At 42.6% G+C, this 206,195-nt stretch overlaps 1 protein-coding gene and 1 pseudogene across 14 annotated transcripts; both read right to left on the bottom strand.

Moving 5' to 3' along the window:
- Positions 1–16,546: 16,546 nt before the first annotated feature.
- Positions 16,547–18,772, bottom strand: LOC137345154 (probable G-protein coupled receptor 139; annotated as a pseudogene).
- A 19,511-nt stretch (positions 18,773–38,283) lies between these two features.
- Positions 38,284–205,989, bottom strand: LOC137385143 (NACHT, LRR and PYD domains-containing protein 3-like). Of its 14 annotated transcripts, XM_068060034.1 has the most exons (19): positions 205,864–205,884; positions 189,137–189,302; positions 188,077–188,166; positions 184,813–185,760; positions 180,779–180,950; positions 180,608–180,673; positions 174,595–176,316; positions 161,844–162,032; positions 145,810–145,975; positions 125,820–125,913; positions 120,151–120,385; positions 119,821–120,046; positions 85,720–85,859; positions 59,533–59,604; positions 49,393–51,112; positions 47,087–47,173; positions 46,632–46,823; positions 46,290–46,410; positions 38,284–38,795 (listed from the first exon to the last, which is right to left on the bottom strand). In XM_068060034.1, exons 13-18 carry the CDS (start codon positions 85,811–85,813, stop codon positions 46,323–46,325), a joined length of 2,253 nt encoding a protein of 750 aa, XP_067916135.1. In that variant the 5' UTR covers positions 85,814–85,859; positions 119,821–120,046; positions 120,151–120,385; positions 125,820–125,913; positions 145,810–145,975; positions 161,844–162,032; positions 174,595–176,316; positions 180,608–180,673; positions 180,779–180,950; positions 184,813–185,760; positions 188,077–188,166; positions 189,137–189,302; positions 205,864–205,884; the 3' UTR covers positions 38,284–38,795; positions 46,290–46,322. The 14 variants fall into 14 exon arrangements, with proteins under 14 accessions (XP_067916135.1, XP_067916136.1, XP_067916131.1 ...); XM_068060035.1 differs by lacking the exon at positions 120,151–120,385; XM_068060030.1 differs by lacking the exons at positions 119,821–120,046; positions 120,151–120,385.
- Positions 205,990–206,195: the final 206 nt, after the last annotated feature.

Below are 206,195 nucleotides of genomic sequence, written 5' to 3'. Positions count from 1 at the left end.
CCAGCATCTGCAGTATTTTGCTTTCAGTGAAATATTCAGCAGGTTTGGCAGTAACTGTGCAGATAGAAAGAAAAATAATGTTTCAGTTCAATGAAGGTTCATCATTTCTGTTTGATCCGTCTGCACCAATTGTTTCCACATTCTCATTGATGGAGGGGGAAATTCGCCATTTACAGGAACAGCAGATTAATTAACCGGACTGGCCCTGTACTGACAGCCGATATTAATATTATATCACTTTATATTTCTATCACTTGATATTTATATTGTACAGTGTTGGAGCCGGAACTGTTCATCAGCGTCACTCCGATCAGCCCTTCACTAGGAAACCCCAGAGTCACGGCACCGAAATGGGAAAAGGGACAATGGATCTGGGGGAGAGTCAATGGAAAAAGGGTCGATGAAGCCAAGGGGAGAGTCAATGGGAAAAGTGAGGATGGAGCCGGGGGAGAGTCAACGAGAAAAGGGACGATGGAGCCGGGGGAGAGTCAATAAGAAAAGGGACGATGGAACCGGGGGAGAGTCAATGGGAAAAGGGAGGACGGAGCAGGGGGAGAGTCAACAAGAAAAGGGACGATGGAGCCGGGGGAGAGTCAATGGGAAAAGGGAGGATGGAGCCGGGGCAGAGTCAGTGGGAAAAGGGACAAAGGAGCCGGGGCAGAGTCAGTGAGAAAAGGGACAATGGAGCTGGGGGAGAGTCAATGGGAAAAGGGAGGATGGAGCTGGGGGAGAGTCAACGGGAAAAGGGATGATAGAGCAGGGTGAGAGTCAATGGGAAAAGGGACGATGGAAACGGGGGAGAGTCAGTGGGAAAAGCGACGATGTAGCCGGGGGAGAATCAATGGGAAAAGGGAGGATGGAGCCAGGGGGAGAGTTAATGGGAAACGGGAGGATAGAGCAGGGGGAGAGTCAATGGGAAAAGGGGGGATGGAGTCGGGGGACAGTCAATGGGAAAAGGGAGGATGGAAACGGGGGAGAGTCAGTGGGAAAAGGGAGAATGGAGCCGGGGGGAGAGTCAATGGGAAAAGGGACGAGGGAGTCGGGGGAGAGTCAATGGGAAAAGGGAGGATGGAGCCGGGGGAGAATCCCTGTCAATGGGAACATGGAGAGTCAACACCAGGAGCTGCCGGACAAAAACAAACAAAATAAATTTAAAATAGACCCGAGGCAGAGATTCTGCCCTGATCGGGGCTGAATCTGGAGGCTGTAAAGAGCTGAACTGAAAGATGAGCCATTGTTCCTGGACCTTAGGCTGAGTTTCATTAAAACAGGGCTGGAGGCCAAGGCCAGAGCGAACAGAGTGGGAATGGAGACCAGAATTAAAATGACAGGGATCTGGGAGTCAGTGTCAGGTTAGTTATCTGTATGGAGGAAGGTGAGCACTCAAACATGTTTAGTCTCCTCAATGTAGAGGAGATGGCATCATAATCAGTAAATACAGTTACTAAACTGAAAAGAGTAAAAGTAAATTACTATTTCATCTGGAAGAGGTGTTTGGGGCCCTGGAAGATGATAAAGGAGGATGTAATAGGGCAGGGATCGCACCTCCTGTTTACATTTCATTCACCCATTCCTTCTCAAAGACCTTATAATATAACAGTAATAACAATATAATCTAATTTAATTTAGTTCCTGGACCTGACCATCTTGGAGCCATGTCTCAGTCAGGGCTACAATATAATATCCTCCAAGCTGACTCTGCACCGAATCCAATTTATCCTTTACACTCTGTGTGTTTGTATTAAGAACGCTTAATTTGGACTTTGGTCACAACCCCTAACCTGTGCTTCTGCTCTAATATTTTAATCACTTTTATTCCTTTCTGCCCATTAAATTTCTTTAAATTTTTTAGTTTTCCCTTTACCTATAGTGCATAAAACAAAGTTTAGAGTTATAGATAGAGAGATACAGCACTGAAACAGGCCCTTCGGCCCACCAAGTCTGTGCCGACCATCAACCACCCATTTATACTAATCCTATAATTAATCTCATATTCCCTACCACATCCCCACAAGTCTCATACCACCTACACTAGCGGCAATTTACAATGGCCAATTTACCTATCAACCTGCAAGTCTTTGGCTGTGGGAGGAAACTGGAGAACCCGTCGGAAACCCGCATGGTCACAGGGAGAATTTGCAAACTCCACACAGGCAGTACCCAGAATTGAACCCAGGTCGCTGGGGCAGTGAGGCTGCGGTGCTAACCAATGAGCCACTGTGCCATCCCAAAACAGTTTCTAACTGCTACTCTAATCTCTTTCCTTTCATTTGCTTTTGAACTATTATTTATAATTAATTATTGTATTACTATTTTTTCCACCTGATCCCTTCCCTCCATTTACTCGTTTAAAGTCCTTGTTACTGCCTTGGTTACTGGTGAGGTTTCAGCTGGAGTATTCTGTACAATTCTGGGCACCACATTTCAGGAAGTCCTTGCAGGGGGTACAGAGGAGATTTACCAGGATGATACCAGGGATGAGGGATTTCAGTTACATGGTGAGATTGGAGAAGCTGAATTGTTCGTTTTAGAGCAGGGAAGGATAAGAGCAGACTGAATATAGATATTAAAAATAGAGAGATTGTGTTTGAGCGAGTCTGGAGAATCTGTTTCCTCTGTCAAGTGTCAGCAACCAGAAATCATAGTTTTAAAATAAATGGCAAATGAAGAGAGGGAATGGAACAAAAAGGGCTGTTAAAATATGGAATGCATGACATGAAATATTGGTGGAAGAAAATTCCAAAGGAATTTTTAAATGGTTGGGTCAGCGGGTGTGGGTGCGGGGCTGGGTCGGGGGTTGCGGGTCTGGAGCTGGTCAGTGGTTGTGGGGCTGGGTCAGTGTGTGTGGGGCAGGGTCAGTGGGTGCGGGGCAGGGTCAGTGGGTGCGGGTGTGGGGCTGGGTCGGCGGGAACAACAGATGAACTGTACAGGGTCGATGTGAAGGGAAGCTCAGGTTACTGATGTTCACTGCAAAGAAAATATCCATTTCAGGGGAAGTTGGATAAACACACGAGTGAGAAAGAATTAGAAGGATACACTGATAGGGCTTGAGAAAAGGATGGGTGGAGTCTCGTGCAGCAGTTGGGTCGAATAACCTGTTTCTGATCTGTTAATTCCATTTAAAAATTCTATTTAAAAAGGGAAGTGACAATTTCACATATTCTGAAGCTTTGCTCTCATTCTGGAGACTGCAACAAGCAAACTGCTCTGGTGGAACTGAGAGATTCCAGTCTCCCATCCACAGCGTGTGGAATATTCAGTCAAAGTGACCTGAGTTTAACTGCTTCTATAACTTCAAGCACAAAGGTGAACTGGGTTTTTCAGCGGGGAGGATTTGATCAGAGACTTGCCCAGTTTGACCTGTGGGTCGAGGGTTAGACGTGTATATCTCCATCTCCAGCCTCTCTTTCCTCTCAATGTTTTGTCACCTCCCGAATCTTCCTCACAACTCTGTATTTAAATCTCTCCAATCAGGTTTCCGCTCCTGTCACAGCAGTGAACTGATAATCAAATCACAAATAACACCTTCTCTGACTGTGATAAACTATCCCTCCTCATTCTTCTTGACCTCTGCAGTCATTGACACAGTCGAGCACTACATCCTCTTTCACTGCCTCTCTTTCATTTGTTAAGGGCAAATTGTTTTTCACTGACCTGCTCGAGTTTTTTGATGAGCTAACAGAGAGGGTTGATGATGGTAATGTGGTTAATGTGGTGCTCATGGACTTCCAAATGGCATTTGATAAAGAGCCACAAAACAGGCTTGTCAGCAAAATTAAATCCAATGCAATAAAAGGGACAGCAGCAGCATGGATACAAAATTGGCTGAGTAACAGGAAATAGAGTTTTTGTAACTGAAGGAAGATATATTGTGGGGTCACCAGGGGTTGGTGTTGGGATCCCTGCTTTTCTCGAAATATATTAATGACTGAGTCTTCGAAGTATAGGGTACAATTTCAAAATTTGCAGATGACACAAAACTAGGAAATATGGTCAACTGTGAGGATAGTGATAAACTTCAACAGGACTTAGACAGACTGGTGGAATGGATGTGCAGAGGGTCCTGGGGGTATATGTGCACAAATCATTGAAGGTGGCAGGATGATAAAGCAGATGGGATCTGGGGCTTTATAAATGGGGGTATAGAGTACAGAACACAGAAGTTATGTTAAACCTGTCCAAAAGACTGGTATCTAAGTTTGCTGTGATAGAAAGGTCGGTGGAAAGGTAAGTTGAGGGGAGGATATGGAGATGGTACAAAAAGATACAGACAGTATAAGTGAGTGGGCAACAAGATGGGAAATGGAGTATAATGTAGGGAAGAGTGAAGTTGCCCACTTTGGTCGTAAAAATAGAAAAGCAGAATTTTTTTTAAAGATGTGACACTGCTAAGTGTTGTTGTTCAGAGAGACTTCGGGGTACTTGCACAAGGAACACACAAACTTAACATGCAGGTGCAGCAGGCTGTTAGGAAGGCAAATGGTATGTTGGCCTTTCTTGCAAGGAGATAGGAGTACAGGAGTAACTAAGTCTTACTAAAAGTGTACAGGGCTTTGGTGAGACTGCACCTGGAATACTGTGTGCAGTTTCGGTCGCCACATTTCAGAATGGATAGGCTTACACTGGAGGCAATGCAGCAAAGATTTACTAGATTGGTCCCTGGGTTGAGGGGGCTGTCCTATGATGACAGGCTGAGTAAATTGAGCCTATATTCTCTGGAGTTTAGAAGAATGAGAGGCGATCTACTTGAGACATGCAAGATTCTGAACGGTTTTGATAGGGTGGAAGCTGAAAAATTGTTCTTGCTGGTCGGGAATCTAGAACACGGGAACACAGTCTCAGGATAAAGGGCCAATCATTCAGGACTGAGATGCGGAAAAATTACTTCACTCAAAGGGTTGTGAATCTTTGGAATTCTCTACCCCAGAGAGTTTTGCATGCTTCGTCATTGAATACATTTAAGGGTGAGATAGATAGATTTTTGGTCTTGCAGGGATACATGAGATATGGGGAGCGGGCAGGAAAGTGGAATTGAAGCCCAAGATCAGCCATGATCGTGTTGAATGGTGGAGCAGGCTCGATGGGCCGTATAGTCTACTTCTGCTCCTAATTCTTGTGTTCTTGTGGAAGCGAAGCAATGATTGAAGTGCTGATTGTGGGAGGTAGCGGGAAAGAGAAGCGATGATTGAGGTATTGGTTGAGGGAGGGAGCGGAGAAGAGAAGGAACGATTGAATCTGCTTTACAAAACTCACACTGGAGGCTGCGTCCCTTTGTGTGATGATGTTTTGCGAGCCAGTGCACATTAGTACTGGCAAGCAGGCAACGTTCAGATGCATTTTGAGTGTGGGTCAGGATGAATGAGTTCCGTGCAGGTGTGCAGTTTGGACAACAGTGATGAGGTGGCGCTTGACTGCATTGTAGGGAGACACACCGTAAAGAAACATGCAGTGTCAGACACACAGATTTACATTCTCAGATGGGCAGAGATACAGAGACTGGCACTGATACGTAACAAGCATATAGCAATACTGTCAGATGCACAGGGCTACAATAGCATACAATGTCAGAAACAGGCAGATATTTCAGACATATTTTCACACTGTTAAATGTGCAAAGTCACAAAGTCAGACAATATTTGATACAAAGTCACACCTAACAGGCCTACAGAGACAGGGACACAGAAATAAAGTCAGAACACAGCGTACAGAGTCAGACACACAAGGCTATAAATATAGACACACAAGAATACAGGAATACACAAGGTTTAAATACAGGGACAGAGACATACAGAGCCATACACAGGAATACGGAACCATACATACATATATACAGAGTCATACAGACAGGTCTAGAGAGTCAGATACACAGATATAGTCAGGCACTGTTCAGAAAGTCAGGTGCACCGGCCTATAGATAGACACACAAGAATACAATCAGACACTTCGGGTATAAGGTCAAAAACACACAGGCAACGATTCATACACAGAGATAAAGATTAAGCTACATAGTTACAAGAGTTAGGCACACTGCAATGCAGCGTTAGAGTTGGGAGCAGAGTCGGACCCACAGGGATAACGAGTCAGACACACCGGAACAGAGAAACAGATACACCAGTACACTTAGTCATTTATACAGGAATACAGTGTCAGGCACACAGGGGCACACATCCAGACCCATAGGATGACAAATTCAGACACACAGCGGTAAGTATGTCAGGCACACCGAGATACAGTTTCATTGACTCTTGGATACACAATCAGACACATGACGATTCATAATCAGCTATAATCAGCCAGATGGAATCTTGGGCTTCGTAAACAGAGGCATTGAGTACAAAAGCAGGAAGGTTATGCTTAAGCTCTGGTTAGGTCCTAGCTGGAGTATTCCAGCCCCTGCAGGTCATCATACTTCAGGAAGGATGCGAGGGTCATTGAGAGGGTGCAGAGGAGATTTACCAGAATGATTCTAGGGTTGAAGGATTTTAGTTACAAGGTTATGTTGGAAAAATTGTTTCGTTCTCCTTGGAACAATGGAGATTGATGGGAGATTTAATAGAAGTGTATTAGATTGTGACAGATTTATAAAAGTCAGACAAGGAAACACTGTCCCCGGTAAATGGTACAAGGACTGGGGAACACAGAATAAAGATTTTGGGCAAAAGATGCAGGGGGAATATGAGGAAGCACTTTTTACGCAGCTACCTACTAGATTGGTGCAAGTGGAAACAATCACTTACTTCAAGTGGATGTTGAATGGCCACCTGAGAGAAATAGATAGAAGTGCAGGGTTGCGGGTGTCGAGCTGGGGAGTGGGACTGAGTGCATAGTTCCCTGGAGAGCCAGCATAGAGTCAATGGACTGAATGGCCTCCTTTTGTACCGTTAGTGCCTCTATGGCTCTATGATTGCGTGGTACGCTTCGTCAGACCCACAGGTTTACTGTATCAGACGCATCGGGATGCAGAGACTGGCGCTGATATGTAACAGACACACAGAAATGTCGTCAGATTCCCAGGGCTGCAGTGTCAGATCCACAGACATGTCATTTCAGAAACACAGAGACACTTGCAGGCACACTGCTTCAAACCATTATATGCATATAGGCACAGCGTCAGAAAAACTGATAGACAGACTCATACCCACATGTCTCTTCTTCTTCTTTGGCCTACTTGTCTCGGGAGACAATGGGTAAGCGCCTGGAGGTGGTCAGTGGTTTGCGGAGGAGCGCCTGGAGTGGCTATAAAGACCAATTCTAGAGTGACAGGCTCTTCTATAGGTGCTGCAGATAAAATTGGTTGTCAGGGCTTTTACACAGTTGGCTCTCCCCTTGTACTTCTGTCTTTTTTCCTGCCAACTGTTAAGTCTCTTCGACTCACCACACTTTAGCCCCGCCAGCTCTGGCGATCGCTGGCAACTGACTCCCATGACTTGTGATCAATGTCACAAAACTTCATGTCACATCTGCAGACGTCTTTAAAGCGGAAACATGGACGGCCGGTGGGTCTGATACCAGTGGCGAACTCGCTGTACAATGTGTCCTTGGGGATCCTGCCATCTGCCATGCGGCTCACATGGCCAAGCCATCTCAAGTGCCGCTGGCTCAGTAGGGTGTATATGCTGGGATGTTGGCCGCCTCGAGGACTTCTGTGTTAGAGATACAGTCCTGCCACCTGATGCCAAAGATTCTCCGGAGGCAACGAAAATGGAATGAATTGAGACGTCGCTCTTGGCTGACATATGTTGTCAAGGCCTCGCTGCCATAGAGCGAGCTACTGAGGACACAGGCTTGATTCACTCGGGCTTCTGTGTTCTGTGTCAGTGCGCCATTTCCCCACACTCTCTTGGCCAGTCTGGACATAGCAGTGGAAGTCTTTCCCACGCGCTTGCTGATTTCTACATGGAGAGACAGGCTACTGGTGATAGTTGAGCCTAGGTAGATGAACTCTTGAACCACTTCCAGAGTGTGGTCGCTGATATTGATGGATGGAGCATTTCTGACGTCCTGTCCCATGATGTTCATTTTCTTGAGGCTGATGGTTAGGCCAAATTCGTTGCAGGCAACTGCAAACCTGTCGATGAGACTCTGCAGACACTCTTCAGTGTGAGATGTTAAAGCAGCATCGCCAGCAAATAGGAGTTCCCTGATGAGGACTTTCCGTACTTTGATCTTCGCTCTTAGACGTGCATGGTTGAACAACCTGCCACCTGATCTTGTGTGGGGGAATATTTCTTCTTCAGAAGACTTGAACGCATGTGAGAGCAGCAGGGAGAGGAAGATCCAAACAGTGTGGGTGCGAGAACCCAGCCCTGTTTCACGCCACTCAGGATAGAAGAGGGGTCTGATGAGGCGCTATGCTGAATTGTGCCTTTCATATTGTCATGGAATGAGGTGATGATACTTAGTAACTTTGGTGGGCATCCGATCTTTTCTAGTAGTCTGAAGAGACCACGTCTGCTGACGAGGTCAAAGGCTTTGGTGAGATCAATGAAAGCAACGTAGAGGGGCATCTGTTGTTCTCGGCATTTCTCCTGTAGCTGACGAAGGGAGAACAGCATGTCAATGGTGGATCTCTTTGCTCGAAAGCCACACTGTGCCTCAGGATAGACACGCTCGGCCAACTTCTGGAGCCTGTTTAAAGTGACTCGAGCGAAGACTTTCCCCACTATGCTTAGCAGGGAGATTCCATGGTAGTTGTTCCGTGGTATTCTGCTCTGAATTGTGTTTCAAATATTAAGGTTAATTAACCTGTTAGGTTGGGAAGACTGGAATTTCATTAGTGGCCACAATGAAATTTCAAGTTATTATGTTAATGTACGAGAGAGTCTTTAATTCCAGAAAATAAGGCTCACTCAAAGCAAATGTTTATTAGTGTCAATTGGAATTTGAAAAAAAAAGGTGTTTGGGAATAATTGGAGTTTAAGTTAAAGTGCAGTACTCCCTGATGGAGATGTTTTCATTTGAAGTTGATGATGTTACTCTTGATTTTTGCTATTTTCAATACCCAAGTATACCAAATAAATAAATAAAATAATTGGGAAAAAGCTGTTTAAAATGGAGTTTGATCTAGAGTTTAGCTCTTTTTCGATCGGGAAAGATTTTTTTTGAAAAATAAAGTTATGCAAAGTGAGAATGTTTTGCCCCAGCCCTGTAAACAAGCAGCGAAGTTAGCTGTTTGGCTGACAGCTCTTGTTTTTTCATTTAATGCGCCACACAAATTGTGCATTACTGAGTGTAAATTTATACATTAGACATTGTTAAATTTAAAGTTTCTAAATTGGAAGATAGTTTTGGACAAATTGCCCTATTGGGCTCTTGGACAGGGTCAAATGGATTCTTTGCTTTTTATAATAAAAGTGATGATGATTTCCAGGACCTCATGAGTACTGATGCCAAAGCAAGAGATATAGCCGTTATTTTTAAAGCATTTAAGAACTTATCTGCAGACATCAAATGTCACAGCATAGTGATGATCTGGAATAAAGGCTTTGCATTTCAAAGACTTGATCTTAACTCATTCAGGACCAGACCATCTGCTGCTTGCCCTGTTGCGCTGGGTAGGACTATACCAGGCTTTTCACTTCTTACCGTCGGCTGGGTCTTCGTGGCAATTGTCCAGTTCTAGTAGATTGGGCCTTTCCTGCTGCTGGTCCTCTGACAGCAAGCTGGGTCCGTCCTGACACTGAACATGTTGCACTCAGGTGTGCCATTTCTGGAGCTCAGCCTGTTAAGTAGGCTTCTGGGATTTGTTAGTTTAGATTGTGAGCTTGCACCTGCTGCACCTGTTTCAGGAGGCTGTTTCCCTCCAGGTTCAGGCCCTACTCCAGTCAGCTAGGCCCCTCCTGATATAGAGTCTGTTCCATAATGCCAGGCATTCCTGGAGCTGACCCTATTCGAATATGCTAGGCATTAGTATATGTCTTTTACAGAAGACAGTCCTACTTCTGCCAATAGGCCTGTTCCAGTTGCCGCACCCCACCTTAGGTCTGTTACAATAAACTGTGCCACTCATGGTTGTATGCCTGCCCAAATAGGCCGGGCCATTCCCTCTACAGTGTCCTTTACAGTCGCCTGAACTCCTCCTTATACCTGTTACAATGGGCTAGGACCATCGTGCTAATGGAAATGTTTCAGCAGGCCGGGCTGCAGCTGTCAATGGCCCTGCTTCAGAAGGTCACTCCCCTCCTTGCGCCTGCTACTGGCAGCTGGATCCCCTTGGAAACGGGCCTTTTGCAGTAGGCAGGACCGCTTTAGATGCTGGACTTGTTCCAGCAGACTGAGCCCTTCCAGCTGCTGTGCCTTTTACATTCGTCAGGGCCCTGGCAGCCAAATGAGCTGAAAAATAGGCAGCGCCCCTCCCTTGATCCTTTTCCAGTGGGCGAGTGAACTTGTGGCACAGGGCCTGTTGCAATATACTTTTTTTCACCTAGCGGTTAGTGTGTCACAGTATTACAGTCCTCTCCAGTCACTAAGTCTGTTATAGTGGGTTATTGTCGTCCTCGCTCGGACGCTGTTACTGTCGACCCGGCCTTTCCTGCAGCTGGGCCTAATTACATTTTGTGTCACTCAGTGCTGAACAGTGTGAGAGAATGGATTTATTCCCAGTGTGATGTTGCTGTTTCGGTGTACTGACAAACATATAATTCATGGCCTCTTCCTCTGAGCGATCACAAGCAGTATCAAACAGGCATAAATTGTCTGACCACACAGAGATGTGTAAGCTTAGGCCAAATGTTGTTTTCCTCGAGATCGCTTCTGTCCCTTGAGCCTGATCCACAATTTAATGAGATCAATGTTCATCTGTATCCCAACTCCATCTAACGGCATTGCATCAGATGCCATCGTACACGTGTTGATTTTTACAAACACTTGTGACCCTTATTTTTGCGTAATTAGTTTAATAAGGGTCTCTAATGGTGTGTTGACATTGTGATACCAGCGTCTTCCTGAATTTGCCTGGCTTGCTGCACAATTTGAACATTTGTTTGTCCAATGCCATCGTGTCACCGTGCTTTTGTTCAAGACAATACTTTAGTCTCAGGCCTTTCTCCTCTGTCAGCGTATCTTTCATTAGCACATCATTCAGGTCAACCTCTCTTATTTCGCACCATTCTCTCGCAACCAATTCACCTGGAAAATCCCATTCTTTTTTGATAAATGTATAGACAGAGTTGTAAAAGAATGGCTGAACTTGGTTGTGTGAATATTAAGAGGATGTTTTCATATGAAAAGACGAAGTGATATGAAAAACCGAATGAAAAAGTACATAAAGTAGATGTACGTAACAAGTTCACTGTACAAAACATAGAAAACCCCCCGGGAGCAGATGGCATGTTTGTGTACTAGTCATAATCTTTCTAATATACCTCAACAGGGAATTTATGTGAGAGGCCTCAAGGATTGCAAATGTTACTCCCCTCTCGTGAACAGAGGCCCAACCAGTCAATCCCCATCCTCCTCTGCCCAGCTGTATTTGGTCTCAATTGAACAGCTACTTCTTCAAATCCATGCACTTCCTCTAGAAAAATAAGTGTTGCTATCGGATGCGTCCTAGCTATGCTTGCCTTTTGGTGAGATAGGTTGAAAAATCTGGTTCCAGACCGACTCAAGCCCCCTTCATCAATCTTATTCCATTACATTGGTGTCACGGGACTGTATGTATTGTCCCCTCGGATTAAAATTGTGTGTCGTTGAGACACTTAAAATCAGTGTACCTTGAAGACAGAGAGAGAAATTTTAGATTTCAGAGAACAGTGAGTCACAGGTGCATTTTTTACCTGGGCAACAGCAGGAGAGTGAAGAGGTCACATGGTTTAATGTTTCAATATAACTGTGTGTAAAAAAAACAGCTAAAACCAATTTTGAAAGATACCAGCGAAGCATGCTTACTGGAGCAAAATATTCTACAACGAACTACAGGTGGTGCTAATTGCCGAGGGAGCAAAAAACCCTTTGAAGGGACTACTTGTATTGCTGAAGGCAGCAAATTCCTTTTCTTTACTTCTAATTTAAGAGTCTTTGCTTCAAGATCGACTCTGTCTTAACTCATTGTGTTTTCTGGAATTCGCAGTAAAGTTTCAACTGAGAGACTGTCGGTTTTAAAATCCGAGTGGACTCAGTGCTGTACTCCTTCTGTAAAGAACTGTTTGACGCCAGCTGCAGCTGAAGTGTTTTGAATGCCTATCTATTGAAGGACTGTTTAATCAAATCCGCATGGATACTTCGAGTGGCATTTGATTATTTTTACACTAGGATACCTCACCCATCAGGAACACAATTCACAAAGGCTAACATCCCAGTTATTTATTCAGTATTAAGGAACAGCCAGTAAAAAAAATCATTCTTATTAAAAACGGGTTAACTGTTGATTTTTGATTTTATATATGTGAATGGGGGGAGGGGTGGTGAGGCTAAATAATAAGATAAAACGTCTTTAGGCATAGATTTATTTTAATAGTGTTTAAGGATTTGTTTCAACAAATAGTTAAATTGTTGTTGCCCTAAAGATACCTGGTTTGCTCTGTTTTATTCTGGGGGTTACTAGAGTGTATAATTTGGCTGTTTTACGGTTGGTAGGAACACTTTACCAATATTCTGCGACTTGTGGAGTGATGGGACTGAATTCACAGTGCATTGCATATGCCTCAGTCGTAACACGTTAAATTGGGCATCTCGTCTGGGATCATATTAATTGCTCATGTCTGGGATAACATATAAATTGGGGTCTTGTGTGTGGCATCATATTAATTGTACTCGCATTTGGGATCATATTAATTAGGGTGCTCGATTGTCGGGATCCAAATCTAATGCCAATTACAAAATGAAATAAACCAGGTTTATTGCTTAATAAGGTACAGTCTATACCATCAGAATGGCATTAGTTGTTGCAGCAGAGTTTTTGGGGAAGAAAAATGTGTCCGTCATGATTTGACAACTTTAAGTAAGAATTAATTACAATAACTGGCAGCTCAATTGTGGTTATAATTGAAATCAGGTGCAAAAAAGCAATAATAATTGACTTAATAGCCCAAATCTAAATTTATTAGAAGAAGAAGGGGAAGAAGAAGATAGTAAGTCAGAGAGTAATGCTGTCTAATTGGCTAAAATTCAATTGGAAATGAAAAAAATTGAGCAGGAAAAATAAATTGCAAAAAGAAAACATGAATTGGAAAAAGAGGAAAGGGAGAAAAGAGAGAGCATTTCATGGAGAAAGTGAAAGTGAAGAAACGGAATTTAAATTAAGTGAGGTGGAACTAAGACAAAGGGGTGATCTTGACTCCAAGGAAAATTCGGCTCAGGAAAAATCTGAATTCAGCTCAGGACCCATCAAAAAGCTTTTAAATTTATTGAATCTCTTCCTCTGTTTGAGGAAAGGGGCATAGAGGCATTTTTCGTATATTATCAAAAAATAGCCAAACAGATGAAGTGGCCGAAGGAAAGCTAGACACTGCTTATGCAAAGCAGGTTGATAGGCAGAGCTCAGGAAGTTTATGTCATGCTTCCTGCAAAGCCTTCTTCAAATTATGAAATGGCAAAAACGGTTATTCTCGCTGTGTATGAGTTAGGCACTGAAGCTGATCATCAGAACTTTCGGAACTAATGGTGATTGGTTGGACAGACATATTTAGAATTTGAGAGGGTGAAAAGAATTAATTTTAACCATTGGATACGGGCATTAAATATCGAAACCACATATGAGAATCTTCGAGAATTGATTGTCGAGAAAGAGTTTCAATTTCAATTTCTTCAACCAAAACAATCCAAGTTACAAGTCAGAAGAAAGACACATTTGCATATACTTAGATTCCTTCATGACCACTGGACACCTCCTACAGTTATACAGACAGTGAAGTTATTTTGAAATATAGTCACTGTTCTAACGCAGGAAACTTGGTGGTGAATCCATGCACAACAAGCTCCCACCAACAACAATTTGATAATAGTTAAGCTGTTTTTATTTTTGGATGTTGATTGAGCGATAAATATTTGGCAGGATGCCGGGTTTGATTCCGCCACTCTTTTTCAAATTATTTTATGTACACCTGAGAGTTCAAACTGCACCTCAGTTTGACGCCTCATCCATAAGGCAGCATCCCTTAGTAATGCACCAAATTGTCAACCATGTGCAAGTCCTGGAATGAGACTTGAATCCACAACCCTGGGATCAGTAGCGAAATTGCTACCAACTGAGCCACAGAATCATTAAGAAATGTTCTCCACTTGCCTGGGTGATTGCAGGTCCAACAACACTGGAAACGTTTAACACTATCCAGTACAAAGCAGCTCACTTTATCGACATCTAACCACCACTATGAACATTCCTGCCCTCCACCAGTGGCGCAAGACGGCTGCATTCTGTACCAGCGACAAGGTACGCTGCAGCAACCCACCAAGATTTCTTTGACAATACTGTGACTTTTCGCACCTAGAACGATTTGGGCAGAAGAGCACATCACCACGTTTAAGCTATCATCCAAGACACATCCTGAATTGGAATTATATTGTCGATCCTTCATCATTTCTAGGTTTAACTTTTGGAATTCCGTTTCTAACAGTACTGTGAGATGGTTGACCACAGGGAGTGCAGTGGTTCAAGAAGGCAGATCACTAAAATCATCTGAAGGGCATTAGGGATGGGCCATACCTGTTAACCTTACCAGAAATGCCCTCAATACATTAATTACATTTTATATATATGTATATAAAGTACAATGATATTTTGCAGATCCAATATTAGGACCACAACTCATTTTCATGTGTATTGAGCACATGGGCCTTTTTCATTGCGAACCCAGTTTCAATGTTCTCAAATGGTACACCATAAAGAGAAGAGTGACAGACTTTAGGAGGCCATAGATGGTTGAATGAATTGTCGCTGGATCAAAATCCTGGAATTCCATCCTGAACAGCACTGCGGGTGTACCTGCACTAGATGGACTGCAGTGGTTCAAGAAGGCAGTTCACCACTACCTTCTCACGGGCAATTAGGGATGGACAACAAATGCTGGCCCTGCCTGGTCAATTCCAGTTGTAATGCTTTCTTTTTTGTGGATTGATACAAAAAATCAATACCCAAAAGTAACTTGTGTATTTTTTAATCAACATAATTTTGTCTTACAAATGACACCACCCTGCGATACAATAGTGTATTCAATTTAAAGTTGAGCAAGTTTGTCAGTTCTATGGGGATGTTTTTCATTTTCCGCTTTGTACAATATGATCACAAAGACTTTTTCCATAAATTTTCGTAAAAGGACATCATTCAATTTGGTGCTTAATGGGATCCTCTCGACAGATCATTCTTGCTGCACTCCACTTGAATTTTGAATTTTGCAGAGGCAAATATGGTGTTATTTTCCCAGTGTTCTGGACAGAGTAGATAGGGACAGTCTGTTCTCATTGGATGACCAGTCGAGAAGGAGAGGAAACCGATTAAAGTCGAATGGCAAAAGAAGAAATGGCGTCTTGAGAAAAAAACAAAGCAAACATTATTCTGCAGCGAGTAGTTAGTATCTAAAATGTACAACCTGAGATTATGGTGCAGACAGATCAAGGCGTGGGTTTGAAATGAGAATTGGAAAATGATCTGAGGAAAAAAAAAACGCGGGCTACGACTAAAGGACAGGTGAGTAGGATGAGCGGAGTAACTCTTGCAGATAGCCAGCATGAACACGATGGGACGAATGGCCTCCATGTAACAATTCTATGCTTCTATGTTTTATCGAGGTTGTAAAGTGAAACAACGAGCAAGGGTGAATGGTAAAATGTTAACAAAATATTATGGCAACATCCATACCAATTTCAAACTGAATTCCTTTTTCTTGGTGAACTGCTCTCACCACGCAAACAATGAACAATTGAAGCCGAATCAGTAGATTTATGATAACAAAGCTGAAAGGCTCCTTTGTGAGGTGACAAGAATCAGGACTTGCGAAACGTGCCATGATTCCATTGATAGGAGAGTTTGGACTAAAATTAAATACATATTTATATCCCAATCGCAAATTTTGCAGCATCTTCAGGACCATAATGGACTTGCAGGAATGAGATGCCAGCATGGAATCAACATAAGTGAAATGTAGAAAGAATGGATAGCCTTCTGTCAGCAGTAAATGACTGTACATCCATCAGATCACCCAACTGGGCAGAGAAATGGCTCAGGGGAACCATGCCTGCACAAGATTTCTGCACAGAATAAAGATAGTTACAGTGAACTATTTACGGTGTGTCAGATGTAGGCTTATACAAATACTGCAGCCACTATATTTGGTCAGATGTAGTATGAAGTAATTTGTAAACTGACTTTATTTACTCACACACCCTTCTCCTTCATTTCAACAGTATTGTCAAATTTCGCATATTTAATATTGCCTACCTGTTTACTTTTATTCATTTTTGTTGAATGCTTTTATGTGTGATTTTGATCAAACTTTTGACAACAAATGAATTTAAAGGAAACATTATTCGCCCCATCACTGAGACCCTACGGCATTTTCTTTTTGTTACGATTGAATTGCGATTTTTTGGTGGGCGATCTGGCTGTTTTTTTTCATTTAACATATTTACCAATTAGAGTAAAAGGATATCTTAGCGCATTGAACAGCTCCTCTCTGAATTTACTCTGGGTCACTGTGTAAATGGTGCAGGAGCTCAGAAGCTGAAGCATAATTCCAGTTTCTTGAAATGTTACAAAAGGGTTGGATGCAGATTTGCGCTTAAAGGCGCCTGCAATTTGATAAAATATTGAATAAACGACCGTTGTCATCCAGAGCAGGATAAAACTGCTGGATATTGCCAAAAGTAAAATAATGGATTTTCTGCGGTTCAGAATCTCAGGGTCTTTGTTTTTCTCACTATTGCTGCTGTCCCTGAGGCTCCTCCGAGCCTGACTGGCCACTAAAATACGTCTGACAGTGAGAGCGTTCAACAAGAAAACCAAAAAGAATGGAAGCAATGGAGTTAACAATTGGGAAATCCAAGCAAAAGTTTTCCATTTGAGTTCAACATAACGATTTGACGATACCCTGTGGCATAGTGTCAAATGCATGATACGATCTATACAAGAAGGGCCATGGAATATTCTTTAAGCAGAACAGCAGGCTCAACGTGATGGTAACCACAGCCGCATTTTACCCAGTGCAATATTTTGTTTTTATCTTCTGACAGCAAATGGCTGTAAAACAGTCAAAGGTAAAAGCGACAGTCAACCAGACAGAACTGTCTATGGAAGTCGCAGATAGGTATAAAACGAATCTGCATACAGGAATGTAGAGCAGGAAGGACTCCCGCCAATAAAGTGTAGCAATGCGATGCAATATAACATTACAGATAATGACCATGAGGTCTGCTGTCGCCATGGTCACCAGGTAGCGAGTGATGCACGTAGAGAGACCACACTTTCTCCGAGACAGGATCCCGATCGCCACCAAGTTAACTGAGAGAAAATCAAATACATAGACACACACATATATATATGTTTGGAACTGGACTCCTAATCATCAAATTGATTCATGTGTACATGGTATTTAAAATGTAATTCCAGCCCGCCAATCGCCCATTGCATTCTGCTTTCTTTTCCTGAGATGAGCTGTATTGTGGGATCGTTCCACACTAGATTGTTGAATTAACACCTGATCTTAAATGCGTGAGCTTTCCAATCTAGAAAGTCTAACTTGGATCCAATGAGCCCTACTATTTTCTGATTCTAACCGGAGCTGCAAAAATGGCAACGCAAAGAAAAGAAGAGCACGAGTGAAGACCACATCACAGATAACAGGAGCAGGAGAGAAGACAACACCAAAGTTGAAAAGAGCAAAAGACAAGTCAGCAATGATAAATCGAACAGGGAAGACGACAGCACCATGGATACAGAGAGCATTAAAGAAACCAACACATAGGAGAAAAAGAGCAGAAGAAAAAAATGTAGCAAGGATCACAGTGAGGTGTGGCTGAACGACGAAGAGCCAATGTTAGTCAGTGAGCTCAGCAATGTTGGGTGAACATAAGTTTGGGCAAATTATAATAGGGTAGAAGATCTTTGGATGACCACAAGGTTATAGAGAGTAGAATGTGGGAGACTGGCCAGGAGTGCGTTGAAATAGACAATTCTCACGGTAAAAAAAAGACATGAATGAGGGTCCCAGCATCAGATGAACTGAGCTTTGCCTCTCTCTCCTTCTCTGTGTTTCTCTCTCTGTTTCATTCACTCTCCCTGTCCCAATTTGCACCTCTCTGTTTTCCCATCCCTATCTCTCTTACTCTGCCTGCTGCTCTTACACTATCTCCCACACTCTCTCCTCTTTTTATCTTGTTTTCCCATACTCTGTATACCTCTATTTCCTATCTCTCTTTCTTTTTCCCCTTCTTCTCTTTGTGACTATTTGAGTCACTGCTTCTCTCTTTTGCACCCTCTCCTACTCTGACTCTCTCATTCCGTTTTTCTTCCTCTCTATCTCTCACCCTGTCTCTCTCTCTCTGACCGTCTCTCTACCTATTCCTTTTTCTCCATTTCATTGTCTGCCTATCTGTCTCTCAATCTGCAATGCTCGCTGTTCCTCGTTCTGTCTCATTCTCTCTATCTCTGTGTCTCTGCCCCTTCTTCCCTGTCTCTCCATTTCTGTATCGCTGTCTCTCATAGAATCATAGAAGGTTTAAGGCACAGAAAGAGGCCATTTGGCCCATCGTCTCTGTGCCAGCCGAGCAATGAACCACCTATTCTAATCCTACCTTCCAGAATTTGGTCGTAGCCCTGCAGATTATGGCACATGAAATGCATATCGAGACACCTTTTGAATCAGTTGAGGGTTTCTGCTTCAACTACTCTTTCAGGCAATGTGTTTCATACCCCACCTCCCTCTTGGTGAAAACAAAAAAATCCTCAACTCCCCTCTAATTTTTCTTGCAATCAGTTTAATTCTATGGCCCTGGTCACTGACCTCACTGCTAAGGTAAAAAAGGCCCGTCACCTCCAATCTATCCAGGCCCCTCAAAAAGTTTGTTCATTTCAATCAGATTTCCCTTCAGCCTTCTCTGTTCCATGGAGAACAACCCCAGCCTATCTACACTTTACTCATCGCTGCATTTATTTCCTTTTCAGACTCGCGTTTTGTCAGTCTTGCTTTCTTTTTCCACCCTTTCCTTTTCTTTGCATCTTTACAATTCTCCAACATCTGTGCCTCTTGTTTTGCATTTTTGTGTCCTTTTTCTTTACATGCTATGTCATCTCTTAACTCCTTAGTTGTCCATGACTGTCTATTTAGCAATTTTGTAAACATTTCCTACTGATTTTCTATCTTTTTACTCATTACCTAGTTTGCCCAGTTTACGTGGACACTCTCAGTCTCAAGCCATTGAAGCCAGGGAAGAGAGAAGACACAACAAGTGTCAAATGCATTAGAAGAGAAGAAAGAAACAACTATGAAATATGCAGGAGAGAAGGATAAAATGGCATCAGGCGAGAAAACACCATCAAACAGAAAAGGGAGGGGGAAAGAATACATCAACAAGTATCAACGGGAGCAGTAGAGAATACAGCACGAAGGATACATCGAATAGGACTGAGGAGAGCACCAAGGACAAATGGAGCAGCCGAGAGGACAGCACCAGCAATCAAAGGAAGAAGGAGAAGAGACAAAACAAAGGATAACAAGAGCAGGAGAGAAAAATTCACCAAGGAGAAAAGAATGGTGAAGGAAGACATTACCAAGGACACCACAAGCAGGGGAGAATACAGCTTAAAGTTTGAAAGTCAGCAGGAGGGAAGACAAAAGTAAAGATAAAGGTGCAGGAGAGATAGCTACACCAAGGGGAAAACGGTCAGGGGAGAAAACAACATCAAATAAAATGGAATATGAGAGAAGACAACATCAGGGGTTAAAAGAGCAGGAGACATGATACATAGAGGATATAAAATATGCAGGAGAGGAAACAGCAGCAAGACCAAAAACGAGTTGCACAACGGGAGCAGGAGAGAAAACTGCAGGGCAAACATTTCCAGATCAAGTTACAACATTTACCAGGGACACAACGTGAACAGTGATACAGTTGCACGGTGTGCTATATAAACATTGCATTCTGAAAATACCTTACCAGGTATGCCAGTTGCTGCAAGAACGGGGTAAAATATGACCTCTATCGGAGTCGTTTCTGAACCAAACACTGTTTGCATGAAGAGAATTTCTTCTGATGGGTGAGATAGAAGATCATTCAAACTGCAATATTGCAAAAGTGAATACAACAGTGGATTATGTAGGATGTTTTCATCTCTAATGACCCAATTAGTTTGCATGCCGAGTTTCATTAGTTGCAGGCTGTTGAACAAACACGCTCTATACTTTCATTACCAAGCACATTAGGCAAGAAGGTATTACAGAAACAGCAGATGGGGACGCCTTTGGGAGCAAGATCTGCAAGTACTCAGCTGATGTATTCCGACTGTAATCCAGGTATACAATGCAGGACATTTCAAATCAAGGCCAGCGTTGTGTCTTCTGTATTTGAAATGTGGATGGAGTTCTTCTATTCTCTCTTCTTATGTTTGAACTCTGACAATTCCCCTTTTGCATCTCTCGCAATCCCTTGCTCTGACCCTTTCAGTGTGAAAACTCCAATCATCTGGGCCTCTTCACCTACCTTTCTAACATTCTCCATATCTCCTATTTACTTTCTACTTATTCCATCTCTCATTGTCATTCCTCTTGTCTCTGATTTGCTTTGTCCTCTTTACCAATACCTAGTCAGGGCATTTCTGTTTCTAGTTTCTCATTTCTTCCCTCTGGTTCTGCTTGCTTCATTCCTTCACTCGTCATTTGTCTTCTTTTGACTCTTGTTTTGCATAGTCTTGATGATGAGCATATTCTCATTGTTACTTTTCCTTTCGGTGCCTTAGACACCTCAAATAATGCCCTCTCTAGCTGTCTCTGCTGTTTCCCGTACCAATGATCTATCAGCTCTTTCATACGTCCACCCTCACCGTTTTGTGAACACTCAGATGATATATCTTTGCGTGCACAATCATGTTTGAAAGGTTGATCGTCAGAGGGCACAGAATAAAATCTATTAGCAAACTGTCCAGAGGCAACATGAAGGAATTATTTTTACGCAAGAAATGGTTAGGATTTGGGATTCAGTGTATCAAAGAGTGGTGGATACAAATTCAGGTGGAGCCTTCAAAAGAGAATTGCATAAGTACTTTAAAGACAAAAATGCAGGGATATGACAAAAGAGCGGTGGGTGAAACTAACTGCAATGCATTTTTGAAAGAGCCAGCAAACACTCGATGGGCTGAATGGCCTCCTTCTTTGCTGTCTGAATGTATCACTATTTGGGTGGGACAGATAAATAGATAGATAGGTAGATAGATAGATAAATAGGTAGATAGATAGATGTTATGAATTGCACGATAATTATCAGATACAACAGAGATGGGTCTCACTGATTCAAGGGGCAGTCCACCCAGTGTATATGGCACGAAATTTCAACCACACAGTTGTTCGGAACTCTGAATTTCTGCAGGTGAGTTTTCAGCTCCTGTCTGCAAGCATTTAGCCACTAACCCTAACCCTAACGTGTTCTTCTCTGACAGCAGTTCCCTTTCAATCCATGTGCGCACTTCACCACAAGGCATACTTCTCCAGAAGCTCCTCTTATTTGCTTGAGTTGCCTTGCTGGCATGGATTTTCCAGTATTTGCTTTATCTGAGTTCTTCATTGGAGGTTAATGTTACAGCGATTTACAATAAACATTTTCCATGTTGCATGTCGATAACTACCTTGGAATTCGCTTAATAAAATCTGGGGGTGCAGGAACTGGCTCCTTTATCAAAATGGACTTTAAAATTTCAAACGCCGTTTGCCATGATTCTGAGCATTTGAACTTAGTGTTTTTCTTGAGCAGATTTGCCAATGGGATGACTACTGTGCTGAAATTAGGGACACATTTAATGTACAAAAAACTTCCCCAAAAGTGTAAAACTTCTATCTTTGTCTTTGGTACAGGAAAACCTATAATTGCCTGAACCTTGGTGTCTTGCCGTAACACTTGACCTTGACTCACAATATGCTCTAAATATGTGAACTTGCCTTGCCAACTAGCTCTTTGATAGGTTTATGACAAGCTTTTGCCAGCCTGTCAAATAGAGCTGTTAAATGTCTGACAGGATCACTCCACGTGTCGCTGGACACAAACGGGTCATCAATGTACACAACAAAATTACTCAAACCGGCAAACTCTTGATTGGTTATTCTTTGAAATGTATCCAGTGCATTTCTCATGGCATGACGTTATATTGGAACAGACCATCTGGTGTCACAAGAGCAGAATTTCTTTAGTTTGCTCGGATATGAATACTTGCCAATATCTTTTAAGCAAACCAACCATGCTAACAAAGGTTGAGTTTCCCACTGTAGCAATACAATACTCAAGGCTTGGATTCGATAGGAGTTGATCTCAGTTACCATATTAACCTTTCGGCAAACTGTGCAGAATCTTTGAGATGCGTCTGGTTTTGGTACCTCAATCCTGTGGATAGTCAAAATAGGAGACCCTAATCATATTGTTCACGGTTTAGTGATACCTTTCCAAAGCACATTGTGACTATGTGTAACAGGTCGACTACTTGAGTGGCTTCGCTTCGAAATTTCACATGATAGCCTGAAATACACCTGACATGAAATTTGATCATTTTTCAGACAGAATATCTTTTGGCAACGCATAACTGGTTGAAAAAAAAGCACTTTAGCATCACATCAATTACAATTTTCGCAGTGATCTTCTATGGTACTGCCCCTGGAAATCTGGAGGAAAAATCCATGATGGGCAGGAAATGCTTATGAGTTGTCTTGGTCGTAAGTAAGGGTCCAGCACAGTCCACAGGAACTCTACCAAACGGTTCATCAAATGTAGGTATTAAACCTATTTCCCCGAGGAACAGACTCTTCCAACCTGGGAAAAAGCTTCTGAATATCCACTCTGTCCATGCCACTCAAGACTTTGTAAACGTCTATCATGTCACCCCTCCAGCTCCATCGTTCCAGTGAAAACAATCCGAGTTTATCCAAAATCTCCTCATAGCTAATGCCCTCCAGACCAGGCAACATCCTGGCAAACCTCTTCTGTACCATCTCCAAAGCCTCCACGTCCTTCCGGTAGTGTGGCGACCAGAATTGCACGCAATATTCTAATTGTGGCCTAACTAAAGTTCTGTATAGCTGCAGCATGACTTGCCAATTTTTATACTCTATGCCACGACCGATGAAGGCAAGCATGCCGTACGCCTTCTTGACTACCTTATCCACCTGCATTGCAACTTTCAGTGACCTGTGGACCTGTACGCCCAGATCTCTCTGCCTGTCAAAACTCCTAAGGGTTCTGCCATTTACTGTATACTTCCCACCTGCATTAGATCTTACAAAATGCATTATCTCACATTTGTCCGGATTAAACTCCATCTGCCATTTCTCCACCCAAATCACCAACCGATCTATATCCTGCTGTATCCTCTGACAATCCTGATCACTATCCGCAACTCCACCAACCATTGTGTCGTCTGCAAACTTACTAATCAGACCAGCTACATTTTCCTCCAGATCATTTATATATACTATAAGGAACAAAGGTCCCAGCACTGATCACTGTGGAACACCACTAGTCACATCCGTCCATTCAGAAAATCACCCTTCCAATACTACCCTCTGTCTTCTATGAACGATCCAGTTCTGTATCCATCTTGCCAGCTCACCTCTGATCCCGTGTGACTTCACCTTTTGCACCAGTCTGCCATGAGGGACATTGTCTAAGCTTTACTGAAGTCCATATAGATAACATCCATTGCCCTTCCTTCATCAATCATCTTTGTCACTTCCTCAAAAAACTCGATCAAATTAGTGAGACACGACCGCCCCTTCACAAAACCATGCTGCCTCTCGCTAATAAGTTTGTTTGTTTCCAAATGGGGGTAAATCCTGTCCCGAAGAATCCTCTCTAATAATTGCCCTACCACTGACGGAAGGCTCACCGGCCTATAATTTCCTGGATTATCCTTGCTACCCTTCTTAAACAAAGGAACAACATTGGCTATTCTCCAATCCTCTGGGACCTCGCCTGTAGCCAATGAGGATGCAAAGATTTCTGTCAAGTCCCCAGCAATTTCTTCCCTTGCCTCCCTCAGTATTCTGGGGTAGATCCCATCAGGCCCTGGGGATTTATCTACCTTAATGCTTTGCAAGACACCCAACACCTCCTCCTTTTTGATAATGAGATGACTGAGAGTATCTACAATCCCTTCCCTCGGCTCATCATCCACCAAGTCCTTCTTTTTGGTGAATACTGATGCAAAGTACTCATTTAGTACCTCGCCCATTTCCACTGGCTCCACACAGAGATTCCCTTCTCTGTCCTTGAGTGGGCCAACCCTTTCCCTGGTTACTCTCTTGTTCTTTATATATGTATAAAAAGCCTTGGGATTATCCTTAATCCTGTTTGCCAATGCCTTTTCATGACCGCTTTTTGCCCTCCTGACTCCTTGATTAACTTCCTTTTAAATGGAAAAGTCCTGTGTGGAAGAAGAAGTTTGGCAAGTTTCGGGAAAGTTGGATGAACCTTGATGTACAGAGAGTTTTGTGTGTTCAGGTCCATTGTTCCCTGAAGGTGGCAACGCAGGCCAATAGAGTGGTCAAGAAGGCATACGGCATGCTTTCCTTCATCGGACGGGGTATTGAGTACAAGAGTTGGCAGGTCATGTTACAGTTGTATAAGACTTTGGTTCAGCCACATTTGGAATACTGCGTGCAGTTCTGGTCGCCACATTACCAAAAGGATGTAGATGCTTTGGAGAGGGTGCAGAGGACGTTCACCAGGATGTTGCCTGGTATGGAGGGCACTCGCTTTGAAGAGAGGTTGAGTACATTAGGATTATTTTCATTAGAAAGACGGAGGTTGAGGGGGGACCTGATTGAGGTGTACAAAATCATGAGAGGTATAGACAGGGTGGATAGCAAGAAGCTTTTTCCCAGAGTGGGGGATTCAATTACCAGGGGTCACAAGTTCAAAGTGAAAGGGGAAAAGTTTAGGGGGGATATGCGTGAAAAGTTTTTTACACAGACGGTGGTGGGTGCCTGGAACACGTTGCCAGTGGAGGTGGTAGACACGGGCACAATAACGTCTTTTAAGATGTATCTAGACAGATACATGAATGGGCAGGAAGCAAAGAGATACAGACCCTTAGAAAATAGGCGACAGGTTTAGATAGAGCATCTGGATCGGCACAGCCTTGGAGGGCCGAAAGGCCTGCTCCTGTGTTGTAATTTTCTTTGTTCTTTGTTCTTTTACTGTCTTTATATTCCTCAAGGGATTCGTCTGTTCCTAGCCTTCCAGCCCTTACGAATGCTTCCTTTTTCTTTTTGACCAGGCTCTCAATATCCCGTGTCATCCAAGGTTCCCAAAACTTGCCAAACTTCTCCTTCTTCCTCACAGGAACAGGCTAGTCCTGGATTCTAATCAACTGACATTTGAAAGACTCCCACATGTCATATGTTGATTGACCCTCAAATAGCCGCCCCCAATCTAAATTTTTCAATTCCTGCCTAATATTGTTATAATTAGCTTTCCCCCAATTTAGCACCTTCATCCAAGGACTACTCTTATCCTTATCCACAAGTACCTTAAAACTTATGGAATTATGGTCACTGTTCCCGAAATGCTCCCCTACTGAAACTTCGACCACCTGGCCGGGCTCATTCCCCAATACCAGGTCCAGTACGGCCCCATCCCTCGTTGGACTATCTACATATTGTTTCAAGTAGCCCTCCTGGATTCTCCTTACAAATTTTGCCCCATCTAAGCCCCTAGCACTAAATGAGTCCCAGTCAATATAGATGAAGTTAAAATCACCCACCACTACAACCCTGTTACCTTTACATCTTTCCAAAATCTGTCTATATATCTGCTCCTCTACCTCCCGCTGGCTGTTGGGAGGTCTATAGAAAACCCCCAACATCGTGACTGCACCCGTCCTATTCCTGAGCTCAACCCATATTGCCTCGCTGCACGACCCCTCCGAGGTGTCCTCCCACAGTACAGCTGTGATATTCTCCTCAACAAGTAATGCAACTCCTCCACCCCTTTTACATCCCCCTCTATCCCGCCTGAAGCTTCTAAAGCCTGGAACATTTAGCTGCCAATCCTGTCCTTCCCTTAACCAAGTCTCTGTAATAGCAACAACATCATAGTTCCAAGTACGAATCCAAGCTCTAAGCGCATCTGCCTTACCTGTTATACTTCTTGCATTGAAACAAATACACTTCAGATCACCAGTCCCACTGTGCTCCGCAGCATCTCCCTGCCTGCTCTTCCTCTTACTCTTACTGGCCTTATTTACTAGTTCCCCCTAATTTATTTTTCTTGCTGTCCTACTGCTCTGGTTCCCACCCCCCTGCCACACCAGTTTTAACACTCCCGAGTAACGCTAGCAAACCTCGCAGCCAGGATATTTGTGCCCCTCCAGTTTAGATGCAACCAGTCCTTCTTGTACAGGTCCCATCTGTCCCTGAAGAGATCCCAAAGGTCCAGATATCTGAAACCCTCCCTTCTACACCAGCTGTTCAGCCACGTGTTCACCTGCACTGTCTTCCTACTTCTAGCCTCACTGGCAAATGGCACAGGGAGTAATCCCGAGATTACAACCCTAGAGATCCTGTCTTTTAACTTTCTTTTTAACTCCCTAAACTGCCCCTGCAGGACCTCATCACTCTTCCTGCCTATGTCATTGGTACCGATGTGTACCACAACGTCTTGCTGTTCACCCTCCCCTTCAGAATGCCCGCTGTCCGTTCTGAGACATCCTTGACCCTGGCACCAGGGAGGCAACATACCATCCTGGATTCTCTTTCACGTCCACAGAAGCGCCTATCTGTGCCCCTGACTATAGAGTCCCCTATAACTATTGCTCTTCTGCGCTTTGTCCCTCCCTGCTGTACAACAGTGCCAGCCGTGATGCCACTGCTCTGGCTGCTGCTGTTTTCCCCTGATAGGCCATCCCCCCAACAGTATCCAAAACGGTATACTCGTTAGAGAGGGGGATAGTCGCAGAGGATTCCTGCACTGACTGCCTGCCCCTTCTAGCGGTCACCCATCTGTCTGCCTGCACCTTGGGTGGAACCACTTCTCTAAAACTCCTGTCTTTGACGCTCTCTTCCACCTGCATGCTCCCAAGTGTATCCAGTTGCCGCTCCAACCGATCCATGCGGTCTGTGAGGAGCTGCAACTGGGTACACTTCCTGCAGATGTAGTCGTCAGGAACGATGGAAGCGTCACGGACCTCCCACATCTCACAGGTGAAGCACTTCACACCTCTAACTGACATTTCTAGCATTAATTAATAGAATTAATTTAAGATAAATAAATAAATACTTATTGAATCCTTATTAAATGGTTATAACTATATGGTCCCTTGTGCTAGATTCCTCCTATAAATATTAAATGCTAACTAAATACAGTAATCTCCTCCCTCTGGTTTAGTTACTGTACTTGTTAATTAGGGTTTTAATCAATTTTTATCAATGTTTTATTTTCAAATTCAGTAAAAAAAAATCCCTACCAGCCAATCAGGTCACAGCTTTCCTGTGACGTCACTTTCAGTTTTTTTTTACCAGAGGCAAGTTTTTTCTACTTACCGGTCCAGAACTCTGCCCTCCAAGTCTTCTCCCAGTCAGCTGTGATCTTTGGAAGCTCTGGGCTCCCCTCAATCTGAGGACAGGTAGGAAATGAAAGGAGCTCCAAGCTCCCTCCTTACCGAACTTTCTCACTTACCAAACTTTCACTGTCGCACTCTATTGCAACCCAAGTCAGTACTCCAGTGCAAACAAAGTCAGCACTGTTAAATGGCTCACTTTTCTACTGACTCACTCCAGCCCCCGAAAACTGGTTTAAACCAATTCTCTAATTAACAAGGTGCAGCTGCCAGCAGAGCCTGAATGAACCCTGTTTCAAGCTGGTCTAAAACTTACCTTCCCCATCCCTAACAGCAACTGTACAGTTGATCTGCTAAATAAAAGACAGATTAGATTTAAGATAAAATTAACCCTTAATTATTCTCACTTACCAAACTTCCACTGTAGCACTCTATTGCAACCAAAGTCAGCACTCCAGTGCAAAATCTGGTTTGGTTTGACTCTAATCTTGCTGCACACCAGGGAGTGGTCAGTGTCGCAGTCAGTACTGTGGAAGCTGTGTGTGATTTGAACGCAGTTTAAAGAGGCTCGCCTTGTGACGATGAGGTCCAGCTGCTGCCAATGACGTGATCTTGGGTGCCTCCAAGAAACCTGATAACAGGGTTTAGTGTGAAAGAACGAGTTGGTGATGCAGAGGTTCTGATAGGTACAGAACTCAAGCAGTCTCTGTTCATTATCGTTCATGCTTCCAATGCCATAGCGCCCAAGGAAGGAGGCCATGAGTCATGGTCGGCCCCAACCCTGGCATTAAAGGCCCTGAGCAGGAACAGGTGTTCGGTATTGGGGATGCTACTAATGATATTATGGAGTTCCTTGTAGAACTGGTCTTCAGCTTCAGGTGGGGAGCAGAGTGTTGAGAATCGATGCTGAGTAGGTGTACTGGACCTGAGGCAGTGAACAGTCGGATGGACAGTATGCGTTCCGAGCCATTTGAGGGTGGCTCTTACATGCTGAGCAAAGGGTTTCTGATGGCAAAGCCCACGCCATGCTGTGCTGGTTCTTCAGGATCCCAACCCTGCCAGAAGAAGGTGTAGTCTTGCTCTCTTAGAGATCCGCTCGCAGGGAGGCGTGTCTCCTAAAGTGCTGCAATGTGCACATTGAGTCTACTGAGCTCGTTGTTAATGATGGCGGTCTTCCGAGAATCGTTGGTTTGTGTAGGGTCTTCCGACAGGCCAGGACACATAGTTCTGATGCTCCAGCTTGCAAAACGAAGGGCTGGTACCTTCTTTCCCTTTTTTGTCATGCTGTTTGGTGCGGTGTTGCAGTCCACTTGTCGGGCAATGACCCTGATCTCCAAGACCCCATTGAAGCAGGTGGACTGTGATGGGACAGAACCTTACTGACCGAGGGCTGCCCGGTTTGAGGCGGGCAGTTACTGTCCAGTGAGATGCGGTGACCTCTCCCACCGACAAATGCAACCCATAGCGCCCAATCGCTACACCAATTGAGCTGGACTTATAACCCGTAACCTGCTGCCTTCCATGTTGTTTTGGTCACTGTGAGGCGATTATGGAGTGACCTCTCCATGGCGCATGCCTGGGCGGATGTATGGAGGTTGTGAGTTGCACACGCGTCAAAACCCCCCTCTTGGCCTTCCTGGTGGAGTCCAAAGGAATGCAGAGCACGACGTTTGGCACCAGTATGCCTGCAGGAACTGCTGGAAACATGCCAAAGGTGACATATGACTGCCTTCGGGGCTCTGCTCCGGATTTTCTGTTAGGGTTTAGTCCCTTAGCCTTGGTCCCTACCCGTTCCTATCCTGAGTGGCGTGAAACAGGGCTGTGTTCTCGCACCTACACTGTTTGGGATCTTCTTCTCACTGTTGCTCTCACATGCATTCAAATCTTCAGAAAAAGGAATTTTCCTCCACACAAGATCAGGTGGCAGGTTGTTCAACCTTGCCCATCTAAGAGCGAAGACCAAAGTATGGAAAGTCCTCTTTGCTGACGATGCTGCATGAACATCTCACACTGAAGAGTGTCTGCAGAGACTCATCGACAGGATTGCGGTTGCCTGCAACGAATTTGGCCTAACCATCAGCCTCAAGAAAATGAACATCATGGGACAGGACGTCAGAAATGCTGCATCCATCAATATCGGCGCCCACGCTCTGGAAGTGGTTCAAGAGTTCACCTGCCTCGGCTCAGCTATCACCAGTAACCTGTCTCTAGATGGAGAAATCGCTTGGGAAAGGCTTCCACTGCTATGTCCAGACTGGCCAAAAGAGTGTGGGAAAATGACGCACTGACACGGAACACAAAAATCCAAGTGTATCAAGCCTGTATCCTCAGTACCTTGCTCTATGGCAGTGAGGCCTGGACAACGTATGTCAGCCAAGAGCGACGTCCCAATTCATTCCATCTTCGCTGCCTCCAGAGAATCCTTGGCATCAGGTGGCAGGACCGTATCTCCAACACAGAAGTCCTCAAGGCGGCCAACATCCGCAGCATATACACGCTACTGAGCCAGTGGCATTTGAGAAGGCTTGGTCATGTGAGCCGCATGGAAGATGACAGGATCCCGAAGGACATATTGTACAGCGAGTTCGTCACTGGTATCAGACCCACCAGCCGTCCATGTCTCCGCCTTAAAGACGTCTGCAAATGCGACATGAAGTCCTGCGACATGAAGTCCTGTGACATTGATCACAAGTCGTGGGAGTCAGTTGCCAGCGATCGCTAGAGCTGGTGGGCAGCCATAAAGGCGGGCTAAAGTGTGGTGAGTCTAAGAGACTTAGCAGTTGGCAGGAAAAAAGACAGAACCGCAAGGGGAGAGCCAACTGTGTAACAACCCCAACAACCAATCTTATCTGTAACACCTGTGGAAGAGTCTGTCACTCTCGAATTGGTCTTTATAGCCACTCCAGGCGCTGCTTCACAAACCACTGACCACCTCCAGGCGCTTACCCATTGTCTCCCAAGACAAGGAGGCCAAAGAAAGTAAATTCCATGGATGTCTGGCCCTGCGTTTTAAATTTTGTAAATTTCTATCTTTAGGCCTCTGTTACCAATTCATAGCCATCGAGAACCGTAGTATTTATCTTAGTCGCGTGAGTGTTTATCGGAAAGAGATGAGTATATCTCCAAAGCTTTTCCAAAGGAAGTTCTCTGTAGGTGAATTGCCCAACACGATTTAGATTCAGATTCACGACATTTGTCTCAAATGTTGCAACGTGCATTTTCTACTCTTTCTTCAGTAAATTTAGGTACCAAGCTTATATTCTCTTCAGAATCAAAATTACGAGGAGATTCATCTGGCTAAACCTCAACTTTTCACCCCTGATACACTCCCACGGGAATTGAACTTTTCCATTTTCATTTTGTGGTCTAATGCCAATTTTCACATTCCTTGTTCTCTCTTTTTTTTCTTCTCTTCACTATCCAGTTTTTGCTCTCCAGTCCGATTTCATTTTTTTCTTATTTAAAATTTTCTTTGTTTTTTCCTTTCTTTTTCCCTTTCTTTTCATTCTTCTTTGTCTTTCTTCTCTTGCACTTTTCAATCTCAGCTTCGCTTGATCCTTTCAATATCAACTTCTCCACTTCAATATTTGCTAATTCCACTTGAATACTCGTGGAAATAGCCTCTTCTTTCAGTAAATTCAGACAAGAAACCAATTCTTGGATTATGTCTGCTTTCTTAACCAATGGTCTTATGCGAACCTCTGTATATTCTGATACAGCGGCCAAACATACCATTTCAACTGCTGTGATATATTGAGAGTTAGTTCTTCTCTCATAACAAATTCTTGTACATTGATGATACTCATGTTGTTTCCCATGAACCCAGCTGAAGTAAATGTGGAATTTTGTTTGCTTAAATTCTGGAAGGTTCCAGTAAAATTGTTTCACAGAGTAATTTCCTTTTATCCCCGACGAGCCAGCAATTTTGTTATGACCCCAATAGAGATTACCAAACAGAATTTGCAATATTTCTCTTTTAAATCTTTTACTTTAGCAATCAAACCAAAATCAGAATAAATTAAACATGCATCAACAGAAAGATCACAATCAGTCTATGTATTGCAAGTTACACAGTGACTATCAATTATAAAAGAGATGGATTCCACGAATTCACTGTGCACATATGGCACCAATTGTGAGCCACACATTTCTTCACGACTCTAAAGTTCCTCAGGTAGATTTTCTGCTCCTTTATTCAAGGATTTAGCCACTTTTTTTCTGATAGCAGTTCCTTCTCACTCCAAACTGCATAGGTGTAGTCTTCGCCATGAGGCACGCTTCTGCAGAAGCTCCTCAGCTCTGCTCACGACAGTCTTGATGGCGTGGAGGTACCAATCTTCCCTTTGTCTGACTCCTTCTGGAACAACCTGCACTCTTTATGACTGGGTCTGGTTACCTGGCTGCTTAATTTAACAAAAACAGCTCCTGGATTCAGCCTTCACTTTGTGCTGCTTGTCGGCCCTTAACACTTGCCTCATCTGCCTGATCTGGGGAGGACCTGGTATCCTTCTCTCTGGTTATAAACAGTGTCAGTTTCTCTGGAAACCAAATGTTGCTTTCTGCTTCTGTTTCCATTTTTAGTTTCTGTTTTTTTTTTCTCAGGTTTTTTAGGTTCCATTTCTGATTCAATCTTAGTTATCCTTTTGTTAAGTGCCTGTCTAAAAATAAACGAGCCTTGCAACCACAGATTGCATCACAACAGTCTTAATGACGGCACGATTATGTCGTTGGAAGCCTATCTCGGTGTTAAATATGCCACCAAGTTTACAAACAGTCTGTTTCAGCCGTAGACAGTTCTCAGGGAGAGAAATGGGTTGGATGTTTTCCTGGAGGTCCAAGATCCTGCCATTGGGATCAAGAGCATGTGCCACTAGCACAAGCACTCATAACTCGATCCTCGAATGCAACATAAGCTCGCTCCAGCTGGCCAATTAAATGACGGCAGGCGGGCACGCGGGTGGACCATCCCCAGAATGGAGCATGCAGTCAGGCGACGACTGTGGAGTTCAGTGACAGAGGATCCTATGCTACTGCATGACCGGAGGATCAACGTATCCTGTACTATTGCACATGTAGATGGTCAAAATTTTCTGTGTTATTGGTCAGAGAACCTGCACTCAGATTGCACTCAGCTATTTGGAATGTAAATTGTCAGTGTAACCTGGAGCACTGGACCTGTCTGTGTTCAGTGCACTTTCCAACTTTCAGAAGTTCAAAGCAGCCACATTTATTGAGAAAGAGTAACTGTATCTATTGGTCTGCACAGAATGTCAGCGTAGTCTGGGCCATTGGACTATGCAGTCGATCAGATTATCCAGGTCTACAGAGCCTGTAGAGGAACAGCTGGCTGGGGCTATTACATAGTCAGTTTATCCTGCCCTATAGAGCCAGAGGCAGTTAAGGGTACCTTCGGCCATTGTGTTATACAGATTCCCAAGTACCTTAGGATACAATGAGGATCAATATATTTGGGCTATTTTGCCTGGCCTTTGCTGAGGGCAAGCGTTCATTTCGTTAATATGCCTGCAGAGGTCCAGAGTACCTGGGGCTATAGAATTTGTAGATGGTATGAGTACGGTGGTGGTATTGAACCTGCAAATCATCAGGCTACCTTGTGCTTTGCGGTGGATCTCAATATGCTGGGCTATTGGGCCTACAGAGGACTACAGCTTTCGGGGCTATAAAAAAATATGAGTAACATGAACTATTGTTGCGGTTGACATTCAAAGTGCCCTTCAAAATTGATACTGTAGTTGGTCAGAATAACCTGAGCTATTGAACTATGCAGTGAGTGAGACTACCCTGGGCAATTGAGCCTGTGGTTCCTCAGAAGGCATGAGCAGTTGGGCGAGGAGTGACACACATTACCCCTGGTTATTCGACCTGAAGAGCATCATGCAGCCCATCGTGCATCAGAGAACCCTGGACTAATTGGACTTCAAACATTAAGATTGCCCTTGGCTATTCGATCTGCACTAGGTCAGTGTAACTTGGGTTATACAGAGTGCCAGAGTACCCTGAATTATTGGGCCTTAAGAAGGCCAGAGAACAATGGGTTCTTGAGGAGAGTATCTAAGTTCCCTGGCCTGTTGCAGTCCAACAGCACCTGAATACCCTGGGCCATTGGGCCATCAGGGGTCCAGAATTCCCCATTGCTATAAGACCAGTAGGAGGAAGAGTATTTTGTGCTGTGCAGAAGCTTAGAGTTCACTGCGACATTTGGCCCGTAAATGATCAGTGTACCTTAGGAGTTGAACATGTCCAGAGTAGTCTGGGCTATACAGGAGGGAGGGTGTCCCTGGGCTATTGAGATATGTAGAGGGCAAGGACACAATGAATGATAGTGCCTACAGAAGCACAGTTACACTGCATGATTGGCCATGTAGATGGCCACATTATCCTGCACTATAGTGCCTTTGGAGTATAGGAGTCTTGTCCACAATAGAGCAATGCTGATCATCAGAGAACATTTCGCTATCCAGTTGGTCAAAATCTTTGGGCTCTTGTACCCATTGTAGTTAAGAGTTCTCTGTGCTGGAGAGGGTAGAAACATCCTGGTATAACGTAGTGCAGAGTATCCTGGGTCTGTTGGGCCTGTCGATGAATTGAGAACCCTGGCCTACTGGGCAGGTAGAGGGTCAGAAGACGCTGCACTATAGTACCTGTCAAGGGTTAAGTTACTGTGAGCATTTGGAGATGAAGATTCCCACTTCACGCTCGGCTATGCACTGGGTCAGAGGAATCCGGGCTTTATATGGCCTGCAAAGGGTTAGAATACACAGGCTATTTTGAGGATCCTGGATAACGGCAATTCCAAACCCAGTCCTGTCGATCCTGCAAAGTCCTCCTTACGAACATCTGGGGCTTGTGCCAAAGTTGGGAGAACTGTCCCAAAGGCTAGTCAAGCAACAACCTGACATAGTCATACTCACCAAAACATACTTTACAGACAATGTCCAGGCACTGCCATGACCATCCCCGGGCATGTCCTGTGCCATTAGAAGGACAGACACAGCAGAGGTGGCGGCACAGTGGTATGCAGTCGGGAGGGCATTGCCCTGGGAGTCCTCAACATCGACTCCAGACCCTATTAATTCTCATGGCATCAGGTCAAACATGGGCGAGGAAACCTCCTGCTGATTACCACCCACCGCCCTCCCTCAGCTGATGAATTAGTAGTACTCCATGTTGAACAGCACTTGGAGGAAGCAATGAGGGTGGCGAGGGTACACAATGTACACTAGGTGGGAGACATTAATGTCCATCACCAAGAAAGGCTCGGTGGCACAACTACTAACTGATCTGGCCTAAAGGATATAGCTGTTGACTGGGTCTGCTTCAGGCGGTGAGAGAACCAACAAGAGGGAAACACATACTTGACCTTGTCCTCACCAATCTGCCTGGTGCAGATGCATCAGTCCATGAAAATATTGGTCGGAGTTATCACTGCACAGTCCTTGTGGATACAAAGTCCCATCTTCACATTAAGGATACCTTCCATCGTGTTTTGTGGCACCACCACTGTGATAAATGGGATATATTTCGAACAGATCTAGCAATGCAAAACTGGACATCCATGAGGCACGGTGAGCCATCAGTAGCAGCAGAATTGTACTCAACCACAATCTGTAACCTCATATCCTCCACACTACCATTAGCATCAAGGCGGGAGACCATCCCTGGTTCAATGAAGAGTGCAGGGAAGCATGCAAGGAGTAGCACCAAGCATACCTCAAACTGAGTTGTCAACCTGGTGAAGCTGCAATACAGGACTACACACTTGCCAAGCTGCATAAGCAGCATGCGATAGGCACAGCTAAGCAATCCCATAACCAATGGATCAGATCTAAGCTCTGCAGTCCTGCCGCATCCAGTCGTGAATGGTGGTGGACAATTAAACAACTAACTGGAAGATGTGCCTCCACAAATATGCCCATCCTCAATGATGGGGGAATCCAGCACATCAGTGTGAAAGACAAAGTTGAAGCATTTGCAACAATATTCAGCCAGTAGTGCAGAGTTGATGACCTATCTCGGCTTCCTCCTGAAGTCCCCAGCATCACAGATGCCAGTCCACAGCCAATTTGATTCACTCTGTGTGATATTAAGAAACGACAGAAGGCAGTGAATACAGCAAAGTATCTGGACCCTGATAACATTCCGACAATAGTACTGAATATTTTCGCTCCAAAACTAGCTATGCCCCTATTCAAGCTGTTCCAGTACAGCGACAACACTGGTATCTACCTGGGAATGTGGAAAATTGCCCTGGTATGTCCTGTCCACAAAAAGCAGGACAAGACCAACCCGACCAATTACCACCCCATCAGCCTACTCTCGATCATCAGTAAAGTCATGGAAGGTGTCGTCAACAGTGCTACTAAGTGGCATTTGCTCAGCAATAACCTGTTCAGTGACGCTTCGTTTGGGTTCCGCCAGGGCCACTCAGCTCCTGACCTCATTACAGCCTTGGCCCAAACATGGACAAAAGAGCTGAAATCAAGAGGGGAGGTGAGAGTGACTGTCCTTGACATCAAGGCAGCATTTGGCTGAGTATGGCTTCAATGTGCCCTAGCAAAACTGGAGTGAATGGGAATCGGGGAATACTCTCTGCTGACTGGAGAGTATAAAGGAAGATGGTTGTGTTTGTTGGAGGTCAGTCATCTCATCTCCAGGACATCACTGCAGGAGTTCCTCAGGGTAGTGTCCTAGGCCCAACCATCTTCAACTGCTTCATCAATGACCTTCCTTCAATCATAAAATCATGAGTTGGGATGTTTTCTGATGATTGCACAATGTTCAGCACTATTTGCGACTCCTCAGATACTGAGGCAGACCGTGTAGAAATGCAGCAAGACCTGGACAATATCCACACTTGGGTTAAAAACAAGAAATGCTGGAAATACTCAGCAGGTCTTGCAGCATCTGTGCAGAGAGAAGCAGAGTTAACGTTTCGGGTCAGTGACTCTACTTCAGAACTGATCCGAAACGTTAGCTCTGCTTCTCTCTCCACAGATGCTGCAAGACCTGCTGAGTATTTCCAGCATTTCTTGTTTTTATTTCAGATTTCCAGCATCCACAGTAGTTTGCTTTTATTCCACACTTGGGTTGTTTAGTACCAAGTAATATTTGCGCCACAGAAGTGCCAGGCAATGACCATCGCCAACAAGAGAGGATATAACCTTCTCCTCTTGACATTCAATGCCACCACGATAGCTGAATCCCGAATCAACATTCTGCCGGTTACCATTCACCAGAAACTGAATTGGAGTAGTCATATAAATAGCGTGGCTGCAAGAGCAGGTCAGAGGCAGCAAGGAATCCTGCGGTGAATAACGCACCTCCTGACTCCCCAAAGCCTGTCCACCATCTACAAGGCACATGCCAGGAGTGTGATGGAATACTGCTTGCTTGCCTGGATGTGTGGAGCTCCAACAACACTCAGGAAGCTCAACATCATCCAGGACAAAGCTTCCTGCTTGTTTGGCAATCCATCCAAAAGCATTCACTACCTCCACCATCGAAGCACAGTGGCAGCAATGTGTACCATCGACAATATGCACTGCAGCAATGCACCAAGGCTCCTTCGACAGCACCTTCCAAACCCGCGACCTCTACCACCTAAAAGGACAAGGTCAGCAGCTGCATGGCAATACCGCCACCTGCAAGTTCTCCTCCAAGCCACACACCATCCTGTCTTGGAACTATATCACCGTCCCTTCACTGTCGCTTTGTCAAAATCCTGGAATTCCCTTCCTAACATTACTGTTAGTGCACCATCAGTTCCGAAGATGGGTCACTGACCCGAAACGTTAACTCTGCTTCTCTTTCCACAGATGCTGCCAGACCTGCTGAGTGATTCCAGCATTTCTTTTTCTTGTTTCAGATTTCCAGCATCCGCAGTATTTTGCTTTTATGTTAGTGCACCTACCTGACATGGACTGCAGCGGTTCAAGAAAGCAGCTCAACACCACCTTTTCAAGGGCAATTCAGGTTGCAAAATAATGCTGGCCTTGCCAGCGACTCACATATCCCATGAATGAATAATAATAATTTTAAAAATGCGATATACAGAGAACCTCACTTCACTTGTTACTAGGGCTGTCGTTTGTTCAGGTATTTTGACTATGGGGCCAGTCGCATCTCTGTAAATTGCAATTTTGTGCCTGGAAATGTTCCATGCTCCCTGTAATGGGTGATGTACTGGAATGTTCAACCATCAGCGTACTCTGAGCTGCCGGGTATGCAAAGTAACATAAAACACTGGGTTATTGAGCCTTTGAAGTGTTAGAATATCTTGGGATATACAAATGGTCAGCCTACCTGTGGATACGCAGAGGGGCTGAACACTAGAGGCTATTGGGCATATAGAAGGTCAGTATACGTTTAAAGAACACCTTTAAAAGCTAAGGAATCGATAGAGTGTCATAGTACTCGAAATTATTGGACCCGCACAGGCTTGGAAGACTGCAGAAAGCAAATTGCCATAGTATCCCGAGCTGCTGGGTTTAGAGACGTTGACGTGTAGAGAAGTCTGCCGAGGTCACAACATGTATTTAAACTGTCCCACTTACTCTCCCAGAATAAACACTCCAACCCGGTTTCTTTGATCAAGAACAAAATTATTAATTTATTATAAATCAATTCTTACCCAATAACGAAGTAGAACATGCACACACATTAAAGTATTAAAGCCCTTATTTATCCTAGCCCTTACAGACACACATACACACTGGTTAACTGGGAAAACAATATAAAGCATGATTGTTGATAGCTGTTACAAAGAAATAGAGGGACTTCAAAAAAAAAAACACAGGCTGAAAAGAGGTATGGAAAGATGTCCTTTGTTTTGTTTAGGCGACCCAATTGTGTCTAGATGGCTGTCAATAGGATCTTCTTAGAACCGTTCTTCCCAGGTGATGTTGATGATCAGTTTAGGTTGGCTTTCCAAGAGATGCAGCTACGGAAGGCTCTAATAACTTTTACAGCAGGTGCAGCAACAACGTTTTCGTTCCCACACATTCGATGCAGGGTTTCTTCAAATGCAGGGGGAAATTGGAAGCACACTTGATGCAGGATTGCTTCTCAAGAGGAAGAGGTGAGCTGTCTTCTCCTGGCAGGTAAAGAAGCAACTGTATTTTTTAACAGTTCAAATTAAAATAACACTTTTTTTCCAGAAAGCAAGCCTCCTGACAACCAGAATCTTGGCTTCTCAATGTTTTGTAAACAGCTGTCCAAGTCTATAGCGACTCCTTCTGTTTTACTCTATTTGAAAATTGTATTCCAGTCACTGGTTATCACTCAAACTCAGTCCAAACCTTCTGATGAAATCCTTTAAAAATATAACACCCAAAGTCCCAGCATCTATGGAACACTTTTCAGTTTTACAACACAAATTCTTAAAATTTAACAAATGTAAATGAGAAATTTAACAAATGTAAACGAGAAAAAAATTGTTTAACACCTGTAATATTCAGAATCCCTCTAGACGTTGTGTAATTAAATTAGTAGACACGTTTATTTTAGTCTCCATTGAAACCACCGTCCTTTTTAATATTATGTTAAATAATTCTTAACTGGAATGATTTTATAATGTATTGGAAGTCTTATATCTGTCCCATCTACATTGTAATTTCTGATCTCCACAGTTGAAAATTAATTTTGTCCTTTGAATAATGCCGGTGAAACAGAGCTTCAAGTTTAATTTACCAGCTCCTTCAGAGAAATTCCACGGCATCAGTGAACTCAATATCTCTACAAGCCAAATTATCAATAACTTTGTTACTGTGTACCAAAGTAATAGCAAATCACAAGATTATTGAAATAATAAACACTGAAAGCATGCCTATATAATTGGAACTGAATTAGACCAGGGAAGTCCTGGGAATATCTCCGCAATAGAATAATATAATCATAGAATGGTTACAGCACTGAAGGAGGGAGTTCGACTCATTCTGTCCATGCCAGTTATCTGTAAGAGCAACGCAGATACCACCACCAGCCTGACCCCAACTCCACCACCCTGCCGTGATAAATTATCCCCACAGCCCTCTGTTCAGGTACATATCCAATTCCCTTTTGAAAACCACGATTGAATGTGTCTCCACCACACTCTCAGCAAGTGAATTCCAGAGCCTGGCCATTCCCTGCACAAAAAAACGTTTTACCTCATGTTCCTGTTGGTTAAGTTGCTGATGACCTTAAATCACCTAAAACATGGGAATAGTTTCTCTCTACTTCAAGACTCCCCATGGTTGTGAACACTTCTATTAAATCATCTCTCAAGCTTCTTTTCTTCTTTAATCACTTGTTCTAAAATAGAAGGAATTCACTTCCTTCCTAAAGTGAGGAGTCAAGATTTGGGTATAATGCTCCCAATTAGGTCGAAAGGAATTTGATGAAGGTTTATCATACCTTCCTTGTTTTGTGCTCTATACCTCAATTCATAATTGTTCATGCATGTAATTTTAACCACCTTCTCAAACTGCTTTCCCAACTTTAACGATTTGTACACCTCTGCCAACAGGTGTTATTGATTCTGTACCCACTATATAATTGTTACCTTTATTTTATATTTCCTGACCTCGATCGTCGTTCCAAAATGTACCAATTCACACTTCTGTGCATATTTTTCATTTCCATCAATTCCACCAGCCTTTCTATGTCCTCCTGAAGCCTATCATCACCATTACCACTGTTCACAACACTTCTAAGCTGTGTGTTATCCACATATTCTGAAATTGTGCCCTTCATTTCGAGGTCATTACTGTGTATCAAAAAAGGCAGTTATCTCAGTACTGACACCTGGAAAACAACAGTAGATGCACACCTGCTGAAACCTTCACTATTATTCTATTTCTAGTCACTCAGCAAATTTCATATCTAAGGTGCCACTTTCCCTTTTATTCCATGGACTTCGAATTTGCTGCCATGTCTAATATGAAACACTTTATCAAACGACTTTTGGAAGTCAATATACGCCAGATCAGCAGCAGTGCCTCTCACCAACCCATGTTGTTACCACATCAAACAAAAAACTCAATCAAGTTAGTTAAATTAGATTTTTGTTTCACGTACCGATGCTGGCTTTCATCAATTGTCCAAATAACGTTAATTTAGTCCCGATTAACGTTTCAAACAGCTTTCACACCACCACGTTTAACCTGAGCGACCTGAAGTTCCCGTGTATATCCTTATACTTATTTTTGATCAATAGTGTATCAGTTGCGATTACCCAGTGCTCTGGACCAACCTCAATATCAACGGAGGATTACAAAAATATGGCCATTAACTCTCCCAGTTTCCATCCTTACTTCCCTTAGCATCCTCGAATGCATCTCATACTGTCCTGGTGATTTATCATCTTCATCTTCAGCCAGGTTTTCAAACACATCCTGTTTATTAATTTTCGCCCATCCACTTCTCGACTACTGAATATTTTACTGTGACATTCGCAGAATCTACCTTGGTAAAGGCAGAAAAAGATTGGAGGAGGTCATGTCAGGAGCAACACCAGGCAGACCTAAAAATGAAATGCCATCCTATTGAAGTTCCAACACAGGAGGATTGCATGCCAAACAGCAGAAGCAGCATGCAATAGGCAGGGCTAACAATCCCACAACGAACGGATCAGATCTAAGTTCTGCAGTCCTGCCACATCCAGCTGTCAATGATGGTGCACAATTAAACAACTGATAGCATGAGGAGGCTCCACAAATATCGCCATCCTCAAAGACAGAGGAGCTCAGCCCAACAGTGCAAAAGACAAAGCTGAAGTATTTACATAGACCTTCAGCCAGACGTGGCGATGGATGATGCACCTCTGCTCCCTCCTGAGTCCCCAGCATCACAGATGCCTCTCTTCAGCCAATCCTATTCACTCCACGTGACATCAAGAAGCGGCTGAAGGCATAGGATACTGCAAAGGCTATAGGACCTGACAAATGCCCGACAATAATAATGAATACTTGTGCTGCAGGACTAACCACGCCAAAAATCAAGCTCTTCCAGTGCAGCGACAACACTGGCATCAACCTGGCAATGTGTAAAATTTCGCAGGTATTTCCTGTGCAAAAAAAGTTCTAACCAGGCTAAATACTGACCAAATGTTCTACTCCCAATCATCAGCAAAGGGATGGAAGGTGTCTTGTCAGTGCTATCAAGGGGCACTTACTCACCAATAACCTGCTCATGCTCAGTTTGTGTTCCGTCAGGGCCACGCTGTTTCCGACGTCATTACAGCCTTGGTCCAAACGCGGACAAAATAGCTGAACTCCAGAGGTGAGATGAGAGTGATTGTGCTTGACATCAAGGCAGCATTTGACTGAGTTTGGTATCATAGAATGCTAGCGAAACTGGAGTCAGTGGGAATTGGGCGGGGGGCGCGAAGGGGGTGGGTGGGTTGCTGTCCGCTGGTTTGAGTCATGCCCAGCACAAAGGAAGATGGTTGTGGTTGTTTGAGGTGAATCGTCTCAATCCCAGGAAATCACTGCAGCAGTGGCTCAGGGTGATGTCCTCGGTCCAACCTTCTTCATCTGCTTCATCAATGATCTTCCCTTCATCATAAGATCGGAAGTGGGGATGTTCGCTGATGATTGCGCAATGTTCAGTACCATTCGCGACTGCGAAGATACTAAAGCATCCCGTGTCCATATGCAGAAAGACCTGGATAATATCCAGGCTTCAGCTGATAAGTGGCAAGCGGCACTGGCGCCACACATGTGCCAGGCAATAACCATCAGAAATAAGCGAGTGTCGAACCATCTCCCCTTAATATTCAATTGCATTTCCATCGCTGAAACTCCACTATCAACATCCTGGGGTCACTATTGACGAGAAACTGAACTGGACCAGCCAGATAAATTCTGTACCTGCAAGAGCAGACCAGAGGCTTGGAATCCTGCGGTGACTAATTCACCTAATGTCTGCCCAATGCCTGCCATCATCTACAAGGCACAAGTCAGGACTTTGATGGAATGCTCTCCTCATGCCTGGATGGGTGCATCTCCAACAACACTAAAGAAATGCAACATAATCCCAGACAAAGCCCCGCTTGATTGGCAACCCATTCACCTCCTTCAAAGTGTACTCCCTCCATCACTGACGCACAGTGGCAGCAGTGTGTATTATCTACAAGATGCACTGCAGAAACTTATCGGGATTCCTTTGACAGCGCCATCCAAACCCATGACCTCTAAAACCTAGAAGGACAAGGGCAGCAGATGGATGGGAACATCATCACCTGCAAGTTCCCCTCCAAGCCACACACCGTCCTGACTTGGAACTCTATCGCCATTCCTTCTTTGTCACTGGGCCGAAATCATGGAGCAGCACTTTTGGTATACCTACACCCCCAAGAATGCAGCAGTTCAAGAGGCAGCTCACCACCACCTTCTCAAAGGCAAGTTTGATGGGAAATAAATGCTGACCTAGCCAATGGCGCCCACATTCCCGAACAAATAAAACAAATAAAAACATATACTCATTTCGTACCTCAGAAGTGGGCTCCACGACCATGCGTAAATCATCTTTTATATCCCTAATCGAATCCACTCCTCCTCTTAGCATCTTTTTGCTACTTATGTGGTTGAAGAAAACTTTTGGATTCCCTTTTCTACTTGCAGCCAATCTGTACTCATGTTCTCTCCTTGCCTCTCTGATTTCTTTAATCAATTCTCCTCTGACCTTTGTACATTCAGCCTGGTTCGCACTTGTATTATCAACCTGACATGTGTCACTCACATGTTTTTTCTGCTTCACCACGATTTCTATCTCCTGTGTCATACAGGGAACTCTGGCATAGTTTGCCCTACCGTCCCCCTCGTGGGAACGTACCTCGACTTTCCCGAACCATCTCCTCTTCAAACTTTTGTCATTGTTGCGTGACAATATTGTTTGCCAGTTTTTGATTCTGATTAACCTTGTGCTCTCCTCCAATTAAGAACTTATACTCCGGATTTCTCCTTGTCCTTTTCCATGGCTAACCTAAACCTTTTGGTACTATAAAAGCTGCTTCTTTAATGTTGCTCTATTGACACTTGATTCTCTTGACCCACCTCATTCCCCGCAATCGGATCAGGCACTGACACCTTCCTCACTGGGCCGGAAGCATACTGATCAGGTAAATGTCCCTTGGCACATTTCAAAAACTCATCACGTGCTTTGTCCTTTACACTATTACTATCTCTGTCTGTGTTAGGATAATTAAATGCCTATATTATCATGAGTCTATAGTTTTTACACATCTATGTCATTTCCCTGAAAATGTGACTTCCTCATTAGTTCGTGGTCTATACAATACATGTGTCGTGCAATGGATCCTCTATTGTTTTTAAATCTAACAAAATAGTTTCTGTCTTTGACCGTTTCAAAGCATCCTCTCTCTCCAGCACTGCAATATTCTCCTTAATCATTACAACCCGCCATCCTTCATTCGGTCCTTCCATATTTTTCCTGAACAGCTTGTATGTAGGAATTATTAGTACACATTCCTGCCATATTTTGCGCCATTACACGACCATCACCACACCATCTTATTTGCATGTGGCTGTTTGTGTCTGCAGCTCAACAACCTTATTTACCATATTCCATGTGTTTACGTACATGCACTGTAAATCTAAATTAGACATAATTGCAAATCATCTTTGTCTGACCCCACTAACAGCTTATTATTTCTTAGTCCTCGCTTCTGGACTTCAAATTCTTGGTAAGGTTTTAGCCTCTGAGTCACAAGGTGCAGGCTTCGAACACTGATCACAGTGAGCAGATACCTGAGCTTCAGCTCTGACTCCTGTCATAATATCCAGTGGGATACTCCTCATGGAGATAACAGAATCATTACCAGCACATGCTGCTGTAAGCAAAGGCAGCAGTGTTTATGATCTGAAATTGTGGAACTCTATGTTGTTTGCCTAAATTTGCAAAATTCTTAATGGAAAGATAAGGTGGTGTTCCTTGAGATTAGCTGGATTATGATTGGCTTCAGTTATCAAGGAGAGAAAAGCCAGAGTGGGATTAGAATGGAGAGTTAAACTAGCAAGTGACTAGAAGCTCCGGTTCATGCTTGCAGACTGGAGAGAGGTGCTCAGAAAAAAAATTATCACTCATTCTGCAGTTGATTTCCCTCATGTAGCAGAAGCTGTATTGTGAACAGTGAATATAGCACAATACATCGAAAGAAGTACGTGTAACTCACTATTTCATCTGAACGGCGTGTTTGAGACAGCACAGTGGGAATTGAAACTCCTGCACTCGTTTACCTATGTGCTTATTAATAGTCATTTTGTAGTACTGAAGCTGAGAATTGCTGAAAATCGAGACATGTTGTCAAAGCTTTTCGTCTTGCACTCATCAGGACAATACCTGAGAATAACAAATGCAAGGGAAATCAATAACTTATACTGCATGAGAAGTGAGTGTTGATTGCTTGGCAAATGAACTCTGAGTGGTAGAGGCGTTGCCATGGAGAATGCAACAGTTTACAGTGACTGACAGTTGACTGCCAAGCTTTGTTTAAAATTTAAACCAGGCAGCTTGACTCTGATTGGTCAAGGCATTGCTCCGAGGAATGAACCAACGAATGGCTGTCCCTTATTTTGTTCAGCTGAAACAGGCGCAATGTGTGTACATGTTCTTTCTGTCTGGAAAGAAGAGGGCCCTGTATATTAATATCTGTAGCTTCCAGTACACACAAATGCGCCATTCTGCGAGCCCTACTGACTATCATAAGTTGTTTGTCAGCAGAATTCCTAGCCCACTACGGCTTATTTAGCAAATGTTGACCAACTGTGGAATCGCACTTAATGTTGGAAACTGCATTTTATGTTTTGCAAGCATGGGCTGGTTGGGTACAGCTTGCAGCTTTCCCCTCGTGAACAGTAGAAGGGACATATTGTTTGATACAATGTACCAGTCTTTGGAGCGTAAGGCCCACATACCTAGCATCACACTGGCATTGAAATTCATATATGTCATGACTCATTTGTGTGATAGGCAGGATGTATTTTTAGCTTGACTGAAGCATCTTGTTAGTGGCGGACACCTCACATGTTGCTACTGCATTGTAGAAGTGTGAAACAGCTAACTTTACCTGTCACTCAAATTTGTGAGATACAATACCCTTCCAAGGTAATTTGAGGTAGAATGGGCACTTTTCAGGGACGAAAATGGGGGTCTGAAGACGAAAAGCTTCAACAACATGTCTCTATATGCTTATTCATCGCACTCGGGATCGGCACAGTGGCGCAGTGGTTGACACCTCAGCCTCACAGCTCCAGCGACCTGGGTTCAATTTTGGGTATTGCCTGTATGGGGTTTGCAGGTTCTTTCTGTGACTGTGTGGGTTTCTGCTGGGTGCTCTGGTTTCCTCCCACAGCCAACGACTTGCAGGTTGATAGGTAAATTGGCCATTGTAAATTGCCCCTAATGGAGGTTGGTGGTAGGAGAATGGTGGGGATGTGGTAGGGAATATGGGATTAATGTCGGATTAGTATAAATGGGTGGTTGATGGTCAGCACAGACTCAGTGGACCAAAGGCCCTGTTTCAGTACTGCATCTCTCTCTGACTCTGGGGTAACGCCCCGACAACTTGTTCAAACATTACTCTTACTTTTACGTAAAACAAATCATGGTCGGTAATCCTTCATTCTGTAATTATAGTCAAATGACTAGATGCAGTTCGTGACTTCAAAATGTGACGTCTGTTTGCAGAGAATTGATTGTTTTGCAACCTGAAAAAAAAATAAACAAGTTACCAAAATTGAGTGAACTGTTCCGTTTACTGCGAATAGCGACATTGTTAAATTCATTCAACGTAAATATGTTTAAGAATCTTGAAATGTGAAAGAAACAAATCTTCCACAACTAAAGACTTTTCCTATAACACATCTATGAAAACTAAGATAGGAAAATATAATACTCTTAATTAATATATTTTAACAAAGAAACTCACCTAATTTCCTTCAGATTCGTACTAGTCTGGTAGAGCTGGAGAAATGTGGGAACGGATTCATCAGTCAGTCTGTTGGACTGTTCACTGCGCTGATTATCGTTACTCAGGTCCAGCTCCATCAGTGAACCATTTTTACTGATGGCGGAGACCAATTTTGCTGCACAATCATCTGTGAGAGCATTTGATTTTAACCTAGAGTGATTGAAAAAACAGATTTTATAAAACATCAATGCACGTGCTTAAATATACACCAATTGCAAATAACTATACTGGAATTCCAAAATCGTGGGGCAAAGACTGCTCAAGAAAATTGCATGTTCTCTGTTTCTAAATTATTTTCGTCCTAATACAAATTGACAAATGAGATTGGTCAATCATCATTACCAGGGTAATAAGAATTCTTGATGATAAAGAACTCTGGTTGTTCCGTCGATATTTAAACAGAAATTACTCACTCAAGTGTCTGTACTTTGCAATAATTTTTCTCCAGAACTTTAAAGAGGCATTTCACTCCTGAATCTTGAAGATTATTCTCGTTGAGTCTAAACTCAAATAAGAAAGTCAATAATAAATATAGAATAATGAAACAGACATGAAATATTCATAATTAAATCTATTTTACATGGAATACATTGCCCTTCCAAAACGCCAATATCAGAACCAGAATCCAAATGCCTATTTGATTTGCACTAAGGGTTTTCATTATAGCGCCTGTGTTATAATCAGTTACCATCACCCAGTACATTTGTTTAACTCGAAATTTACTCCATTGCTTGGGGTAAAGATTTACCCACACATTATCAAACGAATACGTGTAAAATGGGCTTAAACCAGAAAATGATGGAAATGCTCAGCAGGTCAGACAGTAACGATGCTGAGGAATCAAAATTTACCTTCCAGCTGCTGATCCTAAACTTCTGATCCGTTGTCATGTTAACTTTCCTGCCCATTCCCATTCTGAACTCTCTGTACTTTTATTCCACAATATTGGAAGGAAACTCACGGGAAACTTAAGAAACTTATTAGATTAGGCATTTTTCCGCCTTCCAGACACAACATGGAATTCAACAATTACAGATCATAACCACCATTCCTATTTTTTCAGACAGCATGTGATGGTAGTGACTCTGTTGCTCGTATTTACAACTCCTGTTGAATATCTTCTATTTCGTTACGTTCTATTAAGGCACTCCCCCAGCTTTTTGACTAGTCTATTGATCCCTTTCTGTCATTCCCTCACTCCTGCCTACTCAATAACCTTAACCCTAACCCTTTGATAGCACCTTACAAACCTAGGACCTCTACAACCTAGAAGGACAAGGGCAGAAGATGCATGGGAATACCCCCACCTGCAAGTTATCCTGCAAGACACACATCGCCTTGACTTGGAACTATATTGCCGTTCCTCCACTGTCGCAAGGTCAAAATCCGGGAACACCCTTCCTGACAGCACTGTTGGTATAACTACACCACTTATTTCTAACCTTTGCCATTTCAGACGAAATGCCAATAACCTGAATTGTTTGCTCTGTTTCTCTCGACAAAGTCGTTACATGACCTACTGAGTAAGTGCAGAATTTTCGGTTTATATTTCATATTTCCTGTGCAGTATTTTCCTTTTGTCCATGTAAAATAGTGGCTGGCAGCAGGAATTCTGTAAACTTGTGGTCTGCCATGAACAGGAATACAATAGATGCTTTGCGCAGCAGATGCTCGTCATCAAAAGAAAACAAAGGGTAAAACCAAAGACCTTACCTCTGACATTATTATTTTCAAGAAATTTAGCTATTTGATACACAAAGGTTCACAAATATAAGAGAATGAGAAGCAAAGCATGCCACATTTTTCTGCGCATTCTATTGGCGAATCCAATTAAGTTATTGTAATGGATCCCTGTAATGTGCATAAAGACTGATGGAGTTTCACTCAGCCTCACTTTCCTTCCCTTCTGGCCTCTGATGATGCGTTAATCCAGTGGCATCACTGGAAATAATTACATATAGGTGGAAGAATCGCAGCTGTGAACCCATTTAACTAGCTTTTTGGCACAATTGAGATTAACAATAGCATTATTGATTTGGAAAATGCAATCCTATCGAGGAATGAGAAATGAGAGTACATATATACCTCACTTGCAATATAATCAAACTGCACAATGAAACAAATTTATTTCCTGTTTTAAACAACTAAATATTTGCTTACCAACAATAGGCAGTGACAGAACAGTCTGTTAACACAGATTTAAGGTATTTGCTTAAAATATAGATGTAGGATGATGAGTTGTTTTAACTCAGTGAGTTTTTATAATATCGAATGCACTGCGTGAAAGACTGGCAAAATCACATTCAATAGTAACTTTCAAAAGGAAACATGATAAATATTTGAAGAGTTGAAGATTGCATGGCTCTGGCGAAGAGCAGGGGAATGTGTCTAATTGGATACTATCGAAGAGACATCACAGGCACCACAGGCAATCGGGAGCACCACATTGTGAAAGGTGTGCGTTGGATTCTGAAGTTAGATGGCCAACTTCATATCTGATTGAGTTAAATGAACACCACTGCACTCTCAAGTATTACCAGAACAGCCAATCTGACTACGTCTCTCATCATTCCATTTAGAACAACGGAGAACTGAATGAAAGAATGTGTTCAATAATTGATCGAATTCAGTTAATTTTCTTTGCTTATCATTCATAACATACCACGTTTAAATAAAACAAATATTGTTTATAATTATATTTATCGATTTGTTTAAATACCTGAGTATTTTACATTTGTGCAGTATGGACTGCAGTTGATGGATGCCTGCATCTTGTACACCACAAGTACTGAGATCCATCTCTTCAATTATTTCAAGGTTCATTAATACAGTAGACAGAACCGCACAGTCATAAGGTTTCAGAGGATACTTTGTAAACTTGATTTTCTTTATCGGTGCTAATGCGGATGTCATCAGATTTCTGTCTTCAAATTCAGCAAAGGAATGACATATGTTTAAGAATTTCCGTTGGCTTTGCCCGTCATCCAAGTTCTGAGCATACCTTTTGACATTCCGTGTGAGCCAATCCGACACAGGCTGTGTTACTTCAGCAGGAAATTTACCCAATTTCGACTCAAGCTGATCAGTTGAATTTCGTGAGGAAAGACCAACAAGAAAACGTGAAAATGAATTGAATCTGTCGTCACCCCATTTGATTCCTTCATCGAGCAGTTGTTTTAGTTCATTTGGTTTTGTGCTTAGACTTTTCATAAGCGCAGCAACGAAGACCTGCATAACGGTGTCACGGAATTTGTAGGCAACAATATGTAGATCATTGTCTCGAATCTTCACTATAAACGCAGTGATAAAATTGGAATGTTCGAGTTCGAGCTCATTGAATTTGTCTGCTTCAAAAACAGCTGTTTTTTTCCCAATTCCCTGGTAGGCCAACTCGCCCAGTTTCAGCAGGCTATTGCGAGTGTTTTCTGCATCATAGCCACATCTATTTAAAAGATTTGCAACGTAAGCAGAGTACACCCGTGTGCTGGTTATGAGTTGCAATGGCCTTTCTTGTTCTTCTGCTGTCTTCTGCGACTCCACTAAGGAGCAGCAGACTGAGCAATACAGAGGGTTATAGTACAGGGTGTCCAGTGTGTTGTTCAGCTTAATTGTTTCGATTGCCTCTCTTTCCAGGTTTGGATCTCTCAAGTAACGTTGGGAATATTGCTTGATTTTCTCAGGGCTGAAACCCAGAATTTTGAACCTTCGATGTGTGTTTGCATTTCCCAGAGATTCCAGTTTCCACGGCCGGCTCGTGATCAGCACTGAACAGCCTTTCAGCAACTGCCCTTGTATGAGGCAGCGGACAATGTCTGAAACCAAGCAGCAACACTCGGGATCGGAACATTGATTTTGAGGTGCGTTGTTTCTCTCAACATCTGTGAAATCCACGGTTTGCTCAAATTCATCCAAATCATCAAATATAAACAATATTTTTCTGGGTTCTTTCCACAGCTTCTCCAGATGATTTTGCAAATAGGGGTATGAATTCAGGATCAGCATGGATAGGGTTGTTTGGACATTTATTAAAGTTAATTGGGTAAACTTGAAATGAAAGACAAATTGAAATTGATGGTATATTTTCCCTGTGGCCCAGTCACGGATTATCTTCTGTATTATGGTGCTTTTCCCGATCCCTGCATCACCAAATACTATAGTTGTCCGAGTTCTGTCTATTGTAGCGTCTTTGCTTCCCAACAATTGATCGAGCTGAATGTTTCCATGTACATTCTCGATATTGTGCCCCTGTTTCTCTTCAGGCTTTCTCCCTCGGGCCTTCAGTTCATTTCCCACCATTTGCAGCTCTCCAAGAGAAGGAACAATCATTACTTCAGTGTAATTCTCATCAAGTAAACATGTCTTGGACGTTTGATTTTCTCCAGTGAGTGGAACTTCCAATATTGTCGTTTGTTCTTGAAGAAATGTTTTGTGCTGAAGCTCTATGCATGAAATATGAAGGCGTTAAGAATTTTGTTAGTACATCGATTGTAATTGAGGAGAAAAAATAAGCAATCTAGTAAAACAGTGAAAAAAGCTAATGTCACGTAAAGAAGAAACCATGTTAAGAGGAGCAAAATAAGAATGTAAGAGCGTGATAAATAAGAGCTGCAGTAGACGATTTGGCCCATTGAACATTCTCAGCCATTCAACTAGTTCATGGCAGATCCTCTCCACCTTGCTGCACTCTCCCTAATTTCCTTCGAACAGAACATTCTAGCAATTTTTGTCTTGAATATGATCAACGATTGGGATTCCTCAGCTCTCGAAGGTGGAAATTTCAATGACTCATCAACCATTAAATTAAACATTACTCCTCATCTCAGCCCTAAATGTCCGACCCCTTATTCTGAGATTGTCACTCCTTCTAGTAGATTTCCAAGCCAGAAGAAAGATTTTTTCTACATTTATCTCGTTAAGCCCCTTATGGATTGAATATGTCTCGGTTCGTTCACCTCTCATTGTTCTGGATTCCAAGAATATAGGCCCAGTCCACTCAATCTCTCCTCATTGGAGAATTTATTCATCCAAGGAAACTCTCTTCTGAACCTTCCATGCACCCCCATGATGCCAACATTGCACATGGTACTGCAAGTATTACCTGACCAATGCCTGGTATAATTGTAGTAAGACAGCTTTACTCTTATATACAGTTCCCTTTGTCACGAAAGCTAATAAACGACGTGTTTCCTAATTGCTTCTTCTATCTGAATGTTTTCTTTTCGTGATTTAAGTACAAGGGCACCATGTGCTTCTGAATGACAACTTTTGCCAGTCTGTCACCATTCAAAAAAATATATTTTTTTTCGACCGAAGTGTATAAATTCACACTTTGGCACATTGTATCTCACATGACATGCATTCGTCCATTCACCTAACCTGCTCTAAGGGACGATAGTGGTATTGTAATCGAAGCTTATGGTTAGAATTTGCAAGGCTATCAAATCTCGCTTAGAAATAGCTTAAAATCAGGGGAAAGTTCTTTTTTTAAAATCTATGGTACGAGTGATAAGGTTAGTACTACGAAAGTGTATTTTTAAAAATTAGTGCAATTTATTAAGGACTTTTGATTGTAGTGGGTAGTGGTTGAGGTAGAACAAGGCCCTTAGCATAATTAGTTTTTTTTTTTAAATTAAAGGGAGTAATTAAATAATCTAAAGGTAAGTCATGGCAGGAGAGCCCACACCCGTGATATGCTCCTACTGTGCTATGTGGGAAATCAGGGACGCTTCCAGTGTCGCTGACGACCATGTGTGCAGGACGAGTATCGATTGCAACTACTGGCTACCTGCATTACGTTGATGGAGCTGCGGGTGGATTCACTGTGGAGCACCCGCGATGCTGAGGATGTCGTGGAAAGCACGTTTAGTGAGGTGGTCACTGTGCAGGTAATGACTGCACAGGCAGAAGAGGGATGGGTGTGCACCAGGCAGAGTAGTAGGCACAGGCAGGTAGTGCAGGAGTCCCCTGTGGCCACCCCCCTCTCAAACAGATATATCACTTTGAATACTGTTGGGGGGGGTAAGGCCTCCCAGGGGAAAGCAGCAACAGCCAAGTTTGTAGCACCTCGGATGGGTCTGCTTCACAGCAGAGGAGTGGGGGTGTGGAGGTGGGAAGAGCCATCGTAATAGGAGATTCAATTGTACGTGGAACAGACAGGCGTTTCTGTGGCCGCAAACGAGCCTCCAGGATGGTATGTTTCCTCCCTGGTGCTAGTATCAAGGATGCCTCTGAGCAGCTGCAGGATATTCCTAAGGGGGAGGGAGAACAGCCAGTGGTCGTGGTACATGTCGGTACCAATGACATAAGTAGGAAAAGGGCTGAGGTCCTGCAAGACGAATTTAAGGAGTTAGGAGCTAAATTAAAAAGCAGGACCTCAAAGGTGGTAATCTCAGGATTACTTCCTGTGCCACGTGTTAGTGAGTATAGGAACAGGAGAATAAACCAGATGAATGTGACTGGAGAAATGGTGCAGGAGGAAGGGATTTAGTTTCCTGGGATATCGGGACCAGTTCTGAGGAAGGTGGAACCTGTACAAGCGGGACAAATTACACCCAGGCACGACTGGGACTGATGTTCTCACAGGGGCGTTTGCCAGTGCCGTTGGGGAGGATTTAAACTAGAATGGCTGGGGGGTGGGGGGTCGGGGGGATGGGAACCTGAGTGGGGAGATTGAGGAGGAGGAGGAAACAAGAATAGAAACGAAAGGCAGGAAACAAAAAGGCAAAAGTGGAAGGCATAGAAATCAAGGGCAAGCAACAAATAGGGCAATAGTGTGAAATAATGATAAGGTGATTAAGAATGTTAAAAAGACAAGCCTAAAGACATTGTGTCTCAATGTACGGAGTATTCACAATCAGGTAATTAAATGTGCAAATAGATGTAAATGGATACGATATTGTTGCAATTATGGAGACATGGCTGCGGTTGCAATGTGACCAAGGATGGGAACTGAACATTCAAGTGTATTCAATATTTAGGAAGGACAGGCCAAAAGGGAATGGAGGTGAAGTAGCGTTGTTAGCAAAAGAGGAAATCAATACAGTAGTGAGGAAGGATAATAGCTCAGAGAATCCTGATGTGGTATCTGTATGGGTGGAGCTAAGAAACACGAAGGTGCAGAACACGTTGGTGGGGGTTGTACATTTACCCCCAAACAGCAGTGGTGATGTAGAGGATAGCATTAAACAGGAACTTAAGAGGCGTACATAATAAGGGTACAACTGTAATTATGGGTGACGTTGATCTACATATAGATTGGGCAGACCAAATTAGCAATAATACTGTAGAGAAGGAATGCCTTGAGTACGCTCGTGATGGTTTTTTGGACCAGTCCATTGAGGAACCAACTAGGAACTGGCCATCCTGGACTGACTATTGTGTAATGCGAAAGGATTAGTTAACAATCTTGTTATGCGGGTTCACTTGGGGAAGAGCAACCATAACGTGATAGAATTCTTCATTAAGATGAAGAGTGCAAGAGTTGATTCCGAGACTAGGTCCTGAATCTAAATAAAGGAAACTATGAAGGTATGAGGCACGAGTTGGCTATAATGGATTGGGGAACTTTACTTAAAGGGTCGACTTGGCTAGCATTTAAAGAGTGCATGGATGAATTACAACAATTGTTCATCCTGTCTAACATAAAAAATGAACAGGACGCTGGCTCAACCGTGGCTTACAAAAGAAATTAGGGATAGTATTAGATCCAAGGAAGAGAAATGTAAAATGGCCAGAACAAGCAGCAAACCTGAGGATTGGGAGTCGTCTATAATTCAACAGAAAAACTGACTGTAAAAGCTTCTGTAGATATGTGAAGAGAAAAAAGATTCGTGAAGACAGATGTGGGTCCCTTGCAGTCAGAAACGGGGGAATTTATAATGGGGAGCAAAGAAATGGCAGACCAATTAAATAAATACATTGGTTCTGTCTTCACAAAGCAGCACACAAATTACCTCCTAGAAATGTTGGGAAACACAGGGTCGAGTGAGAAGGAGGAACTGCATGTAATCAGTTAGAGTAGAAAAATGGTGTGAGGGAAATTAATTGGATCGAAGGCTGATAAATCCCAAGGGCCTGATAGTCTACATCCTAGAGTACTTAAGAAAGTGGCCCTGGAAATAGATACATTGCTGGCCTTTTTTCAGAAATCTATAGATTCTGGAACAGTTCCAACGCATTGGAGGGTAGCTAATGTAACCCCACTATTTAAAAAGAAAAGTAGAGAGAAAACAGGGGATTATAGACCGCTTAGCCTGACATCAGTCGTGGGGAAAATCATAAGAGTCCATTATAAAAGATGTAATAGCAGAGCACCCTGGAAAACAATGACAGGATTGGACAAAGTCAACATGTATTTACGAAAGGGAAATGATGCTTGACAAATCTGCTGTAATTTTTTGAAGTTGTAACTTGTAGAATAGATAAGGGAGAACAAGTGGATGTGGTGTGTTTGGACTTTCGGAAGGCTTTCGATAAAGTCCCACATCAGAGATTAGCGTGTAAAATTATAGCAAATGGGATTGGGGGTTAGGATAGAAAACTGGTTGGCAGACAGGAAACAAAGAGTAGGAATAAACGGGTCTTATTCCAAGTGGCAGGCAGTGAGTAGTGTGGTACAGCAGGGATTAGTGCAAGGACCCCAGCTGTTCACAATATATATTAATGATATAGATGAGGGAATTAAATGTAATATATCCAGGTTTGCAGACGACACAAAGCTGGGTGGGAGTATGAGCTGTGAGGAGGATGCAGAGAAGCTCCAGTGTGATTTGGACAGGTTGAGTGAGTGGGGAAAATACATGGAAGATGCAGTATAATGTAGGTAAATGTGAGGTTATCCACTTTGTGTCAAAAACAGAAAGGCAGATTATTATCCGAACTGCGATAGATTGGGAAAGGGGGAGGTGCAGTGAGACCTGGGTGTCCTTGTGCACACAGTCACTGAAAGTATGCATGCAGGTGCTGAAGGCAGTTATGAGGGCAAATGGCATGTTGGCCTTGATAGCGCGAGGATTCGAGTACAGGAGCAAGGATGTCTTGCTGAAATTATACAAGGCCTTGGTGAGACAACATCTGGAGTATTGTGTGCAGTTTTAATCTCCTTATCTGAGGAAGGATGTTCTTGCTCTGGAGAAAGTGCAGCAAAGGTTCACCAGACTAATTCCTGGGATGGCAGCACTGACGTATGAAGAGCGATTGGGTCGATTTGGCTTGTATTCGCTAGAGTTTAGAAGAGTGAGTTTGGATCTCATAGAAACCTACAAAAGTCTAACAGGACTGGACAGATTGGATGCAGGAAGGATATTCTCGATGGCGGGGGAGTCCAGGACCAGGGGTCACAGTCGAAGGATATGGGGTAAGCCATTTAGGACTAAGATGAGGAGAGATTTCTTCACCCAGAGAGTGGTGAACCTGTGGAAGTCTCTACCACGGAAAGCAGCTGAGGCCATCTCGTTAAGTACATTGAAGAAAGAGTTCTATATATTTCCAAGGGCTAAAGGGATCGAGGGATATGGGGAGGAAGCAGGAACAGGTTACTGATTTTGTATGATAAGCCATGATCGTATTAAATGGTGAAGCAGGGTCGAAGGGCGAATAGCCAACTCCTGCTCCTATTTTTCTATGTTTCTTTGTTTCTTAACATGTTTGGGAAAAAAAACGTTAATTCAACAGGGCTAAGTGGTCGAACGAGCTTTGAAAATCTGCACGAGAGTTACGCAAAGTGACATTTATCAATGATATCAGGGTATGCCTTCATTTGAAATGCAAAGTAACTAGGAATTCAGCAAGCAACAGCTTGCAAAAGTCAGCAATTTAATGGACTTGGATTGTTTATTTTTCCTGTGATTTAATTTGTGTTTGCGTGTGATCAGGGACGGAAGCCACTGTTACATTAATTAAGAAACGTCTTGAAGACATCTGTAACAACCAGAATGGCGATGAAATTACTGAAGGAAATTGAAACATATCCTCATCTTCAATACAGCCTCTAATATTGTGGTATGAACTAAGAGTTAGACGCCTCATTGGGCAATTTTAGCTTCGTGTGGACTTTGATCGGACATCTTGTGTATGAGCGTCCTTCCCACCTTAGAAAGAAAGATATTATCTCTTTTCAATGAGTGATTCGGTGTTTAATTCGTCTAGCTTGGTCAGCTGCTGAAGAGTACAGCTAACAGAGAGATAGCAGCAGTGATCGTGTATGTCTGATTCCTTGGAATGTATTGGTGAACAAAGGTGTATTGTGTTGTTAGTTAGAATTCATACCTAACCAAGTAAAGTTGTTGGTGTTCAACGTGAACATTGAGTTTTGTCTCTTTATTTCTCGTAATTCTCGTGTTCAAACCGTGGAGTAACCATCGAGATAAAATGTTATGTTTTACACTGTCTATTTCCCTCTGCAGACTTTTCGCGTCCTCCTCACCAGTAACTTGCCCACCTGGAGGCTTTGTCCTCAACAAACTTGGATACCTTAAGCACAGTCCTCTCATTTAAGTCATTAATATAGATTATAAATAGCTGACGCCCTTGCACTGATTCCTGTGGCGATCTAGTTACTGCGTGTCAATGCAACGATGTCTCATTTATTCCTTCTATCTGTTTTTGTCCACTAACCAATCCTCAATCCATTCTATCTCCGATCTCCTTGATTCCTGCATATATCTGGAATAGTTTTTGTATCTTCTAGTGTAAAGGCAAATACAAAGTATTTGTTAATGCCTCTTCTATTTCCCTATTCCCCACTACAATTTCACTTGCTCCTGCCTCCAATAGTCGTACATTTACTTCCACACATCAATTCCTATTTGCGCAACTATAAAAACGTTTACAATCTTTTTTTAATATATATGTTTCTCGCTCGTTTACTCTCATATTCTCTTTGCATTTTCCTTATAAATGTCTTGATGTTCCGTTGCTGAATTGTAAACATCCGCGCAATCCTCAGGATTACTATTCTTTTTTTGGCACCATTATAACCTCGTCCCTTGACAATATAATTTTAACTGTTATTAGCCACGATTGGACCACTTTTTCCGTGGGGATTTTGGGTGCTAAATAATACATATTTGTCGAAAATTATATATTAATTGCTTTAATGCTACCAATACTTATTATCGTCATAATTGTTAATGCTGTTTCCCAGTCTATCTGAGCTAATTCGCCCCCTACCTGTCTCCACACCCCATTCATACGTTGTTTGTTTTGTTTAGATTTAAGACACTAATTTCAGACTTAACTAAATTGCTGCGCAGTCAGTAGAAAATTCTTTGGCCAGCCTTCCCTTTTATTACCTTGTTATGAATCAAACCTTTCTTATTGCACAATACTATATCATAAATATCCTGTTCCCTCGTTGGTTCCTCCAAGTACTGATGTAGAAATCGATGTTGTATACATTCCATGAACTCATCCTGCGCACGCCTGCTGCAAACCTGATTTGTCCAGTCGATATTAAGATCCAAGTCCTCCATTATTGCTATATTACGCTTATTACATGCCCCGCTAATTTTCCAAATTATAATCTGCCATACACAGCAAACTCTGCAAGTGGGCGATAAACAAATCCCAGTAATATCTTCTGCCACTTTCTGTTTCTTCGCTCCAAGAGACTGACAGTATCCCTAGATTTTCTGAGCTATGAATCTTTCACTCTGCTGTCTTTATCCCATCCTTTATTCTCAGATCTACTCTCCTCCTTTTTTCTGTTTTGTAAACGCCTTCTAAAAGTTAAGACTCCTGGAATATTTAGCTTGCAACCTTGGTCACTTCGGAGCCACATCTCCGTTATGGTTATTCAATAAAAAAATATAAATTTCTATTTGTACTATTAGAGCCTTTAAATGTTGCCAGCAACGAGTTAACCTTACACTTTGGTACCCAGGCACGGTAAGAAGTATACAGTTGACGCATGGATCATACATTCATGATATACACAACTGAAATTAAGAAACTGTGTAAATGCTTTTCGACCGTTTGCGCTGGAACCACGAGCTTCCAGTAATAAATTAGACAATTAAAATGGGCATTCGTAGCGCGAAATTTATCAATATAAATAATTGCAATGCCCATTGTAACTTTGAAAGAATTACCAGATTTCTATCGATAACTGTACATAAGAAGTTACAATCATAATATATGTCACTGCCACTATTTTTTGCATCGAGGAATACCGGTAATGTTCCCCATGAAGTCTCCTTTCTACCTTTCTCAGTGCTTTATAAACAAAGAAATCAGGACAGCAACAACGCGTTTAACTTAATGGAAAATCTGAGGCAGAGACAGGATGACAGGTTTGAAAAGGATTTGTAAATGGAAGGAAGCATTTATCATGACAAAGCAATTAATATTGAATGGTCCAAAGAGCAAGAACGTTGTTATGGATTTGAGGAATAAAAACAAAACAAACCACACGTAATTGTTATAAATAGAAATTTCCAGATACACATTTTTGAAACAACTGGATTTGTGAAGGAATGGAGTCGGGGTGGCAGAACCTGAGAAAGTGTTAATCTGAGAGGGAATTTCATAAAGCATGTTTATCAACAACAAGACATTCTTTTATCGAGCATGAACAAAGAGAGGTAGGATTGTGGTCAGACAATGGAAGATATTGTACTCTCTGTTATACCCATGAGGTAGCGACATATAAAGATTTTTTGATAAATGCATTTACCAGGATGAAAATGAAATAACTTCAATGTATTGGCAGTGCAGCAGGTTAAGGCATGTACCTCCGACGGGTAAATAAAAGCAAAATATAGCAGATGCTGAAAATCGGCAATAAAAAATGAATATTATGGAAATATTCAGCAGGTCAAGTAGCATCTGCGGAGAGAGAAGCAGAATTAACGTTTCCTACCTGCTCGACGCTGTTTCACCTGCTGAGTATTTTCAGCATTTTCTGTTTTGCTTCTGACGGGTGCCGGGTCTGCTGAAAAGGAAAATTCTGTTATTGTTCTCGATAAAGGAGATATTGTGAACTTTGGGATTGTTCTAACGTGAGCAAGAAGATGAGCTCTTGATTTGATCATATGATTGGAGCTACGCGGGAACTAGTCGGGAAGATCCATTTGGAGCAGGTTGTCAGCCAACAGAAATTATAGCGAGGCTATCAAATCTAGCTTAGAAATAGCTTAAAATCAGGGGAAAGTTCTGTTTAAAAATCTATGGTATGAGTGATAAGGTTAGTACTACGAAAGTGTATTTTTTTAAATTAGTGCAATTTATTAAGGACTTTTGATTGTAGTGGTTAGTGGTTGAGGTAGAACAAGGCCATTAGCATAATTCGTATTTTTTAATTAAAGGGAGTAATTAAGTAATCTAAAGGTAAGTCATGGCAGGAGAGCCCACACCCGTGATATGCTCCTACTGCGCTATGTGGGAAATCAGGGACGCTTCCAGTGTCCGTGACGACCATGTGTGCAGGACGAGTAACCAATTGCAACTACTGGCTACCTGCATTACGGAGCTGGAGCTGCGGGTGGATACACTGTGGAGCACCCGCGATGCTGAGGACGTCTTGGATAGCACGTTTAGCGAGGTGGTCACTCGCAGGTAATGACTGCACAGGCAGAAGAGGGGTGGACGTGCATCAGACAAACTAGTAGGCGCAGGCAGGGAGTGCAGGAGTCCCCTGTGGCCACCCCCTCATAAACAGATATATCACTTTGAATACTGCTGGGGTTGGGGGGGGGGGGGCGTTGGTAAGGCCTCCCAGGGGAAAGCCAAGTTCGTAGCACCACGGATGGGTCTGCTTCACAGCAGAGAAGTGGGGTGGGGGGGGGGGGTGGGTGTGGTGGGGTGGGGAAGGCGGGGAGAACCATAGTGATAGGAGATTCAATTGTAAGTGGAACAGACAGTCGTTTCTGTGGCCGCAAACGAGACTCCAGGATGGTATGTTGCCTCCCTGGTGCGAGTATCAAGGATGTCTCTGAGCAGATGCAGGATATTCCTAAGGGGGAGGGATAACAGCCAGTGGTCGTGGTACATGTCGGTACCAATGACATAAGTAGAAAAGGGGCTGAGGTCCTGCAAGACGAATTTAAGGAGTTCGGAGCTAAATTAAAAAGCAGGACCTCAAAGGTGGTAATCTCAGGATTACTTCCTGTGCCACGTGTTAGTGAGTATAGGAACAGGAGAATAAAGCAGATGAATGTGACTGGCGAAATGGTGCAGGAGGAAGGGATTTAGTTTCCTGGGATATCGGGACCAGTTCTGAGGAAGGTGGAACTTGTACAAGCGGGACAAATTACACCCAGGCAATACTGGGACTGATGCTCTCACAGGGGCGTTTGCCAGTGCCGTTGGGGAGGATTTAAACTAGAATGGCTGGGGGATGGGAACCTGAGTGGGGAGATTGAGCAGGAGGAAACAAGGATAGAAACGAAAGGCAGGAAACAAAAAGGCAAAAGTGGAAGACATAGAAATCAAGGGCAAGCAACAAATAGGGCAATAGTGTGAAATAATGATAAGGTGATTAAGAATGTTAAAAAGATAAGCCTAAATACATTGTGTCTCAAAGCACAGAGTATTCACAATCAGGAAAGCAAATTAAATGTGCAAATAGATATAAATGGATACAATATTGTTGCAATTATGGAGACATGGCTGCAATGTGACCAAGGATGGGAACTGAACATTCAAGTGTATTCAATATTTCGGAAGGACAGGCCAAAAGGGAATGGAGGTGAAGTAGCGTTGTTAGCAAAAGAGGAAATCAATACAGTAGTGAGGAAGGATAATAGCTCAGAGAATCCTGATGTGGTATCTGTATAGGTGGAGCTAAGAAACACGAAGGTGCAGAACACGTTGGTGGGGGTTGTAAATAGACCCCCAAACAGCAGTGGTGATGTAGAGGATAGCATTAAACAGGAACTTAAGAGGCGGACATAATAAGGGTACAATTGTAATTATGGGTGACTTTGATCTACATATAGATTGGGCAGACCAAATTAGCAATAATACTGCAGAGGAGGAATTCCTTGAGTACGCTCGTGATGGTTTTTTGGACCAATCCATTGAGGAACCAACTAGGAACTGGCCATCCTGGACTGACTATTGTGTAATGCGAAAGGATTAGTTAACAATCTTGTTATGTGGGGTCACTTGGGGAAGAGCGACCATAACGTGATAGAATTCTTCATTAAGATGAAGAGCGCAAGTGTTGATTCCGAGACTAGGTCCTGAATCTAAATAAAGCAAACTATGAAGGTATGAGGTACGAGTTGGCTATAATGGATTGGGGAACTTTACTTAAAGGGTTGACTTGGCTAGCATCTAAAGAGTGCCTGGATGAATTACAACAATTGTTCATCCTGTCTAACATAAGAAATGAACAGGACGCTGGCTCAACCGTGGCTTACAAAAGAAATTAGGGATAGTATTATATCCAAGGAAGAGAAATGTGAAATGGCCAGAACAAGCAGCAAACCTAAGGATTGGGAGTCGTCTATAATTCAACAAAAAAACTGACTGTAAAAGCTTCTATAGATATGTAAAGAGAAAATAGATTTGTGAAGACAGATGTGGGTCCCTTACAGTCAGAAACGGGGGAATTTATAATGGGGAGCAAAGAAATGGCAGACCAATTAAATAAATACTTTGGTTCTGTCTTCACAAAGGAGCACACAAATTACCTCCTAGAAATGTTGGGAAACACAGGGTCGAGTGAGAAGGAGGAACTGCATGTAATCAGTTATAGTAGGAAAATTGTGTTAGGGGAATTAATTGGATTGAAGGCTGATAAATCCCAAGGGCGTGATAATCTACATCCTAGAGTACTTAAGAAAGTGGACCTAGAAATAGTAGATACATTGCTGGCCTTTTTTCAGAAATCTATAGATTCTGGAACAGTTCCAACGGATTGGAGGGTAGCTAATGTAACCCCACTATTAATAAAAAAAGTGGAGAGAAAACAGGGGATTATAGACCGCTTAGCCAGACATCAGTCGTGGGGAAAATGTTAAGAGTCCATTATAAAAGATGTAATAGCAGATCACCCTGGAAAACAATGACAGGATTGGACAAAGTCAACATGTATTTACGAAAGGGAAATGATGCTTGACAAATCTGCTGTAATTTTTTGAAGATGTAACTTGGAGAATAGATAAGGGAGAACCAGTGGATGTGGTGTGTTTGGACTTTCGGAAGGCTTTCGATAAAGTCCCACATAAGAGATTAGCGTGTAAAATTATAGCACATGGGATTGGGGGTTAGGATGGAAAACTGGTTGGCAGACAGGAAACAAAGAGTAGGAATAAACGGGTCTTATTCCAAGTGGCAGGCAGTGAGTAGTGTGGTACAGCAGGGATTAGTGCAAGGACCCCAGCTGTTCACAATATATATCAATGATGTCGATGAGGGAATTAAATGTAATATATCGAGGTTTGCAGACAACACAAAGCTGGGTGGGAGTATGAGCTGTGAGGAGGATGCAGAGAAGTTCCAGTGTGATTTGGGCAGGTTGAGTGAGTGGGAAAATACATGGAAGATGCAGTATAATGTAGGTAAATGTGAGGTTATCCACTTTGTGGCAAAAACAGAAAGGCAGATTATTATCCGATAGAACTGCGATAGATTGGGAAAGGGGGAGGTGCAGTGAGACCTGGGAGTCCTTGTACACGCAGTCACTGAAAGTATGCATGCAAGTGCAGAAGGCAGTTATGAGGGCACATGGCATGTTGGCCTTTATAGCGCGAGGATTCGAGCACAGGAGCAAGGATGTCTTGCTGAAATTATACAAGGCCTTGGTGAGACAATATCTGGAGTATTGTGTGCAGTTTTGGTCTCCTTATCTGAGGAAGGATGTTCTTACTATGGAGAAAGTGCAGCAAAGGTTCACCAGACTAATTCCTGGGATGGCAGCACTGACGTATGAAGAGCGATTGGGTCGATTTGGCTTGTATTCGCTAGAGTTTAGAAGAGTGAGTTTGGATCTCATAGAAACCTACAAAAGTCTAACAGGACTGGACAGATTGGATGCAGGAAGGATATTCTCGATGGCGGGGGAGTCCAGGACCAGGGGTCACAGTCTAAGAATATGGGGTAAGCCATTTAGAATTGAGATGAGGAGAGATTTCTTCACCCAGAGAGTGGTGAACCTGTGGAAGTCTCTACCACGGAAAGCAGCTGAGGCCAGATCGTGAAGTATATTGAAGAAAGAGTTCGATATATTTCCAAGGGCTAAAGGGATCTAGGGATATAGGGAGGAAGCAGGAACAGGTTACTGATTTTGTATGATAAGCTATGATCGTATTAAATGGCGAGCAGGGTCGAAGGGCCGAATAGCCAACTCCTGCTCCTATTTTTCTATGTTTCTTTGTTTCTTAACATGTTTGGGAAAAAACGTTAATTCAACTGGACTAAGTGGTCGAACGAGTTTTGAAAATCTGCGAGAGAGTTACGCAAAGTGACATTTATCAATGATATCAGGGTATGCCTTCATTTGAAATGCAAAGTAACTAGGAATTCAGCAAACAACAGCTTGCAAAAGTCAGCAATTTAAGGGACTTGGATTGTTTATTTTTCCTGTGTTTTAATTTGTGTTTGCGTGTGACCAGGGAAGGAAGCCACTGTTACATTAATTAAGAAACGTCTTGAAGGCATCTGTAACAACCAGAATGGCGATGAAATTACTGAAGGAAATTGAAACATATCCTCATCTTCAATGCAGCCTCTAATATTGTGGTATGAACTAAGAGTTAGACGCCTCATTGGGCAATTTTAGCTTCGTGTGGACTTTGATCGGACATCTTGTGTATGAGCGTCCTTCCCACCTTAGAAAGAAAGATATTATCTCGTTGCAATGAGTGATTCGGTGTTTAATTCGGGTAGCTTGGTCAGCTGCTGAAGAGTACAGCTAACAGAGAGATAGCAGCAGTGATCGTGTATGTCTGATTCCTTGGAACGTATTGGTGAACAAAGGTGTATTGTGTTGTTAGTTAGAATTCATACCTAACCAAGTAAAGTTGTTGGTGTTCAACGTGAACATTGAGTTTTGTCTCTTTATTTCTCGTAATTCTCGTGTTCAAACCGTGGAGTAACCATCGAGATAAAATGTTATGTTTTACACTGTCTATTTCCCTCTGCAGACTTTTCGCGTCCTCCTCACCAGTAACTTGCCCACCTGGAGGCTTTGTCCTCAACAAACTTGAATATATTAAGCACAGTCCTCTCATTTAAGTCATTAATATAGATTATAAATAGCTGACGCCCTTGCACTGATTCCTGTGGCGATCAAGTTACTGCCTGTCAATGCAACGATGTCTCATTTATTCCTTCTATCTGTTTTTGTCCACTAACCAATCCTCAATCCATTCTATCTCCGATCTCCTTGATTCCTGCATATATCTGGAATAGTTTTTGTATCTTCTAGTGTAAAGGCAAATACAAAGTATTTGTTAATGCCTCTTCTATTTCCCTATTCCCCACTACAATTTCACTTGCTCCTGCCTCCAATAGTCGTACATTTACTTCCACACATCAATTCCTATTTGCGCAACTATAAAAACGTTTACAATCTTTTTTTAATATATATGTTTCTCGCTCGTTTACTCTCATATTCTCTTTGCATTTTCCTTATAAATGTCTTGATGTTCCGTTGCTGAATTGTAAAAATCCGCGCAATCCTCAGGCTTACTATTCTTTTTTTGGCACCATTATAACCTCGTCCTTTGACATAATAATTTTAACTGTTGTTAGCCACGATTGGACCACTTTTTCCGTGGGGATTTTGGGTGCTAAATAATCCAGATTTGTCGAAAATTATATATTAGTTGCTTTAATGCTACCATTACTTATTATCATCATAACTGTTAATGCTGTTTCCCAGTCTATCTGAGCTTATTCGCCCCTGCCCGTCTCCACGCCCCATTCATACCATGTTTGTATTGTTTAGATTTAAGACACTAATTTCAGACTTAACTTAAGCGCTTGCACACTCAGTAGAAAATTCTTTGGCCAGCCTTCCCTTTTATGACCTTGTTATGAATCAAACCTTTCTTATTGCACAATACTATATCATAAATATCCTGTTCCCTAGTTGGTTCCTCGAAGTACTGATGTAGAAATCTATGTTGTATACATTCCATAAACTCATCCTGCGCACACCTGCTGCAAACTTGATTTGTCCAGTCGATATTAAGATCCAAGTCCCCCATTATTGCTATATTACCCTTATTACATGCCCCGCTAATTTTCCAAATTATAATCTGCCATACACAGCAAACTCTGCAAGTGGACAATAAACAAATCCCAGTAATATTTTCTGCCCCTTTCTGTTTCTTCGCTCCACATGGACTGACAGCACCCCTTGATTTTCTGAGCTATGATTCTTTCACTCTGCTGTCTTTATCCCATCCTTTATTCTCAGATCTACTCTCCTCCTTTATTCCGTTTAGCCTATCCCTTCTAAAAGTTAAGACTCCTGGAATATTTAGTTTGCAACCTTGGTCACTTCGGAGCCACATCTCTGTAATGGTTATTCAATAAAAAATATAAATTTCTATTTGTACTATTAGAGCCTTTAAAAGTTGCTAGCAACGAGTCAGCCTTACACTTTGGTACCCAGGCACGGTAAGAAATATACAGTAGACGCATGGATCATACATTCATGACGTGCACAACTGAAATTAAGAATCTGTGTTAATGCTTTTCGACCATTTGCGCTGGAACCACGAGCTTCCAGTGGTAAATTACACAATTAAAATGGGCATTCATAGCGCGAAATTTATCAATATAAATGATTGCAATGCCCATCGCAACTTTGAAAGAATTACCAGATTTCTATCGATAACTGTACATAAGAAGTTAGAATCACAATATAGGTCACTGCCACTATTTTTTACATCAACGAATACCGGTAATGTTCCCCATGAAGTCTCCTTTCTAACTTTCTCAGTGCTTTATGAACGAAGAAATAAGGGCAGAATCAGTGCGTTTAACTTCATGGAAAATCTGAGGCCGAGATAGGGTGACAGGTTTTAAGAGGAATTTTAAATGGAAGGAGACATTTATCATGACAAAGGAATTAATAATGAACGGTCCAAATGGCAAGAACGTTGTTATGGATTTGTTCCTTTTAGTAGTGGAGCAATTTCGTTTCAGTAATATTGAGGGACAGAAGCAGAGTTCACAAACTATGTCTAATGAAAATGGAATGAGACCATGGATGAGGGCTTAAAAGAGTATCGAGCTCCTTAATTTTAAATGCATTGGGAATCAATGAGGCATTGCGTCTTTGAGGAATAAAAATGTAAAAAAATACACACGTAATTGTTATAAATAGAAAATTCCAGATACACATTTTTGAAACAATTGGATTTGTGAAGGAATGGAGTCGGGGTGGCAGAACCTGAGAAGGTGTTAATCGAAGAGGGAATTTTATAAAGTATGTTTATTAACAACAAGACATTCTCATATCGAGCATGAACAAAGGGAGGTAAGATTGCGGTCACACAACAGAAGATATTCTACTCCATGTTATACCCATGAGGTAGCGACAGATAAAGATTTTTTGATAAATGCATTTACCAGTTTGAAAATGAAATAACTTCAATGTATTGACAGTGCAGCAGGTGAAGGCATGTACCTCCAATGGGTAAATTTATCTGTTTTATTTATTTAGAGATACAGCACAGAAACAGGCCCTTCGGCCCACCGAGTCTGTGCCGACCATCAACCACCTATTTATGCTAATCCTACACTAATCCCATATTCCTACCACAGCCCCACCTGTCCCTATATTTCCCTACCACCTACCTATACTAGGAGCAATTTATAATGGCCAATTTACCTATCAACCTGCAAGTCTTTTGGTGGTGGGAGGAAACCGGAGTACCCCACGAAAACCCACGCAGACACAGGGAGAACTTGCAAACTCCACACAGGCAGTACCCAGAACTGAGCTGTGAGGCTGCGGTGCTAACCACTGCGCCTCTGTGCTGCCCGTAAATAAAAGCAAAATATGACAGATGCTGGAAATCTGCAATAAAAAGTGAATATTCTGGAAATATTCAGCAGGTCAAGTAGCATCTGTAGAGAGAGAAGCAGCGTTAACATTTCCGACCTACTTGACGCTGCTTAACCTGCTGAGTATTTTTTAGCATTTTCTGCTTTTGCTTCTGACGGGTGCCGGGACTGCTGAAAGGGAAAATTCGGTTATTGTTTTCGTTAAAGGAGATATTGTGAATTTTGGGATTGTTCTAACGTGAGCAAGAAGATGAGCTCTTGATTTGATCACATGATTGGAGCTACGTGGAAACTAGTCGGGTAGATCCATTTGGAGCAGGCTGTCAGCGAACAGAAATTATACTTCAGACGCTGCATCAAATTGATCTCAGGTAAATTTGCTTTCCAAGCCGATATGCAACATTTAGTATAACATCCTGGGCATCAATTGTTCCTTTTTATCCTTTATTCAATTGAATTGAGAGCGTTGATTAACACAAGGGATGATGATATTATTGCTATCACTGAGACATGGCTGAGAGAAGCGCGGGACTGGCAGCTTAATATCCCAGGGTATAGAATCTTCAGGCGTGATAGGGGAGGGGTAAAAGAGGAGGTGACATTGCACTGTTGATTAAGGAGTCAATTACTGCGGTAAGGAGGGATGGTATCTTAGCAGGCTCTTCTAATGAGGCCATATGCTTAGAACTTAAAAACAAAAAGGGGGCAATCACTTGGTGTACCTCCAAACAGTCAGGGAGAGATAGAGGAGCAGATATGTAGGAAAATCGAAGAGAGGTGCAAAAGTAACAGGGTTATAATAGTAGGGGATTTCAACTTCTCCTCCATTAGAGGGGATAGTATTAGTGCAAAAAAGCTTAAAGGGTGCAGCATTCTTCAAATGCATTCAGGCGTGCTTTTTGAGCCAGCACGTAGGGAGTCCTACAAGAGGAGGAGCAGCACTGGACTTAATCGTAGGGAATGAAGCCGGACAAGTGGTCGAAGTGGTAGTGGGGGAGCATTTCGGGGATAGTGACCACAACTCTGTAAGATTTAAGGTAGTTATGGAAAAGACATAGAGGGACCGGAAATAAAGGTACCGAATTGGGGGACGGCAGCTTTCAATATGATAAAATAGGATCTGGCCAAACTGGACTGGGAGCAGCTGCTTATAGGAAAGTCCATATCAGACCAGTGGGAGTCATTCAGAAAAGAAATAGTGAGGGTTCAGGTCCAACTTGTTCCAGTAAAGGTGTAGGGTAGGACCAACAAGTCAAGGGAACCCTGGATGTCAAAGGAGATAGAGGATTGAACAAGGAAAAAAATAGGCTTCGAGCAGATTCAGAGCGCTGAAAACAGCGGAGGCCCTAGAGGAGTATAGAAAGTGCAGGGGAGTACTTTTAAAAAAAAGTAATTAGGAGAGCGAAGAGGGGACATGAAAAATCACTGGCAGACAAGATAAATGAAAATCCCAAGGTGTTTTATAAGCAAGTTAAGGAGAAGAGGTTAACCAGGGAAAACGTGGGGCCCAATGGGGATCGAAGAGGCAATCTGTGTGTGGAGCCGGAGGATATAGGTGAGGTTTTGAATTATTATTTTTCATCTCTGTTCATTATGGAGAGGGTCGATGTTGGTGTAGGGATCAGGGAGGGGGATTGTGAGATAACTGATCAAATTAGCATTGAAAAGGAGGAAGTATTATCTGTATTAGCGGGCTTAAAGGTGGGTAAATCCACAGGCCCAGATGAGATGTATCCCAGACTGCAGTGTGAGGCAAGGGAGGAGATAGCAGGGGCTCTGAAACAAATTTTCAAATCCCCTCAGCCCACAGGAGAAGTACCAGAGGACTGGAGGACAGCGTATGTGGCACCATTATTCAAGAAGGGCAGCAGGGATGAAGCAGGTAATTATAGGCCTGTGAGTCCAACATCAGTGGTAAGGGAATTTTGAGTCACAGAGTGATACAGCACTGAAACAGGCCCTTCGGCCCACAGACTCGGTGGGCTGAAGGGCCTGTTTCAGTGCTGTATCACTCTGTGAATCAAAATTTCCATTTATACTAACCCTACATTAACCCCATATTCCCTACCACATCCTTACCATTCTCCTACCACCTATCTACACTAGGGGCAATTTACAATGGCCAATTTACCTATCAACCTGTCTTTGGCTGTGGGAGGAAACCAGAGCACCCGGCAGAAACCCACGCAGTCACAGGAAGAACTTGCAAACTCCGCACAGGCAGTCCCCAGAACAGAACGAGGGTTGCTGGAGCTGTAAGGCTGCGGTGCCGCCCAAATTGCCGGAAACAATTCTGAGAGATAAGATTAATCTCCACTTGGAGAGGCAACGATTAGTCAAGGATAGTCAGCATGGTTTTGTCGGGAGACAACTCGTCTAACAAATTTGATTGAGTATTTCGAGGGGGTGACCAGATGAATAGATGAGGGTAAAGCAGTTGATGATGTTTACATGGACTTCAGTAAGGCTTTTGATAAGGTCGCGCATGGGAGCTTTGTTAAGAAGTTAAGAGCCCATGGGATCCAGGGTAATTTGGCAAATTGGATCCAAAATTGGCTTAGTGGCAGGAGGCAGAGGGTGATGGTCGAAGGTTGTTTTTGCTATGGAGGACTGTGACCTGTGGGGTACCACAAGGATCGGTGCTGGGACCCTTGCTGTTTGTAGTGTAGATTGATGATTTAGACGTGAATAAAGTAGGTATGATCATTAAGTTCTCAGACAACACAAAAATTGATGTTGTCGTAAATAGAGAGGAGGAAAGCCTTAAATTGCAAAACAATGTAGATGGGCTGGTAAGGTGGGCGGAGCAGTGGCAGATGGAATTTAATCCTGAGAAATGTGAGGTGATGCACTTTGGTAGGACTAACAAGGCAAGGGAATATACAATGGATGCAGGACCCTAGGAAGTGCAAAGGGTCAGGGGGACCTTGGTGCACTTGTCCATAGATCACTGAAGGCAGCAGCACAGCTAGATAAGGTGGCTAGGAAGGCACATGGGATACTTGCATTTATTAGCTAAGTCATAGAATATAAGAGCAGGGAGCTTATGATTGAGCTGTATAAAGCACTGGTTAGGCTACAGCTGGAGTACTGTGTGCAGTTCTGGTCACCACACAAGAGGAAGGATGTCATTGCACTGGCGAGAGTGCAGAGGAGTTTCACCAGGATGTTGCCTGGGCTGGAGCATTTCAGTTATGAAGGGAGACTGGATAGGCTGGGGTTGTTTTCCTTGAAGTGGAGAAGGCTGTGGGGGGACCTGATTGAGGTATGCAAAATTATGAGGGGCATCGATAGGATAGATTGGAAGGAACTTTTTCCCTTAGCAGAGGGGTCAAAAACCAGGGGGCACAGATTTAAGGTCAAGAGCAGAAGGTTTGGAAGGGAGTTGAGGAAAATAACTTCATTCAGAGGGTGGCTGGAATCTGGAACGCACTGCCTGAAGAGCCGGCAGAAGCAGGAACCCTCACAACATTTAAGAAATATTTAGATGAGCACCTGAAGCGCCATAGCATGCAAGGCTACGGCCAAGCATTGGAAAATGAGATTCGTTTGTATGGGTGCTTGATGGTCAGAACAGGCGCATTAGGCCAAAGGGCCTGCTTCTGTGCTGTAAATATCTCTGACTCTATGATTCGATAATTCTGGGATACAAAAGTTCCAAAATTTGCAATTGAAAGCCATGTTATCAATGGATTCTGGAGAGGTTAAATCAGAATGTTGGGATAGTAGTTATGCTGCATGAAGGAATTGAACTCGCCAATCCCTCTGACACTGCTTTGTTGCACTTACTGTCCAGGTGGGACCATGAAGAAAGATGACTAAGCCAAACAATAATACTTAGTTTAGTTTAGAGATACAGCACTGAAACAGGCCCTTCGGCCCAGCGAGTCTGTGCCAACCATCAACCACCCATTTATACTAATCCTACACTAATCCCATATCCCTACCACATCCCCACGTGTTCTTATATTTCCCTACCACCTACCTATACTCGGGGCAATTTATAATGGCCAATTTACCTACCAACCTGCAAGTCTTTTGGCTTATGAGAGGAAGCCGGAGCACCCGGAGAAAACCCACGCAGACACAGGGAAAACTTGCAAACTCCACACGGGCAGTACCCAGAATTGAACACAGGTCGCTGGAGCTGTGAGGCTGTGGTGCTAACCACTGCGCCACTGTGCCGCCCTAAACACTCTATCAGGTTCCAAGATATGGTCAATTCATGCAGTTGTGCGACAAATATGTTATCCACCATTAACTATACAATTGCAATAATATTACTTAAAACGTGTAAACAAATTTGTCATCTGAATAACTTTTCTGAAATATTTCTGACTCATCGTGTTTTTTGTACTCCTTCCCATTCTGCTACTTGTACTGTACTATGAATTGTGAAATATCAAGTACTCCTGAGCCAGAGCAATGTGCATGACTCATAAATAGAGTCATAGAGTCGTACTGCATGGAAACAGGCCATTCGGCCCACCGCATCCATGCCGACCATAGTGCCTATCTATATTAATCCCACCTGCCTGCATTAATTCCATATCCCTCCATGCCTTGCTCATTAAGGTACCTGTCCAGATGCCTCTTAAATGTTGCTGCTGTTCCTGCCTCCACCACCTCCTCTGGCAGCTCATTCCAGATACTTACATTTCTTTGTGTGAAAAATTTACCCCTTTGATCCCCTTTAAACCTCCTCCCTCTCACCTTAAATCTATGCCCTCTATTTTTACTCACCCCTACCATGGGAAATAGACTCTAACCTATCTATGCCTCTCAAAATTTTATATACCTCTATCATGTCCCCTCTCAACCTCCTTCACTCCAGGGAAAGCAGACACAGCCTATCCAATCTCTCTTTATAACTCAAGCCCTCCAAACCAGGCAACATCCTTGTGAATCTTTTCTGCACACTCTCCCGCTTAATCACATCTTTCCTGTAGTGGAGTGACCAGAACTGCACAGAGTACTCCAAATGCCGCCTAACCAACGTTATGTACAACTGTAACATGACATACCAAATCTTGTACTCAATACCTCTTCCGATGAAGGCAAGCATGCCATATGCCTTCTTCACCACCCTATCTACCTGTGTTGCCACTTTCAGGGAACAATGTACTTGCACCCCAAGGTGCCTCTGCTCCACAACACCTCCCAGGGCCCTGCCATTCACTGTATATGTGCTGCGCTGGTTGAACTTTCCAAAATGCATGACTTCGCACTTGCTTGCGTTAAATTCCATTTGCCAATCCCTTGCTCACTTTCCCAGTTTATCAATATCCTGTTGCAAACTGAGACATCCTTCCTCACTGTCCACTATACCACCAATTTTGGTGTCAACTGCAAACTTACTAATCATACCCCTTACTTTCACATCCAAGTCATTAATATATATGAAAAACAACAGTGGGCCCAGCACCGATCCCTGCAGCACACCACTGGTCACCGGCCTCCAATCTGATAAACAACGCTCCACGACCACCCTCTGCCTCCTGTCATCAAGCCAGACCAGCCTACCATGTGGGACCTTGTCAAAGGTCTTGCCAAAGTCCATTTAGACAACGTCCACCGCCCTGCCCTCGTCAATCCTCTTGGTCACCTCCTCAAAAAACTCAATCAAATTCGTGAGACATGATCTCCCACGCACAAGGCTACGCTGACTATTGCGAATCAGACCTTGCTTTTCCGAATGCATGTAAATCCTGTCTCTCAGAATCCCTTCCAATAACTTTCCCTCCACTGATGTAAGGCTCACCGACCTGTAGTTCCTTGGCTTATCCCTGCTGCCCTTCTTTAATAAAGGCACAACATTAGCTATTCTCCAGTCTTACGGTACCTCACCCGTGGCTAACGATGATACAAAATCTCTGCCAGGGCCCCAGCAATCTCCTCCCTTGCTTCCCATAGCATCCTCGGATACACCTGTTCAGGCCCTGGGGATTTATCCACCTGAATGCGCTTCACAACCTCCAACACCTCCTCCTTTGTAATGTTGATATGCTCCAGGATATTGCTGTTCCCTCCCTTGAACTCATGAGCTTCCATGACATTCTCCACGGTAAGTACAGATGAGAAGTATTCATTTAAGACCTAGCCCATTTCCTGTGGCTCCACACATAGATTACCACACTGATCCTCATGGGGACCTACTCTCTCCTGAGCTACCCTTTTACTCTTAATATACTTATGGAATACTTTAGGATTCTCCTTTCTCTTATCTGATGGGAAAATCTCATGGCCACTTTTCGCCCTCCTGATTTCCTTCTTAAGTGTACTCCTACATCCCCATACTCCTCGTGGGATTCGCTCGATCCAAGCTGCCTATACCTGACATATGCCTCCTTCTTTGTCCTGACCTGGCCCTCAATATACCTCGTCCGCCAAGGTTTCCATAAACTTGCCAATCTTGCCCTTCCATCTAACAGGAACATGCTGGCCCTGAACTCTTCCTATCTCACTTTTAAAAGCCTCCCATTTGCCAGGCATCCCTTTCCCTTTTAACAGCCTCTTCCATTCAACGTTTGAGAGTTCCTGTCTGATGCCATCGAAATTAGCCTTCCCCCAATTTAGGGCTTCAACTTGAAGACCAGTCCTTCCTTTTCCTTAACTATCTTGAAGCTAATAGAGTTATGGTCGCTGGTTCCAAAGTGCTCCCCCACTGAGACATCGGCCACCTGCCCATCCTCATTTACTAAGAGGAGGTCGAGTGTCGCCCCTTCTCCAGTTGGGCCATCCACATACTGCTTCAGAAAACTATCCTGGACACTCTTAACAAATTCTACCCCATCTGATCCCTTAGCACTAAGGCGGTCCCAGTCAATATTAGGGAATGACCTACTATTACAACCCTATAATTCCTACACCTATCTGTGATTTCCCTACATATATAATCCTCCAATTCCCTCTGACTATTGGGGGGCGTATAGTATAATCCCATCAAAGTGATCACCCCTTTCTTATTTCTAAGTTCTACCCATATGGCCTCACTGGACTTTCCCCCCTGGGATATCCTCTCTAAGTGCTGCCGTGATGTTCGTTTAATCAATAGTGCAACTCCCCCTCCTCTCTTACCTCCACCTCTGTCACGCCAGAAGGATCGGTACTCTGGAACATTGAGCTGCCAGTCCTGCCCATCTCTCAACCACGTTTCCATAATAGCTATAATATCACAATCCCATGTACTGATCCATGCTCTGAGTTCATCTGCCTTACCTGTATGGCTTCTTGCATTAAAGTAAATGCAGTTTAGCCTACCAGACTTTCCACGCTCCCTGTCCTGTCCCTGCCCGGCCTGCCTGCTGGACTTGCTTGCTTTAACCTCTACATTTGCCTCAACTATCTCATCGCAGAGACTACTACTTTGTGTCCCCCAGCCAGACTAGTTTAAACCCTCCCAAGTGCTAGAAGAATGGACGTTACCTGTTTTCTTCTTACTACTGCCACCCCCCATATTCCAATTCGTAATACCACCAGAAATGCCGCGACTTGGAGGGCGATTTTGTCTTGGGCGTCTTTTGCTGCAGTATCTGCAGGTGCTGTTAATTAGAAAACAAGTAAGTCATTCAAGTAATAATTACTACGTTAAAACAAGCTAAATGAATTTTAAACGAGCACAGATATAATACTTCAGTTTATATTATTTGTATCTCATTTTAAGTCTACATTTTGATCCCCTCTGTTGTCATCATCATTTTCATTCATGAGGTGATTGTGAACTTTTGCATTTAGCTGGTCTGAATACAGGATTAATAAGGCCGTGGCATGAAGTTTATCTTCGGAGAATGCGAGATGTGAGTATGCTGACTAGTGCAAAATTTGTGGTATCAACAATACAAGTGTCCATATCACGCACTATTGAAACATCTGTGATATGTTCGAGCCAATACTTATTCGCACATTGCTTATTTAGCCATATTTCAAAAATTTGCCTCACTAAGGTTTTCCTATTGAAAAGTGAATCAACACATATTCACTCGGACAGCTTTTCGTTTCTTTCACCAGCCGACACAGCGTCGCTCCAGAAGCTGTGTATTTTCCCATTTATATTTCTACAGCAGAATGGATGAGCCCGAGGCATATTCACTTACTTCTGATTTCACAGGAGATACCAGCTCATCCTAGCAAACATTTTATGTACCTAATTACTGGTTAAAATGTAATGACCGTTGAAGCAAATACCTGAAATTGCCCGAAGTGGTACTGAAATAGCACACTCTAAATGAAATAACCTCAGTGTGTATTGAAGTTACTATCTTTAAAGTGTATTGTTAGCATCTGTGTCATTAGATATTTCAAGTATACTTCGAATCTTTATGTATGATTAAGTGGGGCATTACTTTAAAACATTTGACTTTAACCTGCACTTTAATGATCTGATTAAACTGCAAATTCTATTCGCGAATCCAAAAGTCAATTACCTAGAAATCAATATTCGTATTACATATAAAGCAAATTAAAATGAACCATAAGAAATAATGCAATTCCAATAAACAGTGGATTCAAGTTTACTATGATGTAATAGGATTTGAATGTGGCAGGCAAACGAATAGTTTGATTCGGATTCACAGGAGCACACTAAAGATTATTAAATCGATTCTTCACAATAAAGAGTAGTATTCCAGATATTAGACAGATATCAAAAGGTGTTCCAGACTTTACCCAATCTGACACTTCTTTGCATTTCTCAGTGTTGTAACGTGCCAGTAATATTTTTGCACTTCAGAACGTAGCCCAAATAACGGTTTCATAGAATATGGGCATAAGGTTTATATTGGATAATGCGGGCTGAGATTGTGCTGGCCGTACCAGAAACTGGACACGGGAAGTAAATCCTTGCAATTAGTGGCTGCATGGGGACATTAGCAGGGAGCAGTCCCATTGCGATGGACTGAACCTGAAAAGGGTTGGGAGGAGATTCCAAATGGAGCGATTAATGTGCAGATCAAAAAGGACTACAGACTCATACCTGAATGGATGTTTAGGATTCAGTTGGACATAGTAGTAAATATATATATCTTAATCAGCTTCACACCTGTTAAATTCCAAGGAACAAGCGAACTATGTCAGCGATTACACCCGCTATTGTCTGCAAAAAAAGTAAGAGAACCTAAAAAGGTGCAATGAATTGTGTAGCCGCAGGGGACTGTAATAAATATAAACAACAACAAAGATCGAGAGAAAATGGCAAGAGGTGTAAGAAGGGAATGTCAAAAGAAACTTGTGAGGGATGCCAACATTAAGACGAAAAGAGCAGTTTGGGTTAAGTGGACTATTACGAAGCAGATGCAGGTTTTATTTGTGTCTGCCTTTGTATTAGCTAATTTCTATAGATAGCTCACATTCATGTGTGATGAGCTGTTTATGAATTCAATGTCGACGGGGTGAACAAGTTTTAGTTATAGCAGACGTGATTCTGTGCAAGAGAAAGTGTATGTCATATAACTTTATCCTCCATCTTCTTGAAGTGCACCATTCTTTTCAAATTGTTGTATTGTTTCAGAATTCTCCAGTTTATTTTTGTATTTCCATCGCTGCAATGCCTATGAGCGAGAAAACACCCTTCAGAATTCTGGATCATCGCTGCAGAGGATGGCATAGATTCCCCGAATAATTGACTGCCTTACAATTATTAAGTTTCTGTTCTGCCTTTGATCATTCCTTTCTTCCACTTTGCCTGGACAGCGCTGTCTTTCAATTTATCCTCACAGGACCTAAGTGCATTGCACCTCTTGGAAAGAAACAGTCTCCGCGGGAACTACTTTTCTTTTCCCATCGTTGCCCAAACGCTAAACGTTACACTCCCATTTCCGGCAAAGTTGTTGTCCGTTAAGCTGTGATTGTACACTGAAGAAAATGATACAGCAATTCTTCCCTTTCCTTTATTTGTCTGAGTCTCTCAAACTCTCAGAAGCACGGTGCTGGAGCGCCTGAAGGATACCATTTCAAACTTTTAATAACAGAATCATAGAATAATACAGCACAGAGGGGCATCATCCACATCATTTTGCATGTATCCTTTCCTACGTAAAGCTATCCAATTCATCCACTCCCTTCCTCTATTCCTGTAAAAAAATCCCTTTCATGTGAAATCCAATATCCTTTTGAAACTTTAGATTGAATATGCCTCGACTTCTCTTTCAGGCAGTGCATTCCAGATCCCAGTAACTTGTTGCGTAAAAACAAATCCTCATTTTGATTCTGGTTGTTTTTGCCAATGACCTTAAATCTCTGTTCTCTGATTTTCAACCTTTTTGCCATTGGATACAATGACTTATTATCCAATCAAATGTTCATGGTTTTGAACCCATCTATCAAATTTCCTCTTAACCTTCACTGCTCCAGTGACATCAATTGCAGATGATACAGACCAATGCATATTATTTTTGTATCCTGCCTGGTGTTTATATGAAAAAATTCACAGTGTATCAGGATGTCTGTGCCCGTTATGTACGCAATAATAGTGTATCGGTATACGGACAGGCATGTACTGATTTTCACACTTCATCAGGACCAAGACAGATGTCCGTTAGATATCACAGTGTATCGGGAAACTGCGAAATGTGCTTGGGGTTTCAGTGCATAAGGTTCCTGCTATAAGTGTAGATATATTTGGGACAGAGTGGCAGAGCGGCAAGAGCGGATAAAGAATGAATTCTGAAGAGTTATTCGAGTTGGAGCAGCAGAACATCGGGAGAGGATAAGGAGTGTGAAGCCGACAGACTTCTGGGTGAAGCCACAGAGCAGCCAGAGAGGATAAAGACTGCAAACGTGGGCATGACAGCAGCAAAGCGGGAGTCCAGGGGGAATACAAGCACCAGGGATTATTTTTATAAAGTTATGTCAGCATAAGAGGATCTGCTGATTTTTGATCAGCAGTCGTGCTTTTAAAAGTACATTTTGAGTTTATTTCTGTCAAAGATTTTCAGTCTAATAAGTCGTGGCAGGCAGGGCACGTTAGACCTTTGCAATGCACATCAGGGGCCATATGGGAGCACGAGGTTGCTCACGTGTGCAGGAAATGCTGTCAGGTGGAGCAGATCGAGCTCCGGTTTGTCACAGCAGTAAAACCACCAGGATGAAAGGTACGTAGATAACCCGTTTCTAAGGTTTCATCTCCCAGTTTAGGCTTGAGCTGATAGAGCTTGAATGTGTCCGCAACTGACAGACAAGGAGGACCAGACAAAAAGTGCAGCAGACTCCTGAGTATATCTCGTGCTCTAACCATGGTGAGGGTGATGGCTCCACTTGGGAACGCAGCTAGAGCCACGGGTGACTCAAAAGATAAAGCTGAGTGGGGAGGGGTAGTTTTCAAAAGCAATAGCGATAGGGAATTATATGTTAGGAAATACATGGATGTTTCTGCTGTTACGCGCAGATTTTAACATGATATGGTGCTTCACTGTTGCCAGAGTCCAAAATGTCACTGAGCAGCTTCTCAACATTTTGAGTGAAGAAGGTGAACAGCCAGAGGACGTGATCCATAAGGGTACCGATCACAAAGGAGGAATGAAGAATGAGGTTCTGCAGGAAGAGTTTAGGAAGCTATAAAATGGATGATGAAGCTGGACGTCAAAGGTTGTAATCTCTGGATTATTCCAGGTGACATGTACTTGTGGGTATAGAAGTAAGAGAACAGTGTGCCAGATGGAGGGAATTATTTTTCTCGGACTTTGGGAATAGTTCTGGGGGAGGAGGGACCTATATAAACTGTTAGCATCTTAACTGGGAAAGTAGAAATATCCTTGAGGGGATGCCTGCCACTGGTGTTGCATAGTCCTGAAACATATTTGGGAGGGATATCAGAGCCATAATCTACCAGAATGCAGAATCAAGGCGCATAAAGAATTGGAAGTAACAGAATCCACTCAAGTATGGCTCAGTAAGATATTAGGTACGGTCAGACTAAGAAGAAATACAATAATTTATAATTCAGGTTTACAATGCAGGCACGTAAACAAAAAACATGACAAAAAGAGTTGATAAACTGCAGAGAGCCACCTGAAAATATGACGTCGAAGTGGTAATTGAGATCTGGCTCTAAAAAGGGCAGGACTGTGCACTAAATGTTCCTTGGTATCAGGTTTTCAGGAAAGATAGGGAAGGAAAACAAGGTGAAGGACTTGTAGTATTGACTGAGCAGAAACTAACAGCGCAGAAGAGAGAAATAGAGAGAGAGAGAAGGAGAGGGAGCGAGAGAGAGAGAGGAGTCAACGACAGAATGCATTTGGTTCGAGTTAAGAAACAGTAGAGGTACGATGACACTGCAGGATTTATTCCATATGCTACTAACTAGTGGGAAAGGTGTGAAGCAGAATATTTTCAGGGAAATTACAGAGAGGTGGAAGAACTGTGTAGCAGTGGAAATGTTTTTTTATATTATGTAATATATGTTGGGTAGTAATAGTGTAACCAGTAAAGAGGGCAGACCATTTCTGAAGAGTGTAGAGGGCAATGTCCCTGATCAGCATATTTCTGGTCTAATGGGGAAGGAGCCGTTGATGAATCTGTTTCTGAGGAATGAGATGGATCAAGTGGATCATGTGTCAGTCGGGAAACATTTGAGGAGCAGTGATTATAGTATAATAAGATTTAAGTTTGGTTGGCTGAAGGTGAATGAGCAACCTGGAATAGAAGCAATTCGATGGAAAAGGGCCATTTTCAGAGGATTCAGAGCAGATTTGCGGGCTGCCTTTCAAGAGATGGTTAAGATACAGTTGAGTTACATTCCCGTCTGGGGAAAATGTAGTGCAACTTTAGCCAGTCTCCTGGATAGTGAAAGAGATAGACAGTAAGATGAAGCAGAAAGAAAGGGGCTTTGAACAGATGTCTGGTTGTTACTAATACCGTGGAGCAGGATGTTCAGAGGCGAACTAAAGAAGAAATACACAGTGGCAGAGATAGAATATGAGAAGAGATTGGAAGCTAACGTAAGGGGGAATCCACAAGTCTTCTCTAGGCGTATAACTAGAAAATAAATTGGAAATGGGGCCGATTATGAGCCAAAAAGGAGACCCACGTGTGCAAGCAGAAGGCATGGATGAGTTACGAAATGTGTACATTAAACCTGTCTTTACCAAGAACAATGATGCTGCCAAAATCATAGTGAAAGAGGCGGGAGTTGATTCAAGATGGGATAAATACTGATAAAGCGGAGGTTTTAGAATGGTTGGCTGTAATTAAAGTTGATACATCACTAGAGCCGGATAAATTTGCATTCAGGATGCTGAATGAAACAAGGGGGGGATGGAAATGCGGATGTACTGACCATAACCTTCCAAACCTCCTTCGATACTGACATTGTTCCAGAGGACTGGAGAACTGAAAATGCCGCACACTTGTTGAAAAAAAGGTTCAAGCATAAACCCAGCAACTATTAACCTAATCCAGGACGTGAGAAAACATTTCGAAACAATAATCCAAGCCAAAATTTACAGTCACTGTCGTGGATTGTTTAAAATACGTCAGCACGGTTTTGTTAAAGGCAAAATTTATTTAACCAACTTCTTGAGCTTTTGCTGATGCAACGGATGGGGATAAACTGAAGGCAGTGATGTGGTATATACTGATTTCCAAAATGCGTTTTTTAAATAGTCCCACAACAGGCTTGTCAGCAAAGTTGAAGGCGGTGGTATCAGATGGAATCGGCAGCATGGAAACAAACTTGGCTCTGTGACAGCAAACAAAGAACAGTGGAGATCTGTTGATTTTCGGATTGAAGCAAGGTATGAGGAACCTCAGTTATGTGGACAGATTGTTGAAGCTGGATCGTTATATTTGGAGAAGAAAAGTTGAGAGGAGATTTGATAGATGGGTTCAACTTCTTGAGGGGTGTAGGCAATGTCGATAGAGAGAAATTATTCAGATTGGCTAAAACGTCAAGAATCAGAAGACAGAATTAAAACTATTGACAAATGAACCAAAGGCAAGATGAGGAAAACACGCATTTTTTTACACAGCGAAAAATTACAATCTGGAAAACACTTCCTGAAAAGGCCTTGGAGGTAGATTCAAATTGCCTTTCAACCGGGAAATGACTAAGCACCTAAATGGGGGTGGGGTATAGGGAGAATGCAGTGCTGGGAGAAGCACTGGTGAGTGGGAACAGCTGACTTGCTCTAGCAGAGTGCTGGCAATCATTCGACGGTGCGAATGGCCTACTTCTGTGGTGTATCCATTTTATGATTCCATGATTTTATGTATGTTGCTTCACACTGTATTGTGATTCCACCTGTTGTGTTTGGCTTTCATAGATCACGAGGATCAGTCCAACGGTGAATCACAAGTTTACCTCTTTTTTATTGGGATCCACGGTAATTCAGGATCCAGTCAGTAGTGTATAGGGTTTCCATACGCACCAGGTTGCTGGAAGCAGTGTATGGAGTTTCACAGTATGCCAGGATACTGCAGCTGTGCATGGGTTTCATCATAGCAGGATCCTGCAAGGTGTGCATTGTAATTTGCATTGCACTGGGATCACGACAGATGTATATGGAGATCCAGCCCGTTGGGTTTCTTTGGTTGACAGCCGATCACGTTCCTGTCAGATATGTGTGATGATTCATTGTGTGTCAGTTTGTTGTCAGGTGTGCCTGAGTTTTCTCAATTTGTCAGGTTACTGCCTGGTACCTAATGGGGTTCACATGTTATCAGTTTTCTGCCTGGTGTCATCGAGTCACAGAGTTATACAGCACAGAAACAGGCCAACGGCCCATCTCGTCCGTGCCGACCAACAAGCACCAATCTATTCTAATCCCATTTCCAGCACTTGGCCTGTAGCCTTCTATGCGATGGCTTTTCAAGTGCTCATATAAATATGTCTTAAATGTTGTGATGGTTCCTGCCTCTACCACCCCTTCAGGCAGTGTGTTCCAGATTCCAACCATCCTCTGGGTGAATTTTTTTTCATGAAACCCCCTCTAAACCGCTTGCCCATTACGTCAAATCTATGCCCCCTGGTTATTGACATCTCCGCTAAGGGAAATGTTTCTTCCTATCTATCCTAATTATGCCCTGAATAATTTTGTATGCCTCAATCATGTCCCCCTTTAGCCTTCTCTGTTCTAAGGAAAACAACCCTAGCCTATCCAGTCTCTTTTCATAGATGGAATGCTCAAGCCCAGGCAATATCCCGGTGAATCTCCCCTGCACCCTCTCCTGTGCAATCACATCCTTCCGAAAGTGTAGTGCTCAGAACTGTACACAGTACTCCAGCTGTGTCCTAAGTAGCGTTTTATGCAGCACCATCATAACCTCCCTGTTCTTATATTCTATGCCTCGGCTAATAAAGGCAAGTATCCCATATGTCTTCCTAACCACCTGATTTAGCTCCGCTGCGGCCTTCAGTGATCTATGGACAAGTACACCGAGGTCCCTTTGACCTTTTGTACTTCCTAGGGTCCTACATCCATTGTATATTCCCTTGCCTTTTAGTCCTCCCAAACTGTATCACCTCACACTTCTCCATTTGCCACTACTCTGCCCATCATACCAGCACATCTATATCGTCCTGTAATCTAAGGCTTTCCTCCTCACTATTTACAACACCACCAATTCTTGTGTCATCTGAGAACTTACTGATCCTACATCCTATATTCACATCCAAATCATTAATGTACAGTATAAACAGCAAGGGTCCCAGCACGGATCCCTGTGGTACACCACTGGTCACAGGCTTCCAATCGCAAAAACAACCCTCGACCATCACTCTCTGCCTCCTGCCATGCAGCAAATTTTGGATCCAATTTGCCAAATTGCCCTGTATCCCATGGGCTCTTATATTCTTAACCAATCTCCCCTGGGTGACCTTATCAAAAGCCTTACTGAAGTCCATGTAGTCGCCATCAACTGGTTTACCCTCATCTACACACCTAGTCACCTCCTCGAAAAATTCAATCATGTTTGTAAGGCATGATCTCCCCCTGACAAAGCCATGCTGACTTTCCCTGATTAATTCCTGACTCTCCAAGTGGAGATTAATCCTGTCGCTCAGCACGTTTTCCAACAATTTCCCAACCATTGATGTTACACTTATTGACCTGTAATTACCTGGTTTATCCCCACTACCTTTCTTGAACATTGGTGTGCATGTGGTATCACATTGCATCAGGGTTCTTGCAGGTTTGTATGGGGTTTAACATTTCATCAGGATCCTTTCAGGTGGTTTCCCAGCGTGTCGGGAACCTGCCAGATGTGTTTGGGATTCAGTATAGCAGGTGTGAAAATGTTTCACAGTTATCGCAATTGTGTTAGGTCTGTGTGAAATTTTGCAGTGCATTAACATGTGTGTAAAGCCTATCAAAGTATATCAATATTCTGGCTGCTGTGTATGGGATGGAACAACATATCGGCCTCCAATGTGTATATATACATATGGTTATTGTTTATTTGAAAAAACGGATTTTCTTGGGATATGCAATAAAAATATAAAATGAAATAAAAGCAAAATACTGCGGAGTTTGGAAATCTGATATAAAAACAGAAAGTGCTGGAAATACACAACAGGTCTGGCAGCATCTGTAGAGAGAGAGGCAGAGGTAACGTTTCAGGTCGGTAACCTTTCATCAGAACTGGAAAAGGTTAGAAATGGTAAAGGTTTTAAGCAAGTATAGCAGGGGTGGGGGAGAAAGGAGAACCAAATGGAAGGTGTGTGTTGGGACAGATGGCCGGAGAGATGAACTGACAAGGTGGTCATGGGGCAAAGACAGTGTGATAATGATGTGATGAAAGGCAAGGCATTAGTGCAGAGAGAGTGTTAATGACAGAATAATGAGCCGCCCAAGCCAAAAGCAGAAACAGGAAAAGAAAAATAGGAAGGTATATGGTAAAAAAGATGGAACAAAATAAAATTAAACTAAACAGCGCAGTCATGCTCTGAAATTAATGAACTCAATATTCAGTCAGGTAGGCTACAGCGTTCATAATTGGAAAATGAGATGCTGTTTCTCGAGCTTGCCTTGATGTTAACTGGATCACTGCAGCAGACCGAGGACAGAGAGGTGGGCATGAGAGCAGGGCTGTGTGTTGAACTGGCAAACGATCAGAAGCTCGTTGTCATGTTTTCAGACTGAACAGAGGGGTTCCGCAAAGCAGTCACCCGATCTGCGTTGGTCTCCTCAATGTGGAGCAAACCGCATTGTGAGCTGTGAATACAGTATATTAAATTGAAAGACGTTCAAATAAATCGTTGCTTGGATAGTGAGGAGAGAAGAGGTAGAAGGATGGATATTACACCTCCTGCGATTGCGTGGGAAGGGGATGTGGTATCGGGAGTAATGGAGGAGTGGACCAGGGTGTCGTGGAGGGAACATTCCCTTCAGAATGCTGACAGCGGAGGGGAGGTGAAGATACTTTACCTGCTGCATAAATTTTTAAACAAAATAGGGAGGAGAAATTAATACAAGGTTCAATTGCAACATGGGAACTCGGGATTCATATAAAGCATGAATCAGTCTATTAATTAATATTAATATCCCCTTTAAACCTCCTCCCTCTCACCTTGGCGGTGAGGTAAGAGTAGTGGATCACCTAAGAAACAATATCAATTGTAAGTGGAAATTTGTCAGGCAATAAAATGAACATTTTACAAAGAATAAAACTTATTTCAGCTTGTCTTATAAATTAATGCAGATGTATTGGCATGGAATGGTATGATAAAGCCATCTGATGTAATTAGGAAGCTGCCAAATATGAGAACATTGCCATGCAGGGTATACGTGTAGTCGAGAATGAAATGGATGAGGCAGAATCTAGAATTGTTTGACGTGCATAGAAAATGACAAAATGAGATGTTAAAATAGGATTGTGGAGTTAATTATATAAAACGAATCGAGGAAGCATAGGTGATTGAACGCTGAAGCGGAATGGTGGACCATTTATCCATGACAGATAATAAAGTTCGAGATAACAAACATATTTCATATACACTTCACAGAAAAGATTGTTAACATACAGTGACGTTCTTGTAGCAAATAGTTCTTATTGAGGATGACAGACTGATTACTTTTTGTTATGGTTTAGATAAATGAAGGAGATACTTTCTCCAACTTAACAGCAAATAGTTTTACAGTATTTGTACCTTTTTGTTCATCGGTATGCAGAAAGGGGTCAGTCGTTTTTTCCAAAAGGTCTTCTTGTGCGCCCAGCCATAATATAGCTCCAGTTATAAGCATTAAGAGGCCTTTGCATTGCCTTCAATCATTGTGGTATCAACAATTGCTGTAAATTAGAAAAAAAAACACGATAAATGTTCCTCTTATTCAAATATGATTAGCGAAAGTCTGAAACAACCCTGAATGCTACTGATGGATTATCTTCAGTATTTCTACTTGTCTTTCTTTGCCAGATGGTCTTAATCATCGTCATTTTAGACTTTTCCACCTAAATCACAGATTCATAACTAGTCGCCTCAAATGTTCTTCAGAGACAAATGAAATCTGTGTTTGAACTGACTGTGCACTTCGGTTATACCATTAGTTCAGCATGTGGCCGTGTGGAATTACAATACTTATCTCCAATATACGAATTGAAACATGATAACAACACGACGTGTGAGGCATTCAAAAGCAGAGTCGGCTTTAGGTTCATGGAATAAGATTGGAATATGTGACGGCCAGGGAACGATCTTTGTTTCGAAAACTCTGGATTATGAAGCGATCAAATCTTTTTGAATAATATACCATTCACGCACAGCCTCGATTACTCAACAGCTTCTGCTTTTGGGGCTCACTAACATTCTTTTCTTTCTGGCATCGGAAAAGGAATCACTATAACCGAGGGAACAACAATACTTTCTGATTACTGGGCATTGGAAAAAATAACGTGAGAGAATCATTCAAAAACTGACACAGCCACGATGTACAGGAAGATCTTCCGTTATATGGTAAGATTTTAAGATTCTATCCATCTATTTATCGACAGTCTATGTGTTTTTTTTACATGGCAAACCAATTTCTGACCGTTCTAGCAGTGCATTTTTGGAACTATAAGATAAACACGATAGAAAAGGAAACATTACTGTCAACCGTGCTGCTCTTCATTTCTTTTCTCACTTTCCAGCAATACTTCTTCGTGTGCTGATGGGTGTCAGGTTAAATATAATTGTATCATTCAATGGATAAATCATGGTATCTCATAGAGTCATAACGTATACAGCACAGAAACAGGCTCTTTGGTCCATTGTATCCGTGCCAGCCGTCAAGCACCTATCTACTCTAATCCCATTTTCTAGCACTTGGCCCGTAGCCTTGTATGCTATGGCGTTTCAAGTGCTTGTCTAAATACTACTTAAATGTTGTGAGAGTTCCTGCCTCTAGCACCTCTTCAGGCAGTGTGTTCCAGATTCCAACAACCCTCTGGATGATTTTCTCCCCCCGAAAACCTCGTGCCCCTTACTTTAAATCTAAACCCCTGATTATTGACACCTTCACTGAGAGAAAAAGTTTCTTCCTATCGACCCAATCTATCCCCTCATAACTTGGTACACCTCAATCAGGTCCCCCCTCAGCCTTCTCTGCTCTAAGGAAAACAATCCTACCTGTCCAATCACTCTTCACAGCTGAAATGCTCCAGCCCAGGCAAAATCCTGGTGAATCTCCTCTACACCCTCTCCAGTGCAATCAGATCCTTCCTATAGTGTGGCCACCAGAACTGTAAACAGTATTCCAGCTGTATCTGCTCCGGTTTACTTGTGCTTGGCACGAAATCATTGTGTAACGGTCCCCAATTGTGCAAAACTGGCAATATTGAATAATCTGCCCAACATACACCAGGCAAGATTGAAGTCATTGGAAGGGAAAAGTGGGCGGGTGTGTATTGGGCAGCTGAATTTCATTTACTCCTGTGTGAGTGATTCTATGCTGATGATTACATTAGGTTTGGGCGTTCTGCAATTTTTAAAATTACACTGGTTTCCGATTGGTATTAATTGATGTGGCTGTCAACTGCAGCTAAATTCTCTGGTATCTTGTAATACTAGTGGGGCATCGAAATAAAAATGGATTAGGTTGGAACAGGAACATTTTGCCAATTACCGGACACTTTTGTCAATGACAAAGGAGAAATACTCCGATCTGATATCTTTCTAAACTGAAGCAAACCATGTAATTGCCGTATATATATGGTAATCGAAGTACGTTCACATGAATTAAAGAAGCACACAATATACATACACACAATGTAGAAGTACAAATTGTGCATCTGCACAATGTAGAAACATATGAGGTACATACGAAAACGTAAAAGAACACGATGCACGTGCATAACGCATAAAGGTATAATTTTAAGAGTGCAAAACGTGCAAACACGCAATGAATCGGTGCAGATACATATATTGTCACAAGAGTTTTTTTTAATGAAAGCTAACAATTCTGTGTACTTTTAAAAACTGACAAAAAGGGTTTTTCTCTGTGAACATGGAATGCAGAACCTTGGTGTTTGAATTGAGTGAAGTGTGCAGACTGCAAAATTTCCAAGCAACTCACCAGGGAAATGACAAGAACGATTTATGACTGTCACAAGACTTGATTGTAGGTTTTAGTTCCACTTTGCACTGTGAACTGAAAAGCATTGCAGTGAGCTGGCTGGGACCTGTGTTTGTACACCAGAGAAAAAAGGGGTAGTCTTTGAAAAAGAACATTTGCCTCTCTTGGGAAAAAGTATTTATACATTTGAGATGTGGCTGTGGTCTATTTGGAGACCGAAAAAGACCCATGCAGAGCAAAAAACCCGAGGAAAAGAGGAGTTCCTACACCCTGTCGAGGAACATTGCTTTTCAGAGCGGAAGCCCTGCAATTTTAAAGGTAGTAGATACCGATTGCCTCCAGTCTCTGAAAAACCCCTGCCTCAAGAATGATTCCTGTTGCCTCTTGCGTTTTGGGAGATCCTGAAAATCAAGAAAGCTTCTATTGCTAGACTGCTGCTTCAAAGTCCAAGTAGAGTTGTTGCTGCACCCTTTGCTGAAATATCTGTTTGACGCCTGCTGCAGACGAATTGCCGTCAACGCCTACCCATCACAGACTGTTCATCAACTAGGCGAACTGGACTGTTCCCCTGGAGAGTCTTCAAATGGCATCCGACAATTTGACTCTGGAACATCTCACCAACTCGGAAATATCCTACCACACCGTGAAATCGCAATTATTTTATTATTCCTAAGGAACAGTTGAACGCCAAAAAGCCTTTCCACCGGTTAACCATTTTTGAAAGTATGCGTGTGCACGTGAGGGTTAGGAAGAATAAGGTGCAAAAAATTTTTTTTTCATGGGTAGATTTATATCACTATTGTTTAAGATTTAGTTGATTAGTAAATAGTTTATTTTGTTGTTGTGTAAACAAACCTGGCTTGCTGTGATTTATTCTGGTGGATACAAAATGTGTTTAAATTGTTTATTGTTCCAGGAGGTGCGAAACAATATTAGAAATGCTATGAACTGTGCAGTAGTGGGACTGAATTAACAGTGCATTACAACCGCCTGGGTCGTAACAATATGAACACATTTAGACAAAGAGTAAAATAAAATGAAGCAAGTCATACTTTTGCTTAATTTCAGCCATGTTTATTGACCCTCTGAGATGCAGAATTTCCACAGATATCTCATAATGGTAGATATTATTGTCACTTCTGGCAAATAACAACGAATAAATGGAATTAAATATAATATAAAGCACCAAAGCAGTCCATTCAATCCAACATGACTATGCCAGTGTCTATGCACCGGACGACCTTCCTTCCAATATTCTTCATCTAGATAGAGACACAAAGAGACGGAGAGAGACAGACAGGCAGACACAGAGAGGCGGACTGAGAGAGACAGACACGGGGTGGTGGCGGGGAGAGTGAGAGAGGGAGGGACAGAGAGACAGACAGACACAGGAAATGGGAGAGGGTGATCACGATCACTCTTGACAGTTGTACATCTACCTGGAATACTCTGCATCACCACATCAAGTGTGCAGGCAGACATTGACTCCTTTTGCAAGCAAAAACAATGGCAGGCATCTCACTAAATCAGTGTTCAACATAGTAAATTAATAAATTAGTCTTCAAATGTAAAGTTTGTTCAACAAAATGCACATCTTTTGTTGTTTGAACTAAGAGCAAAATACATTTATAATGCCTTTATCATTCCAAACTTTGCTCACCACCCCCATAAGTAGGACAACATTTGTAATGTAGTCCCTCACGCAGAAAGGCTGCCCACCCCTGATCTATGAGCAGACTTTTTCTGTTCCTTCCTTCCTCACGCATTTCTCGAGCATCCTCTTGAAAGCATCCATGCTATTTACCGCAATTTTCCTGTGGTAGTGAGTTCGAGTTCCAGTTGTAACCACGTTCCAGGTTTAAAAATGTTTTACCCTCAATTCTTTGTCAACTATTTTCATAAAAATCTCGCATTTATGGGTTTTTCCTCCTACGTCTACCTTATCAAACATCTTCGTAATTTTACCTATTCATCGTGTCATCGCTTTGTCTTATTTCATTCAGAGAAAAGAGCCCCAGCCTGTCAAGACTTCTCTGATAAGCAAGATCTCAGCTGTAGATTCATCTTTGTAATTTTTTTATTGCCACATCGCCAATGTTTCGATACACTTTTTGTATAATATGCAGATTAGAATTGTGCATACCACTGTGTGGTGCAATCAGGTTCCATAAAAGACGACGTTAATAATGGGTTTGTCCAGAAATGCTTAACTGAACACTTCTCTGCAAAACACATGCCACTGAAACCAGCTGTAGGTCTTACGTACTAACAAAACACCGTGGGTTGTAGTTTGTGCTCCTGCTGACAATGTGTTTATCATAAAGGGCACGTTAACTCCACATGCTCCATCGTCCAATATAACAGCATTGGAAGTAAAATCCATGCTGTCCATGCAAAGTGCAATTTAACAGATTAGAATGGAAACAAGAGAAGCTGTTTTATTCTAGTTATTCAGCGCATCTGACGCATCGATAACAGTTTTAGGTGATGGGCGATGCAGGTCAAACAGAGAAATGTTGTATGCCAATTGAGAAGTTGGAAATCATTTCACAGATGAAGAAACCTTCATTTTTTAAATTAAATATAGGCTTGTGACAAAGTTCCTGAAGTGCCATTCGCCAAGTTTCTTTTGAAAATATCGAATTAGATTATCGAATCTTACATCACACAAGGAGGCCATTCAGGACGTTGTGCCTGTGTACTATAATTGTATATTACTGCAAACAGCAATAAAAATAGCAATCAATATAGTAAAGAAATGCAAAGGCTTAAAAGGATAAATTCTACAGTACACATAACAATGGGGGAGTGAGAATGGATGCATAGATTTGCAAAAAAAAGAAACGGGTAAATAAAGATAAATAATTATCATGGGCCATTTCAACTAGCACCAGATATATTCGCAAGAAAAGGTAGTACAAGGGGAAAAGGCAATTAATTGATACGGTGTGCAGAGGACGCCTTCCTAGCCATTATGTTTGAAATATAACAAAAGAGGAATCACTGATATATCTATAACTAGAAGGTAAATCCGGAGCGGAACCCCGTAGGCGGTCATGCGTCACCTTTGGCATGTTTCCGGCAGTTCCTGCAGCCATACTGGTGCCAAACGTCGTGTCCTGCACTCCTTTGGACCCCACCAGAAAGGCCGAGAGGGGGGTTTTGACGACTGGGCAACTCTCAACCTCCATAAATTTGCCCAGGCATGCGCCATGGAGAGGTCACTCCATAGTTGCCTCACAGCGACTGAAACAACACGGAAGGCAGCAGTTACGGGTTATAAGTCCAGATAAATTGGCGTAGAAACTGGGCGCCACGGGTTGCCTTTGTCGGTGGGAGAGGTCATTGCACCTCACTGGACAGCTACCGCCCGCCTCAAACTGGGCAGCCCCCGGTCAATAAGGTTCTGTCCCGCCACAGTCTGCCTGCTTCAATGGGTGCTTGGAGCTCAGGGTCATTGCCCGAAAGGTGGACTGATACACCGCACCAAACAACATGAAAAAAGGAAAGAAGGTACCAGCCCTTCGCTTTGCAAGCTGGAACGTCAGAACTATGTGTCCTGGCCTGTCGGAAGACCTTACACAAATCAACGATTCTCGGAAGACCGCCATCATTAACAACGAGCTCAGTAGACTCAATGTGGACATTGCAGCACTTCAGGAGACTCGCCTCCCCGCGAGTGGCTCTCTAGCAGAGCAAGACTACACCTTCTTCTGGCAGGGCAGGGATCCTGAAGAACCAAGACAGCATGGAGTGGGCTTCGCCATCAGAAACTCCTTGCTCAGCATGATAGAGCCTCCCTCAAATGGCTCGGAACGCATACTGTCCATCCGACTGCTCACCACCTCTGGTCCAGTACACCTACTCAGCATCTATGCTCCAACACTCTGTTCCGCACCTGAAGCTAAAGACCAGTTCTATGAACAACTCCATAACATCATTAGCAGCATCCCCAACACCGAACACCTATTCCTGCTGGGGGACTTTAATGCCAGGGTTGGGGCCGACCATGACTCATGGCCCTCCTGCCTTGGGCGCTATGGCGTTGGAAGGATGAATGAGAACGGGCAGAGACTGCTTGAGTTGTGTACCTATCATAACCTCTGCATCACCAACTCGTTCTTTCACACTAAACCCTGTCACCAGGTTTCATGGAGGCACCCAAGATCACGTCGTTGGCACCAGCTAGACCTCATTGTCACAAGGCGAGCCGCCTTAAACAGTGTTCAAATCACACGCAGCTTCCACAGTGCGGACTGCGACACCGACCACTCCCTGGTGTGCAGCAAGGTTAGACTCAGACCAAAGAAGTTGCATCATTCCAAGCAGAAGGGCCACCCGCGCATCAACACGAGCAGAATTTCTCACCCACAGCTGTTACAAAAATTTCTAAATTCACTTGTAACAGCCCTTCAAAACACTCCCACAGGGGATGCTGAGACCAAGTGGGCCCACATCAGAGACGCCATCTATGAGTCAGCTTTGACCACCTACGGCAAAAGTGCGAAGAGAAATGCAGACTGGTTTCAATCTCATAATGAAGAGCTGGAACCTGTCATAGCCGCTAAGCGCATTGCACTTTTGAACTACAAGAAAGCCCCCAGCGATTTAACATCCGCAGCACTTAAAGCAGCCAGAAGTACTGCACAAAGAACAGCTAGGCGTTGCGCAAACGACTACTGGCAACACCTATGCAGTCATATTCAGCTGGCCTCAGACACCGGAAACATCAGAGGAATGTATGATGGCATGAAGAGAGCTCTTGGGCCAACCATCAAGAAGATCACCCCCCTCAAATCTAAATCGGGGGACATAATCACTGACCAACGCAAACAGATGGACCGCTGGGTTCAGCACTACCTAGAACTGTACTCCAGGGAGAATGCTGTCACTGAGACTGCCCTCAATGCAGCCCAGCCTCTACCAGTCATGGATGAGCTGGACATACAGCCAACCAAATCGGAACTCAGTGATGCCATTGATTCCCTAGCCAGCGGAAAAGCCCCTGGGAAGGACAGCATTACCCCTGAAATAATCAAGAGTGCCAAGCCTGCTATACTCTCAGCACTACATGAACTGCTATGCCTGTGCTGGGACGAGGGAGCAGTACCCCAGGACATGCGCGATGCCAACATCATCACCCTCTATAAAAACAAAGGTGACCGCGGTGACTGCAACAACTACCGTGGAATCTCCCTGCTCAGCATAGTGGGGAAAGTCTTTGCTCGAGTCGCTCTGAACAGGCTCCAGAAGCTGGCCGAGCGCGTCTACCCTGAGGCACAGTGTGGCTTTCGTGCAGAGAGATCGACTATTGACATGCTGTTCTCCCTTCGTCAGATACAGGAGAAATGCCGTGAACAACAGATGCCCCTCTACATTGCTTTCATTGATCTCACCAAAGCCTTTGACCTCGTCAGCAGACGTGGTCTCTTCAGACTACTAGAAAAGATCGGATGTCCACCAAAGCTACTAAGTATCATCACCTCATTCCATGACAATATGAAAGGCACAATTCAACATGGTGGCTCCTCATCAGAGCCCTTTCCTATCCTGAGTGGTGTGAAACAGGGCTGTGTTCTCGCACCCACACTTTTTGGGATTTTCTTCTCCCTGCTGCTTTCACATGCGTTCAAATCCTCTGAAGAAGGAATTTTCCTCCACACAAGATCAGGGGGCAGGTTGTTCAACCTTGCCCGTCTAAGAGCGAAGTCCAAAGTACGGAAAGTCCTCATCAGAGAACTCCTCTTTGCTGACGATGCTGCTTTAACATCTCACACTGAAGAATGCCTGCAGAGTCTCATCGACAGGTTTGCGTCTGCCTGCAATGAATTTGGCCTAACCATCAGCCTCAAGAAAACGAACATCATGGGGCAGGATGTCAGAAATGCTCCATCCATCAATATTGGCGACCACGCTCTGGAAGTGGTTCAAGAGTTCACCTACCTAGGCTCAACTATCACCAGTAACCTGTCTCTAGATGCAGAAATCAACAAGCGCATGGGTAAGGCTTCCACTGCTATGTTCAGACTGGCCAAGAGAGTGTGGGAAAATGGCGCACTGACACGGAACACAAAAGTCCGAGTGTATCAGGCCTGTGTCCTCAGTACCTTGCTCTACGGCAGCGAGGCCTGGACAACGTATGCCAGCCAAGAGCGACGTCTCAATTCATTCCATCTTCGCTGCCTTCGGAGAATACTTGACATCAGGTGGCAGGACTATATCTCCAACACAGAAGTCCTTGAAGCGGCCAACATCCCCAGCTTATACACACTACTGAGTCAGCGGCGCTTGAGATGGCTTGGCCATGTGAGCCGCATGGAAGATGGCAGGATCCCCAAAGACACATTGTACAGCGAGCTCGCCACTGGTATCAGACCCACCGGCCATCCATGTCTCCGTTATAAAGACGTCTGCAAACGCGACATGAAATCGTGTGACATTGATCACAAGTCGTGGGAGTCAGTTGCCAGCATTCGCCAGAGCTGGCGGGCAGCCATAAAGACAGGGCTAAATTGTGGCGAGTCGAAGAGACTTAGTAGTTGGCAGGAAAAAAGACAGAGGCGCAAGGGGAGAGCCAACTGTGCAACAGCCCCAACAAACAAATTTCTCTGCAGCACCTGTGGAAGAGCCTGTTACTCCAGAATTGGCCTTTATAGCCACTCCAGGCGCTGCTTCACAAACCACTGACCACCTCCAGGCGCGTATCCATTGTCTCTCGAGATAAGGAGGCCCAAAAGAAAGAAGAAGGTAACAGGTAAAAGTGAACTGCTTGGAGACATTGAAATACTCCAAAGCCAAAGGAGGGAGACGACTCTCTGGGCTGTTTGCTGCAGATCTGAGTCACACCTAGCAGAAGAGCAGAATCGGATTTGTATGACAGAATGTGTACAGTGTAAGCTGAAGCTGCATGACACAGAAACCGAGGTTTCAAAGGAACTGATCCTATCCACAAGTGCAATGTAGTTATTACCTGTGCCTATTAGGATAAGGACTGTCAAAGTGAAGTCAGACTGCTGATCATGGCATCTTAGAACAGGGTCGATCCAAAGGGGAAGGGGCAGGGGGTGGGAGGAACCGAATTGTGATATGGTAGCCATTGGCGATTCAATAATTCGGGGGTTGCGCGGGGGTGGGGGAGGGGTTCGGGGGTAGGGTGGGTGTCGTGGTGGCTGTTAGCAGGCGGGGTGGCTGTGGTGGTGGCTGTTAGTATCCTCATTACTAGATCGAAAATCTTGTGTTCTCTATATGGAGCCAGGCTGAGGAACATCTCAAACGCAAACTAGAAATGATGGAAATACACAGCAGGTCTGGCACTGTCTGTGGATAGAGAAGCAGAGTTAACGTTGCAGGTAAGTGACCCTTCTGCAGAACTGGCATATATCAGAAATATAAAAGGTTTTAAGCAAGTAAAGCGGGTGTGGGGCAAGATTGAACAAAAAAGGTGTTGATAGGACAAGGTCACAGAGAGTAACTGACCAGAAGGTCATGATGACGGAGATGTCAACGAAGCCTCGGCAAGCTGCTGCGCTGCATCTACTATACAGTACACACTACTGCTACTGCATGTCGGTGGTGAAGGGAGTGCTGATGAATCTGGCTGCTTTGTCCTGTAAGGTGTCGAGTTTCTTGGGTGTTGTTGGAGCTGCACTCCGTTTAGCTTAAAATCTGCCATAGGGAAAAAGTTTGATGCTATTACCAAAAATGTTATAGCAGGGCACTTAGAAAGATTTGCGGTAATTAGGCAGAGTCAACTTGAATTTGTGAAAGGGAAATCATGTTTAACCAATTTACTGGAGTTCTTTGAAGAAGTAACATGTTGTGGATAAAGGGGAAATCGGTGAAGGTACTGTACTTTGATTTCCAGAAGGCATTTGATAAGGTGCTACGTCAAAGGTTATTACAGCAAATAAAATCCAATGGTGTAGAGGGGGTGGGGGGGGGGGGTGGTGTTATATATTGGCCTGGATAGAAGATTGACTAGCTAACAGGAAACAGAGAGGAGGCAAAAACTGGTGATTTTCTGGTTGGAAAGATGTAATGAGTGGTGTGCCACAGGGATCAGTGCTGCGGCCTCAACTTTTTGCAATTTATATAAATGACTTGGATGAAGGGACCGAAGGTATGGTTACCAAATTTGCTGATGACACGAATATATGTAGGAAAATAAGTTGTGAAGTAGACATCAGGAGGCTACAAAGGGATAGAGATTGGTTGCGTGAGTGGCTAAAGGTCTGACAGATGGAGTATAATGTGGAAAAATGTGCAATATGCCCATTTTGGCAGGAAGAATAAAAAAGAAGCATATTATCTAGATGGTGAGAGATTGCAGAGCTGTGAGATGCAGTGGAATCTGGGTGTCCTAGTGCATGAATCGCAAGCAAGAACCTGGTTTAAAGTGTGTCTATTTCAACGCCAGGAGCATCCGGAATAAGGTGGGTGAGCTTGCAGCATGGGTTGGTACCTGGGATCTCGATGTAGTGGCCATTTCGGAGACATGGGTAGAGCAGGGGCAGGAATGGATGTTGCAGATTCCGGGATTTAGATGTTTCAGTAAGAACAGAGAAGATGGTAAAAGCGGGGGCGGGGGGGGGTGTGGCATTGTTAATCAAGGAGAGTATTACAGCGACAGAAAGGACGTTTGAGGACTCGTCTACTGAGGTAGTATGGGCTGAGGTTAGAAACAGGAGAGGTGAGGTTACCCTGTTGGGAGTCTTTTATAGACCTCCGAATAGTTCCAGAGATGTAGAGGAAAGGATAGCGAAGATGATTCTCGACAGGGGTGAGAGTAACAGGGTAGTTGTTTTGGGGGACCTTAACTTTCCAAATATCGACTGGAAATACTATAGTTCGAGTACTTTAGATGGGTCAGTTTTTGTCCAGTGTGTGCAGGAGGGTTTTCTGACACAGTATGTAGACAGGCCAACCAGGGGCGATGCCACATTGGATTTGGTACTGGGAAATGAACCTGGCCAGGTGTTAGATTTAGATGTAGGTGAGCACTTTGGTGATAGTGATCACAATTCGGTTAGGTTTACCTTAGCGATGGGCAGGGACAGGTATATACCGCAGGGCAAGAATTATAACTGGGGGAAAGGAAATTATGATGCGATTAGGCAAGATTTAGGATGCGTAGGATGGGGAAGGAAACTGCAGGGGATGGGAACAATCGAAATGTGGAGCTTATTCAAGGAGCAGCTACTGCGTGTCCTAGATAAGTATGTACCTGTGAGGCAGGGAGGAAGTTGTCGTGTGAGGGAGCCGTGGTTTACTAAAGAAGTTGAAGCGCTTGTCAAGAGGAAGAAGAAGGCTTATGTTAGGATGAGACGTGAAGGCTCAGTTAGGGCGCTTGAGAGCTACAAGCTAGCCAGGAAGGATCTAAAGGGAGAGCTCAGAAGAGCAAGGAGAGGACACGAGAAGTCATTGGTGGATCGGATCAGGGAAAACCCTAAGGCTTTCTATAGGTATATCAGGAATAAAAGAATGACTAGAGTTAGATTAGGGCCAATCAAGGATAGTAGTGGGAAGTTGTGTGTGGAATCAGAGGAGATAGGGGAAGTGTTAAATGAATATTTTGCGTCAGTATTTACAGTAGAGAAAATGTTGTTGAGAATACTGAGATTCAGGCTACGAGGCTAGATGGGATTGAGGTTCACAAGGAGGAGGTGTTAGCAATTTTGGAAAGTGTGAAAATAGATAAGTCCCCTGGGCCAGATGGGATTTATCCTAGGATTCTCTGGGAAGCTAGGGAGGAGATTGCAGAGCCTTTGTCCTTGATCTTTATGTCGTCATTGTCGACAGGAATAGTGCCGGAAGACTGGAGGATTGCAAATGTTGTCCCCTTGTTCAAGAAGGGGAGTAGAGACAGCCCTGGTAATTATAGACCTGTGAGCCTTACTTCGGTTGTGGGTAAAATGTTGGAAAAGGTTATAAGAGACAGGATTTATAATCATCTTGAAAAGAATAAGTACATTAGAGATAGTCAGCACGGTTTTGTGACGGGTAGGTCGTGCCTCACAAACCTTATTGAGTTTTTCGAGAAGGTGACCAAACAGGTGGATGAGGGTAAAGCAGTGGATGTGGTGTATATGGATTTCAGTAAGGCGTTTGATAAGGTTCCCCACGGTAGGCTATTGCAGAAAATACGGAAGTATGGGGTTGAAGGTGATTTAGAGCTTTGGATCAGAAATTGGCTAGCTGAAAGAAGACAGAGGGTGGTGGTTGATGGCAAATGTTCATCCTGGAGTTTAGTTACTAGTGGTGTACCGCAAGGATCTGTTTTGGGGCCACTGCTGTTTGTCATTTTTATAAATGACCTGGAAGAGGGTGTAGAAGGGTGGGTTAGTAAATTTGCAGATGACACTAAGGTCGGTGGAGTTGTGGATAGTGCCGAAGGATGTTGTAGGGTACAGAGAGACATAGATAGGCTGCAGAGCTGGGCTGAGAGATGGCAAATGGAGTTTAATGCGGAAAAGTGTGAGGTGATTCACTTTGGAAGGAGTAACAGGAATGCAGAGTGCTGGGCTAATGGGAAGATTCTTGGTAGTGTAGATGAGCAGAGAGATCTTGGTGTCCAGGTACATAAATCCCTGAAGGTTGCGAACCAGGTTAATAGGGCTGTTAAGAAGGCATATGGTGCGTTAGCTTTTATTAGTAGGGGGGTCGAGTTTCGGAGCCACGAGGTCATGCTGCAGCTGTACAAAACTCTGGTGAGACCGCACCTGGAGTATTGCGTGCAGTTCTGGTCACCGCATTATAGGAAGGATGTGGAAGCTATGGAAAGGGTGCAGAGGAGATTTAATAGGATATTGCCTGGTATGGAGGGAAGGTCTTACGAGGAAAGGCTGAGGGACTTGAGGTTGTTTTCGTTGGAGAGAAGGAGGAGGAGAGGTGACTTAATAGAGACATATAAGATAATCAGAGGGTTAGATAGGGTGGATAGTGAGCGTCTTTTTCCTCGGATGGTGATGGCAAACACGAGGGGACATAGCTTCAAGTTGAGGGGTGATAGATATAGGACAGATGTGAGAGGTAGTTTCTTTACTCAGAGAGTAGTAAGGGCGTGGAACGCCCTGCCTGCAGCAGCAGTAGATTCGCCAACTTTAAGGGCATTTAAGTGGACATTGGATAGACACATGGATGAAAATGGAATAGTGTCGGTCAGCTGGTTTCACAGGTCGGCGCAACATCGAGGGCCGAAGGGCCTGTACTGCGCTGTAATGTTCTAATTCTAATTCTAATTCTAAAAGGTTAGTATGCAGGTACAGAATGTAACGAGGAAAGCTAATAGAATGTTATCATTTCTTGCTGGGGGAATTGAATACAAAGGTAGGGAGGTTATGCTTCGGTTATACAAGGCATTGTTGAGACCACATCTGGAGTACTGTGTATAGTATTGGGCTCCTTATTTAGCGAAGGATGTAAATGCATTGGAAGCATTTAACAGAAGGTTTACTGGACTAATACCTGGAACTGGCAGGTTGTCTTATGAGAAAAGTGTGAACAGGCTAGGTTGGAGTTTGGATGAGTAAACGGCGACTTGATTTAACTATATAAGATTCTGAGGGGTCTTAACAGGGTGGATGTAGGAAGGCCGTTTCCTCTTGTGGAAGAATCTAGAACTAAGGGTCATGTTTAAAAATAAGTGATCACCCATTTCAGACAGAGATGAGGAGGGGGTTGTAAAATTTTGGAACTCTCTTCCTCAAAAGGCGGTGGAAGCACTGTATTTGAATATTTTTAAGACAGAGGTAGATAGATTCTTAATAAGCAAGGGAGTGAAAGGTTATCAGTGGGAGAGGGAATGTGGAGTTGAGGTTACAGTCAGATCAGCCATGATCTTGTTGAATGGTAGGTTCAAGGGGCCGAGTGACCTACTCCTGCTCTTATTTGCTATGTTCTTATGTTTATCCCGGTGGGGGATGCAGCAATGGTAATGCCATTAAATGTCAAGGGAGATGGTAAGTTTCTCTCTTCCTGGAGATGCTCTTTGCCTGGCACTTGTGTGGCACGAATGTTACTTGCCACGAGAGCATGGCTACCCGACCGAACCCGACTGCACCCGACGACATGTGTTGGATTCGGGTTGGGTCGGGTTGCTCTTCCGGGTCCAGCATTTGGGCTCGGGTCGGGTTGGGCCAGCTCGCACACGCTCAAACAGACTTGCATTATAATTGTGTTAGTGAAACACTGGAAACCGCAGATCTTTTGAAGTGTGCTTCCTACAGTGCTTGGTATTTCAACTTACTGTGTACTAATCAATAAACGGTTCTTGCATACATTGTAGCAGAACTAAGCCCCAGGCTCATAATTATCCGGTTAGCCCTTTCTTGCCCATCCCTGATTCTAGGGGTGTTGAAGATCTTTGTCGTTTTAATCTGAATGAAATATTTAGAATGTAATCAGTTGCTGCACTGTTATGTAATTAGATGTTTTTAATGAGTTCTATTTCTCATTGTGTTTTGTTTTATCTCTTGGTTTTCCTTCACGCTATGTATTCTTGGCGACAAAAGCGGTTGAACAGCTTCAATCTGCATTAATTGGAACGTGACCATTTTCATTAATTGCAGTTTTCAAATGAATTCACTGCTTCCCATTCGGGGTTGGTAAGACTTCTCTGCCTGCCTCAAAACATATTGTATTGAATAAAGAAAGTAAAGGATGCTTGTGAGGTAAATTAAGAGATTTAAAAGGGAAAGACAACGAATTATGCTCTAAACTTTGAATATATTTATTTAATTAATTGTCAGACCTGATAAATCGCTGTTTTATTAGTTTAATATGGTCTCAGTGTTTATGGATAATTAATGAAATTAAGAAGCATTTTTCCTTTACAAAGCTGGCCATTAGTAAGTAACAACAGTTATATAATTTTTAATACCTTTTAATTTCTTAATTCATATGACACCGCTCAATACAAAGCAGTCATAAATCAGTGTCTTTTTTTGTAAAATCTGACCTACCGGATTAAAATATTAAATCAAGGAGAGACATTTCAAAGATTACTGGACTAGTAATCCAGAGTTAAAACAAGAAATGCTGGAACCACTCAGCAGGTCTGGCAGCATCTGTGGAAAGAGAAGCAGAGTTAACGTTTCGGGTCAGTGACCCTTCTTCTATTTCCACAGATGCTGCCAGACCTGCTGAGTGGTTCCAGCATTTCTTGTTTTTATTTCAGATTTCCAGCATCTGCAGTATTTTGATTTTATTATAGTAATCCAGAGGCCTGGACTCACGATCCAGTGACAACCAGGACGTCAAGGTGGGAAACACTAAGCACTAGTCTGCAATGAGCTGTTCCATCTAAGGTAGAGCACAACCTCTTTAATATAGGAATGTATATTTTATAGCAATTAATCACTCAGGACCTTCCTGGTCTCTGCATCTCACCTGCTCACTGGATAAACTTGCAGCAGGTATTTCACCCTGTAAAGCAGGAGACTAGGTAATGTATAATATTTTCTGACCCATTGGGCAATGCTGTGCTATTTTGAGCAATACAGATATTGGTACTATGTGAGACACCCTACCTGGTGACAATTCCATGGGTTTCTGTTTTACTGGTGACCAAACAATCACTAACTTCTATGGTAACAATCTTTGGCTCACTACATCCGGTATGTGGCTCCAATCTTAAAGTACTTTTTAAACAACCTTTCAGGCACAGTTACATTGTTTTTTTTTGCTTATCTGCATAGGCTTAGAAACTGAAAAGTGGAAGCAATGTTAACTGAACATTCTGGTGGTCGGGTCGGGTCGGGCGTGGGAAAGAATTAAAGGACTTGGGCCGGGTTGGGTTTCATTTGCAGACCCGATCAGGCCTTTAATTGCCACTTACCAGCCCAAGCCTGAATGTTGTGCATGTCTTTCTGCCGTGGAGAGAGATGTGGCTGCTTACAGAACATCTGCGCAGGTTCAACCATGATCGTCCACAGTTGAACTCGAGGGTTACATTTCTGAGCCTGTAACTCTGTTTCTCCGTCCATAGATGCTACAAGACCTGCTGAATCTTTTCAACATTTTCTGATCATTATTTCGTTCAAGTAATCACTAGCAGAGCGGCCAGGCTCAAACACAGTCTGGCTTCCTTGAACACCCTGGATTTCCTGCACACGCTCACTGTTCCTCCCTGCTGATAATCCAGGCATTTAAAGTGACATAAACAAAAGCAGAAAATATTGGAAATTCTCAGCAGGACAGACAGCATCTGTGGAGAGAACAGCAGAATTAACGTTTCAGGTCGATGACCTTTCCTCAGGATCCAATTTGCAGGAAGTATTACTAAACGAAATCTCACAACGTCTTGGTAAAAAATGTAGGTGTTAAGGCCGGTCCAAAGAGAGAAGAGAGGTGGACAGAAGAAAAGATTTAGGGAGGGAATTCCAGCGTTTAGGACCTAGGCAGCTGAAAACACTGCCCCAGTGGTGAAAATCTGATATGCAACATAATTTGAGGAGTGCAGGCATCTCAGAGGATTGTAGTGCTGGAGGAGATTACAGAGATAGAGAGGGGTGAGACCACGGAGGGATTTGAATGAACAAGATGATTTTTAAATCGCAGCTTTGCTGGACAGGGAGCCACTGTCGGTCAGAGAGCACAGGGTTGATTGGTGAACGGGACATGCTGTGCATTAAAATACAGACAGCACAGTTTTGGATGAGCAGAAGACTATGGAGGACGAAGCTGGGATTCTGGCCAAGAGACCACTGAAATACTTGAGTTGAGACATAACAACAATAAGGATGAATGTTTCAGCACCAGATGAGCTAAAGCAGGAGCAGAGGTAGCTGATGTTAAGGAGGTGAAAATAAGCTGTCATGGTGATGTAGAACATGTGTGGTCAGAAACTCAATTCAGTGTCAAAATGGACACCGAGGATGGAAACAGTTCGACTCTGCCTCAGACAGTTGCCACGGAGAGGGATGTTGCCAGTGGCTGGAGAACAGAATTTGAATCAGTGGCCGAAGACAGCGCTTTAGGTCTCCCCAATATTTATTTAATTCAAGTAAATGTATGCTCAAATACTGGATGTCGGACGAGCCACATGAAAAATTTGTGGCGGAAGTGAGAAGAGAAGCCTTTGACGGTGAGTGAAGATGATTCTCTGGCTTCTATTGTTTTGAGAGCACTGGAACCAGGAGAGGATCATCCCACCCAGTTAGACAACAGAGGAGAGGCGTTGTATGTGTTGAAGGGTATTCCCAAGCGCAGAGGCACCTGCAGTAAATATCATACTGTTTAAATGTTATTTGAGTAACTGGGAACATATAATCTCAGTGAACAATGAAGAGGCATCATGGGGCTTAGTAGCTTGACCACATTCAACACAGGAGCTGAGTAACCTAAATTCAAACAAAGACTTATTTAATGAAAAGCAGATGTCCTTGTAGAATGCTGACAAAGATACCAGCCTGTAACAAGGTTAAGATAAGGTGGTGTGCATACATGAGAACCAAGGATGGGGGATTAGAAAGGAATGGAAAGCATAATGAGTAATCCCCTATCTGTCCGTGGAGTGGTCATGCAGCCCCTTCCACGCCTGGTCACCGCTTCCATTGGTCTTTAATAATCAATGTATATAATCTGTAATCATTATGATTGGACCATGTCCAGCCAGGATGGGCTGAGTAACTGTTTAAAAATGTATAAGTATCAATGATTTTTCTTTGTTTGGTGGAGAGGCATCTGGACAGCCCAGTGACCTGCTACCCACCAGCGTAACTTAAGTAAACTGTTTGGCATTGGAGCAGACCTGAGTGTCGAGTGATTCTTCTAGATACATTCCCGCTAACATATGTGTAGTCAACCTTGTCAAAATCTGCAGACTGGTTGTGAAGGAACGTTGAACAGTCACAGTCATATAGGATATAATTTGTAACTTTGATAAGGGCCTGCATCAGTGCTGTGGTTTGGGCAGAAACCTGATTGGTGGTCGCTCAAACATGGCTGTCCTGGAAAGATGGGCATTCATTGTGGATGCGACAACACATTCATGAGCTTGACAGGAAGAGAGTTTGGAGATAGGATGGTGGTTTGCAACGACAGATGGATCGAGGGTGTTTCTGTTGAGGAGAGGGTAATGACAACAAAAGTGGAGGAGGACAGTTCTTGAAGAGAGGAAGCCATTAACAATATCAAGTAACATGGGGACGATGAAGGGAAGGAGGTGGTAATTTAAATATAATGGTGGAATTATTTAGATAATTCCAGAAATAGCTGCAGCTCGTGGACTCATCTGAATCCCAGATGGAAAATATGAAGGGAAAACTGCATAAAAACTGATGTGTCCGTTTCTCGACAATGATTTTTCTCAGCATATTGCTGGTCTGGTCACTATCCTGATTCTAGCACAAGAGTCGCCGGTTAAGTCAGTCTTGTGGGTTCTGCAGGCAATGAACACACCCTGGGTAAAGATCAGTTGCACAATCCAGTCATAAACACAACCTTCAGCCTGATCAGTTCAATCCTCCCCCACCCTATTCTCTGGCACAGGGCTGAATCTGAATCACACACCGTCTCATTCAGAATGGATTGTCCTGATCCTTTAACCAAGGTCAAGAAAAGTAATTGTGGCAACAATGACGAAACTTCCCCCAAATTGTTCAGAAGAGCCCACACTGAAACCAGGTTCTATAGCCAGAATCAAATCTTTATCCTGAATTCAGTTTCATTGTTCACCATTAATTGTCTGTTATCAAACTATAAACGGGCAGAGAGAGCAAGGGACGAAGATTGTGGTTAGTTTATTGGGATCACACTTCTTAGAGAAGGGCAAAGTGAACCATCTGATTTAACACTGTTTTTATTTAGAATTACCTTTCCTTTAGATCATGAGCTGTTTCTTGGAGCCGATTTTAATTCACCATAAATGCAAGTCTTTAGAATTCCAGCTGTATTAATCTCAGCATCAGGCTTTTTACAATGTTCCCCTGATCTGGATTGTCACGGAGTACTCCAATCCCCTTCTCCATGTTTACAGTTAGTTTATAGTGAAGAGACCAATGATCATAAAATCAGAGAGACAATCTCCAGTTCATAAGTAATAGTCTCGGCTTTGATCAGGATGTTCACATCCACGATTATCAGGTTCCATGTTTCACGAACTGGAAATTAATCTGCAAATGTATGTAGTAAACAAGCAAAACCTTTGTATCATTGGCTGGCTAACTTTTATTGGTGGTATTGCAAATTTACCTTTCATTTCATTGAAATAAAGATTTGGCAGCAGATTCAATTAACGATGAGACTGATAAACTTTAGATTTCTAATTTACATTTATCATTGCTGAAAATAGAGATATGTTGTGGAAGCTTTTCGTCTTGTGCTCATCAGGACAATCTGAAAGAATACCACTGTCAGGGGAAGCAACAACGTTTTACTGTATGAGAAGAGAGTGCTGATTGTTTGGCAAGTGAACTCTGATTGGTTGAGGCATTGCCATGGAGAAAGCACCAGTTTATGGTGACTGGCAGTTAACTAACAAGCTTTGATTGAATTTTAAGACAGGCAGCTTGACTCTGATTGTCAAGGCTTTGCCCTGATGGATGAACGAGCAAATGGCTGTCGCTAATTTTGTTTAGCTGAAACAGGCACAATGTCTGCACATGTTCTTTCTGCCTGCAAGGAACAGGGCCCTGTGTATTAAAATAAAAGCAAAATACTGCAGATGCTGGGAATCTGAAATAAAAAACAAGAAATGCTGAAAATACTCAGCAGGTCTGTCAGCATCTGTGGAAAGAGAAGCAGAGTTAACGTTTCAGATCAGTGACCCTGCATCAGAATTAGAAAGTAGGTATTAGAAATGTAAAAGGTTTTAAGCAAGTAAAGCGGGGGTGGGGCAAAAAATAACAAAGAAGAAGGTGTTGATAGGACAGGGTCACAGAGAATAACTGACCAGAAGGTCATGGAACAAAGTCGAACGGTATGTTAATGGTCCCGAATGACAAAGCATTAGTACAGAGAGGGAGTGAATTAACTGCAAAGCACAATGCACTCCATTCACAAACATTAAAAAACAAAACAATGGATAGGCACAGTAGAAACAAACTAAAAACACTGATAAACCTAAAATTAAATGACCAAATCAAAAAGGAAAAAGAAAAAATAGAAAAAAAGGGGAAAAAAAACTAAACATAAAAAGGGGGACTCGGCATGCTCTGAAATTATTGAACTCAATGTTCAGTCCAGCAGGCTGTAGCGTGCCTAATCGGTAAATCAGGTTCTGTTCCTCGAACTTGCGTTGATGTTCGCTGGAACAGTGCAGCAAACACAGGACAGAGATGTGAGCATGAGAGCGGGGGTGGGGGGCGGTGGGGGTTGAAATGGCCAGCAACTGGAAGCTTACAGACTGAGTGGAGGTGGTCCACAGAGGAGACCACATTGTGAGCAGCGAATACAGTATACTAAATTGAAAGAAGTACAAGTAAATCGCTGCTTCACCTGAAAGGAGTGTTTGGAGCCTTGGACAATGAGGATTAGCCCTGTATATTAATATTTGTAGCTTCCAGTATGCGCAAATGCGCTGCACTGCAAGCCCGACCAATGATCTAAAATAGGTTTTCAGCGTAATTCTTAGCACACTGAGAATTATTTACCACTTGACTTTAAAAAAGAGGGGTTATCTGCCAAGTGAGTAATCCTCTTTGGACTACTTGAGCGATTACCAGCCTCATAGAGTCACTGTCCGCTAATTCAGTTCACTGCACTTGGTATTAAGATGACGGAATGGTGGGACAAAGTGAATACACTGGGTTGTGACTGCATTCCACCAGTATCAGCTGAAGAGCTGAGCACCATAACAAGCTGTCCAAGCCACCTAACTCCAAAGCATCTGACACTGGCGTATTGGATAATATAAAAAATTGACCAGCTGTAACTTATCCCAAAGTCAAAACATATCACCCTATCAGCCACCTCACAATGATCAGCAAAGTGGTAGATGAACTCATCAATAGTGCCTTCAAATGTCAGCATTGCCCCAACAATAACCTGTTTATGGGTGCTCAATTCTATTGCACCTGAAATCCTGACTTATTCACAAATGCAAGAGTTAAATTCCACAGAAGTGGTGATCGCAACTCCCCTTAACAAGGCAGCATTTGACTCACTTTGATACCGAAGATCTGGTGCACTGGCATCAGTACTCAAGGAAGAGGGAGCTATTCCGTTGGGATGGGCTTCACTTGAACCCGGCTGGAACCAGTGTCCTGGCTAATTGCATAACTAGGGATGTAGACAGGGCTTTACACTAATGGGGGGGGGGGGGGGGGGGGGGATGTTTGGGTAAAGGAACATTTAGAAATCCAAACAGAGAGGTCAAGGCATCAGAGCAGGATGTGGGTAACTCCCAACAGAATGGGACAGGAAGGGGCAGAGAGTTTAATAAAAATTATATATTGGCAAATAAGGTAATTGCAGGGAATAGAAGTGAAACAATGCAGTTAACAGATTATATGGAACTCCATGGAGATTTTGAGATACTACGAAACATATTGGAGGGGGACTACTCTCTGGAACGTTTGCTGCCGATCTTGGTCTCACTTGGTCACACAGAGGAGCAGAATCAGGTTGGTGCGACTGAATGTGTACAGATTAAGCTGAACTTGGATGAGATAGAAAATGAAGTTGCACAGAAACTGATCCTATCCAACAAGTGCAATGCAGCTAGTACCTGTATCGAGTAGGATAAGGACTGTCAAAGAGCAGCGAGACTGCTGACCATGGCACCTTGGAGCAGGGGGCCTAACAAAAAGGGCTGGAGGAGGCGCAGGAGGGGAAGCCAAATTGTGATTATGGTAGTTGATGGTGGGCGGAGGGTGGGGGCGTTCAATAATCCGGGGGAGCGGGACGGGCTGGTAGCATCCTTTTAATCTAGATGGAGAGTCGGATGTATTGTGTTGGCTATCTGGTGCCAGACTAAGCAACATTTCAAATCGGCTTGAAAGGTTTTTGGAGAGAGAATAGGGGAACCTAGTCCCTGTAATCCGTGTTGTGAAAAACATAAGCATTCAGCGAGTATCAGGAGCTAGGAGCTAACATTAAAAGAAAAAAAGAACGTTTGCAATACCTGGATTAATACCCATGCGACTTGCAAATTGGCAAGTAGATTAGGGAGGTGAACACGTGGCTGAAAGAGGGGTTCCATTTCAGGTGAGACGAGCATAAGTCTTGGCACAGGAAGGAATTGTAACTTCGGACGGACATTGCCTGGACAGGAGGGAGGGGAGCTGACAGTTCTCAATATTTGCTCCAGACTCCATCAAGGCTCATGACATCAGATCGAATATCGACAAGGAAACTACCTGATTATCAACTACTGTCCTCCTTCAGCTGAGGAATACATGCTCTCGAAGGTTGAGCACCGCTCGGAAGAAGGATGGAGGGTAGCAGAAACACAGTGTGTGCTCTGGAAGCTCATCACTGAGAGTCTCTTGGAAGCACCACTACTCATTGAGTTGGTCGAGTCCTGGAGTCAGTCTGTCAGCCCTGTCAGTCTGGGAATGTGGCAGGCGGTGAGAGAGCCAACTCGAGAGAAAACCTATTTGACCTGATCCTCATGAATCTAGCTAACAGAGGCATCTGTTCACGAGCGTATTTTTGGGAATGTTAACCGCACAGTCCTTGTGGAGACGTTGAAGACCGTCTTCACGCAGACGACACTTTCCATCATGCTGTGTGACATTACTACCATGATAAATGATAGTTATATTCAAAAGAGGTCTCACAGATCAGAACTGGGGATCGATGAGAAGCTGTGGGCCATCAGAAACTGCTGAATTATATTCCACTGAAAGGTGCAACCTCATTGCCCGGTATAACACTCACTTTGCCATTAGAATCGATCCAATGAACCATCCATGATTCAATGAGGTATCTAAATGAGTATGCCACGAGCAGTACCAGGCGTTACTGAGTTGCCAACCTGCGAATTGGCAAGACAGGACTTCATGCATGCTAAACAGTAGAAATAGCATGCTTTGGATGAAGCTAAGTGAACCGACAACCAACGCTCTGTACTCCTGCCACATCCAGTCATGAATGATGTACGACTTTTTGAACAACTAATGCTAGGAGGAGGCTCAATGGACATCCGAATCCTCAATAATTGCGGATACAAGTTTGTGAGGGAAAATGTCAAGTTCGAAGCGTTTGCAAAACCTTCAGCCAGAAATGCCAAGTGGATGATATTGGTCTCCTGCTGAGCTCCCCACAATCACCGTCTTCAGTCAAGTCGGTTATTCCCACGTGCTATCAAGCGTCAGCTTTGTCAACTGGATAAAACAAAATCTACTGGCCCCGACAACCTTACGGTTGTAATGTAGGAGACAAGCTACAGAAATAGTCCCACACTTAGTCAAGGTTTACAACAACACAGATATCTAAACGGCAAACTGGAAAATGCTCAGTTACATCCTATCCACAAAACACATGACAAGTCCAATACAGCCACTTACACACAGCCTCCTCCCCCCGCCTCACCCCCATTAGCCTTATCTCGATCGTCAGAAAAGTTATCGAAGATATCTTCAAAAATATATCAAATCGCATTTATACATATACGTAATATATTTGTATTATACTTTATCAGTGATAGAAGAGACATTGAAATTTTCACTGAAATGTTTGAGAGAAAGAAATCCCGAAAACTAAAATAGAGGAAGAGGTTGTCAGCACAGAATTAAAAAGAGACAGTCATGCTTGAACAACATTACTGAATTTTTCGAAGAAGTAGCAGATCACGTAAATATGGAAAATGTGGCGGATGTAAAATACATGCAATTTCAATAAGCCTTCAATTCAGTACGATATTGTCAAATCAAGACGAATGCTATGGGATGCACAGCTTCGGGATAAGCAGCAGGTTGGATAGCAAACCAGTTGCAAAATAGTCAACAGAATATTGGGTGGAACGGTTATTGCTCAGTCTGGCGAAATGTAGGAAGTCTTATGCCACATGTAGAGCTGGAAGTACTGTTGGTTCAATATTCATATAAATGGTTTAAACTTGCGAATTATGTAAATTTGCTGTTGAGTCCAAATTGTGGGGATAGTTGTTACTGTGGAAGAAATAATGGCATGCACCTGTTGGGGTTTAAATAGCAAATTCTTCGTGTCGTAAAAATCGCTGTGAGAGTGTACTTTATTACTACTTTATTATTATTACTCGGAAATGCATTACTTTGATTGTATTGATTCCTTTCCCCTTTTTACGTTTGAATTTATATTTTACGTATTCTCTGCTGTGTTGAAGATTGACTGTTTCTGACTTTGTCACGTGACATTGCATTTTGCTAAATTTCAGTAAATAAAGTATTTGGAAAATTTTTATTTTAACAACATTTGGACAAAGATGGATGTTCGGTGTGTTTCTTTTCCCTGTTGTATATAATTGCCTGTGTGGTGGGGTTTTCACTGGATTAGTAATCCAGAACACAGCCTAATGCTCTCGGGACATGCTTTGAATCCCGGCATGGCAGATGGTGAAATTTAAATTCAGTTAATAAATATGGAACTAAAAGCTAGTCTAATGATGACCACGAAACTAATGCCAAATGTTGTAAAAACCCATCTGGTTCAATAATTTCCTTTCGAGAAGGAAATCTGCCGTCCTTACCGGGTCTGGCTGACAGGGCACTCCAGACCCACAGCAATGTGGTTGACTCTTAAATACCCTCTAGAATGGCCTAGTAAGATATTCAGTTCAAGGGCAATTGGAGATGGGCAATACATGGCCATTGAAACCAACTTCCCACAGCGAATGATGAAAGTATTCAGCATCCTAGAGCCAATCTATTTTTAAAAAGTAAGAAATACATTGTGAAAACCTGCACAGACATCTAGTGCTATTGAATGAAAATTTAACATTATGAAGCACTGAGCACGCTGTGACGTATTGTTTACTCCCTGTTCGAGTTTCATGACATCTTCTAACTATGCAACCACTGCCTACGTACCCACAACTCTGTCATTCATATATATCGAAATGTTCAGTGGTACTAATATTGAGCCATTCTGAATATCGCTATGTACTTACATCCAGTCTGAAAGGAACCGTTCACCACCACTCTGTTTTCTGTCCCTTAGCCAATGTTGAATGCAAGCTGCCAGTGTCCTATGAATCCGATAGGATTGCATTTATCTAACAATTTTATGAGCTCCTACATTATCAAATAGTTTTTGGAGGTGCAACATACACAACAGCGACCGTACTGCCATCATCAACCCTTACAGTTACTTCATCCAGGAGCTCAGTCAGTTAAGTAAAGAATGATGTTCCCTTAACAAATTGGTTCCGACCATCATTTATTGGTCTTTACTTTCCCAAGAGTCAATTATTTTTCCTGATTTCCTCTCTGCAAATGTTTCTGTTACAGTGACTTTACACCAACTAGCCTTACTTTCCTCAGGTTTTCTCTCTACCCTTCTTTGAACAGGATGCAACATCTGCAATTATCCAGACCTATCGAACAACTCCCATATCGAAGGAGGATGGGAGGAGAATAGCAGTAGCACTGTTAGTTTCTACACTTAGTGCCCTCAGAAAGCTAGTTACATCCCATCTTATTCAGTTTGTGTACTGCCAACTTTCTCAGCTTCATCGCTTTATCTTTTATGCTCTCATTCAATATCACTTATACCTCTTTCTGCACTACCACATGGATAGCATCATCTACTCTGATGAAGAATACTGCAAAGTATTCATTTATTAGTTAAACCATACGTGGTGCCAAGTACATAGATGTCAAATAGGGCTAAATAAACATTCTACTGGTGACCATGAATTTCAAGCATACAACCTAGAAAATCCTTCATAACCCGTCACTCTCAAGCCAGTAATAAACCGTGTACAACTGGAAATGTACTGGAGCCACAGGTAATCTTTAGAAATGTACACCTGCTCAATATCAAAGAGCTACTGGCAAGCTAAAGATCAAACATGCATTTCGGACTAATTCACAATTATCATAATCTAAATGTGCCTTTGAGGCGATGCAGCAGGCAATTGCAGGTTTGCATTCAAGCGCTGATTATACACAATTTTCCGGAGATGTAGCTTTCACTCATCCACTTCCACTGAGGTGGTGGATTGTGCTGGCTGGGAGGGAAGCCAACTTGAAAGGATGTCTGCACGGCCTAGAAAGCGTGCATTCAGGTTCTCGGATGCGGCATTGGAAGTCCCAATGGAGGAGTACAGATGAGAAGGCGTGTCCACTACTCGCAGGGGAGAAAGAGGCCACAAAGATAACTAATGCATTGCATGTGGGAGGAGATCTCCCGGGAGGTGACCACCAGAAGTTCTTCCCCGGTTCGTAGTTCCAAAGAAACAAAGAAACTTCAGGCCACAAGACGAGGTCATTCCACCCATCTTGTCCGTGCCGTCTAGAAAGAGTTCACCAGTCAAATCACAATTTCCAGCTTTTGTTCCGTGCATACCGAAATTGTTTTTGTTTTGATGCAATGAGTGTTGCCATGTCAACTCCCGTTTCAATCAGTGAGTTGCAGGCCCCACTAACCTTTGGGTGAACAAACCCTTCAAAGCTCCCCTCAGTTTTTTCTACATTTTTTTTTACACCTGTGCCCACTTATTCACCGCTACGCTAAAAGGCATAATTCACTTAACCTCATTCGATCTCGGTCCTTTATAAATTTATACACCACAATTATTCTCCCAATCAGTCTCCTCTGTTCCAAACAAAGAAAGCACAACTTATCCAATCTTTCTTTATCGCTACATTTCCCCATTGCTGGCAACATCCTCGTAAATCTCCACTGCATCATATCTGGTATGAACACAAAATATTTGATTACTACACATGAGTTGTTAAATTAAGATGCAATCATGCAATCATACTTTTCAATAAATGTATCGTCATCGCCATCAGCACAAATTCAATACGCTAATCCACCATCTACTATACAGTGACATTCACACACTGCACATAAGTTGGGTGTCTAGCTAAGCATTGAGGTATATAACTCCCCAGGGCCTGATGGGATCTACCCCAGAATACTGAAGGAGGCAAGGGAAGAAATTGCTGGGGTCTTGACAGAAATCTTTGCATCCTCATTGGCTACAGGTGAGGCCCCAGAGGACTGGAGAATTGCCAATGTTGTTCCTTTGTTTAAGAAGGGTAGCAATGATAATCCAGGAAATTATAGGCTCATCATTACGTCAGTGGTAGGGAAATTATTAGAGGGGATTCTTCGGGGCAGGATTTACTCCCATTTGGAAACAAACAAACTTATTAGCGAGAGGCAGCATGGTTTTGTGAAGGGGAGGTCGTGTCTCTAATTTGGTTGAGTTTTTTGAGGAAGTGACAAAGATGATTGATGAAGGAAGGGCAGTGGATGATATCTATATGGACTTCACTAAAGTCTTTGACAAGGTCCCTCATGGCAGACTGGTACAAAAGGTGAAGTCACACGTGATCAGAGGTGAGCTGGCAAAATGGATACAGAACTGGCTCAGTCATAGAAGACAGAGGGTAGCAGTGGAAGGATACTTTTCTGAACGGAGGGATGTGACTAGTGGTGTTCCGCAGGGATCAGTGCTGGGACCTTTGCTCTTTGTAGTATATATAAATGATTTGGAGGAAAATGTAGCTGGTCTGATCTGTAAGTTTGCGGATGACACAAAAGTTGGTGGAGTTGCGGATAGTGATGAGGATTGTCAGAGGATACAGCAGGATATCGATCGGTTGGAGACTTGGGTGGAGAAATGGCAGATGGAGTTTAATCTGGACAAATGTGCGGTAATGTATTTTGGAAGGTCTAATGCAGGTGGAAAGGATACAGTAAATGGCAGAACCCTTAGGAGTATTGACAGGCAGGGAGATCTGGGCGTACAGGTCCACAGGTCATTGAAAGTGGCAATGCAGGTGGATAAGGTAGTCAGGAAGGCATACGGCATGCTTGCCTTCATCGGTCGGGGCACAGAATATAAAAATTGGCAAGTCATGCTGCAGCTGTACAGAACTTTAGTTAGGCCACACTTAGAATATTGCGTGCAATTCTGGTCGCCACACTACCAGAAGGACGTGGAGGCTTTGGAGAGGGTACAGAACAGGTTTACTAGGATGTTGCCTGGTCTGGAGGGCATTAGCTATGAGGAGAGGTTGGATAAACTCGGATTGTTTTCACTGGAACGACGGAGGTGGAGGGGCGACATGATAGAGGTTTACAAAGTTATGAGCGGCATGGACAAAGTGGATAGTCAGAGGCTTTTTCCCAGAGTGGAAGAGTCAGTTACTAGGGGACATAGGTTTAAGGTGAGAGGGGCAAAATTTAGTGGGGATGTGCGAGGCAAGTTCTTTACACAGAGGGTGGTGAGTGCCTTGAACTTGCTGCCGGGGGAGGTGATGGAAGCAGGTACAATAGCGACGTTTAAAAGACATCTTGACAAATACATGAATAGGATGGGAATAGAGGGATACGGTGCCCGGAAGTGCAGAAGGTTTTAGTTTAGGCAGGCATCAAGATCGGCGCAGGCTTGGAGAGCCGAATGGCCTGTTCCTGTGCTGTACTGTTCTTTGTTCTTTGTTCCATAACAGCCCCGACTTTCACAATTTCTATTCACACCTCAGACACGTCTCGCTGCTCTTCATGCAAGTGAGGCATCACACATGAAATGAAACTTGGCAATCCACTCATTCACAATCAACATTCTTTCCCTTAAAAAATAACATAATGAACAGCAGCAGGACATGACCAGGGTAAGACAACCATGCCTGCATGATATCACTCTCATTGAGGAAGCATTTCGTGGCATGATCAGGAGGTGGCAGCAGAGGTAGAGCAATGGGCATATCACCTATATGTAGGTGTTCACTCCAGTTACTGATTGAAGCTATCTATTTCTGATCTTTGATATCCTTAAGCTATACTTACTCCCAGGCTCCACATGGTCTCATCGCACACATCATCTTACAGTGGCCACAGACACGGGGTCCCAACCCCGCGTTATCCATGCAGGCTCCAGAGCAGAAAAACTATCCCACTCATCAGAGCAAGTGCCAAATGAGAAAAGAAAAAGAAAACATCTCTACACGTCACCACGCTCCATGGGGGAAGAGGATGCGAATGAGGAGGAGCAGAAGGGAGGGCGGGGGGGGGAAGATGTGGAGAACGAGGCAGAATGCATTGTGTGAATGCCGGAAACTGTCTGAGGCAACAGCCCAGAGAAAGGCAGCATCTTTAACGGACATGCCATGTTAGAGGAGAGATCCTTATAGTGGGATGCATCGGGCATTGATGTGCATCAGCCATACAAAACAGATAGGACAACATAAGTGCCACCATTCCAGGGGGCAAGGGTACATGTTTGTTCCACTGTAGATGATTCAGATGAGATTTTCACAGGGCCAAGTTTTATAAAAAGGCTGCTGTGTGCAGCAAAACAAAACGAGGTGAAATGGAGATCCAGCAGGAAACCATATGTCATGTACATGGGTGGATAGACAAGTCGGCCTCCACTTTGGGCCATCGCTTGATGCAAAGCTTGTAACACCTGCTCTCCAGTGTTGTGCTGCTAATCAGTGCCAGCCACTGACCTGTGAAGCTTAACATCATGCAGCTTCTGATGCCTAAAGGGGCAGCTGCCAATTCATGCATTGCAGCATCTATGGAATGACACAGATCCATACAATTTTTGCAACTTCCATGGATGAGTGACGCAATTTCATGCAGCGTCCAGTTTATATCTAGGCTGTATGTTGAAAGGGACTTGCAGAGTGTTTCCAATAGCCATAGAGCTGTCCTTCACCAGATTATTAGGCACATGAAGAAAGCACCAGTGATAAAGGCACAGGAAACATGGTGCAAGAACATATTGGTTTTCCCAGCCTATCAAAATATACGTTCCCTTCCCTGCTCCTGCACCATTGCCAGTCAGTCAGGTAGCCCAGGCTGCTGAAGCCCTTTGCCAAGTGTATCACAGCCCATAACTTCACGAAGGTTTCCCAGGAAGAAATATGATCTATCTCCTTCAAATTCTCAGCAGCCTGCTACTGGCACTGTGTTCGTACTTCGTAGAAACACCTGGTTTCACAAGAACATATATAGATAGCCATTAAGGTAAGTATGGGAGTGAATAGCATAATAATATTGTGGATATTGTGTTATGTTTACATGGTTATGTATGTACAGAACTATGATGGTGATTGGTTCATGGTGGAGTCGGTTGACTTTTTTAAAATTGTGATCGTCATTCTTCATGGAAAAGAGCTAAAACGGATTGAGAGCAGATGATGGAGTGCCTGTTAAATCCCAGTACTTGGAAAGTGTGGCACGTGACCACAGTACTCTGTCATCTGCTCGTGGAGCCCGCATCCAAAAAGCACTTTTCAATAAGGTGGTGATGAGTGTTCCTTCCAGAGGAAGCCAAGAACCCAGAAGATTCTGCTGCTCCTTCTGGACCACCTCCTCTTCCTCTTGTACTTCAGCAGTCCTCTCTTCTGGCTCCTCATCTGGATCCTCTACCACAATTGTTGTTTGTAATTCATGCACTCCAATGATTTCCAGAATATCAACATGAGTTTGGGTACTTCGACAGAGCACTCTAGGGCACTTGCTGTCTTGCTAAGCCATCTGAACGTCTTCCTCAGGACTCCAGTGACCTACTTAATGATATTCCTTGTGGGTAATTGCTCTTATTCTATGAATACTTAGCTGATGTCTAGGGGTTTCTCAGGACAGTCATGAGCCCTGGAAATAGATGGTATACATACACATTGTGTTGGAGCTCAAAGAGCTTTGAGAGTCATCATAAACGCAATGTGGCAGCTCCCTGGATAGCAGACTTTCAACTGTCTGGGGCCCTAACAGTGGTTCCAGAAAAGCTCCATATTTAGATCTGGAATCCCTCTCTTAAACAAACCCTAGTTTAAACGAGCGGCTCGCGTGGCAACATGTGTGAAGTCATTTGCTTCCTGGGACATTGCAAATCGTGTAATCCTATTGGGTCCTGGAGCACTCAGTGTCTGGTCTTCTTGGGCATTTGGAAATAGCATGTAATCATTCCTCAGTCTTTGTAGAGTCACAGAGACCTCTGTTACCAACGAGACTGGAGAAGTGCACTGTATTTCTCTAGTTCCATTTCTCCATGGGTCACAACATATATTTAAGTGTTTACCCAGTCATCGCTCAGACTAATTATGTAGTCCGTTTTTTATTTCAGAATAAAATCCACTGATCAGGATTCTTGAAGAAACAACAAAATAATTAATTTATTATAAAACTAGGATGCAAAGCATTCACATACAGATTAAAATATGAATGATCCCTTCTAGATAAGCCCACCACACACAAACACTTACACATACACACCGATTAAAGAAACATTGAAGAAGTTTTCTCTGCAGAGATCTCTTCACGAGGAAAAAAGACAAAAATACTTTTACCAAATACTTGTTAGGTGTGAAAAAGAAGAGGAAAAGATATGTTATGATATCGTTTTCCCTTTATTCTGGCATCCCAAATATGCATACACGGCAGTACTGGGATCTCTTTGGAGCAGTTCTCTTCATGTGATTTCGGGGAATAGTCTAGCAGGCTGTCCAGGAGAAATGTGGCATCAGGGATTTCAGCTATCACACTGTATTCTCAGCGTTCCACAGAGAGATGGAAATGGAAGAGCTGGTAGCTTCTCTCTTGGCAGGCTGGCTTGCAAATGAATCAAAACAATATTCAAAATGAAACAATTCGTGACATGTTATTTCTCTGTGAACAACTCCCTATAGACAGAAGGCTCCTGCTGGTCGCTTAGCTGAAGATTTGTGACTTCCGTAAGTTTGATTTGAAACAAAGTCCTTCCCGTGACCCTTCAAAAACAAGGCAAGAAGCTCCTCAAGTATTCCCACGGAATTTTACCAACAAGTCCTCAAAATATTAAACCATGGAAGCACTTTCTTAACACCTTCCTTCCGCAGAGGTGCAGGGAGAATTGTTAAAAGTTATAAACTTGACAGATTCCTGCGATGCCCACCTTTGTAACGCTGCACCTATTCAAAGTACTCGTCTTGTGTCATCTGAATGTGTCATTAGTGTTCTCTGAAAACCTTAGGTGGAGAGGGATTACCGCTGACCGGCCTACCGTCCTTCTGGCCCTTCTCCTGCAGTAGCCATGCAGTTCTACCTTGCGTTATCTCCTCCTCCAATTCCTCATGTTGCCACCCCTAGAAATGCTCACCATTTCTACTGTTCACTGTGGCATGGATAACGAAGTGGAGCACAGAATTTACTCATTATCTGTGAAGACCTGAGAGAATTTCAGAGAAAATGTTGATAGTGTTGATCCAATCTTGACAAAGTGTTGTTTAACGTTTTATGATGAGTCTCAAAAATCCTCTCACTACGCAAAGTAGTCGGTCGATCTCACATTTTATTTGAATGCTGAGCATTGCCTTAAGTAGAGCTCGCAATCCTCAACCACGGTTTCTTTACAGTGTAGATATAGTTGGTGTTCGTCGCAAAATGATGCCATACCCACGTCAATGGCGTGAAGTTTCTTTAATGAGCATTAGCAGGAAATTTCATTGTGAGGCAGGTCCTTAATGATCTTCCAGGTACTGCTCCTAGCGGTGCTTCAACTTGTTTATCAAAATACTACCAAGTGCTAAACGCAGACGGAACCAGCATTATAGCTTAAGTCCCAGGTTGACCAACACGAAGACCACGCAGAAGTATGAAATGATAGACAGATGGACCAGAGCTCACATTCGTAATCAAGTGCACCCAGACCAGTGTGGCGCTGAACAATCAGACGATAATAGGACGATGAGACAGCATTAACATTCCTATTCGCAATAAGTGTGATAACAGTACTTGGGTTCCAATGAGAAAGCACTGTGCGTGGAAGTGTCTTAAGCCAAAAGTTGAAAGTGAATGATCATATTTGGAATCGTCGTGATTTTGTCACCATCATTGAATTAGTTTCCCACAAAGTCAGGACACTGCATTTGGCATTAAGAAGCCACTGAATGCGTAGAACAATGTGAATATCACAGGTCTTGCCTACATTCCACCATTAACTGCATAAGAGCTGAACTTCAGAACTTGCTGCTGCCACCAGTTTCCAACCTGTTCCCTCTGATATCCGTACCTTGTGGACATTAGGGAAACTTTTATCATCTATATCGTACCCACAAATTCAAGAGCTGGCTGGATGTAGCCAATTACAACCCATTGGCCATGTCACAAGATCAGAAAAGTGATAAGCGATCGAATAAGAAATCGTCATCAATAACTTCATCACCGAAGCTCAATTCGGGTGGTGCATGAAATACACCGACTCAGACTTGCTTATAGATGCCAGTGTTTAATGCCAGAGATGAGATGACTGTCACCTCCCATCAAAACAAGGCAACGTTTGACTTAGTTTGACAATATGGATCCTAGCATGCTAAATTCAATGTGAATGTCACGGTCATCAGAAGTATAATGATAAATATACAGAAACATACTGAAAATGTATGAAAAATGAACAATCTTAAAAGACTGGAACGTTGGCTCTCAACAAAATAGAGGAGAAATCACATGACTCATACCACCTCCTGCATTGTAATCCACATTCATTGTCTGATAAGACAGAAAGCCTAATAAACACGGTCTGCATGGAAATAATACAAACAATCACATATGGATGTGAGCTTTCATCAAACAATCTAAGACAATGGCCATACACAGATCTTACGTCTCCAACTAACCTTCGTTACATTGCAGTGGAAACAGCTCTCATATCCTCAAAATTTGCTGTAATTTTCTTTGTTCTTTGTCACATGGGCGAAAATAATACTTGTATGTTCACCTTAAAAAAATCATTTTAAGGAACAAAGGGAGTCTTTCCACTACAGAACTTCAGACATCAATATCATTCTGGTCACTCCTCAGTTGCACGACAAACATCTAAGGGTATCTTGAATTATAGCAAGGCTGATAGAGAGAGAAGGAGAGAGATCAGTTCCAGCCACCATAGCTGAAGCCTGCTGAGGCTGAGCAGGGACAAGATACTTGCTGAATACAAACAATTATTTTACCTGTGAGAATTGAACAAAGATATCAGCACCGCCTTCAACGCGATGTTGACTGCTAGAAGGCTGCAAAATCCCAACACTTACAAGCAAACCAACAACAGGGCCTTCAAATTAAAAATTCAACTTCAACTGCGTGTGCGGCGTTGCGAACATTTCGGAGAATGAGCAATGCTTAATAAATAGTCAATCTCTGCTTTAAACCAGCCAGGCCATCTGCCCATAAGAAGAGGTAAGTTCCCTGTGTGAATAAATTGGATTTAGTAATATAGGTATATATGAAATGAAGTAAGCCATTTAGCACGTCAAGGTCGTTCTTTCATTCAGTGAGATCATTGCCGATTCTCTTTCTAATTCAATGCAGCCACCTTTGTCCCATATCCCTAAATAGCTGTGTTAACAACAGTCTCTCAATCTCACTTCTAAAAGTAACAATTGATCTGGTATTAATTGCCATTTCTGGAAGAGAGTTCCAAACTTCTATCAGACTTTGCATGTGGAGGTGTTTCCGAATTTTAAACTTAGAAGCTTTTTCTAAGGCTATTTTAGCCTACAGTAGACTATAATTCCATCTTGGCAGTAGTTAGTCACTGCTTGGGTTTCTTAAAAATTCTAGACCTCCAGCTGTTTATTCATAGCAGTGTCATTAACCAGAAACATAATTAACTACGAGTTCCAGCAGTAAAAAAGTGAGAAGTTTATAAATGGAAATCTTATTCTGTTAAATGCCAGTGACTCCCGTGTTAATTTATTTCAAAAACAATCGTTTCGCACCTGCTCCAATATGAATAATACGACACTTCAAAACCATTGAACTGCTTCACAAATAGACGACAAAATGTTCAGTCGGCAACATTAAATAACAGTAATTGCGCTCATTACATTCTGTGTCCTTACCTTGTGCCACAGGTGGTTCTGGGAGTAACTTAGCTTTGTGGGTCCTTCAGTTCAATGGACAAAGTTAAGTTACACATCACAGTCATACACAACCCTTCGATCTGATCAGTCCGAACCCTCCACGCCCTATTCTCTTGTGCAAGTATTGGTGTGAATCACGTATGGTCTCATTCGAATTGAAATCATATGATGGGGTTACAGATTGTTGAAGCAAAGACATTGATTTTATATGTGGAATAAATGAGGAAAATTTCCCCAGCTAGCGGTTTTCTATCTGAAAACCTTTCAGAGATCGTGGGCATTGTAGCCGTTATCAGTTTTGTGTCCTCAATTTGATTTTGTTTACCATAAAAACACTGTGCTCGGACTGCAAACGGGCAGAGACAACAAAGGACTATTATCGCTGTCATTTCCCAGCAATAAAACACCAAATGAAAAGGCACAATGCGCTGTGAGTTGAAACGTTCTGCTTGGGAAAATCTTCCTTTTCGATCATGGCTTTCTTCTTTGTCCAAAATCCACCTCTGAATAAACGAAGTACAGGTAATGTGCACATAAGAATTGGAAAGACAGAAAATTAGAATAAAGGATGCTTCAGAAACAGGCGGGGTCAGACAAATGGAAATGCAAGGAAGGTGAAGTTGGAAAATTCTTGCAGCGTGGTAAATAAGGCGATTAAGCTGCAGGCGCTCATGCCCAGGATTGGATTTTACCTGTACTCTGGGATAGTCTGGGAGGTGCGGTTACCGTAAAATGACGAGATAAGTGATGTTGTCTTCCTGTCGGCACGCCATTTTACCAACAGCAGGGAAGGTGGAGGACAGCCTTCCTGGCCACTAAGCAATTGAGTAAACCAAGTGGCAAATGAAGGACAACGTCCTGCTGCTGCTGACATTTTGCCAGCAGCGTGTGGGTCCTCTGCTGCATGGGAATGATGGCAGCGCACAGCGGGGAGATGGTGGTTTCCCTCCTATTCTTTGCACCATGGAGGGCCTGCTGGGGGCAATTGCCACCCCCGCAGCAATGGCACCACCTTCCCTCAGCAGCCCCCTCCTCCCACTCTCGCCGATGCCTGACTGACTGGATCCCGCACCCCAAGAACGCACTTGCCTAGATTGGAGTGGGACGTCCTGCCAGGGCGTCCTCTCCAGCCAAGTGCACTTCCAGCAGTGGCAACAGTTGAACGTGGATCTGCTGAGACTGCTGAGCTGCCGACCCTCTGATTGGCTGGCAAGTCTTGGTAGCCGGCAGGAGATCTTTAAAGGATCCTCCAGTGTGTTTCTGAGTGTGATTAGCCTCTGGCAGATCTGACTGATGTACCCAAACCTCAGGCTGCTGATCTCGCAGCTGGCACCTTGCGGATGACTCCAGAGGCTCAACATCACCTTTCCATGTCCTCTGAATGTTGGTGTCTGATGCTGTCCCAGACTCTGTCAGCTGCTATGGCGCAAGTGTGCTGTGATCAATAGTTTTGACCATATATGCACATTCCCACCAAGAGTAGAGCAGTTGCGCTGGTGGAGGGGGCAGGGGAATGGTGTGACAGTGCACCCTTTAATGTCACCGCCTCCTGCCCAGAGTTGGACTGCTATCCCCTGGTCTTGGCTGGTGGCTGCTCCTAACTTGAACCTGCATGGGAATTAAAAGGAAATAGCAGGTTACAACAATGCCAATATCCCTTGAGACCGCTCCTGCTGTGGTGCACGGTGCCATTTGTAGTGGACAAAGGAGCATCATTTGTCGCCTATTTCAGAGATGATATCCAGGCCCCACTATGTTCTGGGTGCAAAAAATAAACCTCTGCATCTCCCCTCGAACTGCTGTCCAAATGTATTTTTTTTTTTTTAACCAGTGTCCCTCTATGGACCTCTCTGTTAAGGGGAATAGTTTTTTGCTCCCCACTCTACCTCGGTCCCTTATAATTTTATAAACCTCAATTAAGTGTCTTCATCAGTTTCCTCTATTCCAAGCAAAGCAAGCACAGCGTATCCAATCTTTCCACATAGTTAAAGTTCTCCATTGCTGGCAGCATCCTCATAAATCTCCATTGTATCTTTTCCACACAGAACACAAGATATTTAATTGCTTGACACAAGCCATCACGCAAACTTATTTTCAATAATTGTCACCACCAGCATCACAAATTCAACACGTTTCCTCCGCCATCTACTGTATACTGACATTCGCACAACACACATAATTGAATCATTGACCGTTTCTTTTCACACCACAGACACGATTCGCAGCTCTTCAACCATGTGAGGCATCACACATAAAACGAAACGGTCAATCCACAACTCACAATTGCCGTTCTTTCTCTTCAGAAAAGAATGTAACAAATAGCAGCAGGACATGAATGTGGTAAGGCAACGATGCCTGCATGACATACTGTCATTGAGGAGGCAGTCTTGGACACGATCAGGAGGCGACGACAGAGGCAGAGCAGTGGGCATATCGTCTGGACGTATGTGAGCACTCCAGCTTTCTTTTTGAAGCAAACTACGCCAAATGCTTGATCCCCTAAATCTACTGTTACTACCAAACTCCACATGGTCTCACGACACACATCATTCTGCAGTGGTTGTAGGCACTGGGGCCCAAACTCGCATTATTCTTGCAGGATCCGGGGCATAATATCTATCTCAATTCTCAGAGAAAGTACCGGATGAGAAATAGAAATCTCTCCCTGTCACAACGCTCGTTGTGCAAAGTGGATGAAATTGGAGCAGGCGAGTAGGAAGAGGAAGTGGAGATCGAGGGTGATTGCATTGTGTGACTGGCGGCAACTGCCTTCAGTACCAGCCTAGAGAAAAGCACAATGTGTAACTTAAGGACCGCGCGAGATAGTGGGGGATTCGGCGATGGTAATGCCGTTGAATGTCATGGGGAGATGGTTAGATTATTTCTTGTTGGAGATGTTCATTGCCTGACACTTGCATCACGTGAACGTTACTTGCTACTTCTCAGTCCAAGTCTGGATATTGTCCAGGTCTTGTTGCATTTCTACACGGACTGCTTCAGTATCACAGGAGTCGTGAAGGGTGCTGAACATTGTGCAATCATCAGTGAACATCCCCGCTTCTGATCTTATGATTGTAGGAAGCAGCTGAAGGTGGTTCGGCCAAGGGCACTATCCTGAAGAATTCCCGAAGAGATGTCCTGAAGCTGAGATGAATCACCTCCAACAACCACACGATCTTCCTTTGCACTAGGTACGATTCCAATCAGAGGAGAATTTTCTCCCTGATTCCCATTGACTCCAGTTTTGCTCAGGCTCCTTGAGTCAAATGCTGCCTTGATGTCAGGGGCAGTCACTCTCACCTCACCACTTGAATTCAGCTCTCTTGTTCATATTTAAACCAAAGCTGTAATGAGGTCAGGATCAAACCCGACAGTTTCTAGTAACATATAAATTACGTGCTATTGGAAACCGCCGCAGACAATGCAGTCTTGGCTGCCCTGCAATGTCTGAGCCTTCCTTTCACGAGCACACAGATCTCTGTGATGCCCACCGTGGTAAAGCAACAGCTTATCAATAATTAGGATTTGGCCATATTAATGGTATGATTAGTGATATATGAAGACCCTAAGTTGAGCTGGGCTCCTGCTGAGATACCTGCTTGTCCTCCTGGCCTTTCACGTGCAGTAGCTGGTGCGGTTCCACCTACTTTAGTTCCTTCTCCATTTCTTCATGCTGTAACCCGTAGAATGGTGCTCATGACCATCAAACTTTATTTTTTTCCTGATGGCATGTGTCAGATAGAGAATAACATCATTCATGCATTGTCCGTGAAGTTCTAAGGGAATTCCGAGGAAGTTGTGGAGAATGTTGGTGAAGCCTTGACAAAGGGTCCCAGAATGTTTTCTGATGTGTCTAGAAATCCTCTAAATGTGCAGCTTAGTCAGTCAATCTCACATTTTACATTGAATGTTGAACATTGCTTTAAGTAGAGCTCACAATCCTCAGTTACGATTTGTTTTTTAGTGTATAGGTGAATGATGCTAGTAGAGGTCGCTAAGTGAAGCCATGCCCACAAAAATGGCGTGCAGTTTATTTAATGAGCACAAGCATTGTCAGTCAGCTCCATAATGATCTTCCAGGTTTCCGCTCTTATGCGTGCTTCAACTTCTTTATTAAAATACTGCCTTGTGCTAAGTACAGACTGAACGGGCACGCAGAAGTATGAAATGATAGAACGAGTGAAACTGATTACTGAACAGATGGATAGGAGCTCACCTTCGTAACTAAGTGCATCCAGATCAGTGTGGCGTTGTGATATCAAACAGTAACAGGAGGATGAGACTGAATTATAATTCCTATTAACAAATAAATGTGGCTACAGTACTTGGGTTCAAGAGAGAAGTGCGTAGAAGTGTTTAAAACCAAAAGAACAAAATGAATAATCTTATTAGGACTCAGTGAGATTTGGTCACCCTCATAGAATAAGTGTCCCACAAATTCAGTCCACTTAATCTGACATTAAGTAGCCACTGAATGCATCGAACAAAGTGAAGACTCTTGGTCTTGGCTACATGCCACTATGAACTGCATAGGATCTGATATTCAGAACTTGCTGCCACCACCCGTATTCAAGCTGTTACCTCTGATATTTGTGTATTATGGACATTCGAGAAACGTTTATCATCTGTGTCCTACCAACAAATTCAACAACAGGCTATAGCTAACCAATTACCGCCCATCAGCACGTCACAATATCAGAAAAGTAATTCGTAGGCTAATAGAAAAAATAACATTTAATCATCAATAATTTGCTTACCGACGCTCAATTCGGATAATGCTTGAAATCCTCCGATACAGACTTATTTATAGATGAAGATGCTGAATGCCTGATAAGAGGTAATCGTGACTCCCTGGAAAACAAGGCAACAGTTGACTTAATTTGGTACTAAGGGATCCTAGCATGCTAAACTCAATGCAAATATCATGCTCCTGAGAAATGCAGTGATGAAATGTTATAAAAATTAGAACAATTTTAAAAGATTGGTACATTGGTGTCAACAAAATGGAGGACAAGGCACATAACTCATACCACTTCCTGCATTGTAATCCACCGCTATTGGCTACTAAAATAGAAAACGCAATCAATCTCGTCTACGTGCAAATAAGACTAATAGTCACACATGGGTGTGAGCTTCACTCAAACAAACTAAGATGAAGGCCTTACCGAAACCTTTGGTCTCCAAATAATCTGCATTACAATGCAATACGAACAACCCTTATATCCTCAAAATGGGGCCATCAAAAGGCCAATATGCAGCCCAGTAAGAACTGAAACCTCCAGTCACATGGACCAAAGTAACACTCGCAAGTTCACCTTAAAAATTAATCATTGTGAGGAACAAAGGGTGGAGCCGGCCGGGCCAGCACAGAACCTCGAATATCAAGTTCAAATTTTTCTCTCCTTAGCCACACAGTAAACTTAGAAAGCAATTTTGAATTCTAGCAAGGCAGAGATAGAGAGAGGGGTTGGGGTTGGCGGGGGGGGGGGGGGCAGGGGGGAGAGAGAGAGATAAGGAGAGAGATAGAGAGATTAGCTACAGCCAACACAGGTCAACCCTGCTGAGACGAGTTGGAAGCCAGCTACAGCAGAGACAAAAGAGTTCCTTCGTAAAAACGACTCTCCATCCTATGCGAATTGAATTAAGACGTCAGCAGCATCTTCACTCCGAAGTCGACTGCCAGAAGTCAGCAATAGCCCAGGAATTGCAAGACAACTAGTAACCAGGCTGGCAACTTTAAAATTAACATTCTGACAGGACAGCGCAAGTTTCCCTTGAAACAACAGACTTTCACACAATGAACTCTTGCCATTTACCTTCTATTTCTCTTCTCTTGAGAGTGTATGTGAGAGTGAATGCATGTGTGAATGCTGTTGCAATCATGTGCAAAAGTGAGTGTTGTTTAATAAGAGGTAATCTTCTCTTTTAAACCTGCCAGAAAACTTGCCATTGCCTGCTTATTTGGCAAGTAAAATGCCGTGGCAGAGACACCAGTAATGCAAAAACACTGCCTGTGCTCAGTTGGAATGCGAACAGTGAAAACCAGCCACATCACAACCCACTCGGCCATAACAGAGAACAAAAGGAAAAACCTCCTCTGCCTGAAAACTTTGGATTTAGCGAGATAAGAACATAACAAAAAAAAATAGATCATTCAGTGAAATCATGGCTGATTCTCCACCTAATTTCATATCTGGTCCATCCTCCCCGGGTTACACACTGTCTGATCACAATCGGTCCATCCTCCCTGGGTTACACACCGTCTGAAAACACTGGGTCCATCCTCCCCGGGTTACACACTGTCTGATCTCACTGTGTCCATCCTCCCCGGGTTACACACTGTCTGAAAACACTGGGTCCATCCTCCCCGGGTTACACACTGTCTGATCTCACTGTGTCCATCCTCCCCGGGTTACACACTGTCTGCTCACACTGGGTCCATCCTCCCCGGGTTACACACCGTCTGATCACACTGTGTCCATCCTCCCCGGGTTACACACTGTCTGCTCACACTGGGTCCATCCTCCCCGGGTTACACACTGTCTGATCACACTGTGTCCATCCTCCCCGGATTACACACTGTCTGATCACACTGGGTCCATCCTCCCCGCGTTACACACTGTCTGATCACACTGGGTCCATCCTCCCCGGGTTACACACTGTCTGATCACACTGTGTCCATCCTCCCTGGGTTACACACTGTCTGATAACACTGTGTCCATCCTCCCCGGATTACACACTGTCTGATAACACTGTGTCCATCCTCCCCGGATTACACACTGTCTGATCACACTGGGTCCATCCTCCCCGGGTTACACACTGTCTGATAACACTGGGTCCATCCTCCCCGGGTTACACACTGTCTGATCACACTGTGTCCATCCTCCCCGGATTACACACTGTCTGATCACACTGGGTCCATCCTCCCCGGGTTACACACTGTCTGATAACACTGGGTCCATCCTCCCCGGGTTACACACTGTCTGATAACACTGGGTCCATCCTCCCCGGGTTACACACTGTCTGATCACACTGTGTCCATCCTCCCCGGATTACACACTGTCTGATCACACTGGGTCCATCCTCCCCGGGTTACACACTGTCTGATCACACTGGGTCCATCCTCCCCGGGTTACACACTGTCTGATAACACTGGGTCCATCCTCCCCGGGTTACACACTGTCTGATCACACTGTGTCCATCCTCCCCGGATTACACACTGTCTGATAACACTGGGTCCATCCTCCCCGGATTACACACTGTCTGATCACACTGGGTCCATCCTCCCCGGGTTACACACTGTCTGATAACACTGGGTCCATCCTCCCCGGGTTACACACTGTCTGATAACACTGGGTCCATCCTCCCCGGGTTACACACTGTCTGATCACACTGTGTCCATCCTCCCCGGATTACACACTGTCTGATCACACTGGGTCCATCCTCCCCGGGTTACACACTGTCTGATAACACTGGGTCCATCCTCCCCGGGTTACACACTGTCTGATCACACTGGGTCCATCCTCCCCGGGTTACACACTGTCTGATCACACTGGGTCCATCCTCCCCGGGTTACACACTGTCTGATCACACTGGGTCCATCCTCCCCGGGTTACACACTGTCTGATCACACTGGGTCCATCCTCCCCGGGTTACACACTGTCTGATCACACTGGGTCCATCCTCCCCGGGTTACACACTGTCTGATAACACTGGGTCCATCCTCCCCGGGTTACACACTGTCTGATCACACTGTGTCCATCCTCCCCGGGTTACACACTGTCTGATAACACTGGGTCCATCCTCCCCAGGTTACACACTGTCTGATCCCACTGAGTCCATCCTCCCCAGGTTACACACTGTCTGATCACACTGGGTCCATCCTCCCCAGGTTACACACTGTCTGATAACACTGGGTCCATCCTCCCCGGGTTACACACTGTCTGATAACACTGTGTCCATCCTCCCCGGGTTACACACTGTCTGATAACACTGTGTCCATCCTCCCCGGGTTACACACTGTCTGATCACACTGAGTCCATCCTCCCCAGGTTACACACTGTCTGATCACACTGGGTCCATCCTCCCCAGGTTACACACTGTCTGATAACACTGGGTCCATCCTCCCCAGGTTACACACTGTCTGATCCCACTGAGTCCATCCTCCCCAGGTTACACACTGTCTGATCACACTGGGTCCATCCTCCCCAGGTTACACACTGTCTGATAACACTGGGTCCATCCTCCCCGGGTTACACACTGTCTGATAACACTGTGTCCATCCTCCCCGGGTTACACACTGTCTGATAACACTGTGTCCATCCTCCCCGGGTTACACACTGTCTGATCACACTGGGTCCATCCTCCCCAGGTTACACACTGTCTGATCACACTGGGTCCATCCTCCCCGGGTTACACACTGTCTGATCACACTGTGTCCATCCTCCCCGGGTTACACACTGTCTGATCACACTGGGTCCATCCTCCCCGGGTTACACACTGTCTGATCACACTGGGTCCATCCTCCCCGGGTTACACACTGTCTGATAACACTGGGTCCATCCTCCCCGGGTTACACACTGTCTGATAACACTGTGTCCATCCTCCCCGGGTTACACACTGTCTGATCACACTGCGTCCATCCTCCCCGGGTTACACACTGTCTGATCACACTGTGTCCATCCTCCCCGGGTTACACACTGTCTGATCACACTGTGTCCATCCTCCCCGGGTTACACACTGTCTGATAACACTGGGTCCATCCTCCCCGGGTTACACACTGTCTGATCACACTGTGTCCATCCTCCCCGGGTTACACACTGTCTGATAACACTGGGTCCATCCTCCCCGGGTTACACACTGTCTGATCACACTGGGTCCATCCTCCCCGGGTTACACACTGTCTGATCACACTGTGTCCATCCTCCCCGGGTTACACACTGTCTGATAACACTGGGTCCATCCTCCCCGGGTTACACACTGTCTGATAACACTGGGTCCATCCTCCCCGGGTTACACACTGTCTGATCACACTGGGTCCATCCTCCCCGGGTTACACACTGTCTGATCACACTGTGTCCATCCTCCCCGGGTTACACACTGTCTGATCACACTGGGTCCATCCTCCCCGGGTTACACACTGTCTGATCACACTGGGTCCATCCTCCCCGGGTTACACACTGTCTGATCACACTGGGTCCATCCTCCCCGGGTTACACACTGTCTGATCACACTGTGTCCATCCTCCCCGGGTTACACACTGTCTGATAACACTGTGTCCATCCTCCCCAGGTTACACACTGTCTGATAACACTGGGTCCATCCTCCCCGGGTTACACACTGTCTGATCACACTGGGTCCATCCTCCCCGGGTTACACACTGTCTGATCACACTGGGTCCATCCTCCCCGGGTTACACACTGTCTGATCACACTGTGTCCATCCTCCCCGGGTTACACACTGTCTGATCACACTGTGTCCATCCTCCCCGGGTTACACACTGTCTGATCACACTGTGTCCATCCTCCCCGGGTTACACACTGTCTGATAACACTGTGTCCATCCTCCCCAGGTTACACACTGTCTGATAACACTGGGTCCATCCTCCCCGGGTTACACACTGTCTGATAACACTGGGTCCATCCTCCCCTTTTCCGCCTTTTCATCGGAGGATCCTAAAATTCTCCATTTTGTCTACGAATTGCAGATTAACCCAACCAGGTCAAGTTCTGTACAAACACTCGACATTAATGTTAAAACTCTTTATGAATAGTATATCATTCTTTCTGCCTGATATTTTACTCGATATTAATACTATTCCTTGCCGCAGCTGTAACTCACCGTCACTCAAACTCCAGTCCGCGCTTCACAACACTGGAATTCCCCGGAACGGGACTCGCTGTAACCGCGCATGCGCGGCAGTGGAGCCGTTCAACGACTGACAAAATAAAATAAACACAAACAGTTCAATAATTTCAGAGCATGATGGGGCTCCTCATTTTACTTTTATTTTTAGTTATTTTTTTCTTTTTTGTTTGTTTATTTTATTTCATCTTGGTTTGTTCACTTTGTTTACCCACTGTTTTATTTTGATATTTGTACTTGTTGTCACTGAGACCGCCCTCAATGCAGCCCAGCCTCTACCAGTCATGGATCAGCTGGACATACAGACAACAAAATCGGAACTCAGTGATGCCATTGATTCTCGAGCCAGCGGAAAAGCCCCTGGGAAGGTTGGCATTACCCCTGAAATAATCAAGAATGCCAAGCCTGCTACACTCTCAACACCACATGAACTGCTTTGCCTGTGCTGGGACGAGGGAGCAGTACCACAGGACATGCGCGATGCCAATATCATCACCCTCTATAAAAACAAGGTGACCGCGGTGACTGCAACAACTACCGTGGAATCTCCCTACTCAGCATAGTGGGGAAAGTCTTTACTTGAGTCGCTTTAAACAGGCTCCAGAAGTTGGCCGAGCGCATCTACCCTGAGGCACAGTGTGGCTTTCGAGCAGAGAGATCGACCATTGACATGCTGTTCTCCCTTCGTCAGATACAGGAGAAATGCCGCGAACAACAGATGCCCCTCTACATTGCTTTCATTGATCTCACCAAAGCCTTTGACCTAGTCAGCAGACGTGGTCTCTTCAGACTACTAGAAAAGATTGGATGTTCACCAAAGCTACTAAGTATCATCACCTCATTCCATGACAATATGAAAGGCACAATTCAACATAGCAGCACCTCATCAGACCCCTTTCCTATGCTGAGTGGCGTGAAACAGGGATGTGTTCTCGCACCCACACTGTTTGGGATTTTTTTCTCCCTGCTGCTCTCACATGCGTTCAAATCCTCAGAAGAAGGAATTTTCCTCCACACAAGATCAGGGGGCAGGTTGTTCAACCCTGCCCATCTAAGAGTGAAGTCCAAAGTACGGAAAGTCCTCATCAGATGCTGCTTTAACATCTCACACTGAAGAGTGTCTGCAGAGTTTCATCGACAGGTTTGCGGATGCCTGCAACGAATTTGGCCTAACCATCGGCCTCAAGAAAACAAACATCATGGGGCAGGACGTCAGAAATGCTCCATCCATCAATATTGGCGACCACACTCTGGAAGTGGTTCAAGAGTTCACCTCCCTAGGCTCAACTATCACCAGTAACCTGTCTCTAGATGCAGAAATCAACAAGCGCATGGGAAAGGCTTCCACTGCTATGTCCAGACTGGCCAAGAGAGTGTGGGAAAATGGCACACTGACACGGAACACAAAAGTCTGAGTGTATCAAGCCTGTGTCCTCAGTACCTTGCTCTATGGCACGAGGCCTGGACAACTTATGTCAGCCAAGAGCGACGTCTCAATTCATTCCATCTTCACTGCCTCTGGAGAATACTTGGCATCGGGTGGCAGGACCGTATCTCCAACACAGAAGTCCTCAAGACGGCCAACATCCCCAGCTTATACACATTACTGAGTCAGCGGCGCTTGAGATGGCTTGGCCATGTGAGCCACATGGAAGATGGCAGGATTTCCAAAGACACATTGTACAGCGAGCTCGCCACTGGTATCAGACCCACCGGCCGTCCATGTCTCCGCTTTAAAGACGTCTGCAAACGCGACATGAAGTCCTGTGACATTGGTCACAAGTCGTGGGAGTCAGTTGCCAGCGTTCGCCAGAGCTGGCGGGCAGCCATAAAGGCGGGGCTAAAGTGTGGCGAGTCGAAGAGACTTAGCAGTTGGCAGGAAAAAAGACAGAAGCGCAAGGGGAGAGCCAATTGTGTAACAGCCCTGTCAAACAAATTTTTCTGCAGCACCTCTGGAAGAGCCTGTCACTTTAGAATTGGCCTTTCTAGCCACTCCAGGCGCTGCTCCACAAACCACTGACCACCTCCAGGCGCTTACCCATTGTCTCTCGAGATAAGGAGTCCAAAGAAGACTTGTGGCTGTTCAATTTTCAGTCCATTAACACCCTATCTGTACTAATGCTTTGTCTTTCAACACATCATCAACATATTGTTTGCCTTTGCTCCATGACCTTCTGGTCAGCTAATCTGTGACCTTGTCCTATCCACACCTTCTCCTTTGTTATCTCTTGCCCCACACCCACTTTACTTGCTTATAACCTTTTACATTTCCAATATTTGCCAGTTCTGAAGAAGGGTCATTAACCTGAAACGTTAACTCTGCTTCTCTCTCCAGATCTGCTGCCAGACCTGCTAAGTATTTCCAGCATTTCTTGTTTTTATTTCAGATATTCCAGCATCTGCAGTATTTTGCTTTCAGTGAAATATTCAGCAGGTTTGGCAGTAACTGTGCAGATAGAAAGAAAAATAATGTTTCAGTTCAATGAAGGTTCATCATTTCTGTTTGATCCGTCTGCATCAATTGTTTCCACATTCTCATTGATGGAGGGGGAAATTCGCCATTTACAGGAACAGCAGATTAATTAACCGGACTGGCCCTGTACTGTCAGCCGATATTAATATTATATCACTTTATATTTCTATCACTTGATATTTATATTGTACAGTGTTGGAGCCGGAACTGTTCATCAGCGTCACTCCGATCAGCCCCTGCTGCCCATCACTAGGAAACCCCAGAGTCACGGCACCGAAATGGGAAAAGGGACAATGGATCTGGGGGAGAGTCAATGGAAAAAGGGTCGATGAAGCCAAGGGGAGAGTCAATGGGAAAAGTGAGGATGGAGCCGGGGGAGAGTCAACGAGAAAAGGGACGATGGAGCCGGGGGAGAGTCAATAAGAAAAGGGACGATGGAACCGGGGGAGAGTCAATGGGAAAAGGGAGGACGGAGCAGGGGGAGAGTCAACAAGAAAAGGGACGATGGAGCCGGGGGAGAGTCAATGGGAAAAAGGACGATGGAGCCGGAGGAGAGTCAATGGGAAAAGGGAGGATGGAGCCGGGGGAGAGTCAATGGGAAAAGGGAGGATGGAAATAGGGGAGAGTCAGTGGGAAAAGGGAGGATGGAGCTGGAGGAGAGTCAATGGGAAAATGGAGGATGGAGCCGGGGGAGAGTCAATGGGAAAAGGGACGATGGAGCCGGGGGAGAGTCAGTGGGAAAAGGGAGGATGGAATCGGGGGAGAATCAATGGGAAAAGGGACGATGGAGCCGGGGGAGAGTCAACGGGAAAAGGGAGGATGGAGCCGGGGCAGAGTCAGTGGGAAAAGGGACAAAGGAGCCGGGGGAGAGTCAACGGGAAAAGGGAGGATGGAGCCGGGGGAGAGTCAACGGGAAAAGGGATGATAGAGCAGGGTGAGAGTCAATGGGAAAAGGGACGATGGAAACGGGGGAGAGTCAGTGGGAAAAGCGACGATGTAGCCGGGGGAGAATCAATGGGAAAAGGGAGGATGGAGCCAGGGGGAGAGTTAATGGGAAACGGGAGGATAGAGCAGGGGGAGAGTCAATGGGAAAAGGGATGATGGAGCCAGGGGGAGAGTCAATGGGAAAAGGGGGGATGGAGTCGGGGGAGAGTCAATGGGAAAAGGGAGGATGGAAACGGGGGAGAGTCAGTGGGAAAAGGGAGAATGGAGCCGGGGGGAGAGTCAATGGGAAAAGGGACGAGGGAGTCGGGGGAGAGTCAATGGGAAAAGGGAGGATGGAGCCGTGGGAGAATCCCTGTCAATGGGAACATGGAGAGTCAACACCAGGAGCTGCCGGACAAAAACAAACAAAATAAATTTAAGATAGACCCGAGGCAGAGATTCTGCCCTGATCGGGGCTGAATCTGGAGGCTGTAAAGAGCTGAACTGAAAGATGAGCCATTGTTCCTGGACCTTCGGCTGAGTTTCATTGAAACAGGGCTGGAGGCCAAGGCCAGAGCGAACAGAGTGGGAATGGAGACCAGAATTAAAATGACAGGGATCTGGGAGTCAGTGTCAGGTTAGTTATCTGTATGGAGGAAGGTGAGCACTCAAACATGTTTAGTCTCCTCAATGTAGAGGAGATGGCATCATAATCAGTAAATACAGTTACTAAACTGAAAAGAGTAAAAGTAAATTACTATTTCATCTGGAAGAGGTGTTTGGGGCCCTGGAAGATGATAAAGGAGGATGTAATAGGGCAGGGATCGCACCTCCTGTTTACATTTCATTCACCCATTCCTTCTCAAAGACCTTATAATATAACAGTAATAACAATATAATCTAATTTAATTTAGTTCCTGGACCTGACCATCTTGGAGCCATGTCTCAGTCAGGGCTACAATATAATATCCTCCAAGCTGACTCTGCACCGAATCCAATTTATCCTTTACACTCTGTGTGTTTGTATTAAGAACGCTTATTTTGGACTTTGGTCACAACCCCTAACCTGTGCTTCTGCTCTAATATTTTAATCACTTTTATTCCTTTCTGCCCATTAAATTTCTTTACATTTTTTAGTTTTCCCTTTACCTATAGTGCATAAAACAAAGTTTAGAGTTATAGATAGAGAGATACAGCACTGAAACAGGCCCTTCGGCCCACCAAGTCTGTGCCGACCATCAACCACCCATTTATACTAATCCTATAATTAATCTCATATTCCCTACCACATCCCCACAAGTCTCGTACCACCTACACTAGCGGCAATTTACAATGGCCAATTTACCTATCAAGCTGCAAGTCTTTGGCTGTGGGAGGAAACTGGAGAACCCGTCGGAAACCCGCATGGTCACAGGGAGAATTTGCAAACTCCACACAGGCAGTACCCAGAATTGAACCCAGGTCGCTGGGGCAGTGAGGCTGCGGTGCTAACCAATGAGCCACTGTGCCATCCCAAAACAGTTTCTAACTGCTACTCTAATCTCTTTCCTTTCATTTGCTTTTGAACTATTATTTATAATTAATTATTGTATTACTATTTTTTCCACCTGATCCCTTCCCTCCATTTACTCGTTTAAAGTCCTTGTTACTGCCTTGGTTACTGGTGAGGTTTCAGCTGGAGTATTCTGTACAATTCTGGGCACCACATTTCAGGAAGTCCTTGCAGGGGGTACAGAGGAGATTTACCAGGATGATACCAGGGATGAGGGATTTCAGTTACATGGTGAGATTGGAGAAGCTGAATTGTTCGTTTTAGAGCAGGGAAGGATAAGAGCAGACTGAATATAGACATTAAAAATAGAGAGATTGTGTTTGAGCGAGTCTGGAGAATCTGTTTCCTCTGTCAAGTGTCAGCAACCAGAAATCATAGTTTTAAAATAAATGGCAAATGAAGAGAGGGAATGGAACAAAAAGGGCTGTTAAAATATGGAATGCATGACATGAAATATTGGTGGAAGAAAATTCCAAAGGAATTTTTAAATGGTTGGGTCAGCGGGTGTGGGTGCGGGGCTGGGTCGGGGGTTGCGGGTCTGGAGCTGGTCAGTGGTTGTGGGGCTGGGTCAGTGTGTGTGGGGCAGGGTCAGTGGGTGCGGGGCAGGGTCAGTGGGTGCGGGGCAGGGTCAGTGGGTGCGGGTGTGGGGCTGGGTCGGCGGGAACAACAGATGAACTGTACAGGGTCGATGTGAAGGGAAGCTCAGGTTACTGATGTTCACTGCAAAGAAAATATCCATTTCAGGGGAAGTTGGATAAACACACGAGTGAGAAAGAATTAGAAGGATACACTGATAGGGCTTGAGAAAAGGATGGGTGGAGTCTCATGTGCAGCAGTTGGGTCGAATAACCTGTTTCTGATCTGTTAATTCCATTTAAAAATTCTATTTAAAAAGGGAAGTGACAATTTCACATATTCTGAAGCTTTGCTCTCATTCTGGAGACTGCAACAAGCAAACTGCTCTGGTGGAACTGAGAGATTCCAGTCTCCCATCCACAGCGTGTGGAATATTCAGTCAAAGTGACCTGAGTTTAACTGCTTCTATAACTTCAAGCACAAAGGTGAACTGGGTTTTTCAGCGGGGAGGATTTGATCAGAGACTTGCCCAGTTTGACCTGTGGGTCGAGGGTTAGACATGTATATCTCCATCTCCAGCCTCTCTTTCCTCTCAATGTTTTGTCACCTCCCGAATCTTCCTCACAACTCTGTATTTAAATCTCTCCAATCAGGTTTCCGCTCCTGTCACAGCAGTGAACTGATAATAATCAAATCACAAATAACACCTTCTCTGACTGTGATAAACTATCCCTCTTCATTCTTCTTGACCTCTGCAGTCATTGACACAGTCGAGCACTACATCCTCTTTCACTGCCTCTCTTTCATTTGTTAAGGGCAAATTGTTTTTCACTGACCTGCTCAAGTTTTTTGATGAGCTAACAGAGAGGGTTGATGATGGTAATGTGGTTAATGTGGTGCTCATGGACTTCCAAATGGCATTTGATAAAGAGCCACAAAACAGGCTTGTCAGCAAAATTAAATCCAATGCAATAAAAGGGACAGCAGCAGCATGGATACAAAATTGGCTGAGTAACAGGAAATAGAGTTTTTGTAACTGAAGGAAGATATATTGTGGGGTCACCAGGGGTTGGTGTTGGGATCCCTGCTTTTCTCGAAATATATTAATGACTGAGTCTTCGATGTATAGGGTACAATTTCAAAATTTGCAGATGACACAAAACTAGGAAATATGGTCAACTGTGAGGATAGTGATAAACTTCAACAGGACATAGACAGACTGGTGGAATGGATGTGCAGAGGGTCCTGGGGGTATATGTGCACAAATCATTGAAGGTGGCAGGATGATAAAGCAGATGGGATCTGGGGCTTTATAAATGGGGGTATAGAGTACAGAACACAGAAGTTATGTTAAACCTGTCCAAAAGACTGGTTTGACCTCAACTGGAGTATTGTGTCCAGTTCTGGGCACCACATTTCAGGAAGGATGTGAAGGCATTCAAGAGGATGCAGGAAATATTCAAGAGAATAATTCCAAGGATGAGGGAGTTCAATTACATGGAGAGATTGGAGAAGCTGGGGCTGTTCTTGGAGAAGAGAATGTTGAGGGGAGATTTGATAGAGGTGTTCAAAATGATGAGGTGTCTGGCCAGAGCTGATAGGGAGAAACTGTTCCCATTGGTGAAGGGTCGAAAAGCTGAGGACACCGATTTAAGGTGATTGGCTAAAGAAGCAAGGAAAAACTTTTTTATCTAGTGAGTGGTTAGAATCTGGAATGCACTGCCTGAGAGTGTGGTGGAGGCAGATTCAATTGTAGCTTTCAAAGGAGAATTGGATTTTTGTCCAAAGAAAAAACATTTGCAGCACTCCAGGGAAAAGGTGGGAGAGCAGGACTGGGGGAGTTTTCTCACAGAGAGCTGGCCAATGGTTATAGCACAGAAGGAGACCATTCTATGATCCTATGATTGTCCAGCTCAGTGGGACTGACCTCACTTGCTTTCACTTGTACCCATCCAATGATAGCCAGAGGACCTTCCTCAATGGCTTCTTTTCCCTCTCGCACACTTTTACCTCTGGAGTCCCCCATGGATCTATCTTCAAACTCTCCTATTTCTCTGCTTCATGCTGCTCCTTGAAGACATTATCTAAAGACAAGTGATTAGCTTTCACATGTACACTGACAACACTCTGCTCTAACTCTCCACCACCTCTCTCGGCCCCTCTACTACCTCTGCGTTATCAAGCTGCTTGTCCAACATCAAGTTTTAAATGTACTGCACATTTCTCCAATGAAACATTGGGAAGACTGAAGAGATTGTGGAGAATTATCATTGTAATTCAGCAGTCAAATCTACCACTTACACATTTATGGCATTTTCTGAGATTGTAAGATCCCTTCAATCATAAGGTCAGAAGTGGGGATGTTCGCTAATGATTGCACAATGTTCAGCACCATTCACGACTCCTCAGATACTGAAGCGGTCCGTGTAGAAATGCAGCAAGACCTGGACGTGATCCATACTTGGGCTGAAAAGTGGCAAGTAACATCCGCGCCACACAAGTGCCAGGCAATGACCATCTCAAACAATAGAGAATCTAACCATCTCCCCTTGACATTCAATGGCATTACCATCACTGAATCCCCCACTATCAACATCCTGGGGGTTACCAGAAACTGAACTGGAGTAGCCATATAAATACCATGGCTACAAGAGAAGGTCAGAGGCTAGGAATCCTGTGGTGAGTAACTCACCTCCTGACTCCCCAAAGCCTGTCCACCATCTACAAGACAAGTCAGGAGTGTGATGAAATACTCTCCACTTGCCTGGATGGGTGCAGCTCCAACAACACTCAAGAAGCTTGACACCATCCAGGACAAAGCAGCTCGCTTGACTGTTTGTGAATGGAATGCCATTCACTCCCTCCACCACCGACACACAGTGGCAGCACTGTGTACCATCTACAAGATGCAATGCACCGAGGCTCCTTAGACAGCACCTTCCAAACCCGCGGCTTCTACCACCGAGAAGGACATGAGCAGCAGATGCATGGGAATACCACCACCTGCAAGTTCCCCTCCAAGCCACACACAATCCTGACTTGGAACTATATCGTCGTTCCTTCACTGTCGCTGGCTCAAACTCCTGGAACTCCCTTCCTAACAGCACTGTGGGTGTACCTACCTCACATGGACTGCAGCAGTTCAAGAAGGCAGCTCACCATCACCTTCTCCAGGGCAATTAAGGATGGGCAATAAATGCTGGCCTAGCCAGCAACACCCACATCCCTTAAAAACAAATTTTAAAAGATATTTTGCAGATCAATGCTGCACAACACCTCACTGTTTAAAGTTTTATAATTTATAACGTAAATATTATCATTAATATATAGTGGAACGGTGGGAAATGTCCTCACCTACTACGGTGCTCATTAGTCAGCTGCTGACACTCTGCAAGATATGGTAAATATATTCAAATAGAAACACATCTCCATGAACACACAATGTCACTGCCCATAAAGACTAGAGGACTCATACCCAGTTATACATTGTGTATGTGAGTAGATAAATTATATTCATAAAACACCATAATTTAACATCAAAACTCAATAAATCAAAATATTAAACACAAGTCTGTGAATAAAATAATACATTGCTGTACAACTGTGTAAAAATGGCCCCCATGTATGGAAATTGGCTCTGAGGTGAGCAGCCTGTTCACTTCCAGACCTGCTGTCGATAAAATGCCCCGAAGCCAGGACCGTGGCAGGGAGCTGATCCAGCGCAGCTCCCTGTGATTGTAGTGACATCCTCCTGCTTCCCAACCCCTCTCCCGGGGCCAGAAAATATCAGCCCGTGACTCAGAGGACGGTTTTCCTGAGCAACAATGTAACATCAGGGAGCAGGAGGCCACACTGAGTGGGGTAGGGGTGAGAGGAATAGAAAAGCAATAGTGATGGGAGATGTCTGATGTTTAACTGGAAGTGAATGTAACAGGAGCCGAGTTGGACCAGCAGCAATGTGGAAAATTACAGGAAGTGTCTGTTATAAACAAGGCTTTAATTCATTCCAATTAAATCTCACTGGCCTTGCTCATACTTAGACAAATGAACTGGAATGTCTTTCCACTGCTTCTGTAGGTTTTTACACCACGAGACCTGACATGCCAGAATGGCAAGTGAACCTGTCTGAATATTCACTGCACTGCCCCAGTTCTGCAAGGCCTATGAAATAATATTCTCCAATAAACAAGCATTGAAAAAGGCATCATCAACCCGGGAAAGTATTAAACAACAGCAAGTGGAAATCTTACTAATTATAATTATCCAGATAACCTACCGCTCAGAAACAACAGCTGTATAACCTCATTTTACTATTACAGACAATGTGTAAAAATTATTCCAGGAATCCAGAAGATGTTCTTACTCCTGGACTGACGAATACATAGAGAGAATTTTTTACTGAATGTTTCAACTTCCTTTGGATATAAAATGGAACCAACGTCTCTTGTACTGAGATCTGACAGACTGTTACCGGGGCAATAGAGGAAATCACTCAGCAAAAATAACTGAAAAGGAACATCACGTGTTGAGTTCAGTTAAGAGGAAGATTTAACCCTGAACATTCAGCCAGGTTTTCTAACCATGAAGCTGCAATTCCAAGAACGATTTTTTACACCACTAGACCTGACATTGCAGATTGACTGTCAGTCCCGTCGCGCCACAGATCGCATAACATATCATTTAAAACTTTCCAAATTAAAACAAGACCCAGCCAAATTATACCATCTATTAACCCCCGAATGCGGCTAACCAAACCAGGTGTTTTTAAATCAACAAATTAACTCTTTAATTAGAAGAACTAAATTCTTAAACACGATGAAGATATAAACAACTTTTAAAATAGGAAAATATTTGAGTCCTTGCAAATTTACAGTCCAGTGTTGCTTGAAGTCCTCACAGCTGTCCGATGGGGGAAAAAGGTTCTTGCAAAGTAGAACAGTCCGTAGTCTAACTTCAGTAAGTGATGCTTTCCTTCTCCAGTGAATTTCAACAATTAACAACTTGCAAACACTTTCAATAGAATCAATCTGACTTTAGAGATTTTGAGGGATAACAGTCTAACTTCCCTTCCTTCATTTCAAATTATCAGAGATCTCCGTTTTGGCTTGACTTTTTTTTTAGAACTTGGAGAGATAATAATTAAACAGACTAAAATCCTATTCCTTCAGTTTAAATGGTTGAGAGCTCTTTTTCAGGTGCTAAACACCACAGCTGTCTGTTTGTGTGTTCTCTGTGTCTGTGTTCTGTTCGAACAAATTGTCTTCAACTAAAATGCCAGTTCAAAATTGAATTGTTACAAATGTATCACTTGATACTCACTCTCAGTGGCTGTATCCATGGTAACAAGAATGCACCCTTTGAATTGCAGTCTCCAAATGGCTGTTTCTAAGGCAATGAAAATGCACCTTCCTATAACTCCTGTGGGTTGCTGGTTCTTAAAGCAATACTGATCCTTTGCAAGCCTTAAAGGCAAACCACATATTCCTGGAAAAAAAAAACTACTGGACCATGACAGGATAGTGTGGGAAAAAGGCATTGAAGTGGATGATCAGCCATGATCATGAATGGTGCAGCAGGCTCGATGGGCTGAATGGCCTACTCCTGTTCTATGTTCCAAAACATCTGATATTTGAGAAGTGCAAGGAATGTGACTATTACAAAATATTATATTTCACAAAACCCCAGTTAGTGTTCAAAGGGCTGAAACATGGTTGTTTCATTTCCTGCTGAAAGCAGGTCCCAACAATAACCAGGCGATTTGTGCTGAACGAGTACAGCAATGAATCTACAATGTAGCAGGACAAAGACTGTTCTCAGTTTAATAAAAACCTTCAGTCGAGGCTGGGAGCTGGATCAGGTGACCACTGAGAACCCTGTATTCTGACAGAACACAAAGTAATTACATTTAATCAATCGTTAAATCCAATAGTAAGCATTAAATCGAAAAATAGATGTAACAATGGGAAATAAGTGAATAGCAAAACCCAGTTTTTGGTTGAGACCTGTCCGTTTATTTTGATGGTTGGATATGAAATGCATATTAATCCAGTAACAATAGCTGGCACTACCGGAACATGCAGCATAATATCAATATAGGGATAGGCAATAAACGCTGTCCTAGCCATTGACACCCATATCCCATGAATGGGGAAAAAAGACAGGGACCATAAAGGTTGTTTATTTCCGAGTTGGTGCTGTCGGCTTGGACACTGTACACTGGAGAATGGCGGATTCTCTGCCCAGGGTTTTCTGTCCATTAACCAATGGCAGCGCACCCAGAATTTACTGATGTGTGTCATCAGTGCACAAGACTCACCGGCATCGGCATAGGTCAAATAATCCACCTCAGTGTACAGGGGAGGGGTGGCTCTGTGGTCCCAGCTGTGCAGTGCCCTAACTCGGCACATCTGTAGCTGGTCCAGCCCACAAGATACAACCAGAGATCAGTTTATTAAGATCCATTCCCTGCTCCATTGGTCAGTGTATGGCTACCTGGGAGCAGCTGGGAACATTAAAATAATACTTTAAGAAAACCAGAGAGGATGATCTGGTTTTACTTTGAAGATTTCTGAATGTGGGACATGACTCTGGGAGTAGTGCCTTGATCTTCCTCTAATGGTGCTGTGCTATCTTTCACTTCCATCTGTACAAACAGGGCGGGACTTGACTTGAATTGCACAACCATCTTCAGCTGCTTCACTGACCTTCCCTCCATCATATGATCAGAAGTGGGGATGTTCACTGATGGTTGTACATTGTTCAGTACCATTCCTAACTCCTCAGATACTGAAGCTGCTGCAGCAAGACCTGCACAACATCGAGGCTTAGGTTCATAATGCCAAGTAACATTTGTGTCACACAAGTGCCAGGCAATGACCATCACCAACAAGAGAGAATCTAACCATCTCCCCTTGACATTCAACAGCATTACTATCAGGAGTGTGGTGGAATATTCTCCACTTGCCTGGATGAGAGCAGCTCCAAAAAACACAAAAAACTTAACACCATCCCGGACAAAGCAGCCCGCTTGATTGACACCTAATCCACCACCTTCAACATTCACTCCCTCCACAACCAATGCACAGTGGCTGCAGTGTGTCCCATATGCAAGATGCACTGCAGAAACTCACCAAGCCTTCTTTGACAACACCTTTCAAGCCTACGACCTCTACTACCTACAAGGACGAGGACAGCAAACACATTGTGACACGACCATCTGCAAGCTCCCCTACAAGTCACACACTATACTGACTTGGAAATATATTGCCATTCCTTCTCTGCAGCCGGATCAAAATCCTGGAACTCCCTCCCTGACAGCACTGTGGGTGCAGCTGCACCAGATGGATTGCAGCTGTTCAAGAAGGCAGCATCCCAACAGAAATTAGGGATGGGCAATAAATGCCGGCCTTGCCAGTGATGCTCACCTTCCAAGAACAAATAAAAAAAACTAACACAATGATCCAGCATGAGGTGACGCAATAAAATATGAAGCGAGATCAGTTTTTGTCTTAAAACACAGTCACAAGTGAATCTTGAACGTATTTAGGGTAATGGATTTGATCTAAGAGGTTACTCCAGCTGAAGCAGAGCCCAGCAGACGGACACAAATTGCTTCACCTTGGATGATGTCGAGATTTTGAGCGTTGTTGGAACCACTCTTATTCAAGCAAGTGTGAGTATTCCATCACACTCCTGACGTGTGGCTTCTAGATGGTGGACAGGTTTTGGGGCATTAGGAAGGGAGCTACTCACTACAGGTAAGGTACCTACTGTAGGTAAAATTGGGTGGCTAGATCTTGGCTTAAGTTGACCATTTTCACACAGTTTTCTCTTTAATAACCAATAAGATCAAGGAAGCCATTTTGTATCTTGTATTAACTACTGTATTCATCAAATTAATGTATTAAGTAGTAACCCGTCATGAAGCAGATGATTGTAAAGCAACGAACCTTGATTAAGTTGTAACTAATGAATTAGTAATCATGCTACAAAAAGCAGACTTTTAAATAAGTTGAAAACTAAGTTTCTCAGCTTGTGACAAAGTTCAGTCAGTTGAATCTCTTCTGTAACTCACCGCAAGACAAAGTCAGCAGAAAAGCATTGTGAACCCTGATAACACTCAATAGCTGGGCTAACAAAGAATCGATTTTTGTACAAATTTCATATTTTCAATATCAGTATAAGGAGATAATAACTGTGATGGCGGGAAGGTCACTGATGAAGCAGCTGAAGATGGTTGGGCCTACGACACGATCCTGAGGAACTCCAGCAACAATGTCTCAGGTATGGGAAGACTGACCTCCAACAGCCACAACCGTTTTCCTCTGTGCTAGGTATGATACTAGCCAGTGGAAAGATTTCCCCCGATTCCCATTGACTTCACTTTTTCTCGGGCTCCTTGATGCCACACTTGGTCAAATGCTGTCTTGATGCCAAGGGCAGTCACTCTCACCTCACCTCTGGAATTCAGCTCTGTTGTCTGTGTTTGAACCAAGGTTGGAATGAGATTTGCAAATGATTGTTGCTGGCGAAATGCAAATTAAGCAGGTTATTGGTGAGTAAGTGCTGCTTGATCGCACGGTTGACATCGCCTTCCATCACTTTGATGATGATTGAGATAGGCCGGCGGGGCGGTGATTGGCCAGATTGGATTTGTCCTGCTTTTTATGCATAGCACATTCTTGGGCAATTTTCCACATTGTCAGCTGGAAAACTTTGTTGTAGCTGTAATCGAGCAGCTTCGCTAGGATCACGGATAGTTCTCATTTAGTTCTCAGTACTACAGCCAGAATGTTGTCAGGGCCCAAAACCTTTGCTGTATCCAGCTCCTTCAGTTATTCCTGGTATCACGTGGAGTGAATCGAATTGGCTGAAGACTAGCATCTGTGATGCTGCAGAACTAGGGAGGAGGCAGAGATGGATCATCTACTCGGCACTTCCGGCTGAAGATGGTTGTAAATACTTCAGCTTTGCCTTCTGCATTGAGGTGTTGAGATGGGATGGTTTCATGATCATTATTAATTATTTATTTTCTTTAGCAAATGCAAATTCCTGGAGCCAAGCGAGAGCCTCCTCATTTGCTGAGTTTAAGGCGATTAGTCCGCCACTCAGTCTGTAGGAGGGAATCCCCTCGGGAAATATGCAGCATTGTTATTAATAATATGGCCTTTTTATTCCAGGTTTATTAATTAATGAATTTAAATTCCACAGGCTTCCATGGTATTGTTTGAACAGATGTCTTCAGAGCATTAGACAGACTCTTCCAGTCTCATTCTCACCATTTCCTGCCTCACCTTGTAACCTTTGTGTACTGTCTACAGGACCAGTGTTTCTCAGAGTAAATGGGACTTTCTCTTACCTTTCTCCCCAGTTGATCTATGGAAGCTCTTTGAATGGGAAGGGTTCTCTCTGGTTGGTGCTCTCACAATCCTGTGCTGGTTCACCTGCTGTTGTTCTTCAGTCTACAATCCCTGTTTACTGTCAGCTGCCGAATTTGCTCATCACTCTGTCATTCACCAGGAGATCTAATTATAACAAAACAGAATGAGAACAATATTGAGGGTCTGAAGTAAAAAAACAATTTGATGAGTTCCAGAAAGCCTCTCCCTGACCAACAAATCACCATAGTTTGGGGCAGAAATGTGCCATTTCACTCTGCAATTTCAACAACTCTCACCGGGCTACACACTGTCTGATCTCACTGGCTCCATCCTCCCCGGGTTACACACTGTCTGATCTCACTGGCTCCATCCTCCCCGGGTTATACACTGTCTGATCACACTGGGTCCATCCTCCCGGGTTATACACTGTCTGATCACACTGGGTCCATCCTCCCTGGGTTACACACTGTCTGATCTCTCTGGGTCCATCCTCCCTGGGTTACACACTGTCTGATCACACTGGGTCCATCCTCCCTGGGTTACACACTGTCTGATCACACTGGGTCTATCCTCCCTGGGTTACACACTGTCTGATCTCACCGGGTCCATCCTTCCCGGGTACACACTGTCTGATCTCACTGGGTCTATCCTCCCTGGGTTACACACTGTCTGATCTCATTGGGTCCATCCTCCCCGGGTTACACACTGTCTGATCACAGTGGGTCCATCTAACCCTGGAATTGTTAGCAGTCACCATTTAAATTGCTGCAAACATACTGAATTCAATGCAAAAACACCTGACATTTCAGAAGTCAAGGAATGTGACTATTACAATATACATTTCAGGAGTCCAGCTGTAGGAACATCTGGATTCCTGGAATAAAACTCCAGTTAGAGTTTAAAGGGCTGACGATTGAGAAACCTTTATTCTGACAAAGGAAAATAATTACTTTTAATCATCTTGTTATAATTTTATCACCAGTTTACATTTGATCAAATATTAAAACCAATAGTAAGTGTTAAACTGAGAAACAAATGTAACAATGGGAAATAAGTGTGATTAGTTAGACCCAGCTTTTGGTTGAGATCTGTCCGTTTCTTTATTTTGTTATTTCCACGTTTTCATGAGTGGAGCCAGAAATTCTCCATCTTCTCTACCAACTGCAGATTAACCCAACCAGATCAAACCCTGTATTAACACTGTATATTAAACCCTGTATTAACACTGTACATTAACACTATAACTATATTCATACTGTATCACTCTATATCGATGTTATTTTACTCGATACATAGATACATAGAGATACACAGTACTGAAACAGGCCCTTCGGCCCACTGAGTCTGTGCTGACCAACAACCACCCATTTATACTAATCCTACATTAATCCTAAATTCCCTACCACATCCCCACAATTCACCGACCACCTACCTACTCTAGGGGCAATTTACCTATCAATCTGCATGAACACTATAACTATATTCATACTATATCTGTCTATATCGATGCTATTTTACTCTATATTATTATAATTTCATTAATTCTATATCGATGCTATTTTACTCTATATTAATACTATAACTATATTAATACTATATCTCTCTATATCGATGCTATTTTACTCTATATTAATATTATAACTACATTAATACTATATCACTCTATATCGATGCTATTTACTCTATATTAATATTATAACTACATTAATACTATATCACTCTATATCGATGCTATTTACTCTATATTAATATTATAACTACATTAATACTATATCACTCTATATCGATGCTATTTACTCTATATTAATATTATAACTACATTAATACTATATCACTCTATATCGATGCTATTTTACTCTATATTATTATAACTACATTAATACTTTATCACTCTGTATCGATGCTATTTTACTCTATATTAATATTATAACTACATTAATACTATATCACTCCATATCGATGCTATTTTACTCAACATTAACACCATAACTGCATTAATACTATATCACTCCATATCGATGCTATTTTACTCAACATTAACACCATAACTGCATTAATACTATATCTCTCTATATCGATGCTATTTTACTTGTTATTAATACTATAACTATATTAATACTATATCACTGCTAGTTTACTCGATATTAATATTATAACTACATAAATACTATAACACTCTAAATCAATGCGATTTTACTCGACATTAACACCATAACTACATCAATACTATAGCTCTCTATCTCAATGATATTTTATTCTATATTAATATTATAACTACATTAATACGATATAAATCTATATCAATGCTATTTTACTCTATATTAATACTATAACTGTATTACTACTATATCAGTCAAAATCGATGCTATTTTACTCGATATTAATACTATAACTATATTAATACTATATCTCTCCATATCGATGCTATTTTACTCGATATTAATACTATATCTCTATATCGATGCTATTTTACTCGATATTAATACTATAACTATATTAATATTGTATCACTCAATATCGATGCAATTTTACTCGATATGAATACTATAACTATATTAATACCATATCTCTCCATATTGATGCTATTTTACTCCATATTAATACTATAACTATATTAATATTGTCGCACTCTATATCGATGCAATTTTACTCTATATTAATGCTATAACTGTATTAATATTGTATCACTCTATATCGATGCAATTTTACTCTATATTAATACTATAACTATATTAATATTGTATCACTCTATATCGATGCAATTTTACTCTATATTAATGCTATAACTGTATTAATATTGTATCACTCTATATTAATGCTATAACTGTATTAATATTGTATCACTCTATATCGATGCAATTTTACTCTATATTAATATTGTATCACTCTACATCGATGCAATTTTACTCTATATTAATACTCTAACTATATTAATATTGTATCACTCTATATCGATGCAATTTTACTCTATATTAATACGATAACTATATTAATATTGTATCACTCTATATCGATGCAATTTTACTCTATATTAATACTATAACTATATTAATATTGTATCACTCTATATCGATGCAATTTTACTCTATATTAATACTATAACTATATTAATATTGTATCACTCTATATCGATGCAATTTTACTCTATATTAATACTATAACTATATTAATATTGTATCACTCTATATCGATGCAATTTTACTCTATATTAATACGAAAACTATATCAATATTGTATCACTCTATATCGATGCTATTTTACTCTATATTAATACTATAACTATATTAATATTGTATCACTCTATATCGATGCAATTTTACTCTACATTAATATTATAACTATATTAATATTGTATCACTCTATATCGATGCTATTTTACTCTATATTAATACTATAACTATATTAATATTGTATCACTCTATATCGATGCAATTTTACTCTGTATTAATACTATAACTATATTAATATTGTATCACTCGATATCGATGCAATTTTACTCTATATTAATACTATAACTATATTAATATTGTATCACTCTATATCGATGCAATTTTACTCTATATTAATACTATAACTATATTAATATTGTATCACTCTATTCGATGCAATTTTACTCTATATTAATACTATAACTATATTAATATTGTATCACTCTATATCGATGCTATTTTACTCGATATTAATACTATAACTATATTAATATTGTATCACTCTATATCGATGCAATTTTACTCGATATGAATACTATAACTATATTAATACCAAATCTCTCCATATCGATGTTATTTTACTCTATATTAATACTATAACTATATTAATATTGTATCACTCTATATCGATGCAATTTTACTCTATATTAATACTATAACTATATTAATATTGTATCACTCTATATCGATGCAATTTTACTCTATATTAATGCTATAACTGTATTAATATTGTATCACTCTATATTAATGCTATAACTGTATTAATATTGTATCACTCTATATCGATGCAATTTTACTCTATATTAATATTGTATCACTCCATATCGATGCAATTTTACTCTATATTAATACTCTAACTATATTAATATTGTATCACTCTATATCGATGCAATTTTACTCTATATTAATACGATAACTATATTAATATTGTATCACTCTATATCGATGCAATTTTACTCTATATTAATACTATAACTATATTAATATTGTATCACTCTATATCGATGCAATTTTACTCTATATTAATACTATAACTATATTAATATTGTATCACTCTATATCGATGCAATTTTACTCTATATTAATACTATAACTATATTAATATTGTATCACTCTATATCGATGCAATTTTACTCTATATTAATACTATAACTATATCAATATTGTATCACTCTATATCGATGCTATTTTACTCTATATTAATACTATAACTATATTAATATTGTATCACTCTATATCGATGCAATTTTACTCTATATTAATACTATAACTATATTAATATTGTATCACTCTATATCGATGCTATTTTACTCTATATTAATACTATAACTATATTAATATTGTATCACTCTATATCGATGCAATTTTACTCTGTATTAATACTATAACTATATTAATATTGTATCACTCTATATCGATGCAATTTTACTCTATATTAATACTATAACTATATTAATATTGTATCACTCTATATCGATGCAATTTTACTCTATATTAATACTATAACTATATTAATATTGTATCACTCTATATCGATGCAATTTTACTCTATATTAACACTATAACTATATTAATACTGTATCACTCTGTATCGATGCTATTTTACTCTATATTAATATTGTATCACTCTATATCGATGCAATTTTACTCTATATTAATACTCTAACTATATTAATATTGTATCACTCTATATCGATGCAATTTTACTCTATATTAATACGTAACTATATTAATATTGTATCACTCTATATCGATGCAATTTTACTCTATATTAATACTATAACTATATTAATATTGTATCACTCTATATCGATGCAATTTTACTCTATATTAATACTCTAACTATATTAATATTGTATCACTCTATATCGATGCAATTTTACTCTATATTAATACGATAACTATATTAATATTGTATCACTCTATATCGATGCAATTTTACTCTATATTAATACTATAACTATATTAATATTGTATCACTCTATATCGATGCAATATTACTCTATATAAATACTCTAACTATATTAATATTGTATCACTCTATTCGATGCAATTTTACTCTATATTAATACTATAACTATATTAATATTGTATCACTCTATATCGATGCTATTTTACTCGATATTAATACTATAACTATATTAATATTGTATCACTCTATATCGATGCAATTTTACTCGATATGAATACTATAACTATATTAATACCATATCTCTCCATATTGATGCTATTTTACTCCATATTAATACTATAACTATATTAATATTGTAGCACTCTATATCGATGCAATTTTACTCTATATTAATGCTATAACTGTATTAATATTGTATCACTCTATATCGATGCAATTTTACTCTATATTAATGCTATAACTGTATTAATATTGTTACACTCTATATTAATGCTATAACTGTATTAATATTGTATCACTCTATATCGATGCAATTTTACTCTATATTAATATTGTATCACTCTATATCGATGCAATTTTACTCTATATTAATACTCTAACTATATTAATATTGTATCACTCTATATCGATGCAATTTTACTCTATATTAATACGATAACTATATTAATATTGTATCACTCTATATCGATGCAATTTTACTCTATATTAATACTATAACTATATTAATATTGTATCACTCTATATCGATGCAATTTTACTCTATATTAATACTATAACTATATTAATATTGTATCACTCTATATCGATGCAATTTTACTCTATATTAATACTATAACTATATTAATATTGTATCACTATATCGATGCAATTTTACTCTATATTAATACTCTAACTATATTAATATTGTATCACTCTATATCGATGCAATTTTACTCTATATTAATACTATAACTATATCAATATTGTATCACTCTATATCGATGCTATTTTACTCTATATTCATACTATAACTATATTAATATTGTATCACTCTATATCGATGCAATTTTACTCTATATTAATACTATAACTATATTAATATTGTATCACTCTGTATCGATGCTATTTTACTCTATATTAATACTATAACTATATTAATATTGTATCACTCTATATCGATGCAATTTTACTCTGTATTAATACTATAACTATATTAATATTGTATCACTCTATATCGATGCAATTTTACTCTATATTAATGCTATAACTGTATTAATATTGTATCACTCTATATTAATGCTATAACTGTATTAATATTGTATCACTCTATATCGATGCAATTTTACTCTATATTAATATTGTATCACTCTACATCGATGCAATTTTACTCTATATTAATACTCTAACTATATTAATATTGTATCACTCTATATCGATGCAATTTTACTCTATATTAATACGATAACTATATTAATATTGTATCACTCTATATCGATGCAATTTTACTCTATATTAATACTATAACTATATTAATATTGTATCACTCTATATCGATGCAATTTTACTCTATATTAATACTATAACTATATTAATATTGTATCACTCTATATCGATGCAATTTTACTCTATATTAATACTATAACTATATTAATATTGTATCACTCTATATCGATGCAATTTTACTCTATATTAATACGAAAACTATATCAATATTGTATCACTCTATATCGATGCTATTTTACTCTATATTAATACTATAACTATATTAATATTGTATCACTCTATATCGATGCTATTTTACTCGATATTAATACTATAACTATATTAATATTGTATCACTCTATATCGATGCAATTTTACTCGATATGAATACTATAACTATATTAATACCATATCTCTCCATATTGATGCTATTTTACTCCATATTAATACTATAACTATATTAATATTGTATCACTCTATATCGATGCAATTTTACTCTATATTAATACTATAACTATATTCATATTGTATCACTCTATATCGATGCAATTTTACTCTATATTAATGCTATAACTGTATTAATATTGTATCACTCTATATTAATGCTATAACTGTATTAATATTGTATCACTCTATATCGATGCAATTTTACTCTATATTAATATTGTATCACTCCATATCGATGCAATTTTACTCTATATTAATACTCTAACTATATTAATATTGTATCACTCTATATCGATGCAATTTTACTCTATATTAATACGATAACTATATTAATATTGTATCACTCTATATCGATGCAATTTTACTCTATATTAATACTATAACTATATTAATATTGTATCACTCTATATCGATGCAATTTTACTCTATATTAATACTATAACTATATTAATATTGTATCACTCTATATCGATGCAATTTTACTCTATATTAATACTATAACTATATTAATATTGTATCACTCTATATCGATGCAATTTTACTCTATATTAATACTATAACTATATTAATATTGTATCACTCTATATCGATGCAATTTTACTCTATATTAATACTATAACTATATTAATATTGTATCACTCTATATCGATGCAATTTTACTCTATATTAATACTATAACTATATCAATATTGTATCACTCTATATCGATGCTATTTTACTCTATATTAATACTATAACTATATTAATATTGTATCACTCTATATCGATGCAATTTTACTCTATATTAATACTATAACTATATTAATATTGTATCACTCTATATCGATGCTATTTTACTCTATATTAATACTATAACTATATTAATATTGTATCACTCTATATCGATGCAATTTTACTCTGTATTAATACTATAACTATATTAATATTGTATCACTCTATATCGATGCAATTTTACTCTAAATTAATACTATAACTATATTAATATTGTATCACTCTATATCGATGCAATTTTACTCTATATTAATACTATAACTATATTAATATTGTATCACTCTATATCGATGCAATTTTACTCTATATTAACACTATAACTATATTAATATTGTATCACTCTGTATCGATGCTATTTTACTCTATATTAATATTGTATCACTCTATATCGATGCAATTTTACTCTATATTAATACGATAACTATATTAATATTGTATCACTCTATATCGATGCAATTTTACTCTATATTAATACTATAACTATATTAATATTGTATCACTCTATATCGATGCAATATTACTCTATATTAATACTCTAACTATATTAATATTGTATCACTCTATTCGATGCAATTTTACTCTATATTAATACTATAACTATATTAATATTGTATCACTCTATATCGATGCTATTTTACTCGATATTAATACTATAACTATATTAATATTGTATCACTCTATATCGATGCAATTTTACTCGATATGAATACTATAACTATATTAATACCATATCTCTCCATATTGATGCTATTTTACTCCATATTAATACTATAACTATATTAATATTGTAGCACTCTATATCGATGCAATTTTACTCTATATTAATGCTATAACTGTATTAATATTGTATCACTCTATATCGATGCAATTTTACTCTATATTAATGCTATAACTGTATTAATATTGTTACACTCTATATTAATGCTATAACTGTATTAATATTGTATCACTCTATATCGATGCAATTTTACTCTATATTAATATTGTATCACTCTATATCGATGCAATTTTACTCTATATTAATACTATAACTATATTAATATTGTATCACTCTATATCGATGCAATTTTACTCTATATTAATACTATAACTATATTAATATTGTATCACTCTATATCGATGCAAATTTACTCTATATTAATGCTATAACTGTATTAATATTGTATCACTATATCGATGCAATCTTACTCTATATTAATGCTAGAACTGTATTAATATTGTATCACTCTATATCGATGCAATTTTACTCTATATTAATATTGTATCACTCTATATCGATGCAATTTTACTCTATATTAATACTATAACTATATTAATATTGTATCACTCTATATCGATGCTATTTTACTCTATATTAATACTATAACTATATTAATATTGTATCACTCTATATCGATGCAATTTTACTCTATATTAATACTATAACTATATTAATATTGTATCACTCTATATCGATGCAATTTTACTCTATATTAATACTATAACTATATTAATATTATCACTCTATATCGATGCTATTTTACTCTATATTAATACTCTCACTATATTAATACTATATCTCTCTATATCGATGCAATTTTACTCTATATTAATGCTATAACTATTAATACTGTATCACTCTATATCGATGCAATTTTACTCTATATTAATACTAACTATATTAATACTATATATCTCTGTATCGATGCTATTTTACTCTATCTTCTTCTTCTTCTTTGGCCTCCTTGTCTCGAGAGACAATGGGTAAGCGCCTGGAGGTGGTCAGTGGTTTGTGAAGCAGCGCCTGGAGTGGCTATAAAGGCCAATTCTAGAGTGACAGGCTCTTCCACAGGTGCTGCAGAGAAATTTGTTTGTCGGGGCTGTTACACAGTTGGCTCTCCCCTTGCGCCTCTGCCTTTTTTCCTGCCAACCACTAAGTCTCTTCGACTCGCCACACTTTAGCCCCGCCTTTATGGCTGCCCGCCAGCTCTGGCAGACGCTGGCAACTGACTCCCATGACTTGTGACCAATGTCACAGGATTTCATGTCGCATTTGCAGACGTCTTTAAAGCGGAGACATGGACGGGTCTGATGGGTCTGATACCAGTGGCGAGCTCGCTGTACAATGTGTCTTTGGGGATCCTGCCATCTTCCATGCGGCTCACATGGCTATAACTATATTAATACTATATCACTCTATATCGATGCTATTTTACTCTATATTGTGCTAGTGAGGCCAGAAACAGGGAGTGAGTGCAGCTGAACACGTGGCTACAGAACTGGTGCAGGAGGGAGGGATTCAGATATCTAGATCATTGGGATATCCTCTGGGGAAGGTGGGACCTGTACAAGAAGGACGGGTTGCATATGAACTGGAGGGGCACCAATATCCTGGGCGGGAGGTTTGCTCGAACTCATCGGGAGGGTTTAGACTAGTTTGGCAGGGGGATGGGAATCGGAGCTACGGATCAGTGGATGGGGTAGCTGTTGAACAGGCAAATACAGAGTGCAGAGAGTCTGTGAGGAAGGTCAGACAGTTGACAGGGCAAAGTTGCAGCCAGTATAATGTGTTGAAGTGTGTCTATTTTAACGCAAGAAGTGTCAGGAATAAGGGTGATGAACTTAGAACATGGATCAGTACTTGGAGCTACGATGATAAAAGCAAAATACTGTGGATGCTGGAAATCTGAAACAAAAACAAGAAATGCTGGATTCACTCAGCAGGTCTGGCAGCATCTGTGGAAAGAGAAGCAGAGTTAACGTTTCGGGTCAGTGACCCTTCTTCGGAACTACTTGGAGCTACGATGTTGTGGCCATTACGGAGACGTGGATATCACTGGGGCAGGAATGGATGTTGGATGTTCTGGGGTTTAGATGTTTCAAAAGGAATAGGGAGGGAGGTAAAAGAGGTGGGGGAGTGGCATTGTTAGTCAGGGATAGTATCACAGCTGCAGAAAGGGAGGTCGTCGAGGAGGGTTTGTCTGCTGAGTCATTATGGGTGGAAGTCAGAAACAGGAAAGGAGCAGTCACTTTGTTGGGAGTTTTCTATAGACCCCCCAATAACAACAGACGCATGGAGGAACAGATTGGGAGGCAGATTTTGGAAAGGTGCAGAGGTAACAGGGTTGTTGTCATGGGTGACTTCAACTTCCCTAATATTGATTGGAACCTTCTTAGTGCAAATACTTTGGATGGAGCAGTTTTTGTCAGGTGTGTCCAGGAAGGTTTCCTGACTCAATTTGTAGATAGGCCGACTAGAGGGGAGACTATGTCGGACTTGGTGCTTGGCAACGAACCAGGCCAGGTGGCAGATCTCTCGGTGGGAGAGCATTTCGGTGATAGTGATCACAACTCCCTGACCTTTACTATAGTCATGGAGAGGGACAGGAGCAAACGGGATGGGAAAATGTTTAATTGGGGGAGGGGGAATTACAATGCTATTAGGCAGGAACTGGAGAGCATAAATTGGGAACTTGCTGCGACTGCTGGATAGGTTTGTCCCAATGAGGCAGGGAAGGGATGGTAGGGTGAAGGAACATTCATTGACAAGAGATGTGGAACAGCTAGTCAAGAGGAAGAAGGAAGCTTACTTAAGGGTGAGGAAGCAAGGATCAGACAGGGCTCTAGAGGGTTACAAGGGAGCCAGGAAGGAACTGAAGAATGGACTTAGGAGAGCTAGAAGCGGATATGAAAAAGTCTTGGCGGGTAGGATTAAGGAAAATCCCAAGGCGTTCTACACTTATGTGAGGAACAAGAGGATGGCCAGAGTGAGGGTAGGACCGATCAGGGATAGTGGAGGGAACTTGTGCCTGGAGTCAGAGGAGGTAGGGGAGGTCCTAAATGAATACTTTGCTTCAGTATTCACTAGTGAGAGGGACCTGGTCGTTTGTGAGGACAGCATGGAACAGGCTGATATGCTCGAACAGGCTGAGGTTAAGAGGGAGGATGTGCTGGAAATTTTGAATGATATGAGGACAGATAAGTCCCCGGGGCCAGACGGGATATACCCAAGGATATTACGGGAAGCGAGGGAAGAGATTGCTGCGCCTTTGGCGATGATCTTTGCGTCTTCACTGTCCACTGGAGTAGTACCGGATAATTGGAACGTGGCAAATGTTGTTCCCTTGTTCAAGAAAGGGAATAGGGATAACCCTGGGAATTATAGACCAGTCAGTCTTACGTCGGTTTTGGGCAAATTATTGGAGAGGATTCTGAGAGATAGGATTTATGATTATTTGGAAAAGCATGGTTTGATTAGAGACAGTCAGCATGGCTTTGTCAGGGGCAGGTCATGCCTCACAAGCCTTATTGAATTCTTTGAAGATGTGACAAAACACATTGATGAAGGAAGAGCAGTGGATGTGGTGTATATGGATTTTTCAAGGCGTTTGATAAGGTTCCCTATGGTAGGCTCATTCAGAAAGTAAGGAGGCATGGGATTCAGGGAAAGTTGGCTGTCTGGATACAAAATTGGCTGGCCCATAGAAGTCAGAGGGTGGTAGTAGATGGAAAGTATTCAGCATGGAGCTCAGTGACCAGTGGTGTTCCACAAGGATCTGTTCTGGGACATCTGCTCTTTGTGATTTTTATAAATGACTTGGATGAGGAAGTGGAAGGCTGGGTTAGCAAGTTTGCCAATGACATGAATGTTGCTGGAGTTGTGGATAGTGTGGAAGGCTGTTGTAGGTTGCAACGGGACATTGACAGGATGCAGAGCTGGGCTGAGAAGTGGCAGATGGAGTTCAACCTGGAAAAGTGTGAAGTGATTCATTTTGGAAGGTCGAACTTGAATGCGGAATACAGGCTTAAAGACAGGATTCTTGGTAGTGTGGAGGAACAGAGGGATCTTGGGGTCCATGTCCATAGATTGCTCAAAGTTGCCACCCAAGTTGATAGGGTTGTTAAGAAGGCGTATGGTGTGTTGGCTTTCATTAACGGGGGGAATGAGTTTAAGAGCCGCGAGGTTATGCTGCAGCTCTATAAGGCCCTGGTTCGACCACACTTGGAATATTGTGTTCAGTTCTGGTCGCCTCATTATATGAAGGATGTGGAAGCTTTAGAGAGGGTGCAGAGGAGATTTACCAGGATGCTGCCTGGACTGGAGGGAATGTCCTACGAAGAAAGATTGAGGGAGCTAGGGCTTTTCTCATTGGAGCGAAGAAGGATGAGAGGTGAACTAAAAACAAGAAAAGCTGGAACCACTCAGCAGGTCTGGCAGCATCTGTGGAAAGAGAAGCAGAGTTAACGTTTCGGGTCAGTGACCCTTCATCGGAACTGAGAAATATTAGAAAAGTCACAGGTTATAAGCAAGTGAGGTGGGGGTGGGGCAAGAGATAACAAAGGAGGTCTAGATTGGACCAGGCCACATAGCTGACCAAAGGGTCACGGAGCAAAGGCAAACAATATGTTAATGGTGTGTTGGGCCTCTGTTCCAGGAAGAAGCGGAGAGCCCTCAAACCATCCTGGTGGGGGATGGAGGTGTAGAGCGATTGGACGTCCATAGTGAAGAGGAGGCGGTTGGGACCAGGAAACTCAGGCCCCCTCCCCCAACTCTTTTTCCGGTACATTGATGACTGTATCGGTGACGTTTCCTGCTCCCGCCCCGAACTGGAAAACTTTATCAACTTTGCTTCCAATTTCCACCCTTCTCTCACCTTTACATGGTCCATCTCTGACACTTCCCTTCCCTTCCTCGACTTCTCTGTCTCCATCTCTGGGGATAGGTTGTCTACTAATATCCATTATAAGCCCACCGATTCCCACAGCTACCTCGACTGCACTTCTCCACACCCTACCTCCTGTAAGGACTCCATTCCATTCTCCCAGTTTCTCCGTCTCCGACGCATCTGCTCTGATGATGCTACCTTTCATGACGCTGCTTCTGATATGACCTCCTTTTTCCTCAACCAAGGATTTCCCCCCACTGTGGTTGACAGGGCCCTCAACCGTGTCCGACCCATTCCCCGACCTCTACCCTCACCCCTTCCCCTCCCTCCCAGAACCGTGACAGGGTTCCCCTTGTCCTCACTTTTCACCCCACCAGCCTCCATATCCAAAGGATCATCCTCCGCCATTTCCGCCACCTCCAGCGTGATGCCACTACCAATCGCATCTTCCCCTGTCAGCATTCCGAAGGGATCGTTCCCTCCATGACACCCTGGTCCACTCTTCCATTACCCCCACCACCTCGTCCCCGACCCAGGGCACCTTCCCTTGCAATCGCAGGAGGTGTAATACCTGCCCATTTACCTCCTCTCTCCTCACTATCCCAGGCCCCAAACACTCCTTTCAGGTGAAGCAGTGATTTACTTGTACTTCTTTCAATGTAGTATACTGTATTCGCTGCTCACAGTGTGGTCTCCTCTACATTGGGGAGACCAAGTGCAGACTGGGTGACCGCTTTGCGGAACATCTCCGTTCAGTCCGCAAGCAGGACCCTGAGCTTCCGGTTGCTTGCCATTTCAACACTCCCCCCTGCTCTCATGCTCACATCTCTGTCCTGGGATTGCTGCAGTGTTCCAGTGAACATCAACGCAAGCTCAAGGAACAGCATCTCATTTACCGATTAGGCACACGACAGCCTGCCGGACTGAACATTGAGTTCAATAATTTCAGAGCATGACAGCCCCCCATTTTACTTTCATTTTTAGTTATTTTTTCTTCCTTTTTTTTTACATTCTTTTTTACATTTTTTTTTTGCATTTATTTCATTTCATCTTAGTTTGTTCAGTTTGCTTACCCACTGGTTTTTTTTCAGGTTTGCACTTGCTGCTGTTCAATATTCAGTGTATTTACAGCTAATCCGTAGTAATGTTTTGTCTTTCAACACACCATTAACATATTGTTTGCCTTTGCTCCGTGACCTTTTGGTCAGCTATGTGGCCTGGTCCAATCTGGACCTCCTTTGTTATCTCTTGCCCCACCCCCACCTCACTTGCTTATAACCTGTGATTTTTCTAATATTTGTCAGTTCCGAAGAATGGTCACTGACCCGAAACGTTAACTCTGCTTCTCTTTCCACAGATGCTGCCAGACTTGCTGAGTGGTTCCAGCATTTCTTGTTTTTATTTCAGATTTCCAGCATCCGCAGTATTTTGCTTTTATTTTAAGGATGAGAGGTGACTTGATAGAGGGGTACAAGATGATGAGAGGCATAGATAGAGTGGATCGCCAGAGACTTTTTCCAAGGGTGGAAAGGGCTATCACCAGGGGGCATAATTTTAAGGTGAATGGAGGAAGGTTTCGGGGAGATGTCAGAGGTAGGTTCTTTACACAGAGAGTGGTGGGTGCGTGGAATGCGCTGCCAGCGGTGGTAGTAGAAGCAGATACATTAGGGGCATTTAAACGATTCTTGGATAGGTCCATGGATGATAGTAGAATGAAGGGTAGGTAGTTAGGTTGATCTTAGAGTAGGTTAAAGGTTCGGCACAACATCGTGGGCCGAAGGGCCTGCACTGTGCTGTACTGTTCCATGTTCTATGTTCTATGTAATACTATATCACTCTATATCGATGCTATTTTACTCTGTATTAATACTATAACTATTAATACTGTATCACTCTATATCGATGCTATTTTACTCTATATTAATACTATAACTATATTAATACTATATCACTCTATATCGATGCTATTTTACTCTATATTAGTACTATAATTGTATTAATACTATATCACTCTATATCGATGCTATTTTACTCTATATTAATACTATAATTGTATTAATACTTTATCTCTCTATTACGATGCTATTTTACTCTATATTAATACTATAACTATTAATACTGTATCACTCTATATCGATGCTATTTTACTCTGTATTAATACGATAACTATATTAATACTATATCACTCTATATCGATGCTATTTTACTCTATATTAATACTATAACTATATTAATACTGTATCACTCTATATCGATGCTATTTTACTCTATATTAATACTATATTTCTCTGTATTGATGCTATTTTACTCTATATTAATACTATAACTATATTAATACTGTATCACTATATATCGATGCTATTTTACTCTATATTAATACTATATTTCTCTGTATTGATGCTATTTTACTCTATATTAATAATATAACAATATTAATAATGTATCACTCTATAATCGATGCTATTTTACTCTATATTGATACTATATTTCTCTGTATTGATGCTATTTTACTCTATATTAATACTATAACTATATTATTACTATGCTCTGTTGTAACTGTTACTGACCGTTACTCAGACCAGCTCGCATCGCCCGTCATGGAGAATACCTGGATTCCCGGAAGCTAGTAACAACGCGTTTGCGCGGGGAAAGGCTGTAACTGTGCCTGCGCGGCACAGGAAGGCCGGAAACGTCTTGAAGCCTCCTTGATCTGGGCTGAGTTCAACGCAGGAAATAGTCAGCAGGTCTGGCAGTGTCTGTGGGGAGAGAAACAACATCAATGTTTCAGCTTAATGACCTTTCCTTATTTCAACTGGATCTGTCTCAGCATCGAATTTATTGTGTTCTTTATACTCGGTGTGTTTCTATTAACAACATTTATTTTCGATTTTGGACACACCCTGTGATTCTGCTCTAATATTTTAAACACATGTTTATTCCTTTCTCCGCATTTAATTTCTTTGCATCTTTTCGTTTTCCTTTTACCTATAGTGCATAAATCACAGTTTCTAACTGTTACTCTAATCTCTTCCCTTTCATTTGCTTTTGAACTATTATTTATAATTATTGTATTCCTACCTTTCCCACCTGATCCCTTCCCTCCATTTACTAGTTTAAAGTCCTTGTTACTGCCTTGGTTACATGTGAGGTATCAGCTGGAGTACTGTGTACAATTCTGGGCACCACATTTCAGGAAATCTTTGGAGGGGATAGAGAGGAGATTTACCAGGATGATACCAGGGGTGAGGGATTGCAGTTACATGGTGAGATTGGAGAAGCTGGAATTGTTCTTTTTAGAGCAGGGAAGGTTAACAGCAGACTGAATAGAGATATTAAAAATAGAGAGATTGTGTTTGAGTGAGTCTGGAGAATCTGTTTCCTCTGGCAAGTGTCAGCAACCAGAGATCACAGTTTTAAAATAATTGGTAAATGAAGAGAGGGAATGGAACAAAAAGGGTTGTTAAAATCTGGAATGTATGACATGAAATATTGGTGGAAGCAGATTCCAAAGGAATTTTTAAATATCTGGGTCAGTGGGTATGGGTGTGGGACTGGGTCAGTGGGTGTGGGACTGGGTGGGCGGGTGTGGGTGTGTGGGTGTGGGACTGGGTCAGTGGGTGTGGGACTGGGTGCGCGGGTGTGGGTGTGGGACTGGGTCAGTGGGTGTGGGACTGGGTGAGCGGGTGCGAGGCTGGGTCAGTGGAATGGGGGAACATGCGAACTGTTCAGATTTGATGTGACGGCCGGCTCCAGGTTACAGATTCTCACTGCAATGAAAACATACATTTCAGGGGAAGTTAGGTGAACACACTTGAGGGAGAAAGGATTCGAAGATTATGCTCATCGGGTTTGTGAAAAGGGGTGGAAGGAGGCTTGTGTAGAGCATAAACGTGGAAGAATCGGGCCGAATTGCCTGGTTCGGTGCTGTTAATTCTGTGTAAAAAGGGAAGTGACGATGACACATTTTCTGAAGCAGTTTTGTACAAAGAGAATCCGAAGCTTTGCTCTAATTCTGGAGTCTGCAACAAGCAAACTCCAGTGGTGGAACGGAGAGATTCCAGTCTTCCAGCCAGAGTGGAATATTCTGGAACAGTGAACTGAGTTTAACATTAAACCACAAATGAGAAGACTGTATTTCAGAGGAGATAGTTTGATCAGAGACTCGCTCAGTTCGACCTGTAGGTGAAGAGTTAGACATGTGTATCTCCATCTCCAGCCTCAATTTGCTCTCAATGTTTTCTCACCTCACGAAGCTCTGTCCATCTTTCTCACAACTTCATATTTAAATCTCTCCAATGGGGTTTCTGCTCCTGCACAGTACTCAACTGGAATAATACCTTCTCTGACTGTGACTCTGAAAAACTGTCCATCCTCATTCTTCTTGACCTCTGCAGTCACTGACACCATCGAGCACAACATCCTCCTTCACTGCCTCTCATCCATTGTCCAGCTCAGAGGGACTGACCTCACTTTGTTTCCACACTTACATCCAATGACAGCCAGAGAATCTTTTTTAATGACTTCTCTACCTGCCCCCTCACCATTACCTCTGGATCTTTCCTCATCCCCTCCTATTTCTCATCTGCATGCTGCGCTTTTAGACATTATCAAAGACGAGTTATCAGTTTTCACATGTTCGCTGACAACACAATCCTCTGCTCTACCTCTCCACCGATATCAAAATGCAACAAATCAAAACATGAAATATAAATCTGTGAATAAAATAATACTTTCCTAGCACACTGTGTAAAACCGAGTGAAGGATCATTTAATTCTGTTTCATATTTCCCTGCAGAATATTCACAAGCTCAGAACGGTGTACTGCACCTTAGACAGGTTATATCTTTTTATCCATTTATTTATAACATTTAGAAGGTTGTGGGGTGATTTGATTGAGGCTTTTAGGATTTTGAAATGGATTGAGAGAGTAGACAGAAACTTTTTCTGCTCGTTGGGAGTCTAGGACAAGGGAACATAACCTGAAAATCAAAGTCAGGCCATTCAAGAATGAACTAAGGAAAAACATTGTCTCTCAAAGGGTGGTGGAAATGTACAACTCCCTCCCACAAAAGGCAGAACATCCTAGCTCAATTAATCATTGTAGATCGTGATCAATAGATTTTTGCTGGGAAAGTTTATTAAGTGACTATGAAGCCATGATGGGTGGATGGAGTTAGGATACAGGTCAGACATGATCTTATTGAATGACAGAATAGGGTCGAGGGGCTGAATAGCCTACTCCTGTTCCTGTGTTCCCAATGAGGCTGGTATTTCACTGTACTGTGAGAGTAAATCTTACCAAAGGGCTCTCCCAGTGCAGAGTGTGGGCCAATGGGAGCCTGTCTGGAACTGGATTGTGGAGATCAGCAGGACTCACTGGATTTCACTGGGAATCTGTCTGTGTCACACGTGATGTGGAGAGTTTATAGTAACACTCGGGAAATGCTCGATCCCAGAGCTAACAACTATTGTACTGATGGTGGAGGAGGGACTGATATCATGTTTAACAAGGCAACGTTCTCATTCTCATTTTAATATTTCCATCTAACCCGCCTATTAACATTATATTTTTCACAGAGCATCAGAATCTGGAAGTCGGTGACCAACATGACTGAAGGATCATTGAGGAAAGAAGATCCAACATCTTCAACAAGAATGAGAATGGACACAGGTTCAGAAAATACTTGAAAATATAATTTCTGTCCTGACAGAAGGTCCAGATCTTGAGCAAGAACCTGCAGCTCACACAGGAAGAGGGAACAGGACAGGGACTGAGTAGAAAGAGGGAAGTCAGTGACCATCTAGACAGGCATCGCAATCACAGGTGGAGAGAGCCCCTGAGTACTGAAACTGTCCAATAGATACCTTGTATTGGGGACTGGATAGAGACAGTGACTCAGAGGATGGTCTTCCTGAACAATAATATGACACTACAGAGCAGGATACCAGCCCGTGTGGGGCGGTGGAGAGAGACAGGTGGGACACAGGAATAGGAGAGTAATAGTGGTGGGACATTCTATAACCAGGGGAATAGACAGACTCTTCTACAGCCCTGAGCAGGTCCCGAATGGTAAGTTACCTCCCTGGTTAGAGTGCAGAACGTCCTGAAACAGTGGGACAATCTCTGGGAATGAAAAGAGGGTGGAAAATATCCACAGTCAGAACCAGTAGCACAGATAGAACTATGCTTATCGAGGGAATATTAAGATTAAGGCTCTAGACAGGAAAAGAAGGCCTCGAGCTGGCGATCTCCAGATTGTTTTGTACTCAGTCACTTCAGGAGGTAAATATGAGGCAGGTCAATGTGCAGCTGCAGAGCTGGAGCAGGATGGAACATTCTTGGGACATGAGAGTGAGTTCAGGGGGAAGGGAAGGGATGGCTGCAATCTGAATCCACCAACAAATGGAGCTGTGGGAAGGGCAGCAGCTGATGTGACTGGAAAATGGGAAATATCCAGATCTGAGACTAGAGAGCAGAATTAATAAAACTCATGGAGCAAGAACAGAAGATTTATGAAATAGTGAAATGTTCTTATCTGGAGGAAAGGAAGGATGTTTTGGAATAGTGAGAGTCACTGGGCAGGAAAAACTATCGGAGAAAAATTAACATTTCAAAAAACTGGAGCAGGAATTGAGTGTTGTGTCTGTGAATTTACAAATCATTCCAAACACCTTTGGAAAGACAGAAGCTGGTGAGAAGTGATCTAGTATCTGAAAGACCGGGACTGGGTTGTCACAGGACTCAGAGCAAAATGTTCCTAGTTATGACATTTTCAGAGGAGAACAAAATATGTGTGGACACCACTGTTAATAAATGGTTCCAGGACAACAGCAGAAGAACAACAAACTTGCATTTATGGTAGTGTCTTTAATGTAGTAAAACATCCCAGGGCACTTCACATAAACGTTATCAAATATAATTTAACACCAAGCTACATTAGGAGATATTAAGTTAGGTGACCAAAAGCTTGGTGAAAGAGGTAGGTTTTAAAGAGTATCTGAAAGGAAGAGAGAGAGCTGGAGAGGTTTATAAATTAAAGATGTTCCAGGGAGTAATAATAAGAAAGAAAACATATACACAGTTCAGCAAAAGGAAGGGAAATGGCACAATTCTCAGTGAGCTTTGCACGTCAGCAAGCAGTGGAGGTGAGAGTGGTGGAACTGGGGGAAAATAGTTACAGAGGAAGAAGTTTTGGGGAGATATAAAATATTTCCTTTAGTTTCAAAAAATCATGATGGAAGTAAAAACGTTGGTGTACCAGAGGAGGATGTGGGTCTGTAGTTAAATATAACTGTAGAGAGGATTTAAAATGGAGTTTAATTGCTGAGATCAGTCACTGGGTCCAGAGATAATGTGCCTGTGGTTGCAATGAGAAATCGGAGAGTGGGGACTCCGACTACAATTCATCAATCCTTGTTTAATATCAAATACACAGATGGACTGAAGGAGCCCAATTAATGTCTCTGTTCAAATAGGGATAGAGTCTGAAGAGGGTAACAATGGACCAGTAATCTATAGTTAGTTGTGACAATCTCCTTGCATCTGTAATGGCAGATGGAATTAGAAACAATTTAGACATAAAGGGGATGATGAGAGGAGGCTGGAATGGATTCGCTGTAAACAGGTTGTATTTGAGAAATGTGATACAGCTTCGATGAGATCTGACTATGTGTAGTACATGCGGTTTTTCTGGGTTATCAGAATGGATTTGATAATGTGGCTTTGAGAAGGCTTCAGCCATTTGATATAATAGGAAAAGTAGCGTCAAGTAGGAAGTGGATAGAGTGTGTAATTTTGTCCATTTTTGTTCACAGGTCCGATCTCCAGAACCATTGAGCTCTTGACAAAGTGGGACAATTACTGTCTGTTCCCGTGAACAAATTCTATCAGTATAGAAGGGATGAGCAGAATTGTTAACATGCGGAAGGCATTTCATTGTACAAGAATATCAGGTAAACGAGAGGGACACAGAATGACTTTGGAAATAGCAGGATATGAGATCTTAGAATGATAAATGTTACAGAAGAGAAACAGACCAAACTAGAAAGACATGGATAAAGCTGAGAATGTTGTGAATCTGAGACAATGATACAAAGAGGTGAAAATACCCAGCAGATGTGTCAGTACGTGTACAAAGGACAGAGGTTTGGGTATAACTCTTGTGTGGACTGAAAACAAAAGGAGAATGTTTTAGTGGGACTAGGAAAAGGGAAGGACCAGAGGAGTGGTCTTGTGTTGACGGACCTCAAAACTACTTGAAGTTAGGGAACTGAAAGGCAACAAAAATCCTCAGCAGAGGAAATAAGAGGAATTTCTAGAACATAAAGATATTCAAATGGTTAAAATCTGAGACTCAACAGGGAAACTGTGGGGATTGAAAACATGATTCTTCCCCTACACATCACCAGGGGTCAATTCCAACTTGGCTGGGGGCACAATCCGGGCGGTCAAACTTGCCGTGCAGCATCCCTCCCTGGGAGAGCACTTTCGGAAGTTCCATGCAAGTAGCCTGTAATATTCTGTTAGTTCCCTTTAATTTTTTATTTTTATTTTATTTAGAGATACAGCACTGAAACAGGCCCTTCGACCCACCGAGTCTGTGCCGACCAACAACCACCCATTTATACTAACCCTACAGTAATCCCATATGCCCTACCACCTACCTACACTAGGGGCAATTTATAACAGCCAATTTACCTATTACCTGCAAGTCTTTGGCAGTGGGAGGAAACCAGAGCACCCGGAGGAAACCCACGCAGACACAGGGAGAACTTGCAAACTCCACACAGACAGTACCCAGAATTGAACCCGGGTCCCTGGAGCTGTGAGGCTGCAGTTCCAACCACTGCGTCACTGTGCTGTCCAGAAGAGAAGTAAATGGAAATGATAATTGAGAAGGGTGTGTAATGGATGGCGGCACAGCACAGCACCACCTACACAAGTTGAAATATCGGCAAATTAGTCTAATCCCAACCTCCTGTTGTCAACTCCGTCCATTATTTTACTGATGTTTGACAGTCGGCTGATAGGACAGTAATTGACCAGTTTGGGTTTTCCTGCTTTCTGTGGACAGGACATACCTGGACATTTCACTATGTTGTTGTCAGATGTCGGTGTTACAGCTGTGCTGGAACAAATTGGCTTGAACCACAACAGTTCTAGAGCACAGCTCTTCAAAACTACAGCCAGTATTTTGATGGGACTAGTAGCCATTGCTGTGTCTAGTGCACTCAGCATTTCTTGATCATGTGAAATAAATTGAATCGGTGGAAAATCTGGACATGAATTCTCCCATCCAGACAATCCTCTGTACCCTTGATACCCTCAGTGCTTCTTCCAAGGGGTTTTGAACATGGAGGAGTACTGATTCATCAGTCGAGGGAATTTCTTTGCCCCCTTTGACCTGAAGCCATGAGACTTCAAGGAATCTGAAATAAATGTAGAGTACTCCCAGGGCCACACACACATCATGACTGTATTTCACTTTGTCTCACCTCTTGTAGGTTTGGACATACCCGGAGATGGTGATGGAGGATAGATCTGATTCTCTGAGTCTGACTATGTCAGGTTATTGCCTGACCAGTGTTTAGGGCAGCTCTCCTATCCTTGTCCCCAATCCCTGGATGTTTGTAATGAGGACGGATTTATAATATCATCAGGTTCACAATATTCCTGGAAAAGGACAAGGCACAACGAAGCACAATGATACTTAACTGGAGGAAGGCTAACCTCAGTGAGTTAAAAAGGATCCATCCCGGGTCGATTGCAATCACATATTGGTAGATAATTGAACAATGAGAGGCCTCCAAAGAGAAGGTGGTTCAGGTAGAGATTGGACACATTCCGATGTGACGGAAAGGAAGGGCATTCAAGGCTAGGCCTCCCTGGACGCCTAAAGATACAGAGGTGAAAATAAAATAGTGAAAGGGGACTTATGAAAAATGTAAAGTTCTTAATACAGTGGAGTGCAAAGCTGAACATAAAATTACAGAGCAGATCTGAAAAAGGGAAACGAGGTGCAAAGAGAAAGTATGAGAATAGAGCAGTGGGAACATAAAAGTCTTTTATTTAAAAAAGCACATAAATGGTAAAAGAGTAGTAAAAGGAAAGATTGGGTAAATTAGGGACCAAAATGGAGATCTTCTTGTGAGGGTAGAGGGCATAGCTGAAGTAGTAAATGAGTGTTATCTTCACTGCCAATGTAGCAGGAGAGGAGGAAGCAGTAGTGATATCAGATAAGGAAAAAATAGACACAGGGGATGAACGTCAAAGATAGGCAATTCTCAAAGTAGAAATTGTGGATGCTCCGGCCACAATCTTCCAAGCCTCCTCGGATATGAGGCGGAGCCAGATGACTGGAAGATTGCAATTGTGACAACCCTCTTTAAAACAAGACAAGGATGAGGGATAAATCCAACAACTACAAGCCAGTCAGCCGAACACTGGTGGTGAGGAAATGTTTAGAGAAAATAACCTTGCATAAAATTAATTGGTATTGATAAAGTACAGGCTTAAAAATGAAAGTCAGCACAGATTTGCTGAAGGCAAATTGTGTTTGACAAACTTTATGGAGCTCTTTGTTGAATAACGGAGTGGGTTGATGAGGGTAGTGCTTAATATTGTGTATATGCTCTTTCAAAAGGTGTTTGACAAAGTAGCACATAATAGACTTGTTAGCAAGATTAAAGTCCATGGGATTAAAGGGACAGTGGCTGCAAGGATACAGAATTGGCTAAGAGACAGAAAGCAGAAAGTATTGGTGAGCTGTTGTTTTTCAGACTGGAGGGAAGTATCGAGTGGTGTTCCCCAGGGTCAGTATTAGGACCACTGCTCTTTTTTAATGCATATTAATGATCTAGACTTGGGTATACAGGCAATAACTTCAAAGTTTGCAGATGATAGGAAACTGGAAAATGTAGTAAACAAGGAGGAGGAGAGCAACAGACGTCAGGAGGATTCAGACAGGCTGGTAAAATGGACAGACACAGGGCAGATGAATTTTAATGCAGAGAAGTGTGCAGTGATACATTTTTGGAGGAAGAATGAGGAGAGACAATAAAAAATAAATGGTACAGTTTTAAAGAGGTTGTAGGAACAGAGTTGCCAAGTGAGATTTTTAAAAAAGTGGCATTATTAATACTGGAATAGAGTGCAGAAACAAGGAAGTTATGCTGAACCATCGTGAAACACTATTTCGTTCTCAGCTGGAGTATTTTGTTGGGAAGCACTGATCGTGATGATCTTGGGACAGACCAAGAAGAATCACCCATTCGGCCCTCCTAGCTGAAGATGGTTGCAGACACTGCAGCCTTGCCATTTTCACTCATACTCTGGGCTCCACCATCATTGAAGATGAGGATTTTCATGGAGACTTCTTCTCCTGTTAGTTACTTAATTGTACAGCAACATTTGCCATGAGATATGACAGGACTGCAAAGCTTTGATTTGCTCTGTTTGTTGTGGGATCATGTCACATTGTCAATGACCTGCTGCTTCCACTGTTTCTCGTGTGCTGTAGCTTCACCAGGTTAGAACCTCTATTTTAAGCTACTCCTGGCTGGCTGTTCTACCCTCCTCATTGAGCCACGGTTGGTCATCTGGCTTGATGCTGATGGAGGAGTGAGAGATAAACCACGCCATGAGGTTACAGGTTTTAAGAATCCAATTCTGCTCGTGCTAATGGCTCACTAGGAGATCTTCTTTTGAGCTACTTGATCTGTTCCTAATCTACCCGCTTAGCACCATGTTCTTGCCATCCGATACAACGGAATGTGCTTCAGTGTGGAGATGAACTTTATCTCCACATGGACTGTTCCATGATGTGAAAAATTTATAGTCCTTTTTGACTGTCTTTCCAAAAGTTCAAAGCTGAATCCTTATTAGTGGCAGTTATGATTTTTATTTTAAATCGAAGCTTAAGTGCGGCTTCATATACCAGTATTTGAGCAGTGGTTTATAGGGAACAATTAAGAATTACATTATTCTGTTGACCCTTGGGTAGGAGGTGTGGCCCATTCCCTGTAGCTCCAACTCACATACGCTTGTGCACCTATCTAATGTCCCCCTTGGCCCTTCTACACTGAGAAAGACCCAAAGCCCACAGGATATACTGCAATAACCAGAACTGTGGAAACAGTCCAGGCACAAGCCTTGTGCCTCTCTTATCTGTCCCTTAAGCTTAGCACAACTTTTTCTGTGCTTGTTCTCTGTTTCTCCATCTGATGATGCACCCTGTAAACCTTAAAGACCAAACGGCCCAGATCTTGCAGTCCCATTCGTGCCGAACACTGAGAGGCTTAATGCTGTTGAGGGTCACAATGGCATGGCAAATTCCAGCAACCTGAGTTACACCAAAACCTGGAAGTTGTGGTGTGCCTCGATAGGCTCCACTGATAATCCTGCCGTTCCTGTTCTTACAGCAGTAGGGACCATTAGTGCAAAAACTTTACTTTTCTGCCCACAACTTGCACGGACTTCTGAGTGCAGGAAGTTAGGGCTGATAAGCACAGGCACAAGTCAGCAAACAGAGAGGGTGGATGAAGGCTGTAAATTGTTACAATTAAAAATGTTCTTCATGATTCCCACCCCTCACCCCAGCTCCTCTCCCTGGCTCCACCAGCTCTCCTGGCTCCACCAGCTCTCCTGGCTCCTCTCCCTGGCTCCACCAGCTCTCCTGGCTCCTCCCCCTGGCTCCACCAGCTCTCCTGGCTCCACCCCCTGGCTCCACCAGCTCTCCTGGCTCCTCCCCCTGGCTCCACCAGCTCTCCTGGCTCCACCAGCTCCTCTGCTCCCTAATCTCAATTGGGCAGGCAGTGGCATAGTGGTAATGTCACTAAACTAGTGATCCAGAGCCTGGGGTAGTGCACTGGTGACATGAGTTCAAATCCCACCATGGCAGAATGTGAATTCAACTAATGGTGACCATAAAACCGTTACCGATTGTTATAAAAAACCATCTTGTTCACTAATGTCCTTCAGGGAAGGAAATCTGCTGTCCTTATCTGGTCTGGCCTCTATGTGACTCCTGATCCACATGGAACACCACCACCGATAAGCTCCTTTTGAAATCACACATCATCCTGACTTGGACCAATATCACTATTCCTTCACTGTCACTGGATTAATAACCTAACAGCACTTTGGGTCTATCGATACCAGATGGACTGCAGTGGTTCAAAAAGGCATCTCACCACTACCATCTCAAGGGCAATTAGGGATGGGCAACAAATGATGGCCTTGCCAGTAATGCTCACATCCCATGAAGGCATAAAACAATTAAAATCCCCCATTATCACTACTCTATAGATTTTGCACGTCTCTGTAACTTCCTTACCACTTTGCTCCTCTATATCTTTCCCAGTATTTGATGGCCTATAGAATACACCTAGTGTGTGATGGCACCTCTGTTGTTTCGTAGATCTAACCAAATAGATTCTGTCCATGACCTGTCCAGAACAACCTCTATCTCCAGAACTGTAATATTCCCCTTAATCAATACTGTCACCCCTTCTCCTTTCTTTTCTTCCCTATCTTTCCTGAATACCTTGTATCCAGGAATATTCAATGCCTAGTTCCACCCTTTTTTGAGCCAGGTCTCAGGTATCACCATATTATATTCCCACATGTCTAATCTGCACCTGCAGATCACCAAATTTATTTACCAAACTTCACACGTTCACACACATGCACTGCACAACTAATTTAGACTTTATTGCATTGCCACTAAGTCTGATCCCACCTAATACTTTACACTTTCTTACTCTAGTGCTATCTGTCTCTCCCGATCCTTAATGCATTTTATTTCTCTTTTGTAATCCCACATGACCATCACCCTGCCCAGTTAGTTTAAATTCCTGACTGCACTACTAAACCACCACTCTGTTTAGGTGCAACCCCTCCTGTCTGTAAGGTCCCACCTCCCCCAGAACCGGTCCTAATATCCCAGTTCCTGGATTTTGCAGTCCGGGTTCCTCAGAGCTGCAGATAACAGTTTCACTCCTGAATCTCCCAGTTTATTGATCCCCAGTCTATAAAGACAAATAAAGAATGAGACACAAACTGAATCAAATCCTGAATCTAAGACAACGTTTCTCTGTTGGATATATAAAAAAACACAGAAAAACCTCAGGAAAATTAATCGCCTGATTTTCCTGACACTGGCAATGAATCTCACTTTGTCTAACTCCCCATATATTCAGGAACTGTCAGTAATGTACTTATTAAATGTACTTATTAAATAAAGTACTGTCTACATGAAGCCTTTAAATGTCACTCAGTCTGGTTCCATTCCCTGAGCAGAATTACCTTCCTGGAGCTCAGTGACAGCCTGGTCATGTTTAGGGAAAAATGTCTTATATCTGCAGGTCCTTTCCCGGATATTATGGAATGGAGCAATTTTTACCCAATTAAATTAGGGGTGACTTCCTGCAGTATATATTCTGAGCATCATAATAATCTGTATAATATTGCGGAATGAGTTACATGTAGAAACGGTGCTAGCTGCTGCTGTAAAATGCATCTTCCAGGATTTTATGTAGCAGGAAGAGTTTATTCTGTCCGTTGCAAGTTTTAAATGTTTCTGTACTCTAAGGTACAGGGGAGGGGAGTCTTACTTTATTCCCCATTAAACTAGCGCTGCATTTATTTCTGGTGTAACTAGTCCAATAGTTTTTGTGGCATTTTTGGAAGATCCCTCCCCACATGGGGCCTCACACACATGGGGGGGGGGGTGGGGGAGGTTATGGGAAATTCCTGGGTTCACTTGCTCCGGTTTTCAAAAGGGAATTGAACAATTATCTGTAGAGAAAAACTAAATGCAGGGCTGTATGGAAAGGGAGGGGGAGTGAAAGTAACTGAGTTGCTCTTGCAGAGAGCCCGCACAGAGGCAAAATGCCAAATGATCTCCTTCTGTGCTGTAACTATTCTATGATTCCTACACCTGGTGAAGAGAGTGGGATGCTCGGACACATGGACTGCTGCAGTTATTTCAGTCTATGTGGTAATAACAGTAAGGAGCAACTTCTTCAATGGGCATATCTTAGTCAATATGAAAAACAGTTAATTAAATGATCAGACTCTCACTGACCTGTATTAACCGATAAAGACTGTAACATCCCTACTTGTTCACAAGGATCCATTTTACATACTCCAATTCTTAGGGAATTACTAAATGATCCTCTTATTAATTGTCATATTTGTATTGAATTTACTACTCTCCGGTTTAACTGAACTGTTCATTTCTCTTCATTATGGAGCAACAACGCAATCCATGACTGCTCCACAATTCACCCAACAGTTAGAGAAAAATTAACAGTTACCTCAACTCCTGGCATTTATGCAGTACGGGTCCCAGACACTGGAGTCCTTCAAACTGAATGTAGCAATTCTCCAGATCGAGTTCTTTCAATGTTTCACAGAGTCCAATGGTCTGAGACAGGACTGCACAGTCAATCGGCATCAGCCGCAATCCACTAAATGTAAGTGTTTCCACAGAATCCACTGTAGTGCGAGCCAGTATTGTACTCTGAGACTCAGGTAACAGGTAATGCAATGTATTCAGGATATTCCTTTTACCTGTTGCACTCTTTCCAATCTCTCCTTCACCCAGTCAATCACTCGGCAAGTAGTTTGATGAACAAATGGACCCAGAAACTCCTGCAGGGGTCGAGCTGCCTGTGGGGAGGAGAGACCAGCAACAAAACGCAGAAATATCTCAAATCTCCCATCTTCCTCACTGTGAGCTTCACTGAGGAGATGCCGGATGTCCCTGGGATCTGGAGTCAGGAATTGTGTAAGTGCGGCAACAAACTCTTGGATGGTGAGGTGCGGGAATGTGTAAACCACACTCTGGACAGAATCATCTCTCTCCAAAAGTTCCATCAGGAATCCAGACAGGAACTGGGAAGGTTGCAGACTGTACTCGATCAAATCTTCATTTCTAAACACAATCTTCTTCCTGGAGACTCCTGTGAAGGCCATCTCACCGATCTTCAGTAACACATCACGGGGGTTTTCAATCTCTCGGCCATGGTTATTCAGAATGTTGTAAATATAGTAGGAATATAGCTGGGTGATGGTCTTGGGAATTTGCTGCTGTTTCCTGTCTCTTTGTGTAAAGAAGGGACCCAGTGACAGACAGAGGATCCAGCAGTAGGAAGGGTTGTAGCACATGGTGTACAGGATCTCGTTCTCCTCCACGTGTTTGAAAACAGCTGCTGCCACCGTCTGATCTTCAAAAAACTTGTTGAAATATTCCTTCCGTTCATCACCAACAAATCCCAGGATTTCAGCCCAGACACTGATCTCAGCCTTTTCCAATAAATGTAATGCAGTGGGGCGACTGGTCACTAGCACTGAACATCCTGGGAGCAGCTTGTGCTGTATTAAACTGTACACAATGTCAGACACTTCACACCAGCATTCAGGATCTGTGCACATGTACTGAGCTTCTGTATTTCTCCGATTGTCAGTAAAATCGATCCTGTCCTTGAATTCATCCAAACCATCAAAATATAAACAGCAATCCCTCTGGGCTCTTGCAAAGCTCTTCCAAAATATTCTGCATGTATGGATAGAAAAGCAATATTATGTTCCACAGGCTTATTTTGCAGTTGATAGTGTTCAAATCCCGGAATTTAAAACTGAAAACAAATTGAAAGTTTTGGTATATTTTCCCAGTGGCCCAGTCATAAACAATGTTTTGTACCATTGTTGTTTTTCCAATCCCGGGACTCCACTCACTGCTGCTGAACTCCCAGATTTGGATTTTCTCCAGGAAAAACTGCTCTGGAATAATTGATCAGTTCGGATTTTTTCCAGTTCTTTCAGGAGATGTTTCTCTCTCCACTCTTCATGGTCTCGGCCTCTTGCCAGCAGTTCATGTCCTACAAGTGTCCGATCTCGAACAGTAGAAATGACCGTTCGCTCAGCGTATCGATCAACCAGCTGGAAAATCTTAACCTTCTCCTTTATTATGATAGTGTTCGCTCTCAGTGTTTCAGTTTTTCCCCGGAATGTTTCCTTGCATTTCTGTTGAACATCTTCAATTAGAACAGACAGAACATGTTAATGTTAGTTGTATTGATATAAAAACAACTTCGGGATATCATTTCACTATTCTGTAAAGCATTACAAGATTTAATTCACAGCTTCAGTATAGGTGAATTTAAAACTCAGTTCTAGATACCTCATATTGAAGAAAAGTTTTAAATCCTCACTTGATTCTAATATTTACTGAACCTGGTCATTTCTACAAAGGTGGCATTTTCCCTCTGATGGCTAATACTATTTGATCTCCTATGCATTATAGATATCCAATTACAAATCCAAACATGACCCTGGTTATGAGAGAGAAGCTGTTCTAAGTGATGGATATTTGAAATGGTCAGTGTTGCTTGCCTTCAGAAGACATAGGAATAAGTCATTGGATATCAGTGAAAATGGGATATAGTGTGAATAATCAAGAGACCCACTGAGATTATATCAGACATTGGGCAGATTATTTTGGGTATTTTGTGCACTGGGAGAGGTACAGACTGTGGATGGCCACTCATACCGTATCAGGCCATACAGGTTATATAGGTATTTTGTGTACTAGAAGGATAACAGACTGTTAACACATCGAGGTTCCACTCAGTTTCTCAGTTGACCCTTAACTGAGCTCTCAATCTCACATCCTCTCCACACGTAGACTGCCTTCTTCCACCTCTGTAATATCACCCATCTCCGCCCTGACCTCAGCTCATCTGCAGCAGCAGTCATCTGTGGCCTTTGCTACCTCCAGATTTATTTATTCCTAAACTCTCCTGGTCAACCTCCCACCTTGCAGCATCCTAAACTAGAGCTGGCCTACTGTTCTGCTGCCAGTATCCTAATTTGCACCAAGTTCCATTCAACCATCAACCCTGTGCTCCCTTCATTACCTTGACTCCTGGTCAGTCAACTTCTCAACTTAAAAATGTGAATACTTCTTCACAAAACTTCCACCATCTCATTGCCCCCCTCCATCCATGCAACCTTCAGATCTATCTGTGCTCCTCTCATTCTGGCCTCCTGTGCATCCTCCATCTCCACTGCTCCTGATTGGCAGCTGCACCTTCACTTTCTGAGGACTTATCTCTGGATTTAGACGCCTCCCACCATGCCCAAACTTAATGGATGTGGCACTGTTATTGTATCAGTAACTGACACGTTATCTGGGTTTTGTGTGCATGAACAGAGGGACAGACTGTGCATTGTGAAATTGCTCCTGTTTCAGGGCCCGTATAGTTTATCTGGTGTATTACCTGCTCCTCAATAGACATCTGATAACAGGTAAAGGTTACTGCCAGTACAAAGATACATAGGGAATTCCAAAAATGATTCAATTCATGAAAACTTGATCAGGTAAGGGTGGGAACATTTGACACATTTTGTTTGGGTAAGAGACTTGAGTATTGAAATGTTGTAATTAAATTCATTACATTAGAGAAGGAAACAAGCTCACAATTCCCAAAATAATTAATAGGTGAAAAATGAAAGTCTGAATCAGAATGGACATCAAGGTAATTTTATACCCAATGGATAGTACAGCAGGTATACTGGGGAAAGACATTAAAGGGGCAGTGTAAGTGGTGTTTAATGACAATAGAAATAAAACCAGAAAATGCTGGAGAAACACAGCAGGTCTGACGGCACTTGTTGAGGAAGCAGCAGAGTTAATGTTTCGGTTCAATTACCTTTCATCAGAACCTAAGTGACAGTGGAACGTTTTTCTGTGGATGCACTGAGTGGAAGAACAGGGGTTCATCTCTGACAGGGACAGGCTTTTTGTGCGGAATGAACTTTTCCTGTCCCTAATCATTTTTGTATTGTGTTTCAGAAATTGTGAAGTTTTTCAGCAGTTTTACACATACATTCATTGAATATGTTTTAATAACAGCCCATCATATCACCGATTCAAAATTGCATTTGAACTCCAACCCTCTTCACTCTAATGTTAAAGCAGAAAATATTTGCAGTTCATTTCAGTTGTTTTACCAATAATTATACTCTGTTGTTTCATTTTGGTCTTAGTTTCCTATACTGCAGGTTTGAAAATTAAAAATATGCCTTTGTTAGTCATTACATTGGGTCTAAAAGAGTCCTGAATTAAAAGGGTACTTTTTTGCGTGGAATAAGGTTTTCCCTTGCCCTGTAACTGGGAAAGCAGCCAATATCTTTCTCATCATCCTGGACTTTGCCTTTTTCTCATATTTCTTGATGGATTAATGTTCTATTGTGTGGACATCTGTAAATCTCAGATCAGGGCGGCACAGTGGCGCACTGGTTAGCACCGCAGCCTCACAGCTCCAGCGACCCGGGTTCAATTCTGGGTACTGCCTGTGTGGAGTTTGCAAGTTCTCCCTGTGTCTGCGCGGGTTTTTGCCAGGTGCTCCGGTTTCCTCCCACAGCCAAAGACTTGCAGGTTGATAGGTAAATTGGCCATTATAAATTACCCCTAGTATAGGTAGGTGGCAGGGGAATATAGAGACAGGTGGGGATGTGGTAGGAATATGGGATTAGTGTAGGATTAGTATAAATGGGTGGCTGATAGTCGTCACAGACTCGGTGGGCCGAAGGGCCTGTTTCAGTGCTGTATCTCTAAATAAAATAAAAATAAATAAAAAGATCATATATTTCCTGATGCCTTATGCTGTTCTGTGAAATTATAACATTTTAAAGTTTCACATTTCTGCAGCTCGTTCCCGACAGGTTATGTTGGTATCTCTTTACTTGTGAGCCCCAAGTGCATTTGCATCACATAGGAGAATTCTAGCAAAAGTAATTGAATATCCTACCACATTTCCATGGGATTTCACAGTGTATCAGGATCCTGCCAGGTGTGTAAGGGGTTTCACAGTGTATCGGGATCCTGCCAGGTGTGTTTGGGGTTTCACAGTGTATCAGGATCCTGCCAGGTGTGTATGGGGTTTCACAGTGTATCAAGATCCTGCCAGGTGTGTATGGGGTTTCACAGTGTATCTGGATCCTGCCAGGTGTGCATGTGGTTTCACAGTGTATCTGGATCCTGCCAGGTGTGCATGTGGTTTCACAGTGTATCAGGATCCTGCCAGGTGTGTATGGGGTTTCACAGTGTATCAGGATCCTGCCAGGTGTGTATGGGGTTTCACAGTGTATCAGGATCCTGCCAGGTGTGTATGGGTTTTCACAGTGTATCAGGATCCTGCCAGGTGTGTATGGGGTTTCACAGTGTATCAGGATCCTGCCAGGTGTGTATGGGTTTTCACAGTGTATCAGGATCCTGCCAGGTGTGTATGGGTTTTCACAGTGTATCAGGATCCTTCCAGGTGTGTATGGGTTTTCACAGTGTATCAGGATCCTGCCACGTGAGTATATGGTTTTGCAAGATCTAATGAAGAACATCTCGATTAAGGGAAATAGTTCAAGGTCCACATACCTACAGGATATTTTGTAAGTCCTATAAATTATAATTGAACCTCTGCTGAATAGTTAAGAACGGAGTACAAATCCAAATGACATCCAAACCTATTTCCCCAGCCTTTGAGCTTCTGATTTCCAGATTCCGACAGCTTCTAAACAAACAGTTAGATTCCAGTATTTCTGATTCTCCAAAGTGTTATAACAGAGTTGAGCTTGCGACTACACATCCACTTCATCACTAACACCACTTCTAACTCCATAACATTGCCAAACTCTGCACCTGCCAGAGCTTATCTACTGCTGAAACCCTCATCCATACTTTTTCTGCCCTTAGACTTGACTAGTTGAAAACTCTCCTGTCCGTTCTCCCATCTTCCACCCTCCCTAGAGTTAAGGTCATCCAAAACTATGTTTATGGCGTCCGAACACAAACCAAGTCCCATTGACCTATCACAACCCTGCTCGCTGATCGACATTGGCGCTCAGTTGAGCAACTCCTCAATTTTAAAATTCTCATACTTGTTTCCAAGTCCTTCCAGAGCCTCTCCCCTCCCAATCTCTATAAACCCCTCCAGCTCCACACCATCTGAAATATCTGTGCTCTTCTAGTTATGGCCTCTTCATCCTCAATTTTAGTCGCTCCTCTATTATTGCCCATGCCTTCAGCTGCCTCATCCTTAAGTTCTGAAATTCCCTCCCTTTGCCTCGCTACCCTCTTTCCTCCTTTAAGATAGTCCTAAAAACCTACTTTTTTACCGAGCTGTTGATCATCTGCCCCAATAGCTCTTTCTGTGCCACCATGTCACATTTGTTTGAGAATGCTCCTGCAAAGCGCTTTGAAATATTTTACTACATTAAAGATGTTGTGTAAATTCAGTTGTTGTTTGAAATTTCCATTTCTTCACTTACCTTTCAGGTGCTTGGGTACATCAGATAAAGCTCGAGTGAAAATCATGTAATCAAATAGCTCAGAACCTGTTTAAATTAATTACATTTCATGAAATCAGATTTGTGTAATATTATAGTAAATTCTGCAGTGTTTGAATCTGAAGTTGAATTCAGTGTGTGATTTTACCGTACCAAGTTCCTGTATTTCTTTCAGTATTTTCTTCAACTTTGGTAACCTGTGGCGTATTTTCACAAAGGCTTTCCACATCACCCTTCGTGCCCGAGAGCCTTTCTCCATCACCAGATTGAGGAGAAGTTTGGAACTGTCCGCCCTGTTTCCCTTCTCCGTGAGCTCAGTGACTTTCTGTAAGGAATAATAATGCATAGATTGAGGAGTGGAGTGAAAGATAAACACTGGGAATAAGTAAAGGATCTGCTCAGTGACTGTAAAACAATCACTGGGCCATGTATTGATTTATTTTGAACATGGTCTGAACATTCTGTAAACATCTTGATTTAGTCATTAACAATAATTCAATCAGATGAAAGTAAAATAGAGATCATAGGTAAAAACAGACAATGTTGGAAATAGGTCATCAGCATTGTTGAGAGAGAAAGGAAGCTAATGTTTTCGGTTCAATTACTTTTCGTTGGAACTAGAAACGTACAGAAGAAACAGGTTTTAAGTATGTACAGAGACAGCAAAAGGACGGGGCAGAGGAGGAAAGTACACAAGGGAATGTGTGTGATAAGGTGGAAGACAGATAGAAATCAGATATGTAGTTCTAGGAGAGGGAGGAATCACAAACAAATTGGAGTAATTTTAATGTGATTCATTTTATCTGTCCTTCAGTATCCAACACTTGTGGCAGAACCTGTATCTCAAGGATTGGCCTTCACAGCCATCAGCAAAGGTGCACGAAGAGCAGACATCCCACCTAAATGGATTGTTTGATGCGTATCCAACATCTTTAGTAGATGGAAGGATGTCAACCAATATCCAACATGACAGCAGATTACTGATTGACAATATGATCCATTTATTTCTCACATGTACTTCCTTCTTTCACACTTTGTGATTTACTTAGAAATAAAACAGCAGGGAATCAGAATTCCAATACCCAGGAAGGGACATTTCTGAACTGATGGAAGCAGCTGGAAAAGTGTCTGAAAAATTTCCAACTAATCGAAATAACCACTGTTGATTTATCGGTCAGGAAAATTGATCAATAATAATCATGATGAAAAATGCGATCAATCCAATCAATTTTCCCTCAGTATTTGAACTATCTGACACCCATTATTTTACAGTCACTGCCAGTTTGAAACCTCAGTAACTGGGAATACTCAGGATATTATTCAGCAAATCTTACATTTATAAAGAGGCTTCAATGTAAAAGAACATCGATTATGGTGGTGTGCTGGTTATGTTACTGGACGTGTAATCAGAGAAGTGAGTTTTTGGTGGTTTGTGAATTCAAATTCAAATTTCAAATCGAAATATTTAGAAATAAAAGGCTGAGATCAGTAAAGAACATTGTTATAATACCGGATATCCTTTAGGTCTGATCTCTACATGACTGCAGTTCTACACCAATGTGGTCATCTCTGAAATGGACATGCAAGCTGCTACAATGGAGAAGAATCTAAACAGATGGAACACTTGGCTGTGACCTCGGTGATGGATTTGGACGTGATAAAAGAACACCCAGCCAAGTCGACCCTGAAAATTCCTCCTCTTTGATATCAGGTTTAGTTTAGTTTAGTTTAGAGATACAGCACTGAAACAGGCCCTTCGGCCCACCGAGTCAGTGCCGACCATCAACCACCCATTTATACTAATCCTACACTAATCCCATATTCCTACCACATCCCCACCTGTCCCTATATTTACCTACCACCTACCTATACTAGGGGCAATTTATAATGGCCAATTAACCTATCAACCTGCAAGTCTTTGGCATGTGGGAGGAACCCGGAGCACCCGGAGGAAACCCACGCAGACACAGGGAGAACTTGCAAACTCCACACAGGCAGTACCCAGAATTGAACCCGGGTCGCTGGAGCTGTGAGGCTGCGGTGCTAACCACTGTGCCGCCCTACTTGTACCAAAATGGGGAGAGGTGGACCATATCATATTTATTAGTCAACGTCCCAGACTCCTCCATCAGCAGCAGAAGCAGCATGTGATAGACAGAGCTAAGTGATCACACAACCAATGGATCCAGTTAATTCTCATCAGTCCTGTTACATCCAGTTCCAGATGCTGTTGAAAAATTAACCAAACATGGGAATGGAAATCTCCGATTGATGATCAGCCATCACCTTTTCTAAGCTGATGAATCAATAATTCCCCATATTGAACTCAACTTGAAGGAACGACTGAGAGCAGCAAGTGTAATGAATGTAGTCCAGGTTGCACAATTTAATGGCCAGTTTCTGGACAAAACAAATGCTAGGGGTCCCGACAGTATTCTGGCAGTAGCTTTGAAGATTTGTGCTCTGGAACTAGCCCTGGCTCAATCCAAGTTGTTTCAGTGCAGCCATAACATTGACATCTACCTGACAATATGGAGAATTGCTCAGTTATGCTCTGTACACACAGAGCAGGATAAACCTAAGGTGGCCAAGTACCGTCCCAGCAGCCTACTCTGAATCATCATCAAAGTCATCAATAGTGTTATCAAGCAGCACCTATTTAACAATAACCAGCACCAATCATTTGCAGACCTTATTACAGCCTTGGTCCAAACAAGGACAAAAGAGCTGAATTTCAGACATGAGGTGAAAGTGATTGCCCTTGAAATCAAGTCAGTATTCCACTGACTGTAACATCAAGGAGCCCGAGTATATCTGAATTCAATGGAGATAATGGGGGAAAGCTCGCCAGTGGATTGAATCTAATCTTCTACAAATAAAGATCGTTTTGGTTCTTCAAAGACATTCATCTCAGCACTGCTGGAGTTCAATGGGGCAGCGCCCTTGGCCCAACCATCTGCAACCACATGCAGAAAGAACTGAGCATGACCCAGGCTTCGGCTGACAAGTGGCAGGTAGCAATTGCAACACACAAGTGCAGGCAATTACCACCTCAAACACAAGAAAGTAGAACCACCTTCCTCCTTCATTCATATTGTTATCCACATCACACCTAGTCTAATCCAACCTCAGCTACCACTGGGTGGGATGGGGATGGGGGTGGAGGGGTCGTGATCGGGAGGCACAAAAGGCCAGAGTCAGAGGAAACTGTGATTTGCAATTGCACCACAGAGGTTATAGGGCTGGAGACATCGGAATTTGAGGACAGGACTAATAGCTGAGTGGGACAGGGAGCAAGCAGGAGTTTTGAATGGGCTGAACTTAATGGAGGAGGGGAGGCTGGTCAGGGAATAATATAAGTAATTAAGTCTAAAGGTAACAAAGATAAGGATGAGGGTTTCAAAAGCTGAGTGGAGAAGGCAATGTTATGGAGGTGGACATATGATCTATTTATGATAAAGCAAATATGGGATCAAAAGCTAAGCAGGTGAGCAAATAGGAGGTTCAGGTTGTAAACAGACTGGTTCAGTTTCAGAGAGTGGGCAGGAAGTGGGAAGAAACAAAATGACGTGGAGACAGAGTTTGTGTTGGCAGCAGAAGACGATGACTTCAGGCATCCCAATATTTAACTTCAGGACATTTCAAGCTCAATAAACGACAGGAGCTAAAAATATATATATATAGATTATAAATAGAGAAAGAAAAATGGGCCTCATTTTGCAACGAACGCCAGTCATTTAGTGCCTTGTCCATAGACTTTTGGTTTCTGTAATAGGAGTTCTTCTCAGTCAATTCTGGAAAAAGCACAGCACCGTCTTCATTGAGAATCTGGGAACAGTATCAATCTGACCAGCAAGTGTGCATCTTCTCAAACAATCAGATTGAAGAATCATTAATGAGCAGGGGAGAGTCTGAACCAGCAAGTGTCAGTCGGAATATTCAATTCAGCATCAAATCAGACACAGATAGCGGAATAAAGAGAGGGAATGAAAGATTAGCTTCAGAGAGAGAGAGAGAGAAAAGGGACAGAAAGAAAATATTAAAACTTATTTGTTATTATTTTCTTAAATCACCAACAATAACTTAAATCTGAAAGAATGAGACTTCACACTTGTTCAAGTTCATTTTTGGTGCTGAGGTTGTTTGACAGTAATTAAGGTTTATCAAACTGTTAGAAAAATACTTACACTGGAACGGACAAGCCTGAACTTTTTCTGGCGAGTTTAATGTGTCTATCTCAGACAACACCAGGCAGTTCAATGTATTTCACTGGGGAGTACCTTGGTGACAGACCGTTCTCCCTCAGCTTTTGGAGAAGCAGGACATCTCTGAGAGTAACTTCTTGATCTTCGCATTGAACTGGGCATGTGCTGTCGCCAGAAGTTAGTGTCTAATTTAATACCAGTGAGCGCATTTAGCCCAACCATTATTTCTACCGCAAACTGCAGCCGATTTTAAAAAAAACACGAAGCTACCAATATGTCATTTTCCAGGCACTCACTCTTTAAGCAAAACAAATCAGAAATCAATCTATTCAGGTGAACTGACAGAAAGTTACAGAGTTACAGATTGAGCTCAATATCCTGTTTGTCCTGTGGGAAAGACCATCCACAAGAAGAGCACAGAGACAGGTCATTGCAGACTGGATGATCTTGATTTCCGGATATAAACCTCCGGGATGTGATGGTCCTTTACAAAAACACAGGTTCTGGAAATGTGCTCAGTTGTGTACAGTTTTTGAACACGCCATCGATGGAAAACAGAAGCAATGGGAAAATCACTGCACAAATTCACTAGCTTGTGATCAGAACTATTGGAGTTACTGTTGTAGAGAGGGATTTGAGAACTTTGGGCTCATTCCAGTATAGATGAGCAGATTCAATGAAAAATTCATGCACATCTTCAGATTCTGAAGAGTTATGATCAAATAAATAAATGGTAGCGGATGCCCGTCCATTATACACTCTGCTCGGTGATCAAATCCATTTACTTCTCTTCTGTTAAAGGGAACTGGGAGAACATTACTGGCTGCTTGCTCGGAATTTCCTAAAGTGCTGTCTCGGGGAGTGACGCTCCACTACAAGTTCTACCGCCCAGATTGAGCCTCCACCAGAGTTGGAATTGACCCCGGTAATCTGTAGGGGAAAATAAACCCAACACAGCATCAGGCTTTCAATCCCCACAGTTTGTTTCTGGTTAGTTTCTCTGTTTGAGGTTCATACATTTTATCTTATTTAACATTTTTGTTTTTGTTCTTGAAATGCCCCAAAATAACTCCGCAGATAATTTTTGTCATCTGCCTGTTCCTTAATTCCCTTGAAGTATTTTCCATATCAATTAACTGATGACCTTTCCTCCACCTCTCATCTGTTTCCTCTGGTCTCTGCACTTCCTAGTTCCACTGAAACTGTCACCCTTTGCTTTCATTCCACAGAAGAGTTATACCCGAACCGTTACCAGCCCTATGGACAGATACTGATGGATCTTCACCTCTTCATATTGTTTCAGATTCAGGGTGTTAACAATTTCTCGTCTGCAACATTCTATGATTTGCAGATCTGATATCCTGTCAGTTCTGTGATGTTTACACAGAATGTGATGTTTCTGTGATGCCTGGATGGGTGCAGCTCCAACAACACTCAGGAAACTCGACACCATCCAGGACAAAGCAGCCCACTTGATTGGCACCCCATCTACAAACATTCACTCCCTCCACCACCGATGCACAGTGGCAGCAGTGTGTACCATCTACAAGATGCACTGCAGAAATGCACCAAGGTTCCTTAGACAGCGCCTTCCAAACCCGCGACCTCTACCAACTAGAAGGACAAGGGCAGCAAATACATGGGAACACCACCCCCTGCAAGTTCTCCTCCAAGTCACCCACCATCCTGACTTGGAACTGTATCGCCGTTCCTTCACTGTCGTTGGGTCAAAATCCTGGAACTCCCTTCCTAACAGCACTGTGGGTCTACCTACCCCAAATGGACTGCTTCCTGCTACAGCCATGCAGGAGCTCATTAATGTGTCTCATATTTCCTTCCTTTAGTGGCCCAGTGAAAACAATCAGACATCTCCATCTTAAATCTTAATTGGAGTTTTCTGTAGCGGTTTGAGACAACTGAGTCACTTATAGGCCATTTCAGAGGGCAGTTAAGAGTCAACCACATTACTGTGAGTCAGGAGTCACAGGGAAACTGGACTGGGTAAGGACGGCAGATTTCATCCCTTAAAGGACATGAGGCAGCCAGATGGGGTTTTACAGCAATCCAGTAGTTTCATGATCATCATTACTGAGACTAGTTTTTTATTCCAGGTTTATTAATTAATGGAGTTTAAATTTCCCCAGCTGCTATGGTGGGATTGGAGGTTGTGTCTCCAGAGCATCAGTCTGAACTCTGGATCACTTGTCCAGTAATATTACCATTATGCTACTGTCCCTAGTATGTGCTAGCGACAAGATGCACTGCAGCAACTCACCAAGGCTCCTTTGACAGCACCTTCCAAACCTGCAACCTCTAACACCTAGAAGGACAAGGGCAGCAGATGCATGGGTCTGCCACCACCTGCAAGTTCCCCTCCAGATCACACACAATCCTGATTGGGACTATACTGCCATTCCCTCACTGTCATTGGGTCAAAATCCTGGAACTCCCTCCCTAACAGCACTGTGGGTGTACCTACCTCACATGGACTGCAGCGGTTCAAGAAGGCAGCTCACCACCACCTTCTCAATGGCAATTAGGGATGGGCAATAAATGCTGGCCTTGCCAACTATGCCTAAATCCCAAAAACAAATTTTTAAAAAAAGTTTCAAGACGATGGCTCACCACCATCTTCTCAAGGATTATTAGAGATGGGGAATAAATGCTGACCTTGCCAGCCACGCTCACATTCCAAGAATGAATATAAAAAAAAGTCTTAAGAATTCCTCTATAATCTTACCTCTCTGAGTGACATCGCTTCCAACCTTTGGCTATTTTCCAATCTCCAACCACTTGTTCCAGAAAGTTCTTCCCTCTAGTACCAAGGAGGTAACTATCAGGACCTGCTCAGGGCTGCAGAAGAGTCTGTGTGTTCCCCTGGCTATAGAAACTCCCATTACTGTCACTCTCCTATTTCAATTCCATGCCTGCCTCTCAACCCATCCCACTGGAGGTGGTCTCCTCTTCCCTTTTGTCATACTGCTCCTTAGGAAATCCCTGTTCCCAGTTACTGTCTCTATCCACAGTACAGTCATCAATACCGGGTACCTATTGGACGGTTCCAGTACTCAGGCTGTACCTACACTTGTGACTGCGATACCCATCTGGATGGTCGGTCACTCACTTCCCTCTTTCTGCTCAGCTCCTGCCCGGATGTCTCTACTTGTGTGGGCTGTACATTCTCACAGGTGACCTGGACAATTTGTCTGGACAGAACTTATATTTTAAAGAATTTTGTGAACCTACCTGTGTCCATTCTCAGTGAAGACACTGGATCTCCTTCCCTGTTTAAAACTTCAGCCACAGTGGTGACAGGGATTCCCAGATCATGATGCTCTGTAATAGACACAATATTAATAGGAGGGACAGACACAAATATTAAAATGAGAACTAGCATGTTGACTCCTTAGACATGCTATGAAATCCCTCCTTCCCCATCTGTACAACAGCTGTTAGCTCTGGGATCAGGCATTTTGTAAGTGTTACGCTCAACACTTCACACCAGATGTGACACAGACAGCTGCCCAGTGAAATCCAGCGAGTCCTGTTGATCTCTACAATTGAGTGCCCGCCGGCCGAGACTCTACACTGGGAGTGTTCCTTGGCAAAATTTACTCGGACAATGCTGGCCAACACCAACCTTTGTTGCTGATGTCGGGAATATTCTACAGGAAAATACGTAGTGAGGTAATCATTGATTTATTCCTTAATCCTTCATTGAGTTTTACGCAATGAACTATTTGAGCATTAAATTTTGTTACATTCTGAATGTCATATATACTGTAGGGTTAGTATAAATGGGTGGTCTGTGCCAACCAACAACCACCCATTTATACTAACCCTGCAGTAATCCCATATTCCCAACCACCTACTTACACTAGGAGCAATTTACAATGATCAATTTACCTATCACCTACAAGTCTTTGGCTGTGGAAGGAAACCGGAGCACCCGGCGAAAACCCACGTGGTCACAGGGAGAACTTGCAAACTGCGCACAGGCAGCACCCAGAATCGAACCCGGGTCCCTGCAGCTGTGAGGCTGCGGTGCTAACCACTGCGCCACTGTGCCGCCCCCAAGATGGGAAACATTTTGACTCTAAAATACACACAACATTCACTCAATCCTGTGTGTTTTGAGACAGAAACTGATCTCATTCACAATCCATTGCTTGGCCTCATGCTGGAGAATTGTTCCCCGTGGTCAGACTCTGTCAGTCTCAGTCTCACCACTTCCTGCCTCACTTGTAACCTTTGTGGACTGTCTAAAGGACCAGTGTTTCTCACAGTAAATGGGACTTTCTCTTGCCTTTCTCCCCAGTTGATCTATGACAGCTCTTTGAATGGGAAGGGTTCTTTCTGGTTGGTGCTCTCACAATCCTCTGCTGGTTCTCCTGCTGTTGTTCCTCAGTCTACAATCCCTGTTTACTTCCCGCTGTGGCCCTTTCTCATCACTCCATCATTCACCAGGAGATCTAATTATAGCAGGGCAGAAAATGAGAATAACATTGTTTCCTTCAAGATAAATGCAATGTTCATTTGTTCTCTAAGGATTAATAAAAAAGATGACAAAACTAAATACAAAAAATATTTCATTTAATAAACAGCCTCAAGTAGCTGTGCTCCAACATTCCAAGTCCCTTTAAAGCCACAGCCACAGCATGTGAGAAATTAATTCTTCAGTCCCTTGTTCAAGGAGATCATGAATTCCACGTCTCCCGATAGTCAGTCGCTGGGTATAGCCAGCTCATTTCCCATGTCTCAATCTTCAGTCCATGGTTAGAGGCAGTTCATTCCCATGACTCAAGGTTCAGTCCCCAGTTAGTAACAGTTCATTCCCCATGTCTCAAGGTTCAGTCCCCAGTTAGTAACAGTTCATTCCCCATGTCTCAAGGTTCAGTCCCCAGTTAGTAACAGTTCATTCCCCATGTCTCAAGGTTCAGTCCCCAGTTAGTAACAGTTCATTCCCCATGTCTCAAGGTTCAGTCCCCAGTTAGTAACAGTTCATTCCCCATGTCTCAAGTTTCTGTCCCCAGTTAGTAACAGTTCATTCCCCATGACTCAAGGTTCAGTCCCCAGTTACTAACAGTTCATTCCCCATGTCTCAAGGTTTTGTTCCCAGTTAGTAACAGTTCATTCCCCATGACTCAAGGTTCAGTCCCCAGTTAGTAACAGTTCATTCCCCATGTCTCAAGGTTCAGTCCCCAGTTAGTAACAGTTCATTCCCCATGTCTCAAGGTTCAGTCCCCAGTTAGTAACAGTTCATTCCCCATGACTCAAGGTTCAGTCCCCAGTTAGTAACAGTTCATTCCCCATGTCTCAAGGTTCAGTCCCCAGTTAGTAACAGTTCATTCCCCATGTCTCAAGGTTCAGTCCCCAGTTAGTAACAGTTCATTCCCCATGTCTCAAGGTTTTGTTCCCAGTTAGTAACAGTTCATTCCCCATGTCTCAAGGTTCAGTCCCCAGTTAGTAACAGTTCATTCCCCATGTCTCAAGGTTCAGTCCCCAGTTAGTAACAGTTCATTCCCCATGTCTCAAGGTTCAGTCCCCAGTTAGTAACAGTTCATTCCCCATGTCTCAAGGTTCAGTCCCCAGTTAGTAACAGTTCATTCCCCATGTCTCAAGGTTCAGTCCCCAGTTAGTAACAGTTCATTCCCCATGTCTCAAGGTTCAGTCCCCAGTTAGTAACAGTTCATTCCCCATGTCTCAATGTTCATTCCCTGATTAGATGCAGTTCATTCCACATGTCTCTTCAGTTCCCAATTGGAGACAGTGCATGCAGTGAATGAGTAAAATTGGAAGCCATCAGCAATGAACTTGCTTTTCTTTTTTTGTGAATGGCAATTTACATGCACAACTGGACAATATACATTTACATGTCTATAGCAAAATAGCTATGAGTGAAAATTAGAATCAGTAACTGAATGATTTAAAGTAGACTGTGTAATTAAATGCAGCCTACTCTTAATCTGAAGAGAAATCAAATCACTATCTTTAGAAATATGAACAGTACTTGGGGAATTGGAGCCTGTGGATTTATTGGGATCATTCTCCAGATACAATGGATGTGATTGGGAATTGGAGTTTGAGGATTTATCGGCATACTCTCGAGATACAATAGATGTTATTGGGGAATTGGAGTTTGAGGATTTATCGTGATCACTCTCAAGATACAATAGATGTGATTGGGAATTGGAGTTTGAAGATTCAATAGTGTAATAAATTCTTTATGAAGGATAGAACCCCTTCAATCTTTGGGTGTTTATATAAATAAGTCAGTATAAATCAATAAGTTACTGACCGATTTCATCGACAGAAACCTTCTTTACTGATCCATGATGAATTATTTGGAGATAAATTCCGGGACACTTCATTTACCTTAACAGATATTTAAGTGAAGCTGTGTACAACTGGTAGCTGAGTGCAGCATGCTCACTGACACTACTGAGCCAGAGCTCTGCATCAATTAATGACCCTCAGTTAGTCCACTCCTCCTATTGCCTACGATCAGGAGATTGACAGCTCCTCCCAATCGGCCAACACGGAGCCCATAGCCCCGCTCACACCTTTGATCAGCACTGTGTTATGTAGCTCTTATTTTATCCTTTCATGGGATGTGGTCATGGCCAGCATTTATTTCACATCCCGAATTGCCCTCGAGTATGTGGTGGTGAGCCGTCTTCATAAACTGCTGCAGTCCATGTCGTGTAGGGATACCCACAGTGCTGTGAGGCAGGGTGTTCCAGGATGTTGACCCAGTGACAGTGAAGGAATGGCGATAGAATTTTAAGTCATATTGGTGTGTGGAGGGACACTTGCAGATCGTGGTGTCATCATGCATCTGCTGCCCTAGGCCTTGTAGGTGGAAAAGGTAATGGGTCTGGAAGGTACTGTCAAAGGAGCCTTTGCAAGTTGCTGCACTGCATCTTGCAGATGGTACACACTGCTACTATTGTGTGCCAGTGGTGGAGGGAGTGAATGCTTAAGGTGGTGGATGGGGTGCTGATGAATCAGGCTGCTTTGTCCTGTATGGTGTTGAGCTTCTTGGGTGTTGTTGGGAGCTTCACTCAGCTGAGAATAACATCTGTCATAGGGCAAATGTTTGAAGCTATTGTTAAAAAAGTTACAGCAGGGCATTTCAAAAAATTCAACGTAATCAGGCAGAGTCAACATGGTTTTGTGAAAGGGAAATCATGTTTAACCAATTTATTGGAGTTCTTTGAAGAAGTAACATGTGGTGTGGATAAAGGGGAACCGGTGGATATACTGTACTTAGATTTCCAGAAGGCATTTAATAAGGTGTTACATCAAAGGTTATTGTGGAAAATAAAAGCTCACGGTGTGGAGGGTGCGGGGGGTGGGGAGGGGTGCAGGGGGTAACATATTGGCATGGAGAGAAGATTGGCTTGCTAACAAGAAACAGAGAGTAGGCAGAAATTGGTCATTTTCTGGTTGGCAAGATGTAATGAGTGCTATGCCGCAGGGATTGGTGCTGGGGCCTCAACTTTTTGCAATTTATATAAATGACTTGGCTGAATGGACCGAAGGTACGGTTACCAAATTTGCTGTTGACATAAAGATAGGTAGGAAAATAAGTTGTGAAGAGAACATAAGGAGGCTACAAAGGGGTATAGATCGGTTACGTGACTGGCTAAAGTTCTGACAAATGGAGTATAATGTGGAAAAATGTGAAATTGCCATTTTGACAGGAAGAATAAAAAAAGAAGCATATTATCTAGATGGTGAGAGATTGCAGAGCTCTGCGGTGCAGTGGGATCTGGGTGTCCTAGTGCATAATCACTAAAGGGTAGTATGAGGGAAAACACGTAATTAGGAAAGCTAATAGAATGTTATCATTTATTGTGAGGCGAATTGAATACATAAGTTGGGAGGTTATGCTTCAGTTATACAGAGCATTGTTGAGACCACATCTGGAGTACTGTGTACAGTATTGGTCTCCTTATTTAAGGAAGGATGGAAATGCATTGGAAGCAGTTCAGAGAAGGTTTACGAGACTAATACCTGGAATGAGCGGGTTGTCTTATGAGAAAAGGGTGAACAGACTAGGCTGGAGTTTAGAAGAATAAAGGGCGACTTGATTGAAACAGATAAGATTCTAAGGGGTCTTGACAGGGTGGATGTAGGAAGGATGTTTCCTCTTGTGGAAGAATCTCAAACTAAGGGTCACTGTTTAGAAATAAGAGGTCGCCCATTTAAGACAGAGATGAGGAGAGGGTTGTGAAATTTTGGAACTCTCTTCCTCAAAAGGCGGTGGAAGCAGTGTCTTTGAACATTTTTAAGACAGAGGTAGATAGATTCTTGATAAGCAAGGGAGTGAAAGGTTATCGGGGGTAGACGGGAATGTGGAGTTCAGGTTACAATCAGATCAGCAATGATCCTTTTGAATGGTAGGGCAGATTCGAAGGGCCGAGTGACCTACTCCTGCTCTTATTTCATATGTTTGTATGTTTATCCCGGTGGGGGATGCAGCAATGGTAATGCCATTTAATGCCAAGGGGAGATGGTTAGTTTCTCTCTTCCTGGAGATGCTCTTTGCCTGGCACTTGTGTGGCATGAATGTTACTTGCCACTAGAGCATGGCTACCCAACCCAAACCAGACAGGACCCGATGACGTGTCGGGGTCGGGTTGGGTCGTTCTTTCGGGTCTGGCATTTGGGCTCGGGTCAGGTCGCACCGGGTCGGACACACTCTAACACTGTCACAGCCTTGCGTAACAATAGTTTGTGAAACACTAGAAACCGCAGATCTTTTGAAGTGTGCTTCCTACTCTGCTTGGTATTTCAACTTACTGTGTACTAATCAATAAACGGTTTGTGCGTACATTGTAGTAGAACTCAGTCCCAGGCTCATAATTATCCGGTTAGCCCTTTCTTACCCTTTCCTGATTCTAGGGGTGTTGAAAGTCTTTGCCATTTTAATCTGAATGAAATATTTACAATGTAATCAGTTGCTGCACTGTTATGTAATAAGATGTTTTTAATGAGTTCTATTTTTCATTGATACAAATGTAACTTTTTTGTGTTTTGGTTTATCTCTTGGTTTTCCTCCGTGCTTTGAATACTTGGTGACAAAAGCAGTTTAACAGCTTCAATCTGCATGAATAGGAACTTGGCCCTTTTCTTTAATTGCACAGTTTTCAAATGAATTGACTGCATCCCGTTAGGGGTTGGAAAGACTTCTCGTGCCTGCCTCAAAACATATTGTATTGAATAAAGAAAGTAAATGAGGCTTGTGAAGTAAATTAAGAGAGTTAAAGGGGAAAGACAACGAATTAGGCTTTGAATTTGGAATATATTTAATTAATTGTCAGACCTGATAAATCGCTGTTTTTAGTTTAATGTGGCCTCAGTGTTTATGGATAATTAATGAAATTAAGATGCATTTTTCATATACAAATCTGGGCATTGGTACTTAACAGTTGATATATAATTTTGAACATATTTTAATTTCTTAATTCATCAGATGCCGCTAAATACGAAGCAGTCTTAAATCAGTTAATTTTATTTTTGCAAAACCTGACCTACTGGATTAAAATATTAAATCAAGGAGAGACATTTCAAAGATTACTGAACTAATAATCCAGAGGCCTGGACTCGATCCAGTGACAGGCAGGACGTCAAGGCGGGAAACACTCCGCACTAGTCTGCAGTGAGTGATTCCATCGAAGGTAGAGCACAACCTCTTTAATATAGGAATGTATCTTTTAGAATAATTAATCTCTCAGGACATTCCCCGTCTCTGTATCTCAGCTGCTCACTGGATAAACTTGCAGCAACTATTTCAACCTGTAAAGCAGGAGTCTAGGTAATGTATAATGATATTTTCTGAGCCTTCGGGTAATGCTATGTTTATTTTAAGCAATACAGATACTGGTACAGTGTGGGACAACCTGTCTGGACACAACTCCATGGGTTTCTGTTTAACTAGTGACCAAACAATCACTAACTTCTATGGTAACAATCTTCGGCTCATCTCCTCCAGCACGTGGCTCCAATCTTAATGTACTTTTTAAACAACCTTTCAAGTCCAGTTACAGATTTTGTTGCTTATCTGCACAAGGTTTTTGGAGCAATATGTTGTGGAACCAACCAGAGAGCAAGCTATTCTAGATTTGTTGTTGTGTAATGAGGTGGGATTAATTAATGATCTCATTGTTATGGATCCTCCACGGAAAAGTGATCATAGCATGCTAGAATTTCAAATTCAGTTTGAGGGCGAGAAGCTGGAGTCTCACACGAGCGTTCTGGAGTTAAACAAAGGTAAGTATATAGGCATGAGGACAGATTTGGCCCTAGTGGACTGGGCAGGAAGACTACAAGGTAGGACAGTTGACGAGCAGTGGCAGATGTTTAAGGAGATATTCAATTTATCCCAAGTAAAATATATTCCAGAGAGGAAGTAAGATTCTAAGAGGGGGAAAAACATCCATGGCTAAGCAAGGAAGTTAAGGATAACATAAAGACAAAAACTAAGGCATACCATATTGCAAAGACCAATGGCAGGCTGGAAGATTGGGAAATTTTTAAAGATCAACAAAGGGTTCCTAAAAATGTAATTAAAAAGAGCAAAGGTAAATTATGAAAGAAAACTAGCGCAAAATATAAAAACGGAAAGCAAAAGCTTCTATAATCATATAAAAGGAAAGAGAGTAGCTAAAGTGAATGTTGGTCCTTTGGAGGATGAGACTGGGGAGTTAATAGAAGGGAACACAGAAATGGCAGAGACACTAAATCAATATTTTGCTTCAGTTTTCACGGTGGATGACACTAGTACCATCCCAATGGCACCAGGTAATGCAGAGGTTATGGAAAGGGAGGAACTTAGAACAATCATCATCACTAGGGAAAAAGTACTGAGCAAACTATTGGGATTGAAGGCAGACAAGTCCCCAGGGCCTGATGGCCTACATCGTAGGGTCTTAAAGGAAGTGGCAATGGAGATCGTGCATCCATTGGTTATAATATTCCAAAATTCTCTGGATACGGGAAAGGTTCCAGTGGATTGGAAAAAAGCTAATGTAACGCCTTTATTCAAAAAGGGAGGGAGGCAGAAAGTAGGAAACTATAGACCAGTTAAACATCTTTCGTTGGGAAATTGTTAGAATCCATTATGAAGGAAGTAATAACAGGATATTTAGAAAGTCAAAACGCAATCCATCAGAGTCAGCATGGTTTTATGAAGGGTAAATCGTGTTTGACTAATTTGCTAGAGTTCTTCAAAGCTGTAACAAGCAAAGTGGATAATGGGGATCCTGTAGATGTAGTTTATCTGGACTTCCAGAAGGCATTTGATAAGGTGCCGCACAAAAGGTTAATACACAAGCTAAGTTCACATGGGGTTAGGGGAAATTTATTAGCTTGGATAGAGGATTGGCTAACCCACAGAAAACAGAAGTCAGGATAAATGGGTCTTTTTCTGGTTGGCAAGATGCAACTAGTGGGGTGCCACAGGGTTCGGTCCTTAGGCCCCAACTATTTACAATCTATATAAATGACTTGGATGCAGGGAGAGAAGGTACTATAGCCAAATTTGCAGATGACACTAAAATAGGTGGGTCAGTAAGTTGCAATAAAGAAATAAGAAATCTACAAATGGATCAAGATAGATTAGATAAATGGGCCAAAGTTTGGCAGATGGATTTTAACGTGGATAAGTGTGAGGTTATCCATTTTGGTCAGAAGAATAGAAAGGCAAATTATTATCTAAATGGAGAGAAACTTCAACGTGCTTTGGTGCAGAGGGATCTGGGTGCCCTCATGCATGAATCACAGAAAACTAGTTTGCAGATACAGCAGGCGATAAGGAAGGCAAATGGAACTTTAGCATTTATTGCTAAAGGAATAGAGTATAAAAGTAGCAAAGTGTTGCTACAACGGTACAAGGCATTAGTGAGACCGCACTTGGAGTATTGCGTACAGTTTTGGTCCCCTTACTTGAGAAAGGATGAAGTTGCATTGGAGGCAGTTCAGAGGAGGTTCACTAGATTGATTCCAGAGATGGGGGTTTGTCTTATGAAGAGAGATTGAGCAGTTTAAACCTTTACTCTCTGGAGTTTAGAAGAATGAGAGGAGATCTAATTGAGGTATGAAGGATGATTAAGGGGATTGACAAAGCAGACGTAGAGAGGATGTTTCCTCTGGTGGGGCAATCTAGAACGAGAGGTCATAGTTTTAGGATAAGGGGTAACAGATTTAGAACAGAGATGAGGAGAAATTACTTCTCTCAATGGGTCGTGAGTCTGTGGAATTCACTATCCCAGAGTGCGGTGGATGCTGGGGCATTGGATAAATTTAAGGAGGAGATAGACAGATTTTTAATTAGTAAAGGGTTGAAGGGTTATGGAGAACGGGCAGGAAAGTGGAGTTGAGGCCGAGATCAGATCAGCCATGATCGTATTGAATGGCAGAGCAGGCTCAAGGGGCTGAATTGCCTACTCCTGCTCCTAGTTCTTATGTCCTTAAAAAGTGAAAAACGGAAGCTAGGTTAACTGAACATTCCGGTGGTCGGGTCGGGTCCATCGCGGGAAAGAATGAAAGGACTCAGGCCGGGTCGGGCTCGAGTCGGATGTGGTTCTGTCGGGTTCGGGTCGGGTTTCAACTAGATAATGAAGTCAGCGTGACTAAGGGAAAGAGTAGGCAGGGGTTAATGGAAGAAGTGTAGTAGGTAAGGCAGATGAACTTCGGGCTTGGATTAGTACCTGGGAGTATGATGTTATTGCTATTACTGAGACTCGGTTAAGGGAAGGGCATGATTGGCAACTAAATATCCCAGGATACCGATGCTTCAGGCGCGATAGAGAGGGAGGTAAAAGGGGTGGAGGAGTTGCATGACTGGTCAAAGAGGATATCACAGCTGTGCTGAAGGAAGGCACTATGGAGGACTCGAGCTGTGAGGCAATATGGGCAGAACTCAGAAATAGGAAGGGTGCGGTAACAATGTTGGGGCTGTACTACAGGCCTCCCAACAGCGAGCGTGAGATAGAGGTACAAATATGTAAACAGATTATGGAAAGATGTAGGAGCAACAGGGTTGTGGTGATAGGAGATTTTAATTTTCCCAACATTGACTGGGATTCACTTAGTGTTAGAGGTCTAGATGGAGCAGTATTTGTAAGGAGCATCCAAGAGGGTTTTCTAGAGCAGTATGTAAATAGTCCAACTCGGGAAGGGGCCATACTGGACCTGGTGTTGGGGAATGAGCCCGGCCAGGTGGTTGAAGTTTCAGTAGGGGACTACTTTGGGAATAGTGATCACAATTCCGTAAGTTTTAGAATACTCATGGACAAAGACGCGAGTGGTCCTAAAGGAAGAGTGCTAAATTGGGGGAAGGCCAACTGTACCAAAATTCGGCAGGAGCTGGGGAATGTAGATTGGGAGCAGCTGTTTGAAGGTAAATCCACATTTGATATGTGGGAGGCTTTTAAAGAAAGGTTGATTAGCGTGCAGGAGAGACATGTTCCTGTGAAAATAAGGGATAGAAATGGCAAGATTAGGGAACCATGGGTGACAGGTGAAATTGTGAGACTAGCTAAGAGGAAAAAGGAAACATACATAAGGTGTAGGCGGCTGAAGAAAGACGAAGCTTTGGAAGAATATCGGGAATGTAGGACCAATCTGAAACGAGGAATTAAGAGGGCTAAAAGGGGTCATGAAATATCTTTAGCAAACAGGGTTAAGGAAAATCCCAAAGCCTTTTATTCATATATAAGGAGCAAGAGGGTAACTAGAGAAAGGATTGGCCCACTCAAGGGCAAAGGAGGAAAGTTATGCGTGGAGTCAGAGAAAATGGGTGAGATTCTAAATGAGTACTTTGCATCGGTATTCACCGAGGAGAGGGACATGACGGATGTTGAGGTTAGGGACAGATGTTTGATTACTCTAGGTCAAGTCGGCATAAGGAGGGAGGAAATGTTGGGTATTCTAAAAGGCATTCAGGTGGACAAGTCCCCAGGTCCGGATGGGATCTATCCCAGGTTTCTGAGCTAAGCGAGAGAGGAAATAGCTGGGGCCTTAACAGATATCTTTGCAGCATCCTTAAACACGGGTGATGTCCCGGAGGACTGGAGAATTGCTAATGTTGTCCCCTTGTTTAAGAAGGGTAGCAGGGATAATCCAGGTAATTATAGACCGGTGAGCCTGACGTCAGTGGTAGGGAAGCTGCTGGAGAAGATACTGAGGGATAGGATCTATTCCCATTTGGAAGAAAATGGGCTTATCAGTGATAGGCAACATGGTTTTGTGCAGGGAAGGTCATGTCTTACCAACTTAATAGAATTCTTTGAGGAAGTGACAAAGTTGATTGATGAGGGAAGGGCTGTAGATGTCATATACATGGACTTCAGTAAGGCATTTGATAAGGTTCCCCATGGTAGGCCAATGGAGAAAGTGAAGTCGCATGGGGTCCAGGGTGTACTTGCTAGATGGATAAAGAATTGGCTGGGCAACAGGAGACAGAGAGTAGCAGTGGAAGGGAGTTTCTCAAAATGGAGACGTGTGACCAGTGGTGTTCCACAGGGATCCGTGCTGGGACCACTGTTGTTCATGATATACATAAATGATTTGGAGGAAAGTATAGGTGGTCTGATTAGCAAGTTTGCAGACGACACTAAGATTGGTGGAGTAGCAGATAGTGAAGGGGACCGTCAGAGAATACAGCAGAATATAGATAGATTGGAGAGTTGGGCAGAGAAATGGCAGATGGAGTTCAATCCGGGCAAATGCGAGGTGATGCATTTTGGAAGATCCAATTCAAGAGTGAACTATACAGTGTATGAAAAAGTCCTGGGGAAAATTGATGTACAGAGAGATTTGGGTGTTCAGGTCCATTGTTCCCTGAAGGTGGCAACGCAGGTAAATAGAGTGGTCTAGAAGGCATACGGCATGCTTTCCTTCATTGGACGGGGTATTGAGTACAAGAGTCGGCAGGTCATGTTACAGTTGTGTAGGACTTTGGTTCGGCCACATTTGGAATACTGCGTGCAGTTCTGGTCGCCACATTACCAAAAGGATGTGGATGCTTTGGAGAGGGTGCAGAGGAGGTTCACCAGGATGTTGCCTGGTATGGAGGGCGCTAGCTATGAAGAGAGGTTGAGTAGATTAGGATTATTTTCATTAGAAAGGCGGAGGTTGAGGGGGGACCTGATTGAGGTGTACAAAATCATGAGAGGTATAGACAGGGTGGATAGCAAGAAGCTTTTTCCCAGAGTGGGGGATTCAATTACTAGGGGTCACGAGTTCAAAGTGAGAGGGGAAAAGTTTAGGGGGGATATGCGTGGAAAGTTCTTTACGCAGAGGGTGGTGGGTGCCTGGAACGCGTTGCCAGCGGAGGTGGTAGATGCGAACACGATAGCGTCTTTTAAGATGTATCTAGACAGATACATGAATGGGCAGGAAGCAAAGAGATACAGACCCTCAGAAAATAGGCGACATGTTTAGGTGGAGGATCTGGATCGGCGCAGGCTTGGAGGGCCGAAGGGCCTGTTCCTGTGCTGTAATTTTCTTTGTTCTTTCTTTGTTCTTGGTTCATTTGCAGACCCGAGCAGGCCTTTACTTTCTACTTACCAGCGCAAGCCTGAATGATGTCCAGGTCTTTCTGCAGTGGAGAGAGATGCGACTGCTTACAGAACACCTGCGCAGGTTAAACCATGATCGCCCACAGTGCAACTCGAGGCTCACAATACTGAGCTGTTAACTCTGTTTCACTCTCTATAGACGCTGCCAGACCTACTGAGTCTTTCCAACATTTTCTGATTATTATTTTGTTTAAATAATCACTATCAGAGCAGCCAGGCTCAAACACAGTCTGGCTTCCTTGAACACCCTGGATTTCCTGCACACACGCACTGTTCCTCCCTGCTGGTAATCCAGGCATTTCAAGTGACATAAACAAAAAGAGAAAATGTTGGAAATTCTCAGCAGGTCAGACAACATCTGTGGAGAGAACAGCAGTGTTAGTGTTCCAGGTCAATGATCTTCCATCAGAATCCAATTCACAGGAAATATTAATGAACTAAATCTCACAAAGTCTTGGTAAAAGGTGTAGGTGTTAAGTAGCGTCCACGGGCAGGAGAGGTAGAGGGGAGGAAAGCTTTAGGGAGGTAATTCCAAGGTTTAGGACCTAGGCAGCTGAAGACACTGCCCCAATGGTGAAAATCTGGAATCTAACATAATTTGAGGAGTGCAGGCATCTCAGAGGATTGTCGGGCTGGAGGAGATTACAGAGATAGAGAGAGATGAGACCACGGAGGGATCTGAATGATAAAGATAAATTTTAAATTAGAGCTTTGCTGGACAGGGAGCCACTGTCGGTCAGTGAGCATAGGGTTGATTGGTGAACGGGACATGCTGTGCATTAAAATACAGACAGCTGAGGTTTGGATGAGCTGAAGATTATGGAGGGTCAAGCTGGGATTCTGGCCAGGAGACCACTGAAATACTTGAGTCGAGAGGGAACAACGATAAGGATGAATGTTTCAGCAGCAGATGTGCTAAAGCAGGAGCAGAGGTCGCCGATGTCAAGGAAGTGAAAATAATCTGTTACGGTGACGCAGAGGATGTGTGCTCAGAAACTCAATTCAGGGTCAAAGTGGACACTGAGGTTGGAAACAGTTCGACCCGGCCTCAGAAGTTGTCGGGGAGAGGGATGTTGCCAGTGACCAGAGAACAGAATTTACATCATGGCCGAAGACAATGGTTTAGGTTTCCGCAATATTTATTTAATTCAAGTAAATTTATGCTCATTAAATACTGGATGTCAGACAAGCCATGTGAAAAATCTGTGACTGGAGTAAGAAGAGAAACCTTTGATGGTGAGTGAAGATGATTATCTGGCTACTATTGTTCCAAGAGCATTGGAACCAGGAGAGGATCATCCCACCAAGTTAGACAACAGAGGAGAGGCATTGTAGGAAGATGGTGTAGTTAACCATGTCAAAATCTGCAGACTGGTCATGAAGGAACTTCAAACAAACACAGTCACAGAGGATATCATTTGTAACTTTAATAAGGGACTGCATCAGTGTTGTGGTTTGGGCAGAAACCTGATTGGCAGTCACTCAAACATGGCACTCCTGGAAAGATGGGCATACATTGTGGATGTGACAACACGTTCATGAGTTTGACAGGAAAGAGAGTTTGGAGATAGGATGGTAGTTTGCAATGACAGAGGGATCAAGGGTGTTTCGGTTGAGGAGAGGGTAATGACAACAGAAACAGAGGAGGACAGTTCCTGAAGAGAGGAAGCCATTAACAATATCAACTAACATGGGGACTAGGAAGGGAAGGGGGTGGTAATTTCAATATAATGGTGGAAGTATTTAAGTAATTACAGAAGTAGTTGCAGGCACGTAGACCCATCTGAATCCCAGATGGAAAATATGAGGGGAAAACTGTATAAAAAGTGATGTGTCCATTTCTCTACAGTAAAGCACAATGATTGTTCTCAGCTTATTGCTGGTCTGGTCACTATCCTGATTCCAGCCCCAGAGTCACCGGGTAAGTCAGTGTTGTGGGTTCTGCAGGTAATGAACACATCCTGGGTAAAGATCAGTTGCACAATGCAGTCATAAACACAACCTTCAGCCTGATCAGGTCAACCCTTCCCCGCCCTATTCTCTGGCACAGGGCTGAATCTGAATCGCACATCATCTCATTCAGATTGGATTACCCTGATCCTTTAACCAGTTATTAAAATTACTTGCATATACAATGACTAAACTGCCCCCAAACTGTCCCGAAGACCCCACAATGAAACCAGGTTCTGTAGCTGGAATCAAATCTTTATCCTGAATTCGGTTTCATTGTTTAGCATAAACCCTTTATTATCAAACTATAAACGGGCAGAGATAGCAAGGGACAAAGACTGTGGTTAGTTTATTGGGATCACACTTCATAGAAAAGGGCAAAGTGAACCATCTGATTTAACACGGTATTTATTTGGAATTACCTTTCCTTTAGACCATGAGCTGTTTCTTGGAGCCGATTCTAACTTACCAATAATGCGATATAGAATCCCAGCTCTATTAATCTTAGTATCAGGCTTTTTACAATGTTCCCCTGATCTGGATTCCCATGGAGTACTTCAATCCCCTTCTCCATCATTACAGTTAGTTTATAAAGCTGGTCAGTTATTAGCAAGAGAGCAATGATCATAAAATCAGAGAGACAATCTCCAGTCAATAAGTAATAGTCTCGGCCCTGATCAGGATGTTCACACCCACGATTATCAGGTTCCAGGTTTCCATTACTGGAAATTAATCGGCAAATGTGTGTGGTAAACGAACAAATCCTTTGTATCATTGGCTAGCTAACTTTTCTTGGTGGTATTTCAAATTTACCTTTCATTTCATTTAAATAAAGATTTGGCAGTAGATTCAATTAATTGTGGGACTGAAAAACTGAAATGTTCATGAATTTCAGAATTATAATTTGCATTTAGTATTGCTGAAAATAGAGACATGTTGTCGAAGCCTTGCATCTTGCACTCATCAGGACAACAGGTTCAAAATCCTGGAACTCCCTTCCTAACAGCACTGTGGATGTACCTACCCCACATGGACTGCAGTGGTTCAAGAAGGCAGCTCACCACCACCTTCTCAAGGGCAATTAGGGATGGGTAATAAATGCTGGCCTGGCCAGTGATGCCTACAACCCATGAATGAATAAAAAAAATTCTAAAGAATACCAATGCAAGGGAAAGAAGCAACATTACACTGTATGGCAAGACAGTGCTGATTGATTGGTAGTGGCGTTGCCGCGGAGAATGCAACAGTTTATGGTGACTGACAGTTAACTGATAAGCTTTGATTGAAATTTAAACCAGGCAGCTTGACTCTGATTGGTCAATGCATTCCCCTGATGGATGAACCAGCGAATGGCTGTCGCTTATTTTGTTTAGCTGAAACAGGATCAATGTGTGTATGTGTTCTTTCTGTCTGCAAAGAATAGGCCCCTGTGCATTGATATGCGTTTTCATCCAGTGCATGCAAATGTCCCACACTGCAAGCACGACTTACAATCTTAATTTCGTTGTCATAGAGTTTCACAGCACAGAACCAGGCCCTTTGGCCCAACGAGCCTATGCCGACCATCAAGCACCTGTCCGAACTAATCCCATTTCCCCACACTTGGCCCGTAGCCTTGTATGTTCTGGCGTTTCAAGTGCTCATCTAAATATTTCTTGAATGTCGTAAGTGTTCCTGCCTCTACCACTCCTTCAGGCAGTGTTCCAGATTCCAATCACCCTCTGGGTGAAAAAAATCCTCCTCAACTCCCCTCTAAACCTCCTGCCCCTTACCTTAAATCTATGCCCCCTGGTATGTCAGCATAAGTCTTAGCACACTTACCTACAATACTGGGCGAGCAGTTGGCTAATATTCCTCTTCAATATTACTTTATTTTTTGCTTACACATCTTTTTTTACTTATCACTCGACTCCTCCGTTTGGATCTATCTTCTCTGTCCTCCCCGCCCTGTACAACATGGTTCTAATAATATTGCCTCCGTGTGATTATTTGAGCAGCGCCATATTTAGTCCTGGCAGCTGCCTTAAGTCGCTGTCTGACGTTTTAGTGGCACATGCTGCATTTGCGCATGTGCCACAACAGCGCCCCCTAGCGGTAGTGTTGTCAACAAACACAGTCCACCATGAAACCTGCTGCTGTTCATAATCTTTCCCACATAAACTGTCGTCTTACTGCCCAGTTCTTCAATTCCTTCAAGCCAAGGAACTAACCCTGATTCTGTGGATCCATGAACATGATTATCCTGAAATAAAGGGGCAACAACACGTGTGTTTAAAAGAGAAGTGCAAACTGCCAAGTTGGTAATGCTTGTGTGGAGTTTGCAAGTTCTCCCTGTGTCTGCGTGGGTTTCCTCCGGGTGCTGCGGTTTCCTCCCACATGCCAAAGACTTGCAGGTTGATAGGTAAATTGGCCATTATAAATTGCCCCTAGTATAGGTAGGTGGTAGGGAAATATAGGGACAGGTGGGGATGTGGTAGGAATATGGAATTAATGTAGGATTAGTATAAATGGGTGGTTGATGGTCGGCACAGACTCGGTGGGCCGAAGGGCCTGTTTCAGTGCTGTATCTCTAAACTAAGTAATCCTCTTTTAACTCCTTGAGAGATTGCTACCCTCACTGACTCACTGTCCCGCCAATTCAGTTCACTGTACTTGGTATTAAGATGATGCTGAAATGGTGGAACACAGTGAATACTCTGGGTTGTGACTACATTCCACCAGTAGCAGCTGAAGAGCTGAGCACCATAACAAGCTGTCCGAGCAAAGCAATTCCAAAGCAACTGACACTGGCATATTGGACAATATAAAACATTAACCGGCTGTATCTTATCCACAAAGTCAAAACTTATCACCCAATCAGCCACCTCACAATGATCAGCAAAGTGATAGATGGACTCATCAATAGTGCCTTTAAATGTCAGCATTGACCCAACAATAACCTAACCAGGGTGTTCAGTTCGTATTGCACCTGAAATCTTCAGACTCGGACTTATTCACAAACGCAAGAGTTAAATTCCAGAGAAATGGTGATTTCAACTCCCCTTAAGAAGGCAGTATTTGACTCACTTTGGTACTGAAGAACCCAACATCCTGAACTCTAAATGGATTAAAGAGTGCCCCCACCCGCAATCCTGTAACCACCCGCATCTCCACTCCCCAAACTCAGGGCTGGAAACTTTGAATTTCGGTGATAGTTAGGGGTTATGTTGAAGAATCCTGGACTCTAACTTTATCGCCATTACCATTTCATACAGTAGAAATACATTTAAACGTTATTTACAACAATACAATGTTAGCTGGCGAGATTATATTTGGAAGTTTTTTATTAAACAGTGCTGCTTCCAGTAAGTTAATTTCTGAATAAAACAATTCTTTCCAACTCGATCCATTGTGGATATTACAACTAATCAATAACTTTGAACAACTATGCAGAGAAAAGGTGACGAGTACATAAAAAGTCTATAATTGTGTTCAGTAAACTCAGGGTCCTTACCTTGTGCTGTGTCTCCTGATTGCAGTTCCAGTGTGTCTGGTGGGTTAGAGTTGGGTGTTCTGCACACACCCTAGTTAAAGATTAATTCCACATTCCAGTCAGAAAGATGACCTTCAGACTTTTCATTACAATACAACACGCCCTGTTCTTTGGAGCAAGGAAAATCTGAATGCCACACGGTCTCATTCAAATTCGAACTGAATCATTGATCTTTTATCCAATGTCATGGATTCTGTGTATGGTAACAATGCCTAAATTCCACCGCATCTGTGAGTGTGGTGGGAGAAGATTTGATCAAGGTTTTCACAAGGGAATTAGATTGTTATCTGAAC

This window comes from Heterodontus francisci, chromosome 28 (genome assembly GCF_036365525.1).
Source record: "Heterodontus francisci isolate sHetFra1 chromosome 28, sHetFra1.hap1, whole genome shotgun sequence".
NCBI lineage: Eukaryota > Metazoa > Chordata > Chondrichthyes > Heterodontiformes > Heterodontidae > Heterodontus > Heterodontus francisci.
The sequence above is the reverse complement of the archived record's forward strand: the minus strand, read 5'-3'. Positions and strand labels throughout refer to the sequence as shown.

Bases quoted from the DNA above. Each gene is read 5' to 3' on its own strand.
- LOC137385143 (XM_068060031.1), bottom strand. From the start codon at position 85,813: ATGCTTATAACTGGAGCTATATTATGGCTGGGCGCACAAGAAGACCTT. The intron at 59,605-85,719 runs GTACAAATACTG...TTTCCTTTTCAG, and splicing joins GCATACCGATGAACAAAAAG to CAGACCCGGCACCCGTCAGA. The intron at 51,113-59,532 runs GTAGGAAACGTT...TTTCATGCATAG, and splicing joins GGTGAAACAGCGTCGAGCAG to AGCTTCAGCACAAAACATTT.